We start from the raw sequence: 243,793 nt of genomic DNA, 5'->3' as shown, positions 1-243,793 counted from the left end.
AGTAAAGGTTAACATTAAGTGTTATTTGTGGATTTTTAATTAAAGGCAAAGACATGTTAATGTTTAATTATGTTGGCCAATTAAACATGTTTCTGTTGTTGAAGTTAGGTTGTAGGATGGTTTTATGACCATGGTTTATACAGTCACAAATTAAAAATGTCCATAATTACATTTGTGTTTAATAAATTTTTGCCTTTAAAAATTCAGTGGATTTAAAAGCATGTACATATTCAGTTAGTTTTACTAACCTATAATGATCTTCATCTTTTTTTGCATTGAAGGAATGTAATACTTTCCATTGACTGTGTTAAACACGGATGGATGGATGGACGGACGGATGGATAGATAGATAGATAGACCTTCCTTCACTTTAGCACAGATGTTTCTCACCACTAGATGGGGCAATAAATTAAAGAAAATTAATTCACCAGTTCATGTCATATTTTTATTCACAAATTTACTGCAGCTAGTGACATTTTAAAAATGTCTAATTAAGAACGTATACCTTCTTTTTTTTACTCACTGCAATAAAATTGCTTTAATATTTTATATTTGTATGCATATGTGTTCTTCGAAGCAAATTTTCACCTGCAATGTCATTTAATAAAATACTCATTGTCCACAAAATAAAGTTATTTAATTTGAATGGGCGGAACTGAACTCCTTGCACAGGTGAAGATGTTCTCTCAGCCTCACATCTATTACCATTACAGAATCTAAGGGTGATTCATTGTAGAGTAAATGACTTCACTTCTGCTGACACAACTAACCAGTGTCTGCCTGTGACACAAGGGAGGAGGGAAAATGTCATCTCTCACTATTTGTTATGTCCTCAGTCAGAGGACATTCAGCGTAGCATTGATGTGCATCATGTGCAGTTCCTCACACATTATCTTTTCTCACTCTTCCTGTTTTATGGATATCCACATATACATGCTGATCACACAGTAGTATAGTTAAGATTTCAATGTATAATAACCTCAAATGTGTTCTTGCTAGCTTTTCACTGCATGGGACATTATCTCTGGCCTTAAGGTGGTAATTTGGTGCTAATTTAATGGTAGATATGGTACAAATATGTAGCTACTGGCTCAGTGATGTGGCCTTGTGTCCATGTCACTAAAGGTAGAATTTTTGCACTTTAAAAAAAAAAGATATTTTTGAAAAGCAACCAAAACATGTTATAACCATTTAAATAATTATACCCATTCTGCATTATACCATGTTTCTAACTTGCTGAAGATACAGTGAGGTATGTATTAATATATGTGTTTCAAATGTTTTAACTGTGTTGTTTAAAAATGACATGAAAACTGGAGTTTGCAAAATTTAATTAAAGCTCTCCCCACAGAGGTGACTGCACCCACCAAGGCAACTGGCAATACTTTTCAACTGTGAATTTTTTTACAATGTTATATACATTTATTTGACATTTTATATATTTAAATATTTTATTTTACACTTTGAAAAAATCTAATATAATTTGCATTTAGATACAAAAATGCCAAACTTAAATATATTTAAAAATATATATAAAATACTTTGTGTCAGTCAGCTTCTAAGTCAGCTGATTTCCTGTATCAACATTGGATACCAGAGAGAACAGCTCCATCTAGCATTGGGTTAGTGGATTTTCTGTATTCATGCAATAAAAATATGAAGTGGCTGATCTGGGCACTTGACTTGACTGTATAGTGATGTAGTGATGCTAATCTCTATAGTTAGGATATTTTTCATCACTCATTATACATATCAACAGTAAGGAAATTAATATTCAGCAGCTACAAGCTATAACTATCATTAGTGATTTCAGCTATTGTTGAGAAAACTTTGTTTGTAATTTCTTATGTCCTATTGTGCAGGAGAAGGGAAGAGGAAGGTGAAATAAAAACACATATTTCTAAACAGTTGTAAAATATTCTTTGCATTCAGAATATAAATATTTAGTGGTACTTCAGCGAATGGCCAGTTTTAAATGCATTTTGTGTATATTGTACTGACAATTAGCCTATTTATGGTAAACTAAAATATGTCATTTATATCTAAACTTGTATGTCTTGTATGTCAATTATGCAACTGTATGCAGTTTAAACTTTATATGTAATATCAGTTAAAATTTTACAATCAAGTACTTTATGCATTATATTAACCAGCACATCAAAGTAGTGTTACGAAACATTCATGAAAGTGAACTTTCTTTATAAGTAGGCCTACACTTAAGTGGCCTTTTATTTAATTAATATGAGTATCTGCAATTACATAAAAAAATTAATTATATATATATATATATATATATATATATATATATATATATATATATATATATATATATATATATATACTTTGAAGATTTGAAGTATGCATATATTCAATATAAACTAAGTGCACTTCATTTTCACATGGGAACACATAGATTTTTACCATTTTTTTTTTTTTTTTTTTGTGGTTGATAAAATTATTTTCAATTCATATTTTCCTTAACTCTCTAAGCTGAAAGGCGCATTATTTACCTGAGGCGAGCAGAGAAGAAGGAGCGGAGTGCATGTAGTGACAGCATGTCAGAATCACATGTAATAAAAAATCTAACTTTATCATTATGAATATAAACAAATAAGATGTATTTTAGTACTCACTATCAAGCTAGAATACCGATACTGGTAAAGTTTAAAATACACACACAACACGTCTACGACACACACAGATACAAGATGAAAACATCAGTAAACATTTGTAGAGAATATAAAAACAAACCGCGGAAATAAACGTGCAGGTAAAGTTTGCGAAAGTTTGCGAAATTCAACGCAGTAGACATCAACTTGAGCTAAGCATATTGAGTATTTATCATCTCTAATGGCTCGCTAAGTGTATAAAATTGTAACTTTATGCTAAGTAATGTTATGTTAGCTATATTAGGCAGATACGTGTGCTAGTGATACATGCTTCATGAAAACATAAACCAAAAAAATGTATAATCAAAATGAAAGATTACCTGTCCAGCAAATACAGCCTCTTGAACTCAAATCAAACGGGTGCGCCAGGGTTGCCAGGTTTTCACAACAAAATCCGCCCAATTGCTACTCAAAACTAGCCAAAAACAAGCCCAATCGTGTATCTCCGGTAAAAATTGGGGGGGTAAAATATGTGCCTTTTTGGTAGGGATGCCTGCTAAAATTTGCAAATCCCGGGGCAAAATATCACATAATTGGGGTCCCTTCAACCCGCGGACATGAAAAACAGCCCGCGGCAACAGTGTTTGAAGTAGCCCGACTTGGCAACACTGGGGTGCGCGCATGTGGGCAGATCCTGTAGCAAAAGCGGCGGTAGCCATGGTAGCGAGAGAGAGAGTGACAGGCGCCCAAGCCAATCACTTGATTCGGCCCGAACGAAAATAATGAGCGGTGTTTATTGCAGATTAAAAAGTCTAGAGTCACTCGATTTTTATACTCTCTTTTTCAGAGTACATACATTTTAATTATGTATTGACATATAAAGAAAGTTTAAACAAATTTGGACAAAAGTGTTTTAGATCATTCTTACCCTACCTTTAAGTGGTAATCCTATAGGTGAGAACCGGGGCGAAAGTAACACGGGACGAAAGTAATAAAGCGATTTTCTCAGAGCCCTTGACTACATTTGCATTCCAAGCTATGACAGCTAACAAGCTCTTGTCCAAGCTAATTACAAGTTGTGTTTCTTGTTTCATGTGTCACAGTAATGATCAATCTAAAGGTTATTTAGTTCTGTTACACACCCTGAAGGTTTGTCTTTTCAGAGTTTTTCAGTATAAAAGTAAATCGTGTTTAAATGTCAGGACTTCCTGTCGGGACGAAAGTAACACTTCTTACTTTTGTCCCGCTAGTATATATATATAATGCATATTATGCTAATTTAATTTAATTTAATTTTCATATTGTTCTTACTGTTGAAGAAAAAACTTATCAAATAGATTTACATTGCAAATAAAAAAAATATTCTAAACAATTCAAGTTTGTACTGTCAGGTTACATTTGAAACATTTTATGAACTATAACATTTAAAATGAAAATGTAATTTAATATTTTTTTTTGCAAAGATAAAGGACAAAATATGTTTGCAGTTACATATTAACATGGTCATAGTCAGGTATGTTTTAAAAAAACAAGAGTAACACAAAAAAATCTAGCTTGTATTGTTGTGTTACTTTTGACCCACCTGTGTGTTACTTTCGTCCCACCTGATGGGGTCAAAAGTAACAATGTGCTGCTTATGTTCAAAGTGAAAATATACTGTAGTCATTTTACATTTGTACAAAATATCACCTGCTATTGATAGACCACACTTGTGAGTTATTGACCACAGCAAAAATATATCTCGGTCTAAAATATTATCTTTTAAAATTACGTTTTTCTGAAAAATGGTACTTTCGTCCCTGCTCTCCCCCTACCAGAAAAAGTATGCCAGATAACAGGCCGTAACATAATCTATGGAAACACATTTTGACAACAAGACTAAGGTTTTTGTGTGAGCAAATTATTTGACATAAAGGTTTTTTTTGTGTGTGTTGGTGACTGGCTGGCTGTGTGAAGTTCACCCACAAATTTAAGTCCTGTCATCATTTACTCGCCATAATTCCAAACCTGTATGACTTTCTTTCTGCTGAACATAAAAGATGATATTTTGAAGAACAATGATATTCACACAATATTGGTAACCAAACAGTTTTGATGAACAATGACTCAAATAGGAAAAACCTAACATGAATTTAAGATTTTGGGTAAACATGTAAGCATGACTAGGCTACTAACCAAATGAATAGGCATATGAAGTGAGATTATTTTACTATGTGAGAAAAGAATCAAACGATTACAATTTAGCATATACAAACTAATTGTATAATAGGCCATACAATTAATTCAGAATGCTGCTATTGACCAATCAGAATCAAGTAGCTATTCCAGAACAATTTGTAAATAGCTACAATAACCAACCACGAATAAAATATCTTATAAAATATGCTTAAAATGACCAAATTAATGGTATTGTGAGGAAATAATAGCCATACAAATTGAATGTATGATTCACCATGGAAAAATCGCTCTGGATGTGTTTTTGTAATAGTGCAGTAAATTCACATTCTTCTGAGAGAGGAAACGAACGTTAAAGCATCTAAACCTGCGTTATAGCCTACTCGCCCGCTCCATTACTACAGCGGTCGCGTTTCAAATGTTATCGAGTCCCCTAGCGAGAAAGCACTCTGGGCGCGTTTAGATTCGTCGTTCGAACGCCCAAACGGTGTCTAGGTAGTCTGCGCACTGCGTTTTGAATCACAACCGATGTGTGTGCTATGGATGGGAATGTATCCCAGCATGCTTGACAGTCAGCGACATGAACAGGGAAGGATGATGAAGCTAAGATGGCAGCGCTATTAGGGGTGCTGTCTTTACGGGGTCAAGAAAAACAGCAGGAATAAACGCAAAGCACGGACGTCAGCTCGCGTGTTTGACTTGTTTCACTTCGGGCGGTTGAACGCGGTTGGACCGCCTGCAGTCGAGGAAATAACGGTTGGTTTTTGAAGCGTATTTCGCAGTCGCAGCAGAGCGGCTAACCGTAAACGTCGTTTTAATTGGAGAAACTCGGATGTAATTCGCCGGGCGTTTTTGCGGTTTTGCGGAGCGGATATATGGGGTGTGCTCGGGAATTTTAGCTCTGTTGATTGACTTGGTAATCTAATATATGCGTTGTTCCCCTAAACGATGATGTGTGCTGCTGCGGCGGCAGCGGGTGCCGGTGGCAGCGGGATTCTGTCCTCATCCCACTCCATGGGGCTGGGTGTCAGGGTCATTCCCGGAGCTGGACACGACTTCGCATCGATCGGATCAGGGATGGGCTCCTGTCCCGTTGTGGGGGCCCGCTCGGACTGTCGGAGCCGCTACCAGCTTCTTCTCTCAGGGCGAGCACTGGCGGAGCGCTACCGGAGGATATACACCACCGCGATCAACGACAAAGAGCAGGGGCTAAACCTCGGCAGGTGGGTCTGATTTACCTGTTCGGTTCGGGGTGATAAATGGGCCGGGATGCCGTGCAGAGGGATGTGTTTGTAAACAAAACCCAGTGGGTTAAACATGAGCTCATTTGAGCCCAAACAGTAGCAGCAGCAGCAGTTTTAGCAGTTAGCATGCGGCTAACTTCCTTAGCGATAACACATTAGCGAGCGCAGCTAAAAAACTCATTTAATCTCGTTCATGTCAACGGAAACGTCCAGTTTGTGATGATTAGGATTTGTGCACTTTTTTAAAATGTCACTTCTGTGCTGTCACGCTTAACAATACTGTTTTGATATCTCTGCACAACCATACTAATGTAGTCGTGGAGGACGAGTTTGATATGTATGACATAATTTAACTGGCTTCAAATGCAATGCATAGACTATGACATGTTATGCAAAGAAGGAAGAATCAAACCTGTCACCTCAAAATATGTGTACATTTAAGACTGGATTTTGACTAGTGTAGTCAGGCTTCTGAAATGTCTTACAGTGCCAGTTCAGGTTGAAGCCTAGATATTATCCATTGCATGTTTAAGGGGATTATTGTTAATAACCAGCCTCTTCATTGTCATAATGTGACTTCTTGAACGACATTAAACATATTGCATATATTCAGAGCAGCGCCCGTGTCTCATTTATGGGAAGGGCTGGGTTCTGTTTTGCCTGACGTCACCCTGCTGTAGAGAGAAGCGCGCGCACACGCTCTCTGACGTGCTTTACCTCAGAGCAGTCTCTTATTATTGATCGTCCTGTACAAATCATTATTGTTTCTGCTCATCAGTGGTGTGCGGTTGGGTTTTAAAATGAGGAGGCATTTTTTTTTTTATATTTACATCAAATGTAAATTTACGTCCCTGTTAAGCGTAATTTTCCTGGTTAAATAAACATTACATAAAGAGACCAAATGCAATTTTATTTTGTATTTTTACGCTATGTAATGTTCTTTTTATTAAAACCAAGCATACATTTCATCAAGTTAGTGTTTTTACACATTTTTAAATGTATTCCAAAACAATAACGAAAGGCAGTAACAATTTAAACAATATATATTTTTTTGTGAACTAATGTTCAGCTTTTCTTTTTAATAGTCAACTTATTTTCAGAAGTCATCAAGCTTGGACACAAAGAAAGATGTACCTTTAATTTCCCCAAGCTGATTGCTCACTAGTCATCATGTTTTCAGACCATTTCAAGTTTGATTTTGACGTGACATAAAGCGGTGATATACAAGTCGTTGAGTTTTCCCAATAATGGCTTCATTATCTTCATTAAGGCTGATAAGAACACGCACGGAAATGAGCTGGATTTCTCAGACAAAACAATCATATCCAATCAGAGTGCGATGGAGGCATTGCCTCCTCTCACATGACTTTCCCCCATTAATTCACAGTTACCCCCCACTAAACTAGCGTGTATTAGGGGGCTCTGTTATAAATCCATTGGGCTCAGAGGAGGCACGAAAGATGCGACCTTCTGCTATAACTTCACCTGCGGGTGTCGTTGTTGGACAGTGTTACTTTTTAAAAACTAGTGACTTTTACACATTTTAATGTCACATTTTGTAATATTTGCGTGTTTATTTTTGTAATATTGATTATTTTCTCATTCAGTATTTTTGAGGAGACACTGCCCCTGCTGCTCATATATTTATTATTCTTTGACCTTGTCCATAACATAGACTAGTGCTGGGCGGGTTGACCAAACATTTATATCACAGTATTTTTCAAAATTATACCGGTTTCACAGTATATGAGGGTATTTTTCCCTTCCCATACATGACTGGGTGTTAACCACATTTTCTACTTATTGAGAGAGGAAATACTGCAGTAGATTGACTTAGAATGCCCTATTTTACTGTCATGATGAGTGAAGTGAATATTGTAGAAAATCTCCACACTAGAATTTATACAGGTAATACAGGTTTGCAAAGGCCCACAAAATGATGCTGTGGGTAGACAACAATCAATAATATCACTAGTCTCTGAACAAATGACACAGAAAGAATAAAGACATTGTTTCTTTTTTGCCCATTCTTCTTTGAATTTTCGGTCTACATCATTGTCTTCTGTGTATCAGAATAATCCATTGTGTCATCGCATTCATGATCAGACGTACGGCTGTATAAGTGTCCTTGTTTGCACTTATTTCATTTGAAGAAGACGTGATTAAATATGTGCGCACACGGTGCTGGTTCATGTTTAGAACATGTTAGGGATGGAACGATTACCGGTTTCACGATAAACCACGATAAAATGTACTGACGGTTAATAATATCGTTTAAAAATTAATTACGATTTTGAAAACTCGCTGTAAATCCTGTCCAGTCAGCGTCAGTCAGGTGTGCACAACACTGTTTTTGAATGAGAAGAAATGGCAGAAGGCAGTGACAGCACTCGGGGGGGGGATTGTTCAGACTTCTAAAAGGACCAAATCTGAGGTGTGGTCATATTTTGGCTTTTACAAAAGTCCTGAGGGAAACTTAATTGAAGATGGTCACCCTGCAAAACATGCCAGAAGAGAGTCGCTGTAATAGGGGAAACACTTCAAAACTACGAACGCAAGGCAAGTGGACTTTGACCTCGATACCAAAACTACGTCTGGTATTACTACCACCACTCACACTAGACTCTTTGGCGGTTGAACTTATTATAGTCTTCTCAAAAGCCATCTGTTATTATCGCATTGCGCATTATAACCAACCACACGTGTTTCTAAAATCAGAGGCATTCAGATTAGCTGGAGTTTTGTTCAGAGCGCGTTCTCACTGAAATCTGCGCTCAAAACGTGCAATGTATGCAGGAGATTCATTCATCATACAGTGATTGACTGTTTTTGTTCTATTTCAGCAGCGAAAATAGTTTCAAAACAAACACAGCAGAACCACAGTGCATCTGATATGACTGGCATAACGCTGGCTTGGCGTTCGAGATTCGCGAATTTAGGGACCGTCTCTAAAGTTACATACAAGAACTTCAATAGCATTTAAAGAAAATGACTTAAGAGTCATAAAACCAGCTGTAAAGTGTTCATCTAGGTGTCAGGTAGGCCTATATGCACACCTTTTAGGTTTTTGATATTTAATAAAATAAACTGTCAAATTATTGGAAATATGGATATGCATTATTTCACTAGGATACTGTTTGGGCTCATACACAAAATATGCTAGATTTAAAGGTGTCTGATAGAACACTGATGACAATATTGCTTGAGAATATATTTACAGAGATAATATTAGAGATTATATTTACACCAAATTATTATGCATTGTGCGTTGCTATTGACGACAGCCATTATAAGTTCTGCTGTGTTTGTTTTGAAACTATTTTCGCTGCTGAAATAGAACAAAAACAGTCAATCATTGTATGATGAATGAATCTCCTGCATACATCGCACGTTTTGAGCGCAGATTTCAGTGAGAACGCGCTCTGAACAAAACTCCAGCTAATCTGAATGCCTCTGATTATTAGAAACACGTGTGGTTGGTTGTAATGCGCAAAGAGCTGTAAGGGAGGAGATCCCACAGAATAGAATCTAGCTTAAAAAAGTGCATAGACAGGGTTTTTCCTGGGTCAAAAATGGTCTTCGGTGGTGGTTCACGCACACACACACACACACACACACACACCCTACCCACGTGATCTGCGAGCGCAATACTGACAATACATTTAAAAAATGCTAGTACTTTTGATCATCTTATTTTGATATCTCATTATGTATGATCTCTTACATCGATGTTTGTTTCTTTTGTTCCTCATTTTTTACACTATTTACAGATAATTGTTTTGGTATATAATCATATCATCAGCTAGCTAATAACAACTTTGTTCTGGTTTCACCTCACTCCAGTCTAAATGATTGTAGGCTATTTATTTTACTACACATTGTCAACAGAAATAAGCTGAAATGCTGTTGATAATTAAAAATAATTCTTACTACCCACTCTTGCTAAATTGGGTAAGCACACTTGTGTTCTCATTTCAGTTGCATGCGTTATGAGTAAATTAATAAACTGATTCGTTAGTTCAGTGTTGGACATATCAGTTGTTCTAACCCAGTGTTTCCCAACCTTTTTTCAGTCATGGCACCCTTTGAAAATGTTTGCATACTTTATGCTAGGGGTGTAACGGTACAGATTGCTCATGGTTCGGTTTGTATCACGGTTTCGGTACGGTTCAGTATTTGCTATGTTCAGGGAAAAAAGGACTACTGTCAAATAAAAATAAAGAAAATAATAAGAACAAATAATTTAAATACAAGCAGCAGCACAAATAAATACTATTAAGCAAAGATACTAATAAAGTAAACTATGCTTTTCAGGTACGTCTAACATTAGTTTTCAGGTACAGAAATTGATCAAATGTAAAATAACATTGCATATTTGAGTGTATAAATTAAAGATTAATCCTATCAAACTTACAAAAGCTATTCAATCAAGAGCAGTGAGTGATGTCTTTTGTTGTTTGACATTAAACAGACAGCAGTAAAGGCTACTGCCCCTTTAAGACCTAATGCTACTGCCCCTTCAAGACCTAATGCATGGATATGCGTCGCCTTTCTGACTGTATAAAGTTTACTTAAGGCATATGCCCACTATGTCTGCTAGAAAACTCATCATGGACATGTTGACATACTTTTTGTGTGAGTTTGTCCGTTCAAGAGCTAGACTTGAAAGAGAACTCAATATTTGCGCGCTGTGAGACGTGTGCGCGCTTTCGGATAAGAGCACAGAGACACATTTCCTCACAGCGCGTGCGACTTCTCATTCGCGTCTTCTGGCACTAAGCCCGGGTGATGACGGCAAAAATTACTGGTCATATTCGAACATACGGCAGCACTCGCATGCATTGAACAAAGTTTACAAAGAGAAAATTATTTTTACACTTTTACACGGCACCCCTGCTCTTGTCAGACGGCACCCCGGTTGGGAAACACTTTTAACCAGACGTTAAAATGATTTGGTTCAAAGGAATCATTAGGGCACGAATCGGACATTAGCAGACGCGTTGTATGCGAATACCGTCTCTTAGAACATCGCGGAAGATGTCAACACACAGAAAACACTTAATAACTGAATATAATTTGTTTCCCGTTTATTGAAAGTAATATGGTTATGTCAGCTGGTCAGAGAAGAGTCAACGTTTTTAGAGCGCAATTCACACCCAGCGGTAATTCAAGGAAAAAATTGTCCGAATGTGCCACGTGTAACATGGTTTCGGTCTTCCGACCTTTTGATTTGGATTAATATGTGAAATATTATGTATATGTATATATGAGAAAGCTAACACAGTGATTATTTTGAAGACTCAGAGAGTGCGCACGGGGGAGGAGCTCTCGGATCGTTCTCTCTGTCACTCAGTCACAAGCGCAGCATTATTCTACTTCATTATTCTACTTCATTCATAAATCACAATAACTCATCAAATTAGGCTCTGGCGGGACAAAAATTCGTTTTGGCGGCCGCCAAAAAATGTTCAATGCAGGAAAAACCCTGATAGAGCTGCTTGATTTATTTGTTGTTTGTTGATTTTCAAATCTAAAACATGTTGAAATGTTTAAAGTGTGTGCATCTGTTCTTTTTGAACACTTTCATCTAGGGCTGGGCAATATATCGCATGACATTGTCAAGCACATCTCGTCTGTAATATCAGGGCTCCAGACTAACTTTTTTCACTAGGAGCACAGTGGCCCCCAAGAGATGTGAATATTTTCTATTTGCCTTTTGTTCGATTCGAATGAATGGCTCAATCGTCAGCAGGTTTATTAGACGCTGCCCCTGTAAGACCGATCGAATGTAGAACTAATAATATCATATTCTCCTATTTCTCCAAACTATTTACGCCCATTTAAGATATAAACTGTTAAAATAACTACTCTCCAATCCGGTCATTTTGACACCGGCTATTTGTTGTTTATTTGATATTTTAGGCTTCGCACACGAAGCCTAAAATATAAAGTGCAAGCCGGTCCATTTCGCAGCACACACACACATAAGCCGCCTTGAAGTTGGAAACCGCGTCTCTTGCTCGGATTATTGTGCATTTAATAGCTCTTTATTATCAAACACATCCCGCAGTTTAGCAACAGTAGAGACTGCAGTTTACAACAATCACTGAATCTGACGTTTAGTTTAGGTTTAAGGAGAAATGACAGCGCAGCTGTGAAGGGAAGGATGAGCTCGACGAACACGGCTATAGGAATAGTTTTACCTCATTCCATCTTTTTATAATTCTTGGAAGCCAAAATTGAAAATAAAATTAGATTAATATCACAGCACATCCCTAAAGGTTAAGCAGACTAAACTTTTGTTTAGTTCTTGGCCATCGTCACTCATTAAGCTGACTGTGGTGTTGTGTTCGCTGTAGCTCCACGTGAGAGAGCTCGCTCGATTTCTCTCTCTTCTGGATTGCGAATGGCAAAAATGCATCACGGACAAATGGTTTAATATTCTCTCATATAGAAACGGCTGGCAAAGATAGAATTTGCCAGACATAACGTCTATCAATTATAATTAGTAAGTGTATTTTCTTAATTTCTCCAATACCGACAGCAGGCAAATTTACTGGTCGCACATGTGCGACTGGATGTAAAATTCAGTCGCACACTCTCAAATTTTAGTCGCAAAATGCGACCATTTGGTCGCACTCTGGAGCCCTGAATTTGCTCATAAATTTTATTTAAACCCACTCACTCCGGTCTCTATCTGATCTATGATCCATGTAGTGAGCGTTGTTAAACTCATTGCGGTGCTCCGCGCAGAAACCGTTCTCTTGTGCGCGCCGCGTGTTGTTTGAATGCGATCTCAGCTGCTCTCACTACAGTGCAACAGTGAAAAGGGACCCCTCTCAAACAGTGACGCGTTGCAGGTTGTTTTAGCGATATACACCGTAGGGCTGGACTATATGGCCAAAAAATCATATCTCTGTATTTTCTACATTTTTCCATTTGGATAAAAAAAGTGTATTTATTTTAATAATAATTTTTTCACATCCTGACCAATGATGTCCTAAAAACAATGTTGATATTGAAGGCTATTAACAAATGCAGTGAATGTAATGTAAGCTATGCAATATATTATGTGCAAAAAGGGGGTTTACAATCGAAAAACAAAATTAATAATTTTATTTTTAAGTTCACTAAACTAAAAATGAAAATAAAAACAAAAGCATATTAGCCTATATTTGATTACCCCATTATGATGGTCACTTTCATAAAAATATACTTTAAAATTCCACATATGGCATATTTATTGTACAACAACAAATATTTAGAAATATACAGAATTATTGCGTTCCTATTGCGCTCCGTCTGTTTGGCGCGAATGCACGCGGGGGCACTCAATCACGGAATCTTTAATTTTAGCAGAGATTCACTTGCAGATGGCTCGTCCTCTCCTGACAGCAAAATGGATACATTTGCATGACTTTCTAACATTTACAGATGGAGAATATACCTGTGAAATGTAAGTTATGCACTGAGGAAAGCACCACATTTCAAACCCATTAAACGCCGCAAGTTTTTACCTGACAGGTCAAGCTGCTTTAAACTATGCATGTTAACTATATCTTACTAGTTATTTTGAAGCCTTTAATATAAAGCATCTGTCATGTTTAGGACATGTTGTATCATGCACTTTCCCTGCATCAGCTCTTTCTGCGTACTCCACTATTTTTCAGATGCGTTCGTATATCAACTGCGCTCAACTACTGTATATCGATATAAACGGTATTGCCTCATTCTATATATTTAAAAAAAAAAACATTCGATATATTGTACAAACTCGATATACCGCCCAGCCCTAATACACCGGTATTGTGGTATAATAAAAATTCATATAACATAAATAAACACTGGATTTCGGTAAAAGCCGGTATACTGCCCAGCACTAGCATAGGCTTTAAAAATAATGGATGACATGCCTTCACTCTCTTCCATTGCAGTAAGTGAAGCCACCAGGGTACAAATAAGGAGCCCGAGCCTGTGTAGTAGTGAGCGCGAAGTGGAGCCGTGATATTAAGGTCCCGCCCACATTCCCACCCAATCAACAACTTTTATGGAAATTTAGAAATTAAAGGGATAGTTCACCCAAAAATGAAAATTAGCCCATCATTTACTCACCCTCAAGTCATCCGAGGTGTATATGACATTCTTCTTTCAGACGAATAAAAACTGAGTTATATTAAAAATATAATCCAAGCATTATAATAGCAGTAATAGTTGCTCTGTTTTTGAAGTCCATAAAAAAATGCATCTGTCCGTCAAATAACGTGCTCCACGCGGCTCCAGGGTGTTAATAAAGGCCTTCTGAAGCGAATCGATGCGTTTGTGTAAGAAAAATATCCATATTTAAAAATGTAGTTCATTTTTTTCTATGGCTCTGCATCAGCCGTCCCCGCACCATCACTCCCGGCGAATAAGGTCAAAATACCAGCGCGATCATAGATATATACATAGATTCCTCATTAGTGCCTGCGCGGATCGGTCGAATGAGGCATCTACGTATATATATCTTTGATCACGCCAGTATTTTGATCTTATTCGCCGGAAGTTATGGCGCTGGGAATACTAGATAGCATTCGTCTGATAAGAGGTAAAAAAATAACATTAATACTGTTTGGTTTCTCGCAGAAACCGATCGTTTCGTGTCTTAAGACATCAATGTGTCGCCACGAGCCGCATGGTTTAATAAGGATTCGTATGTCTGTGTTTTTACTCCCATTGCTCTCTTACTCTAAAATATCCCCATTGACATGCATTATACGACTATCGCACTGCAACGTTTGAAGTTAAAAATCTTCATTTGTGTTCTACTGAACAAACAAAGACACCTACATCTTGGATGCCCTGGGGGTAAGCAGATAAACATACAAAATTCGTTTTTGAGTGAACTATCCCTTTAAGGTTAAAGCTCAAGTGTGGCACTCTTAGTCCGTAGTTTATAAGCAGTTTCACAGTTACCAAAAAATGTAAGTAAATGACAGCACTTTTCATTCCGTTTTACCGTTACCATAAAGACTTCACATTCCTACTCTACAATTATATTCAACTCCTTAGCAAATAAAAGAGTAGATTTAGATTTTTTTCACTAGATTTTATTCATTAAATAAATCACTCATTTATTTTATATTTACCAAATAGCTTTTTATGTATATGAACAAAAAAGGTTAAAAATTAAATTCACACATACAACTCCAGAGTCTAGAGCTGAATGACTAGGTCAATAAAAAAAAGTCATGCGAGATTAAGCAAAAGGGAATATGAATATTGTTACTGCCTTCTCTATGCAAAATGTTCTTTGATGTTTAATAGTCCTTTTAAAATCGGCTTTGTAGTGTACACTTGCACCATCCACTTATGACGTCACCAGCGTTGATGCAAATTGCACCATTGAACGCCCCTCCCAACCTTCAGGCTCTTAGCAGCCACTGTGCTTTCACTTTTCACTGCACAGAATCAGCTTCTGTTTTGTTTTCCATTGTTTACTGCTGTATACGAGCTCTAGCACTTCAACACAATTCCTACATAAGGTTCTACATAATAGCAGATTCAGATGGCTCTTTTGTTGAAAATGAAACTGTGATCGTCCACTGTTGCCGTTGCTGCAAGAGAGGTTTAGTTTCATTGTGTAGGGTTTGCCACTAGGGCTTAGACCAGTGTTTCTCAACCGTTGGGTCGCGGAGTGTGTAGTCCATGAAATAACAACAACAACAACAACAACATTCTACATGTTTTAGAGGTTGCCTATTCAAAACAAAGGTGTAGCTTGATGACGCCGAGATGCGTGGATTCATGGGAGATGAATGGGAGTCTTCACCTCACAGCTGGTGGAAAAGAATCAGACAGGACTCAGGCAGAAATCATGTTCATGGATGAGATTATTAACATTACTGTAGTATGAAGCAGAGCAGGGCCGAGTGTTGTGGGAGCGCTGTTGATCATATTAGATATATTTGACTGTGTTGAAAATTATGGACTAACGTTACTCTGTGGGATCGGTCGGTGGCTGCTATGAGACACTTATTGCACACTGCAGTAAGCTAGATTGAAATTAGGCATGGTAAAACATGGTACTCGCGGTAAATCAAGAAAACAAGATTTAAACAATAAGACTAACTGTGTTGAGCTAATTAAAATATAAACAAGTCTAAAATTTCAAATTTCAATTATCGCTTAACATTAAGGTGCAGTGCCTCCATTATTTCTTTGTAACTGTTACTGTTTAGATGCTTTATCATAAGGCACTGATGCAGAGTAACATTACCTCTCCATGTAGTTTCAAAGGCGGAATCCGAAATCGCCTTCTAGACCCTACATAGGGCACTATTTGACTGGACAGTCATCTGTAGTGGTGTCCGAAACCATAGTGGACGTTCTTGAGTGCACTCATTCTATCCCACTTTGCACCGCAATAACGAGTGTGTCCGAATTCGCTCACTTGTTTTCATTCACTCCTTCAAGTGAACTGAATCATTGGACTAAAGTAGGGAATAGTGATTGAGGGTTTAGGGGGTGATTTCGGATTCAACCAAAGTCAAGAATAGCACAACGGCGAGCGTGTCGAGTAGAGCTACAACTAACGATTATTTTTTCTGTCGACTAATCTAACGATTATTTTTTCGATTAGTCGACTAATCTACCGATTATTTTTCCGGATTGATTTTATGATTCTTTTTTACTGATTATTGTATTTCAAAGAGGGTAGTGAATTTGTATATTATTTTAACATGAAATCAATGAATGATGACAATATTAATTGTATTTCAGGAAGGGTAGTGTACTTAAGCCATTTTATAATGAAATATATGAACACAAGAAGCTTTTTAAACATCATGTATAATGATACTATTCATCATAAAATGTATACAGAGTAGGCGTAATTAGGAAAAGTTGTTTACTATAATAGTTGAGTATGATTTACGTAATGATTTGTGTCAATAGTAAACGAAAATGCACTTGTATTTATCTGCAAAAGGTTCACATACAGGAGCTTTCAGCATAGTTTTAATGTATAACTAGTCGTCTATTTTGAAGATACAGGTGCATAAACAACGACTAAAGCTGCCAGAAGTTTTTGCGCAAATTTCAAAGACATATTTAAATGATTAAAGCTAGAGGCATATCTTAACTTTAATGTTACTTTAATCATGTAAACTACCTATATACAGCATGTTATTATGCATATGTGTTTGGGACAGAGGGGAACCGGGTCGCATTAACAGGAGATATATGCAGCCCATAATAAATAAAAGCACGAGACGTACTGGGGTCGGAGAAGAACACCGGAAAATGTGACCATCTGTTGAAATACACGCGCCACGGTTCAGCTGCGTGAGACGAACACTGGCAGCAGGGTTGCCAGGTTTTCACAACAAAACCCATCCATTCGTTACTCAAAACTAGCACAAAACAAGCCCAATCGCGTTTCGGGGAGGTTCTCTGGTAAACATCACGTTCGGGGGATTAAATATGTGTGTTTTTTTTGCAGGGCTGCCTGCTAAAATTCTCATCCCCGGGGCTAAATATCACATAGTTGGGATCGCTTCAACCCGCGGACATGAGACACAGCCCGCGGCAACAGTGTAGAAGTAGCCTAATTCCGCGGAAAAAAACGCGGACTTGGCAACACTGACTGGCAGTGTGAAAGCTCCCGCTCTCCACGCGCACAGCTTCTGCTCTGCCACCGCGCGCAGTGTGAAACCGGCGTTACAGAGCGAACAAAGCACAGTTTTATTTGGCTTCTGTTTAAAGTACTCCCACACTTTTGAATGTCGCGGTCTGGCTTTATATGATAAATTATCATTTTCACTATGCCCGGGAGCAGAAGCTGCCATTATTCTAGATCTTCTGTTCCATTCTAGAACGTAAATAATGTGCCGCCGACGCGTCGACGCATTTCACGCGTCGTTGCAGCCCTAGTGTCGAGTATAAACACGTCCCCAAATGAACAAGGCGCGCACGTGCAGTGTAGGCTCGCACTGCGGAACCAGACGAAAGTATAACAAGGCTGGTAAAACAAGTTTGTGGTATTACCGTCTTGGTGGGGATGACAGTCTTGCAGACGACATTGGTCTGACTACAGTCAGACTTATACAATCCAAAAAATGCCATACTGGTGAGCTGACTTGTTTTCCTGTTTTATTAACAATTTCCTCGCTCGCTGCAGCACTCATTTTCCACTTATCACTACACGCCTGTTCTGTTTACTGAAGAATGAATCCAACACGAGACAACGATATGGCGCAACCAGACATGATACAGTTACATGATTGGCTGTTAGCCTGTCACTCCCTACGTTGCTTGGTTACCAGAGAGTGAGTGCCATTGTTTATGCAACAAAACTTGCTTCGCAACCTCTGGTTTCTTCCGGCGAAGAAAAAGAATTATCGAACGTTTTATCGAACGCATTTTTTATTGATATCGATTACGTGTCTATCGCGATACATATCGTTATCGTTTTATCGCCCAGCCCTATAAAAATGATTAGTTTTCTGTCTATAAATGCATCCAAACAGTTGTTCCCTTATCTAATAAAACATAATATATTAAAGCGTCTCTGGAGTTTTCATGGTTTCTACAAAATAAAAACGGAAATCGAGGGTAACACGGGTATGATGTCACTGATAGACCATGCATGGACACGGTCCGTGTCCTGGTAAAAAAGGCTTATTTCTCTGGATTTAAGCATTCTTGGAACCATCTGAGATAATATAAGTACACAAGTCAAATAAAAATATAACGCTGTTCTGGAATTTGGATATTTTAATCCAAAAATCTTACATATTGTGCCTTTAACAAAAACTAGTTTAGGACTTCAATTGCCTTACCTTACTCTGTTTGTTGATTAGTGATATTCTTACAATTTATGTGCATGTTAAAAAAAGTGGGAAGGTACTTGCGTGCGTGCGTGCGTGCGTGCGTGCGTGTGTGTGCGTGTATGTGTGTGTGTGTGTGTGTGTGAACCATTTTTTGGAAATAAATTAGCTTGATTCAAATTTTCAAAAATGTTAGTCGCAGCTTAATAATGATCATATGTAAATGTAGATCCCATGTCCAAACCAGTTGAGAAACGTCATTTTAGACTATTTGCAAGTTCTCTTGTTAGACAAACAGTGTCATTTTACAGAGTTTAAGCAAATTTAAACAGATGCAAAAGAGACCAACTTTTGCTTTATTGCCAGGGTGTTAACATGGCAGCAATCAACAAAACTGGGAAAGGAACTGGGTCTGGACAGTAGGATATTATTGCTCTTAAATCCATGCCTATTAAAAATGCATGTTAAAATAACACATTACAGGGATGACTATATATGCTGACCTTTTAAGATATGTGGTATAGGACCTTTTTACTAGTATATTTTAGTAAAACCTGACAAAATCAAAAATACCAAATAGGTTAGTAGTTTCAGCCTCAGACAGCTGGCAATCAATTAACTGACTGCCTGGTTACTCAGGGATATGATTTCTGTAATTATTTTATGAATTTAGCCAAAGTTGTGAGAATGTGATATGGCTTAGTGCGTCCATCAAATCGCAATGATTGTGATGTAATTAATATATGAAGACTTCAGATATTAATTCAGTCAAAAACCTCTCAAGTCCGTCTGACATTTTCCTTTTAAATGAAAAATTTTATCAGGCTCCTTTAAATAAGACTGAAGTGCCATTTTCAAAAATATTATTGAAAAGAATAAAATTAAAAACATAAAAATGCTTATTTAAATTAAAAGAAAAATGTCTGATGCATCTGAAGTCTTCATTATACTCTGACTCTGCCTGATTCAGAGTAAAGTTTCAGTTTCGATTCACAGTGAATGCTACTCTGCAAGCTTTGTGTGTTTGAGTCAGGGCTCTAGACTTATTCTTCCCCCTGGTCGCTCTGGTGTGACGAACTTTCTCAGTTGGTCGCACCCTTTTTTATATCAGTCATAATGATCTTGCATGTTGATGAATCGTTCTCTTGATTTATATATGCTGGTTTGGCATTGACGTGACTAAAAGCTTGATATTTGCAAAATATTTTAATCTGAACATTGCTTCCAACAGGCATCATTTTAAAAGAAAACATTTCTAAAATATTATCACACAACATATATAACAAAAAGTAATATTGCCATGGGTGTTATCAGTGGTGGAGGAAGTACTGAATCTCAGTACTTAAGTAAAAGTACAAATAACTAGAGACATTTACTTTAGTAAAAGTAGAAGTACCACAATGACAACCCTACTTAAGTAAAAAGTACCTGATTTTAAATGCACTTTAAGTATTAAAAGTATAAGTACTTGCATAACAATTTATTTTCTTAATGTCTGTATTCTAATATATATAAAAATAAATAAATTAAAAAAACGGTATGGACTGTGGCACTTTAACTAAGTTAGTTTTGGGTTAATGTAATCGTGCTTACCATCTGTGGCCCAGTTTACATTCTGACTTACAATTATGGTTATCTATCAGGGTGATCTGCAGAGTTAAATCTCATTATTCCGAAGCAATATTCTCACCAGTGTTCAATGAGCTGTGACGTATTTAAATCTCATATTTATGATATTTTTACCTTTTATAAAGGTCATTTCCCCCCTAATCGTATTAAATATAGGCTATGCTTCAGCTTTCCTTTTATATTCTTAAATTTGATTAATATATTAAAGAGTTAGTTCACCCAAAAATGAAAATAATGTAATTTATTACTCACCCTCAATAAACCTTATGTTGCTCAAAACACCGAATAGTTGTCATCAAGCACTGAACGCGTCCGTCTCTGGTTCAGCGCCAGCCAAAGCGCAAAAGCATTGTGTACTCGCACGAATGCGACTGTGTGAAATTTTAAATCGCACATTATCAAAAAAATTTCGCATTTGCGACCATTTTGGTCGCAGTCTTAGAGCCCTGTTTTGAGTCGCTTATAATTTGCTGATCACATGCCTGCAGCCCTGCACACTACCAAACATTTTTCAAAAACCAGCAGTTCCAAATCGATTAACTTCCGCACCTTCTATCAAGTTGCAAATTCCATCTGAGAATAAAATTGATTACAATGTACTGGATTGATGCACTACACATTTTTGGACCAACGGTGCAGTAGTTATTTTAGAAAAAATGTTTTTCCAATTTATTCCATGGTTTTATTTTATTGTTACTGTAACAGATAATTCCATATATGAACTGCATATAAAAACAAAACAAACTGTGTGGTCAATTTCCATGTGTTTAGGCCCATTCACATGTCAAGAACTATAACTAAAAAAAGCGTCCACACCAAGGCACGATAAAGTTCAGTTTATTATAGGGTACTACGGGGTAAAAGGCTTCTTTGTTTTTATTTTCCTCTAAACCACTAGATGGCACAAAATTGCCGCAGCACTTTCAAACAAATTGGGCTGATCCTTCACGTGATCGCAGGCAGCAGCGCAAAGTTGATTCTGCGCTAATTTGATCATATTTGATGTTTTGTTTCAATGTTGTAGATTTAAGTAGCAAAAGAAACACGCTGCACTACTTTATCATTAACAGGTTAATAACAGCAGTGTGTATGTTTGTCTCGTTGACAAACATACACACTGCTGTTATTTACCTGTTAATGCAGCATCTTGTCAAGAAATTAATTACTTTATAATGATTTGGCAACAAGTACTGTAGTGTTCTGTATTCATACCGCTTCGCTGGCATGTTTTAAAAATCTGATGTGTTAGCGGTCTCTGTGCAGCGTGTGCTCTCCGTTCAGCACGCAGCCTCGCGTGGGAATGTAAACAACACACGTGAGGTTTTTTTTGGCCTCTAGAGGCCGCTCTTGTGCTATATCATGCCAACAGACCCTTCTCAGAGCTTTTGTACTGTGTAATAACAGTGCACCCGTCTCAGCCGCTCCAGCAACGGACGCAACACGGGAGAACTATCGGTGAGGATTTTTGCCGATAACCGATTGTTTCACCAATCAACTATCGGTGCCGATTCATGCCGATGACCTCTAAAAATTATTTATAATTTATTTTCACACAAAGTCTGTTCCTCCATCAATGTTCAAAACAAACATATATATTTTTCTGCAATCATGGGAGTAGTGAAAAGCACATTTTTCTTCTTACGGTGTGCCTTTAGCCCTGTTGTACCCTAAGCATGCGGCCGTGCGCAACAGTTTTGTTCAGGATAGTTCACCCAAAAATGAAGATTCTGTCATTTACCCACCCTCAAGTTGCTCCAAACCTGTATGAATTTCTTTCTTCTGTTGAACACAAAATAAGATATCAAAGAATGTTGGTAATCAGAGAGTTGATGGTAGCCATTGACTTCTATAGCAGAAAAAAATGCTATGGAAGTCAAAGGCTATTAGCCGTCAATTGTCTGGTTATCTAACACTCTTCAAAATATCTTATGTTTTCAACATCCCTTTAAGTTCTCACGGGTTCTCACCGATTCTGATTGGCTGTCAATGCTTTTATCTTTCAACATCTGCAAAAAATCATTCTGAAAGTGACTCCAGCGATATTGTTTCTCTGTGCTGTTATCGTTACAGTTGTGGTGTGGGCTGTGCTATTCTTTTACAGAAGATTTTTAAAACCTCTTTAATATTGTTCTTTGTGTGAGTAGGCATCCTCCTTAAGCTGGCTGTTCTTGGCCAGAATAAGCTACCGTGTGGAAAAGACTGTCATTTGTTTGTTATTATCTAGATAGACCTTTGTATTAAATTGATTAATGATAGTTGACACTGCAAACCCAGATCTAACATGTGCCAATATTTTCCAGGGGAAAGAAAGCTTTGAGCAAGAAGAAACTAAAAAGGCGGCAAAAAGTCAAATCAAAAGTGAAAACAAGAACAAAGGTAAGATTGTGAATCCATCTTTGATTACTGTAAGATTCATTGCTACACATTTGCTGACTCAATCAGACACTAAAGTTATATTGTTTTAAAGCCCTTTTTGGTACATAATTTCCATATTCCATAATTTCCAATATTCACTTGCATATTGTTGCCCTTGACTGTTCTAGTTGCTTCTATTGCTCTCATTTGTAAGTTGCTTTGGATAAAAGCGTCTGCTAAATGACTAAATGTATTCGCATTTGAATTTTGAAGATGTATGCTTCCATAGACTTTTGCTGGATCTGTCTGGATTTCATTGTTAGTCTCTCACAATGCATAAAGATTAATGTCATCTCAAAAACTGTAAACTTCTTTCTCATCAATATATCTTTAACATCAGATAACAATGATTCTGTTCCCATATTTGCAATTCTTTATTTATAATAGTAGTTTTGACACAGCTCTCAATACAGCAGCACATATGAATACATATTTATACATACATATTTTCATGCTTTTAGTCATCACAGTTGAGAAGATACCAGTAAACACTCACACATCCTGGAAAACGCGGGAGTGGCGAGGTCACGATTGGTTGTTGCATGGCGACCCATGTGTTGCATGTTTCCATGGCAACAGCTTCCTCCATCTCCTGCAATGAGCACCTATGGAGTGCCTGGCTGCAGGGTTTGTCTCGCTATGTCTACAGCGTTTACCAGCGCACAGAAAATAGGCAGAGACCCAAAATGTCCTGTATTGGATATTGTGTATTGTCTTCCCATTACCCAAAGCATGTGTGGGGGTTAATGCCTGATTGTGTTTGGATATCCTTTCCCAGGCACTCTGTTTTCCCTAGTGGATGCGAGTGCTTCACAAGCAGGGGTAAGAGAGAATAATGTGATTGTAGATAGTAGAGAGGGGAATATGCAGTAATAATCCTACACTCTAAAACCCTGCTGGCTAAGGAGTAAGAGCTCATTTATATTTCTCCTTCTCTGCCACAGCCACCTTAAAAGGAGCTCCGTGCCTTTGTTTGCTTACAAACAGATGGGTGGAGTTCCTCCAGCAGGGAAGGCTCTGCTTCAAGACATACTGCTGAAGTGTCTGTCAGGGTTGAAGCACTTCAGCTTGCTTTGTTTGATCAGAATGGGAATTCATGAGTTTACCGCCCTTCTGCTTTGACTCCATTCCTTATCTGTGATATTACACAATCCCAGACAGCTTTGTGCTACTGATACTAAGACTGGCCGATTCAGCCAAAAAAAAAAAATCTCAATACAGGGCTCCAGAAAAACCAATTAAAAAAATTGGCGGCAAATACTGTATGAGATTTTCACGGTATGATAGCGGTCTCAGAAAATATCACTGTTTTACTTTATACAGTATTAAATGATTACTTATTATCATCATTTAAATGAATGAAAATTGTTTTTTTGGTTGAACAAATGCTTTATTACAGGGGTGGGCAACCTATGGGATGGTATTTGCTGGTATGTGAGCAAAAGCAAGAGAAGAGGTGTATGTATTTCATTCAGATAAAGTACCTCATACACTCTAAAAAAAAAAGGCTCGTAATCATAGGGGAACCTTTTTTAGTGCTATATAGCACCAATTTTGGTGCTTCAGTGGTTCTTCAGCGGTTCTTCAGAGGTGCTATATAGCACCTTAGTCAAAGAACCGGTGAAGAACCTCTGAAGAACCGCTGAAGAACCTCTGAAGAACCGCTGAAGAACCACTGAAGCACCAAAATTGGTGCTATATAGCACTAAAAAAGGTTCCCCTATGATTACGAGCCAATAACCATTTTTGGTGCAATATAGAACCTTTTTTTTTTAGAGTGTACCTACATAAAGCTCTACATTTTGAGGTAATCATCCCTTATAGTACAAGTAAGGCAAAGCAGACGCACACCTTTTGAGGTGCAAAAAAACTTTAATTAAAGGAGAACAACATTTCGCCTAGTAGCCAAAATAGTAACACAGTAGCCATTCCTCATAGCAACGTAGTAGCCATTCCTCTTAGTAACACAGCTTGTTTTATTAAGGGTTCAAAATACTACACTGTAAAAAAAAAATCGTAAAAAGAAGGTAAATGACTGGCAGCTACGGCTGCCAAACAAAAACCATAAAATTAAGGTAAAATATCTTAATTCAAATAAAGTGCAAAAACAATAATTTTACAGAAATTTACATTAAAAGTTTTAGTGAAAAACACTGTTATTTTACAGATTTTTTCCTTGTTTAAATTAAGATATTTTACTTTAATTTTACGGTTTTTGTTTGGCAGCCATAGCTGCCAGTCATTTACTGTTTTTTTATACGGTTTTAAACTGTTATTTTACTGATTTTTCCTTGTTTAAATTAAGATATTTTACTTTAATTTTAAGTTTTTTGTTTGGCAGCCGTAGCTGCCAGTCATTTACCATTTTTTAACAGTGTAAAACTGTTATTTTACTGATTTTTCCTAAATTATTATGATCAAACACCTTCAATAAAGTGACAGTACTAAAAATTCTGCAGAAAAACACTGTTATTTTACAGATTATTACAATAAAAAACATTCAATAAAGTGTTAAATTTACAGTTTTATTTTGGAAGACAAAATACAGTCTGTAAACAATACAATACATAATACATTTCAAATACAGATAACAGTGGAACGGTTTCATCAAATTTTTAAAGTTGAATAAAATTTCAAACTGAAAAAAAACAAACAAAACTGATACATTTACAAGATTGTCACAGATTCACTATTGATTCTAAAACTTGTATTATTCAGATGTAAATTTATGTAAACAAATTCTTCAGAGCCCCCATGAGAAATTGAAAAACTAAAAATTGCATTTATCTTGTAAGTTAGGGTTACTAATATCATGATGAGGTCATGATTTCACCTTATAACAAAATAACAAATTGTGCCATTTACTGTTTTGTATTTACTTTGTATTTTCCAAATAAGTTTTATGTTCTTTTCCTCTATATTCAACTGACCCCCGAGGGCTCCATATAGCTCTGATAATATATGTGGACAAACATTTACCTTTTAATTCAGAATCCAAGCTATATAGTGTAATAAGAAATATAAATCAAAACATACAACAGGTCCATGATTCTGCACCAGAAGGGACAGACACAGCAGATAATGAGCAATCCTTTTCCAAATCTCCAATAATCAGCTGGATCTGTAAAAGAAAGAAAGAAAAATACATTGATTCACTGAAAAGTCCTTAAAAAGGAGGATTTTGTTTTTGTACCTTTCCTTTAAACAACATTTGACATTGAGATATTCTGGCTATATGAACACAGAGTCCGCTCCGCTTTGAGATGGTTATTGGTAATTATTATGCTTAAAATTTGGTCCAATGTAGCTTGGTTGCCAACATTATTCAAAATATTTTGTTTCACAGAAGAAAGTCATACAAGTTTGATAAGATATGAGGGTGAGAAAACGATGAGGGAGTTTTCATTTTGAGTGAGCTATGCTTTTAAACTCAAGAAGGTGCGTTTGAACCAGAGCTCAAGTGCCTTGAGTTGCCTGTGTTCACATTTCCACACACATAAGCGTAACGTAACAGTATTAATGTTGGATATGACATGAATACTCACTTCCTCTGAAGATCATGTGGCAGATTTTCATTCCCAATCAACTTACTGACAGAGACATGGACTTGCAAAATGTACTCACCAGGTCCATACAAAAACTTCACAGTAGATCCAAACTCCTGGTTTGCCTGCAATTCTTCAGAGTCCAAGGATGGTGGTTTCCTGTCCTCTCTGCAGAATGAGTGTACATGACAGTGTTCATTACTCATCCAAAACTCCTTTACTTTTATGACAAGCTTGATCTTAAAACTAGCTGACAGTAGGGATGGGCATTATGACCATATTATTCTTCATACATGAGAAATTTAATTTCACAATAACAATAATATCACAGTATAGTTATTTTATAGATATTTTATTAAGAAATATTACAGAATAATACTGCTTAGTCTTCATTGCATTATATTCTATGCATCAATATCACTTGATTCTTAAAAACGCAGAAGGTCTTCTCTAGTCTTTTGTTGTTTGATTCAAATTAATGGACGGCAGTTTATTAAGCTGCTGCCCCTTTAAGAATGAAAGCACAATGACAAGCATCCGGGATTCCTCACGTTAACTTGAACCGTTTAACTCTAACGTTACTTCAAACATAACTGACTGTTTAAATCAAGCGAATACTTCACATGACAGGGATTTTGAGATAATTGTGTGCAATATTGGATAGTCACTATCATCGTCATAGTGCCCATTCCTAGCTTAACAGTATTACAACATAACAAAACACAGAAACAGAATATTCAAGTTATTCGCGATTAGCATATAACTTTAATACACTATATATGTTGATGTGACAGTAGAAAAAATATAAAGGGATTTATTTACCTTCTGCCGTCTGTTGTCCGCAATTGGTAACTTAAATGTCTGTTCATATCCATGTTTTTCGTTCTCAGTCGACATCCCACAATCAAAATTCGTCCAAAATAAGATTTTAACAGATGTAAAATGATCCATGTGATGCCATTAATGGACCGACGAAGCAGTCCTGTTGCAGATTAGAATTGCCGCGCCCGCGAGCAGAGCACTCCAACGACAACGGGTGCATTTTCAGATTTGATCGGTAGAAGGCGCGCACTGTCATTGGCCAGATTTCTAGATGACGTTCAGATTGACCAATCACGCTCAAGTGAACACGTAAAGACAGCAAATAACCTTACAAATAATAATGTTTATTTTAAACTACAGTTAGCAAATGTGTATATTTATTTTTATTTGCTGTTATATTTAATTAATTGGTCAAGTGGTGTTTTGTGGTGTGTGCAGAGGCTTGAAAGTTTCAACCTGGAGAGCAGTGCAGATTTGTACTCTTTAAAAACAGATTATTGTTTGATATTTAGTTTCCTATAGCCTATAGATTGTTCTATTTGTATCCAGAATTACAGTTTGAATGTAAAAATACACCTACACTGTAAAAAAAAAAAAAAATTAAAACAATCAAATGACTGGCAGCAACGGCTGCCAAACAAAAACATAAAATTAACGTGAATTATCTTAATTTAAATAAGGATAAATCTGTAAAATAACAGTTTTCTCTCAAACTTTTAATGTAAATTTACGTAAAGTTTTTGCACTTTATTTGAATTAAGATATTTTACTTTAATTTTACAGGTTTTGTTTGGCAGCCGTAGCTGCCAGTCATTTACCATATTTTTTTTACAGTGAAACTAATAAGATTTACTTTAAAATTACAAAGAATAATGTTAAATTGTTAGTATGGACATAAACCTTTAATATAATGAGCTAAATATTTTATTACAGATTAGTTCTGTAATTTTACATACATTTGTATGTAATTTAAGAAAACAGAAAAATACTGTATAAATAATACAGTAATTTCCCTGTATAAAAAATGAGTGACTGTGATTTGTCATTAATGATAAAATAATGGTCAAGTTGTTAATTTACAGATATTTTTTGTAATTTTACATGAATTTGTATGTAATTTATGAAAACAGAAAAATACTGTATAAATAATACAGTAATTTTCCTTTATAAAAATGAGAATTACTGTAATTTGTCATTAATGATATAATCCTTAAAATAACAGTCAAGTTGTTTATTTACAGATATTGTTTGTAATTTTACATAGTTTTAAACATAATTCAATATTACAGGAAAATACTGTAAACACTTTAGAGTTATTTTCCGTAAAATTAGGATTTTTTTTTACAGTGTATTAAAGTGTGAGAATTAAACTGCGCAAGTCAATGAAAGCGACCAGCTCTGATAAAACGTTAGCATGACCACTGCGCATCACACGCACAGAAGCTACCGACTGACAGCTTACAGCTTGTTCTGCTGTACATTTCAGAGATATTCAACCAAGTTTGTTGAGTCCTATTAAACATTCCACACACCAGGTCACTTCACGTGTTTCCTCTGATCGGATAGCTATCCAATCACAAAATTACCAAAAAGAGAGGGCAATTTTTTCCGCTTACCGATGAAACTGGACAAAATGTATCTGGTTGTTGAAGCCACATATGCAAATTTTACTCCTCCTAAAATGGTAAAAACTTAAAGGGTTAGTTCAACCTAGGGATGGGACGGTTACCGGTTTCACGATAAACTACGATCAAATGTACTGACGGTTAGTATTATCATTACAATTTAATTATCATTAAATCTGTGTTTGATTATCGCGATTTTGAAAACTTGCTGTAAATCCTGTCCAGGCAGTATTAGTCTGGTGCAGGCGCAGCGATGTTTTTTTTGAACGAGAAGAAATGGCGGAAGGCAGTGACAGCGCTCGGGAGATTTTTCAGCCTTCTAAAAGGACCAAATCTGAGGTCATATTTTTGCTTTTACAAAAGTCCTGAGGGGAACTTTGTCTGTAGAACATGCAAAAAGAAATCACTGCAGTACGGGGGAAACACTTCAAATCTGCCGAGTCGTCTACGTGACCATCACACACTGTTGTATAGCGAACGCAAGGCAAGTTGACTTTGACCTCAATACCAAAACTACATCTGGGAAATAATTGGACACAAAATGTTGTTTTGAGTTGAAATATTTTATCTCACTCACTTGAAATTAACGTGAAGCTTCTGTGAAGAAAAGTTTGCAGCAAGTGGCTTTGAGCCAAAGACGAATTAACAAGTTCAAACAAGACTGTTAAGGGTGACATTTAAGGGATAATAATGTATATTCATTGTACACTTATTACACAGATTTTTTTTTTTTTTTACCACATAAATAATTACAGGGACATATTGAATTGGGATTAATGTTTTAATCGCACCCGTTTATAAATCCATTTTAGACAGTGTACAAAACAATCATCCAAACAAGATGATCACAACAATATTATAGTAGTATTTAAAGTAAGGTACTCTGATTTCATTTTTAATACAATAAAAAACAGAGATGCAAGACGGCAAGTTGCATTAATGAAACAAGAGCACGCGTGCCCATTGTGATATGGATGTGCACTGTTATAATGCAGAATAGAATCTTGCTTAAAAAGTGCATAGAGCTGCTTGTTTTATTTGTTGTATGTTGATTTTCAAATATAAAACTTGTTGAAATGTTTTCAGTGTATGCATCAGTTTTTTTTTTAACCCTTTCATCTCATTTTAACAAAACCATGATAATATTGATAATCGTGATATTTCATACCTTTCGTTCATCTTCAGAACACAAATTAAGATATTTTGATGAAATCCGAGAGCTCTCTGACCCCTCTATAGACAGCTATTTAATTTAACACTTTCAAGGTCCAGAAAGGTAGGAAAGACACTGCTAAAATAATCCATGTGACCAGTGGTTCAACCTTAATTTTATGAAGCAAAGAGAATACGTTCTGTGCGCAAAAACAAACAAAAATAACGACTTTATTCAAGAATCTCTGCTTGTCTGTGCCAGTCTCCTGCGCTGTTGACGTAGAGTAAACAGTGCAGCACTTCCGACTTCAACGGGTGCTCCCCATCGGCTAGCTTCTGCGTCAGTATCACACGCATGCATTGTGCTCACGTGAACAGTGTCGCAATGGTAAGCCGGTGTTCTGATGAAGCACTTTGAAAGCGCTGCACTGTATTTACATTATCAACAGCATAGGAGACTGGCACATATGAGAAGTTATTATTTTTGTTTGTTTTTTGCACACAAAAAGTATTCTCATCGCTTCATACAATTAAGGTTGAACTACTGGAGTCACATGGACTATTTTAACAATGTCTTTACTACCTTTCTGGACCTTGACAGTGGTAATTAAATTGCTGTCTATGGAAGGGTCAGAGAGCTCTCGGATTTCATCAAAAATATCTTCATTTGTGTTCTGAAGGTCTTATGGGTTTGGAACAGCATGAGGGTGAGTAATTCATGACAGAATTTAAATTGTTGGGTGAACTAACCCTTTAACATGCGAGACGCGAGAGTGTCTTATAACAGCCGATGCGTAAACTGACGCAAATCTGAAGTGGTGACACTATATTATCTTACCAGTGCTGATGCCACTCTCTCTCCAATTGTGGTCTTTGATCTTGAAATCAGCTGATAAATAAAATTAATCTCATATCTTGCTTTATTTGACGCGAACTCTGTTGAACTTGCATATAGCTTCTTTTGTCAAGATCACTGCTCTGGTTATCTCAGAAACTTAAAAATGACACTTCATGACAAACAGTTGCCGACCCCTAGCCTGACAAGCCAGACCCACATCAAGATGTTGGGTCTTTGAACTCACCATTGACAGGGCTCAATCCGAGGGACGGGATAAACGGTTCTCTTTCAAATTCCCTCTGCACCCAATTGGATAGCGCTACAACCAACCAGAGCAACGTGAAGAGGAGCTAGTTGATAGATTAAACTTTCGCCATATCCGGTCGGCAAAACTCCGAACACATGTTCCTTTCTTAATAATGACTTCAGTGTCGTTCTTTTCTGAAAGAAAAGCTTAACTCCAAGTCTTCCAGAGTCGCGGCCAAAGCAGATTCGAAAGACAGCTGTTCGCCAGCTTTTTTGTTTACAAGTAGCACGCGGAACCATCACAACTCTGCCGCCATTATGTTAAGCCCGCCCACCGACTCTATACACGATGTGATTGGCCTGACCAGAGTTTGGTTTTTCCAGCTCGCAAGCCAACGGAGAATTGCTAGACGACCCTGGCTGCAAGTTAGATTTGCTGCCGCAAGGGTGCGTCTGAATTTCTAGGCTAGCCGACCCCTGCTTTATTATAAAAAACTTAAAACCATTTGTTTTTATTTATTCAAATTTCAATAATCAAAAACGAATCAATAACATTCAAGATTAGATTATTGATTAGATTACAACTTATTTTTATCATTAATAATTTATTTAAAAAGAAAAAATGTTGATTTTCACTTAGAGTGGGAACTGAAATTTTTTTCTGTTCATTGAGTCATTGACATGAAATGACCATTCTCTATGTCTCCGTCTCTCATGCTCTCACAGTGGAAGACTTCTTTTTTATTAGCAGATGTGGCGTAAGCATTGGTGTTCGACAGAGATTAGGACTGTTTGGAAAAGTCTGATATTTTTCATTTTGACATGTTTTTCTGAAACGTCTCGTTTTATTATGTCATTTTATTATGGTTTGTACTCAAACCATTTTTCGATGCCACCCCTCTAGTATATATTTAAGCAATTCAATTAATATCATAAACGTGTAACTAGTTGAATAACGGGTTAAATGAACAACTACTAGTCGAAAGCAAAAATCTTAACTCAGGGGCAGCCCTACTTTCACCAATGTGAAAGCCAGTATAACAATGCATAGTTGCAATATTGACCTACTTTCTAAAAAAAGTATTTTATTTATAAATAAATGCCATGCGGGAGTCATTGAATTAATGAAAATATTTGCTGTTTTATGACTTTTAATATCCTAGATGGCTTAAAATAAATATCATCTTAAAATCATTGATATTGTCATGATTCATTTTATGCCATCACCAGTATTATCATGAAAATATTTTGAATATTCAATAAAATATCCATCTCTACCTTAATATGAAACGTTTGTAGCATTTATACTTACACCGGTGATAATCTCTCAACTAGCTAATCTCATTTCACCAGCATTTCTTGTAAACTGATATTATTTAGCTCTTGACCTTTCAGAGCAATAGTGGGTGAACTTGTGGGTAAATTGTATATAGTATGAGTCATGTACCTTTGAACAGTCAACTGGCTTTTCACATTCTAAATACAACCTTCAGGCCCCTCTGTTTTATTTAGCGAAGTTCTTGCGCCATGGTGTGCCTCTTGTTACAATTGTAAGTCACCAATTGTTGTTCGAGGACAATTGTTGAATAGCACAGTGCAGCACAGGTTTAATTTACACATCATTGTGTGCCCACATTGTGTTACATGCTATGATTGATATCACCACAGCGAGATTCATAATTCTCACCTGCTTTACTGACATAGTCATTGTAGTATCAATCAAATTTGCCATCTGGCTAATAACGAACAGATGTATTAGGTTTGGTGCTAAAGTTGTTGAATTTTAAAGTGTTACAGAGCTGTAACTTATGAATGACTTGCTCATAGTAATCTCTGGTCATTAAGTGTAGAATCAATTTATGAATCCTTTTTTGGTATTAAGTGTGAAGAAATAGTAAAGTTTGTGAACCAAAATGATGTCTTTGATCAAATGGACACTACTTATGCTGTTCAAAGTACATTATTTTTCTTTCTTGAGGTAGCAGTTAACCACAACTGATGTGGTCATTTGAAACATCCCGTCCTGTTTCAGGCTTATATACTAGACTTTATTGTCTGTTCTTTGGCTAGTATTACCCTTGGTTACTTGCTCAGTATGTGGCTGATTGCATTGTTATCGAATGAACAAATGTCATTGGAGTCTGAGAGGAAAAACACTGCAGAAGCACTTCTGTCGCTTGTTCTCAGGGCTGTTATCTGAGCCTAGTGTCTCTTTATTGCAAATTTCAGTCATAAGCGCTATCAAACGATACATTTTTTTTACTAATTAATTGCGCATTTTTTTTGTACTTTATCACGATTAATCATGTTCAAAAACATCTGTTTTTAATTATTTTTATATTGTAATTAGGGATGAAACGGTATGGAAATTTCACATCACGATTATAGTGACCCAAATTACCACGGTTATCAATATTATCACTGTTTTGCTCTAATGAGATGAAAGTGTTCAAAAAGAACAGATGCACACACTTAAAACAAGTTTTAAAACAAGTTTTCAACAAATTTTATATTTGAAAATCAACAAATAACTAAAGCAGCTCTATGCACTTTTTAAAGCTAGATTCTATTCTGTGGGATTTCCTTCCTTATAATCGACAATAGCAACGCATAAATAATAATAATTTGGTGTAAATATAATCTCTAATATTGTCTCTGGTGAGAATATTGCTTGATAATATATTTACAGTGTTCTATCAGCTATGACACATTTAAATCTAGCATATTTTGTGTAAGAGCCCAAACAGTATCCTAGTGAAGTAATGCATATCCGTATTTTCAAATGATTTGACAGTTTTTTTTATTAAATATCAAAAATCCAAAAGGTGTGCATCATACCTGACACCTAGATGAACACTTTACAGCTGGTCTCTTCAAATGCTATTGAAGTTAGAAACGTGTATACCAATGTATGTAACTTTAGAGACGGTCCCTAAATTCGCGAATCTCGAACGTCAATCCAACTTTATGCCAGTCATATCAGATGCACTGTGGTTCTGCTGTGCTTGTTTGAAACTATTTGCGCTGCTGAAATAGAACAAAACCAGTCCACCATGGTATGACCACGGTGCGAACATCGCATGTTCATCTCCGCTTTGAATGCAGATTTCAATGAGAGCGCGCTCTGAACAAAATGCCGGCTAATCTGAAGCAGTTAAACTGCCCAATGTGCTTCAGAAAAATCCTCCAGTTCCTGCACATTCTTCATTTTTCCTGCCTCTTTTTCATATTTGAACCCTCTCCAGCAATGACTGTTTGATTTTAAGATCCATCTTTTCACACTGAGGACAATTGAGGGACTCAAACACAACTACTAAAAAAGGTTCAAACATTCACTGATGCTCCAGAAGGAAACGCAATGCATTAAGAGCCGGGGGGTGAAAACCTAATGAATTTGAAAATCAAGGTAAATTGTACTTAATTTGTCTTCCGGGAAACATGCAAGTATCTTTTGTTGCTTCTGAAGGGCAGTACTAAATGAAAAAAAATTATATTTAAACAAAATAAGAAAAATGTGGACATCTTCATCCTGTTCAAACGTTTTCAATTTCATGTATTAACAGAGTAATGTAATATATTTACAGTATTTTTTGTTATTAAGCAATAGTAGTTTTTGTGCATTTAATTTTGTAGTATACTAAATGTCTTTAGGCTACCGATTTTAAATACCATAGAAATAGTATGGGTACTTTTTACCATAGTAGTGAGTACGTGGTTTTACCTTTTTTTTACTGTTTTACAGATTAAACCTTGTTCTAGCCTATATATATTATATTGATTAATTTCAGCACATCATTTCTACTCTGTTTTAAACGCTGTTCTTGTATTCAAATTAAGCGTGGTCAGCTGCTGCGCATGTGCAATTTTACCCTTTAAAAATTAGGTTTGTTACCATTTTTACAGATTATAACCTTCAATGTTATAAAATGCAAGTGAAACGCTCACACTATTGAGACCTGATTATTTATATAGCCTATTAAAAGAACAAACTCATTAGACTAACTCGATAGAAAGACCATGTTATCTTGTCCATTGCTCCATTTTGTCGCTGTAGATTTGCTTCACCACTGTACTGTGGAGCAGGAAACTGCCTTCATTTACATAGTTTGAATTGTTGGTTTTTCTGGGGCTCCTCTATACCTAGATGACTGATACAATAAGAAAGTGGAGGCAGAACAGTCTGTGTTTGCTGAATGAATGTAAATCTTTTTTTCTCATTTAAACTAAGAGCCTATATATGATTTACTTCAGTGAGCTTCACATTCATTTACTGCCAAAGTGGGGCATTGCAAATCCGGGACGTTGTATAGGAGAGCAAAGTCAGAGGCAGTCCGGTATTCTGTCAGCCCTGCTCCGTTCTCAGTCAGTGAGTGGACACACCTTATGAGGACAAGATTTCAGAAGCAAAGAGCCATTAGTAGGATAACACCTTAACCAAGCTGCTCTTTCTTTGCAACACTGAAAAGCAAATCACAGGAATTGTATTGGCTGCTAGGCATGGCTCATAGATGTGTGGCTTCCTAATGACTTCAGAAGTCTGATGTCATTGTGCCAAACACAGGGGGGTAGATTTCTCTGTGGTGTCCGCCTAAAAATGAATGACCTTCCCTGCATTACATCATCCTTTATTATTGGCAGATAGACAAATATGAAGACACGTTCATGAGTCAAGCCTATCAGGGGATGGATTGATGAATGGGTCAATAAAACATTAGCTGTATTATAGGGATGGATGAAATGATGGTATATGGTACAATTTTGCTGTACTGTTGTTTAGGTATATACTACAGTGGATGTATCAATGCGGTTATCAGTGGTTGGAACTGCTTTGCGTTATTTACAGGTGATAGCAAAGAAGAATGTGTGATGTTAGTCACTATTTGAAGAGGAAATTACATTGTCTGCAACAAATGGCACACTAAAACCAGGTAGCTGCTGGTAGAGGTGTAATGAGGCCAGCAGGGGGTGCTCACCCTGTGGTCTGTGTGGGTCCTAACACCCCAGTATAGTGATTGGGACACTATACTGTAACAAGCACCGTCCTTCGGATGAGACGTTAAACCGAGGTCCTGACTCTCTGTGGTCATTAAAAAATCCCAGGATGTCCTTCGATAAAGAGTAGGGGTGTAACCCCGGCATCCTGGCCAAATTTGCCCATTGGCCCCTCTCCATCATGGCCTCCTAATCATCCCTATACTGATTGGCTTCATAACTCTGTCTCCTCTCCACCAGTCAGCTGGTGTGTGGTGGGCGTTCTGGCGCAATATGGCTGCCGTCGCATCATCCAGGTGGATGCTGCACATTGGTGGTGGTTGAGGAGAATCCCCCTTCTATATGTAAAGCGCTTTGAGTGCCTAGAAAAGCGCTATATAAATGCAACAAATTAATTAAAACAATATAATGTGAGGTTAGAGAATGTGTGTGTATTGGCTTTTTTATTGCAGTTTCAAACATAACTATTGAAAATGTGTCTGGTTTACAATATTATTTCTATTTTTATTTATGTAATGATTTATATATTTAAAATATATAATTACATTTTATTTTAAAATTCAAAATGTATATAATATTTTGTTTAAACTTATAGATTTGATAAAAAATGTGGGTCATAATAAATAAATGCTGTGCTTCAAGTGACAGCAGCCTAATAAACCTGCTGCTGTTTCCCTCACTAAGGGAAAATCACTCACTGTCCTTGACTGGAAAGCTTTTGTAGCTTTAATGAGGATTAATCTATATTAAATTTATAATTTATACAGTGAAGACTGTGAAGTGTTTGATAGCTTTACATTTCCTTCCTACCTAAAAATCTCAAAACACTGTTTATATGGGCCAAAAACAATGAAATCAATAACCTTTTGTGCATTTTGACAGGGTAAGTAAAAATCTGAACTGGTCTGACTAGGCCAATAGAAAAAATTGAGCCCTGAATTATTGAAGAGCAGGTAAATGTGTCATTTTATTATAATGCATTTATGTAAATATTATTATAAGTTCACTTAAATTAAAAGTCGCTTTTAAAGTAAATGTTAAAATTGATAGCTGTCTATTATACTGTAATGTTGAATTGCTATAATTAATGGCTGAAATTGAGAAGAAAAATCTATTTCATAAAGACATCAGTAGCAGCATTGGTATTGGTGATACTGGCCTTTCATAAAAAAATGCCATTAAACAAAATATATTCAAAATATAGGCTACAGTCTTTTGTTTCTACATTAATTTGGAGATTCGCTGTAAGCTTACTAGAATATATAAATACATTTAAAATGTTAATGTTAAGTGCAATTAATCAGGATTAATTACAGAAAAATGTTCGATTCATTAGTTAATTAGATTGACAGCACTATAATAAATCAAATTAAATATTTAAAAAAATTTTTTTATTTTTTTTTTAAATATGATTTATACCTTTTCTGTATTTTTCTGTATTTAAAATATAGTATTTATTGTTTATGTATTTAATATATAATACTTAATATAAAGTTTTTGGTCTTGCAGGCTACCCCTAATACATACAATTATTTACTTGTAATATTACAGTAATCACTACTAATCAGTATTACTCAGATGATAATGAAGGTGTGGTGTTTATTTTTTATTTTGTGTATATGTAGATCTATAAACAGTAGCATTTCTCGTTGCCTTATAAAAAAGTACTGTGTTCCCTAACCTGCTGTAGTAGTACTACATGTATTATAACCTATTGTCTCACAATATTTCTCACTTCCTCCCTCCCCTTGTGTATCGCTTCTAATTCTTTGTTTTTTTTTTATCGTCTGGCAGACAGAGACTCTGGATGGGGCCTTTCCAGTGCCTGACATCAAACTCCACAGCAACCCCTCTGCATTCAACGTCTACTGTAATGTACGGCACAGTGTGCTGGACTGGCAGCAGAAGGAAGCCGTTTTGGCTCTGGCCTCCCGGAGCTCTGTGCAGAGCGGAGACTCAGACAGTGAGGAAGAGGAGGAGTATCGCGAACCCGCTGTCAAACTGCCGAAGGTCAGTGAATGACATCAATGCATATATGAAGCCCAATTATGTGGTTTAGTTCTTTCGTTCATGATTTAGTGTATTTTTTGTTCCACCATTTATGCATTTTTGTTTCTCTTTATGAAAACTGCAGTGATATATTATAAGAATAAACTGCAGTGTTGGGGGCATTGGAGTTTTCCCCTCTTTATCCACCTCGCTTTTAAATCGCTTAGTGCGTGTCCACTGGCGCAGAGCGAGCATTTTCAATTAATTCTTTTGAAATCTCAACTTCCATAGGAATGAACTGAAAACTCTCACTCTGTTCCACTCTTCGCTTTGCGAATTAGCGGCAATTCAGGGTTGGCAATTGATTGAATGGTGGGTTCATTATTATTCTTAAAGAGCACCTATTATGGTATTTAAAATGTTCCAAATATTGTTTTAGAAGTCTCCAACAACAGTTTTGCATGCATGCAATGACAAAAAAGACTGTAGTTTTCTTATAATATGCATTTATTTTTACCTGTTTTGACAGCGATTCTCAAATGATTCCTTTAGTGCAGGGGTGTCCAACCCTGGTCCTGGAGAGCTGCTGATTTTAGCTCCAACCTCAATCAAACACACCTGAACCAGCTAATCATGGTGTTCAGGGTGCTTAATAATTACAGACAGGTGTGTTGGAGCAGGGTTGGAACTGAAATCTGCAGGACGGTAGCTCTCCAGGACCAGGGTTGGACATCCCTGCTTTAGTGATTCACTTTTCAAAACCCTGCCTTTACGTGACGCTAATCTGCGGTGATTGGTCCGATGACCCAGTCAGTTCTGATTGGTATAGTCTGTGCAGATATTTTCGGAAACGGAACGCCCATCAAAGTCTTATAGTGACAGTAATTTGTTAATATGTGTCAGGAGTTATGAATATGAAAACCGCGTCGGTACCGTTTGATTGTAATATGAGCCTCAGCTGATCTCATTCATAAAAAAACTCCTCTATTCTCCTCACGAAGACTCGCGACAAATCAACATCCCTCAGGGCTTTTAGTTCAAAAGTGTGCAGATGAGGAGACATATTGATAGATTCTCATATGTCTGTGTCAAATTTCTAAACAGAGGAGTATTTTTTTATTCAATACTTCCTCACCTAATCATGAGCGATTGAGTCTCTTATGTGTTGTTTTCAATTCATACTGGCAGCCGGAGGGCGCTCTGTGCACATGTAGTCCATATATGGTACAGACAGACGAAGAAGATACCATGTGCCATAATAGAAGTCCATAATAAAAGCTTCCTGAGATCGCAAAACATGCAAATAGAGACATTTGAAGACTAATAAACACTCAATCGCGACGATGTATGGTTTGTCTTCAAGCCACTTTTTTTTTGTCTTCAAATGCTCATCCTTGGGCAGATGAAAAAAGTTTGTTTTTGAGTCGCACTACAGAACACATCGTCCTGATGTTTTCTAGTTTTCACTGACGTCTTGGAGCGCAATAAGTGGGCGTATCGTATTCAAATAACCTGACAAGTGGACGTCATCTAGTCAGAGAAAAAGCTTCGGTCTTCTAACGATTCTTAAAAATGACTCAGAGTCGACTCTTACTTTTGAAAGAAAATAACTATATGGTGCACTGTCATATTTCAAACTTTGCAGGATGTTTTTGTTCACTTAGATCTATGTTACACACTACATGAAAGGTAAATTTCAAAATTCCATGATAGGTGCTCTTTAATGAAAAACACAACAACAAAATGGTACAATGACAAACTCGCCTAAAAAGGCTCTTTTACATTTCACTTTGAACCCAAATCTTCCGCCATCATCTTGTCAGTCAAGAGTGATGCGAAATGGGCAAAGTGAGGTGAAATCTGACTCCTGATGCTGATCTGTGCTGCGACTCGTTCGGCTCATGCTGAATTGAGCAGACACGTTCAGTTTTTAATTGTTGTGGTTGCTCTAACTGAACTAAATTATTTTTATTACTATAAAAAATGGGGGGCGGTGCCACGGTCGGCAAGTGATGTAACCGGTGTTGCGGCTGAACACAATGTGGTAACATCGCAGCAAGTCTTCATGGAGTACATCAGAAATAGAATCAATTTAATGTTGTTGTCTGCATCCAGTGTAGACAGAATCACTGATTATTATAGGCTCTATTTGCTTCACGCCACTTGCATCCAGTTTACACATGGTGTTAGAAGACAGCATCATTTTGCTGTCTACCTTTGACCCGCCCTCAAACACTGTAGTTGGTCCGTGTTGTGGACATGTCGAGAAGATGCTGTTTTCTGCCTCATGTCGTTCCAAGCCCGCAAGACTTTCGTTAATCTCCGGAACAAAAATGAAGATCTTTTTGATGAAATCAAAAAAGAGAGCTTTGTCCCTCCATTGGCAGCTATGCAACTGACACTTTGAAGCTTTAAAAGGTTTATTAAGAGATTGTAAAACTAATCCAAATAAATTGAGCATTTTATAAATTTTCTGAAGAGATCACTGATGAACAGATAACAACTTTTAGGCTTTTATTCACATATTGATCAGCAAACATCAACTGAAGATCAACATCAAGCTCAACCGAACCGGCTTGATGTGCAAGGAGCTCAAACGTGCTGCGTTACACACGAGAATTAACCTCATTGTTTCTTGCAGAAGCTCAAACATACTGTGTAACACGAGAATTAACCTCATTGTTTCTTGCAGAAGCTCAAACATGCTGTGTAACACGAGAATGAACCTCATTGGTTCTTGCAGAAGCTCAAGTGTGCAGCATAACACTAGAATGAACCCCATTGGGTCAAACCTGCATTGGATCAAAGTGGTAGTTGCATGGACTGTCAATGGAGGAACAGGAAGCTCTCAGATTTCCTCAAAAAGATCTTAATTTGTGTTCCAAACAACAGGGTTTGGAACAACAGGAGGGTGACATTTTTGGGTGAACACAGACAATTTTTTATCAGTGTGGCTGTAATTTGTTTCTTTAAAAACAACAGGATCTTTTTTTTTTAATCTCTTAATGTTTTTTGCTCTTCTCTTCAAGATTGGCCAAAGGAAGGCACTGGCGTGTTTTATAATGAATATGACATTTCCCCATTTCATATCACAGACATTTGTGAATGGGTGGCTGATTAATTCCAATCTCCACTTCAAAGATTTCATGCGTAGGCTATAACCTAGAAAGTGCTTGGGGATGGGAATAGCAAATTAAATTACATTTAAGGAACGTTTCAGTTTTTTTAGTGATTCCATTGACAGTTATTTTCACTTTTTACTAAAAAAACATGGTCCTAACTATATAATACACAATGCTGCACTACAATATATATTTTTTTAAATCATCATACCACAAAAATCTGTGAACCTCTGTCTTTGACTACAGATATAATAACTAACTAGTAATTACACTGATTATAGTCTCACAAGCCCTGCAGTTGGATTTGACAAAAAAAAAAAAAAAAACAAGAGCTGTTTTAATGGATGGCAAAACCTCAAGGAGCTAATTTCAGGATCTAAAAAAGGAATATTCAGTTTGGACACAAGACTGTGTTAAACCTTAAACTTCTGTTAAACCTCTATTGTGTGACATCCTGATGCCTGTTATTTTAAGATGTGTAAATTGTGTCAGGGTGTTGTGATTCACTATTAAACATATTTCTGTATTTATTAAAGGAAGGGTATTTTATTCTTAGAGTTTAGATGGAGAGCTTATTTCATATCCGAACCTTGAGAGACACTACACAGGACAATTTTTTTTACTTCTCTCAGATGTCCTAGAACAAAGCAGAAATTCCTTTTTTAGACGATGACCTTGAAAGACGAACCAGTGCAGGCCTTTTGCTATGATAGGCCAACATAGTGTCTTATAACAAGAAGGAAGCACTTTTAGGAACAAACTGTTTCCTCAAAGAAACTTCCCAAATATTCCTTCATTAAAATATAGTGGTAGATGTTCACAGCTTCAATACGGTCACTGAAGATATGCTACCAAGCAAGATGCATATCTTAACCATATTTTTAGATAAAAGAGGCATAGTATTAAACCGCGTTTCCACCGCAGGAACTTTCCCCAGGAACTAGAGACTTTGGGGTGATACTCTGTGTGTTTCGAGCGCAGGAACCAGGGTCTAAATGAAGTTCTGGGTAAAAATTTCCCCCTCAAAAAGTCCCTGCTCACGAGGTAGTACTTTTTCAAAGTTTAGAAACTTTTGGGGTGGGACTTGAACGCTGAACATGCTGATTGGTTGTGTTCACCCATCAGTTTATTTCAACCAGCATTTTTAAAAGTTTATGGTCATGTTTAATTAGTTAATTTGAGAAATATTATGAGAAACTGATTTATTCTTCTTGATTCTGTAATCTTATTGCAGTATTTTTCATAAATAAAAAAATTGCGAAAAATATGAATGAAAAAGTTGTACTGTAACCAGCAGTGGCAACTGGCAACAATATTTTTTCGAATCGTTTTAGACACTGCTTGGGGAGATCGATGAATGTTATATCACAGCTATGTTCTTCTACTCCTCAGATCATTGGTATCGGGCTGTGTGGAGTATTTGAGCTCATCAAGGAGACTCGTTTCTCGCACCCGTCACTGTGCTTACGGAGCCTTCAGGCCCTTCTAGATATGCTCCAGGGGCAACAGCCGGAGAGCTTTCAGACCGAACCTCCAGATGTGCTGGGTAAGATGCTTTCTCCTCATCTTTTAAAATGGTAACTTCTATAAGTGAATCTGTATATTTCAATCATGACGCCACTGTTGGACCTGCAGAGTCTCTCTTCCACCTTCTGCTGGAGACAACAGTGCGGAGCACAGGGATGAACGATCCTACCGGTCAGACCCTCACTGCGTTATCCTGTGCCTGCCTATTCAGCCTTGTGGTGGCCTGGGGAGACACTGGCAAAACCCTCCAGGCTGTGTCTGCCATCCTCACCAACAATGGCAGTCATGCATGCCAAACCATCCAGGTGAGTCAAAGTTTTGAGATTGCATTAAGCACTTAATCAGCATATTAGAATGATTTATGAAGGGCCACGTGACCCTGGAGACTGGAGTAAATGCTGCTAAAAAAGTGGTGAGGTCTGTCAAAATTGTTTTCTTTTTCTGGCTGTCTGTAGCACCTACTGCTCTGCCCTCCTTAAAGGGATAGTTCACCCAAAACTGGAGTCATCATTTACTAACCCTCAACCCTAAACTAAGAATGCTCTGATACCATTTTTTTCAGAACCGATCCGGTACCAAAAATTTGAAGTTTTGGCCGATACCGATCCAATACCAGTGCAGTTTTGTTTAAAAATTCAATGTAGAATTTCTATACCTCAGTGTGTTGAACTGATAATCACACTTTTTTTTGTGCCAAACACAATCTAGACAAATATAGACAACTTCATTATAAAGAAAAACAACAAATACAAAAAATATATATACTACCTATGACAAAAATACTACTATAAACTAGATGGTGGTTAACCTAGAATTCAGCACCAAAAGTTACTCTAGAAAAATCACTAGTGCACCATAATTGTATAAAATCTAAACATTTAGTGAAAAAAAAAAAAAAAATTTAGTGGGGAACAATTAAAAGTGAATAAGTGTAGCACTAAATCTGGTAAAATGTTACACATTATTGTAAAAAACGCTTGAAGCAAGATGGAGTCACAGCGCACAGCGCTCTGTCCGCATTGAAAAGTTCCAAGCATAAAGGGAAGATATATTGATGCGTCGTGTATTTATCTACGTGATATTTTATTGAGCATTTTCTTTTAACAGTTTAAAATTTCCGTTACTGTGCGTGTGAAGAACAATACAATCCCTAGTCCAGTCTGATCTAACAGACACCCGGTAGAAAGTAACATGATTTAGAAACAGGAATAAACTCCAGCAAGATTAAGTCATTTTATGTGAAACCATAGACTGTTATCCTCAGATCAAGCATAATAACAGGAACATTGAATCATCTTGGAGAGAGTTTCATCGTGTTGACTGTCGTAACGCATTTTGAATGCTAAAAGGGGAAATGACTTACAGCCGTAGCGGAGGGAAGCATTCATGTGAATTTAATGACTTAAATATACATCTGTACCTCACATTAAACTATGGAATGGCTTCAGAACTTGTTTAATATAGTGCACGAAGTGTTGATGATGCTTTATAATTTTTTTGTGCCTTTTGTGGGGCGCTGGGCTTAACAATAACACAGAATATTATACACACAGTATTGGATTTGGATTGGTCCTGCCTGACCGATACCCGATCTGGTAAATAATGGCGCTATCGGAGCCGATACCAATACTAAGAATCGGATTGGAATCGGACCCTAAACCTGTATGAATTTCTTTCTTCTGCTGAACACAAGATTATATTTTGAAGAATGTCGGTAACCAAACAGTTTATGCGCCTTCTTGACTTCCATAGTACCCCCCCCCCCCCCCCCCCATACTATGGATGTCAATGGGATCCATCAACTGTTACTGGTTACCTATATTCTTCAAAATATATTTTTTGTGTTCAGCAGAAGAGAGAAACTCATGCAGGTTCTGAACAACTTGAGGGTGAATAAATTACAGAATTTTCAGTTTTGGGTTTTGGATCCTTAAAGGATCCAAACTTATGAAGAGTACTTGAAGTTTATTTTTAACAATATCACTGATGATTTCAGTCAGGTTTTTTTTTTAACAGTTTAGTGGATTTCTTGCTTTGTTAGTGAGGTTGAGATTTTAGACTGCATAAAAAGCTGCTGTTCATCTGAAGTCAGGATGACAGCACGTTACTGCTCATCTGCATGTGGAGGTCAACAATTGAATTGCTTGAAAATGTCAAATCCCTCTGATTTCCTGTCTTTATTATATTACTCTGCCAGCGCAGAGGACCTCAGCCAATTACTCCTCAGTCTTCGGTCGTCTGCATGATATGCGTCTGTCATTTTTGTAACTTATTTAAATGTCTTAATGCTCTCTGACAATATCACACACTGATTTAGACATCAGAGAAACTCATTTGTTGTTGCCAAGGTAACTACAACCTAATTGGAGCATGAGTAACTTGCATAGCTTGTGTAAAGTGCGATATCTGATCCGTCGCTCTGTCAGTTTACAGTGCACAAGTCCAACTTGAAGTGATTCAGAATTGAACTGAAAAACAAGCGAAGGCTGTTGTGTATATTCTGATCAAGTGCTTTGTAGAGCTGGACTGTCTTTGGTATGTGGTATATGTCTCTCTCTCTATACTGTGCATCCGGAAAATATTCACAGTGCTTCACTTTTTCCACATTTTGCTATGTTACAGCCTTATTCCAAAATGGATTAAATTCATTATTTTCCTCAAAATTCTACAAACAATAGCCCATAATGACAACGTGAAAGAGAAGTTTGTTTGAAATCTTTGCTAATTTATTAAAAATAAAATACGAAAAATATCTCATGTACATAATTACCTCTCAAGCTCAATCAGATTGGATGGAGAGTGTCGGTGCACAGCCATTTTCAGATCTCTCTAGAGATATTCAATCGGGTTCAAGTCTGGGGTCTGGCTGGGCCACTCAAGGACATTCACAGAGTTGTCCAGTAGCCACTCCTTTGTTATTTTGGCTGTGTGCTTAGGGTCGTTGTCCTGTTGGAAGATGAACCTTCGCCCTAGTCTAAGGTCCAGAGCGCTCTGTACCAGGTTTTCATCAAGGATGTCTCTCTACATTGCTGCATTCATCTTTCCCTAGATCTTGACTAGTCTCCCAGTTCCTGCCGCTGAAAAACATCCCCACAGCATGATGCTGCCACCAGTTTCTTCACTGTAGGGATGGTATTCGCCAGGTGATGCGGGGTGCCTGGTTTCCTTCAGATCTGACGCTTGCCATTCAGGCCAAAGAGATCAATCTTTGTTTCATCAGACCAGACAATTTTGTTTCTCATGGTATGATAGTCCTTCAGGTGCCTTTTGGCAAACTCCAGGCAGGCTGTCATGTGCCATCTGGCCACTCTACCATACAGGCCTGATTGGTGGAGTGCTGCAGAGACGGTTGTTCTTATGGAAGGTTCTCCTCTCTCCACAGCGAAACGCTGTATCTCTGTCAGAGTGACCATTGGGTTCTTGGTCACCTCCCTGACTAAGGCCCGTCTCCCCCGATCGCTCGGTTTGGCCAGGCGGCCAGCTCTAGGAGGAGTCCTGGTGGTTCCAAACTTCTTTCATTTATGGATGATGGAGGCCACTGTGCTCTTTGGGACCTTCAATGCTGCAGAATTTTTTCTGTACCCTTCCCAGATCTGTGCCTTGATACAATCCTGTCTCGGAGGTCTACAGATAATTCCTTGGACTTCATGTTTTGGTTTGTGCTCTGACATGCACTGTTAACTGTGGGACCTTATATAGACAGGTGTGTGCCTTTCCAAATCATGTCCAATCAACTGATTTTACCACAGGTGGACTCCAATCAAGTTGAAGAAACATCTCAAGGATGATCATTAGAAACAGGATGCCCCTGAGCTCAAGTGTCATGGCAAAGGCTGTGAATACTTATGTACATGTTATATTTTTGGTTTTTCATTTTTAATGAATTTGCAAAGATTTCAAACAAACTTCTTTCACATTGTCATTATGGGGTATTGTTTGTAGAATGTTGAAGAAAACAATGAATTTAATCTATTTTGGAGTAAGGCTGTAACATAACAAATTGTGGAAAAAAGTAAGCTCTATGAATACTTTCCGGATGCACTGTATATGTATTTGGTTTGAAATAGCTTAAACATTTTATTTATTTATTTTAATTATTTATACATTTTTATACATTAAAGCCCATCCTTTCAACCAAACAGCTATTGGTACCCAGTAGATTTTAAAATATATTTTAAAATAGTTTTCTATTTTTCATTTAATGGAATTAAGGAAAACAATCCTTAATCATATTCATTTATATGCACCAATATAACATTGCATAGTAGTAGACATCAATATTTACTTTCTTTCTATCTGAAAAAAGAAACTCAGGGATTTCCTTGAATGGATAATTGAATGTGGGATTGGAATCGATTTACTAACATGGATAGTTTGAAAATAATTATGGAAATAATATATGCACCCTGTCCTAGTGTAAGACTTGAGTCTTTCGTAAAAAAAAAAAAACAGAAGTGTACTTCATTCTCTGGATAGCTAGTGCAATAAAACCAAATGCCATTTATTGACTGTAGAGTCATCTAACATTGATGTTTTAGTTTATCAATAAACCTCTGTCATGTATAGCATCATTAATGAAAGTACATCCTTACTGCCATCAGATTAACTCTGTGGCAGGGGTGAAGACGGACACAGTGGTTTATGTTAAATAAAGATCAACATAAATATTAAACAGGAAAAATAAAATGTCCTGGGGATGTGATGTGAGAGAGCTGAAGGGGGGCCTACTGTCCTTGTGATTGGACTTTTAAAGGTCAAATGGTGCTGAGAGGTTTGTTAGGGGTGTAACTTCACATAATCATATGAACAAACCAGTGAGTATCTGCAGTTTTAAGTCTCACAAGAACAAAAGTAACATTGACAGTTCTCTTTCATTTCGAAACAAAGCTTCACTGAGTGAGTCATGTCAGTCGGATTCAGCCAGTGAGTGAGTCATTAGACTGATTCAAACCAATTAATTTTTTCACTTGGGTTATTGGATTTTTGCTTGCCCTGCCAAAATTTTAATTGCCTCCAAGTTATGTTTTAGTTTTTTTCTACCCATTTATTCTTGCATTCTAATAAATAAGATGGCAACATTTTAGATATGATAAATCTGATGTTATATCTTAGATATGAGTTTCACAATGTTTGTCTAAATTTAATAACACAGAAAAAACTAACTAGCCTATCTAATATATTTTAAGCAAATTGAACAATGCTGGTCACTAGTGTTGGGGTAAAGCGAGTTACGTAATCAGATTTTTTTAAACTTATCTCACTCACAAAGAACAGATTCAGTATTCCTCAAAATGAATTAAAACCGTGACATGCAAACTCTGAATGTCACGTAAACCTGCAAAAATGTAATGTTAAATTGCGTAATTATACTTTGTATATAATTTCACTTTATTAACCAATGTATTTGCTGCTGACCTTCAATTATCTAATTCAACCATACTAACCAAAAATGACTTTAGATAAACATCACATTTGTTTAATTTTTTTGTTTTTACTGCTGAAGTGTTGAACTTTCTTCTCCTGAGTCCAATTCTTTTTGCAATCTAGAATGGTGGCACAGCTGGTTTGTTTGAGCTGCGCCCTCTATTGTACAGGCGAGAATTTGCATTTCCTTCCGCCTGAGGCTTTTTCAGTTTAATTTTGGTGTGAAAGGGCCTTTTACATTTGCCAAAAATGGAAATTATTAAAAAAACAAACGAGCAAGCCCTGCCCAGGTGTAGAAAAAGTAACACAAAAGTAATATAACACATTACTTTCCAAAACAACGCAATTTGTTGATTTTTTTAGGGTGTAGTGCAATATTGTAACGCATTAGTTTTAAAAGTAACTTTCCCCAACACTGCCGGTCACGGTGTGTTTTTGTACTAGTGAGGAAAGCACAAAATAAATATATGTTGTTTAATTATTGTCTTTTATTATTTTCTCCTAATTATTTTCTCCATGATTAATTCAGAACCTAAGTATTTTAACCCTCTGGTGCTCTTTGGTCATTTCTGACCGGAAAATTTTCTGTTTTGAAATGTTAAAAATCACAGCTTCATCGGAATGATATGAAACTTGGTGACTTTTCTAGCATTAGGTATGTAAACACACACAAAAATTGGGGTCATGATTTGAGCATGCTAATTGGTCGTAAAAAAAAAGTAGCGTTCATTGTCTTCGGTCATAAATGACCAACCATAGGAAATGAATGGGAAATCGGCAAAAACACAAAAATTCACCGAATATTTGCGTGTACAATCTACAAAAAGTACACAGCAGTAAAGGGGTGACACTCTAAAACATCAAGAGTGTGATACTGACACACCCACACACACGCACCCTCATACACCACACACACACACACACACACACACACACACACACACACACACACACACACACACACACACACACACACACACACACACACACACACACACACACACACACACACACACACACACACACACACACACACACACACACACACACCTATGAAAAACTGAACCTATGAATCACATTTGGAATTTTTATAAATCACAGCTTCATCAGAATGATATGAAACTTGGTGATTTTTCTAGCATTAGGTATGTTAACACAAACATATTGAGGGCATGATTTGAGCATGCTAATTGGTCGTAAAAAAAAATACTCCCACTTGTGCTCTTCGGTCAAAAATGACACCATAGGAAATTAATGGGAAATCTTCAAAAACACAAATTCACAGAAAAAAATCTATATTTCTAACAAACAAAAAAAATCTAAAACTTTATAATAAATAGTCTTTGAGATGTTTTAAATATATATTCAAATCCATCAACAACAAAAAAAAATCATTAAATGTGTTCAAAACAGAACTAGGGAATTCTCAAGCCTCTCCATAGAGACTTCTAGTGGTTACACCCATGGTTGCATGATTTCTTAAATAATTCCAAAAGAGGGCGCATATCTGCCTTGAAAAAAAAAATATTTTGAAGGCCTAATCTCTATTTTAACCTGAAATACTGCAATATTTATTTATTTTTATTTTTTTATAAACTTTTTTATGGTTTTCAATGGCAAAAATAGACCATAATTATTGCATAAATATTAAAAAATACCATCAAATCATCTCAAAATTACAAAATTAAAAAGAAAAAATATTATTGAAGAAAAATAAATTGCATTGTTTTTACTGGGGTGGAGGAAGTTTAATTTTTAGGTGTCCGGTCACTTATGACCGGGAAGACAACCAATGCAACCCCTAAACGAAGAGCACCAGAGGGTTAAGTACAGCATTCTGTCCAAATTAAGTGAAGAATGCTCAACTGTATTTTCAAGAACTATCTGACCTGATTATATTTGTGCAACAAAAGGTTCCAACCATCCTGAACGCGCTACAAAGGAGCGTGCAGGCGGTGCTGGTGGGAAAGATCCAGATCCAGGACTGGTTCGGAAATGGCATTAAGCGGGCCGCACTTATGAACAAATGGGTTCTGAAGGAGGTGAACATTGATGAAGATGAACGCTGTCTTCTTCAAACAGATGGTTCCTTCCTCTACCTGCTCTGCAAGGATGGTCTCTACAAAGTAGGCTCAGGGTACAGCGGCACCGTGCGGGTGAGGACATCATATATTTATCTGATCATCCATTGGAAATGAAAGAAATACATTTTGCTAAGCTAAGTTTCAGACTAAATTATTAGTCTATCATTAGGTTATTATGTGTTGTTAGTGTTAATTTACTTTCTATTGATATAGATCAGAGGAATTTGACCATTTTACCTCCAGACTCTGACAGTTCTGAGATTTGTGAAGTCTGGTTTTGTGCTGACGCAGCAAGGTGTTTATCAATGTGTTTGTGCGGGTGCTAATAAGAGACTATCGATTGCAGGGCCATGTGTACAACTCCACATCTCGTATCAGGAACCGTGAGGAGAAAAGGTCATGGCTGGGATTTGCGCAGGTATTGAACTGTTGTTTTATGAGTGTTTCCTCTGATTGTCTGTCTACATGTAATGTCAATGTAATCAATGTAGGGCACTTGATACAGGTTTGAAAGCTTGATCATATCTCATAAATAAAGCATTACGTGTTTATGACGTTTTCAACCTTGAACCTCTGTGAACCTCTGTGAATGTCTTTCAGTGAATGGCCTTACAAAAGAAAGTTTTGTGTTGGGATTTGCTTTACAGGGTTGTTTGCTCTATCGAGACATGAACAGTCACAGCATGGCAGCCATTAAGATCAACCCTGAGACTCTGGAGCAGGAGGGCACCATCACAATGCCGGGTATAAACACCCCTCTTATGTGCTATTGATCGCTAAGAGCAGGGCAAATAAATGGCTTGACAGGCACACTCTTCTTCCCTGTGTTGACAGATTTCCTATTAAAACAGAACGTATCCAAGGGCTTCTCCTTTTTCCTTGAATAGCTTTCTATATGCCTCCTATATAGCTCTAGATATATTATGTGGATATTCAAAGTCATTTATTTAAATATATAAATATATCTTCTAAAGATTGTTTATGACAAGCCTCTCTAAAACATTGTTATTTGGACTGTCATTTTAAACTCAAATTTTCTCTTTAAATTTCACTCTCTCTTTCTCAGGTCTGCAAGCAGATGGACAGAACATCATATTCACTGATGGAGAATTTATCAACCAGATTGCTGCCTGCAAAGACGTAAGTCATTTTATTAATTGGTGATGTTGCTCTGTTCCAAAACCTAGTGAGCTATCTTCATAGGTAGCATTGTATGCATCACAGTTGAGCAGGATATTCCCAAAGGTAGGCAGCAATATGCCAATTGATAAGGCAGCATTGTATGTATGCTTCAGGGTGAAGGCAGTCCCACAATGCATTGTGCCAAGTGAAAAAATAAATCCAAGATGTCAGACAAAGCAAGAGATATTGATTATAAATATACTTGTATTTGTATCAGGCTTTCTTCTGTAATAATTATACTGATCAGTAAAAGTGTTGATTTAAAAAAGGTTAAATATAACAGGGTATAGTTTTTCACTACCGTTCAAACGTTTTGGGTCAGTAAGATTTTTTTTTTTTCCTTTTTTGAAAAATGTATTTGAGATTCAGGAAGGATGACAGTTATGTAGATATATATGTTTTTTGTTAAAATTACATGCTGTTCCTTTTCATTCTTCAAAGAATCTTAAAAAATATTTATGCATGGTTTCCACAAAACTATTAAGCAGCACAACTGTTTTCAACATTGATAATAACAATAAATGTTTCTTGAGCAGCAAATCAGCATATTTCTGACGGATCATGTGACACTGAAGACTGGAGTAATGATGCTGAACATTTAACTTTGTCATTACAGGAATAAATCACTTTTTAAAATATATTTCAATAGAACAGTTACTTAATATTGTAATACTATTTCACAATATGCTGTTTTTATTCTTTCATTAATGAATGCCACCTTAATGAGCATAAGAGACTTTTAAAAATCGTACTGATCCAAAACTTTTGAAAGGTAGTACGTATATAACAATATTTACATGTGCTTTTATTTATTTTTTATCTCTGCTGATTAGAGTATCCTGTCATTAGCTTAGCATCATGCTGATGGTAAACTCTGGAATCAATCGTATTTACTAGAAAAACGTTATTTTCAGGAGCTTTCATTGGTTGTTTCTTCAAGGATTCGCCAAAATGCTGCTGCAAACTGATATAACCAACCAAGACATGTTCAAATCGGTTGTTAGACTGCAGTGAGTGTGGAATAAATGGATAATAATGCAAGAAGCCCAAAAAATGTTTGATCTAAAATGAACAACCTGTTTTCTCCATGCTGCGGTCTTCATCGGGCGATAACAGATTTCCCTGCACGTCATAAAAACATGATCTGTGCATTTTCTCAAGTGGTGTGATTGTGGCTGTCAGCAGCACCTGATCTCCTTTGTTTCAGCCAATTTCAGCTCTGCTGCTGTGTGTGTGTATTGAATTGTCTGCATTGAGTGTGTGTGCATTATAGCCATGTAGGCAGGGGAGGGGCTGCAGCACTGGACATGGGCATATCCACTGGCTGATCATGAGTGGGCAGCAGTTACAGGGAGGGGGATGTGATATTCATATCTGCCTTTGAAGATCTCTTTTGGGATAAATGAATGAAGCGAGGGAGTGCATGGGGTTAAGGAGGGAAGTCGTGAGGATTCATGTTTTGAACTGCTAGGGAGGGAGGAAAAGGCATGTGCATTTCTTAGAGGCGTGATTTTTGCCTGGAGCATCGTTTTTTCAAAGCTCACTAGTATACTCGTTAACAGCGGCAAATCAAAGACTCCAGTGTGTTGTCTTATTTTTTTTAATCACATGCACTTACGCATGCCATAGTCTCACCATAGTGTACACACCCTGAACTTAAGTGCGTGTGTTTCTGGATGAAACTGGCCGAGTATGTATGAGGGATCGGGTGCTACTTTGCATCTTCCATGTGCATGCTAACATAGTTAAATTCTCCCTCTGACCCTCTGTGCTTCTTCAGATGAGAGACTGAAGCCTCTAATGTTGTCAAAGCCTATGAGATTGACTATTTTAGCGAGCTTTGGAACAAGTCCAGTCATCAGAACAAAAGTTTAACTGTTCAGTCTTAAGACGGTCGGTCACACTAGACTTTAAGCGTGCAGAATTTATTTGTGCGTTGAAACGAATCAGATTATCTAGAGCTGATTATCTTCTGTTTGTAATTAAATAAATAATTAAAATTGTATTAAAATGCGTTTAAAAATATATTTAAATAAAAACTTGAATCATTCAAAAATGGGAAAATAAGCCATCATGGCCACATTAAGCAACACTGAAAACCAGCAGCTTCAAAAAGAAAGTTCAATTCTGTCATTTGCTCACACAAACCCATAAGTCTTCTTTCATCTTTGTAACACAAATAAAGATGTTTTTGGGGACACTAAATTTTCAACTAAATATTCAAATAAATTACTGATCTGCCCGCATTGTATTTTCCTGTCTAACACTGTGAAGCTGCTTTGAAACAATCAGCATTGCAAAAAGTGCTATATAAATAAAGGTGACTTTTAATGAAACGTCATAAATGTCTTTTATGGAACCAGCAGGGTGGATTATTGTAATGGACTCCTCACTGGCCTTCCCAAAAAGACCATAAGACAACTGCAGCTCATACTGAACACTGCTGCCAGGATTCTGAGCAGAACCAGAAAATATGAACATATCATGCCAGTCCTCAGGCCTTTACACTGGCTCCCAGAAACATTTAGGATTGATTTAAAAGTATTATTACTGGTATATAAATCACTCAATGGCCTAGGACCTCAATACAACTGAATATAAACAGATCACTCAGATCATTAGGATCACATCAGCTAGAAATACCAAGGGTTTACTCAAAGCAAGGATAGTCTGCTTTTAGCTATTATGCCAACTGCAGCTTCCTGAACAGATCAGATGTGCTCCAACAGTAGTCACATTCAAATCCAGACTCAAAACACATCTGTTTATCTGTGCATGCTGAATGAGCACTTTGCCACTGTATGTCCGACTGAATTTAAATTTCTAAATTCTTATGATTCTAAACTGTTTATCTATGTATCATCTTTTTACTCTTTTAATTATTTTTATAACTTTAAATATCCTTGCTTTTAATTTTATTTAAAGACACTCTACCTTTTATTTAGGATTTTATTTTGCTAAGAAGATTTGATCATTTTGTTAGGGCTGTTTTGGTGGAAGAGGTTGAGAGAAGGGGTGAGGAATAAGGGATCACACTCAGAAGTGAGTGTAGAGACACCAGACCTGCATGTAGCAACGGATGTTTAATTGAGTGTTTTTTTAAAGCCTTTGGGGCTTTAGACATCCCTGGTGGGACCAGGAAGATTTGTCTTCAAGGGTTCACAACACAATTTCCTGACAAATATTTTGGAGTAGTCAATCCCTCCATGTGAAGAAGATCCGTGTAGATCCACTATGACGGGTAGATCCGTGGAGATCCACCCTGACGGACAAAAAAGACGCATTCTAATTGGGAGCACTGAATCCATATTGGGCAGGCGGTGAATCAGTATGCAAACATCCTCACAAGAGTGAAGAGACACTAGAATGTGCATGTCTAGTGTAAAATCTCGAACCTGACACTTAGTGATTCAGGTTATTTTTTATTTCTTATGCATATGCTGTGATTTATTTTATGATTATTTTATTCCTTTTCTGTGTAAAGCACTTTGAATTACAATTGTGTATGAAATGTGCTAAATAAATAAACTTGCCTTGCCTTTCCCTCCATTGAAAGTCCCTTCCATCAAAACTTTGAGGCTTCAAAATGTTCCTAAAGACAGTAATTGTGTGTAAAAGTAATCCATATAAATTGAGTCTTCTGAAGAGACACGCTTTCATTTACATATAAACATTGCTCAACGTACATACATGGAGCACATGGAAGCTATGTTTTTGTTTTAATCAAATATATTTTGTGAACGAATTTGTATGATATTTTTGGTGGATTAAATGGAGTAACTGGATGTCAGAAGTCAGCTTCAAACATCTGATTTATTTATAATTCCCGTCATGTTTTGTTTAGAAAATTAAACAATATATTATTTGGCTATATTATTTGGTAGTGGGCTGTAACAGCGCATATGTGAGCTGAGCGTTCAGAGTATGTGTGGTCGGAAAAATCTGGCTGCACACGTACAGTATGTGCATAGTAATTGTGTGTAAAAGTAATCCATATAAATTGAGTCTTCTGAAGAGACACGCTTTCATTTACATATAAACATTGCTCAACGTGCATACATGGAGCACACGGAAGCTATGTTTTTGCTTCATATTAAAAGTTAAACTTTTAACGTTAGATCATAAAAATCCAGCTGTTCATGGTTTTTTCATGTTAGTTCACAGAGCATTAACTGTTAGCAAGATTTTAATAATGCATTAGTAAAAGTTGAAATTAACTAATTTCATGTTAACTAATGTAGATAACTAATGTTTACTAATGAACCTTATTGTAAAGTGTTACGCAACTAATACATGCATGGATTTTTCACAGCCAATGCATGAAGCTGAATAACTTGCTTAGTGGAAGCGACAGCCTGCAGAAAGATATAATTAAAGCTGTAATGTAGTTAAGTAAAAGAGTGACATTACAGAGTCCTAAGAAGTCCATATGTGGCGACATGGCAGTGGAAGTGTTTTCCACTGAAGACTGCCTTAAAAATTAAACACTGGACCTGGGTGGTTTCGTTTGGCAACTTATCAAGACTGCTTTTAGCAGCCAGAAGGAATGAAACTGGCCCTGCTGCTACTGATAGTCCCACCTTAAACTCATGCCATTGGTTACTCTGTCAAACCAAAGTCATCTAATTGTGATGCTCAAACAAACAGAACCATGTATTGTATACGTCTCAAAGGCACTCTAGTTCAGGGGTCTACAAACCTGCTCCTAGAGGGCCACTTCTCTGCAGAGTTTAGCTTCAACTCACCTCAACACACTTGCCTGGAAGTTTCTAGTATGCTTAGTAAAACCTTAACTATAGCTGGTTCAGGTGTGTTTCATGGGGTTTTGGCTAAACCCTGCAGTGGCTCTTCAGGAGCAGGATTGGGCACTGTTCTAGCGGAATCAACCTAAAAAAATTCTAGTGGAATTTGCATATTTAGATGGGATAAGAAGTGCTTTAGCATTGAAAAGATGCCACACATCAACCCTGAAGAACCTCCTATTGCAGCTCAGCTTAAGTGTTTAATAACTGTATAATTGTGGTTAAACGCTTACTTTTGCTGTGCCAAACATTGATGTTCCATCGTGCAGATGTAGGCACACTACTAGAAAGAGGCAGTGTTTTTATGATGATTAATGTTTTTGTGTGTGTTTTGGTTTATTTAGGATGGTTTTGTGGTGCGGATCTACGCCACCAGCTCAGACCCAGCCCTACAGCAGGAACTGCAGCTCAAACTGGCCAGGAAGTGTCTTCATGCCTGTGGCATCTCCCTCTTTGACCTAGAGAAAGACCTTCATATCATCAGTAAGACCAGTGCTTCAGTGCACACACATCTATGTAACTGTAAATCAGTGTTTAGGAGTGGTGAAATGAACCAACTTGATGTTGTCTCTTCTGTGGCGTGTGTGTTTATGTCCTCAGGCACAGGGTTTGATGAGGAAGCAGCGTTGATTGGAGCTGGCAGAGAGTTTGCTTTGATGAAAACGGCATCTGGGAAGGTAGACATGCCTCTATATTCCTCAGTCGTCTCTACGTTTGTATTTAACTCAATCTGTCTAACAGAAACGTTTGATTCTTCTTCATATGGTGGTGAAACTATTTCTGTCTTGCATAGTTACTGCACCCTAAACCTTAAACCTTCAGAACCATTGAAGTCGGCATGAAATCAAAAGTATTTATATATTCTCTCTGCTGATGTATGAAAATGTCACAAGTTGGTCGCATCTTCCGCTTCATGAGGACATTTTGCATTATGATCTGCATTATGAAAAAAAAATATATATATATTATATATATATATAAATATTTAAGTTGTATATTTAGTTTTTTTGTTTTTACATTTTGTATTATTGTAAATTTGCATGTTTGTGGTATTATTTATTGTACTGCCTTTAATTTATGCAATTTTTTTTATTTTTTTTTTGAGAATAGAATGATAATCACTATTGTACATAATAAAATATACATAAAAAAGTTAATTATACGAATGCATTACAGTAATGAGAACTTTAAGAAAAAGTTTCTTTATGCACAATATGATTTCTTATTTTTTTATTTAATTTGTATTACTTTATCTTTACACAATATATTACTCTGCCTTTGCTTGTGCTACTATAAATCCAAACATACAAAAAAAATTGCGTGATCAGAGAAGACTGGGTCTGTTGACAAGTAATAAAAGAGCACTGATGCATAGTTCTTAATAAATTCAGCTAGGGCTCAATCATCTGGCCATTAAACATGTACATTTATTTAGTAATCCTCATAAATCAACGACAAGTGGAGTTTGTGTGAGTGAGTATGTGAGTGTGTGTGTGTGTGTGTGTCTGTTTCGGCAGTGTGTGAGGTTTCACACTAGGTCTAGCTGGCATGGCTGATGGCAGTAATGGTGTCTCTTGTGTGAAAGCGACGGCAGCACCAGAGAAGGCAGCCTGTAGAGCCGCACACATGCTTAAATAACTGGAAGTAATTTGATTATTCTACTCTTCCAGTTGAGCGTCAAGGCTCTTTGACACTGTGAGGCTGGAGCGTTTGAGAGGCCAAAGAGAGCACAGCTTGTGTGTATTTACTTGTGATCCTGGAGCAGTACAACTAAAGGGTAGTGGACAGGCTCCAAAACCGACACACAATAAGCACTAAATGCAAGTACAAATTGGCTTTGGCGAGTACATAAAACAATTTAACCATCTGGCTAGTAGCTTGATTAGGAATTGGAAAAAAATTGCCGTTAAGGAATGGTGGTAATAATTAATGGCCAGTTTATTATCACCGTTGAGCTGCCGTTGTCAGGTGTGGCAAACAGTTTGATTTGGACACTGGGTGTGTCTCATTGATCTGAAGTGTTGGAGTGTGTTTTAGGGACGTACAGTGAGTGTGTGCCAGGCCTCAGGAGATATGGGAGCTGCTGTAGGTTTATCATCCTGTAAACTAAACTCACTCTACTTATCTGGAGATTATCCAGTCCAGTGAGCATAGCAGTAAAACAGGCCTGAATGAGTCATGACTGGGCAACTTTCCTAATAAATTGTGTGGCCTGTAATATAAGAGAAGGTCATGTAGTTCTTTGCACGCATACATTAATGGACTGCAAAATGCTTACGTGTGTTTTTGATTGTACTCGTTGTGCTTGCATTAATTCCAGAAGTACAGTATTTATTTATTTATTTTATATCTTTTTAATTAATGTAATTATACAAGCAAGCAAATTAATAAAAAAAAAATAAAAAAAATATATATATATATATATCGGTCAGGCATAACATTATGACCACCTTCCTAATATTGTGCTGGTCCCCCTTTTGCTGCCAAAACAGCCCTGACCCATCGAGGCATGGACACTAGACCCCTGAAGGAGTGCTGTGGTATCTGGCCCCAAGATGTTAGCACCTGATCCTTTAATCCCATAAGTTGCAAGGTGGGAAGAAAATGTGATTCATCAGACCAGGCCACCATCTTCCATTGCTCCGTGGTCCAGTTCTGATGCTCACGTGCAGGGTCAGCATGGGCACCCTGACTGGTCTGCGGCTATGCAGCCCCATACGCAACAAACTGCGATGCATTGTGTATTCTGACACCTTTCTATCAGAACCAGCATTAACTTCTTGAGTAATTTGAGCTACAGTAGCTCGTTTGTTTGATTGGACCACACGGGCCAGCCTTTGCTCCCCACGTGCATCAATGAGCCATGGCCTACCATGACCCTGTCGCCGGTTCACCACTGTTCCTTCCTTGGAGCACTTTTGATATATACTGACCACTGCAGACCGGGAACACCCCACTAGAGCTGCAGTTTTGGGGGTGCTCTGACCCAGTTGTCTAGTCATCACAATTTGGCCCTTGTCAAACTCGCTCAAATCCTTACGCTTGGCCATTGTTGCTGCTTCTAATACATCAACTTTGAGGACAAAATGTTCACTTGCTGCCTAATATATCCCACCCACTAACAGGTGCTGTGATGAAGAGATAATCAGTGTTATTCACTTCACCTGTCAGTGCTCATAATGTTATGCCTGATCTGTGTGTGTGTGTGTGTGTGTGTGTGTGTGTGTGTGTGTGTGTGTGTGTGTGTGTGTGTGTGTGTGTGTACCTACCTACCTACATGCATGCATGCATGCATACATACATACATGCATGAAAACACAGATATATATATATTAATCAATTAATTTTATATTAAAAATTATTTTATACATTTTATTATATATAAACCTTTAATTTTAAACAAAGATTTGATTTTAGTACATGTATTTGTACCAAATATTTTTCATGTATGTCAAATACAAGACACGTCAGGTTTGTTGAATGATCCCAAGCATCATTTGTCCTTGCGAGGCACATATTCAAATTGCACAAATAATATAGAGAGCTAAAGGGCAATTTCACAAACTTCAGATGGCTTGGTTTGAGTCATTTTAAGAAGACTTTTATGGTGCTGATTAGTCTTTTTTTTTGAGTTTTGGAGCCACTGTTAACCATTCACGTTTGCAGTGTGAACATCCTGTCTAAGGCTGCAAACTGACATTTGCCATATTTACTTTTTCTGCGGGATTTGTGATAGGAAGAAATAAAGGAATAAAAGTGTAATTTTGTCGTGGAGTGCAAAATAAAAATAATTAAAAGCAGGAAAATCGAAGACTTTATTTATTTATTTTTTGAGTATGAACCATTAATTTAGGGCTGAATGATTAGACTTTTTTTTATTTGGATTTTCACACATTGGTTTACTCTTTACAGGAACTAACACAAACCTCTTTCAGTAACTGCACAGTATCTCTTCACTTGAGTTTGCATAGGGCACATTCTCACTGTTTTTGATAAATTCAGTATAAAATAATGATAATAATTGGGATTTTTATCATGATTATTATTAAATTTATAAATAAAATAAAATGCTTTATAAACAGGTATTTATACTGTAATTCATGATTAATTCAGGTAGCTCTAAAACATTTAGTAGTTGTCAGTTAACTTTTTTTGTGAGCTCATCTAATGTGAGGACTATTTATGCCTCGTAAAGCTTTTACAAATGAGATATAAAGGCTCAGTTCTATTCTGAACATAAAAAGGAAACAAACACAACACAGAGGAATATAGCGCATATAAATATTTATTCCAAAATGTAAAAATGGAGCCTGTACAACTAGTAACTTAATATAAATTTTAAATTAAACCTTTTCAATGTGATAGAAAATAATATTCCTGTAGACTGCCAGAAAACATATCTGCAGTCAAATGAAACTAAGCCTCTGCAATTTGATATTAAAATACATTTATGTAAAGTGTAAACATTGCTGAATAAAAATGTACCAGTGGATCACACTGGATTACAGGAGTGCCAAAATGCAACAAATCAAATTTAGATAAAACAATAATAATATAATAAAATATGTTATAGTGTCAAAACAGTGCTAACTTTAAAACATTAGAGAACAGCAGTGTAGAAGAGAACTGAGCCTTTAAATTTCCTTTGTAAAAGCTTTACAAGGCATAAAAAAGTCCTCACTTTAGATGAACTCACAAAAAGAGTTAACTGACAACTACTAAATGTTTTATAACTACCTGAATTAATCATGAATTACAGTGGAAATACATGTTAATAAAGCATTTATTAACATACTGAGTAACTATTTCTATGTGTCTAAATAATATGTATAAATGTATATTTAAATAGTTTATGAATCCTTTACTTACACTTTCTAAATGATCTGATGAACCACTGACAACTCCTAAATAACTGGTTTGTAAATAATATAATACTTAATTTAGAAATGATAAATTGATAATTTATAAAGTATGAAAATACAATTATTAAACACATTGTAGATATACTTATAAATCAAGAATAAAGCATTTATAGCTGTAATTATAAACTGCTTAGTTATGTCTATTACTGTTTTATAAATGAGGAATTAACTATCTACTAATGCTTAACTAATGATTCATAGCGTGTAGTTATTATAAAGTGTTACCGAAAGGGGTAGTAACTGTTGTACTGTTAACAAGGATTAAATAAATATAAAAAAAGTTTCAATAAATACTATTACAATACTATAATAGTATTTACATTTTATTCTCTTAATTTTTTTAGCAATCAATAATAGAAGTGGTCTAAATATAAAAAAAAATGTATCTGTGTCCAATCATTGCATTTGGTTCGTTGTCACTGTGTCTCGTTGTCACTGTGTCAAACAAACAGCAGCCACCTTTTAAAGTTCCTTCTGAACCAAAACAACAAGCTGATGCTGCTTTCACGCCATGTCGTATTTACCGTAGTTAAGAGATGGCAACCCGTGAGGTTCTTTTCGGAGCTGTTCATGTCCTCAGAGTCAGATTTATGCATTTCTATGGCAACACTAATTTAATCTGCAGCAGTCACATGGTATAAGTCAAAGCTCTCTTAAGTTGTTTACGTTCATTATTATTGTAATGTTATGTGCTTTGAGACATGAGGTAATTTAACGTCATCTCCCGTGGCACTTTGCAGACTCTGCTCTGGCCGTGCGCGTTCATGTGTTTTGAAGGAGGCGTGGCTTTGGAGACCTACCATATGATTGCCTACCATAGCTTTAAATCACAGTCTGCACATTTTCACAATAGCACTAAGCCATATAGTGATATTGATTTTATTTCGATACTTTCTGCCGCTTTAATCCTGTTTATACTCGACGCATCCGATCAAACCTTGCACATTATACTTCTTTATATATACATATTATATATTTTATGTTAACCACTTATTTTTAAGTCTACAGTTTATCTCACTTATCATATCCACATATTTTTTTATATTTTTATTTTTATCTTATTTCCTATTTTTATCTTAACTTGATTTATTTATAATTCTACTTATGTTAATACTTTTTATTCTAATTTTATTCTATTTCTATTTAATTTCTTGTAACTGTTATTTGCACTGTCCATGGAGCGGACCTGTTTACATTTCACTGCCAGTTGTATATTGTGTATATAACTGTGTATGTGACAAATAAAACTCTTGAATCTTGAAACTCTTGAATCAAAGGGCGAAAGTGTGCACGGCAATAATGACGTCATCGCGGCGTGGTCAGTTGTGCTCGTTGAGAGCTTGCTGGTGTGCACGGCAAGTTTTGTAACTTTCCACACGGCTCCGTAGCCGAAGATGCACGAGTTCGAGGCGGATCTGCCCGAGCAGATATGTGTCTCTCACAGGCGCCCAGTTTGCACTTGTCCAAATGAATTGCTTAAATTTACAAAATTAGCTTACAATAGCAGAAATAAGCCTTTTTAATGAAAATAAAGGTCCATGTTTAATAAAAATGTTCATGAAATTAAATAAAAATGGTTGATGAAATTCGGAAATATTTAAGAGATTGATGTTTGATTTAGCTTCTTACGTATGTTCTCATATCCATATATTTTGTTCTAATATCTGTTCTGGATTTTACACGATTCTTTGGTTATTTTGTAGGCCGGGTTTGGTTAAGTATGATAAAAAACAAACATCGCCATGTGTGTACCTTACTACTTCTCACCGCTGCTTCCTGATGGTTTAGAGAATAATTACTCAGAGTTGCCCCCTGTCATTTCAAAGAATAGTACAACGGCGAGCGCGTTAAATATAAACGTTCCGTCCATTTGGAGAGGAGCGCGCTCAGTCAGCGGAGGCTTGCGGTGCGGAGCCAGGCAAAAGTATAAGCAAGGCTTATCACCTCCATTTGAGGTCTATAGAAGCAAAAAAATCATACAGGTTTAGAACGACATGAAGGTGAGTAAACAATGATAGATATTGAATATTTGTGTAAAATATCACTTTAATAGGCCAATCAGGCGCATATATTGGCTTAACAGCTTAACTAGAGTCTGTAAAACAGTTCTTAAGTGCCATTTCAGCGGTTCATTTTGATTATCTAACAGAGGTTTTTGTTTGTGCCATTGAACACAGGCTTGGTAACGCACAAAGGAGATGTAAAAATTATTGTCTTCCTCTCCACTGATGCAGATCTACTATACTGGAAAGTATCAGAGCCTCGGTATCAAGCAGGGTGGCCCGTCAGCTGGGAAGTGGGTGGAGTTGCCGGTCACCAAGTCGCCCAAGTTTGTGCAGTTCTCAGTAGGCCATGACGGCTCCCACGCCCTGCTGGTGGCAGAGGATGGGAGCGTCTTCTTCACGGGCTCCGCCAGCAAAGGGGAAGACGGAGAGTCAAGTATGACAGGAATTATTATTGTGCACTTACTTGATCTGAGATAATGATGTTTTAGCAAATGGACGCTCAACCTCTTATGATGCTGTCTGTCTTTAGCAAAGAGCAGGAGACAACCAAAGCCCTACAAACCCAAGAAGATGATCAAAATCGAGACCAAGACTGCCGTCTACACAGCCTGCAACAATGGCAGTAGCAGCATTGTCACTAAAGATGGAGAGCTCTACATGTTCGGCAAGGATGCCATTTACAGCGACAGTACCTGTAAGTGCCCGTTAAAGATGGCAGTAAAGAAATGATGGCCTATCATATTGCTGTCTGTAAAACCATATATCTGTCCCTGTGGGAGAGAATATTTAGAGCCAGTACATGATCCACATTCACAAAAGGGGATATATTTAGACAACTCCATATTTGGATGTTCAGACTATGTACATAAACAGTTTCTTTTTTTTTTCTTTTCTTAAAATGGGATTTCTGCCAGCTTAACTTTGCTGATATAGCAAATATTCCTGATGCTCTACATACTCGGTATCACAATTTTAGTCATATTTCTTTTTTTAAAAGCCTGAATGTTTCACATCCGTCTACACCGGGCGCATCCGTTGACGCATCGTGCCATGCCGCAACAGCTAGAAGCTGTCTACACTGGATGCGACAAAGCAACCTTTGCAAAGCATTTGTCATTCATGTCAGTATGTCATAAATAGAACGAGGCATCAGTTTACTGTCGGGGATTTGTCGTGTCGCGCCATTCATGCCTGACCAGTGTAGACAACATCACTGATTATAATGGGTTATTTTGTCTTTTGTCACATCGCTTTGCGCCGCTCGCATCCGATGTAGACACGGTGTGAGGATATGCAAGTACTGTCAAGCACGATTAGTGCATACATAGTGATGTACCTCTTGCTGCCTATTCAAACGCCAAACTATGCAGCCCTATGAAATCAGTTACATTTTTCCCCAAATAAAAAATGTTCTGGATCCAGTTCCTTTCCTTCTTAATTTTTTGTCATAAAAACACACGTACAATTTGAAAAAAATTTATTAAAATACTATTTTTAGGGCTCTATGAAATCTGTTTTATTTTTTCCCAAAATCCATTTTATTCTTTCAACATTCTGTGTTTTCAGTTTAAAAAAATTCTGGATTCCGTTTTTAATGTTTTAATTAAACCTTAATAAAATCAAAAAGCACATCCAATCAGTTGAACTCAGAAAACTTATCAAATTTGATAATACACATTTTTCCAATAGTAGGGCTCTATAAAATGTTTTATTTTTTCAGAAATTCTGTGTTGTCTGTTGTGCACAGCAACGTCACGTGAGGGTAACTGCGATAAAGATGATAGTCCAAAATCTCTACTGGTTAATGGTGTCTCCTGGTATATAGCCCACCACTAGCGCTGTAGCAGACAAAAACGCGCCACTTGTTCACGCGGAACATATGGAGTTCACATTTAAATGACATATTTTGTGCTTCAATATTCACAGACACTAGTCCATATCACGATTTGACTAATTGTACAACCTTCCTTTTGATTTATTTACCCACGATTTTACAAATACCATGACATTTTACGTTATATTGTAGTTCCATTTTGACGACTGGGTTCTGTGACTCCGTCGCTGAAATCATAGGGCCATATATTATTTGTGATAACAGACAATTTAATGCTCGTTTAGGGCTGGGTAAAAAATATTGATTTCTCGATTTGAATCGATTCTCATTTTTATGAACCGATATCAATTCTTAAATCCCTAGAATTGATTAGTTTATCCAGTTTTCAATTGATGAATGAATGGAACTTGGCCCCTCCCATCCAATAAATTGCAATAATCTTTGTGCTTTTTTACAATTGATATGAAACAAATTCTCAGAGTTCAAATTACGTCCATTTTATTATGAAATTTAAAAAATAAACCGTTTTGGCGCTGTTTAATGTGGTGTAACAGATCACAGTAGCACAGCTCAGCTCGAGATGTGGCATCGCACAGCTCACGTGAACAGATCATCTCCTCCGCTTTAATGCCAGTTTCAGCAAGAAATTAACATTAATGAACGTCTGAAGGTATGTTAAAAGAGAGAGTACAACATACTGAAATCCTTATCACGTTACATTTAATCGCTCAATCAGTGTTTCAACCGCGGAAAGACATCAATAAAGCAGCTTGTGAACAAAATGTCACATAATGTCACATTTACTTCAGAAAAACCATTCAGTGTCCATTAACTTGTTAGTCAGCTAGAAAAATGAAATCTAGAATTGAGCATTTTGATAACCACATTAACACCACATTACATAGGCTATTTGTTATCATCTTTAATGTTAATCTTAAATATTAATGCATATTTGAATTTGCATCCCTTAAATTATGGTTAAACTTTTAGTATTGTTCTTTTCATAGCTGCTTTATATTAAAATGTTATGAGAGATTTATTAGCATGCATGATTCATTTTTTTCCATAATTCATTTTTGACTTGCAGGTCAGGTGTCGGATCTGAAGGGACACTTTGTAACTCAGGTAGCCATGGGAAAAGCTCACACTTGTGTTCTGACCAAGAACGGGGAGGTGTGGACATTTGGAGTGAACAACAAGGGCCAGTGTGGTCGAGACACTGGAGCCATGAACCAGGCAGGGAAAGGTGAGAACCGCTTAATCAACCATGAAAATGTACAATTACACACTAGCAAAGGCCCTGCATGATAAATTAAGTCATCCAGGACTGTCCTTTAAAAATGACACCATTTTGTATTTTTATTGTTTGACAGTATATTGAGCAACTAGTTTTTTTGTGTTGTGCTTAGTAGCTCCACCCACAGTAAAATTAAATTTAAATCCCAATCCATATAGATAAACTACACAGCTTATATATAATAGAAGAAAAATATGTGAAGCTCCAAATTAGTGATCAACCGATATATTGCTAATGCCAGTATATTGAGTTTATATAAAAAAATATATAATATTATACATATATATATATATATAATATAAGTAATCGTCTTTTTTTAACGATAATCTATTGGTATAAAAACTTTATTTGCATGACTTGTTAGACTTCAATTTAGACTTATCTGTTAACCATTGTTACAACAGTGTTTATTTACATATATAAATAAAACAAAGTATGTTTTACATTAGGCCGATAAGTTTTGGAAGCGGGACTTATTTGGACAGCAGTGTGAGCAGCACAGGAGCTTCATTAGTTTGCTGTCTTTGTTTAACAGATCTGTCTAATAATTGAAAGCAAATCTTTTTTTTCATATACTGTTAGCATTCAACAAATACACATTTAAATGAAGTCTTTGAATATCAAAGAAACATTTATAAAACAAGTATAAGTCGGTTTATTATACATATTTATTTTTATCAAGCATTAGTTAAAGTAATTAAGTTGATTAAGTAATTGCTTTTAATAAATGTTATGTCAAATAAGAATAAATTACACTTCAGAAATGATGCATGTGTTACTTAATAACTTTGAATAAAATAGTGTGATATCATATAGGCTTATATACCCTGCTCTCGAAGATATCACATTGGTCATCAATAGGGATGCACTGAAGTTTCGGCTGCCGAAAATGATTGTCTTGGCCGAAAGAGGAAAATATGAACCGAAAATATATGCCCGCCCCTCAGTGTTCAGTGCTCAGGTTTCACTCTTGTACATCATTTTATTGTAACTTTGCGAGCGGCTCTGCTTCCGAAGATACACAACTTTGAAACAACTACCGTGTGTCTCCGTGTGTGCGCTCTCTGCTCTGTTGCTCAGGGCCCATGCGAACAGTGCTTTTCCGGTGAGCGGCACATGAGTAAAGCCTGCTCTTTTCTGTAGCATGGTGTGGTAGCCGGGCTGGGCAACACTGGTAAAATGATGCTACAATCTCATTCACTGCTCTGCTCCCCACTCTGCTCACACAATCTGATAATAATAGCTTGGACTATACATTATTTTGATAATTGGTCGAAAAATGTATCTGTTAAATCTGATTATGTTGCTTAGAACTGAATGAAGAATAATGTATTTTGATATTAGATATTTTAAAAATATTTTTTCTGTGTAACTTTAAATAAAAGTGTGGTTATTTTATTTTATTGGCTTGTATTTTTTAAATTCAGATTCAATACAATTATTGAATTTAATTAAAAACTGTAATATTAATACAATTATACAAAAATAAAAACTAATTTAAAATAAGAAATAAATAATTATTTAAAGTCATTTTAAGTTTCGTTTTTTGGACACGTCAATCTAGATTTTTCGGCCCTGAATTTTCATTTTAGTGCATCCATAATAATCAAAAATGTCTCGCACTACTGAAGTTGAATTTACATGACTTATTTTAGAAATAATTTCATATATATATATATATATTTATATAGTTAGAAAAAATATGATGTACATCAGAAGGCCAACGAGCAGAAACATCACACGCTGGCTTTGATGTAACTCATTTAAATAAATCCTATTATAGAAAAAATGGTGCTCACATTCATGTACATGAATGTTTTATAGACAGGCAGAAATATTCATGCCTGACTATAACTACCATTTTCAATCTGTACCTCAGTTGGCTCTGTCAGGTTGTGTAGTCAGCTTCTTTTGAAAGCATGTTTTTGATGTTTTCCTGTCGTAGCGTTTGGTGTAGAGAACATGGCCACTGCCATGGATGAGGACTTGGAGGACGAGCTGGACGAGAAGGAGGAGAAATCTATGATGTGTCAGCCAGGCATGCACAAGTGGAAGCTGGACCAGTGTATGGTGTGCACCGTGTGCGGAGACTGCACTGGGTATGGCGCCAGCTGTGTGAGCAGTGGCCGACCTGACAGAGTGCCAGGAGGGTGAGAGAAACCACACAACGCACGCAAAACGCACAAATCACCATAATCCAGATATTGACTGTACTCATGGCCATTTCTTGAATTAAAAAAAAATAAACTCTTATAAATAATACATTCTTAAATGAACAAAAATTCAGAATAAATTAAGGGTGTGTTCATACTTGGCATGTTAAAATGAACCCTGCTGCGATTGCTCTGTTAGAGCGGTTCATTTGAATAAGTATGAATGCTGCCATCTGAACCCTGGTGCGCACCAAACAAGCAGACCGAGCCTGAAAAGATGGGTCTGCTTCCAAACAGACTCTGGTGACATGGACCAAAGACATGTAAACGAACCAAAAAACTACACAAGATGCGACCCTGAAAAAAACCCGAATGCTCAAGCACACCTGTTTTTTTTCCTTGTCACAGTCGCGATGTTGCCCATCACAGTTCGGTACAGGCATCAGAACTGCGTCTCCTCACAGCAGATATTTTTTGTTTGCGTGTGATGGAGGGATTCCTGCCGCTGTTTTGACTCCTTTACTCATTTTATAAGGTTTTCACAAGTTCTCAGCTGGTCAAAATACCATCATATGTAGCTACGCACATAAAAGTGCGTTTAGCCCAGAACACAGCATTGTTTTGATGTTTGGTAAGTTCCGTTTTAAAATATATGTAATAAAAGCCGACCAATCAGGTTGTGAACATATCCCTATGCCTTTAGGTGCGGTGTTAAAATGCCAATGTGAACACTAAGCGGACCAGGACTAAATGTTTTTTTTTCTTTTGGTCCGTACCAAATGAATCAAGCAAATCGAACTACAAGTGTAAACACCCTAAGCCATGTTTAAAAATGTAGCTACTTGTTAACTATAAAATAATACATTAATAAATCATTTTTAATTGGTACTTTGAAATAACATTTAAAAAAAAATGTATTTGCATTTTTGCAGTATTGAAATGGCACAGTATTTAATGTTTGGAGAAAAAGTCAACTTTAAGCCTCTCAATTTCTTTAAATGTATTTTTCTCACTGCAAATGTTTAGAACATTCAGGGATGTTCTGTCCTTTTTTTGTACTTTTGTTAAAAATTAAATGTATAAAAGTTGTATTCTTTTTTAACCAACTCAAGTAAAAGTATCGCAATTAAATTCTACTAAACATTTTTCTTTTTTTTTATTATTTAATTATAAAAAAGAAAGGGGAAAAAATAATGTAACCAGAGTAGTAGTTATTAGTTACTTTTTTCTTCTGATATTTACTAACATCTATAGCTATAGCACTACTGCAGTTTAATGCATCGATTATAGTCCTTAACCTTTTATGTGCATCTCTCCTCTGCAGGATTTGTGGTTGCGGCTCTGGCGAGTCTGGCTGTTCGTCATGTGGCTGCTGTAAGGCTTGTGCCAGAGAGCTGGATGGTCAGGAGGCCAGACAGAGAGGAATCTTTGATGCTGTGAAGGAAATGATACCGCTGGACCTGCTCTTAGGTACTGAGGTCTCATCCAAGCACATTCAGTACAGCTCCATAGCCATCAAATCATATCATATCCCTTTCCTGTCTGTGAGCCATTTTTTTGTCAAATGTTGAACCATATTGTCTGCTTGCATGAAATATTCAGATTAGGGAAGGGCAGAATGGAAATTCAACAATTGCAAATTAAACAACATTTTTACAATATAATTTAAAGTCACCATGAAACGCAAGTTGCGATAGTCTTTTCTTCCCTATTGTGACATAAATTTAATTGGATCTTTGGATGTTTGCGGTTTGCTATTGCTATGATGTCATGTGTGACCGGTTGTCCCGCCCTCGCACCAGTAAAAATGTCATCAGAGGTGAGGGAGGGGAAATTATTTTTTTATCAAAGATTTGAAGGGCAAATTTTAAAATACTTTTGTGCACGGATAAATAATTTATAATAAACACTGCAATATTCCATAAATCAGTTTTGTCCAATTAGATTTGATGGTGATTTTAACCATATGGAAAAAATATATTAATTTAATATTTAATGGGGTTTTTTGTCAAGAGGTAAAATAAACCGCCAAAAAAGATTTAAAAAATCACATCTGTTGTTGGACACACAAAATAATAATAATATGCATTGCAGCATTCATAAAAACTATATTGGTCTATCTCTAATTTCTACAATGTCAACTGTCATACTGTCCAGTCCTAATAGAGATCATTGGTCACTGGCTGCTTTGGCAATGTTGTCTGTATATTTGCCTTGTGAAGCAGCACTGTGTGTGTATGTGTGTTGTGTTTGGATCATCTCGTTGCTCTTGTCTCTCACTATCTTGCATTGCATCTCATGCTCATCATTCATTTGCCTGTGTTGTTTCTCGTTTGTCTCCTTCTTTGCCCCCATCTGTGCTGGACCTCTGTTATTTTAGCTGTGCCTGTCCCTCCTCCCCCAGGCGTCAATATAGAGGAGCACATCCAGATTCGACAGGAGGAGAAGAGACAGCGCATCAACCGCCGGCACCGGCTGGAGGAAGGTCGAGGTATGATGCCTAGATGAACAGATCTCAGAATAAACCCAGACACCCACACACCTCTCGCAACTATGACTTGTTGCTGCACTATAATGCAGCTTTTCAAATGCTCATAGTATTTACTGTGTGGGGGAAAAAAAGCCAGAGCTGGGCGATTTAAATAGAATATTCACAATATATTTGAGGGGATTTTTGCCCATTATTGTTGAAATGTTTTGGGGTTAGTAAGATTATTTATGTTTTTGAAAGTCTCTTATGCTCACCAAGGCTGCATTTATGTGATCAAAAATACAGTAAAAATAATAATATAGTTAAATATGTTTACAATTTAAAATAACTGTGTTCTATTGTAATGTATTTTAAAATATTGTTTATTCCTATTATGGCAAATCAGCATTATTAAAAGTCTTCAGTTTCACACGATCCTTCAGAAATCATCCTGATCTGGTGCTCAAGAAACATTTCTTGCACTGTAAAAAAAATTCAGGTCTCCAATTGAAAATTTTCTAGTGGCTGATCAAATCTAAATTTTTCAGTTGGCCAAATTTAATTTCTGTGAATTGATGCAATTTAATTCACAGAAATAAAATTTGGCCAACTGAAAAATTTAGATGTGATCAGTCACTAGAAAATTTTCAATTGGAGACCTGAATTTTTTTTTTTACAGTGTGTTACAGTTGAAAACAGTTGTGCTGCTTAATATTTTTGTGGAAACTGATAAATGTTTTCAGGATTCTTTGATAAATAGAACGTTCAATGAACAGCATTTGAATAGAAATCTTTTGTAACGTTGTAAATGTCTTTGTTACTTTTGATCAATTTAATGAATCCTTGCTTAATAAAACTATTAATTTCTTTAAGAAAAAATCTTACTGGTCCTAAACTTTTGAACTATAATGTTAAATTAAGCAACATTATGAATATTGAGAGTTTCAGTAGCAAAAATAGCTTTTGATTCATTTTTATGAACTGTTAAATTCAAAGTTCATATTCCTTTGCATCATTGCTCAAAGTGTAAACACATTTTTCATGAATTAGAAGTATTTAGTAAAATATGTATACACATGGCTGTTTAATGCTCTATATTGGTCTCCCTGGTATTCATATGTCTTGTGTATTTTAGATCTAGATTTTTTTTTAACTTATTTTAGTACTTAAATTACATATTTTGAATTTCTTTTTAGCCAACTCGTATCAAATAAATAAACTTTGATATTTATATATATATTTGTATCTAAGTTTTTTTTTGCGTCAAAACTACTTTTTGGACCATATTATGACATGAGAATGCCATAGACAGGCCACTGCGAATGTTACTAATGTTTTCCCCCTGACAAAACATCTAATCATAATCCATTCTCCAGTTCACTCTGTCATATACAACCTTGATTATGAGCACTTCATACATTTTCCATAATATTTTCATCTGGGTTCAAGGATAGAGTATTATTACCTACTCAATAATACTCTAAAGCGGACTGATCACCCAAACTATCAGCCTTCTACTTTTCGTGTGCTTGTCTCCTGTGGGAGTGGGTTGCTTGTGGAAATTCCCTTCTCGCTTGTGTTTTCATAATGTACCATGTGTAATATACCATGTTTTATTTTCCATTTGTGAGATGCTCTTCCCCATGCATGTGAAAGTTTCTCTTTCCCCCCCATAGGCCCCCTTGTTTTCCCTGGTCCCCTTTTTATGAACCAGCGTGAGCAGGTGCTAGCAAGAATAAGACCCCTTCAGGCCTTTAAGCTAATGCGGGAGAGACTCAAAGGTACTGCGGTCTTCACTACAGACTCCACCTGGAGCCCCATAATGTCCTTCTTTCTCCTTTCCTTCAACAAGCTGTACTCTACCGCTTTCTTTGGACCCAATAACATCTCTCTTTCTGTATCTCTTCCTCTACCTCTCTGGTGAAAGAATAAAGACCTAGCTCTACTACCTCTTTCTCTTCTAACATAATAGTCAATTGGCCATATGTTGCATGCTGTGCTCGGTGCTTTAAACGATCAGACCCTGCAGTCAGGTGGAAAATATCAGTGCTAAGGTTTACGATTAAACCAAACGGATAATTTTCCTCAACTACACTGAGACTAGATAATTGTCATGTTGTGGCAATTGTTATTGGGAAAACTGTGTCCAAATCTTAAATAGCACAGTTTGTTTGATTTTTTCTTTTACTGCAGGCTGGCTTTTAAGTTATCATAGTTTTCACAGGGGCTTAAAATAAATCCTTGTGCATGGCCAATATAAATAGAACTTTATGCCTTGTAGTTATTTTAAGAAACATTGAAATAATAGCTGTGCTGATTCACCATCTGAATACATTTTATTATTTATCCAATCCAATATCTAGGTCAAAATCAGAACTTTTTATTTTTATTTTTTAAAGGAATAGTTCACTAAAAAGTCATTTTATTATTTACTCACTTTTATATCGTTCAAACCCCATCTGATGTTATAATATTAGTTAATATTATATTTTCTTATTTTATCTGTGAGAAAAAAGGGATTTTTTTCTAGAATTGCATCTTTTATGCAGTTTGTTGTAGGCTGTTAAAGGGTAAGTAAACCCTAAAACAACTTTTTTTAGTGCTGTTCATTGTTTCAAGTAAATGTTTTGACATTTGGGTATAAAGTGTTTTAATTCTACAATATATGGTGTAAAAACGTCTGAGTGCTGCCCTCTTAAGGTTGAACGGTGACAACTGCACTGCAGTTGAATTTTCCTATTGGACGTTGTTTGCCTTTGTGACGTATGTTGGCTTCCAACGGCTCACTACCCACGCCCCTGGCACGAGCTCACCACGCCCTAATCAATCTGTCACTGCGGGTCTCAGGTGCACGCCCCCCACTCAGCCCCGCCCTCGGTTCATCCCCTCGGCCTCCGCTAGGCTTTTCAAAAATTGACAGTGGGTGGAGTTGGGCTCTGATCAGGGGTTGAGTTACCCTTTAAAGCAGCAGATAGTTTCTTACTTTGATTGGTTATCTCCTCCAACATGATTTAGTGCAGCAGTAGTTAACATTGTCATCTTTCTTTTTTTTATCATGGGTGGCAACTAGCGTTAGGGTGCAATACTGCCACCTATCAATACTGCCACCTGTCTTGTTGGCATGTCAAAAAGATAGTTACGGGCACTGGATTATTTACCATGTTATGTGTAGTATTATCAAAGTTGGTATTTAATTTATTAAAATTAAATATGACATCAAAACCCCAAAAACGTGCCGTCAAAGACATCCAAACATCTTGTTAGCATAGACTTGTGTTCTATGTTCCAAATATTTCTCTGAAACTTTAAAAGGGTGGTAAAACACATTCTTTCGAAGGCTAGATTGTGTTTGTGGGGTGCACCGTAACATGTGTTCATGCTTCGTTTAAAAAAAAAAAAATCATCCTTTATTCTACACTGCTCTGTCCCTCCTTGTAAAAACGGTCTGATGGCTGGCCCAGTGTGTTGTGATTCGCTAACCGCAGTGCACGTTTGTCGGAAATGTCACGCCCCTTACCTTTAACTGTAGACTGCTTTGGTAGTATTAGAAACAATGGCATCTATTAAACCATACCAATTTGAGCCCGAATCGGACCCAGAACATTTTAGTGAAGGTGATCGAGCAGAACCTGTTAAACCTGTTCAGTCCTCAAGAGTAAAGACTGCGGATCTATAGTGATCGCTACTGAATGGCACTTTTACTTTTGTATTTTTAGAACGATTATAGCCAAATATCTGTCGCAGGAACTCTTAACCCGAAACAAACACTAAACAGTGGCTTTACTATAGTAGCCAAATCAAACACAGAACCATGTTTAGCATGCCCGTAGATAAACAATACATAAAAGCTCTAATCAAAGAATAATTTACACTAATGCCAAGTTCGCTGTTGTGTTTGTCGGATAACGTTAAGTATGAATGAGCATTTAACAAACTGGTTTGCAGAGCCAAGCAGCGTTGTCATTTGTTTACTTCCTTGCTACAACGTACAATTAACAATACGAACTATTACAGGAAAACACGACGAAAAACAAACCATACTTACAGGTTGTGGCCCGTAAACAGCTTCTGTTTTTAAATCCATCTTCCAGGACAAGCTGTTGTGCGAATCCTGCATTGAACTCACGAAGATTGTGGAAGATTTCCTCCGTGAAATGTGCAGCGAGAGCTGCGCGCCCGTTGTGCATTCACACACTGGCAGCGTTTGTCTTGCGCAGCTGAACCGCGGCTCGTGTATTGCAAATACGGACAAATATTTTCAATTATGTCACATTTTCCGGTCTTCTCCTCCGACCCCTGTCTGTCTCGTGCTTTGATTTATGATGGGCTGCATATATCTGCTGCAAATGCGACCATGTTCCCCTCTGTCTCATACACACATGCATATAACATGTTGTATGTTAAACGCACTGCAACACACCCCCGTCCCTAGGAAGGCTGAACAAAGTGAACCTGCAATCCGGATGAAAATAACAGCGTTTCGTCGGCATTGCGGCAACAACACTCCAGTCTACTAACTATACCACAAACTCTTCCCCACACCATACAAAATGGCCTCGCCCCCCCCTTATTTAATATTCTCGGAGGAGGGGTTTATGTAAATATTGGGACTGGTGATGTCAGCAGCCCTGGAGCAATGTCTGTAGTCCCTACTGGCCGTTTACTGTAGTCCTTAGAAATTGATTTCTTTAAAAGCAAATATCTCCCTTTGCTTTAAACTTTGAACGTTGTAACTTTGCAGATGTTGTTTATGCTCAAACAGCAACATTACACACTAGCTAAAGTTAGAAAAGTGAAATCGTGTTTTACCACCCCTTTAAATGCCACATCGAGAACCAGTGCATCTTTTCAAATTAATCCCGAACCTAGATAAAATTCTGTGCAAGGGGAATATTATCATTATAATTAATAATGAGTATTATCTGTTATCAGAGTTAATTGTAAATTATCAGTGATAAACCACTAAGATGACAAGATACAGGTTTTGAAATCACACATTTTTGAAATATTGTTTTCCCCCAATATTTTAAACATATGGGACATTTTTGTCACTTTTAATGTTTTTTTTGCTCTCAATCCTCCACATAAATAATAATGTTTTTATTATTTTTGTCATAATTGTTTTACCCCCCCCCCCCCCCCAAAAAAAAAAGGTAACAAAAAACCCTCGATAAATAGTGTAATACAAAGTACGTCACACATAATGTCTCAAGTATAAAATATATGTTAAATCATTAAAGTTTAGAAATAAAATAATTCAACCATATATCAAGTGTATGCACACACATCAACAAACAAAACCTTACAACTAAAAAGTATATTCATGTACGTACATGCATACAAGTATCCACACATATAATCTCACACTTCTGATCCGATTCAAGCCACAGTCATAATGACATCTTAATGCTTAGGTTGGCAAACTCTTGAAGAAGTACAGTACTAATATATTCAGAAAAAAGGTAATGAATGGATCCCAGATCTCAGAAAATATACCAGTGTTGCCCTTTAACACATACCTATTTTTTTTTTCTCCAAATGAATGGAGCTCATAACATCTCTCAGCCAGTCATTGAAAGATGGAGGGGAATTTGGTCCAATTAGCAGGAGAATGCACCATCTAACTAATAATGTTAGGCAAATCAATGACATTTGGAGGAAGTACAAAAAGTGCAACCAAATGGCAAGGCTCTATCGGTTTCTTTGTCACTAGGGAAAAACGATTATTGATAGCAAAAAATAAGTTATGGAAGGACCTAACCAAAACATTGGTTATGTATTAAAACTGCAGGAGCCCAATGGCTACGATCACATAGAAGATCAACATCAGGCTTGATTTTTGCCAACCTCACTTTTGCCCAGTAAATTCGATGAATACATTTTACTATGAGACTATGACATGCACAAATAGAAGAGGTGTGAACATGGGCCAGAATCTGGTTCCAAGTCTCATCTTCAAATGTGAGGCAAAGATCCGACTCCCACTGTTGTTTAATAAATGAGTGCGAGAGGAGATGGAGGAAATCAGCCTGTATAGAGTAGACTGCACCCCTTTTACTCAAGGCTACTTCGAGAATCTGATCTAGCGAAGATTTTGGCATACAATTCTTTCCAGTGAATGAGTTTTTAACAATTTCAGAGCTAATAAAATATAATGTACTCATTCTAATACATTTATATTGTAATGGACTCCTTATAATATATAGTAATAAAAACATCTTTACATTACCTGGTAGTATCATTGAACAAATTAACACAGTCTCTCCATTTAAGAAAATGTTTTCAAAAATTAGATGCGTTCTAAACTAATGCGCTTTCTTCGCTGTAGCTCACGCACACACACATTCAGACACTCAGTTTCACAGAAATATTCATCAACACAGAAACTTCTCAACGCTGCCCTGCAATTTTTTATTAATAAAATAGTTTAACCACCGAAGAGCTACATTATCTTTCTCAGCACGGAGTTGGTAACATCACTGTTTTTGAAGCAATTAAACTCACACTGTTAATAGAGAAACGTGGCACAGACTGAGGTAATTTATGCATACACAATCTCTCTCAGGCCCATAAATGAACACAGACTTGATGTATTACACTTCTCTGTGAATAGAATGTCGAACTGGAGATTGCTAAACTGCATGCTTACCAGTGTTTTCAGAAAGCCAGTGCTTTTATCCACACTCAGAGAAAAAGGTTGTCAAAATTGTACCTTTAGGGGTACAACGGTTTGTCGCTGGGGCAGTACCCTTAAAAGGACATCTTTGTACCTTTTTTTTTTTTACCACAAAAAGGTTCATAGTAGTAGCCTGACAAGCCAGACCCACATCAAGATGTTGGGCCTGGGAACACCACATTGGCAGGGCTCAATCCGAGGGGCGGGATAAACGGTTGTCTTTCAAATTCCCTCTGCACGCAATAGGATCATGGGCGTCAGAACCATTGTATGTGGCACTTTTTACGATCAATGATATTGGACCCACTCACTTTTATCGTTTCTAATCTGTTCACCTACCTCTAACCGATAAACACTTATTATTAAACACGTTAGACGCTTTATTTCCACTTTTCTAATATTTTCATAATTTTAATTGAAAATAAATGCCTTTCCGATCTGATGTGTGATGGGAAAAGGGAGTAGAGTGAGTTCGGCAAAAGGCGGATTCGAACCTCGGGTCGATTTGCGTCAACTTGATGCCATGTGTCTTACCCCTACACTATTGCCGCTCTCAATGATATAGTGATTTCCGTAAATTTGTCTTGCCCAACCAGACGTTTAGCAAACAAGGTGGTATATTTGTACTTGATGTAAATGGCATCTACTCCAGTAAAAATTTTCTGCGAGAGGAACCACCCACATTTGTTTTGCTTCAGACGCCCATGAATAGGATAGCGCTATAAGTGGTGAGACAACAATCACAAGCGGGTTGTGGCTGAGTCCCATGCGTTTTCCCACCAGCGGAGCTAGTTGATGGATTAAACTTTTGCTGTATCCGGTCGGCAAAACTCCGAACACATCTTCCTTTTTTAAGAATGACTTCAGTGCCATTCTTTGTTAGCAGGGAATTCACGCAGAACTGCCGCAGCTCTGCCGTCATTATGTTAAGCCCGCCCACCGACTCACGTATACACGGTATACACAATGTGATTGGCCTGACTAGAGTTTAGTTTTTCAAGCTCACGAGCCAACGGAAAGCACCTAGGGTGCGTCTAGATTTCTAGGCTATCATAGTAGTACCTTATGGTACATATTTGTATGCTAAGGTACTAATATGCACCTTTTTAGGAGTAAAAAGGGTACAAAGATGTCCTTTTAATGGTACTGCCCCAGCGACAAACCGTTGTAACCCCTAAAGGTACAATTTTGACAACCCTTTCCTCTGTGTGTACAGTTGAGACGTGCACATAGTTGCCAGGTTGAGAAAAATAAGTAAAACACATAGCAGATATTTCCGTATTGTGCAAACTGGTAGCTCTTTTTGGAGGATTACGTCTCTAGATGTCAGGCAACCCCAGTTATGTTCCTCTGCTGGACAGATTAAACCTTGTTCTAGCCTATATTATATTCTATTCATTAATTTCTGCACATTTACATTTAAACACTGTTCTTGTATTTAAATTAAGCGCTGTCGGCTGCTGCGCACGAAGCAGCTGTATCGATACTCATATCGACAAATTGTATATGGCGATACATCATCATATTGATGTATCGGACACAGCCCTAATTTTTTACACTGTGTTGGATGCACATTTACTGATCTACACTACTACACTATCTCAATCAGTCTGGAGAGAAAGGAGCCCACTTTTCTTGTGTTCCTTCATTGGGTTTGTGCCACAAATCAATGCCAAATCTATTTGACTAACCCCTGAGAGAGAGAGTATTTAAGCATGTGTACAATCAAAACTTCCCGCTCAGTTTATCTCCTCGCCTTTATTCTGTTCCACCAGTGTCCACGCATGCCAATATTTCACCTCTTCTCTGTTTTTCTTCTTTCGTCTGAGGCACCAGATCATTTCTCTTCCCAGGTCGTTAACAGTCCCCGGCTCCACCTGCTGTCTTAAGACATCCATCTCGTCTCTTGCTGTCCTTGTCTGCCCTTTACCTCACGGTCTGTTCTGTGTTACAGATGGCAGCAGTGAACGTGGGGACAAAGATGCCAGTAAGATCACTACATATCCTCCCGGGGCCGTACGCTTCGACTGTGAGCTGCGAGCTGTGCAGGTCAGCTGCGGTTTCCACCACTCTGGTGAGCGAATATCTCTTCTGACCTTGATAACGTTAAAGGAAGCCATTGTTCATGTTCCTCATCGTTATTTTAGATCAATATTTGATGTTCCCATTTTTATGATATGGCAAGTATGAAGTACTATATCCATTTGTAATGGTAAACCTGTTTTTTGCAGTGGTATTAATGGAGAATGGAGATGTTTACACCTTCGGTTATGGACAACATGGACAACTTGGACATGGAGATGTTAATTCTAGGTAATGAGATTTTCAAGGGAATGCAGTTTGCATTGGCTCCAAAAATATAATTTGAAAGTAAATAAATAAAATCTAAAAGTAACCCACCCTAAAAGTGTCATAAAAGTAGTCCAGCAAACGATCGATTTCAGAATATGCCACACCTTGACATCATCGTTTGGTGAAACACCGCCTCTGCAGAAGAAGATCAACTTTTGCCTACTTCATCACTGCTTCTTTAGCCCCGCCCACCGATTTGCGCATGTAAATAGGGCTAGTGTTTAACCATCGAGCTACGAAGCAATAAACATGCCGTTGAGGATTACAAAATATTGTGCAGTGACTGGGTTCAACAGTAATGCTGAAGGTGAGGTACAATTCATATTTCTATATTAAATAACTTACGCAGTCATTTGAAAACTTTCTGTGGGACGTAAGTTCACAAACAGCGCGCGTGAATCACCGCATGTGCACGCTCTCTCTTTCCCTCTCAGAATGCTCAATTGGCTTCACATCAGCGCATCGCATCTGCACTAAAATCGAGCTGGACAATTGTCACATGATTTGCCACTTTGCACAATCGAGGCAGTGTCGCATCGTCACTAAAGTTTATCATTTGCATTTAGTCTTGCCAGTGTTCAAACCGATCAGCACTCGCGCGCTCTCCAGACCGTGAGCGCGCGCACACACACACACACACACACACACACACAGGCCATCTCACAAAAAGCTTGCGAGTACAAATTGCGCTGAAATGGTCAGATACACACAAATGTATGTACTAAATTACCGTCTTGACGAGAAGGCACGTAAACCCCGTCGTGACTCTCGAGTGAACGTTAACATTTGTGCAACTGCATGTAACCGTATCCGTGTTCGCTCTTAAAGTGACAGCTGTCGAATAAACTGCTGCTGTCTCTGAGTTTCTCTTTGTCTTGTGTTGTTTGATTAGCCTTTATGACACTCACTGCTCTTGAATGACTAACTTTTGCAACCTTAAGTGTGAGGATTAATCTGATTTAATTTATTCTGGGAAGACCAATATTAATTTATATTTGATTTCTTATTAAATGTCTTTAGTATTTCTTACCTCAATACTAATGTTAGACCTACCTGAAAAATTGTTTTTAAAAACAAAAATGCACTACATGATCAAATATTTAGGTGAGATAATTATATACATTTATTATATACATTTATTTGGGAAAGATGGCCTACAGTAGCCTTAAGTTATCTCATTTTCTAAAATAAACACTTGGTGGTTTTTTCAAGATCTTGACTCAGTTAATTTAGAGTTAGTTTCATTTCTACAAATGGTGCAAACTCTGCAAGATTATAGATAAAAGATTGCCATTCCCCTGCCATTCTGTGATCGGCAGTGATCGGCAATCATGATCTTGGTGATCGGTGATCGGCCCCAAAAATGCTGATCGGAGCATCTCTATCTGAAATGTGATGATTCATGTAGTCAGATGTTCTTTGTCTGTGTGTCAGTAAATCAGACCAGTGACTAAACATCAACTTGTGTTGTTTCTCCGTGTAGGATGAAAATAATCTGTTATTCAACGGTGATTCAATTCTATAAAGAAAGCGATCAAAGAAAGCTCCCTTTGCAATCGTTTGAGCAGTGCACGCTGGAGCTGTCAATCAAACAGGAGAGTTTATCAGTGACGCGTTTATCAGTGACTCCTGTTTTATTTAACGAATCTCTTAACTACATCACCTTTGCACTGTTAGTGAAGATGAAAGCAGTTGTAATGATGAGATCACTGCTTTCATGCGCTCAACATGTGTGTGATCGGCTATAATGATCATCACTGCAACCTTTCATGCCACGATCTAAATATAATGCCATAGATCTTAAAATAATGCCATAGATCTAAATATAATACCATAGATCTAAATGTAATGCAACACTTTTCATGATTAGTTAACCATGAGAGCTGTAATAGTAAAAACGCACACTAAAAGAGAGAGTAATACTATTTCAAATGGAAAGACGTTAGCCAATCACAGCAGTGGGTGTTTACACTGAAGTCTCACAGTGGACACGCCCCTTAAAACGGAGCGTTCAGACCAGAAGGCTAAAATCGGTAGGAAATCGGGTAGGAAAATGCCTTTTATTTATAAATTATTGAATTTTTTTATGTAAAAAGCATTCTAACATTATCAGTGCACCCCAGGAAACATCATATAACAATAAAAAAACGCAGTGCATGAGTCCTTTAATTCATTTTATTTTAATATTCATATTTTATCTTTTAATTATTGTAAGAATTTACTTTTAAATGCATTAAAAAAAAAAATAATAATAATAATAATAAAAAAATAAAATAAAATATATATATATATATATATATATATATATATATATATATTATTTTTTTTTATTATTTTTTTTTTTTATATAATTTGTTTATTTTACTTATTTTTTTTATTTGATTTATTATATTTACAATATGTATTTAATTTAATAAATGTATTTATTTTAGTATTTTTTTTTATTGTTCTTTTACTTTTAGTTTTTTATTTTATTTGTTTTAATTATTTGTTTACTTTATTTATTTATTTGAATCCATTGCAAACAAAATAGATCAACGTATGGCTTCTTTGATTTTATATCACAGGGGGTCTCCCACTTTGGTGCAAGCTCTGCCTGGCCCCAGTACTCAGGTGACAGCAGGCAGTAACCACACTGCAGTGCTTCTCATGGATGGACAGGTCTTCACCTTCGGGAGTTTCTCAGTAAGTTAGCTGTTTCGCCCAACATCAGTCATCAAGTTTAGATTTATTTATATGGGCCTGATTTTATGTTGGTGGAGAACCTGAAGATATATCTTGTGTTGTCTCAACAGAAAGGACAGCTTGGGCGACCCATCCTAGACATGCCCTACTGGAACGCTAAGCCCTCTCCAATGCCCAACATTGGCGCCAAGTACGGCCGAAAGGCGACGTGGATTGGGGCCAGTGGTGATCAAACCTTCCTTAGAATCGACGAGGCGCTAATCAACTCCCACGTCCTGGCCACCTCCGAGATTTTTGCTAGCAAACACATCATCGGTATGTTCCCTTGCTTGATTCACTTGTGTGGTTTAAAGGGCCTATGTAATGTGTCTCCTGTTAAAATCTTTGTTGGCTCCCATTCTGGTCTCTCTAGGTTTAGTTCCAACATCTGTATCTGAGCCTCCTCCCTTCAGATGCCTACTGATCAACAAACTGGACGGGAGCTGCCGCACCTTCAATGACTCAGAGCAGGAGGATCTCCAGGGTTTCGGCCTCTGTTTGGACCCCGTCTATGATGTCATCTGGAGGTGAGGTTCATGGCTGTCTGAAGTCAGCCGACTCCATAATAATGCTAATAATGTGGTTCCTAAAAACAATCTTCACAATTTCTCAGGGTTTCAGTTGTTTACATCTGTATTACATATTTTATGAAAATAATATTTATATCAAATCTCTAATGTTGGCTGATATTGTACATTATGGTATATTATGTGCCCCCAACTATATCTTCTCATTTTAAGCCGTTTCACTATTCTTCCAGGTTCCTACCTGCCACACGCGAGATGTGCTGCTATAACGCTGTGATAGCAGACGCCCGTGTGCCTTCTGCTTCGGACATCCAGGCCCTCTGCAGCATCCTGAGTCCTGAACTGGCTCTGCCCTCGGGCTCCCACGCCAGCACCACCCGTTCCCATGGAGCGCTACACATCCTGGGTACGACAACATAATTCTACCTCCGCTTTACTACTCAGTTTAATGTGCAGTTCACAGCACTCTCTTGTCAAGCAGGATCTCTCAACCCGTCAGGAATGAAGTTACATGATGACAGAACATCCAACACTTTTGATAGCTGTTTCTCATTTCGTTTTAAGAGCTTTTAAATTCTCTCAGAGCTGTTTGACTGACATTGGCTAAGAAATTGTGGCACTGTGTCGGGCACATCAAATTTTCTTTGGTTGTTTGAGAATAAGCGACCATTAAAGCTGCAAAAACACCCCATTCTACAGTTCTGCAACTTACAAAGTGGTGAATATATTTGATGATGTGACCACGTGACATCTACATGTCAGTTACGCCTGTTTCCATGGTGAGGGAGTAGGCTAGATGCTATTATTCTAATACTGAACAGAAGAACACTGGAAAGGGTAAATAATGGGAAAGTCAGTCAAACCGTGTGCTGTTTCTGGATGTGTGTAGCACCTACTACTCTGCAGATCCTTCAAGGTGATGATGCACTGGGCAACTTTTTTGAGCAATGTTGCCAAGCGATGTTGCTTGGGCACTTTCCCATTGAGAATGGACAGCAAATTTCTATCTGGATACTTTAGTGCGGTCGTGGGCCCTGTGTCTCACCAGGTTGCCGTTGGCGGCAACATTGCCCAGCAACATTGCTCAAAATGTTGCCGCATTTATCATCACCTTCAGATGGATCCTTAAGATTTACAAATTAGCAGCTTACTCTCTTTTTTTATATCTTTCAAATATTTTTGGTGTTCTGTGACAGCGACATGAGAGCTGTGATTTAAAAAAAAATTTCTGCAAGGTTATTGAAGAATTGAGCCGTTTAAAAATTATATTAGCAAACCGTTGCCTGTGAAAGCAAAATAAACGTTAACTTTCTAATCGTTTAATTCTAAGGGTAACAGAGAAGGTGGAAAATGGCCAGAATAAATGAGATTGAAAAAGCGTTCATTAACATTATAAGTGGACCTCAGGGGGAATTATGTAATAACAATAAATCAAACTCTCTCGGCCCAGTCTTATAGTTGTAGTGTGTAAGTTGTTCTTTTTCGTTCTGTGTTCAGGTTGTCTTGACACACTGGCTGCGATGCAGGAGCTGAAGATGGGTGTGGCCAGTGCTGAGGAAGAGACTCAGGCTGTGATGAAGGTCTACTCTAAAGAGGACTACAGTGTGGTCAATCGCTTTGAGAGTGAGTTCATCCAAAATCATACGTTTTATGACACTATAGCTGTTACTTTTCTAAATAATACTTTTAGAAGGGGCATTCACATGCACAACACATGTGGAAAAACAGCCTTTAGTCAATAATTTTAATGAGTGTTGGCGATTTCCAGCAGCATAAGCAATTTGACTGATTCATCAGATTTTTTAGGTTAAAATGAAAGGTACAAAATGTGATTGATTGCGTTGTTTTGCACAATGTTTTTTTTAGGCCATGGAGGAGGCTGGGGTTACTCTGCCCACTCTGTGGAAGCCATCCGCTTCTGTGCCGATGCTGACATCTTGTTAGGGGGTTTGGGTCTTTTTGGAGGCAGAGGGGAGTACACTGCAAAGATCAAGGTCAGGTGCTATCTGAGGTTCTTTGTTTTGACCTTCAGCCCACTTCATTCTTTTCTGATTTTTGGTTTGTGATTGAAAGCTGTGATTGTGTTTGCAGCTGTTTGAGCTGGGTCCAGATGGAGGAGACCATGAAACGGATGGAGACCTACTGGCTGAGACAGATGTTCTGGCCTATGACTGTGCTGCTCGGTATGCCTTTATATAAGAGTCATGCAAAACAATATAACAATTTAATTGTTTCAAGAGTACTGGTTGAGTAGTGATATATGCTATAGTTATGTATATAATTTTTTTTTTATATTTTCAGTTTTCATCTAAATTTTGGTTTGTTTTACTAATTTCTATTTTTAGTAATATGCTTGTAGTTTTTATAATGTTTTTATTATTTAAAAATATTTATTTTTTTTATAATTTTTTTGTATATTTTAGTTTGTCATTTTAGTATTGTAACTTTAAACTCGTTTTATTTCAGTTCGTTTAATTTAAATAAATTATTTCAGATTTATTTAAATTAATGAAAACTCTGCACACTTTTCAAAGCAAAACATTGCTCAAAAAAGTGTCTAGGTTTTAAATAATTGATGCACTGTTAAAATGAAGATAAATATTATTGTGAACATGATGAGAGGTAAAGGTGCAGTAAGCGTATATTTTAGTATTTTTTGCGAAACATTATTTTGGTTTGTATGGAAGCCCGTTTCCGCCACAGTTGAGTAAAAAAAATGATTCTTTAAGTCATAATAATGAGACATTTTTTCGTAATAATGCACAATTTGCACGTGCGGGCAGCAACTTCCAGCACATCAAGCGCGGGCAGCAATATGTGCTATCTTATTAGTTTCTTTTTATTCTTTATTTTCTAAAAAATATTTTGTACTGTTGTCTTTGTATACTGAAGCTTCTTCTGTCACCAAAACAAATTCCTTGCGTGTGCAAACATAATAAAGCTAATTTTGATTCTGATATTTATTAAATACAAAAGGCTACTCGGGTTGAATTTGTCACATGCACCATTTATTGAAACATACAACATAATTTTTACAGGAGTATGAGCTATATTTACGGTTGAATGAAAACTGCTGCCCGATCACAACCTTCTGTTGCAACTGTTCAGCAGTGTGGTGGTAGCACAGAGCCTATAGAGAGCGCGAGTAGCGCGCGCCCGTTGCCAGCGTTTGTCCTGCGCAGCTGAATCGGTGCTTGTGTATTGCAAATACAGGCGAATATCGTCCAATATGTCACTTTTTCCGGTGTTCTCCTCAGACCCTGTCTGTCTCTTGCTTTGATTTATGATGGGCAGCATATATCTGCTGAGAATGCGACCGTGTTCCCCTCTGTCCCAAACACATATGCATATAGATGTGTTTTCGTGTATTTAATTTTTTTTCACAGTGCAGGTTGTCATATGGGGATGGTGAAAAACACCGAACACTTCACTACATGATTACATGGTGAAATGTGTTATTTCTCATGTAAATCAGGTTGTGATCAAGAACAATGGCTTTAATTCAGCGTGAGCAAAGCTTGTTCTTGCCTAAAAACCTCTCAAGAGCGCGTTTGCTCAGAGATATTCAATGCTATTCAGATAATAAGGCAATCATTTAATCATTAGTAGCTAAACCCACAGTTAAAATACTGCCCGCCTCGCTTGATGTGCTGGAAGTTGCTGTCCGCATGTGTGAATTGCACATGTGTGGATTAAGTCATAATTACGAGACAATTTCTCATTATTTCGAGATGTTTAGTCATTATTTCGAGAAAGTTTCTCATTATTTTGAGAAAGTTTCTCATTATTATGACTTAAAGAATCATATTTTTTTACTCAACTGTGGCGGAAACGGGCTTCCATAGCTTTGCTTCAGCTATGATAAAAAAGACATCCACTCGTGCATTTTGGGGGCGGAGCAACGAAGCCTTAGGGAGGGGTGTGTTTGTTTGATTTCAGATATCAACCGTGTTTCTCAGAAATCGCTTACTGCTCCTTTAATGTGACAAACTACATCTCTGCTAGGACTTCATACATTGACAAAAAATATTTCAATAACTGCAGACATGAAGCAAAATGATTTATAAATACTGGTGTAATTATTTGTGATGGTTTGTTTTATGTATGCAGGGAGAAGTACGCCATGATGTTCGATGAGCCTGTGCTGCTGCAGTTGGGCTGGTGGTATGTGGCATGGGCTCGTGTGTCTGGACCCAGCAGTGACTGCGGCTCCCACGGCCAGGCAACCATCACCACTGATGATGGGTACGAACACACTTGTTACTGTTATTATTTATAATACTAGAAGGAAAAGAATATCATCATGAACTCTCTCCTGCAGTGTGGTGTTTCAGTTCAAGAGCTCGAAGAAATCAAACAACGGTACTGATGTGAATGCTGGACAAATACCTCAGCTGCTGTATAGGTACATAGGAAATTTGAGTTCTGTGCTTGTTACTTTGGTGTATCAGGTGGATTATTTCTTTCACATACCCATGTTGTTCTGATTTTCCAGGTTGCCCTCTAATGATGGTAACACATCCAAAGGAAAGCAGCAGACCAGTGAGCCTGTTCACATCCTCAAGCGTTCTTTCGCCAGGACCGTGTCTGTGGTATGTGTGTACAAAAATTGCTTATGGGCCAATAATGTGAAGCTTAAATGTTTTTTTCCCCCTCCAAATCCAATAATATCCTCAAAAAAGGCATTAAATGTAATTCATATTTACATACAGGCTGTACGTAAAATATTTGATTACGTTTTACTTGATGGTTACACCACTTGACACAAGTTACTGAAGCCAAGTTTTGTTGAAAATTGTCATTTCTTTTAAAAAATTTATCAAACTGACAAATATATAAGGATTTATAATGATATAATGATATTATTTAATATTTTGTGTGAGGGCTTAATGTAAAAAATGTCTAGGCGGTGTAACTGGTGATTTTAATAAATAAAAAGTCACATTAAAGTCCCTGTAAAGTCAAAACTAAACATGTGTTCTGAGTTCCTCACACCACAGATAAATGTGTTATTAACCACCCAGCCAAATTTGAATCATAAAAAAATCCGGGAAGTACATAAAATAGCTTATCAAAAACCTGAAAAAATGAGCAGCATTCTCTGCTCTCAAACGCTGGGGGTGTGTCCGCTGTCAGCGCCGAAACCACGGCCACTCGCGGGAAAGCGGCAGTAGCACACAAGACAACACTCACTGATCACGAGCGTCTATGATCACGACGCACCAGATGTCAGCGGGACGGGAGGATGAAGGCCTGGGCGGGGGATAGTCGGTTCTGCAGCGGATTATCAGTGAATCCCAGTTGTCTCTGGTGAAAGTTTGTAAAACGATCCGGTGTAAAGTCACTGCAGAGGTAGGTGTCGGTGATGATCCTCAGCTCTCCATCAAGGTTGCTGTTCACAAAATTAATCCACCTCTTCATCGTTTTTGTTTTGTAAGCTGTTATGCAAGTTGTTGACTATAGTAACTAACAGTACTAACAGTAACTCGCGATCGAACTGATGAGAATGTGCTCTAGTAATGATCGTGTTAGGGGAGGAGCCAGGCTCAGTGGCTCCAGTGCGTCATCGAGCCACCGTTTTAGCCCCGCCCAGAAAATCCTGAACACAGCAATGGTGAAAAACTGTTTAACGGTCTAACTTCTGAATTCAGTACTTCATAGTTCACAGTCTTTGTAATGTGTTTCAGCAATACATTTCTAACATTTATAATGTGTTTAGAAACAAATCTCAGAATTGCCTTTACAGGGACTTTAAAGACTGAAATTCTGTAAACAAGCAGTGAAACAGTTTTGTATGAAATATTTGTATATTAAAACTTACCCAAATCAAAGTCAGTGTGGTATAACCATCATGTATGAAGCCCCTTTTTAGGCAGTGAAGCCCCTTTTTGTATTTAGAAAATATATTTGAAAAAATATATATATATTACAGAATTGTACAGAAAATATTTTATTACTTTTTAACTTGATGGTTACACCACTTACACAAAAATGTAAGCTGTCATAAATATACAGTTACTTAGGTCTTAGCACGTTTTAAACTAGATTATAAAAAGACACCTATTTTCCACCATCCCGGCATTCATTGACCTATAAATGTGCTCATGCTGATAGTTTGACTGGCAATTTCCTGAAAAGGAGATGTCAGCATTACCAGCTTGTATTTTCACATAATATCCTTGTCTTAAAATAAAATTGACAAGGAACAGATGTACAGCAGCCAATTTGGAATGGTTTATTTTAGAGTATTTTTATTGCTTGTTATTCTTTAAGGAAATCCCTTTACTATTGGTGCTTTTTTCTTGGCCTTTCTGCTTGGTGCAGTCAAACGAACAAGCCAAGCTAGTAATAGGTCAGATCCTTGGTTCATTTCCAAGTTGTGTGTGTTTGTTCTTGTGTCAGGATTGTTTTGAGTCTCTGCTGAGTATCCTGCACTGGAGCTGGACCACGCTGGTGTTGGGGGTGGAGGAACTGAGGGGACTGAAGGGTTTCCAGTTCACAGCCACCCTTCTGGATTTGGAGCGCCTGCGGTTTGTGGGCACCTGCTGCCTGCGACTGTTGCGCGTCTACATCTGCGAGATCTTCCCCATTTCTGGTATTATATCTCCTCTGTTGTTTAAAGGGGTTAAAGTGGCACCCCACTAGCTGTTTGTCAGCAAACAAAAAAATCTGAAAAATTATATAGCAAACATCTTAAAGGGACAGTTCACCCACAAATTGTATTAATTACTCACCCTGATGTTGTTCCAAACCTTTAAGACTTTCGTTCATCTTCGGAAAACAAATATAGATATTTTTAATAAAATGTGAGAGCTTTCTGTCCCTCCATAGACAGCTATGCAACTGACACTTTGATGCTTCAAAAAGTTCATACAGAGGTTGTAAAACTAATCCATATGAATTGAGACATGTTCACTTGATGTGCGAGGACCAATGAGGTTCATTCTTGTGTTACGCAGCACGTTTCAGTTCAGCAAGAACCAGTGAGGTTCATTCTCGTGTTACGCAGCACGTTTGAGCTTCGGCAAGTTTTACGATCTCTTTATGAACTTTAAGCGTCAAAGTGTCAGTTGCGTAGCTGTACATGTAGAGACAGAAAAGTCTTAGATTTCATCAAATATATCTTCATTTGTGTTCCGAAGATGAACGAAAGTCTTACGGGTTTGGAACAACATGAGGGTGAGTAATTAATGAGAGAATTTTCATTTTTGGCTGAACTATCCCTTCAATTATAATTTGAAGAGGTCTTATATTTGGATATGGAAAAACAGGAATCGCTATAAAGCCTAATGTGATTATTAAACTTCAATATTTCTTTTTGAATGAGCGGCTGGCAACAGTAAAGCATAGACATTTAAAAATAAGAGTACTGGCATATTTCGGGCTTGTTTATAATGAAAAGTTCTGCATTATGCTTAAAGTTTTTATTATTTATTAATGATATATAAATTATTACTATTTTGGTTACACAAAACTGTATACCTTTTAATTCAAAGTAAACTCTTATAGCTTCTGTCTGGGCTGCCCCGTCACAGGAAGGAAAGACAAAGAACATTACATAACACACATTATTCAATATATACATTTTACTGTTTTTACAGTTATATAACGTTTACATGCTTTAAAGTAGGCCTATAAATACATACATAAATAAATGAATATTAAATACAGTATTAGAAATATTTGAAAACTAAGTATATGTTTTGCATTCTAATAAATTAATTCATTTTGCTTGTAAATGTCTTATTGTAGCTTTTTATTAAGGAAAACACATTATTTGATACATTTTCATTGCAGCCCAAGTATTTTATAATACTCCTAAATAATTCTACTTAAGAGCACATGCTCTTAAGTGTGCTAAAAAAAATAGTTGTTAATTCTTGTTAAAATTGATTTTGAACACTGCTGTGACTCTCTTGACACTGTACTACTAGACGTTGTCACCTGGTCTTATTGTTACACACTGAATCTGTGCTGTCACTTCTTGCTGAGCTGTACTATCAATGTCACAAGTGGAATTCCCTTGAGTTACAGATGTAATCTATATTGACTGCCAGGGTCTCATGTCACACTAGTCCTTTTAAGCACATGTAATGAAGAGGAAGACAGCTTGGGGCAAAGGAATAGTCTTGAGGACCTTTAACTGACAGCACACTGTTTGGACCACATCGCATCTACATGTATCATATACTGATGGTGTGTGTGTCTCTTATCCAGCCAGTACCAAAGCTGTCGTGGAGGAGTCCAGCAAGCTGGCGGAGTGTGTAGGAAAGACGCGCAGCCTCCTGAAGAAGATCCTGTCAGAGGGGATGGACAACTGCCTGACCAAGCTGGACAATGACCCGCAGGGATATTTGAGTCAGCCCCTCACGCTGCTGGAGGCTGTACTGCAGGAGTGCCACAACACCTTCACCGCCTGCTTTCACTCCTTCTACCCCACCCCTGCCCTGCAGTGGGCCTGCCTCTGTGACCTGCTCAACTGCCTGGACCAGGTATTCACAATCATTAGAGATTCTAGTCAAGTCACCTTTTATTTATATAGCACTTTTTACAATACAGATTGTTTCATAGCAGCTTTACAGTGATAACAGGAAAATAATGCAACAAAGTTTGTTTCTGCTGTACATCAGCTCTGGAAGCAAATAGTGTCATTGTGCTTCATTTTAGTTTTAGTTAATTAATTTAATTTATCTATACAGCAGCTCTGGAGAAAACAATGATGTCGTCATCCAGCTCAGTTCAGTTCTCATACAATGGTGTCAGTGCAGTCAGATCAATAATATTGTTGAATATTAATATTCTAGAGTTGTAGTTTGATGTTCTGCTTAAAGGGATAGACTCACCATCATGTCTTTGCAAACCTGTATGGCTTACTTTCTTCTGTGGAACACAAATAAAGATATTTTGAAGAATGTTGGCGACTAATCCGATTCGAGTTCCAGTGACTTCCACTGTATGGAAAAAATACAGTGGAAGTCAGTTTCCCAAAACTGTCTGGGCATCAACATTCTTCAAAATATCTTCTTTTATGGTTAGCAGAAGAAATAAATGGAGTACATGATTCCAGAATATTCATTTTTAGGTGGACTTTCCCTTTAACTTTATTTGGTCTGGTCTGATTTTAGCCAATCTATAAATCATAAATGGATGAATCTAAATAAACCTGTCAAGAACATTTCAAGGTCATAATTTCACTCAACATCATAAGGAAGAAATAATAAATTACGTTTTGTATAACTAAACTTTTTTAGGACTATTTTCCCCCTGCGCCAGATTCTCTTTACTGTAATGCAAAACTAAATAATGATTTATTCTTTAAAATATAAAGTATGTATTCTTTAAAATATATAATGTGGTTGCTTGTATTGTACTGACTTTAATTTATGCGCTGTAATTCAATATATTACAGTAATTTTATTACAAATTTCAATTGATAATTTAATGATAATCAACATTAAGGTTAATGTGGAACAAAAAACTCAAATAAATTGTTCTCTATTTGGGTGGAAATGTGCCTCCTTGTAATAAAAGCAATAAAAACTATATATTTGTTAGATTTTACATTACTTTTATCATCATCATTATATTTTTCTTCTTTTTTAATATGTATAATATATTTATAATATTTTTGTGTATTTTGGTTAATTTGACTGAAAGGGTTAATATGGGGAAAAAAAATTGACAATCTTTTTGTTAATGCTTTGGATTTATATATAGAGTATATGCGCATGCATTTCTTTTAATTTTGGGGTGAAATGTGACCTAGATATGTTTTTTTGATATTCAGCTTTCTGAGAGGCTTTTTCAGCTGAACCACTTTCAGTTCCCAGCTCACTCTGCAAATGAGCCACTTGACAGATTTAGGCCTGATGAATTTGAGCTCTAAAATATCTCCAATGACACTCTTAATCAGAAAGATTATCTAAACAAAAAAAACAGACTCCATGTTTTCTTTTTTAGAAAATACAGAGGAATACAGTTGATTGGTTGATTGGTATCGGACGTATAGTCTGGTTAATTGCAGCAAAAGCTCTATTAATCATAACATTTGACCTTCATGTCAACCTCCAGGACATTCAAGAGGCGAACTTCCGCACGTCGAGCAGCCGTCTGCTGGCTGCGGTGATGTCAGCACTGTGTAACACGTCGGTCAAGCTGACCTCCATCTTGCCCATCGCATACGATGGGGAGGTGTTGCTGCGCTCCCTCGTCAAGCAGGTCAGCACGGAGAATGACTCTGCTCTCGCTCACCGCTTCCCCCTGCTGGTGGCACACATGGAGAAACTCAGCCACGTGAGTACCATCGCCTGTTCAAACATGCATAATCAATTTATTTGAAAACTAAAACATTTTATTAATGTTCATCTGCCTCAGCGTTTACCAAATTGTCTGTCGTGTTTTGATCAGACGGAAGAGAATCTCATGGGTATGACCACTTTCCGGGAGGTTCTGGAGAAGATGCTTGTCATTGTGGTTCTTCCTGTGAGGAAGAGTCTGAGGAAGGAGGTGGAGCTCTTTTCTCCTCATCTGGTGTCCAACACTTGTGGCCTGCTGGCCAGTATTGTCAGTGAGCTCACCGCCTCTGCTCTCGGCTCTGAGGTTAGAAGGACAAATCTCCTACTACTTTCTCATTCCTCTCTCCCTCGCACACACACACACTCCTCGTCTCTTTGTCCGCAGAGCATTCACCTGCTGCTTTAATTGCTTTACAGCCACCGATTGGCCATAAATAGCTTTTAAATGGTGGAGGAAAAATTATTTTTCTCCGTTTCATGTGATCTTCATGTTCATGAATCTGCATCCGTATAGCTCCACAGAAACCTCCGCACATCTGTTATTCTGAAAGTTCAAAAGATCCTTGTCCCATGCCCTTTATTTAAAAAACAAATAAATATAAGGTATATATAATAAAAATAAGGTAAAATTTATTATATAATTAACTATATATAATATATATTGTTTTTTTATAATATATATTATATTTATATTATATATAAACTAATTTACTATATAGATTTACTGTATATATGAAAAAAAAAAAAAAAAAAAAAAAAAAAAATATATATATATATATATATATATATATATATATATATATATATATATATATATATATATATATATATATATATATATATATATATATATATATATATATACATAATATCTGATTTATGTTAATCTATATAATTTTTATTCTGTATTTCTGTTATGTTTTTTAATTCATAATTTTACTTCATGTCGTATTGTGTATGGTTGTGTGTGTGCCGCATTTTGAATTTAAATTTAACATATAATTTATAAAATATTTGTAAAATATTTAAAATATAAAAAAATATTTCTAATTAAAATATTATTCACATATAGAATGTTTATATACGATTCATACAATGGCATGTTGCTTTCATTTATAAATTAAGTTTGATGTGCTATTAGCATTGTTGTAGAAATACTGGTAAATTTATTTTAATTTTAGTATTGAAGTACCTGTACTTTAGTACTTATTTTGTAATCTGATCAATAATAGTGTGCTACTCCAACTGTCTAACACGTTGGACTGTTTTAACATTTTACCATGTTTAAAAGCATTGAACACTGTAGATTTATTTCCAATAATCAGCGCAAAAATGGAAAGTGCAACGATTCTATGTCACCTGCTTGTGTGGGATTGTTGTAGTAGGAAGCTGAGTCATGAGAACAGGTGTGTCCTCCACAGGACCTCAACAGTCTACTGCAGTCCGTCTCTCTCCTCTCTCTGATGGCTTTGGAAAAGGCCATTGGCTTGTTGCCATGGTAACTGGCATGTCATGCTCTGTTCGAGTATGTTATCCAGACTGTTACAGCTGCTTTGCTGCTCTTTAACACTGTTCATTACCAAAGAATGAATATAAATCGTATGCTGGCTAATGGCATCCAGTCTCTGTTGTTTGCAATAGCACAGGAAGAGCAGGGTTTTAGGTGTTGGTTGTCATGGAGGCTCCTGTTCAATAACAAAAACATCCTCTCTCAGTTAGTCTTATCTGGCCTACTGCCACCTGCTGGAAAAACATCTTTGAAGGATATGTTGCATTTTTATTTTCCATTTCCAACTATCCATATCCAAAACATTTATAATGTAAAAATCCCTCTAAACTAAATGTAAACTAAATGTAAGTTCTTGTGTACACTTTTGAAACTTCTTGACTGTTGTTGTGCAGGTGGACGGGCTGAACTCCCTGCACTCTGTGAAGTCCACCCCCAATCGCTTCACTAAGACCAGCCAGGGACGCAGCTGGAACACGGGGAACGGCTCCCCCGATGCCATCTGCTTCACTGTGGACAAGCCAGGGGTGGTGCTGGTGGGTTTCTGTGTGTACGGGGGAGGCGGCATCCATGAGTATGAGCTGGAGGTGCTCGCTGATGATGTAAGTTTTTTTTTCTTTATTCATCACCTAATTGCTCACGAAAGCTACACTTATGCCATTTAAAGGAATAGTTCACTCAAATATAAAAATTATCCCATAATTGACTCAACCTCAAGCCATCCTAGTTGTATATGGCTTTCTTCTTTCAGCTGAACACAATCGGAGTTGGACTATATTGCCAAAAGACGCCTGGCTGTACATGCACAAGAACTTTAATGACATCCCATTCTTAATCGCTAAACTGTTCCCACAAAGTTGGGAGCATGACATTGTCCAAAATGTCTTAACTGGAACTTAACTGGAACCAAGGGGCCAAGCCCAACCCCTGAAGAACAACCCCACACCATAATCCCCTCTCCACCAAACTAACCAATGCCACTAACAGTTGACCTTGGAATATTTAGTAGTGAGGAAATTTCACGAATGGACAAATTTCACAGGTGGAAACCTATCACGGTACCCATTCTTTTACAAATGTTTGTAGAAGCAGTCTGCATGCCTAGGTGCTTTATTTTATACACCTGTGGCCATGGAAGTGATTGGAACACCTGAATTCAATGATTTGGAGGGGTCTCCCAATACTTTTGGCAATATAGTGTACATTAAATAAAACCCTAAATCTTCCTAGCTTTGTAATGGCATTAAATGAGAGTTTTTGAAAACGACAGAAAGCACATCCGTCCAGTGCACCCAACGGCTGTACGCACATTCACAGGAGAGTTGCGTGGTTTTCGCAAGAGGCGCCTATTCTCGCCTAGCCTACGCTTCGCCTAAGTCATACGTCGGCTCAGAGGTCACCCTTCCACCAGAGCTCGACTCTCTTATGAAATTGCTTTAAATATGGATATTTTTCTATATTTGTTAACCCTCTGGAGTCATATGGATTACTTTTATGATGGATGGATGTGCTTTTTGGAGCTTCAAAAACTCAGGCAATATTCAATGCCATTACAAACCTGGGAAAAGCCAGGATATTATTTAATATAACTTTGTGTTCAGCTGAAAGAAGAAAGTCATATACACCTAGGATGGTTTAAAAAAATTGTGTTTTAGGTGGAACATGATAGGAGGATTTTTTAAGAATCTTCTCATTTAAGTTAGAGCATGTGAATGAGTTCTCACAATGTCTTACCCTGTTGTTTTTCTCTGTGTTCCTGTTCTGTCCATCTGTCCTGTTTTATCAGGCTCAGACGGAGCACCCTGGAGATTCCGCCCACTCCCACAGATGGACGTCTCTAGAACTGGTCAAAGGCACTTACAGCACTGACGACTCCCCCAGTGACATCGCTGAGATCCGTCTGGACAAAGCTGTTCCTCTGAAGGTGCTGTGAATTTTACACATGAATCACACAAAGCATAAATTTCACTTCGGCACAAACTCACTTCCACCCTGTTGCTCTTGCAGGAGAATGTGAAATATGCTGTCCGACTGCGTAACTATGGCAGCCGCACAGCCAATGGGGATGGAGGCATGACCACCGTACAATGCTCTGACGGAGTTGCCTTCACCTTCAGCACCTGCAGCCTGAGCAGCAATGGCACCAACCAGACCAGAGGCCAGATCCCTCAGATTCTCTTTTATAGGTCTGCACTATATATTCTTTTATCCGCCTACAAAATTCCTTCTTATTTCCAAAGGATGCAACACCTTCTTGACGGCGATTGTTTGTTACAGGAGTGAATATGATGGCGACCTGCAATCACAGCTGTTAAGCAAAGCCAATGAAGAGGACAAGAACTGCAGCCGTGCTCTTTCTGTAGTCAGCGTGGTGGTGCGGGCGGCCAAAGACCTCCTCCAAAGGGCCTTTGCTGTGGACGGTGAGGATCACAGCCCACCTCACACCATTTGTTGAGCTAATGTTATTATGATAGAAATAAGAAATACAATTTTACATGATATATGAATGTTTTGGATTAAAACATTATTTTCATGATAATTAAGCATCTCATTACCCTAATGCAAAAAATGATGTGGATATTTTTTATTATTGTATAATGTTTCCTGAGGTGTATTTATATTGTTAGTATGATTTTTACGTCATAAAATGCCATAATTTACATAAAAAACAGTAAGAGCTTCGTTGTGCAGCATAACCGCGTCATTCATTATAACGGCAGTTTGGGCAAGTGTGTAGATATACTCGTGACGTGTGATTGACAGCTTTGAACATTATAAAGAGAGTGTTCTTTGATCGCTCTCTGTAATTTAATCACAATTTAAATAACAGATTTTTTTTCATGCTACTAAGAGAAACAATGTGAAGTTGATCGTTTAGTCACTGGCTTGGTTCACTGATGCATAAAGCGTATTAAATGATTTAGAAAGAAAGTCTGTGTGAACTTGAATAATTAGCTACACATCAGAAATCACTGATCACAGCATTCGTTTTTTTCTGTCATCCTTTGGCTGTGCTACAGTATATAATCACGCTGTCATTCATTCAAGTGTTATTAAACCATTCAAGCGTAATAAGACCCCAAAAAATAACTCAAATCTGTAACACAGATTTTTGAACACAGATCTTTATGAACACACACCGAACTGCGCACACAGAATGCCACTTCAGACAGCGTGCCAGTGCTGCATTGTTTTCTTTCATGCAAAGGACAAAACACAAAATGGCGAAAAAATTCAATTTTTGTCTAGTATCCTCGTAAGCACAGTCTTAAATAAGTTATAAAGTGTTAAATGAACGAGTTGTGAGAAAATAGGTTGTGTGTCAGATCCGTGTCATATGCGTCCGGTCTTAAAGTGACAGCAGCCCAATAAACCTGCTGCTGTCTGTCATTGATGTTAATCAAATCATTTCTTGAGCACCAAATCATCATATTAGAATGATTTCTGAAGGATCGTGTGACACTGAAGTCTGGAGTAATGATGCTGAAAATTCAGCTTTGCATCACAGGAATAAATAGAAAAGTTATTTTAAATCGTAATAATATTCCACTATATATACTCAATTTATTGTTTTTCATTTGATTTTAGGATTACCTGGGTTGTTTTTGTGAGATTTACCCTTATAGATTGGCATCATTAGTTATTTGCTATTAGTCTGTTTTATGAACATTAATTGATGTTACTGATGTCTCTACAGTTGAAGACATTCCTGAACTCCTTAGTTCCTCCAGTCTCTTTTCGATGCTGCTACCTCTTATTTTGGCGTACATTGGTCCTGTGGCTGCATCTGTCCCTAAGGTAAGGGTGTTTTTCTTGGTGGAATTGGCAACCTTGGGTCATGAGATAAAGATCCTCTGCCTGTCTATTGTTAGCTTTATTGTTTACTTTTCTCAAGATACCTTACTGTTTTAAATTTTATAATTTTCTATTAGGCTGCAGTGGAAGTATTTGGTTTGGTTCAGGAACTTCTTCCGGCTGTTTCTGCCCTGAACCAGAAATATGCACCGCCTGCCTTCAATCCTAACCAATCCACAGACAGCACCACTGGGAACCAGCCGGAGCAGGGCCTATCAGCTTGCACCACCTCCAATCATTATGCTGTCATAGAGAGTGATCACCCCTACAAGCAGGCTGGTGTCACCCAGTACAAGGTACAACATTAGTGTTCACTTCCTGATATTTAACAAAATGAGGGAAGTCAAATCTATCTAGCAACCGCCTAGCATGACAACTACCCTGAACATCTTAGCAACCATCTAGCAACTGTCACCATCTAGCAACAAGCACTTAAACGATGTAGCAATGCTCTAGAAAAGGGGTTTTGGCTGCAGCTAAAACCACACACACACACACACACACACACACAAACAAGCGATAGCATATGTAAGAATTACATACAAATTAGAATTAATACAGTTACTTACATGTTGTGGCATTGCTGTCGAGTCCATATCGTAAAAGTTTGTTTGCAAAGCCTCCACTGAAATTGCGACTGTGAAGTGTACCGCATACAAATAAATACTGCTCAACTCAGACATTAACATTGTTGAAAATAAATAACCACATTCCTAGCATTAGGATCCTTTGGAAGGTAATGTTATTTTCAGTCCTGTATCGTTCTTCTCTCCTTGTCATCTCACTAACATGCCAGTGGGCGGGGCCAAATTTGCAATGATGAAGTAGGATATTCTGATATATTATAACCCCTTGTGTCAAAACCACAAGGAAAATGTTATTACTCAGTTCATGACCCCTTTAATATTGAACCTTTAGCACCATTTTAGAACACACTATCAACTGCCTAGAAACACCCTAAAACCACCCAGAATACACTAGAAAACACAAAGCTTTCAATACTTCAAAATCTCTCTTTAAACTGACTAAGTATTCAAACAAAATAAGGCCTTCATAACCTTATTTTCAACATTTGAAGTCTTTGTCAAGCCAACATTCAGCTTGTTTTGACAAATTATTTTTTGTGTTACAAAATGAGATATGATATGACTGGAGTACCTTAGGAGCGTTTAAATCACATTCCCATGCTCTGGCGTTTCAGGTTTCCTTCCCAGACTGCGTTCGCTGGATGACTGTGGAGTTTGATCCTCAATGTGGCACGGCGCAGCCAGAAGATGTTCTCCGTCTCCTGATCCCCAGCCGATCAATGCACTTCTCTGGACTCGGCTCCAAAGCTCTGGCCCACGAGACCATCAACAGCTGGACCGAGCTCAAGAAATTCTTTGGCTCCACTGGCTGGCCCACCGCTGTCTTGGTGCTGCCAGGTAACGGTGATGTCCCCGTCCACCAAGCTTTATAAATGTTTACTTTATGCCTTCATGCTGATTAAGGTGCTGTTGACAGTATTAGTAGATGTTTACTTAACACCATTCCCAGGACACTTCCAGGCCCTTGAGCGAGAGTCTTTACTCTGTCAACAAATTAATCTTTTATATGTGGTCCCGAAGAGGGTTTATAAACACCACATCTCAACAGGAAGATTGCGGGGTTGTTTACAGAATATTATCTCTAAGAGGACCGTGATTTTATAGGCAGCTGCCATACTATTATTCAAAATGAGTTATGCTATACTCTCTCATTAACTCATTTCCATTTCCTTATGTAAGGTAATGAAGCACACTTCTCCTTGGAAACGGCATCAGATTATGTGAAAGATGAGAGAGCCTGTTTCTACGGATTCAAAGCTGTAGCTGTCGGTTATGAGTTTAACCCTGGTGTTGATGAGGTATGTAATTTCTCCTTGCAAAACAAATTTGATGTGTCTTAAACCTGAGCCCGATGCGTGAAATGTTCGAGGAGCCCATTTTATCTCATTTGTAAAACCAGTAATAATTGTCATGTCAACATTTATAGTAATATTTAGATAAAGCGCATACAGTTCTGTTGTTCATACAAGCTGTATATTGATTTTAATGGGTTCTCATTTTGATCAACCAATATCACTACTTAAATCACATGAATCTATATTTTACTCTATGCTGTTTTCTGTTGATTAGTTTCCAAAACTTTACTAAACATTATTTGCAGCACGTCTCCCATCCAAAAACTGTAATAAGCTTTGTGCTCTGTTACTTTTGATATGGAAAAAAGTCTGAGCTTTCATATTCTGTATGTTTTAGCGCTATTTAATGTGGCGTGACAGATCGCTTTAGCGCCTCAGTTCAAGCGAAGCGGCAGTGCATGAACTGATCATCTCTTCCTCTTTATTACTAGTTAAAATAATAAAATACTAGCACGAAAAAAACATGAATGAACCTTTGCTGTTATGTTGAATGATACAACTTACTGAAATGCACTGTATTATGTCACAGTGTTTTCAATGGCAGAAAGACTTCAGTAAAAAAGCTTGGTGAACAATGATGCATAACGTTGCATTTACCTCAGAAAAGCCATTGAATGACCATAGTTCGATGCTTAGCTAGAACAAATAAAAATATATACACTATTACATATTCATTATATTTTTTTCTTAACCTGTTCTTCAATATTTAATGCATGTTTTAATAAATCTGTCATGAAAACAGCCATGTTTTTAAATCTGTTTTTATGACAGCCACCATTTATATATATGTTTATATATACAGTATATATAAATATATATATATTTTTTTTACGTATTGGAGTAGAAATGTTATGTCTTTAAAAGAGTTATTATTATTATTATTATTATTATAAAAACTGCTTTATGTGCAAGTTAAATGTTTGTATACAAATCAGTTGTTAATTTAACCATTAATATTATATTTATGTAGCAACTAACATGGTTCCCTGTATATTTTACCATATTAGTTCGCTATTAGTAATGTACCTTATACATCCAAATGAAACAGAATTGGCATTGAATCGAATCGCAAGCTTGTGAATCAAAATTTAATAGAATCATGCAATTTGTGTCAATATTCAGAAGAATGTGTATTGGGGTGAGAACCATTCTGAGTCTGCCACTGCTACTATTTCAGTTGTGCATTGCTTGAATTAGTGATTTATACTGCACATGTATTTGAGACATTTGTCCTGTGGCTGTGGTTTCAGGGAATTATTCAGCTGGAGAAGGAATTGGCCTATTTAGGAAGCATGTGTGCAGCTGCACTCATGAAAAAGGATCTTGCCCTACCCATAGGTAAGAATGACTGCTGCTTACCGGTGTTAGAGAAAATGCATAGAAACTGGAATGTGCCACAGTTAAAGCAGCTAACTAACATAATCTGACATCGCTAACTACAGTGGCTAACTACAGCTAACTACAGTACTTAAGGGGCAATATCTTTTTAAATACATTTTTAAAACATAAACTACCGTTCCTAAGTTTGGGATCAGTAAGAGTTTTCTTTTCAAGGGAAGTAAGACTTTTTTTCCAGCAAGGTCACATTAAGTTGATTTTAAATTACATTAAAGACAATTATAATGTTACAAAAGATTTCTGTTTCTAATACATGCTGTTCTTTTGAACTTTCTATTCATCAAAGAATCCTGAAAAAAGTGCATCACAGTTTCCACAATTGTTTTCCACCTCGATAATAATAAGAATTTTAATTTAACTAAATATTTTGCTTAAAAAATATTTTTTTTAAATCAGTTTATCTAAGTCGGTGCACAGTGCGATTTTTGCTGCAGTATGAGCTCTAGGGTTGGGTATCATTTTTTTTTTTCTCGATACCGGTGCCAAACCGATACTTTTAAAACGGTACCGGTGCCAAAACGGTACCGGTGCCTGAACCGATACTTAAAAAAAGAGCAGCCACAAAACGAGGTGGATGAGATTAAAGAATGGCTTTTTATTGATTTTTTTTATTTTTATTATTTAAATTTAAAACTTTATTACAAGTTTAAAGTATACTTAAATATATAAATATAAATAAATACAAAGCACAATTTACTTAACAAATTCACAGTAAAACTAAAAATAATTTGCGCCTCAGAGAATCGGATCTGTCGGATTTACATCACGTAAATTCATTCACGTATCACGAAATACATGAAAGTATGTGACCCTGAACTGGGAGAAGAATAGCGTAAACTATATAATGTGTATCTGATATGAATAAAACATGTAGTCAAGTTATAACTGTCTGAAAGGATTGTTTTTGCAGCTCCCATAGACAATGAGCATTTAAATGTCTGAAACCTAAAATAAACATTATGTGGTTTAAAACACTGAATAGTTGTGATATGTGACGAGCGCTGAGCGTGTCTGTCTCTGGCTCGGCAAAGCGCGAAAGCACGTTTGAATTTAAGTGGCACCGAAATCTGCGTTCTGATTCGGTCCGGCACATACCCGGTTATATAGAGCATATATATCATTATACATATGAGCACCTCCCGATAATTTTCAAATTTGTCTGCCCGATTTTGACCGGTGTATAGACGGGGCAAATCATACACAACCGTGTCACAGGCTAGATCTACAATCATTATTATAGCCCAGTGGCTGCAACCCTACTGTGTGCACATACACTGACACACACACACACACACACACACACACACACACACAAATATATACACTCTCCTGTTTTTGTTGAAAACAATAACTGTTGTTCTCTGCTTTTCAAAAAATAATTTGCACACTCGTCCTTTTATTTTCTTTCTTTCTTCTATCCGAAGCTATACCAGGAACATTGAAAGCTCCAGTCTACGTGTTTAGCATTAAAGATCATGTGATTGCCGCTGTGCAGTACAGTCGTGCCGTGTACCAGCTGGTTTGACCCGATATCAGGTTAACTACCTCGTAACGTGTGCAATCCCGCACGACACAACATCCCGAGTGTTTGAACTTGCAGTGTACGCCCGCCTTTGTGAACCTTCTGAATGAAGTGACCAAAACATGTTTTTTTTTTTGCGTCCTGCATAAAAACCTTGGACATTTAAACAGCAATTTTGTGTTTTGTCATGATACACTGATAATAAGTATCTTGTTACTGGAAAAGCTGTACTGTTTGAAACATCTGAGCTGCTGTTATGCTAAGTTAGTATTTCCCCAACACTATTTCTTTTATTGGTGGTACTGATAAAATCATAAGAAAGAACTTCCTTTGTCTTTTTTATCTTATTGTGTGGATTATTTACCATCCTACAGGGAATGAACTGGAGGAGGATTTGGAGATTTTAGAGGAAGCCTCACTTCAGGTACTAAATTAGAAATAATGTTATTGTGTGTGAGTGCTGCACAACATCAGAATGTGCTTTAATCGTGTGTTTGTGTTGAGCAGGTGTGTAAATCCCACTCAGGGCTCCTGGGAAAGGGACTGGCCCTCTCTCACTCTCCCACCATCCTAGAGGCACTGGAGGGAAACCTTCCACTGCACCTGCAGACTAACGAACACTCCTTCCTAGAGGACTTCATTACCTGCGTGCAGAACTCCAGCGGTGGGCGGCTCGCCAGGTCGGTATCAAACATTTTACAGCTCATATGGACTTTTGATAGCTTGAGGCCCTCATCCAAGCATCTTTACCGTTCTATATTCCCAGGTGGCTTCAGCCAGACTCTTACGCAGACCCTCAGAAGACATCCCTCATTCTGAACAAAGATGACATCCGCTGTGGCTGGCCCACTACTGTTGTGGTGCAGACCAAAGACCAATATGGAGATGTTGTCCATGTGCCAAACATGAAGGTTAGCATCTTTCTGAATCAAATGGGGTGTTATAAAACTGCCATATCTAATCGTCTCTGATCTGTGTTGTAGGTTGAAGTCAAGGCTGTTCCTGTCTCTCAGAAAAAGTCAATCCAGCAGGAGAACATGAAGAAACTGCAGCGTTTGCCAGGCAGCTCCTCTAATTCAGCATCAGGAACCGATCTCACCTTTGGTGGCCACCCAGCACCCAAACTGGAGGCGACATATGAACCCATGATCATCAAAGAAGCACGTTATATCGCCATCACCATGATGAAGGTTCCTCTCATCTATTGACTTGATTATTATAGTGGACTCCAAAATTATTTGGACCTACGCTGCCCAATTATTCAAAATAAAGCCGAAATCACAATATCGCCTTGTGTGATTTATCAAATCGCAAAGGTTGCGATATAATCAAAATGTGCCCCTATTATGCTATTTTAATGGTTCATAATTTTGTTTTGGAAGTCTCCACCAGGTTTAAAAACTCTTTAATTGAAAGAAGTCTGTCATTAAACTGGAAGATCCAGTTATGACATTTACATTTACATTTTAATTCAATTAAACATTACAGGGTCTATGTATGCATGGATGAATCTTTCACAGTAAGATCAATAAGATGCACTTACAAAATATAGAGGGGTTAATTTTCATTTCATAATGACTTCAAAAGTGTGTTAATGTCATTGCGTGGGATAGTTTGATATTTTTTATATTTTAATGTCAGTTTTTCTTACATTTTCATTTACTGTCTTTTTTGTTCAGGCATATGAAAATTATTCCTTTGAAGAGCTTCGCTTTGCATCACCGACACCAAAGAGGTCCAAAGCCTACCTTCTTACCTGTCATATACATATTACAGTCAACAGTCATGTAAGAACAGGTTTCAGGTTCAGTTTGTCTGCTTTTTATTCAGGCCCAGTGAGAACATGCTTATCCGGGCAAACACAGACGGCACATACAGCGCTAACTGGACCCCTGGTGCTGTTGGACTTTACACCATTCATGTGACCATTGATGGCATTGAGATCGGTAACTGCATTTCAGGTTTTATTAAAACTTTAAAGCTTTGTGTTAGAGCACTTTGTTGTGTAAATATTTAAAGAGAGTTTCCAAAGTGGATTGTGTATGTTGCTAATAATCAAATAGATTTTCAAAATCTTTTTTTTTTTCCGGAAAATGTAAAAGAAAATTGCATACGGAGCCCCTAAAGGGACATGGTGATGGAAAAAATACAAGATGGGAGTACAAATAATATGTCAGTGCTTTTGTGTTCTCTCATTTTCAATGTTTTCCCTAAGAAACTTTCTCAACACAGTTTCTTACGGGAATGAATTTCAATTATTATTATTTTTTTCCTCTCATCTCATATTTTTTCCATCACCATATCCCTTAAGGGGTTCCGTACTATAGTCATCGTACAGACCTGTGTGGTTTGTGTTTAACTCTTTATATTTTAGAGCTCATGAGTCATGAAATGGGTTTTTTGACTGAATAATATTTGCTCAGATGCTGGTCTGGAGGTCGAGGTCAAAGACCCACCCAAAGGAATGATCCCTCCTGGCACACAGATGGTCAAACCCAAAGCTGAACCTCAACCCAGCAAGGTGAGTTCCCAGGTTAAGCAGTTCCCAGGTTAAGCAGTTAAACAAGTATTGAGATAACTACTCGGCCAGATGTATTAGGTCCAGCCACTTCAGTCATTCATTTAATCATACATTTAATGGATATTACTACGACATTGGCTGTTTATTAGTACTTATAAAGCACATATTAATGCCTTATTCTGCATGAGCATATTCTACATCACTTCTATCCAATACCTAAACTTAACAACTACCATACTAACTATTAATAAGCAGTAATTAGGAGTTTAATGAGACAATTTGATCAATTTAACGTGGCCTTGCTGGGAAAAAGTTTTAGGGTGCTTTCACACAGTTACATTTCTTCAATTTTTGATTGCAAGATCTGCTGTGTGTCCTCCACTTTTGTTTACTGTATCGCTTTCTTCACGCGAGAATGACGTTGATCGCTATACCGAGCCTATCAAGTAAGGGTGCTGTTGGCGGTGGAAACGCAAGCTGGGTTTAGCGTCCCAAATTGTACTGAACTGTACTGTACTGAACCACGGTGCGCTTGTGTCATCAAGGGTCATCAAAGGATATTTTTAAATTGTTCTAAAAAACGCAAGGAGACCATTTGTGCTGAAGGCGTGCAGAAATGTGATCCACATTCTCTCGTTTGCAGTGCACTTGTCAGGAAAGTGAGTGAGAACACGCTAGGGCTGTGCAATTAATCGAATTTCGATTTCGATTTCGATTTTGCCTCCCAACGATCACCAAAATAGTACAATCGAGAAAAAACGATTATTTTGCCATGTTCAGTTTTGCTAGAACACTCTTATTTTGTCTTGCGTTCTGAATGAAACGCGCACGTGTTCATCCGCCCCTCCCGAAGCCACAAATCTCTCTCAGGTCGTGAGTCTCGTGTGCATATCATCCGCTGGAATTTAAAAACTCTGCGCGAGTAAAGATGGCAGAAGGAGGGCAGTTACAGCAGCGTTTGGTGAGCAAAAAAGGCAAAACCAACTCCGTTGTCTGGGAACAGTTTGGCTTCAAGGAATCAGACGACGAGCAGAAACACGCTACATGCAAGATTTGCTACATGGTAGTGGCTGCAACGCAAGGGAACACCACGAATTTGTTTAACCACTTGAAAATTAAACAGAGTGACCTATGACAATCTAATAAAGAAACAAAAACTGACGAGAGCAGGGATGCCGTGTAAACGTCCTTTTTTCCCCTAATATTTTTCAAATAATTCTCACTTTGTAAACTTTGTTCAATGCATGCGAGTGCTGCCATATTTTCGAATATGACCAGTCGTTTTGCCCGTCATCACCCGGGTTTAGTGCCAGAAGACGCGAATGAGAAGCCGCGCGCGCTGTCAGAAAATGTATCTCTGTGCGCTCATCCGAGAGCATGCACATGTCTCTCAGCGCGCAAATATTGAGTTCTCTTTCAAGTCTTGCTCTTGAAGGGACAAACTCACACAAAACGTATGTCAACATGTCCAACTTGATGAGTATCCTAGCAGACATAGTCTGTATATGCCTTAAGTGAACTTTATACAGTCGATAAAGACGACGCATATCCGATCATTAGGTCTTAAAGAGGCAGTAGCCTTTACTGCTGTCTGTTTAATGTCAAACAACAAAAGACAAGGACATCATTCACTGCACTTGATTGAATAGCTTTTGTAAGTTTAATAGGATTAATCTTTCATTTATGCACGCAAATATGCAATGTTATTTTACATTTGATACATTTCTGTACCTGAAAACTAATGTTAGACATACCTGAAAAGCATATCTAGCCGAACCAAATTGTTTATCTTATTTATTTGTGGTTATCATTTTTACGTGAATACTTTTATACTTTGATTTGAATATGTTATATTATTTATTTTAATAGTTCAAAAAGTACAACAAATGTTACAATTTCAATTGAATTGTTGAAAGGTGTATTTTTAATAAATACAACACATTCCCAAAGTCATGTGAAATAATCGTGTTACATAATCGTGATTTCAATATTGACCAAAATAATCGTGATTATGATTTTTTCCATAATCGAGCAGCCCTAGAACACGCACAAACACACAGTTTTATACATCATCAATAGTGGTTCACTTCCGCAATTTAATACGATTGCACTCAAATCAGCAGCGAACCATACCAGAGTTCACATATGTGAAAGCACCCTTACTTTCCTTCAAAAAACAACAACAGAAAAATCCTACTGACCCCAATCTTTTGAACGGTAGTGTATGTGTTCACGGCTGGACTGCCATTCTCTGTAAATGGTGACCACTGAAGCAGATAGTATATGATTACAGCGTTTATTTTATAAATTATATGATGTTAAAAGCTTTCTGGAAGTTGACGTCCTGCGGCTTGCCAAGCTAAAATCCATCCAAATAAGATTCAAGTATAATTGATGGTTACATATTTTAAGATTAAGGGTTAATTGCATGTAATTATGCATCATTTATTGTTATATCTACGGTTACTACATGACATTACAAAATAAAGTGTTACCTAATTGTTTTATAATTATTTTACACAGCTTTTATGAGCTCACATTACTTGAGGGACCACATGGACTAAATTTGTTTTTGTTTTGGTACTTTTTTCCCCTTTTTTATATAGAAGGTTAGTGTGGATGCTAGAGACTAGTCTATTGGTGTGTAAATAATAGCTGTGCAGTGTCAGTGCTATTTGTATGCGAGTGCAAATAGTGTCACTGTGTATTTCTTTACTGTGTATTGAACTGGGAAACAAGCAACACAACTGCGCAAAATCAAACCAGTTTTTTGAAAACCAATCATCCTGCTTTCTTCTGCTGAATTTCTCTCATCTAACAGGATGTGCGGGTTCTGTTCTTTCTGTGCGGTGAATCCTTACTCTCTGACTGCAGCTTCCTGCCATCTTCTCAACTGTCTCACAGTCTCTGTCTCTCCCCCTCTGCTTCTCTCAGGTGCGCAAATTTGTGGCCAAGGACAGCGCAGGGCTGCGCGTGCGTAGTCACCCTTCTCTACAGAGCGAACAAATAGGCATAGTCCAAGTCAATGGCACCATCACATTCATTGACGAGGTAAACCGCTCTAGAATAGGGGCAAAATGTTCTGTATTTAAGTTATTTTCTGTTTTCTCTTCCTTTAATCAGTGAACATAATTATGAATGATTAATGAATTGTTCCTGTTTTAAAACAAAAGGCTTTTAAAACAATTTCTGCATCTTTCTGAGCTTTCTAACTTACATTTGATTTGGTCAGAAGCGTTTTGTTTTGCCTATCCTTTGCTTCATTTACATTCAGGAGACTTTGAGGCTGTAGTTAAAGCTCATATAAGAGCTATCTATCCCAGCTGATCGCTGCATGCCAATCACTGATACTTCTATATGATCCAACCTCACATCCGCAATGCTGTCAGTTGCTCTAAAGGCCCTTTCACATGAACCGCCAGTGCATTGAACACTTTGGAAAGAAGCGTCAACCATGTAATGTTTTGCTCACCCATTTGCCGTTGACCTTTCAAAGCACACCTATTTGGAAAAATTGCATGACTTTTGCATGACAGGTCAAACTGTATATATAAAAAAACCCTATCAGTCAAAAATTTGGACACACTTAACTGAATTTATATTTCATTTCATAGATAACTTTACTTAATACTTTATTTTTATTATTTGTATTAATTTTTAAAATTATTGTATGTCTTAATATTGTTTATGTTAACATTTATACACACTACTGTTCTAAAGTTTGGTCAATAACATTTTATTTGTTTATGAAATAAGTCTCCAAGGCTAGAGGTTTTTTATTTGATTGTACTACATTAAAAATGTTTTCCTGTGATGGCAAAGCTGAATTTTCAGCATCATTACTCCAGTCACATGGTACTTTCTAATATGCTGATGTGATGCTCAAGAAACATTTCTTATTATTATTAATGTTGATAATGCTGCTTAATATATTTGTGGAAAATGAGCTACATTTTATTCAGGATTCATTGATGAATGCAAAGTAAAAAAAAATTTTTATATATATTTTGTAATAATGTTATAAATGTTACTGTGAATTTTGATCTATTTTATATATTCTTACAGAATAAAAAGATCTTACTTTATCTATTAATTATTTATATATTATAGTATCAAATCTAAAGAACTAGTTTAATGCTTAAGATTTGCTGATTAATTGCTTTGCAAAAACTAAAATGAATTGTGTATATTAGAAGGGGATAGTAAAGGAAAAGCAGTGTATTTAATTTGCTTAAATATATGGACGTGTCCAAACTTTTGAGTGGTAGTGTTCACTCCCTGCTTTCTTGCTAACTTGCTAATCGGCAAACCTGTAGAATTACCCTTCAATGACATGGCAGCTCTATTCACATGCTCAAAGTGGCGCATAATGTGTGCGCTGAGCAGTGTCTTGAAGCCCCAACATAAGTCACGTGAAAGGGCCTGTTGTTCCCTGCTGTCAGGCCCTACATGCATATACAAATTCTGTAGATGATGCATCTCATTTTCTCTCAACACAACTGGACATCCACTGTAAATTCAACTGGTTGGTGCCACGCATTTACGCAATTGGTTCTGCAGCCTCAGAGGCTAATGCGAGGGGCGTGTTAGCAGTTACAGGAGGGCATGGCTCCGCTCTGTTGCTTGTTTCCCATAGATCCACAATGATGATGGTGTCTGGCTCAGACTGAATGATGAGACAGTAAAGAAGTATGTTCCCAACATGAATGGGTACACTGAAGCCTGGTGCCTCTCTTTTAACCAGCATCTGGGCAGAAGCCTCCTGGTCCCTGTCGACGTAAGTAAAAGGCCTCCCCCTTCGTAGATTAGCCGGAGCCCCTACACTGCTCATTTGGGAACGGGATTTGTAACTGTCAGCGTAACTTTTAATCACATTTTAGGTCATGATCATTTGATATACTTCAGTTTGGCTCTTTTTACAGTGAATCACAGGCATCTTATGACCCACTCCCAAATGCCTACAAGCATGCTGTGTTGATTACTCACAAAGGCCAACAAAAATGTGCCCGTGCATGTGTTAGTGCTGCTCTGTAGTTTAGTTTAGGCTCGATCACTCAGAGACCAGGCTGGAAATTGTTTGCGGGGTGGGGTGCATGTTGCCAGTCCCTTGTCTTATTAACTCCTGGTAGAAAGACACTAACTCATGCACACTGTTTTGTAGGGCTGCACCATTATGACATCGTTGATATTTTGTCTTTTTTATCCCTTGGTATTTTAATGGCAGTTATTTTTTCCAATTAATAGTGTTCACTTTAAAATATTACAATGTGATTTGTACCACATCTACACCTTGTCTATTATAAAGGCTGGAATGCACTAAAGGACTTTTAAAATTTGAACAGATTTTAAAACACTAGGCATTACACAGACAAAAACTGGGCAGCATGCACTAAACGTTCTGAACACAAACTCATGTAAAAACGTGTCTCGTTGTAGGAGACGCATGACAAATGAAAACAGTATGTGTTTTAAAATGAGTTCAAAATATCAAACATGTTTGACATCCAACTGGATGGAATTGTAGTGTGAAGCTAACATAAACTTAGATTTTTCTTAATCTCTCAACTATGAATGGCCAAAATCTGCAGACTGGCCTTGAGTTTTGGCTCTTCCACTCTTCCAGACTGCATATCGGGGCAAAAACCTTTGCAAAAGTCATGCAGTATATTTCAGCCTTAATGGGAGTGTTCTAGTTTTGGTGTGTCAAAACTTGTTCTGGTGTATGTTAGGTTTCTCACCATCTAAATCAGTGATGGTCAACTTTGGTCCAGGGGGCCACTTTCCTGCAGAGTTCCTTTAGCTCCAAAACCTGAAAAAAACTCTTCTACCTGTAGCTTTCTTGACATACACTGCATCTGAAATCAAATACCGTATTCTTCAGAATATAAGACATTGTTTTTTCTCATCTTATATTCAGGGTCTAGACTTTTACATGTCAATAATACATCCACAACAGTAGGTTGCACTAAATACACATGAAATGAGTGTGCTAAGAAAGTTAAAAGATCCCTATAGGCATGTGCCGGTATCAAATTTTCATGTTGCGATTAATTGCTGAAGCATTTATCACGGTATACGGTATTATCACGATATTGAAATAAGTTGAAAAAAAAGTGTTGTCATACTATAACAGGTTTAAAAATTTTCTTATAAAAAAAAGAACCGAACATTTAAATACAATAAAGCAATACTCACAAATGTATAATGTAAACAAATATTTAAAACCAATTAAAGTGCAAAAGAATTATAAAGAACAATAGGTGACACTTTACAATAAGGTCTCAATAGTTAATGCAGTAACATTAACAAAGAGCGAATAGCTACATTTTTACAGAAGTTATTATTCTTTGATAACGTTAGTTTAAAAAAGCTACTGTTAGTTAGTGCTAGCTCAGGTCCATTAAATAATACAGTTACAACTTTTGATTTTAATAATGTGTTATTAAATGCTGACATTTACATTTAACTAAGATTAATACATGCTTTAAAAGTATTTGTAATTGTCAGTCTGTTAATGAATGAACTAATGTTAAATAATAGAGCCTAATTGTAAAGTGTGTGACTGAACAACAAAGAATCAGAACATATTCAAGCAATATCTAGGGCATGCAATTTAGTCCAGATTAAAATCTAAAATGTTTAAGTTTGAAAACGATTGAAAAAGTATTAAGTATTTGGTTATGTGATGAGCACCGTAGCGTATACAGAAAACTGAATGGCTGTGTGTTTAGTAGTAAATAGTTTTGTTTAAGAGAATTACCGGGGAAACGGCTGCATTTCTGCTGTTCCGTCAGCACACTCGTCCCGCCATGCGCTGCTCATGCATCTTAGGTCTTTTTACATCAGTGCACGTTCTTCTTTGACGTGTTGTTCATTTTAAACGGTTGATGGGTAACGTATTCTTAAAATGCATTCTAAAAATCTATATAATTCATAATTGATAATTATTCACGGTATTTTGAAGTGCCCACGATAACAATATCGTGCACGTTCATTATTTAAACTTAAAAATGCAAACAGTCACAGAAAAACTTTGTGTGCCTCGCTGATGGGACTAAACTTCCCCCGCAAGTTATGTTTTTTAAACTTAAGATGGTACCCAGATTTCAACTTCTACTATTAATGACATTTTTATTAAGCGAAAAAAGGTACGCTGACACAGTAGTATGTCCGAATGCATAGTGACCTACTACGCATTCACTGGACACTTTATTATCCCATGAGGCCATGGGAAAGGATGTATGAATGGCAGTGAAGCGACGCAACTGATGCTGGTAGGTCACGTGACAGTAACAACATGGCAGATGTAGTAAATCCAAATTTCGTTCATGCTATAACATTAATACTATATAGAACACACCTTTTTAATAGTCACAAGTTCAAATTCAAATGTAGTACCTAGACACAGCGATTGATTCGCTTGTTCAGGTGTGTTTGATTAGGGTTTGAGCAAAACTCTGCAGAACAGTGGCACTGCAGGACCAAAGTTGCCCATCCCTGATCTACATTGTAAGTGAGCAGCGCAACATGTCACAATGCTTTTCGCTTTGCCTCTACTGCTTTTTTGTTTTGTTTTGAGTGTCAGGTGATGTTTCTACAGCTTTCTTTTTCAGAACAAAAATGAAACACAACGCTGCTTTAAAATGTGCTCATTAGAACTGATTGTGATTTCTTGACAGGCCTATAGATTCCCCAATGCGCAAACGATGTGACAGTAATACATACAAAGTTTGTTGCGTCAGCCATTATCATGATCTATTCAATTAATTGTGCAGCCCTACTGTGTTATTCATATCAAATCATATGTGGTGTGAAAAATAGCTCTTGTATGATACTGAATATCAATGAACAAAGCTTTGCTGTTTTCTGGTCATGACAGTATAGAAGTATGAGCTCAATGGAATCTTTAACCTCTTCATATAGCCAATCTGTAAAAATGGATTCATAAACCGATGAAGATTCATTAATTACTTAAAAATGTGCTCAATGGCCCTGAAACCTGTTCAACAATTGGTTTAAAAAGTGGTCGATCTGTTAAAATGTTTAGCTGTCTGGGTCCCGCAACTTTTAATGAGGTTCTGCCATGAAATGAGCCGTTTTTCAAACTCAAGGCCTGAAAGTTGGGCCATGATTCTGAGACCAAAATTACCTCTGGATGTGAAAATGTCATCAAGGCTCCCAGTATGAACAGCATGACACACCACCAATCTTTTTTGGAAGATTATGAATGCTCATATTTCTTATGTGATTTATTTCTCATTTGCCGTATTTTGATGTGGTTTGAATTTTGTTGCAAAATTCATTCTAGGTTTAGGATTTTCATTTGCTAGACCTTCTTCTCAACCTTCAAATTCTTCTCTTACTGTATCATGAAGAAAATTCGAAAGACATAAAATGCACCCAAACAAACTGTCACTATAACAAACCCATCTCTTCCAAAAAAAGACAACCCATGCCATCTGCGTTTCTGATTGAAGGTAATTCCCAACCGTGTTTTGACTTGCTTATAATCTGTTGCTCAGAATATCTTTAGCGCTAGCCAAGGAGTCAGGGATATCGACTTTTTGTCTTGGACGACCTTATCTTGTTTTCCCCAGGTGAGTTGTCAGAAGATGAGGTGTGTTGTAGCTTGGCTGCTGCTTTGCTTTTCACCAGTGTTTCTCATGATTTTGAGACGTTTCAGTGATTTGTACATGTAGTATTGGAGCATCATCAGAGTTGCATGTTTAATTGTGTAAATCGTGTGAGTGACACAAAATATATTTTATCATCTTTTCCTTGTATGCACAATGTTTCCAGTAGCACATTTCAAGTGTCTTGTAACAACCTAATGATCATTACATTACATTTATGTTAACCTTGGGTAAAGCTTTTAGCGTTTTTATGTAGTAGTTCACAGTTGAAGCCGTTAACTCAGTTGCATGAGGATTTAAAGGAATAGTTTACTCAAAAATGAAAATGTTGTTGTCATTAACTCGCCTTAATGTCATTCCAAACGTGTATGGTGTTGTTTTCCATGGAGCACAGAAGGGCAATTGTAGTCCATACATTGACAGTTAATATTAACCACATCTTTCAAGCTCCGAAAATCATTCATGCAAATAAGTTGCTGTTAATGTTAAAGGAATAGTTCTCCCAAAAATGAATTTACTCACCCTCAAGTTGTTCCAAACCTGTATGAATTTCTTTGTTCTGCTGAACACAAAAGAAGATATTTTGAAGAATATGTGGAACTAAATAGTTGATGGACCCCATTGACTTCCTTAGTACTGTATTTTTTCCCCCTACTATGGAAGTAGTCCATCAACTGTTTAGTTCACCAAAATATCTTCTTCTGTGTTCAGCACAGAAGTTTGGAACAACAAGAGGGTGAGTAAATGATGACATCATTTTAATTTTGGTTGAATTATCCCCGCCAAACGATATATGGAAGAGATTCTCCTTTTATGGTCCATGGTAAAAATAACAATTCATAATAATAGTGACAGAAATTTCGTTTTTGGGAAAACTATTCCTTTAATAAAAACAAAAAACTGAATATGTGAATGCATGTGTTTGTTTCCTCACACAAAGGCACAATTATTTTCGTCAGTTTATGAACAGCATGTCAGTATTCGCCAGTAGTACTTGACATCAGAACACAGTTATGTGTTATAATGATCTTCATCCCACAACCTAAAATTTGTTACAAGTTTCAATTAGTATAACATGATATTTGTAAAGATTGTCATGTTTGTATGTAGAAGCACAGTTGTCAGGTCTGTGTATTGCTGATGTAAGCAGGTACTTCATTCTGGTAGCAAATGATGTTGAAAGGGTCAGTGATGTCCCTTTTTTTCTTTCTTTTCGGGTGAATTGTCTATTGTCTGCATGAATTTAGTTGTAAATGTATTTTTGGATAAATGATATTCAAAAATACATTAACAATGGCATGAATGCGCTGCTTCTTTGAAGATTATTTTCCATTTTTTAAATTCATTTTGATAATTTGTGGGGGGGGAATTGTCAAGGATGTGTAACTGTACCGCAATCATAATGAGTCTTAAAAAGTCATAAAGGTTGACATTTTTTAATAACAACAAAATGTTAAAAATAGTTTTTCAAAAACTGTGGGCCTGTTTTACTGCAAAGACATTTCTATGGATTGTTAAACTGTAAAACATTTTTTTTAAGATTTTTTTTATTTTTCATCATATCGGACAGCCTTTTTTCTCTTTGACCCTAAAACGAAGACTTATTGTCTTTTAATCTAAAGAAAATTTTATTGAATGGAATATTTTGAGGACATCATTTTACAATGCATCATTTGCTTTCCATCTTTAATTAACTGGTTTCCTTTGGTTTTGCAGGAGGGCAGGTCAAATTTGGATGATTATGGAAAGGAGACCAGTGGCCACCCTTCTCATGACGCCACTGTACGAGACATGGGCGCAGGCCAGGGTGGTGGACCGGGTCTTTATAAGGTAGTGAAGACCGGACCTTCGGGTCACAACATCAGAAGCTGCCCAAACCTTAGAGGTATCCCCATTGGAATGTTAGTTCTGGGGAACAAAGTCAAGGCGGTAGGCGAGGTATGGACTCCCAACTGTGTTACTGTGGCTGCCAATAAATGACTAATTAGCCAGATTTCTTGCTAGTTCTGCAGTTTCTGTAACACAAATTCTTCATTTTTCTTTAGACAATTAGAGAACCCTTTGTGTAACTTCTTTTGATAGAGACCATACATTCTATGGCTCTGGTGTGGGTGTGTTGTCCTTCTGTACACATTATTAAAGCCCCTTTCAAGAACCACCAAGCATGGCTTCAGCTTTTGCACAGTAATAGTATGATGTAATCTGGCATGCTCTGCAGGAAAATCATGTGTGATGCAATAATTAAATAAATTACCTATTAACAATGATGGCAGGAAGCATGTGAATTACAACAAAAACTGAAGTCATCTCATAATTTCCACTCTGTAAACACCAGGGTTGAGCAAAATTCAGAATTAAGAATGGGTTCCCTCTCGATTCGTGAATGTGAATTTGAATTGAATTTACTGTGACCCACAGGATGTAGAACTGGAATTTGAATTGTAATTATAGGAAGAGGAATTTACTGAATTGCAATTCAAAGAAATTCAACACAGTCACACAATTGAGGAGGTAAATGTGTCAAATAGGTTTTAAAACAAAACAATTACACAATTGTTGTAAATAATTACATGTATTCTTTTGAGTAGTTATGCCTATATGTTCCATTTGAAGACCCTGGGTATTATTATATCTTAATTGTATTATATTAATTATATTGATAGCTCTCTAAACATTATTAATATTGGGTACTATGCCTCAAAATAGCCAATATATAATGTTTGATGGCATCTTTACGTGTAATTTATGCTGACAAATCAAGGCTCAAAATTGCATATGCTCGTATATGCTCTCAAAATTGAGTTTGTGCAACCTCAAAATTTAGCATTTATGTGAGTGCAAATAATTGTTGTGGTGCAACTTTTTTTTAGAGATGCACCGGTCGACCGGCCATAAATCAGAAAGCTGGTTTGATCACGGTTTACGGCATTCGAAATATAGGAAGAAAAATACAAATATTGAATTGGGGTGAGGGTTTATATGAGTGTATCTCTGAAGGTAACTGACTGTCTTCAGAATAGTTTCAAGGGCATTTTCTTTTCCTCTTCCCTCCGTTTAAAGTAGTGTTTATAAGCACAGCATCTTTGTTTACAGCGGCTTTTCCATAAGCGCCACCTGCTTTCATAAAGTGGATTTTCATTCAGTCCGTCTGTTTTTGTTTTGTACAGGTGTGTCTTATGTAACATACTTTTACAAAGTTAAAGTCAGACCATTCTCTTTTTCTTCTAAAGCCCGGGATACACTGCACGATTTTAGCTATCCTATAAGATCATTACAAATCACACTGTGCAACATGGATCTATTAAACGTGGGTATGACATGCATGTAGACTGTATGATGATGACACCTATTGACTCGTAGGCTACGATTCATGTTTCTATAGAAGAATAAAACGTGATCAGCATGTGCTAGTGGTAAACAAAAAGACCATGATGAATCACAGTTTGGCAGTTGTAGTTTTTATGTGTGCTGAAAAAAAGAGGATGTGGCGAAAGAGGAAGGCAAAAGAGCTTTTGAGGTTAGCAGTTTTAGGTTTTGGGACAGCCGAAAAACGTGCAGTGTGTCCCGGGCATAAGTCTTGAAATTATGCAATCTAATTTAAATAAAAAAACAACTGTTCATGCTACATGTGTGTAGTATCTTTGCTTGGATCGTGATTAGAATGTAGTGGTTGCATCTAATTTCAAACGGGTGTCAGAATTGCCAATTTGCTTGTAAAAAACAAAAAACAGAATCGGCCATGAAAAATGATCAAACGTGTTGTTTTTAAATAAAATGGATATTTTAATACATATGTAAACTGTAGTTGTGGTGCTCCTCAATTTTTGCTGGTGCAAATTATTACAAATGATTCCTTGAATTTTATTTTGTCATAATTCTACTTCCTTAAATTCAAAGTCGAATTACAATTCTGCATCCTGTACTGCCTCAATTCAAATGCAAGAATTGAATGAGAAATCTGAATTGCGCACAACCCTGGTAAACACTGTCTTTTAAGGCATTTGAATAGTCTCCATGTCTGATCATGGAAGGTCTGGACTTTGCCTCTTTCTTCTCTCGGTTGAGGTTGTGGTGTGTCATGCTGTCTTCAAATGCTCTCTTAAAGTTGCCTATGAGCCTTCCAACTTGCACAAATACTGCTGTTCTGCTCACAAATGTCAAGACAAATTTGAAAGGGTGTCTTTGTTCAAACTGGTTTCATTTCATAAATCTTGAGAATTGAATGGTGCGTCATATATTTGTTTTCACGTTTCTGACTGCGCTTCATTTTAGAACTGCTATTGAGTGTGTGCTTAACAGTCTTGCTCCTCTGGATTGATGTGGTGTCAGGTGTGTGTCTAAGAGAGGAGGTAAATAAAGCTGTGTCTGTGTCAGGTGATTAACTCGGAGGGCACCTGGGTTCAGCTGGATAAGAACAGTGTGGTGGAGTTCTGTGAGAGTGATGAGGGTGAGGCCTGGTCTCTGACCCGAGACCGAGGGGGAAACCAGTATCTGCGTCATGAGGAAGGTAACGCAAACACACTCCTCTCTCTCTCTCCAGTCTTTATCATTGCATCCCTTGTGAAAAAAAGAAGTGTGCTTAATTGTATTGAATGTGCACTTGTTGTGTACTTCAGATCTTAAAAGTATATTTAAAAAAAAATTGGTACAGATAATATAATATTAATTAAATTAAAGGCCACTTATGTACACTTTCATGACATGTCTTGTATGTTTTAAATACATATACATTTTACTTTTAAATTGTTTTATTATGCTTTAAAGAAGTACACTTATTTTGATGTGTTGTTGACTAAAGAACATGTAAAGTACATGACTATCGTTTTAACTGTAACAAAAATAGTATATTTTAAATGTACTAAATTGCAAATGGGGAATTACAATTATATTTAAATACACAAAATACATTAAATACAGTTTCAATAGAAATGACATCAAGGTATATTTAGTTCACCATAAAGGTTTATCAGTACATTCAGAAGTACACTTTAAACATTTCAAAAACAATAGAAGTATTTATGAAAAATCATACCGTCGCTGTCAGGCATAATCCTTGTATGCCCAAACCTGCTACTTTTCAGGAAATGGAAAAAAAAGTTTTTTTTTTTAATAATTAAACACATTATTGTCAAAGTTGATGTTGTGGCTTTATATGTGGTCAGACACTTGCACTTGTCATTATATTATTAACATTTTATCAAAAGCAAGCTCAAATGGAGTTACAAAGTTTTAAAACTTTAAAGTCACCTATAAAGTGAATATTGAATTTTGGACTTTAGAACAACCGCATCTAAGGCAGTAAGTGCATCACATTATGTGTCATTAAAGGTTATGAAGTTTGTTATGAAGTGTGCTCAGTCACTTGGCCAAAATCTCATGTTATAAAAGACTACGCACAGGCTATAACTAAGACATTAGCCTATATAATGTATATATAATATATTTATATATATATATATATATATATATATATATTTTTATATATATATATATTTTTATATATATATATATTTTTATATATATATATATTTTTATATATATATATATTTTTATATATATATATATATTTTTATATATATATATATATATATATATATATTTTATATATATATATATATATTAGTGGTGGGCCGTTATCGCATTGAATATACTTTTAAACTATAATACATTTTCATTAAATTGCAATTAACATGCAGTTAAGTATTCAAAAACATTACCTTCAGTTCTCACTTAAGTATATTCTAGAAATCAATAATGCGGTGTACCAACAAGACAGCACACGTAAACCAAGAGTTAAATATAGGTGGCATTTAGTTATTAATTTTAGTTATTAATGCTTTTTGTTTCTCTCTGGAACAGAGCAAGCAATTTTGGAGCATGGAGCCCAGACCCCTCCTCCCAGCCCGTTTTCAGCTCAGGCGTTTAACAGGGGCATGGGCTCTGGAGCTCAGGGCTTTGACTACGGCATCTCCAACAACAAAGGTGAGAGTAAAGATCCAGGAGAGATAGAAATAAAATGTGATTTATTATTGAGTGACACACTCTGTTTATATGGTTACAGTCCATTTGCCAAATTATATATATTTTTTCATACCATGCTCCTGCAAAATCTGTCATATTTAATCAGATATATCTTGGTAATTTATTGCCTGACATTAAACGTTACTTCACACAATGGATTTCAATCCAACAGTTGTAGAATAGCTAGTCTTTTCGGGATTTTTCTTTTGTATTCATATTAGTAACTGTGATTCCTTCGTTCCTTATGTTTTAAATTTTCTTTTTATTTAGCCAAAAACTTTTTGGGTTTATTTTCATACACTATCATTTAGAAGTTTGGGTTCTGTGATATTTTTTCATGTTTTTGAAAGAAATCTCTAATGTTCAAAAACACAGTAAAACAGTAATATTGTGAAATGTTATTACTTCAGAACTCCGAAAAGGATTTTATATATTATTGGGGGGTATACGTGTCATGACAATAATGAAACAATTTTATCTGTTGATGAAAATAATTTGTCTTATTGTTTAGTAATGCACCATCAATGTTTTTTTGAAAAAGAAACATCTAAAGGAAAGGAATATGATTGTATCAAATAACCAAATCATTAAATTTGGGCATTCCCTATTGAGCTGACACTAAACAGTGAATGAACACCGGTAAATGCAAGCGGTTTTCTAGTTGGTTAGTAACTCAACCAAACGCATCTTATATGAGATCTTTAAGATAGTATATACAACATTAATATTAAGTAATATTACAACTTACATCTGCACAAGTGTGAAATTGACCGTGTTTGTCTGAATGTCTAATTCCCGTTGTGAACGCACCCTTGATGTCTAACGTGCACCAATGAGACCTCAGGTACTACCCAAAATGCTGCAATAACCAGAAAAGTCAATATTTGTTTGTTTTCATGATCGATCGTTGCTGTCACAGCCGAGATATTTGGGCAAACAATTAAATTTAATTCAACTTGAACCTATTTAATAATTAAATGTTGATTAAAACTTGTAACAAAGATGACATTTTAAAACTTGTAAATAATCAAAAACATTGTTTCTATTAGTATTTACATGTTATGGAACAGGTAAGAAGTACATTTCATCCATGTAATGTGCAAGGTGCACAGGCAAATTTTGCTATCCAGTGTTGTAAAATTACAACATTGACATTACAAGCTCAAAATCTAATATGATTAAAGTATTCAACAGTACCTTAATATCTGCATGATCTAGACCTATTACAAATCACATAAAACAATATTTTGGGGCATTTTACTTAATTGAATGTTGATTTATCCAGTCCTGTAAAACTTCATGATGTGCTTCAAGTCAAGTTCACAGGTTGTGTGAGTTCATGGCCAGGTAAACAGGCCTATTCACAAAATCTTCCATCCAATAGCATTTCAAGACTGAACAATAGGACCTATTAGTTGTGTAAATGTGGTCTTGGAGAGAAAAATATCTTCAGGTTTATTTTAGTAGAGCTAAAATTGTTGTTGTAATATTACAGGGTTAAGAAACATTTCTTATAATTATCAATGTTGAAAACAGTTGTGATGCTTAATATCTTTGTGGAAACTGTGATAAGTTATTTTTTTTTTTTTCAGGATTCTTTGTTGAATAAAAAGTTTGGTAACACTTTTATTTTAGGGTCCATTTCGCACTATTAACTAGTTGCTTATTAGTATGCATATTACAATGATATTGGCTGTTTATTAGTACTTATAAAGCACATATTAATGCCTTATTCTGCACGACCTTATTCTACATCCCTTAATCCTACCCAATACCTAAACTGAACAACTACCTGACTAACTATTAATAAGCAGTAGTTAGTGCGAATTGGACCCTAATCTAAAGTGTTACCAAACGTTTAAAAGAACAGCATTTATGTAACAGTATAAATGTCTTTACTCTCACTTTTGATCAATTTAATGCATCCTTGCTGAATAAAAGTATTAATTAAAAAAATCTGATCCCAAACTTTTGAATGGTAGTGTGTAATGCACACATTAATATAGGAACTGTTGTTCTACTTTCAAAAATAGGTTGCTCTTTGAGAGAGAAATCTATAAATTACCTTTTAAATCCTTATCCAGTTATTACGAACAACAGGGAAAGTCATGCCAACATCATGGAGCCTTGGCTAGACTGGACATCAAACTGTTTTTTATCTTTTTAAAGTGCTATATGACCCCTTGTGCCTTCAACTGTGATGTTCTGAGTAATAATATAGAATTATATGAAACATGCACCCAAATGATTAACACGCAAACACAATCATTTGTTCTTATTCAACTCCGTAATCAGAGAAATTGTGTTCTGCATGCTGTGTGATCTGTGTGTCTTGGCTGTCGTCTGTGGCGTGTGAAGGCATCATTGTGTGCATGGGCAAGACTGTGTGCTGCAGCTGGGTCTTACCCATTTATTGTCCACTGGCTCTCACCATACTTTTCTCATGCACCACTGCTTAGTGGCATTACCCATAGACCGCTGTCTGATGGGTCCTTCATCACCTCTTATACTCACTGAATCTTAGTACATCTGAACAAAAAGACCCTTGACATAACTATGAAGCTTAACTAAATGCTTCTTGACTAAGTCAACTTGAAGTCACTATTAACCTTAATTAATCCCTTTAATACACATTCCTATTCTTGCTGTGCTTGATTCATTGTTGCTTGATATTCCAAAGAAAAAAGGTCTTCCTAATATATCCAGTTATCTTTCTACAATTCTGCCAATATTTGCAAATAATGTAAAAATGCAGGAATTTGGTAATGTTAATATACTACAATAAAGTATACACCAATAATAGCTATTAACAAAAGTTAAGAATTATTACAAAAAAATACTTCCAGAGACACCCTGACATTTTCTCAAGGGTGAACTTGACCTTAAACAATCAAAAGGCCTTCTCAGAATTCACTGCAAACTCATGTTCCATTCTCTTATGAAATTCCTACTTTTTGTGATCCAATCAGTTCCATATAGATAAAATCAATTCCCGTCCTACTTTTTTTTTCCTTTTTTTTCTTTACCGAATATCCTGCCAGACATGCATCACGGAAATCTTTTCATGTTGACTTTAACAAAAATATTCGTTTTCAGTGATGATCATGTTTATGATATAATACTTGATTATTATTAGAAAATAAAATGTTTAATACTTAAATAGGACAATTTGGACAAAAAATCCCTAATAATTTCCAGAGTTGCACTATAAAAGGGATGAAAGCAAAGCATTGGCTTTGTCTGCCAATGCTTTATCTGTGACCACATAGATGTTCCAGATATGAGGTTTCATGAAAACCTGACCTACGGCTCCCCCGCCCATTCCTTATTCCCCTCACGTTGGTTCAGCTGACCCACTCACACACCCCATTACTTCCAGTGAGAGTGCTTGTGTGGGGCGTTAAACTGACTAGCGGGTTTGTATGGCTCCTTTTAAGGATCATATAAGCTACAGCACTCCCATTGTCTTCCGCATTGCAGGTGACCGGCTGAGTGCCATACTGAATTCCATTCAGTCTGGGCCTTTCCTCCCAACTCCTTCCATATTTGAGCAAGCTGCCAAACCTCCCTCTTCCCTTGTCCACAGCCCATTTGTGTTTGGACAATCCCTTTCCCAGCAGCCTCAACCGCATCCACAGCTTCCGAGTAAGTCTGTCCGTCTATAAGGTAGTGGCGGTGCTTGCTTGCACAGGTGCTGCCTGTTCTTGTCTTAAGCGCTTAATTGTTTAGTATCCCTTAGGTTGTGATGAGTTCTGTTCAGGCTTATTTCCCATGCTTTTCTGTCAGCGTCCACCCGCTTGCTTGCCATGGTCGAATTGGTGATGTTTTTTCTTTCTCATCTCATTTAATCTTTAGTGGCCAAATAACACTAAATTCATCTTTTGTGTTTCCACAGTAGCTACTAACAGTATGTTTCATGCCAGATATTTCTGTTGACTTGATTGCAGTTTAATTTTATTTGCTTGCTACATGTACAGTGATTAATTTGATTATTCATTAGCAAAACAATTACCAAGAGGTCCAGGAATCTGTCCACTCAATCAAAACCATGCAGTGCTTTTGCATTTAACCCCCAGTGTAATCCAAAATGCACTAATGTCTGACTATGGAAATTGTTTTTTTTTTTTTTTTGGATTTGAAAGTGTCTCAATATTTCCACAGCCAGGATACTCTTAATCTGCATTTCACATTCATTACAACTTCTCACTCAGCCATTTTACTCTTCTCTTCTGCCATCCTCCCTGCACTGGTTGATGCTCAGTTTTGTTTTAGCCTTGTGCCTGCTTCTACTGGTCTCTGTCTCTCTTACAGTATCTGTCCTTCTACTTGTTGCTTTTTCTCGATTCATGTATCTTTCCAGTGCCTATATTTTCTTCTGGCCCTGTTTACACCTAGTATTTACATCCCTCTTGAGTGATCTGAACACCAATTACAGGGCTTTAATGGAGTTGCTTATAGTGTTTCTCAGCCGATTTGGAGGTAGCCACATTGCATTAGTCGTGTAAAATGACCTGCTAATACTGCGCTTAAACAACGGTTTTAAATGGTAAACCGTCTTTAAGGAAAATAAAATTGATTAAAAAATATATACATATACATAGAGTTTGGGAGGGTTACTATTAATGTGTATTCTGTTACGGTTAGAATTTAAAAAAGTATTCAGTAACGTAATCCAAGCACCACAACAATAAAGTATTGTGATCTGATTACTTTTGGATTCCTTCAAGATTACATATGTAAATAAAGTCAAGTAAAAAGCAATATTTAGGATAATGACTGCGCTTACACCAGTAGGTGGCTCATACCAGTCATGACTGGCAACAGAACCAGCTGTCAATTAGATATATGCCTTCAATTCTAACGTACACCGAATTCACTGTTAATATAATTAATCCTCCTGCCACCCACTCGAACCTATGATTTTCTCTGATTTATATATCCGCACCTGATCGTCACATTTTGACATGGTAACATTTCCACTTAAGTAGGCTGCTTTTAAATGAACATTTAGCTATTCTTTGGCCAAATTGCATTTCCTTGAGCCTAAACACAGGCTTTACACCCTTCAAACATAAATTGCCACTGTTTCCATTACTATAATTTCCTGAACACACACACACACACAAGAAATTAAATACGTTCATCCCAAGCAAAGGCTGGATATAGGCTTAATGAGTTTATTGTCATATACAGCGCTTCACTGCGTTACATATTACATACTAATCATCTGATTCGTCCTGGTTACCATTTCAGTAAAATGCTCTCTCATGGTACTTTTCTTTTCTTTCCTTCCTTTTTTGTTTTTAACTCTACTTTTCTAAATTTCTCTCAGATCTGTCTTGCCTCAATTGCTAGCTGGATCCCGCAACTGCATAGCTTAATAACAGTTTACACATTAGAGCCTTATTTAATGAAGCTCATTATGTTGAAAAACATTCTTATCAGAATTTCCTTTGTTTTATATAATTGCCACTAGGTGTTCTAGGCATATGGTTTCCTTGATTGGTTTTTCAACACAAGTAAAAGTGTGACGCACGTTCGTTGTTTTACCGTGAAATAAGAGTTCCGTGTCTTTATTTAAATCAACACGTTATTGATCTATCTCTCATCAACCTGCGACCCCATCCTGTAGCAAATTACAGTTACCAGATTTTTGTATCCTGATTACGTAACACCATTACATGTTTTCCGTTACTCCCCAACTCTGCATATACATGACTTCGCAGATCTTCTCTGCAGTAACCGAGATCATGTAAAATGCGTAGTTAATACAGTAGTTTGACTAATAATAGACTAAACTTTCCCATTTGAAATTTCCTATTTGGGGTGAGATTATGTTTATATATTTGTTGATGCTGCCTTAGAATCTGCCTAGAAAAATGATTCTTTGGAGTTTGCATAATTAAGATGCGTACGTTCTAGAACAGTCTTTATGTAGGACACCTATGGTGCCTTAAAATGCTGCTTCACCTGGTCATTGGGTTTCTGCACAGAGAAACTGGCGTAGTAAGGTAACAGACCCATTTGAGATGCATGTAAATACCAGGTGTTAACTGAAATCTCTCTTGGCTGTCCACTTATGATTTAGATCACCCAAACAAATGTTAATATTAGTTGTAAACAGGGCCAGAGTCTTTTTCTCATACAGTACTCTTTACTTCCATCTTTACTCTTTACTCTCCATCATTCATTGGCTCTCACTTTCTTTCTCATTTTCTGATTGTTTTCCTTGGTTTAAGCCTTGTTGCTTACTTTCCTTGCCACTGTTTTCCGCTGTAGATGCTTCATCACGCAGCCTTGCTTCACGTGAGCGTGTGCACAAAAGCAGTGCGACGGGCCCTGGCACCGCTCTATCATCTCTTGTTCTAAGACAAAAGGGTGGGTAATGCATGTCTTCTCCTGGGAGCACCCTGGAGACTCACTACAGGGATGGGTTTCATGTCATCCTCTCTACCACAGTCCATTTATTTCCCCTCTTAGGCATGGTAACAGAGTATGTAGTGCTTTGGAATATATTTGCGGACCGTTTTATAGGCTTGACGAAACATTTCCTAAGACCTGGGTGCTTTCCAGTCGCATCAGTATTTATGCATCATTTATGCACCTAAAATCTTATACTTAAATTCTTGTATTCAAATTTAATGTATTCTTGGATTTCAGTGGATGCTTGTAGATGTTAGGTTTGCATCTATTGTTTTACATTTCATTTCTTAAGTTCCTGTTGTTATTTTTACCTTATATTTTTAGGTGCCATATTTATTTTATTTTATTTTCTTTCTTTCTTTCAAATGTTTGTGAACAGGCCTGAAAATTCTTTCCCCTTGAATAAATGAGTTGCACATTGGTAACTGTTGGTGTGTTATGATACGCAGGTGACAGGGATAACATGGCCAGTCGGTCTATGTCTCCAGGCAGCAAGCATCGCCAAGAGAGTCGATCTTCCAAAACCGACAGTCACTCTAGCCGATCCGTTGACCAGGTGAAGAGCAAGAACAATGACAGTCTGTCTGCCAGCGAGGCCCTCATTCTCAAATCAGACACTGGCAAACTGAGGTCTGACTCTCACAGCCGCTCTCATTCCCCCAACCACAACACCCTACAAGCCCTGAAAGCTGATGGTCGAACCTCAGGCCTTAGGGCTGAGTCTCCGAACCCTGGCTCCCGTTCCTCCTCACCAAAACAAAAGTCCTTCACTTCAGGCAGATCTAGCCCATCCAGCACCAGTTCCCAACGCTCATCCTCTCCTCATGATAAGAACCTACCCTCTAAAGTTAGTCCTTCTTCTAAAGCTCACCTGGACCCTCCTCGTGAGAGATCCAAATCTGACTCCTATACGCTGGACCCTGACACTCTTAGGAAGAAGAAGGTTCCTCTCATGGAACCTCTGAGGGGCAGGTCTACATCACCCAAGCCAAAACTCCCACCCAAAGAGAGCAAAGGAGGAAGCAGCAATGCCGAAAACCGAGCCCCATCTCCCCATGTAGTTCAGGAAAACCTCCACAGTGAAGTGGTGGAGGTGTGTAGGTCCAGCGCCTTGCTATCCAATGATGAAGCCAATGATGAGAATGCAGAGTTGAACAATGCTGAAGAGGGCTCCTCCAAGGTCCACTTTAGTATTGGAAAAGCCCCGGTCAAGGAGGAACTTGAAAGTCGTTCTTCACCCAAAGTCAGCCGTAAAACCTCCAGCAGGCATGTGAGACCCAAAAAAGACAAATCTGGGCCACTCTTTAAAGGTGAAAATGTGCGTCCCGCTGAACCCGCCAAGCAAGCCATGTCACCTTCTGTTGCAGAATGTGCTCGTGCTGTTTTTGCTGCCTTCCTGTGGCATGAGGGCATAGTACATGATGCCATGGCATGCTCTTCCTTCCTCAAGTTCAACCCTGACCTGACCAAAGAACATGCACCCATCCGTAATTCTCTCAGCTGCCAGCAGGGTTTTGATGAGAAGGAGAACAAACTGAAGAACCGCCACTCTCTGGAGATCTCCTCTGCCCTCAACATGTTCAACATATCACCACATGGCCCAGACATTTCCAAGATGGGTAGCATCAACAAGAACAAGGTTCTGTCCATGCTGAAAGAGCCACCTCTACCTGAGAAGTGCGAGGATGGAAAAAATGAGGCGGTCTCTTATGAGATGACCAGCCACTCCTCCATGAGGTCTAAGTCCATCTTGCCTCTCACCCTCCAGCACCTAGTAGCTTTCTGGGAGGACATATCCATGGCTACCATAAAAGCGGCTACACAGAACATGATTTTCCCAAGTCCAGGATCCAGTGCTATCCTTAAAAAGAAAGAAAATGAAAAGGACGGCAAGAAGACCAAGAAAGAGAAGAAGAAGAAAGAGAAAGCTGAGGTGCGCCCCAGGGGGAACCTCTTTGGGGAGATGGCACAGTTAGCTATGGGAGGCCCAGAAAAGGATACCATCTGTGAGCTTTGTGGAGAGTCTCACCCATACCCTGTTACGTACCACATGAGACAAGCCCACCCAGGTATACTGCCATAAATTATTGGGTCTTACTCCTATATTATTTCTATATTCTACTCCTAAATTATTCAGAGCAGTTCCAAGGAAAGTTAAAAAAACAAAAAACATATGGAGATTGTTCATCAGTGTTCTTTACTGTGATCTCTCAGGTTGTGGCCGGTATGCTGGAGGTCAGGGCTATAACAGTATTGGTCACTTCTGTGGAGGCTGGGCTGGTAACTGTGGAGACGGTGGAATTGGAGGAAGCACCTGGTACCTGGTGTGTGATCGTTGTCGAGAGAAGTATCTGAGAGAAAAACAAACAGCTGCCAGAGAAAAGGTATGTCTGTCATTACCAATGTAGGGAAAATCATAATATTTGTAGATACTGCATCTCTAAAACATTGTATACTTCTTCCTTGGGTTCAACCCTTTGGTTCTTGGATCAGGTTAAGCAATCAAGAAAGAAACCTCTACAGGTGAAAACCCCACGGGCTCTGCCCACTATGGAGGCCCACCAGGTGATCCGTGCCAATGCACTGTTCCTGCTGTCTCTGAGTAGCGCCGCTGAGCCTAGCCTGCTTTGCCATCACCCACCCAAACCTTTCCACACACATCTGCCCAGCCTCAAGGAGGGAGTGTCTGAGGAACTACCCAACAAGATGGGCTGCCTCTATCTGCAAACCCTAGCACGGTAAATACATTGTGATCACCTTGATCACCATGACCATGGGCAGCCTTGTTGTAGTATTTCGGTGTATTGAGTCTGCATTGTATTGTCTTTCTGCAGTCAACACACTGAGAACTTTGGGGCCTATCAAGATGACAACCTGTTTCAAGATGAGATGCGTTACCTGCGTTCTACGTCAGTCCCTGCTCCCTACATCTCAGTCACCCCAGATGCCTGCCCAAACGTTTTTGAAGATCCAGGAAGTAACATGAAGTCCATGCCCCCAAGGTACTGTAACAAGCCATCTCCCAAAGTGCTGTGTACTAGCAACCTAGTGTCTATGAAGATTTAATGTTTCAGGTATTTTTATTATTTCTGTAAGAAGTTTTTTACATATATATATATATATATATATATTTAATAACTTTGTTCCTTCAGTTTGGAGACAAGTCCAATCACAGACAGTGACACAGCCAAGAGGACAGTATTCCAGCGGTCATATTCAGTGGTTGCCTCTGAGTATGATAAGCAGCACTCGGCCTCCCCAGCACGTGTCAAAGCAGTGCCGAGACGCAGGGTACACAGCGGGGATGCAGGTACTGGTGTGTCACTTAGTACAACACAATTACAAATGGCTCCATATTACCATCATTTACTGTGTAAACTACAAGAATGCTGAAATCACTTACATGCACCAATATAATGATACATGGCTAAACAAAACTGCCATATTTTTACGTATACCTTTTTTAGCAATGTTTGAATACTCAAATCCTCAGAGCAGAGTTTTGAATTAATTTATTGAAACTGGCGGTTCGGAATAAGTGATAGTTGACCAGAAATGTTAGATGCCACTTTTGTATTTAATTTTTTAAATATTAACAAAGAATAAAAATAAAAAAAACTGTTACTGTTTACTTCTAAAATGGTGGTATTGTGATGACTTGCAATATTCTAAGTTAAGATAAATGTTTAAAATCTAAGTGAAACGTGCTTGTTTCTACAGAAGTTGGGTCATCGCTACTTCGTCACCCTTCTCCTGAGTTGTCTCGACTGATTTCAGCCCATGGCTCTCTCAGTAAGGGAGAAAGAAACTTCCAGTGGCCTGTTTTGGCATTTGTTATCCAGCATCATGACCTAGAGGGCCTGGAGGTGGCTATGAGGCATGCACTCCGCAAATCAGCCTGCAGGGTGTTTGCCATGGAGGTCAGCGATTATTCTTTCAGACATTCTCTAATTTCATTCATCTTCTTCCTGTCCCAGATTGTTCAGGCACAGACAAACACTGTTGAATATTAACTATAAATTAGAGGGTTCCCAAAAGCATGGTAAACCTGGAAATGTTTTAATTGTGATTGTGTCTGGAAAAATCATAAATGAGTAAAATCGGAAAATTCGATAGTGAATAAAAATGGTAAATTCTAGATTTTTTTCATCAGTTTGACATTAAATGTTTTTTTGAGAGTAATCACTGTTAAAAGATGTATAAACATCCTTATCCAATTACTCTTAAACCTTTTGTTCTGTGTTTCCTTCTTAGGCCTTTAATTGGCTGCTGTGTAACGTTACCCAGACTACCTCCCTCCATGATATCCTGTGGCACTTTGTGGCATCTCTGACTCCGTCTCCCTTTGAGACAGAAGAAGAGGAGGAAGAGGAGAACAAAGGGAACAAGGAGAACCTTGAGCAGGTGCGACCTGATGATAACACTGCTAATGGTTTATTAATAAGCCACTGCTCACTTGAGATGAACAGGGATTTCTGACAAAGGCAAGTTTTCCTTTTTCTTGCAGGAGAAGGATCTAGGTGTCTGTGAGCACCCCCTGTCTGACATTCTTATCGCAGGAGAGGCGGCTCACCCGCTGCCCCACACTTTCCACCGTCTGCTCCAAACCATATCTGACCTTATGATGTCACTTCCCAGTGGAAGCTCACTTCAGCAGATGGCCCTGAGGTATCTTCTGCCTCTGCATAGAGACACCATTAAGCAACCTCATATAAACTTGCTTAAAGAACTCTGTCTCATTACACAACTCACATTTTCTTCTAAAATATACAAATCTACTGACTTTTTGCTGTTTCACCAGGTGTTGGAGCCTTAAATTCAAACAATCAGATCATCAGTTCCTGCATCAGAGTAATGTATTTCACCACATCAACAACATCCTTTCTAAATCAGACGATGGGGACAGTGAGGAGAGTTTTAACATCAGTGTACAGTCAGGATACGAAGCAATCAGTCAGGTGGGGATATTTTCATCAACATTTCTTCCTGTTGCCTTTACATTTATACTTTCTATCTAAATCTTATATTGCACTCAAGGTTTACATTTAACATATATATTGCAGGAGCTTTGTGTGGTGACCTGTCTGAAAGATCTGACTAGCGTGGTGGACATTAAAACATCCAGCCGACCAGCCATGATTGGCAGCCTGACTGATGGCTCCACTGAGACGTTCTGGGAGTCTGGAGATGAAGATAAAAACAAAACAAAGAGCATCACTATAAGCTGTGTGAAAGGCATCAATGCATCATATGTCTCTGTCCATGTAGACAACTCTCGTGACATTGGAGTGAGTTTGCGAACTATTGTTCTTTATGTTTGTCTGTTCGTTGTCAGTCATTACAGTATTAACACTCTCTATGTTGGCCAACTGTTAATTCTGTATACACTTAATGAAGAGTTCAAAGTACACAAGGCCTGTACAGCCTTCAAACAGATATGACATTTTGTCTTGACAGTTTCCTAATACATTAATACATGTGTCATGAATAACCTTTGCTCTGTTTTCTCCCAGAATAAAGTCACATCAATGATATTCCTTTGTGGGAAGGCTGTGGAAGATCTCTGCAGGATCAAACAGGTAGGACTTTGAATTTTCAAACCGATATGAGACCATATCAGATGCACTGCAGTTAATTTGCTTTAAAAGGCTGGGTTGTAATTTTATTTTTGCTGTGGTCTATGAATTTATCACACTTCCTGATATTTATTTAGATAAATAATATACTATTCCACTTGTTTATGTAGATTTGAGAGTGACTTCATAAATTAATTTAAGAAAGATTACCTTTTATTGCACATATCAATAAATTCTTGGTTACCAAGGCACTGGTAATTACCATAACATCCAGAATAATTGTGCAAGGAAAAGGAAAATTACATTATGCAATGACTAAATACAAATGTATATTATTATATTTCGAAATACATTTACAATTATCTGTCAATGTTTTTACAATTTGGTAAATGACAGAAATGTCTGTTAACACAACCTCTTGTCTATACTTCTGCATGTCACATGAATGTAATTTTGAGTTCAAAAAGATAGTTAGTCCTGAGGTTGAGGAGCTACAAGGTATGTCTGCATGGAAATGTAGATCACCAGACCAGCGTCTGTGTCCCTTAGGGTCTTTAAGGACATTTCACTGAATGGACTTTTTGTTGTCTCAGATTGACTTAGACTCAAGACACATGGGCTGGGTGACCAGCGAGCTGCCTGGAGGGGACCACCATGTGATCAAGATCGAGCTTAAGGGTCCTGAGAACACACTTAGGGTTCGGCAGGTCAAAGTGCTTGGCTGGAAGGAGGGCGAGAGCATCAAGATTGCTGGGCAGATATCAGCCAGTGTAGCCCAGCAGAAAAACTGTGAGGCTGAGACGCTGCGTGTCTTCCGCCTCATTACATCACAGGTAAGCTTAAAACCAGAGTCATGCACGGGTCCTGTTTGTTTAAACCCACACACGCAATACGCTGCAAAACACGTAAATACAAACCTTTGACCGTTTCATTAAATATTAGCAGTCCATCCGTCAGGTACCCACCCACATGCAGGACTCAAAACCATCTCAAACAGGTCACTAAGCTGGTCAATATTTGTACATCATAAACGTTGATACCACAATACCAGACACACTGATTATATATCAAACACTTTTGTGTGAAAGCAGCATTTCAAACACTCATTTCAGTGGCAAATACTATAATAGTCATGTTGATGTGTTCATGTAGGTATTTGGAAAACTAATTTGTGGGGATGCAGAACCAACACCAGAACAAGAAGAGAAGAACCTGCTTTCCTCACCTGAGGGTGAAGACAAGGTCAGTACCAGCATCTGTTGTGTTTGGTGGCTCCTTACAACCATTGCTTAGTGCCCTATCAAGTGCTGAGGCATAATATGGAGGAGTTGAATTCTGTTATAAATGTCTCATCTTCAGGCTCCATCTGATGCAGACTTGAAGGAGCACATGGTTGGCATTATTTTCAGCAGGAGCAAACTGACCAACCTTCAGAAACAGGTAACACCATTAAAACTCTAGGCTCTCTATAAAACCTAGTGAGCTGCCTAAAAATCCAGATAGTGGACAAAGTGGGAGAAGTGTTGAATGTAAATATACTAATAATTAAATACCAAAAATATGAACAAACTTTTGTTTCATCTAATGAGAAATGGATCGTTTAGCTAGTATTTTTAATTTATTAGAGTATTGCATTATTTGCTTAGCAACATGCTAAAGCCGCCTTTTCACTATCTCCAGCATTCGCATAAGATTGTCACATTTCACCCCCAGTGGCAGTCGCACAGAACTGTCAAACTGGTCGTGAAGCAGGCGTTACCTTCTGCTTATTCACCATGGTAAAATTAATGAATATTGAATGTATGAAAATATCCACTCACAGTTTTCTTGAAAAGGAAAGCATAGTTTTCTAGGGCTAATCAATGAAAATAATCATTTCAGACATAATTATTCATAACTGCCCATTTTAAAGAAGTAGTTTTTAAAGATGATAATTTAGTACATGGTAGTTTGATGATAGTTTGAATGTGTTTACCAGCCGGAGCGAACTCTTCTGTGAAGTTCTCTTTGGTGAGCTATTTCCAACTCTTGAAATTAAAGGGGTGGTAAAACACATTATTTTGAAGGCTTGATTGTGTTTGTGGGGTGCACTGTAACATGTGTTCATGCTTCGTTTTTAAAAAAAAAAATCATTATTTTTCATATATTTGACCTTTATTCTACACTGCTCTGTCCCTCCTTGTAAAACGGTCTGATGCTTTCCGGGTTGTATGAAGCCAGTCCCTCAAAAATTCGCAGTGGGCTCAGATTGGTTAGCTGGCCCGGTGTGTTGTGATTCGCTAACCGCAGTGCACGTTTGTCGGAAGCGATACACCCCTTACCTTTACCGGTAGACTGTGCTTTGGTCAGTATTAGAAACGATGGCATCAATAAAACCATACCAATCTGAGCCCGAAACAGACCCAGAACATTTTAGTGAAGATAATCGAGCAGAACCTGTTCAGTCCTCAAGAGTAAAGACTGCGGATCTATAGTGATCACTACTGAATGGCACTTTTGTATTTTTAGAACGATTATAGCCAAATATCTGTGGCAAGAACTATTAACCCAAAACGAACACTAAACACTGGCTTTACTAGTAGCCAAATCACACACAGAACCATGTTTAGCATGCCTGTAGATAAACAATACATAAAAGCTCTAATCAAAGAATCATTTACACTAATGCCAAGTTCGCTGCTGAGATTTTAACGTTAGGTGTTTGTAACGTTAGGTGTTCGTCGGATAACGTTAAGTATGAATGAGCATTTAACAGACTGGTTTGCAGAACAGCACTGTCATCTGTTTACTTCCTTGCTACAAAGTACAACTAACCTATTACAGGAAAACACATCGACGAAAAATAAATCAGACTTACAGGTTGTGGCCCGTTAACAGCTTCTGTTTGTAAATCCAGCTTTCAGGACAAGCCGAGGTGCAAATCCAGCATTGAACTCGCGAAGATTGTGGATGTTTTCCTCCGTGAAATGTGCAGCGGGAGCCGCGAGCCCGTCGTGTATTCACACTGAACCGCTCATGAATTGCAACGGACGAATATTGTCCATTATGTCACATTTTCCAGTCTTCTCCTCCGACCCTGTCTGTCTCGTGCTTTATGATGGGCAGCATATATCTGAGACCTGTTCCCCTCTGTCTCAAACACATGCATATAACATGCTGTATGTTAAACGCCCATCCCCAGACCTGCAATCCGGATGAAAATAACAGTGTTTCGTCGGCATTGCAGCAACACCACTCCTGCCTGTAGCCTACCACTATACCACAACAGCGCCGCGATACAAAATGGCCTCACCCCCCCTTATTTAATATTCTCGGAGAAGGGGTTTATGTAAATATTGGGACTGGTGATGTCACCAACCCTGGAGGAATATCTGTAGTCGCCTAGCGGCCGTTTGCTGTAGTTCTTAGAAATGGATTTCTTTAAAAGCAAATATCTCCCTTTGCTTTAAACTTTGAACGTTGTAACTTTGCAGATGTTGTTTATGCTCAAGCAGCAACATTACACCCTAGCTAAAGTTAGAATAGTGAAATCGTGGTTTACCACCCCTTTAACTCCAAATAAACATAGGGTGCTTTCACACTGGCAGTTTAGTTCGAAACGGTTCACATGAAAAATTGCCAATTTGAAAGCCGTCATGCGGACCCGGGTGCGTACCGAGAATACCTGAAGGAGGTGATCTGAGTTTGGTTACACTTGAACTGTGGCGTGATTCACGTGAATGTAAAAGCAACATGGATAGTGTTGATAATTTACCTTGGATGCGAGCGAGAGTAAGCCTGCAGTTTAATTGCGCATAGCGAATGCAATCAGGACGGCAAATAAATGGCAATCCGCTCTCGCCTCTTTTTACATTAGATTCTGTAAGCAGCAGAAAGCCACCTTCATGTGACTCACATACAGTAACCCCAAGTGTTGTTTATTCTGCTGCGTATAGCAGCAAATTAATAGCAAATTAATAAAAAAAAAACATAATATATTGACCCGTGTTCTGTTTTCTATCATGTGCTGTGCATGTTTGTGATGACCTAAGATGAATGCAAGTGCTCCAGGGTTCAGTAGAATCAAGTTGAGTGTGAAACCAGACCAACACTGCGGGGGGCACCGAGAACAATCAAGCTTGGACTTGGACCGCAGCAAATGTGCCCAGTGTGAAATGTGCCCCCTTTGTTTTGGCCTGATTTTGTTCGAAATGATGTGACACCAATTTGTTCTTTGATTTCGCTTGACTGTTTGCCTCCCCAGGTATGTGCCCATATCGTCCAGGCCATCCGCATGGAGGCCACACGAGTGCGGGAGGAATGGGAGCACGCCATCTCCAGTAAAGAGAACGCAAACTCTCAGCCCAGCGATGATGATGCCTCCTCTGATGCTTACTGCTTTGAGCTGTTGTCTATGGTGCTGGCCTTGAGTGGATCTAACGTTGGCCGGCAGTATCTGGCCCAGCAGCTCACCCTACTGCAGGACCTCTTTTCCCTACTTCACACTGCCTCACCACGTGTCCAGAGACAGGTTTGTGAATGCATCATGAACCGCTAGTCTTGAACTTGACTTTCTAGTATTAGGATCTGATATACAACACTATACTTGCCATGCAGGTGACGTCACTGCTCAGACGCGTTCTTCCTGAGGTCACCCCCATGCGCTTGGCCAGCGTAATTGGCGTAAAGGCGCTACCACCAGCAGACATCAGTGACATTATCCACTCCACCGAGAAGGGCGATTGGACCAAGCTGGGCATATTAGATATGTTTCTGGGCTGCATCGCCAAGGCCCTCACTGTGCAGCTCAAGGCAAAGGGCACTACTATAGGTGGCACCGCTGGCATGGCTGCAGGCAAAGGAGTCACTACAGTCACCCTACCCATGATCTTCAATTCAAGGTTAGCTTGCTTGCAATTTCATTTGAGAATTGTTTAAAATACTTCCTAAAATGGCATAAAGTGACAGTAATCAGGGTGTGAATTTAAAGAGGTAGTTCACCCAAAAATAAAACTTCTTTCATCATTTCATCGCCCTCATGTCGTTTTTAAACCCATAAGACTTAAAAAAAAAAAAAAAAAAAACGAATTAAGATATTTTTAATGAAACCTGAGAGATTTGAATGAATTGAAAGTTTGTTACACCAAAACTTTGATGCTTCAAAAGTTCATAAAAAGATTGTAAAGCAAATCCATATGAATCGAGCAGTTTAATCAAATATGGTAAACCAAGCTTGAACATGTTAAAGAACAAACCTCATTGGTTCTCACACCTCAAGCTTGCACATTTGAGCTTCTGGTGTTTACCATATTTGATGTGCTCTCTGTATGTGCGTTGATTCATATTTATGAGAGAATAAAAGCCTAAATTAAACTTGTTTTAATATATAAAGCAATCATGTCTCTTTAGATTTAGATGCGCTTAGATTATTTATATGGATTATTTTTACCATGCCTTTATGAACTTGAAGTGTCAATTTTGTTGTAACAAACTTTCAGTAGATTTTAATTTGATAAAAAATAACTTCATTGTGCCACAAATGTTTTTTGCTGGCCAGGCTATTAAATAACCTTTTATTGGTCTTTGTGTTTGTGCAGCTACATACGGCGTGGATTGAGTCACTGGTGGATGAAGGGCTCTACTCCACCCCAGATCGCTGAGATTATCATTAAACTAGTCAAAGACATGGCTGCTGTGAGTATAATGGCCCATCTTATCCTGAACACCATTTTCATCTTAATATGCAGAAGATTTGCTGTTCAGCTGCATGTTCATGAATTATATAATAGTCTTGCACTGCTTAATGTGATCTTCAGAAATGATCCTTCATCGTTTAAGTGTCTTTTTACCGCAGGGGCACCTCTCGGATGCCTGGTCCAGAGTGACTAAGAATGCTATTGCTGAGACCATCATTGCTCTCACTAAGATGGAAGAGGAGCATCGCTCTCCAGTGCGCTGCATTGCCACAACTCGGGTATGACTCCACTGCACTCACTTCATCTGTCACAACTGAACATTTGCCAACTAGGTCAGTATTACTCTGGACCCTTCAGTGGGATCAGAAGAGTTTGGTGGGTGGGGTTTTCCAGTCACATGATACAGATCAACAGCAGCAAGAAATGCAACATTCCTAAAAACAAAGAATTACTTTTATTATAAACATGAATATGAACTCGTCCATAGTCATAGAAAACCATGGAATTTAGTTTTATAAGAAATATAACACACACATATAACCTTTTTATAAATATTTTAAAATTAATATAATCCTTATCCAGGACTGGGGGCAGTTGTGGCCTAATGGTTACAGAGTCAGACACACTACTCCTAATGTGTGTGCACTAACTTGGATGGGTTAAATGCAGAGGACAAATTCCTAGTATGGGTTACCATACTTGGCCTTTACGTCACTTCACTTCAAAAGATTTTTAAAGTCACAGAAATTCACTGGGCAATAATAATACGTGTAGGAACTTTGTATGAAAGACTTTTTCTACTTCCTCTCTTTAGCTGTGGCTCGCATTGGCCTCTCTGTGTGTGCTGGATCAGGACCACGTGGACCGACTGTCTTCAGGTCGCTGGATGGGGAAAGATGGGCAGCAGAAGCAGATGGTAAGGCACATTGGGCTAAATATGCCTCTGGGATGCTATAAAGCACAACCAGTGCAATAGTACATTACAGTCGTTCAGCCGAGAATGAGCTCTTTACCTTTTCGGCCTGACTTTTATTTTCCAGCCCATGTGTGATAACCATGACGACGGAGAGACGGCAGCCATCATTCTGTGTAATGCGTGTGGAAACCTGTGCACTGACTGTGATCGCTTCCTCCATCTCCACCGGCGCACACGTTCCCACCAGAGACAGGTGAACCTGAATGCTCACACAGATCTAATCAGCGTCAGTTGGATCAATTATTGGTCACAACTAGGGTTGAGAATCAAGAATCGTGTAGTTACTGGCTGGTTGTTCAAATGACATCCTGTTGTTAAAAATACACACTGGAGATTATTATAGTAAATATGCTACCAAAAGTAATATAGTATCTAATAATACATTTGTAATAATAAAATAGCAATAATTTAATAATTGGAGTGAAAAATAAGATAATTTAAATGAAAAATAGAATCCTTTTAAGTTTCTTGTAACACAATGGCTTGTGCAGGTGTTTAAGGAGGAGGAGGAAGCCATTAAAGTGGACCTACATGAAGGCTGCGGCAGAACCAAACTCTTTTGGCTCATGGCACTGGCTGATTCCAAGACCATGAAGGCCATGGTGGAGTTCCGTGAGCACACAGGTGATACTTCCTCACTTTGTAATAACCTTTATTTTTCAAATGGATATTATATATAATATAAATACATAATTTCTCTCACCTCTGAGTCTGTAAATACAGACATCTTACAGACATAAGCCTATAACATATTATTAATACGTATGTTAAATGTTATATAACAGATTATAACAGAGCACTTCACAACAGAGGTGCTTTGCCCCCACAATTTAAATATCTGGGGCATTTTTGTCACTTTTGCATAATTTCTGACCCTGACCACTAACCGTTAGGCCACAGCTGTGATGCATCCTATTTTCAGAATTCTTTTTTATTTGACTAGTGGCTTCATTTTACAAATTGTTATAGCTAAAATGGCATCTTTGTAATGTCCTTCAGGTAAACCAGCTTCTAGTAGTTCAGACGCTTGCCGCTTCTGTGGCACCAGGAACGGCACAGAGCTGTCCGCAGTAGGAAGTGTATGTTCAGACCAAGACTGTCAGGTATTCCCTCAAAATGTCAACATTTTTTGGCAAATGATATACTTTGATTACACGGTTAAATGTTTTAGAGGAATTTAGTACATTTACAAACATATTGTCTTTCTGTAGGAGTATGCAAAACTGGCCTGCAGTAAGACTCATCCGTGCGGCCACCCGTGTGGTGGGGTCAAAAATGAAGAGCTGTGTCTTCCCTGCCTACATGGTTGTTTCAAAACCGAAGCCTGTCTGAAACAAGATGCTGATGATATGTGCATGATTTGCTTCACTGAGGCTCTGTCTGCTGCCCCAGCAATCCAGGTACAATAGAATAATGCCACTGCATGTGATGATATAAAGAGGATATTGAATTACATACATACCGCGTGTAATTTTCTGCCCTGGCATGTTTTCAGCTGGACTGCAGTCACGTGTTCCATCTTCAGTGCACAAGAAGGGTTCTGGAGAACCGCTGGCTTGGGCCTAGGATAACCTTCGGGTTCATGTCTTGCCCTATTTGTAAGGTAAATAAGCTAGTGTGCACTTGCTTTAGGAGAGTTAAAGGTAGGGCTGAACGATTAATCAAAATAACCGAAATCCCAATATGGCTTAGTGAGATTATAAAATTACAAAGACTGTGATTTAATGAAGTGTATGCGCCTGCGTTTCTGAGGGAAGTGCGGCACTATGTTCATTTACACGCATGCAGCTTATGATTATTGATGAGTTTTCAGTGGGAATGCAACATCCACTAACCATCTTCCCAAGCTTGTAGTGAGAAGCGCCTAGGAAAAAGGATTTTGAAGGATTGTGTGTAATACATTAGGGCTGCAACGGCATGAAATGCTTTGACGTGTCACATTATTTACGTTCTAGAATAGAACAGATCTAGAATAATGGCAGCTTCTGCTCCCGGGGATAGTGAAAATGATAATTTATCATATATAGCCAGACCGCGACATTCAAAAGTGTGGGAGTACTTTAAACAGAAGCCGAATAAAACTGTGCTTTGTTCGCTCTGTAACCCCGGTTTCACACTGCACACGCAAGCTGTGCGGTCAGCGGTGGCAGAGCAGAAGCTGTGCGTGTGGAGAGCAGAAGCTGTACGCGCCCGTTGGGCTTTCACACTGCCAGTGTTTGTCTCGCGAAGCTGAACCGTGGCGTTTGTATTACAAATACAGACGAATATTGTCCATTCGGTCACCTTTTCCGGTGTTCTTCTCAGACCCGAGTACGTCTAGTGCTTTGATTTATTATGGCCAGCATATATCTGCTGCAAATGCGACCGGGTTCCCCTCTGTCCCAAACACATATGCATATATAACATGCTGTATATAGGTAGTTTACATGATTAAAGTAACATTAAAGTTAAGATATGCCTCTAGTTTTAATAATTTAAATGTGTCTTTGAGGTTTGGGCAAAAACTTCTGGCAGCTTTAGTCGTTGTTTATGCACATGTATATCTTCAAAATAGACGACTAGTTATACATTAACACTGCTGAAAGCTCCTGTATGTGAACCTTTTGCAGATAAATACAAGTGCACTTTCGTTTACTATTGACACAAATCAATAAGTAAATCATACTCAACTATTATAGTAAACAACATTTCCTAATTAGGCCTACTCTGTATACATTTTATGATGAATAGCATCATTACTTATACATAATGTTTAAAATGCTTCTTGTGTTCATATATTTCATTATAAAATGGCTTAAGTACACTACCCTTCCTGAAATACAATTAATATTGTCATCATTCATCGATTTCATGTTAAAATAATATACAAATTCACTACCCTCTTTGAAGTACAATAATCAGTAACAAAGAATCATCAGATTAATCTGGAAAAATAATCGGTAGATTAGTCGACTAATCTGAAAAATAATCGTTAGATTAGTCGACAGAAAAAATAATCGTTAGTTGCAGCTCTTATTTATATATATATATATTTAAATTAAAAATTAAAAATTAAATCAAATAGAAATGAAAATTATTGTATGAGCTTCTGTTACTGTTCGTATTTCATCTATAGCACACATCTGAGCCACTCCAGTGCAGCGGCACAGTAATCACATGATGTTTTCCTGTAATAGTATAGGGAACAACATGTTATACATAAATCACGTAACCGTTCATGTTTTTGCTTAGGCTACATATATGATTTAGTTTGAATCCAACTGATGCATGTGTGCTGAATGAGCGATTAGCAATCAAACGCATGAAACAGAAGTGTGCTCTCTCTCTCTCTCTCTCTCTCTCTCTCTCTCTCCTTAATGTCAAGTAACCACAGCAGCTATATGGGCGAAAATATTGAAATTATGCTTAATATTCAATTAATTAGATACCTTTAATTCATAGACATCTCTAATCTTGGATATCTCCATAGCTCAGTTTGTTCTGTTGTCTGTTTCTTTGTCTGGACACAAACACTATACTGTACACACTGCATGGTATCGTTTTTTGAGCAATTTAATGAGTACGAGTGCTGTTTCGGGCTCCATTACTGATACTGGTATCGGTGCACCCCTAGGTTCTTATTTAGTTTAATATTTTACTTTCAATAATAATCATCATAATAGAAATATTATTATTATGTAATTATAGTGATATATATAGTCATACTTTTTTGAGGGGCAAATTGTGCAGCACAGAAAACCTGAACCTCTTAAAATATTGTAAACATCTCAATTACATTTTCCCCTCAAATCTTACAAGCCTAGTTAAAGGGATAATTCAATAAAGAAAATTGAAAAATCTATTTTCTCACTGTCATATCAATCCAAGGTTATGAGTGATTTTCTTCATAGAATGGGAAATTTTTATGTATGCTGGCATAAACGATGATGAGTAAATGAACTGCTGTGGCATCAAAAGCAGCCAAATCTCATACAAGATCAAGTTTTCTGCAAGAACCAAAGCCAGTCTAAACTCCCAGTTAGATGCTGTTCATGATATCCAACACTCAATGTGCCATTTATGTCTGTGCTTGGTTTTTGTTTATTTATTTTTTTAGAACAAAATAAACCACTCTGTCCTAAAAGACCTGCTGGACCCCATCAAAGAGCTGTATGAGGACGTGAGGAGAAAGGCTTTAATGAGACTGGAGTATGAAGGACTACACAAGAGTGAAGCCATCACAATGTCTGGAGCTCGATTCCACAACAACCCAGCTGGATTCGCCATGAACAGATACGCTTACTACGTTTGCTTCAAGTGCAAAAAGGTTAGATCTTCATGGCACTCTGTCCCTGTGTGTTTTCTGTTTTGTATAGTGTTCACAAATCTTCAGTGGAAGTTAAGTCACGTTTTATGTAGCGCTTTTTACAAAACAGATTGTTTCAAAGCAGCTTTCTTTACAGGGATATTAGGAAATGAATACAACAAAGATTACTTTGGCTGTACAGCGGCTCAAGCAAAAGAGGTTTTGAAGAATCTTCCTGCTATATAGTGGCCGAGGAACCTTTCAGATTGAAGGAAGCATTTCTATTACTCCAGAAAGAAAATAATTGGGTTTGAGTGAACTGTCCCTTTAAGGATGTCTCTGTTTACTTTGAATAGAATGGAAAAACATGGTTGACAAAAAGATGAAACGCAGCTCACTCCTGTGGAGGAAGAGCTATTTGCTGTGCACGTCTGCATGAAATGAGATTTAGAAGTACAAGTGTAGATGACATATTGCCGTAATGAAGCCGTTTCTCCAAGTGTTGTGCTAACAGTGTGACTTCTTACTCATCCAGGCCTATTTTGGGGGAGAGGCTCGCTGTGATGCCGAAGCAGGACAAGGCGATGATTATGATCCCCGTGAGCTCATCTGTGGAGCATGCTCGGATGTGTCCAGAGCACAGGTCAGTGGAACAACAGTATGTTTGGGGCGGGCAGCAAAGCACATTTCATTTGTGAGCCTGATTTTGTTCCTTTCTGCATCCAAGTCAATGGACAAATATATAAAAAACATATTTGCTTTTTTTCAAGGGAGCCAGGGTGATGCTAACCTCCAGGTTGGCCTACAAAATGTGAAGTTGATCGTTTAGTCACTGGCTTGATTCACTGATGCATAAACCGTATTAAAAGATTTAGAAAGAAAGTCTGTGTGAACTTGAATAATTAGCTACACATCAGAAATCACTGATCACTGCTCGGGCATTAATTAACACTGTTACTTACTGTTTGTGGCAGTGCTGTCAAATCCATATCGTAAAAGTGCTGACATTGCGACTGAATTAAATGTAAAAAATAAACTGAATTAATTTTCTCCAAATTCTCTGGGTGGGCAAAGCAGAGAAAAGGGAGGTAATCTTTGCGCGTATGACGGCAAACAGAGAAAGTTTCCAGATTGGCCCATCTGAGCTTTCATTTTCTCAAAGGCAGAGCAGGATACCCAGGGCTTGGTTTACACCTATCTCCATTTCTAGCCACTGGGGGACCATAGACAGGCTTGGGGAACTCATATTAATGTTAAAAAAACTCATAAAGTGACATTTTCACGTCATGGGACCTTTAAAAAAATTATATATTAATTTGTGCTTTATACAAAATGAATCTTAACTGTTATGAAAATAGTTATAATTCAAAACAATAAGTACATTTCGCCCCCAAATTTTCATCACTATAATTATTTTTGCATTACAAAATTGTTTTGGTGTTTTCATGTCATTTTGTTTGTAATGCTAATCATAGCAAAACAGAGAAAGTGGTTGCAAGGTATGTGCTTATTTGGTATGAGTTTTTTTTTTAGTTTTTTTTTTTTAGACCTCTTTCTTTTTGTTGCAGATGTGCTCTAAACATGGGACTGATTTCCTGGAGTACAAATGTCGTTACTGTTGCTCTGTGGCTGTGTTCTTCTGCTTTGGGACGACACATTTTTGCAACGCCTGTCATGATGATTTCCAGAGGATGACCAGTGTCCCAAAAGAAGAGCTGCCCCATTGTCCTGCTGGTAAAATGCTTTTTAAATGTTTTAAAGGGATAGTTAACCCACAAAATAAAAAATGTGCTTTTAATTTACTCTCCCTCAGGCCATCCAAGATTTAGGTGCGTTTTTTTCTTCAGTATAACAGTAAAGAAGATTTTTAGCTGAAACTGTTGGTTATTCATAAAAGGCAAGTCAACGGCTACCGTCACTTTGGGAGTGAAAAAAGCATGCAGACAAAACAAAATTAGAACCTATGGCTCCTGACGATTCATTGAGGTCTTATAAAGCGAAACGATTGGTCTGTGCAAAAAAAACTGAACATTATTTACAACATTATTACCTGTAATCCACAGCCTCTGCAATCGGTCTTGTGCGCAAGCTTCCTGTCACATAATGACGTATGTGCAACAAGCACCACTTAGGTGAACAATACAACACGTGCATCTTCCCTCTGTTGTAAACAAACACACATGCGAGTTTTGCTTCCAATGCCAATGCCAATATGCCATTATTCGAATGGAAGCTCGCACTCCAGACTGTCATGCTCAGGACCGTTTGCCGAGGCTGTGGATTACAGGTAATAATGTTTCCATTTCTTGCACAGACAGATCGTTTTGCTTCATAAGACCTCAATGAATCGTCAGGAGCCACTGGTATTCATTTTGTTTTACCTTTATATATATTTTTTGACACTCAATATGACGGTAGTCATTGACTTGCATTATATGAATCACCAAGGACCACAGTTTCAATTGAAAACTTTACTGATCTACTGAAGAAAAAAAAGCCACCTACATCTTGGATGGCCTGAGGGTGAGTTTTTTTTAACAGCAATTTTCATTTTTGGATGAACTATCCCTTTAATAAAAACTTCCCCACCACCACCATTTTTTTTTTTTTTTAACTCATGTATCATCCTTCTCTTGTTGAATTAAGCCTTTGTTCTATTACAAGCTGTTTTCAGTTATTGAAACATTAGCCAACAAATTGGCAAGACGGCATGTTGACTTTCTTTTATTCCTCCCTCACAGGACCAAAAGGAAAACAGTTAGAAGGAAGCGAGTGTCCCCTGCATGTGGTACATCCTCCCACCGGAGAAGAGTTTGCGCTGGGCTGCGGTGTGTGTAGAAATGCCCATACCTTCTAAACGCCATGGTCCTGTAATGATCTCTCTACATATATTCACCCTCCTGTGGCGGCTGACTCCCTCTTCAGCACAGCCTGAGAGCAGATACACACCGGATGTCCCATTCTGAGGGCGCCGTGACTGGCCGCCGTGCTCCAGGGTGCATCCTCCCTCTCTTTAGACACTGAAGAATGAAAAAAAAGAACAAAAAAAAAAACAAACGTTGTGACGTGTTTGCATGCAGCCGTTGTAACCCTGCGGCTTGTATAAACGTTGCACACCTCCTGACCACTGAAGTCTAACAAATGTATGGAGGATTTTGGAAGTGAATCTGAGACCACCATGGATGGGCCATGATTTCAGCTTCTCAAATACAAATTTAAGATTCTATTGTTGTATGTTAACTGACTATGTTTTCGTAATCCTGTACAGTATTCCTTCACTTTGGAGTGCATCATGGTTTGACGGCTAAAGATTCAAATGCTATAAGAGGACTTTAGAATGTTACGCTGGAGGAAAATAGTGTACGATTTATCTAATCTTGTATATAATGACAGTAACCCTTCATATGTGTATTCCAATGTTGCTACTCTACACTTCAGTTTTCTTTGATATTCTGGGTTATGTTTTGAGCCAGAACTTTTAATGAAGTGCAATACTGGGTGTGCCTCCTCGCAGATGTAAACATATGGAATGTATGTCAATAAAGCCACTGTACATTTTTATACAGTGATACACAGGCTGTTGTGTTTTCCCCCGGCAAGTACAATATAATTTCTGTAGTCAGAATGTTATCGAGGGGCTTATTGTCTGCGGTGTCTGCCCTTTTGTCTCAATGATGTGGTATGAAACCATTTTTCTGTTATTTTAATTAAAAACAAAAGGTGAGTATGTTCTGCTTTTGTATTGTAAGAACATCCTTGGGGCCAGTCTTCACACCAAATCGAAGAAACTCGAGGCAAAACGAGATATATTAGAAATTGTGGCTATTTAGTGGTTCTTTTGGAGGCATATAGGAAGGAATATTTGGGGGTGGGGGGTGATAAACAGCTGCTGTAAAAGACAAAAAAATGCAACTTGTGAATCTGCTTTGTATTATTATCTGTGGATGGAGCTGAATGGTAATAATAAACCGGGTTCTCTGTTCAGCAAGGTACAATACAATAGGAGTGTCGTGTGCTTTTCTTTCATCTCGCATTCATTCATGAAATATGCAAGTTCGAAAAAGAAAGCATACAAAAGCAGCTCATCTGAAGAGAAGACACAAATAGGCAGAGCTTGGCGACTCGGTATGTCTTAAAGGGTTAGTTCACCCAAAAATGAAAATTCTGTCAGTAATTACTTCTGTTAGTAATTACCCTCATGTTGTTCCAACCATGTAAGACCGGAACATAATTTAGTATATTTTTGATGAAATCTGAGAGCTTGCGCGAGAACTGAGATTACGGCGTTCTTCTTCTACTACTACTTGTTACTGGCTGCAGAACGCCGTAATCTCAGTTCTCGCGCAAGCTCTCAGATTTCATCAAAAATATACTAAATTATGTTCCATGATTAAACCATGAAGGTCTTACATGGTTGGAACAACATGAGGGTGAGTAATTACTGACAGAATTTTCATTTTTGGGTGAACTACGTTAACCCTTTAAGATTTTTTTATTTCCTGAAATATGTGCGTGCTGCCACCGTGGCTGCATGAGGTTTGTGTAATTTTAAATCCAGTTATAGATATGCCGCGTCACATCCGTTTGCCATCTGCGTGCTCTGTTGTACGAGGAGCTGAGCTGTATGTGAAAAAGCATAGACCGTAAAAGTGAAAAAAGTTACAAGAAATACAACACAATGTAAATAGCTACTGTAGATGTGAGAAAAGCCAACCGGAATTTATACGCAATTGTCACAACACATCGTCGTTGCCGTATTTTGAATTGATCAAATATTATGCAATGCAATGTGAGGATATTTTCAAAAGTCTTTAATGTCTAAAAGAAGTAAACATTTGTATCTTTTGAAATGTTACATGTATAATAATACCCCCCGGGATCACATTTGCATGTGACTCAGATAAATTGGAAATTACATATTTAAAAACCTTATATTTCCAAAATGTATCAAAGTAACTGAATAAAACAACAACTGAATGCTGTGGGGTGTCCATCTTTCTGAGCCACCATGCGCCCCCTGGAGGAAGAAACAAGTAAGTTCATTTTGAGTTACAGCCGTCCAATGCTACTCACTCACACTCGCCTGGCCTGACTCGACAACAACATCGCCATTTTCAGCGGAGGGAGGCGGTGACGCTGAAAGCTCCCGCGGTACAGAAGTAGGTCAACCAGCAATTTCGTCGAGACATACGCACTCAGACTCCCGAGAAAACGAGATATAACTACATAAATCTGCGCTCATTCGGTTCCAATGCGTGCGCTCTGTTCTACTCTGATGCGTTCAGGTTCCTGTCCGGGTTGACATTCAGACAAGTTATCAGGATTTTGTTTGTTTTTCACTGTTTGCGAGCGAGCTGAACGGAGACAACATGAGTAATACGCAAAACAGGTAATTTGGGGATAGGCTGTTCTGTTGTTGGCTTAATCTAACTAGATCACTGGCTCCATTACTAAATATATTTGTGCAGTGCTTCGATCGGGCTGATTATGTTTTTATTAATGGATAGTATCCTCCATGTCATTTAGACGTGTGAGCAGAAGAGGAATTTGTTTACAATTTCATTAAGACATTTTAAATTGTTTCCAGGAAAGTTGAGAGGCATTTAAACGTTTCATTATATGTGTGGTGTACTATGTATAATTATTATGTATAATAATTGAATACACACACATACATGTATATATTTAAAAATATTGCATGTATATTTATATTATATACAATTTTTGAACAAATTGTAAAATTCAACAAATTGTTATTAAATACATGCATATTAATTTTACACAGTACACATTATAACTTGAACTTTGGATGTGATTAATCGATTTGTGTGTGTATATATATTTTTTATACATAATATATGTGTATATATTATTATATTTATATATTATATACTTTACATATGTATTGGTGCGTGTCTGTGTGTATACATATACAAACACTCATATAAAATATATAGATAATATATAGTCTAGGTTTAGGATGCATGTGGTGTTCAAATATGCTTCTCTTCTGCCTGTTTATACTTCACTTCTCATGCTTCACAGCTCTCTCAGGCCCCCAAGAATGAAAAGGAGGTTGAGCAAAGAGCGAGAGGACAGCACCTCATCCGGCGATGAGCTGACGGACTCCTTCAAGAGGGTCAAGCAGCCCGACGAGGACTCTGGAGATCAAATGTACATCTGGACTCGACTACCCCAGGAGATCCTGCTTCACATCTTTCAGTACCTTCCGCTCCTCGATCGTGCCTTCGCTTCACAGGTTTGCCGGGGCTGGAACCAGGCCTTCCATATGCCAGAGCTTTGGAGATGCTTTGAGTTTGAGCTCAATCAGCCTGCCAGCTCTTACCTGAAGGCCACACATCCTGACCTAATAAAGCAGATCATAAAGAGGCACTCCAATCATTTACAGTATGTCAGCTTCAAGGTGAGAGGCACAAGAGGAAGTGCACGGTTTACCCGCAGACTCCCCATTACCGCTTTAAACATTACAGCTCACAAATTAAGCTGACCTTAAAGGGACATTATGACATATTTACTCACCTTCGTGTCATTCCAAACCTGTATGACTTTGTCTTTGTTTTAATGAACACAAAAGATGTTTGAAGAATGTTGGCAGCCAACATTGGTGGCTTCCATTGACTTCCATTGTATTTTTTGTCAGTGGGAACCAAAACTGTTCTTCAAAATATGTCATGTTCTGCAGAAAAAAAGAAAAGGTTATATAAGTTACTAGATAGATAGTTCACTGAAAAATTAATCTTCTGGCATCATTTACTCAACTTGTGTTGCTACAAATCTGTTGATGGGAAAAACCGGAGAGATGTGTTCCTCCATTGAAAGTCCATTCCACCAAAACTTTGAGGTTACAAAAGATTCATAAAGGCATAGTAAATGTAATCCATATAAATCAAGATGCTTAATCCAAGTCTTCTGATTTATGAACATAATTAATTTAGACTTTGATTCACACACAAATATTAATCACTGCACAAATGGAGAACACAGAATATGGAAGATATGGTCGACTTGGATTTAACCGCTTGATTGATAATGATTCCTTTTGCAATATCTTTGTGAACATTTTAAAGCATTAATTTTGGTGGAATGGACTTTCAGTGAAGGGACAGAAATCTCTCTTTTTTTTAAGTTTCTTTAAAAAAAATCTTAATTTGTGATTTAAAGATTTAAAGTCTTTTGGGTTTGTCACGGTGATGGTGAGTAAATAAGGAAAAATTGTAGATTATATTGCCAATAGTTTTGGGATGCCTGCCTTTACATGCAGTTGAACATGACATCACATTCTTAATCCGTTGGGTTTCACATTCACATCACATTCTTAATCTGTTTGCAGCAGTAATAGCTTCAACTCTTTTGGGAAAGGCTTTTTTGTTTTTTTTAGGAGTGTGTTTATGTGAATTTTTGACCATTCTTCTAGAAGCGCATTTGTGAGGTCAGGCACTGATGTCGGACGAGAAGGCCTGGCTTGCAGTCTCCACTCTAATTCATCCCCTGCTTTGTGCACTAATGCGCAGTCATGTTGGAACAGGAAAGGGGCCGTCCCCAAACTGTTCCCACAAAGTTGGGAGCATGAAATTGTCCAAAATGTCTTGGTATGCTGAAGCATTGAGAGTTCCTTTTACTGGAATTAAGGGGCCAGGCCCAAACCCTGAAAAACAACCCCACACTTTAATCCTCCCGCCACCAAACTTTACATTTTGCACAATACAGTCAGGTAAGTACCTTTCTCCGGTAACTGCCAGATCCAGACTCATCTAATGGATTGCCGGACAGAGAAGCGTGATTCGTCACTCCAGAGAACACGTCTCCACTGCTCTAGAGTCCAGTGGTGGCGTGCTTTACACCACTGCATCCAACGTTCTGCATTGCACTTGGTGATGTTCTGCATTGCACTTGGTGATGTAAGGCTTGGATGCAGCTGCTCAGCCATGGAAACCCATTCCATGAAGCTCTACGCACTGTTCTTGAGCTAATCTGAAAGCCACACGAAGTTTGGAGGTCTGTAGCTATTGACTGCAGAAAGTTGGCGACTTCTACGCACTGTGCGCCTCAGCATGCGCTGACCCCGCTCTTTGATTTTACGTGGCCTACCACTTCGTGGCTGAGTTACTGTTGTTCCCAATTGTTTCCACTTTGTTATAATACCACTAACAGTTGACCGTGGAATGTTTAGTAGTGAAATTTCACAAATGGACTTATTGCACAGGTGGCAACCTATCAGGGTACCACGCTTGAATTCACTGAGCTCCTGAGAGTGACCCATTCTTTCACAAATGTTTGTAGAAGCGTCTGCATTCCTAGGTGCTTGATTTTATACACCTGTGGCCATGGAAATGATTGTAACACCTAAATTCAATGATTTGGAGGGGTGTCCCAATACTTTTGGCAATATAGTATGTTGACTTGCATTATTAAAAAATTCTGTAGAGGTGCGCTATTTTACAGTGGCTTTGAACATGGCACATCTGATCAAAACCTAAAACGCAATAGTTCAGTTGATGCTGAGAGTTTGTGTTCTGTATCCACAGGTGGACAGCAGTACAGAATCAGCGGAGGCTGCATGCGATATCCTGTCTCAGCTGGTGAACTGCTCTCTGAAGACTCTTGGGCTGATATCCACTGCACGGCCAAGCTTCATGGAGCTTCCGAAGGTATCATGACATGCGTTATGGCTGAGCTATGTGTTAGAATGATGGGGTGGATGTTTCCTGATGTTTGTTTTCTCTTTTCAGTCCCACTTCATCTCTGCCCTCACCGTGGTGTTTGTCAACTCCAAGTCTCTTTCGTCTCTGAAAATTGATGACACGCCAGTGGATGATCCTTCGCTCAAGGTCCTGGTGGCCAACAACAGTGACACACTCAAGCTGTTAAAGATGAGCAGCTGCCCTCATGTTTCTCCTGCAGGTATGACATGTTGTTATTTGAGGGACTGTGATTCTAGCACACGGGCCCTCAGGATCCACTTTCCTGCAGAGTTTAGCTGAAACCTTGATCAAACTCACCTGCCTGTAACGATTCAGTTGCTGCATCCCAATTCGCATACTTATACCATGACCTAAAAGTATGTACTCTTTTTGTGAAGAAAAAGTACATACTTTTGAGTGTTATATAGCAGAGTTATGTAGCATAGTATGCAAGCTTTGGGACGTACTACTTCATCATCTTTAACAGACAGCTCTATCGCAGTTACATGCATCTTGTCACCGTTTAAACTGCCTTGTCAATCATCTTGTCACAGTTAAAACGTTGATCTGCCAGTCGTGGGTCTTTCATGCGGAGACTCTCATGTGTTTGCATTTTAAATATAATGATGCATTTAATGGCTTTAATGGCTTTGGTATCATTACAAACATTCTCAATGTTGTTGCAGATTAAATAAAATGTGGATAATATTAAATAAATATATTTTCGTCAGGTTAGATACTGATAATTATTCACTCAAACCCCTTTACCTAAACCTCTCTACTTAACCGTCGGACTCGCACATCCGTCATGTTTGTAGTTTTTTAACACAGGCCTCAACACACCTGCCTGGAAGTTTCTAGCATGCCTAGTAAGAGCTTGATTAGCTGGTTCAGGTGTGTTTTATCGGGGTTGAAGCTAAACTCTGCAGGACAGGCCCTCCAAGAGCAGAATTGGACACCCCTGTAGTAGATAATCCGGGTACCTTTGGATTACTCAATCATTTCAACATACTACGATTTGGGACGTATTAATTTTATTTTCAAATACTATTTAGGACGGATAGTATGCAAATTGGGATGCACCAAGTGATCCTGAAGACCTTGATTAGCTTGTCCTGGTGTGTTCGTTTAGGGTTGGGTCTAAAAAATTGAGAACCCCTGTTCTAGCATGTTGGCAAGTTCATGAAATATACTCATCACCAGTTTCAATAGCTTGAAACTATTTGAAAAGTTAAATATTCATATCAATGGTGTAAAGTTTTATTAAAATATAGGATGTAGTAAATATTCTCAAGTAAATTTAAATATTTTTGAATGATTAATGCCTAACAATCACAACAAACTACAAGCAATAGAAGAATAATACAAATAAACACTGATTGGAATCTAACAGCAGTATTAAGTAGGCCTGGGCGGTAAACTGGTTAATTCGGTATACCAGTTTCAAAATTCGCAAACATTATGTATTTTTCGAATGCCGCCATACTGGCACGTAGCTAAAAACAAGTGTTATATCTATTCAATGGCCAAGAAGAGTGAAGTAATGTGTATTGAGACTGTGGGGACCTTTAACTGCATACCCTTCTTGCTAATGGTTATAACTTATAATTTTATAACATAACATTTTGAAAATTGGAAACAACAGTTTTGATGAAAAAAAATACTATGGAAGTCATCGGGCCCATCAACTCTTTGATTCATACTGTTTGATTCATACAGGTTTGAGGGTGAGTAAATGATGACAGAATTTCCATTTTTGGGGTGAACTATCCCTTTAAGCACATGTTAATGTCCTTAAATTACCCATTAATAATAAAGCAAAACAATTGTATGTTAAGAATTATTAACTAACTGTGTGTTATTAGCAGCCAAAGGAATATGACTCTAGCACACACAAAAAACCAAGCTCAGAATTCAGATTTTTGGAATTATTGAAGAGAAAGCCAGACGCATCTAAGAATCTAATTTAGTTTTTTCCACCCTAGACGTTAGTCACACTGTATTATTTGTAGTGTCTTCTGTCTTGTGCAGGTTAAACCCATCAGTCTTCTGTTTTTGCAGGTATTCTGTGTGTTGCTGATCAGTGTCATGGTCTGAGAGAACTGGCTCTGAACTATCACTTACTGAGCGATGAGCTCCTTCTGGCGCTTTCCTCTGAGAAACACGTGCACCTCGAGCATCTTCGCATAGACGTGGTAAGCGAGAACCCCGGTCAGCAGTTCCACACCATCAAGAAGAGCAGCTGGGACGCCATGGTGCGCCATTCACCCAAGTTCAGCCTGGTCATGTACTTCTTCCTGTACGAGGATGAGTTTGGCCCCTTTTTCCGCGATGAGATCCCTGTTACGCACCTCTACTTCGGCCGCTCAGTCAGCAAGGAGGTCCTAGGCCGCGTCGGCATGAACTGTCCTCGCCTGGTGGAGCTGGTGGTGTGCGCCAACGGTCTGCGACCGCTAGATGAGGAGCTGATTCGTATCGCAGAGCGCTGCCAGTTCCTGTCGGCCATTGGACTGGGCGAGTGCGAGGTCTCCTGCAGTGCTTTTGTGGAGTTTGTGAAGATGTGTGGCCGCCGCCTCTCTCAGCTGTCTATCATGGAGGAGGTGCTCATCCCAGACCACAAATACAGCCTGGATGAGATCCACTGGGAAGTGTCCAAGCACCTGGGTCGTGTTTGGTTTCCAGATATGATGCCGACCTGGTAAAATGCACATAAAAAGTACTCCTAACCCTTTGGTGAAATGGGCTTTTTATGTGGTCTTCAGTTAATTCACAAGGTTTGTACATAGATTTGATTTGAGATGTAAATTCTCTGTTAAAGGGATAGTTCATCCAAAAATTCTATTATCATTTACTCACCCTCAAGTCATTTCAAACCTGTATGATCTTGTTTTCATTTGTGGAACATATGAGATATTTTTTTCATTTGACAAAAAACACACACACTTGGACATTAAAAAATCCATATAATATATGTTCCACAGAATAAAGAGGATGACAATTTCCATATTTGTGGGAAATATCACTTTATTGGCATGATTGATGAAAATTAAATTTAAAGAGATTTAAATGAATCTTACAAAAGCGTATTCAGGTCATATTTAACCCTAAAATTTAAATATATCATATTTTATTATATTTTGCATCAAAACGAAATTAAGCCCATTTTAGGACTATTAATTTTTTTTTTTTGTCTGTGAGTTATTTGATTTATTAATGCCATTATTTGACTTATTAATCCCATCTCATTACAGCAATTAGTATTCTTTTTACAGTTCTATTTTTGTTAAATCAGCATAAAGGCAGGACAACAACTTACTTCTATGATCTATAATTATTTTACAATTTATTTTTCTCCTGCATTATGCTAATGACAATGTTAGGTATTGTAAGTCACAATACAAAAATAAAATGTAATGTTCCAAAAGAAAATTGAGCATATTCATGAAAAATATTTTTGTATTTCTTTCATTTGAGGGTGTAACATAACCTGTACATTTTGTAACATTTACAAATAGAGCCTCACTGTACACATCATACCATGTATATACACGTTACATTTTCATATATTTTTTTGCAAAATGTGTGTTGTTTATTTAGAAAGGAAACTGAAAGCTGTTTTATTTAGATCAGCTCCTAGTCATATGCAGATATTCATTATTCATGTTATGGGTTTTCGGTCTTTGTTGATGTTCTCAGCAGATGCTCATCTATTTCTTCACTTCACTTCTGCATAATTCACTTTGCCCTGCTGTGTATCTGTGTGGATGGCTGTTTTCAGTGGCTCACTATTGTGCTGTAAAGTGTGGACCTCATGTTAAAGGAACACTCCACCTTTTTTTTTTAAAATAGACTCATTTTCCAACTCCCCTAGAGTTGAACAGTTGAGTTTCTTTTACCGTTTTCGAATCCATTTAGCCGATCTCCGTGTCTGGCGGTAGCACTTTTAGCATAGATCATTGAATCTCATTAGACCGTTAGCAACTCGCTCAAAAAAATGACCAAAGTTTTGATATTTTTCCTATTTAAAACTTGACTCTTCTGTAGTTACATTGTGTACTAAGACTGACGGAAAATGAAAAGTTGCCATTTTCTAGGCCGATATGGCTAGGAACTATACTCTCATTCCTGCGTTATAATTAAGGATAGGAACATTGCGACTGAAAATAGTCCCCAGAACTTGCTGTGCAAGCAGGTTGTCCCGTTGGTTATGTTGATGGAAGTCAGCCTATTTTCAGGCACTGCGTAATATCATTGCGCCGCTGCACCCATGGTACGGCAGCAATGTTCCTCGATTATTACGCAGGAATGAGAGTATAGTTCCTAGCCATATCGGTCTAGAAAATCGCGACTTTTCATTTTCCGTCGGTCTTAGTACACAATCTAACTACAGAAGAGTCAAGTTTTAAATAGGAAATGTTTTGAGCGAGAGACTAACGGTCTAATCAAATTCAATTATCTATGCTAAAAGTGCTACCGCCCGAACCGGAGATCGGCTGAATTAATTTGAAAACGGTAAAACTCAACTGTTTAACTCTTGGGGAGTTGGAAAATGAGCCTATTTTCTAAAGAAGTGGAATGTTCCTTTAAATCATTGGTGACAGAAATGTTGAAGCCTATCCCAGCGGCTCAACCATAATCACATTTATGATTATATTGGCCAAATGGTTTGTGTAGTTCGTTGAACCAGGTCTCACTAGGAATCTTCAGCAGCACCTACCAGTGGCATGGAAAGCTATAAACATTCAGTGAGAGCGGTTCCCCCTCACCAGCTAGTGGCCTCTCACTACCCAGTTCACCAACACAATGTCACGGTTAAAGAGTAGTGCACAGCCGTCTGGGTTGTAAACAATAAGTGCTCACTTGAAAGTGTGCTGATTTGGTGTATGTAGATAAAGAGCTGTATTTTGTGTGATTTAAACATTTGGTATTGCAGTGGTTTTGTACAAAAATGTATAGTGAATAATATGCACCCTATACATACCAAATGGAAAGATTTATTTTGAAAGAAGTAGTTGCTCAGATTATGGTGTAGCAGGGAAGAGGGTGCAGAATAATATAACTGCATATTTTTAAGGTCTTGGGTATGTTGGCGTAGGTCAGAGAGGAAAGAAATGAAATGATCAGTGTTTGGCTCACATTACACTTGTGTCCTCAAATTTGGAAAGAGAGAGTGAAAGAATTTTAGGGATACAATGAACCGTTGATTGGGTTTTTATTGGATTGCATGAAGAATGTTGTAACATGACAATCACTAACTGAAAGGGATACAACCAGATAATGAATTCATGCGTTTCAGACTTGGCTGCGTTCAAATGCGCCCCTTTGATTCAGTTCAATATGATTCAGTATTGGAGTGAAGCAGTGAAAACATTTTCCTTTAATAAGGAAGTCCCATAATTCTGTATATAAAATGCTGTGTTTTTGATATAAATAGAAATACTTATGTATACTTCTGTGGAGGTTCGAAGTGTTTCTGTGCTGATCTCTTTCAGATGAGTGGGAATTATTCCTTGATGGATCTTTGTACCCTTGTGATTAGTTGATCAGTGTAATTTATTAATATGCTTTTTTGTATTAATCTGCTTATAGTGATAGTTTAACTTTGAGTGAGATGCTCCATGTTGATTTATATGCATATTATATAATTTATAAAAAGTCAATAGCATGTAAGTTTTCTTTGACCAATTATCCAGAATTAAAGCGGTATTAGATTTTGTAAATTGTAGCATCTAGATTAAGAAAACTAAGATTCCTGTCATCATTTGAATTGAAAGTAAAACATTCTTGAAAATTAACAGCTACAAGCTAACAAGCTACAGCCTGGTAGTTCACATACAACTTAGTTATATCATTAAAATAACTGAGCTAAGCTTTAATCAGTGCATATCTTAACATTTTAACTATTTTTATTTTAAACAAAAAGCTTTTTGTCAGACGTGACTTTTTGAAAGGCATACAGAAGAGCATTGCCTTCAACTCATGCATGTATAAATAGCATCAAACCGAGTGCTCATGTATTAGGTTTTTTTTCTGAAGCAAGTGAGCATATTGCTTGTATTGCTAATATGAAAGCATCATTTCTTTTGTGTTGTAAAAACACGATTATAACATTGTCTTTTGTTGAAATAAATAATGGCAAATAAACATTTGTGCAGACGTGTGAATGTTTTACAAATCATTTACATTAAGGCATTGTACAACATAAACATTCCAAAAAAATATTTTATGCTTTAGTACAAATGAACAAATTATCATCTGGATTGGAAGTAGAAAATTAAAAAGTGTCACTTTATTTAGTATTAAAATTAGGTCATTATGGAAAAGGAATCTCCTCATAGGTTATTTGAAAGTAAGGATATTTCATCGGCAGCTTCCAATATTCAGAGTTGTAGTAGAAATAGAAAGTCTTCTCTAGAACTGTCTTTTCATAAGCCTCCAACAGGCTCATTATCATTTCTATCACTGACTGGTGAGAGCGAAACAAGTGATAGAACTTCTTCATGTCCATAGCAAGATCTTTCGTAGAAGACTGTTGAAAGATGGTGTCGTCTCCCAAATAGAGAGGCTCTGCGCTGTACAGATAGATCTTTGTGTAACTGGTTGGAGTTTGGCTCAGCAGTTGGGCACCCAGCTCCATTAATTTCTTATATGTGCGGTGCACAAACTGAGAACAATCGTAGGACTCGAACCATGTTGTGGCATTGGCACCAGGCTCTGACTTTACCGTCCAAGTCTCGTAATACACACCCGTTTCATTGTCCTTCTGAACCCACAGGGCCATCTCATTAAACATCTCACCTAACAAAACAAAAATATATGAGAGAAACAGCATAAAATCCAGACGAAACAGAAAACACATGGCGATGAGGGGCGGTGTGAGAGCTTCAGGCTGCTACGATATTCGTACATTTATTGTTTACGATAGTTAAACTGTTGTTTTATTATTCTGCAAATGTAAATACAACACCAATGTAAGGTTATCTAGCTAGATGACATAAATGTAGTTTTGTCGGTAATGTTTTATACCATTTTGGGATTTGGGGTTGGGGAAAGGTTTATTTGAATGCATGTGTTTTTTTTTGTTTAAACATGTTTTTTTTTTTTAATTGTCCAACTTAGCCATATACGGAACCACTAAAGGCACATGTTGACGGGGAAAAAAATGAGACGGAGGAAAAAATATGGCAATACTTTTGCTTTCTTTTAAAAAATGTTTTACAATCCCCTGAGAAACTTTACATTCGCTCGCAAAAAGTTCCTTGTGAGCGAACGCAAAGGTTCTCGGAGGAATGCTAAGGTTTTGCAAGAGAATTATATTTTTTCCTTCCCATCTCATATTTTTCCCACCATGTCCCTTTTGGGGCTACATGGCCATACATTGCTTGGTCCTGAAATAAAAATAAACCTAATTATAAATTAAAGATTTAGATCATTAAGATTTTGTATGTTTTTTAAAATAGGCATCTTATGCTCACCAAGGCTGCATTTATTTGATCCAAAATATAGCAAAAATAATAATATTATGAAATGTTTTGCAATTTAAAATAACTTTTCTATTTGAATGTAAAATACTTTTCAGTAAAATGTAATGTATTCATGTGATGCAAAGTTGTTTTTTCAGCATCATTACTCCAGTCTTCAGTGTCACATGATCCTTCAGAAATCATTCTAATATGATGATTTGCCATTCAAGAAACATTTATTATCATTATCAAAGTTGAATAAATTCAGGATTCTTTGATGAATAGAAAGTTCAAAAGAACCGCATTTATCTGGAATAGTAATCGTTTGTAATATTATTTTAGTCTTTAAGTATTTCTTACTGACCCCAAACTTTTAAACGGTAGTGTATAATGTTGCAAAAGCTTTCCATTTCAGATTAATGCTGTTCTTTTGAACTTTCTATGCATCAAAGAATCCTGGAAAAAAACTATTTCTCAACATTGATAATAATCATAAATGTTTCTTGAGCAGCAAATCATCATATTAGAATGATTTCTGAAGGATCATGTGAAGACACATCACTGAAGACTGGGGTAATGATGCTGAAAATTCAGCTTTGCATCACAGGAATAAATTACATTTGACTGTATATTCAAATAGAACCAAGTTATTTTGAATTGTAATAATATTTCACAATATTACTGTTTTTGCTGTATTTTGGATGAAATACTGTAAATGCAGCCTTGGTGAGCAGAAGAGGCTTAATATGCATTATAAACGTACAAACTCACCTGAAATCTCTCCTATTTTCTCCAAAGTCCCATTCTGCTTCCAGTGCATGTCGTCGATGCCCTCATAAAAGCATGCGGCTCCCTGGTTACACCAGAACGGAGCACTCACACCCTCTCTTTCATGAGGAAAAGTGCAATTTCCAAGCTGAAACAGCTCGTACCACTCCATAGTGAAGTTTCTCCGAGTTTTTGCGCTTCCAAAGCCAATGGCATCATGCATGATATGCTGAGGTGCAAAACTCTTGATTAGACTCAGCTGAACTCTTAAAAACTCTTAAAGAAAAGAGGCCTGCTATTCAATGCATGCACTTACAAACTTTCCCATGACGTCACCATATTTGAACTCCCACACAGGAGTCTGAAGTCTGAACACCGAGATGATGTCGTAGTCTGCCAGGACAGGTATCCGACCGTCTGGATCTCCAGTGGGGCAGAATGGGTATAAAGCCTGGCAGAAGGGATCAACATCGGGACGTCTGTCAAGTCGCCTAGAAATTGATAGGACATTGGTTTACATTTGATTTTCAGCCAACCTGGTGGATGTCACAATGTAATTAATATTCATGAGCATAAAATTGTGATGTAGTTTATTTCTTAACACCTAATATTCAACAATATTAATGGTTTTTTTAATATTGCAAAGAGTACAGAGATAGCATTAATGATATACAAATTTGAACATCTTGTTGATACATTTTGTGTATTGTATACAATGTCATCTGAACGTACAGGAGAAAAAAGTTAAGAATATGAATTATTTAAATGCATTTACACTATTGGATGACATTGTTTTCTGTAGAACTGCTTCTTAGATAAAATTAACTAATTTAATAATTGGTGATCTTTACAACAGAACTGAACACTGATGCTGAACAATGACACCCATTTTCTTTTAGAGCTGTTGCCGAAATGAACTCTGTTTGCTGTTATCACTGTAAAGTGAAACAATCTATATTGTATAAAGCGCAATATATAAATAAAGATGACTAGACTTGACTAAGAAATCATTAGTTCAAATATTGTGATTAATGTATACAATGTATATTTTCATTTTACTATTGAAATGTTCATATTCTACTGATGACCTAACTTAAGTTAACACTGCCAACACATCTCTTCACGTGGCACGTGACTTTTATATACTTTTTATCTACCACTGTACATTCATTGCCCTTTCATTTGCACATGTTTATAGCACTAGGGCATTCATACACATCCATTTCAATTAATAGCATATCTGTAAATACATAGCTAAATTCTGTATATTTTGTATTTGTATTACTGTATTGTATTGCCTTTTTATTCTTGTGTCTCTTATCCCTTGTCTGTAAGTTACTTGTTTGTTCTGCACTGGAAGCTCTTGCCACCAAGACAAATCCCTAGTGTGTGTGTAACGTTAAAATACTCGGCATTAAAGCTCATTCTGACTCTGAAGACATTAAACCAATAAACCATCGTACAAAGTAACTTGAAAACAGTCGACTGAAGATGAACCAATATGAAGTGTAACTTACAGTGTGGCTGCAACTTACTTGTAAGGCACTGGCCAGACCTGCTTCCCACTGACCCTAGAAACGACCAGCCCCACAATCCAACAGTGAAGCAGCGAGTAAATGAAGGGAACGGAATACTTCATCTCAGCACAGGCTCGCAAAAACACTAATGTGTAGCTGTCTTTCTTGCAGCTGTGTGAATTGTTTTGTCTCACATCCTTGTTTTAGAGAACCCTGATCACGTGACAGACTAAATTGAGTCAACTGGTCAGTCACGAGTTTTTTTTTAAAGGGGTCCTGTCAAAATAAAAGTTCCTCTATAATACTACACAATATAATACTGAATACATTTTGATCACAACAAAAATTAAAATAAACCCATTCACTAAACTCAAACATAGACATCGTTTCAGCCAATGTCATGATGCTTTTTAAAAGCAGTTTGTCAAACAAAAAAATTCTCAATTCTTAACAGACCTCATATTTCTTTATCTGCTTGTGTAGGCTAAGTTTTTGGAATAACAAATTTAATGATATAATAATGAAAGATTTCTGGCTTCTTCAGCACCCCCCCCCCCCCCCCCCCTCTATCTAATAAAGTTGTCGAAGTCTCTATTAAAATTATTTACAACTGCTACCCAGTTAATTATAAACCTGCTAAATGTAATAATTGTAAATTATGCCATGTGCTCCTTTTGTGATCAGTTTGAAGAGACAATCATTTATTTTGGGACTGTGTGTATTGCAAAGTATTTTGAGTTGACTATTCAAACTTTGATAACTGCATCTATCTTCAAACTTTTGTATAAGCCAAAAACAGTTTTTTTTTTTTTTGGTGACGCTCTGAAATTAGACCCTTCTCATTTTAATCTTGTACTTAATTTACTACCTTTTCTTGCTAAATGTTATATTCACAAATGTTCACCTTCTTTTTAAATTTTTTAAGAAAGAGTTTGATATGTATCTAAACTCCTTGAGAAATTCTAAAAACTCTAAGACTCTGTTATGGTGAAAAAGATTTAAGCTAGTTTAATATTCGTTGTGGTTTTGTTGTTTGTTTTGTAACCCTCATTATTGTATATTATTGTTCATTACTGTCGTATCTTGTTTTTGTGATTGTTGCTTACAAAAAAAACAGCTTTGAAAAAGCCATACAGGCACATTTGTCCACAAATTTAATTTCAAACGCTTACGCATATGTCAACCCAGATAGCAATGAGTCGGCGGACCACCGGCGGTGATCCGGCGGCTGTAGAAGCGTCAGAATTGCGTAATCGCAAACACGTTTGACGGCGCACCGCCGGCGGCAGCCGCTTTTTAAAAGCGGCAGCCGGCTTCCTACCGCCTTCGTTCCGCCGCCGGCCCGCAGGCAAACCGCCGTTCCGCCGCCTTTATACCAGAAGGCGGCCCGGCGGAGGCAAACGCTTTTTTCGAGCGATCTGCCTCCGCTTATTGTGTAATAAATAATATATATTTATTTATTTATTATTCATATATTTGTAACATGCAGTTTATGATGGATAATAATTGAACAAACCAGATAAATTCCCATTTGGCATTTTTATTCCACATTTCAAAGTACAGTAACTGTCAATGATACAAGATAATATAAATGAAATATAAATAACAGACAATAAATAAGCTTAAATAGGCCTATAAATAACAAAAACAAATTTTTTTACTAAAGAACCTGCATGTTTCCAATTAAATTTTGGTTTAAAAAAAAAAAAAACAGCCTTACAAGCAAATTATAACACTTACAATATTTGTTAATAACAAAGAGGTCAGCTCTGGGATGAAAAGAATTACCATTAAACATTATATCAAATAATGGGGATATTTGGTACCAAAGAATGTGCAGGATACCAAATAAATCGAGGTATAACATCACATTTAACAAGCCATTTCTAACAATAGGATAAATGGTAATAATTTAGAGTAAACCTCTGGAGAAGAATAGAACAGTAGTAGAACAGACCATTATAACAAGCCTGACTATGGGTTCTCCGGTTTTCCCCGACCTCCAGAATGAGCCAGCGCAAATTGGCTTATCTTCAGTGATTTCTTGTGCGCCTATATAAAGGACAAACAACCTCGCCATCCCATATCCATCCAAGGAGCTGCCTTCAAGGCAGGGTCACAGGGAATAAAAAAAAAAAAGTAATTTCCACAGTGAACAGTGTGGATTGGGTGAGTGTAGCCTGAACCTTCTGGCTTCTTTAGGGGTCTTGATGTTACTGACTGCAGGATAAAGAAAGGGTTCCAGGTGTCAGTAGTCAGCCTAGGTGTAAGAAGTCGGCTGTGGGTCCCTCTCAGCTGTGCGGCGTCTTTTTCCGCCTTCACGATCAGATGTTACTTTCAGGTAACGCATAACGTTAACCTGGACCGCCTCATCAGTGGCATCCTGGGTTGCCGGGTTCTTCCGGATGGTTCCTGTAGAAAATACAGATCTGTCATTCCATTTGAATGGCATAAGGCCACACACATCTACTTAAATATATAACAAATTTATATTTATATATATATATATATATATATATATATATATATATATTACTTTGAACAATGGTCTTCAGGAACATGTCTCTAAAACATGCTTTATCCCCTACACCAGTCCAGGTTGTATTAATGGAAAGGTGATTAGAGAAGATACTCTGAAGCATTCGCCACACGGTTGTCTTTAGGTCCCTCCCACATTTGATTGCCAAAAACCGAAGCTGAAAATACAAAAAAGTGTTACAAATTACATATCTCTGAAGCTTCTCATACATAAATATAAAAATGTGACAGGCTGTGGATTCAGACTGTAGAATATGCAGTGTACAATCTTAAATTTTACTTTTTAGATTACCCTACAGCATTATAAACAAAATCAGCACACTTACTGGAGCTCTTTATCCTGCCTCAAACTGTTGTCAAGCAACGCCAAATGGGTTGTCGAGGGGGAGTAACAGACCCCCTGGCAGGGATAACTCTCCAAAAGACACATTGGCACTGAAATGTTGCCGCATAGTGTCCATTTTGTTGTCCATGCTACGCACAACATCGCCAAACTCTCCAAGACGTCGCAGCATTAGGGTCTGATCTGCACCTACAGGGGTTCACAGAATAAAAGAATAAAGCAGTCAGTCCTGGTCCCTCAACTACTAAACTATGACATTTACAACTAGGTCTACTACATGTACAGGTGGCCCCAGTGGGAATTAAACCAACAACCACAGGTGTTGTTTGCAAGTTGTACCTGATTGCCCAGTACGAGCAAACGTCATCAACATTGTTTCACTTGCTTCACCTGCTCTTGAAGTGAGCCGCTGCCATCCGAAGCTACAAAATGAAAGGCATTTGGTAATTTTGGACCTACATCACAGTCAAAGAAGTAAAAATTAAGAAAGAGTGCATGTTCTCACCTGCTCGTGCATTGCTTTCCCTCAGGGCTTGGTTCTCATTCTGGAAATCTACATAAAAAAAAAAATATATATATATATAAATAAAACAACAACTAAAGGCACAATTTTCCATACTGTTTAAGTTTCCAACAGCTGCAATTTCCTGTTTGTCCATCTCAACTCCTTTCAATATTCTTCTCCTTATAGCCCAGTAACTAGACATTGTGACTAACAATTTATTTACCTTGAAAGCCGAAACGATTGTCCAACAATAGGTCTCTTGGATGAAGATAACCGATTGTGCTCTGGTCAAGGTATCTGCAAGAAAATGTGAACAAAACCGCATTGTTAACGTTATATACAGAATATACAGTAGCTATGCTGTGGCGGGGGGGGGGGGGGGGGGGCTGGTCAGCCAAATGTGGAACAGTAAAATGTATTCATTCAGTGTAGTGATTCAAGTAAACTGCATTGTCCTCAAACATAAAAAGTACAGCAGTTCAGAGAAATAACTCATAAATCACCTTAAATGCTAGAAGAACAGTAGCAACACAGCACATGTTAGCTAACACTTGCTAAAACTGACCTAGCAGCATGCTTGTTCGGACTAACAAAATAATTTAAATAACCTATATACATCATTCTGTTTTGTTAGAAAACACCAAAAGTTAAACTTAAGTCTTTCTAGATGTAAAGCTTTGGCTAATTTACCTACAGTAGCTAGATACATTTTAACATGTAGAACATGCTTGAACTCAGTGTGTAAAAAAGGCGAAACAGCACGTGTTAGCACTGTGTATTGTGCACTAGCTAGCAGCGTGCGTGTCGGCGCAAACAAATTAAAACAACCTACCGGTATATACATCAAAAATGAACATAATATTGTGTTACACAAAAAGGAAACATGTACTTACTTAAACGCTCGTAGTCGAGGATATTTTCGGATCTCCTCTCTTCAAATACTAAAACCGTGTGATGAGTTGCCGGCCGCTGTTGGTAAATCTGTTCATATGTTTTTCCGGTTTGTTTTCCGTCTTTTTTAGGTATACTGCCCCTCTCGGCCGGTGGAGGTACTTCTCTGTTTGGTTTGGTTTTATTTTTATTTAAATTAGTACATTTATAAGTACAATACAAAAAGTACAATGAGAGAAAAATAAAAATAATAAAGCATTGTGGTACAGTTCCGAATATGTAGAACAAAGAATAACAACAAATGTAACAATGTATATAAAATAAATAATAAAAATAAGAATTCTGAGATAGAAAATACTTTATAATATTAAGGCAGTCACATGAAATTGAAAAGCTTTCAGGTTTTCTGTTTTTGTAAGCTTTTTGTTTTGCGACCTCATGTTTGAAAGGGTTTCAAAGTATATTGTAAAAATCAGCTTTATAAAAGGTAATATTAGAGGGCTTCTTTTGAGTTATTCTTGTCTTATGAATGTAGAATTTTTCCTAAATAATTAATAATATATTTTTGTTTTTCAGAAAAATATGGGTTTTGAAAACAAAGTAAAATTTCATGAAGTTCTAAGTTCTAATTTTTTGTCATGTCTATTTTAAAGTCAGTCCAAAAAGAAATAGAAAAAGGGCAATACAAAAATAAAAGTGTTCAATATCCTAAAATGAACTTTCAAACTTTCTTAATGTATGCAAAAAAAAAAAAAAAAAAAAGTATTACATCCATTATGGGTCATGGGACCAACACTGGGGACCAACACTGTTTAAACACACTCAACATGCAAATAATCAAGTGAAAATTTAAATGTAATTTCCTAAACCTAACCTTATCATGGAATCAAGAGTCAAGAATCTGTTATAAACCCTAATGGCTTTGGAGCAAAAAAAACTAATATTTGATATAATTCACATATAGGCTAGGCTATTATGATTTTATAATCGCTTCAAATGTGAGAACTAGTTAAAATGCTGTCAGTTCCACTCTATTTCCCATCAAGCCAAACATAGCCAACGTGGCTGGTCGAATTTGAGAGTAGAAATCCTTGTATATCAAAGCGGCTTGCCGCCAGCCGGCCGCGGTCCATTAGGCGGAGGCAACCGCCAGAGAAAATGAAGCCGGCGGCCCGCCGGCTAGTCGGCCGCGGCATCTCGCAAGAAATGGGAGTGACGTATTCGGCGGCAAACGTTTCATCACCGCCAGCGGGACGCACCTATAGCCGACAGCTTAGGGCCGGCGGCAAAAAGAAGCCGTGCCGATATTTTTTGCTATCTGGGAAATGGTTTTTAATAAAAAATAATACTATTTTTAGTCAATTCGTGTCCAGATTTTTGACAAATAGTGCTAATTTTAACATAAAAATATGCTTTATTCTAAAAAATAAAAAATAAAAACAATATTGTTAAAGTAAGCGTGACCGTTCTTGTGGCGGAAGCTTATAGTAAAGTCACTTTGCGCATATGTGTCTCACGCCAGCGGCGTGGCTATGGTAACAGTAAACATCCTTGAACTGAAGCTTTTCCTTTTGGGGTTGTTCTCTCTTATCTGTTCATTAAACTCAAGTTTATCATGTCAGACATTGTTTCTGAAGATTTTGACGACGAGCAAGGCTCTCTGGGGGTGAGTAATTGTCAAAGTTGGTTCAATTCGCAGTCACAGTAGTGGTGACCGTAACATCTTGTGTTGAAGGAGTATGAGGGAGACAGAAATGAAGCGGGAGAGAGACATGGACAGGGCAAAGCTGTCCTGCCTAATGGAGACACTTACCAAGGAGCGTATGAAAACGGCAAGAGATATGGCCAGGTCATTTAACCACAAAACACTTACTATAGCAAGTATTATTGTGGACAAAACACTTTTTACTATTATGTTATTTTGCAGTTTCTGTTATAAACAATCGAAACCTATGATAAACCTTGTGTTGTCTGTATATCAGGGGACATATAAGTTCAAGAATGGGGCCAGATACATTGGAGAATGGTACATGAATTTAAAACATGGACAAGGGCTATTTTATTACCCAGATGGCTCCAAATATGAAGGTAAATCTACAATATCTCAATTAGGCCTATATCAGTACAGTATGATTTCGATTCAGTTTGATAACACTAACATCGTGAACTTGCAGTGATACTTTACACAGAGTCCAGACAGAGTTGTTATTGTAAAAAAAAAACTAGAAACTAAAACTATTAAAAAATATCTTTGTTAATTGAAATATAGTTGAAGTACTAAAATTACTTAGTTTTCATTTAGTTTTCTTTCAGTTGTAGTTTTATTACAGTAGGCTATTTAGAAATAGTTTTTCAAAAACAAAATCAAATAAAACTGACAGCAGCATATAGCAAACTTACTAAAAAGTAAATTAAAATGAAAGCTGAAAATATGAAAATAATTCATAAATTAAATTCTAATTCAAAATATTAATAGTATACACCGATCAGGCATAACATTATGACCGGTGAAGTGAATAACACTGTTTATCTCTTCATCACGGCACCTGTTAGTGGGTGGGATATATTAGGTAGCAAGTGAACATTTTGTCCTCAAAGTTGATGTTTTAGAAGCATGAAAAATGGGCAAGCCTATGAATTTGAGCGATGTGATGGCTAGACGACTGGGTCAGAGCATCTCCAAAACTGCAGCTCTTGTGGGGTGTTCCTGGTCTGCAGTGGTCAGTATCTATCAAAAGATGAGCCAAGGCTCATTGATGCATGTGGGCCAGTGTGGTCCGATCAAATAGACAAGGCAAGAGATCTGGCCAGGTCATTTTACTCACAACAGAGTACACTCATAAAAGAATACTTCGTAAATTCCGCAAGAAGTTAATGTTGGTTCTGCTGGAAAGTTGTCAGAATACACAGTGCATCACAGTTTGTTGTGTATGGGGCTGCATAGCCGCAGACCAGTCAGGGTGTCCATGCTGAGCCCTGTCCACTACCGAAAGCACCAACAGTGGGCACGTGAGCATCAGAACTGAACCACGGAGCAATGAAAGAAGGTGGCCTGGTCTAATGAATCATGTTTTCTTTTACATCACATGGATGGCCGGGTGCGTTGCTCACCTGGGGAACACATGGCACCAGGATGCACTATGGGAAGAAGGCAAGCCAGCGGAGGCAGTGTGATGCTTTGGGCGATGTTGTGCTCGAAAACCTTGGGTCCTGCCATCCATGTGGATGTCACTTTGACACGTACCACCTACCTAAGCATTGTTGCAGACCTTGTACACCCTTTCATGTAAACAGTATTCCCTGGTGGCTGTGTCCTCTTTCAGCAGGATAATGTGCCCAGCCACAAAGCAAAAATGGTTCAGGAATGGTTTGAGGAGCACAACAACGAATTTGAGGTGTTGACTTGGCCTCCAAATTCCCCAGATCTCAATACAATCGAGCATCTGTGGGATGTGCTGAACAAACAAGTCCGATCCATGGAGGCCCCACCTCACAACTTACAGGACTTAAAGGATCTGCTGCCATCATCTTGGTGCCAGATACCAAAGCACACCTTCAGGGGACTAGTAGAATCCATGCCTCGACGGGTCAGGGCTGTTTTGGCAGCAAAAGGGGGACCAAAACAATATTAGGAAGGTGGTCATAATGTTATGCCTGATCGGTGTATAAATAATACTAAAATAAAATAACACTGCTTTTACAGTACTTATTAATCTATGTAAATGTTAATTACTACATACATTCTTAGCACTGCAAGTTGTGTGAATGAACATTAGTTGAATTATTGTAAACAAACATGAATTAACAATGAACAGTAGTATATATTTTAGTGCTGTCAAATCGATTAATCATGATTAATCACATCTAACATAAAAGTTTGTAATCATATAATAAATGTGCATGTGTATATATATATATATATGTATATGCAATTAATCACAATTAATCGATTTGGCAGCACTTATATTTATAAAGGATGAACATTCTGGAATTTAACTAGTCTCTGACTTTTTTACCCTGGCTTTTTTTGTAGCAAAGAGTCTAAACTACAGTCTTCACTTGTGATATTTCTTCCTCTTCCTCAGGAAGCTGGGTGGATGACCAGCGGCAGGGTCATGGTGTTTACACATACCCCAATGGAGACACATATGATGGTGAATGGCTGAACCATCAAAGGTATCTAATCCAGTAATCTATTGAATCTATTAATATTAGTTGTAACAGTATTCATAGCATCTTCAGTTCAACTAAAAATGAAGGGCAAAACATGCTTACTAATAAATGTAAGTACCTGACTCTCTGTTTGTTTTTTTCTCTTAGACATGGGCAGGGTACATACACACATCTTGACACAGGTTCTCAGTACATGGGCACATGGATCACGGGTAAAATGGAGTCGGCCGGGCAGCTTATACATCTGAATCACAGATATAAAGGCAACTTTGTCAATAATAATGTAAGTAATTCGCTATCTTTGTGGTTCTGAGTTGGTGGGTAGTAGAAAATGGTTTGTAGATCTGGTCAAATTGGGTTGCGGAGAGCAGGGGCAGAAACTGTACTGCATGCAATAATAAAATGCAGCTATCTGTATAGTAAGAATAGCAAAATAAACAGACCCAAAAAGGTTTGTGAAAATGTTTCACATATGTTTTACTGTCGACCTCAAAAGCTGTGCATCCTTAGGCAAAATCAGTTGAGAGCCACTATGTTAATGGACTCAAACCATGCTCAAACCCATGCTCAAGGGTTCTTCAAATCTGGTCCTAAAGGGCCACTGCCCTGCAGAATTTTGTCAAAGACACCTGAACAAGCTAATCAAGGTCTTTAGAGTCACTAGAAAATTGCAGATTGATCAGGATCTGCTGGACATCTAAACTCTGCAGGACAGTGGCCCTCCAGGGCCGGATTTGAGAAACCTTGCTCTATATTAACTGCAGCCTTTAATGTAACTAGATAGTTGCACTTCTCTAATACATTGATTAACTTATTTCATATTTCAAGTTATTTTCTTGTAATTTTTATTTTCTAGCCGTTTGGTCCAGGGAAGTATGTGTTTGACATTGGGTGTGAGCAGCATGGAGAGTATCTCCAGATAGATCAGGTAAATGTTTTACAAGATGTCTTTAAATATCCTGGTAATGTATTTCAGACAGCATGATCACATAAAACAGAAACTGTTTACTCTCTTTGTTCTCAGTCTTACCAGTGTTTTGTTGTTTTTTGGCTTGTTAAGAGAATTGTTTTAAATACCCTTGTGAAAAAGAAGTGTGCTTATTTCGTATTGAATGAGAATGTGTAGTGTCCTTAATATTTTTTTATATATTTAAAAAACTGTACTTGCAGATTATATAATATTAATGAAATATGAGGACACTTGAGTGTGGACTGCATCCTAGCTAGGGCTGTGTCTGAAATCATAAACTCTCTTGAGTAGGTATTTATTTTGAATAAGTACTTACTTCGTGAGTGCTAAATAAAAGTATGTTCTATATATTATGAGTGTGTGTAGTGTAATCCGAATGTACTACATTTGCCATGTTGTCATTATCATGCGTCTTACGACATGAGTTGCGTCAATTCACTGCTATTCCCAAATCCTCTCCCGATTGACCTATTACATCTCGCCGGAAGTAGTAGATCATCCTTTTTGTTAGAGTATGCCTTCTCTTTTTTGAGCACTGTGAATTCAGACATACTTCTTCTGTTTTTCTCCTACTATATAGTAGGGAAGTACGTGATTTCGGATACAGCCTATGTTTCTTAACCCAAGTACATTTCTAAAAAGTGCATTTTGTAATAATGTCAAATTAAAAGTTTTACTTTAAAGTACATTTTAAATCATTATGTTTTAATAATCTTTTGTCATGCTTTAAATGAGTACACTTATTTTCATGTGTTGACTAACAACCAAAGCTCATGTAAAGTACTTGATATATCATTTGAACTGTAGTGCATTAATTACATTTAAAGTTATTCGAAGTTATTAAATGTACTAAACTGCAACTTCGTCATTACAAATGTGTAATTATGAATATAGATTTAAATACATGACATACACGTTTCAATAGAAGTTATCTATTTTGTTTACCATAAAATACTTGTCACTACATTCGGCAGTACACTTTAACCATATTCATATAATCACTCTAAAGTTCAGTTTAATATAAATGTAAGCTATAATATGTTTTCATTTAATTTAAATTAACATGCATTTAAGTGTCCTAACATTCACACTTCTTTTAAAGTTCTGTGTATTATTTCCATAAAAAGTATGTTAAAGTGTAATTTTTCACAATGGTAGTTTTCTTGTTTAAAAGGATTTCCCTTTTCTAAAACTCTAGCCGGCACTAGATGAAGAAACCAGTAAGGTTCTCCCCTGCTGCAATCAGATCCTCTCTATTGCCATTTTGACCTTTGGAGATGAGGTTTTATGGCAAACTTCAGATTGTTACTGTGCCTCTAAATCGTGCAGTTTGCCAGTCAACAGAGGATTATGAAGAGAACCCTTATGCAGTGCCCTTTCCCTTAGACTGTAGTCATTAGTAGAATGCCCTTAGAGCATCGAGTGAATGAGGCAGTTCGCTGGAGTTTCAGAAGTTTTACAGCTTGTTATGCTAGTAAACATTGGCAACCACTAAATAGATGAACGTAAATAAAATCTCAACCCTGTTACAAGCAAATGAACCCTGTGAAAACAGAATATGATGCAACTGAATATATAAAAGCATACCAAGACACTAATTTCTGTCAGAGATGAAGAGTAGGGTACAACAACAAAAAACAGGTTTTGATTTAAAAATATATATATATATCTCCCCAAAACACTAAACAAAAAACACTAAAAATTAAAAAACACCACAGTACTTTCCTAAACACCTGTTTGTATGGAAGCTCGTTTCCGTCACAGAATAAAACATTTTAAAAGGTAATTGCAAATCTCACAATTGCAAGATATAAAGTCAGAATTGCGTGATATAAAGTCAGAATTGCGAGATATAAACTCAATTCTGACTTTAAAACATGCAATTTTAACTTTATACCACGCTATTCTGGCTTCACTGTATCTTGCAATTGTGAGATAAAAAGTCCCAATTATCTTTTAAAATGTTTTATTCTGTAGTGCAAACAAACTTCTATGTTGTTTCTATGCTATGTCAAATGTTTTTAATTCATGAGGTCATTGCAATCCAGGGAATTATTACAATTATTTAAAAAAAAAAATGTTTTTATAATTATATAAAATGGTTTACACTTAAAATGTATGTTTAAAAAAAAAATTCTGTTTACATTTCTTTTCACACAAATTATTTTGTATAAATTATACTTTTTTTGATCATCATACATTTTGGGAATTGGGATTATTCATTTGAGCTCTGTTGTACCCTACCTATAAGAATAATTGGATGAACTTTTGTGAAGCCAAATCATTGTGACATTTTTTGACAGCAGGACAAAGGAGACACAGAGGAAGATGAACCTGCCATTACCACCACCTTGAAGTGGAAACCCAAGGCACTTGCTGGGCTTTCTGTTTGGGCAAATGGGAAGGATTCTGCCACCTCAGGTACGTCCATATCCAGTTCTAAATGTAAAACATACTGATGTAGGACTGCATTTACACAGTAAAGGCCCATTCACACCAAGAACATTAACTATAAAGATAACTATAATGATACACTATCGACATAACGGCCACTTTATTAAGTGCACCAGCCATATGGCAGCAACTCAATGCATTTAGGCATGTAGACATGATCAAGACAATCTACTGAAGTTCAAACTGAGCATCAGAATGGGGAAGAAAGGTGATTTTAGTGACTTGGTTGTTGGTGCCAGATGGGCTGGTCTGAGTCTTTCAGAAAGTGCTGATCTACTGGGATTTTCATGCACAGCCACTCTATGGTTTACAGAGAATGGTCCGAAATAGAGATAATATCCAGTGAGCAGCAGTTCTGTGCCTTGTTGATGCCAGAGGAGACAACAGTAACTCAATCACTCATTGCAACCGAAGTCTGCAGAAGAGCATCTCAGAATCAGAAAGAGCTTTATTGCCAAGTATGTTTGCACACACAGGGAATTTGTTTTGGTGAGCGAAGAAGCTTCCAGTACACAAAGACAACAATAGTACACAGATAGTAAAATAAATCAATGTAAAATAAAGATACATCCAGAATCATCTCCACTGTTCTGAGCATGTTCAACTCCAGGTTGTTATGACTGCACCAGACAGTCATTGTTCTGGTATGCCATTGTGTATGTGGCCGATGATGGTATTTTCGTCTGCATACTTTGGCAGTCTTTGGGAGTGCAGTCGTTCGTGTACAGGGAGAAGAGCAGTTGTGAGAGAGCACTGATTGTACAGGTGTTGGATGTGAATTTCCCCATTCTCCTCTCTAGCTGTTGCCTATCTGTCAGAAAGCTGGTGATCCACTGACAAATAGAGCTAGTAACAGAGAGCTGGGTTAACTTAGTCTGGTGGAGTGCTGGGATGATGATGTTGAAGGCCGAGCTGAAGTCCAGAAACAGGATCCTCGCATAAGTCCCTGGTTTGTCCAGATGGTGCCGGATATAATGCACAACTGAACGCACAACACGTCGAACTTTGAAGCAGATGGGCTCCATCTTCTGATGGCTACTTCCAGCAGGATAGCACGCATGTCACAAAGCTCAAATCATGTCAAACTGATTTCTTGACCATGACAATTGCTTACTGAAACTGACTCCACAGTCACCAGATCTCAACCCAAATAGAGCACCTTTGAGATGAGGTGGAACAGGAGATTCGCATGGATGTGCAGCCGTCAAATCTGCAGCAACTGCATTATGCTGTCATGTCCATATGGACCAAAACCAGCACTTTGTTGAATCTATGCCACAAACAGGCAGTTCCGAAGGCGAAAGGACGTCCAGCCCGGTACTAACAATGTGTACTGTACCTAAAGTGGCTGGTGAGGGTATATCAGTATCAACATCAGTGTTCTGTTTACTGTATTCTAAGCGCATGCTGCAGTTTTGTCATTTGACGCTTTAAATGCTTGTGGTCTTTAAAGCAGGATGGATTCTGATTACCTGTCAATGTTTTTGTCATTCATCAGCTGGAAAAAAAATTGTTTTGAAAGTGATTCCATTGATATTTCTCTGTGCCGTTATCATTATATAATTGTGGTGCGGGCTCTGTTATTCTTTTATATTTAGAACGATTTTTTGAACTATATCTTTATTGCTATATTTAATGTCCTTGGTGTGAATAGGCCTTAACAATGTCATACTCATGATAAAGCATTTGTAGTCACCTTCTCTCACTTTTAAGGTTTTTTGTTTTGTTACTGACCTATTATATTCACAAATATGTAAATTGAAGAAATGATACAGAGTACATCCTCATTCAAAGGAAGTCCATCAGTCATAAAACATCACCTATATACTGCTATTTTACCATTTTAGACATTTCAACAATAAACATCTTTGAGTCAAAAATTGAGTGAGTTGAACTGAAGTGTCTGTGTTTGTTCATTGTAGATAAAGCCGTGGTGGAAGAATGAGAAAGACAGATCCCCCAAAAGATGATAAGAAGAAAGAGGACCTCTAGATAATCATACCTGCACTTATCTGAGACTGTTACTTCTCATGTTTAGGGATAATTCAAAATACTGTAACAAATTGCGAGTTATTGTTAGTAAATGCATTAACTAGTATTAACTAATAGGACCTTTGTTGTAAAGTGTTTCTAAAAAATCTATTTATTGCTGATTTGGAGGCCCTGGTAACTGAAAAGTGTTTTCATTTCAAAAACAGCAGAGGGCGCAATAAACCTGTAATTGAGACTAGTGTTTACCTAAAAAGAATTATGCTGATTTTTTTATTCATTAAAACAAACTAAATCAAACGTCTGAGCCCTTCATTATTTTGTGTTTAGTTTAGCAAATGTGGCTTGTACCTTAACGTTTTTGAAGACTCGGCTACTTGTTAACAATCACTTTTAAAACTTTCCCAATCTAAAGCGTGTTTGAAGACTACCTCTGTTTACAAATTTCTTAGCAGTTTTAATCATCAGAAATTCAATAAAAGTCTAAAACTGTTTCGATGTCAGACAATCTATGTCAGAGATACTTAAATTCTACATAATGTCATAATGACAAAAAATCTGACTGATCCTTTGGCCTGAACCAAGTTACACTGCAACGGTAACTCCAGAAAATACAATTACAGCAACTTTACCACTTATATACTGTACGTGCAATATACTTTCACTGTTCATCAAGTGATGGAGAATTGACTTCAGACTTCCCCTCAAATCATTACTTATACCCCTGACTAGTAAGATGAAAGGAACCATCCAGACTTTCATCAGCAACAGGACCAAAAGCTGTCATGGTAAGGGGGTGCATCAGGTGACTTGGGTGATGGCATGGCATGACTTGCAAATGTGTCAAATATTTCTATGAAGATAAAAAAGATTCAATGAAAAAATGGATAACGATAATGGATGGGTCTCATCTTCATGGACGGCAGCAGATTTGCCAGTTCTTGCTGTGAGATGTTACTCCACTCTTCCACCAAAGCATATTCCCATAACATTTGCAGGACCTTTAGGGGACCAACCTAGAATGTTATTTTTTGGCCCTATTTAGGTCCTTCCATCACTTTTACTGAATGCATTTAAAACATGTTTGAGTGAATCAATGTACACTGTGCATTTTTGCAAATGAGGGTCAGTAAAACAGGATTTGCAAAAAAGTTGCTTCTCAAGGATGGATCAATACCAACTGTTCGTCCAACTTCATATTCAGAACATGTAAGTACTGCACATTATATTTTGTGAATGTACGCTAATCGCCTTTGTGAATGTGCTTGTTAGCACGCTGACGGCTAATGTACTACACTCTAAAAAAATGCTGGGTTCTTTCAACCCTAATTTGGGTAAAATATGGACAAACCCAACGGCTGGCATATTTGACCCAGCATTTTTTTGAGTGTAGGCGACGTCCTTGACAGCAGCGGGGACGTTCTGGGAACGTAACATTTCTATTATAATAATTGCTTATTTGGATTTTACAAAATTATCTTTAAAATACATTATTCTGAAAAAAGGGACATTTCTTTTTTTGCTGTTTATCTACCAAATAGAGATACCAATTTTTTGTAATTCCTATTATTTTATGGTGGTGCTTCTCATTAATGAATGTAATACAATTATTTTTTTATTAAAAACAAATACTTATTCAACATAATGATGATTCAAAAAGTAGACACATCTACAAGAGTCACAAACTTCACTAAAGACAGAGGCCCGCAGATGTGTTTCACACACTGCTTCCTCTTTGCTCCTTTTCCTGCACCTGCCCGAGGCCGAACACAAAAGCATTATGTGAGTCATTCTGTTGCCCTGATCATGTATCAGTTCTGAAAAACTTGTCTCTTAACCCAATTTAATGAATCTTTACATGTTTAAATATATTTCTAGGTCCTATATATTACTGTCTTTAAATCATTTAAATATTTAAAAAACCGAAATATCAGTTATCAATATCAACACGGGAGCTTTAGAATAGGCACATGTGTGTGTAGTTCAGGATTTCAAAGCTTTGTCAATAATATTTTAAGCAGCTTCCTGATCTCATTGTTGTCTTATATACAATAGAGGGTGCCAAGGGTGAGGGCAACGCTTGGTCCACTGCATGTGTTAATGCCTTTCCGAATCACGTCACTCACACTCCTTCTGCTTAACAAGCTTCACCCTCAATTGGACAAACAGACTTCTAACTGTGACTGGGGGTGTGGTTTTAAACTGGCTTTACCAGATTTCCCAGGAGTCTGTTTTTTTTTCTTTTGATAGACATAACTGACATCAGAGGCACAGAGGGAAAACTCGCACTAGCACATATTTGTGTCCCTGGGAGCTGCCATTGCCTCGGATTAATTCCAAGGACTTCCTGAACGTTTCAACAGCTCCGGCTTATTTTACAAGTCTGTGGCAAGATTGGCTAAAAATCTGGGCACATTAAAATGTGGCAATATTCAACCTTCCAGGGATTAAAAGCAATAACAGGTAACTTCTCTCTTTATTTAATCAGTTTAGAAGGGAGAAACCATGATATATTGATATCGGATCCAGATAAGATATTCTTATATAAAATATACAGCCATTTTAATATATATATATATATATATATATATATATATATATATATATACTTGAATGCAATCTGAATGTAATGATTTCAGACACTTGTTAATTAACTGCATGTTAATTGTAATTGAATAAAAAAAATCATTAGTGTAAATTCATATTAAATTTAATTAGTAGAAAGAGTGTTTTTGAACCTCTTCAGTATTATTTATATTCATATTTACATATATATTTTAATTTGATATATCTTAATTACCTCTATTGTATTTGAATTATGGATCATTTGTATTGCCGAAAGTACTAACAAAACTGAAATATACTTTAATGTCAGATCTTTTGAATGTTTCGTGCTTAAATATATTTGTAATTACACATTATATTAATTATATTAACTTGCAATTTAGTACATTCAAATTATTGAATAACACACTACAGTTAAAATTATAATGAAGTATATGCTTTAGTATGTTTGTCAGCACATACAAATAATTGTTACAAAGCACAACAAAATATTTTAAAGCACAACAAAACATTATTAAAACAATGATTTAAAGTGTACTTGAAAAAAACTTTGAATGTGTGTTAAACAGTCATGAAAGTGACCTCTCTCTTAGGTTTTATTTAATTAATAATACATTATCAAGTAGCTATATATATAGCTATATATAGATTTGATGTACACTACAAGTGCATGCATTTCTTTGTTTTTACATGGGCAGAAATTGAATATTCCATCATTTGTATGTGTCTATACACTCTCAAAAAAAAAGAGTACAAAATTTTACCTTTTAAGGTACAAGTGTCCGTCACTGGGGTGGTACCCTTAAGGGTACATTTTTGTACCTCTAAGTCAGGGGTAGGCAAGTTCGGTCCTAGAGAGCTGATGTCCTGCAGAGTTTAGCTCCAATCCTACGCCACCACAATAAAAAACTCATGGCCCCCAGCATGCATTGCAGCATTAAGTATGTCACCATTGTTGAGATTCATATGCTGATTCTTGATATCTGTGTGCGTCTAAACTTTTTTCTCCCTAGAATGTATTTAAAAATCATTTTAAATTTAAAAAATCAAATCGGTGGCAAGAGAGTATTGTTGGTGAATATTATTTATTGATATATTAAGTCAGTGATGAGTTTAGTCAACCATTTTTCTTCATGACAATTTTTGTTTATGGCTTCTTTTGATTTGAACAGATTTTGTGTTTAATTAACACTGTAACAAGAACCACAAACTCGCATACAAATCTAAGAGTCAAACTGCCCAACCAAAGAAAACATTCATCACCACAATGGTGACCAAATATTTTTAATAAAACCAACATCTAAACCTCTGTTAGTTCTCAATAAGAGCTTCTATAGATATCTTGCAGGGTTGGAGTCAAATTCTGCAGGACAGCGGCTCTCTAGGACCGAACTTGCCTGCCAATGGTTTAATTGTACCCTAAGGACCAATTGTTTACAGTTATACGTTTTGTTCTTCAAGGAACAAAATTGTACCTCCACTTTTTTTCTGAGAGTGTACAGAATTAGAATTTTAAAAATTGGCCTATACCCTGACATACATTACTGGAGTACTGACAACTACATTATGGGTCTTTCATTATATTACAATATTAATTATTGATTTCCAAAAAGGAGAGACCAGAGTGGGAGCATATCAACATATCAGCTTGTATAACATAAACTGATGGTTCTTATAGAAAGCAGAGAGACTCTAATAAACAAATAAACAGGCACTTTTGATCCAATACAGCAAATTCAGTAAACCACCAACATGAGCTGAAGACTGGATTAGAGAATGTTGTGCAATGCAATGTGTGACTTCCTCAGATGTGCTGCAGAAAACAAAGGCCACTCTTATATTCATAAGCTTTCTCCCTAAGGAGCTTGGGTGGGCTGTTCTCACACACGCATGCAACTGCAGTCTGTCCTGTTTGAAATCCCTCTAGTAACCAGATAGTCAGTGATTTGATGTGCTCTATTTTACTTTCCCCAGACAAGTTCAGTTCAGTTCACCTCTTGGCGTTATGCTCACTTTCCAAAACCACAGTCCAGCAGCTAGACCAAGGATAAAAACTTCAGCACTCATGCATCTTACTTTTCATAAAGCAAGCCAGTCAGTGAGCTATTTAGAAGCAAACTCCAGTGAATGCTAATATATCATGTTCTGTACAGTGTCAGAACAGACATTATAAATTACAGTGATCGAGATGAATGCGCAGCAGTGATATGTGGACTGGGAATACTGCACAGGTTTTGAATCAAGGTCTTCGTTTAATCCTTCCTTTGACACAAGAGCTGCAGCTGAAGGCATAATGCATGGAAAACATCTGACAAAAATGTGACCTTTACGGCAAATATAGTCTGTTTTCTGGAACTCAGTGCCAACTGTGATTTTACAAGAAAAGCACATGATCACACACCAGTGTTGTTGTCAACTAAAACTATTAAAAGTCGCTTTCATTAATTGAAATAAAGCTGAAATAAGATACAATATAAATATTAAATCAAAACTTAAGTGTAAAAGAAAATAAAACTGAAATTGAAGTACTAAAATGACAAACTAAAACTGAAATGAAAATTAAGCTAAATTTTAATTTAAAATTGACAGAAGTGCTACAAAATAACTAAAACTGAAAATTACAATCAAAAGTGAAAATATAAAAATAAAAAAGCTTCAAAATATTATTAAATACTACAATAGTATATAGAAATAATGCTAGTACTAATAAATACTAATACGTTACCACTCTCCCACACAAAATATATAATTTCTATACATTTTTATAATTCATAAAGTCAAAAAAAAAATGCAGTAAACAAAAATAGTTAACATATTAACAAAATTCATCAAGGAATACTTCTGTGATTTTTTTTTTTCTCACCCTGATGTTGTACGGAGCTCCTAAGGGGAAATGGTCACGTAAAAAAATCCTGGATAGAAAATTCACATTTTTGATTTTATAAAAATAAATGAAATAGAAAAACTTCCCTTTAAAAGTTTTAATAATGTTTTGTTGTTTATTGACAAGTGTGTTAACTCAATATGCCTTCTGTGGTTATTTACAGGGTATGAGAAGCAGAGGAAAATTGTACACACATTCAACGCTCAAATCTAAGAGAATATCTGACCTGCTCCCCATCAAGGTCTTCTACCTCTGCAGTCATGAAGGACCGCATGGAGGAGTTGCGTCAGCGGATGAAGGCCAGCGATAAGATGGTGGACAACAACGCCTTCAACAAGGAGGAGGACATGGACCCATCCTCGCTGATAGGCCTGCAGGCCGTGATCTTTGAGGCGGAGCCCGTCGAAGACAACTTCCTGAAGGAGGCACAGAACATTCGTGACAGCATTGAGGAGCTGAACTCGGAAGTCAATAAGTTCAGCCAGCAGCAGAGAAACTTTATGGCCACTATCAGGCGCCTCAGCACCATGAAAAAGGAGAGTAGCATGACGCGAGACATCAAGTTGTTGGCCGAGAGCCTGAATAAAAGGCTAGATGCTCTTTCGAAGAAGGCTAAGCAAACCGAGGCTGAGTTGGGCCCAGATACCGCCACGTCCCGTATCCAGAAGGCCCAGCACGCAGCCCTTTCCCGCCAGTTCCAGGAAGTAATGCGACAGCACAATGACGCAATCCTGGGCAAGCAGGACAAATGCAAACAGTTTATCATCCGGCAGCTGGAGGTTTCGGGTCGTGAGGTGTCCGAAGAGGAGGTGGATAGCATGATAGAGCAGGGCAAGTGGGAGATCTTCAATGAGAACATTATAGTGGATGCAAAGATCACCCGTGCGCAGCTCTCAGAGATAGAGCAACGCCACAAAGAGCTCCTAAACCTGGAAAGCAACTTGAAGGACCTGAGAGATCTCTTTCTAGATGTGTTCATGCTGGTGGAAGAGCAAGGGCTCCAGATTGAGAACATACAAGCCAATGTGGAGAAGACACGAGACTATGTATCAGTCTCAAATGAGAAGTTCAAAACGGCTGCCAGATATAAGAGGAAGAACCCTCTCAGAAGACTGTGCTGTTGCTGCTGTCCTTGGTGCAGATAGCAGGGCAAGCCTGGCAAAATAAACAATGCGAAAGTTACTCATTTACTGCGCTCTTAAAGGAAGAACTGGGGTCTGTATACATTGGCAGACATTGACCTCTGTTTGATGAAAATAAAAAAGGAGAGGCACAAAGCACTTTTAGACAACATTAAAAAAGGAAGGATTTGTAGTGATGAAGACTTACCTGGGTGTTGACATGCAATACAAGTGGTTATATCAAGATTTCACAAGATGTTATTGTGTTTTGTTACATAGCATTATGTAAAATGTAGTCAAGGGTAAATTTATTTTGCATTTTATTATTGTGAAAAGCCACACCATTTTGGAAGTCAATTTTGTAAATTTATTTAACTGATAACTGTTCCCTTCAGTGTTATTGTTTATAGGTCATGTGTCTGCTTTAGATTGATCAAATATCTACATTAAGACTATAAGCTAGCAAATGTCCTATATTCTTCAAGCAATACTGAAAGATTTCTGAAGGTGCGATCACATTTACCGTTGTCATTCCAATAGGAATATACACGCGATCTGGTATTTTGCTTGACAGTGAAAGATTTCCTCATACAGATTTCTCAGAAAGCTTGATTTGAAAGGACTCCTGTGTCAGCTGTGCTTCATATTTTGTTACACAAAATGTTGACAAAATTATTATTTGATGTGATTTTAAAACTATATCTCATATAATTTATTATGTGAATTTATTTATATTTTATTTTGAGATATAAAATAGAAGTTACCATCTATGAAATGTGATAGCATGCACAGTCTAATATTTGCTCATAGTTAATAAGCCATTACTCTGGAGCTGATTAGAATGAAACTGGTTGGGCTCGTGATGAGGTGAATAATAAAGACATGTTGGTGAGTCAACAGAGCAGGTATCGGTTGTCGGCACTAATTCTAGGATCTGGGTGTGTCTGTATTTTCAGAGGAAAACGTTTTGCACAGAAATTGAAGGAGAAGAATATTTTTTAAAAATGAAATAGAAGAAGAACAATGCCACGTGTTTACTCAGTTAATTGAGAGAAATGTGAAAAGGTTAACATTCCTTTGACTAATGTATTTACATGGAGATTTCTTACCTTTTTAATTTGATAGATGTTTTATTGAATGCACAAAGAGCTATTTCTAGCTGATGAAATATTACAGAACTGAGCATGACTAGAAATATTTATATTGATTCCAGAAATACCAGAACGTTTTTGATGATTGTATATTTGAAGATAATATACAATAAGTTATGACATTTCAAGGCCCTATTCAATCCTAATGTTCTAATTTTCCAAATAAGTAAATAAATAAATGTGTCAATATTCCAAAAACATACATCTGCATATTGTTAAAAAACTTGAAGTGTACTTACGAATGATTCATTAACAATAATTAAATAATAAATGAGAAAAACAATAAATTAATAATTATTTCATTTTGTTTAATTTCAAGTTGCATACAAAGAGAATGTATGGAATGAGTCAAAGGGACACAAATTGGATACAGTCCTTACAGGAACTTAAAGGTATAGGATAGGCGATGTTTTTCATTTCATAAACACTTTTTCACGAGTTCACACTTACAAATAAGTCAAATGGTATACGTATTTGGCGTGCTGTCCGAGGAGAGGGCTCCGAGCTCGGTATTTGGCCCGAACCCAGAGTACTCCCCCCATAGTCCTGGCTGTGGTAAGAACAAGCCAACAAGCCAAGGGTGTTTGCGGGATGCTGAAAACTGTCAAGGAATTTCGATGAGTTGACTTGTATAGTGTGTATATAAATAGGCTTCCTCTCATGCTGATAGGATAGATGTGGTAATTGCTGATGACGAGTTGTTTTGGATAGATCATTTGAACGTGCTCCTCCCGAACTTTGTTTATAAAACATAATTTGTTCTACTGGTGGAAACTCTCTTCACATCCTGATATTAATCAATAATATAAGTGGTTTGTATATTACGAAATGTACATATATCTTCTGTGGAAGTCTCTGGACCAAAACATTTTGTCCAATCGTGTGTATTCGGTCCAACCAGCCTGTCAACGTCCCTGTTCGCGCAGACGTAATCAGCATGTTCCATGAGGCTATGCAAAGTTGTAGACAGTCACAGAGTGCCACAAACAAACAGCAGCCACCTTTCCCAGTTCCTGCTTAAACAAAACAACAAGCTTATGCTATGTTCACAACATGTCGAAATTACCGTAAGTAACGTGCCCCTATTATGCTATTTTAAAGGCTCCTAATTTGTTTTTTGAGGTTCCTTACAACAGGTTTACATGCATCAAAGGTAAAAAAAATGATCATAATATACATTGCACATCACCACATTTTTCAATGATTGTCAAACGACTTGATGGATAAATCAGTTTCTCCAAATCCCTCCTCATCACTAGCATAGTCTGCTCTGATTGGCTAGATGGCCCAGTCTGTTTACCGTCCATTACCATAACTTCATCTCTGTCCGGAGGTTTCATAAAGCTCAGAGATTGTACATTTTTGTTGATTTTACCATATCAATCCGAGCGCATGTCTGATGAAGAAATATTGGAAGGACTATCGCAAGGACCATCAGTGATACGCTACTCATTTTGAGGTACATTACGAGATGTTGCAACTGTAATTCCTCACGATCAGCATTAAAGGTAGCTGGGTGTACGTCCATCAACAAACCCATGTGTATATTTCTAATTTTTTGCGGTGCACAGACGGGCAGCAGAAGGTCAGCAACAAGACATTGGTCAATAAAGTCAGATTAAATGCATACAAATTTTTTATTTATTTATCATTTAAAGGGTTAGTTCACCCAAAAATGAAAATTCTGTCATTAATTACTCACCCTCATGTCGTTGGACACCCGTAAGACCTCCGTTCATATTCGGAACACAAATGAAGATATTTTAGTTGAAAGCTGATGGCTGAGAAAGGCTTCACACAGGCCTCCATTGGCATTCAGTACATTGACACTTCCAAGATCCATGAAAGGCACTTAAAACGTCGTTACAAAGTCTATCTCACCACAGTGGCTCTACAATAATCATACAATGCGACGACAATAGTTTTTGTGCGCAAAAAAAAATCAAAATAACACCTTTATCCAACTTGTTCTCGACTTCCGTGTATGCCTCCACGACGCATGCGCGAGAATATGACGCAGATCCGGCGTTCGGACATATGACCCAGAAGCGATTTGTTTACGAGCAGAGGAAGACGCGCGTGTCTAAGCTGTTGGATTCTACATTGATCGTGCTTTAGGTCTCGGCGTAGTGCTCAAAATGGGGCTTAAGTGTGTATTTCATCGATTCCCGAACACCGGCGCTACGTCATATTCTCGCGCATGCGTCGTGGAGGCGCACACGGAAGACAAGAACAAGTTGGATAAAGGTGTTATTTTGATTTTTTTTTGCGCACAAAAACTATTGTCGTCGCATTGTATGATTATTGTAGAGCCACTGTGGTGAGATAGACTTTGTAACGACGTTTTAAGTGCCTTTCATGGATCTTGGAAGTGTCAATGTACTGAATGCCAATGGAGGCCTGTGTGAAGCCTTTCTCAGCCATCAGCTTTCAACTAAAATATCTTCATTTGTGTTCCGAATATGAACGGAGGTCTTACGGGTGTCCAACGACATGAGGGTGAGTAATTAATGACAGAATTTTCATTTTTGGGTGAACTAACCCTTTAATTATTGGAGGTTTGCATAGTATTCTGATTTTGCATTTGACTGATTTTATTCATTTTGAGGAATATAGAATTTGTTTTGTTTTGTGCACGTGAGATGAGTAAATGCATGTTCAAATTTAGTCTAAAACTACAACAACCATCATGTTTACACACAAAGCCTCTGCACTTACTCACAACTTCTCTTAACATGGGGACAAGAGAGCTGTCAGTCAAATACTTTTGAAAAAATAACTTGTATTACTTTTTTGAAAAAGTAACTCAAATATTTTGTTGTCAATTTAAAAAGTAGTGCATTACTTTACTAGATACATACTTGAAAAAAGTAATCTGATTACGTAACTCAAGTTACTTGTAATGCGTTACCACAACACTGTTAATAACACCCCATACGTTAGCCCCCCAGCACTAGTCTCAACCTCAGACATCACGCCCACAGACATTGGCTGAACATCTGATGCATATTGCACACTTTTCTGGAAACACTTCAGGAGTTTCGAAGTCATCATCTGATTGGTTGAATTCTACAGGATGTCCATGAGACGTGTATGTTGCTTTCTTTAACGGCCCGCCTGGAAACAAAGGCTATGACGGCAAACTCCTTTGTGGAAGAAGAACAGCGTCGTGATTACAACTGTGACAATGAGCGCTTACCAGGATCAACTAAATGCTGGATTTTCAAAAGTATGTGAAATACGCAGCTCGATTGTTGCAGTAAACTTGTACAATGTTCTTGAATTAATAATGTATAGACGCATGCCGGTCTGTTATTGCAGGGACATCGACTTTACATTTTCAAGCCCATAAACATGACGCGTAACAAAACAAACTGTGATTGGTTGCCTTACATGTCAGTCAAACGTTCTCTCGGGCGGTCCTTGGCCAATGAAAGCTGCGATAGAGTCTAGACCGTCTGCCGTCTGCCGTCAGTCTGAAGGTCTGGCTACACGAGACTAGACCAGGACTAACAGGAATGACTGATGTAACTTTAAAGTTTGCAAAACAAATCTTGCATCACCCTTTAACTTTACTTTTTAAGTTGTAAAAAGAACAGACAATTAATAGACACAGTTAACAATGTCAATTAATAGACAGTGCATTAATAGACACAGTTTTAGGTAATAGTGGCCCACAGCTGCTTAGCAGAACTAGGCTATTTCAGTAACACAGTAAAAACTCACACAATATAAAACACAAACCTATGTTTTTTGAACACCCGGTAGAATATAGGCTATATACGTCAATATTTATTCATACTTACAGGTTGTGATTCTGAGGAGCAAGCAGGTCCAAATAAACTGGGTATTGACCCATCTTTCAAGAGCAAGCATTTGCCAATCCCATGTTCACCTCCGAGATTTGAAAAGCAGCCATCAGTAAAATGACTTTTGAGGGCTGGTCAAGTTGTTTGTGGGCGGACAATGTACAACATAGACGGGCATAATGCGAATGTCTTTTCTAGTGACGTAACCGTCACGCAGTGAGATTCGAAATACAAACGATTTGTATAGGCGGGTCAGAGTTGGGAGACAGTTACTTTATTTATCGTGCACTTTCAACTTTACAACTTTGCAGAACATTTAAATTCACTAACAGCTATTTTACACACTGCATGAAAGGGAATATGCGAAAAACCATAACAGGGGCACTTTAAGAGATGGCAACCCGTAACATTCTCCTCTGAGCTTTGGAATTATGCATTTCTAACAGTATCAATGCCGAAATGAATAAGCAGCAGTCAGGTGGTACAAGTCAGAGCCCCTGTGTCAGGAGTTAGTGCAGCAACAAAGCACATGCACGAGACAGGACTAGTGAACTTCATCCATCTTGTTTACTCATCACTTCCGTTCTCACACACATTGTATCATTACACAACACTTCAGGTACAACATCAACAGTTCTGGCTTCCTTTTAAAAATAGGACTCCACAATACAATTAACTTAAAAACACAACATTTCCCCCTTTTTTAAAGAACATAATAGAACATCAGATTTAGGTAACATAGTCCTTCAACCAACTCCGAACATCATGTTTAGGTCTAATGGAATGAGTGTGTGTGTAGTGAGCAGTATTCTCAGCCGGAGTTGTTGGTGTACATGGAAATACAGTGAGATGGGAAGCATTCAATGTTTCTTAGGAACATGCAAGGGGTTCCATACCCTCACTTTATCCTCCTCTTGGGAAAAAAAGAATAGAATCAGTGTACTTTTTCATTTTATGTTGCAGCCACCTAACCCTTCGGTCATGTCAGTTGCAGGTGCACAGAAGCAGATTGCAAAGGGTGAAGTACCAGTTGCAGCAAGTGCTGATTGGCCATTTGGACAGTGTGTTTGAACACATGGTTGAACCTCTCTGCATCACCATTAGAAGCCAGGTAGTAGAGAGAGGTATGATGGCGACAAATGTTCTGCTGCAGTGAAAGCAGCAGAAATAAGCAGAACACTGTTATCAGTAACAATACTCAATGGATTTCCATGGCAGCTGAAGACTGATGACAGAAACAGTGTCAGTGTGAGTAGAGGAGACCTCAGGCCATTTGCTGTAACAGTCAGCTAATGTTATAACAAACCAGGAGTCGAATGCAGTGTCAAATGGCCCAACTATATCCACAGCCACTTTCTGCCATGGTCCATCTGGCAACAGCACCGGCTGGAAAGGAGCCAATGCTATCTCATGACCAATTCATACATATTTGTATGCGGTGGCTAATTCATACGCAATTCGTACGACCTCACTCTTATGAACAACATTGCCATCTGTTGACAAATAATTGAAGTAGCTACAAGTCAAAATCTGAAAATCTGGTCGGTTGAAGGAGAATGCATCTGTGAACACACATTTTATGTAGGACATTGTCTAGACACAATATGAACTGCAACTAAATACAACCCTCACAGAAAACATTCTGCAGTTTTACATTTTGAAAAAAAATTTAGTAGAATTTATAAGCTGTTTTCCTTACGGAACCAAAAAATGACATTTTGTCCCCACACATACACACACACACACGGCCTTGAACAAACAACATCCCATGTGGTTCTATGTCATTGTAAAAAATGTCCCTGATTTACATTTGACCTCAAAGTCAGGTCTATTTTAGAGAAGTCCATGTGGGACATGACTGATGGGGTAATGTCATTGTAGTCTTCAACATAATGATGATTTCACTTCTAAGACTTTTAGAAGTAGGCCTATTTCTTCTAATTAAGCCTGATGTTAGCCTGGTTTGCGTCTGCACGAGTGCGAAGGTGAACAAGAACAAATGAACAAGAACGCTACTGACCATGTCAGCTTCAGAGTGCAACTTCAGATTTATTTTTTAAATAAATCAAAGGTGGGCTTTGTTTTCATTAGGCAAGGCAAGGCAAGTTTATTTGTATAGCACATTTCATACACAGTGGCAATTCAAAGTGCTTTACACAGAAATGAAGTTAAAATATTCATAAGAGAACAAAATAAAAATAGAAATATATATAGTATAACAGTTATAATAGGAAAAAAAAAAAAAAAGATGTAATCCCTTACACTGACTACTTTTTAATGTACTTCTTTAAAACGGTCACAGTCTTTTTTTCAAGCTTCATGTCACTGTATGGTGATTGACGCTAGATGGTGCTACTGTACAACAGAAGAGTTTGCATCAACTATCGCAACACTGATTCAGCGCAAGACAACGAGCTGCATAAGAAACATTTCTGAAAACGTTTGCGTCTGTGAGAAATATCCTGGAAATCTGTGTGTTTGTGTTTTGTGCCCTACTACATGACCTATGTGAAGAACTAGTGAACCCTTCAGCAACAACACCTAGGCTATATATTTGAATATATATTTGGCACATAACATATCCATGGACATTTCTTCTAATGAACATCTGACCTGATATGTAAACTAAATGTCCATAAAAGCAATGAATGTTCATGTTTCAGTACTTAAAGGTGGATTATATAATCAGTTGTCATTTACATTCTACAAACAATACATGTATTTATATATTTATTTGTCCCTATATATTGATTTCAATTTATATAGGCCTACTGATTTAAATTTCAATACATATATTGATTTCAAAATACTATTTTTTGAGTAATAGTAATCAGTTGCTCACTCGTGGAAAACACAACATCACAGTGATTTTCTTTGACTGTTCTCTGCAAAAATAAAAATAATTTATAATAAAAATTATTATATTATATTATATTATTATAATGTCACTGTTTGATGAAAACCACGTATCTGTAAAAATTGTTCAAGAGCATAAAAACTCATGTCTTAAATCTCCACTAAAATTAGAATTCTGTCATTACACACATATTCAAATGTTCTGTCAAATATGTGTAATAGTTGGAAATATGTTTCATTGGACAGTGATTATGTTATGTTAGTTTATGTTATATGATATATTATATGATTGATATGATATGATATTAATTATAAATACATGTAGAAAAATATTATATTATATTATATCTTGTTATATAAAATGTGTCTTTTTTTCCAGTTTTATTATAAGTAATGACAGTCTGATCCTGTTCTGTGAAATATTTAATGGCTACAACTGCAGTTTTGGCTGCATTGACATTTTCACTCAGATTTAAAAAGTTAATCTGGACTGATAGCTGTATAATATGATTAATACACTCAGATAAAAAGATTACACACCCCAATGGCTATATCATGCTATTTGTCCAATTGAATAACTGCTGGGATTTTGTTAGTGTGTGGAGAAAACTCAGCAGTTTTTCTTTTAGTTTTTTTTGCTTGCACAATCACAACTGAAATCTTCAGAGAGTTTGTGCTTTGTAAGGATAAAACTACATCCTATTAATTCTTTCAAGAGGACAATAAACACCTTTGTTCCAGAGGTTACTGTTAAACAAATACATTTAAAAAATGAAAAATGAAAAAAGAAAGATTTGCTGGAAAAGATGAATGTGCACAGCTCTGAATAAAAAAAATAAAAAAATAAAAATAAAAAAAACTGTCTGGTTCTTTTTCAGGCCAATTATAACAATGAATTGACCCATACTGTGATGTAAAGTATACATTACATGTGTAATACGTAATAACATTATCTCGAGGCATTGATATAAAACCAAATAGGAAGCAGAAAAGGTCAAAAATAAATGTGCTCATCTTTAACAGTGAATTACATCAGTGATTCAGCTTTTAAAAGATCACATCAGTGGTTTAATAAACTTTCACAACCCGACCGCTTCAGAATCGAGTGAATAGAGCTCTTTGTTCCCTGGTCCCGGTCTGTAATATTTTGGCTTGAACCACCGGGTCCCGATGTGGTTCATCAGCTCGGCAGACTGCAGTGTACCTGGAAGAGTCTTTCACTGCCTCAGGAAACACTTGCACTCAATAGGAGCCACCCCAGCCCCAGCTGGTTCGTCTAATTTACCGCCACTGGTGACACTCATCCTCTGAACCGTGAATATTTGGAGGGCTAGACTTCTCAAATACTTCTTTATTTTGCTGCCTCATTAGATGAACAGGGCTCCGGGGATGGACTCGCTCTCAGAAAGGAGTGAGTTTAGTGGTGGATCATTTAGTAAATGTCACTCAGGTGATGGTTTTCCCACAATGCTCAAAAGTGTTTTCTAGAAATCACTTTTCAGGAAATAAAAAGGCTAGTTGTGAGATTTTAATCTGAAGCGGTGAAGAGTGATGGTTCAACCTTAATATTATGGTTACGATAGCATGTAAAAAATATTTGTAAATAATATAATATTTAGTTATTTATGTGTAACTAATGTGAAATACTTTTGGGAAGATGTCCTGCAATGTGACATGCTTAACCATCTACAAGTATTTTAAACAGCAATTTTATGATTATTATGCACAAGGTAACCCTTGTGAAAAAGAAGTGCACTTTATTGTATTGAATGCGTACTTATAGTCTACACTTCAAATCTAAAAAAGAACATTTTAAAAAACTGTACTTGCAGATGATTTAATATTATGAGATATTACAATTAATGTTAATTTAATTTCAATAAATTACAATTTGAATTACAAAGTGTGTAATTACAAATATATTTAACCCTTTGACTGTCACCCCCCTTTTTGAGAATACACATGAAAATGCACTATCCAAACTTAAAGGGCTGTAATTCAAGAATGCTTTGGAATATAGACCAAAGTTTGGTCTCGTTTTAAAGACGACATTCTGCAGATTATTGCTGAAGTGAAAACAATTCAAAATATGAAAGTATGAAATAGTTATGGAAGTTTAAATTTACTGTAAATGAAAAATACTGTACTAAATATTTTTTATTTCATATAAAATATATATTTTACAAAAAAGAATTTACTCTAAAATTACTATAAAATCAAAGCCATATGTCTAACCAATTTGTGTTCCAAATTTGAAGTTGATATCACAAAAATTGAAGTCCCCATGAGATTTTGTTTAGGGTGCTGTACCAAAAATAGCCACCGGGTGTCATTCAAATTCCATTTATTGTTGTTTTGATGCATTTTCCTGTAAATTTCTGTCCAAATATTACTTCCATCACAAAACAGTCACCAAATATGGACCCTTGAGACTCAGACCTTTCCGACAATATGCGTTTTGTCAAGATTGGAAAAGATTTTGAATATAAAGTAGTTAAAATAATTGTTGTAATATGAAACATGACAGCGCCCACTAGGGGAGGAGCCCACTAGAATAATTTAGAGTAACGTTTCCATGGCAACACAATGTCCGATTTCAAAACGGTTTTCACAGGATGAATTTTGAGTTTGTAAGCTTTCAAATGATACCTAATTTGTGATAATTACTTAAATATATGATATGAAAAAATCCTTTTTCACAAGGATAGAGGGACAGTTATAGCCTAAAATATTCTCTTTTCCTTAAATATGCTTTTTTTCTTAAATAAGTTTTAACATAAAATCTTGATGTTGATAAAAAAATGATGCGTTAACAAAACCATTATAATATATTTTAACTAGGATTTTCTGAATAATAAAAACTCAATTTCCATAGAAATTGCTCCATTTGTGCATTAGGGAGGATAAAAAAATCAGAGAGTGACAGTGAGAGATGAGAAAGATCCCTTACATATTACCTTCACTGTGAGCTTGATATGATGGCACCAAAAATGAGAGTGAAAAATGCTAATCAGGAAATTGATTCAATCTTAACCATGTGGTGAACACATTTTATTTACAATGCATCATTTACGCCTTTGCTAGAGTTAATGCGATATCAAATAATCCACACTGAACAGCATTTAAACTGTTATTTAGTCTGGAAGTGAGCCTTGCTGGAACTGGAGATTCGGGAAGGTGACAGATATCCATTATGGCATGAAATGCCTTCAGTGGATACTGGATAGCAGGAGTTTTGGCAAAGCAATCAGGATAAATGTTGTGGTGAAGAGAACATCAGACATTTGGTCGCCAGGAGAAGAGGCCTTCATGAATCTGAAGGTTTGTGATTGGTGGTGGGGAGAGTGGCTTCTGTGAGGTTTTCCTGGTGAGGCCTTCGATCTCTGCCATACTGACAAACTGGGAAGACAGTGGAAATCTTGAACTGACGTTACAATTTGACAACTCTCTTAGGTGTAGGAGAGCATCGGGAATTTTAATGAGCAGCCAGCAGATTTTGATAGGACTGTCAGAGCCCAAGGGACGTTTGTCACATCACACCAAGACCTTAGAGGTTTGCACTGCTGCAAACCCTGTAAATATCCTTGGATAGATAAGAAGGATGCAGACGTTTTGGTTTTCATTTGTTTAATTACAGCCCCAAAATGTTTTGAGTAGTACTTTAATACTCTAGTCGTTACATGAAGTGCACTTACACAAAAATCTGCAGTTTTACAAGCTTATTTCAATATTTCACTTTTTTAGGTGCACCTTTTCAACTACTCAGTTGAATCACTTGGCAGCAACTCAATGCATTCAGGCATGTAGACATGGTCAAGACAAACTGGTGAAGTTTAAACTGAGCATAGGTCATTTTTGAAAAGTAATTTAAGTGACTTTGAACATGGTTGTTGGTGCAAGATGGGCTGAGTATTTAAGAAACTGCTGATCTACTGGGATTTACATGCAAAACCATCTCTGTGTTTACAAGTAGCGAATGGTCCGAAAATATCTAGTAGTTCTGTGGGTGGAAATGCCTTGTTGATGCCAGAGGTCAGAGGAGAATGACCAAACTGGTTTGAGCTGATAGAAAAGCAAAAGTAACTCAAATAAGCACTCATAACAAGGAGGTATAGGAGCATCTCTGAACACACAACTCGTTGATCCTTGAAGCAGACGGGCTACAACAACAGAAGACACACTGGATGCCACTCCTGTCAGATAAGAACAGGAAACTGAGGAACAAAGTTCGATAATAGAAGACTGGAAAACTGTTGCCTTGTCTGATGAGTCTGGATTTCTGCTGCAACATTTAGATGGGTCAGAATTTGGCCTAAACAACATGAAAATATGGATCCATCTAGTCCTGCGTAGTCAGACCTTCTGCCAGCTTTCATTGGCCAAGGACCGCCCAAGAGGATGACTGACATGTAACGCAACCAATCGCAGTTTGTTTTGTTCGGTGTCATGTTCAGGTGCGGGCAAATGTAAAGTCCCTGCAATAAAAGACCTGCATGCATCTATAAATGATTTATTCAAGAACATTGTACATTGTACAGTTAAGCGCAATAATGGAGCCGCAAACTTCACATACTTCTGAAAATCCAGCGTTTAGTTGATCCTGGTAAGCGCTCATTGTCACAGTTGTAAACACGACGGCGTTCTTCTTCCACAAGGGAGTTTGGCGTCTTGACGGCATTTATTGACAGGCGGACTGTTAAAGAACACAACACACACGTCTCACGGACATCCTGTATAATTCAACCAATCAGATGACGACTTCGAAACAGCCAGTGGTCCATGGGTGTGTCTTCTGAGGCTGAGGATCCATCCTGCCTTGTATAAACGGTTCAGGCTGCTGGTGGTGTAATGGTGTGAGGGATATTATCTTGGCGCGCTTTGGGCCCTTTAGAATCAATTGAGCGTTGTTCAAATGCCACGGCCTATTGTTGCTGATCATATCCATCCCGTTATGACCACAGTGTTCCCATCTTCTGACGAATACTTCCAGCACACGCATGTCACAAAGCTCAAATCATCTCAAACATGACCATGAGTTCACTATACTGAAACTGACTCCACAGTCACCAGATCATAATCCAATAGAGCTTTGGGATGCGGTGGAACAGGAGATTTGCATCATGGATGCGACAAATCTGCACGATGCTGTCTTGTCAATATGGACCAAAATCTCTGAGCAATGTTTTCAGCACATTGTTGAATCTATGCCACGAAGAATATTTTGCCACATGTGACATCTTGTTTCAGAAGAGTCTGCTGAAGCCATAACATTGATCACAGGGAGAGCTGCAACCAATATTGTAAAAAAAAAAAAAAAAATCTTTAACCATCAATTCATAATATCCCATATCACAAAGCAATTCTTTAGCACTTACAGACAGGTTTTTATTAAAAAGAGCACCAATTTCATGACTTCAAACTGCATCTGAGAGGCCATCCTTTAATCTGATTTCCTGGAAATAGATGAAAAAAATAATCCATTCGCTGAGAGTGCAAGAGAATGCCTTGTTATCTGCGCTATAACAGGTCTAATGCAAAATACTCTCACTCTACCCCTTGCTGTTCTTAGACCTGTTCCTTTGCTCACACTGCAGGACATCTCAGCACCTGCCCAGAGAACTCAGGATCTGCTAAAGTGCCACATCTCTTTTCCCAAGATGCCCCAGTCCTATGGCAGTCCAAGGCACTCGGTGCTGTTCTGTCAGTCCCGGTTTGGGAGAGAGATGGATCCTGGCTTCCAAAGTGAAACCGATACTCGTGAATTCCAAGGTGCAGGCTGAAGAGGACCGTGGCTGTGACATTTTGATGTCACAGCTGCCACAGTTGTACTTCTTAAATTTCTTATTTGAGTAACACTCATAAATATTGCCAGACACTTTAACATACCAACAGCTGTTTTTCTACATCAGCCACATTCTTCCCCAAATGTTTTTAAAGTTTGTATACAGACACAGCTTTCATGTGCAGATATTTACAGCGAAGAGGTTAAAGATTGCAAAAAAAAAAACAAAAAAAAAAAACACATTTAAACATAGGGATGTCCTCAGTATATTTAACATGTTTAATATATTGTTAACAAATGGTTTATTTTCGTATTTAAATTCTGAGCTTTGTTTTCTTATGAACAAAGCACAGATTGCAAATCATTACATCTGTCTGGTTCATATATCATTACAATATTACAAGGAAAATAAGAAAAGATATTAGCTTGAACATAATTAAATCTATTCTTAGGATTATTTTGCATCGTGACATAATTTCTAGATAATTAAACACCCCCTCCTTTAAATTCCCAAATGTTAAAATCTCATTACTGTAACGTGAATAAATAATTATTAAAATAAAAAAATCCCTTTACATTATTCTTCTACGTTACATATAATATTGTATAAAAAGAACCATATTATAATAATGTGAATGTAATGGAAATAAAAACACATTAGAGTAACCGGTATAAAAAGTATTAGAACTATTGTAGAGGAAAGGTTTGATAGTTCAGGTAGAAAAGAAAAAGGAGTCAATGAATTGTATATATATATATATTTATTTATGTTTTATTTTTTGTCATATTTAATTATACATAAGGATACCGCTTGAATTTTACAGTGCAGTTCCACAATTTATCATAAAATACATCCACATTATGACTATCCTGAGGGCCATAACTGCTAAACATATTTACACTGATGAGTTTCGCCTAGTTTTATGCATAGAATTGTGCTTATATATCATTCTACTAAAAGTATATTGCTGCTATAAAATGAAAAACATATCAATATACATATAGATAAATCTAAACACAGAAGTTGTTGCAGAGAAGATCAGAATAGAAGACAGTAGTAAGAGGGAAGGGGATATACTACGGTCTTACAGTGTTGGATGAATTTTGGGGGTTGGGGAGATCTGAAGAAGAAAAAACACTATAATAAGCGGAGAGCTGTCGGATTCATTTGGTGTCTAATGTGTAGGCCACAAAATCTTGGGTTATTTTTTATACCCAAATCCTGGGTTGAATTTTGGGTAATTTTTTTTTGGGGGGGGGGGTTATTTTTTCAGTTTTTGTGTTACCCAGATCCTGGGTCAGACGTAACAGCCCAGTGTTTGGGTAGTTTTTGTGTTACCCAGCTCCTGGGTCAGACGTAACAACCCAGTGTTTGGGTAGTTTTTGTGTAACCCAGATCCTGGGTCAGATGTAACAACCCGGGTAGTTTTTGTGTTACCCAGCTCCTGGGTCAGATGTAACAACCCAGTCTTTGGGTAGTTTTTGTGTTACCCAGATCCTGGGTCAGACGTAACAACCCAGTGTTTGGGTAGTTTTTGTGTAACCCAGATCCTGGGTCAGATGTAACAACCCGGGTATTTTTTGTGTTACCCAGCTCCTGGGTCAGACGTAACAACCCAGTCTTTGGGTAGTTTTTGTATTACCCAGATCCTGGGTCAGAAGCAACAACCCAGTGTTTGGGTAGTTTTTGTGCTACCCAGATCCTGGGTCAGATGTAACAACCCAGTCTTTGGGTAGTTTTTGTATTACCCAGATCCTGGGTCAGATGTAACAGCCCAGTGTTTAGGTAGTTTTTGTGTTACCCAGATCCTGGGTCAGATGTAACAACCCAGGGATTGAGTTATTTATCGCACACTTTGGTTTCACTTTATTTTGATGGTCCCTTTAACACATTCTGTTGACTATAAATAACATTGCACCTACATGTCTACTAATTCTCAGTAGAGTGTTAGTAGAGTATTAGTAGACTGGTAGGGTTAGGGTTAGAATAAGTTGACATGTACTTGCAAAGTTACTTATAGTCAGTAGAATGTCTGTTGGAGGACCATCACAATAAAGAGTTAGCAGACACTAAGCAGACAGTCTACTGATAATCTAATGAGAGTTAGTTGACATGTAGTTGCAAATTTACTTATAGTCAACACAATGTTCAAAAGGGACCATCAAAATAAAGTGTTACCCATATTTGTGTACATTTTATTTTATCTATAAATTCATTATTGAGCTGGATGTCGTTTAATTTTATGCAAAGACACATACAGGGGCGCGATGTGAGTCAAACAAGTTGGTCTCGTCTGTCTTTTCGCATGATGGAAACGACTGATGTCTTGCATAAATTTGTAGGATTTTATTCAAAAATATACAGAATACACTATAAAAAAGGCTGGGTTGTTTTTTTTTAGAGCGTATAAATACTTTTGATATTAAGATATGTTCTCAGAACTGTACACTGATTGTTTATTGACAAGTTATGGAGCCAGTCATTTTGGATATGAGTGAAACGCAGGTCAGCGGTCTAAAGTTAGAAGTTTCCCTGCTGAACATCATACAAGTTCCGGCACGAGATCCAGTGCCATTACAGTGGAAAAGGGACAACAGAGACAGCTCGATTACACTTGAATTACTTTTAAATTTTACATTTTAAATTCTAATATTTGCTAAACGAGCTTAAATGTTGGCAATACAAAAAATATGCTAAACTGTATCATATGATCAAAAATAAAGGAATTATAATGCAAAGCAGTGGTTGTGCGAGTATTTTAAAAAAAATCTTTAGAGGATTTAAGTTAATCCGTATAAGTAAATCCTATAGTAAAAATTAATCCACGATATGCTGGGTTAAATCAACCCATTATGTTGGGTTAAATAAACAACCAAATTTGCCGGGTAAAATTAACCCAAAATGTGTTGTCCTTTATTTACCCAATCAGCGTTTTTTTAGAGTGCATGTTTTGGCCTGGTCTGATCCTCTGGCAGCCAGTATTCTGAACTCTAACAGCCAGGTCCTGAAAAACAGGACGGGACATCTTTTACACTGACCACCCTCACTGACATCTGTTTGCCAACAGTATCCACCCAAACATCGATCTGCCACCAGCTTGTGTCCAAATATTTTACACTGTTGTATATCAAACTTGAATCATTCTAACTCAACGCAATTACTTATTTATGGCCCTATAAATTATTCTCCCTGATATGAGCCTCAGTCACGTAAAGCTAATTTGGAGTTTGCGCTGTTTGGTCTGCTTCTATTCATGACACACACGCACAAGTTCTGGCTTTTTTCGATTCTTAATGGCTAAATGCGCAAGGGAATGTTTTACTGTTAATTTAGGTCACAATAGAGATGACTGCGCTCTTCATGGAGTGTGGTCACATTCAGTCTGCGTTCTTGTTTTAACTGGTTCTCATGCTTATTAGCAGTCTGAAATAGTACCAGGGCTTTGAAAATGTACTCATGAAAAAACAAAAAAATAGGGTTGATTTTATTTTGGGGCTTGAACTAAACAGCTCATAGGAATAAAAAAATAAAAAAACCCATATGTTTCACTTTATGCTCTGTTTGATCCAGATTAAGGATAGCTTCCCACATTAAAATTGCTATCAAACATGTTCAGTGACTGAAATTCATGGTCAGAAAAAAAGCAGTTTATGCAGAACTGTATAATATGTCCTGCAATATTAAAACAATAAGCCATGCAATAAGCCAGCAGATTTTACTATGTGAAAGGGGGAGGTGAAGCCTGTATTCCCTTATGAAAAACAAGTGTGCTTAATTTTTATAAAATGTGCATTTGTAGTGTGCTTCAAATCTAACTACTAGTTCATACTAGTTCTTAAGACACAGTCTTAACATCATGGCTATGTTCATGCAACTGGCCCCTGATCTTAATGTTGCACGTTTTCAGTGTATGAAATATCATTGTGTTCATTTACTGTGGCAGGAGAATGAGGAGTTATAAGTGAATAAAAGCATCCATAAAATCTTTAACATCCAGCGAGGCCTTTAAAACCTCCCTCGTCTCTCTCAGAATGTCTGCGGCTCTCCTGAACTGTGCAAACTCACTCTCACACAAAGTTAAAATCCTCCCTCATTAAGATAATGATGAGAACATCCTTGGGCATGAAATATTTCTAAAATTGCAGCATAACAAAGTTTGATATTATGATCTTGGTTGATTTGATTTTACACTAGTATTATAGAACCATTAATTATTCCATCAAGCAAAACTCCCTGAAGATGATTTCATGATGACAGGTTTCTTGTTTGCATTACTTTGGAAGCCACACTGAGAAGTTTTAGTTTTAAATATTTCACCACAAAGGCTGTACAACACATTTACTGCTATTCTGTGCCTTTTTTTCAATCCGGTTACTGCATTACATTAAACCCTCTGACAACGCTCACCTGAAAATCCATTTCATCCGGCTTCAAATTATAATATCATCTACATTTTTGGCAGGGGGTGTTAAGCAATCATTTCCCAGATAACATAGACTTTCCAAACCCTCATTGTATGAGGAAATGGCTGCACATTTCATTACCGTTTCATGCATTTCATCAGCATTAGTGATGTCATTGTCAGCTTAAAATGTGAGTCTGCACCGATATGTGTTACAGCCGACAAAATTAGTGGTGCATTTGTTTCAGTTATGGTTGTTTCTTCAACTATGGGCATTTTTGAACCTGCATGTGGACTTTTTAAAAAAGAAACTCACTTGCTTTTCACGCTCTCACTCATTAATTTTTTCAGGTAACAATGTCCACCGTGAATTTACAATTATATTTTCTAAATGTGATAAACATACATATTTATGATTCCACAATAATGGCATATCCAGCACCAGCATATCTCAAATGATGTATTGTGTTTAATAGCATGTGTGATGGAAATGTATTGTTATTATTATTATTTTTATTGGAACATAATCCTTTGCTTAATCCGTCTTGCTAAGGTTGATTTCATGACTAGGATACATAACTTAATGTATCCTACTTTATGTATCCTATTAAATGGATAGTTCACCCAAAAATGAAAATTAGCCTATGATTTACTCACCCTCAAGCCTTCCTAGGGGTATAATGCATTCTTCTTTCAGACGAATACCATCGGAGTTATATTAAAATATATCCTGGCTCTTCCAAGCTTTATAATGGTAGTGAATGGGAGCCCAAAATGTGAAGCCCATAAAAGTGCATCTATCCATTTTAAAAGTTATCCACAAAAAAAGTGTAATGGCTTAAGGTGCTACACTTTCTTCGTAAATTGAATACTGAAGGCGGCCACCGGAAGTTAGATATAATGTGCTAAATATGGATATTTTTCTTATACAAACCCATCGATTTACTTCAGAAGGCCTTTTTTTAACCACCCGGAGCTGTGTGGATTTCTTTTATATTGGATGGAAACACTTTTTGTTGGTCTTCAAATTTTGGGCTGCCATTCACTGCCATTATAATGCTTGGAAGAGCCAGGACATTTGTATTCGTCTGAAAGAAGAATGTCATATACACCTAGGATGGCTTGAGTGTAAATTTAGTAAATTATGGGATCATTTTTATTTTTATCCCTTTAAACATTTGTTTTACTGTTTTTTTTATTTTCATAGGTATTTTTACTATTTTTTCCTGCAACTTTTGTTTATTTTATTAGATTTTTTCATAATTTTGATAAATTACAGCTTGGTTACAAATTATAAACAATAATTATATTATGTTGCCATTATTTTTCTTTGTTTTCTTCACACTTCACTGTCTTATTGTGAAAAATTGATTGAATTGATGAATAAATTGATATCTATACATCATGGATTTTCATTGTTCATGACTGAATGTCTGGGTCTGGGACATGGGTAAAACATTAATATAAAAACAGCATTTGAAAAGTAGCAAATAGAAATGATTAAGGCATTGTAAAAATTTTGTCTTAACCAAATGTTTTAGTGTTAATGAAAGTCAACCCATGGTAAATAAAAACACCTGAAGTGCACTCAATTTATAAATTATTTTCATCTTATTATTACCTTTTTGATGTGGCAAAAGAGATGAGATGGCACATAATAGCATTCATAGCATTTTATTATTGCGGTCTGCATAACCTTATACATTTTGAGCAATATATATACCAACTTGATGTGCATCAAGCAGGCTTGTCTGGGCTGAATTTGAATTGAGACTTTAGAAAACTATTTAAACTGTGGCTCTGAATCATGATTGAGTCATTCTCTTGTCTATTGCAGGCCCACCAAGCTGACTGGAGAGCTTTCATGTAGACTGTGATTGGGATCATGCTGGGTGACCAGTGGAATCACTCAAACAGTGTGGAAAACGTCGCCAACACATAAGCAAACCATTTCTCAAAGCCACGACTGTCATCATAAGAAAAGGGAGAGCTGAAAGAAAACCAACATTTTAGATATCCAGGCTTTACTTCTAAATGTTTGTGTTCCTGTGGATATTCTGGACTTAGTTATGACCTCATTATGTCATATGAATGATGCATGTCTCACAACAACTCCTCTATTAACAGGAGAGGAACTGCGGAGATTTCATGTGGAGCCGTTTTGCGCCAGTCATGTTTTTTCCAGCGGTGTAAAAAGTATAACTCAGCATGCTCACTTCCTTGGTATGAGTGACTAAGCCAAACGGTGCAAACGTGGTAACAGATGCTGAACTAAATTCATGTTCTCAACAGTAACACATTGATTACCAATAGCACATTTGGATCTCATATAGAGAACATGTCACATGAATCATGAATATATATCATGTGGATGTTGATAGCTTAAAAACATAGCATATTCCTATGATGACTGTTTGATTATAAGTATTTTTCCAACGATCTGACAGTGAAATATAAGAGAGGTCAAATATGACCTACAACCCGTAAAAATTTACCACCAAACTCTGTCATTTAGTCTAAATATAAAATGAATTCAATTATCATTCCATAAGCTCATTACTGTAGCAGGGAATATAGGTCTCATGGTGTGAGCAGAAAACCACATCTATGCTGAGGGTGGAAAACTCTTAGTACTAGTAAAACTAAATGGGTAAAACGTCATAATGCCTTTCTTCTTAAATAATATGTGGCCTGATGTTTTTTAAAGAAAGACTATATTATTTTGAGTGAAACTTTTCACTAGAAATTACAGTTCTGATAGAAAACTACACATATTCTCAAACATTTCTGGTGTTGTGTTGTGCCAAAATGTAACCAGTGCGTATAATAAAAGGTCAGGTTTTCCAATAACATTCACAGAACAGTATTTCAAACATGACAACTCTTGAAATAGATTTTAACAGCTTTCATTGATAAGAAAGGTAACATTTTAGAATACTGTTCCATCATTAATGAATAACTACACAGGAACAAATGAGTAACGCACGACTAACACTCTAGTAATATTAACTAACAAGAAACTCTGATTAAATAATTAGTAAGTAATAGTGCTCAGTTGAATGTGGTAGTTCACTATTAGTTAATCACTACTATTTTTTTTTTACATCTCCCAGAGGAATACTAAGAACTACTATATACAGGTTCATAATAAATGTGAATAATGCATAATATATAATGAATTCTAAAGTGACGGTCATAGTAACCCATTAGTAATGACTCAAGTATTACAGAATCCTTCAGAAGGATTTACTAATTATTTGGGTCAGTATTCTAAAGTGAAAAACACTATAACTCTCTAGTATTGACTGAAGTCATAAGCTTTTAAGGTTTTTGCAACGTTTTGGATAGTAATGACTGAAGTTTTACTACATCCTTCTAAAGTAATGACTAATTATTTGGATCAGTATTCCAAAGTGAAGATCATGGTAACCCACTAGTTATTACTCAAGTGTTACCAAATCCGTCAGAAGCCATTACTATCCAAAAAACTCAAAAGCTATGACTTCAGTAATAACTAGAAAGTTATCATCTTCACTTTAGAATACTGATCCAAATAATTAGTAATTACTTTAGAGGGATTTTGTAATACTTGAGTCATTAATAGTGGGTTAATATGACCTTCACTTTAGAATTAATTATACATTATGCATTATTTATGTAAGTTATAAATCTGTATATAGTAGTTGTTAGTATTGGGAGGTGTGAAAAAATAGTAGTTACTTATTAGTTAATAGTGAACTACCACTTTCAACTGAGCGCTATTACTTACTAATTCGTTAATCAGAGTTTGTTGTTAGTAAATAGTTGTTACTAGAGTGTTAATAATGCACTACTCATTTGTTCCTGTGTAGTTATTGATTAATGATGGAACAGTATTCTAAAGTGTTACCGAAAGGACTGTTGGTAAATGTAATCTACTCCATACTCAGATTTACAGGGATGTGGATACAGGTAAGGTAGAGTAGAAAAAAACAACAGCAGAAAATTGTCATGGCGCACAGTACTGAGCTGGTTGCGTTGGGAGAACCAATCATCTACTCTGTAGAGTTTCATGACAGAACTATGCAATAGGCCAGTGTATTGTGAGATTTCTCAAAGCAAATTTCTTTGTGAGAATGGCACAAATGTAAAGATATTTCCAATATCCTAGATAAAAGGAAGCCATAATCCAAGTGTTTGAATGTAAATGGACCATTGAGGATGAAGTGCCGGTGTGTGCCACTCAAGAATTATGAATTGTGTACTTTAGACCTTCAGTCAACAGCTGAGAATGTAATGAGATGCCCTGGACCACAGGCTGGCCCACTTTATCATATGCCGCAACATTAAAATGGCACTGAGGCCCCATACATCACCAGTCTATCCAAATAATGCCCTCACACATTAGGTGAGACAGTCTAATAGCAGGGGGTCACGGAGACTGGGCAAGAACTCTTTTGCAGTTTAAAATCCCATTACTGCTGTTTACAAACCCACCTTACCGAATTTATCATGCTTCAGAGTAACTTGTTTACTGACAGATGGTTTGCCACACAATTCGATTCTTTCCAATAACTTTCTCGCGACCGAGAGCCGATCACTCTCCAACAACATATTGTACATCTGAGGTCAATTCATTTTATTTATCAGCCTGACAGTCAACATAAAGCAGAGAAATCAGCTGGATTCAAAGCTGTGCTCTAGAAAGAACAATAAAAATGCACAGAAACAATAAAAAAGTGTTTTTGACAGGAAGCATGCATAAAGTGTCATGTTTTTGGCTAAGGGATCTTTTTGACATTTCCAAATTCTTTATTGATGGATGACCCACAAACGGGACCCATGACTTTCGAACACCATGTTTGAGCGCCTTTATATGTCATAAATTAAGCATGGTTAGATGTATTGAATAGCATGTCCCTCTCCTCATATTGCAACCAGATGTCACTGCATTTCAATTAAATTCAAAGACAGAACTACGTGTTTCATAAAAGTCGAGTTTCCCGAGCAGGTGCAGGATGATCAGAGTGTGGAACAATGCACCGGAGATACGTGATCTGTGTGGATCTCTGACGACTGCAGACATAGTCCTCTCTGACTCAACATCTCCAGCACAGACACACAGACATTCTCCACTTTTTGTCTCAAAACTTCTCTGGCGGAAGTGTTTGCCTTGGGACAGAGACACTGGGTAGGCTCCAGCATCCCGGTGACCTTACATAGGAGAAATAGTTTGGAGAAGTTTAGTGTTACTGAAGAGGAAATATCTCTTTCACATTTGAACATCTCAGTTATAATTTGGTATTCTATAAATATATGTGTCACAGCGTAAGCAGGCAAGGAGCTGATTGTTAGATCCAAAATCACATGTGATTTTAACAAAAAAAACTAAACAAAAATGAGTATTCATAGGCAGAACGAACACAACACCTTTGTAAACATAAAGACAAAACATGACAAGAAAGTGAGGAAAATTGAGGGCTTAAAATCACAGGATAACAAAGCAGACAGTATGCAAGTAAATCAGTAGCTAACCAATAACAAATTAAGAGAGGGAAAATGGGGAACAGAGGAAAACAACGCCCATCAAAACCGAACATAAACCTGACAATATGAATATATAAAGTTTCAGCATAAATCTGGTTAATTCGGTGCTGCTAATAAGCAGTGTTGGGAATAACGGCGTTACAGATAAACGGCGTTACTAACGGAATTATTTTTTTCAGTAACGAGTAATCAAACGAATTACTGTTTCTCTCGTTACAACGCCGTTAGCGTTACTGAGGGAAAAAAATGCGGCGTTAGTCGCGTTACTATAATTGAGCTCACTGAAGCGCTTTTCATCCGAACAGGCTCTCTGTCAGTCGGACCTGCAATGTGTGTGTGTGTGTGTGTGTGCGTGTGCGCGCGCACCAGCCATGCGTGTTGGGGGTGGGTGCGGTGGTACACATAACTGATGATGATTGGTGGGTGGGAGACAAGGTTGAAGTTGATAGGTTGAGTTCACACCTATTTTTTTTCACGGTCTATGGTTCACACACACACACACACACACACACACACACACACACACACACACCTATGACGCACACGCATATGCACATTCAGCGATAGTCCAACGACTTCAAAGGTAGCTTTCGCAAATTGGAAGTATAAGCGCTACTTTTCCCTCGTTGAGGTGAAAGGTAAGAATATTTAAGTAACGTGCAACTTATGCCCAGGAAGAAAGAGTCTCTCCACGCCGGTGGCAAGTGATTCTGAAGCGCCTCACATCATCATATGCCACAAAATTAGTGGCTAAAAACCCAGGTGATAACGTGAGCTCCACCACCACAGGAAAGTATAGTACTGATAATATTTACACAATATTTACACTATAGTAGGCCTACTGATAATATTTACAATAATGCATTGAATTTGATAGGTGTCTCTCACATTGTCCCACAGCAACATTCCAATAGTGCACATTAATGTACAATGTTTTATAATAATAATTTATTCTATTTAGTGTCCAATTCATTCATTTAACATATCTAATATTGGGGGCATCCAAATTATTTGACATATTTGAACATTTGAAAGAAAAAAAAAGTAACGCAGTAATTACTTTCCCTGGTAATTAGTTACTTTTATAATGATGTAACTCAGTTACTAACTCAGTTACTATTTGTAAGAAGTAACTAGTAACTATAACTAATTACTTTTTTAAAGTAACGTGCCCAACACTGCTAATAAGTATACCTTTGTGTAAAAAGAGTGTGCTTAATTGTATTGAATGTGCACTTCTAATAAATTAATAATCTGTTGGTATGTTTTAAAGAAGCACACTTATTTTATTTATGTGGTGACTAACATTCTAAAACACAGGAAAACTTGACTGTAATTTTAACTGTAGTGTGTTATTCGCTGTTACATCTGAAGTTAATATATTTTAAATATGCTAAATTGCAACTTCATCATTACAAATGTGTAATTTCAAATATATTTATATAATTTACGTACAATAAAGAATATTTTAGTTTAACAAAAGCTTGTCAGTATATTTGGCAGTACACTTTTACCATGTTACAGAAACAATAGAGGTGATTATGAAATTACATTGCATGTAATATAAATGTAAACGATAATACATTTTCATTTAATTTAAATCAACTTGCAGTTAAGTGAAAACATTAAATTTGATTCACATTTAAGTATATTCTTTTGAAGTAAATTATTCCCATATTAAGTACTCTAATCTGTACTTTTTCACAAGGGTAAGTAAAAAATTGTGTAGATTTGGACAGTTTTAGTTATTTTATTTGTTTGCAGCCATGTCCAAGTTGTCAGCATCTGTGCTTCAGTCTGTCTCTCCATCAGACCTTTCTCTGTAGCTTGTTAGTGACTTTGTCCCATGACCCTTTTCTTCATGACAGATCATACCTAAAATAAATCAAGTCAATGAAAATTCCATTATGGTCTCACACCAATGCCCTATAACTCAATAAGCAAATGTGAGCCATGCCCTTGCTGTTCTGGGGGGGAAGGCACGTGGGTGAAGCTTGTTGCAAGTGATGTACACTCACACATGGACGCATACAAATGGGTAATTGTGAAAGTGCTGTAGGCAATGTCATCAAGGACTCTCAGCTGGCCACCTCCTTGTTGAAAATATTACACCAAAAAAAAAAAAACATAAACGAAGAGGGGGGTGGGGGGTGTTTGGGGGTTATGGGCAGTCATTTTAATCCCACACTATTTTATACATGCACAAAACCTGGTGGAGTGGAAATAAAGTGCACTTGTGTAACAAAAGGAAAGCACAATAAATTACCGGCATTATTTCAGAGTGAAGCTTTCACTTGCTCATACATAATATTGGATTACCATTTCCAATCCATATATCATTCCAGCGGAGTCATTCAGGGAGCAAGACCCATCCAATCACGCAAGCATCCCTGCCAAAAGCTGTAGATTAAAATCTGCAACTGAGAATCCATTCAAGAATACTTAGAAGTGTCACTGTACATTGATTGTTTGTGCATACACAATGTCATACCAGCACTACTGTTAGAAACACATGCAGCTGTTCAAATCAAAAACCAAATTAAATTGATTGGAATATTTACGCATTGTACATCATTAAGTGCTTTTTCTTTTCCCACCTCACTTTGACCTCCAGCCCATTGTTGTCTTTGATCAGTGGTCTCAAAGTACTATAGGAAATCTAATAAAGAGGTAATTATCAGGGTTGCACAGAAGACTTCCCTTGATCTCAAATCTCGTCCCCTTCCTTACATTCAAATCAGCCACACTGACAATACATGCAATAACCAATGATGGTTGTGTGAGTTTTCTTCTTTGCAGGTCGAGAGCCGGCAATACAGTACGTTCTTGTGCTGTAAAGGAACTGGAAACGATTATTTCCCAAAGTCTCCCGTCGCTAGTCCCGCCCAGCTCCAAGTCTCCTTCGTCGTTGCACTGCAAAAAATGCTTTTCTTATTTAGTATTTTTGTCTCGTTTCTAGGCTAAATATCTAAAAATTCTTAAATCAAGATGCATTTACTAGTAAAACGACATAAGATATTTTTTCTTGTTTTCTGAGAAAAAAAAAACCCTAAATGAAGTGAGTTTTTGCTTGAAACAAGTACAATTATCTGTCCATGGGGTAAGAAAAATAAGCTTGTTTCAAGATTAAAAAGACAAGATTTCAAACAGAAACAAGCTTATTTTTCTTACCCCATGGACAGATAATTGTACTTGTTTCAAGCAAAAACTCACTTCATTTGGGGTTTTTTTTTCTCGGAAAACATGAAAAAATATCTTACGTCATTTTACTTATCTAGTAAATGCATCTTGATTTAAGAATTTTTAGATATTTAGACTAGAAACGAGACAAAAATACTAAATAAGAAAAGCATTTTTGCAGTGTGATGGTCCCACACAGCCTCCCTCTCCTGCCTAAACCATTCAGTTACTCTGCCTCGCCTTCGTTGGCACCCTTCAGTCCCTCAGCTTCTCCTTCCTTGCTCCTTAGCCCTTAGTTCGTTCTGTTCCTTGTTTGGTGTTGTCTATGTTTTACGTTGTTGTTTGCTATGCTTATTATTCCTGTGATCTACTGCGTGTTCCCAGTTAGAGTTATGATTAAAGACTGTTTTTGTTTAATTCTCCGTCACCATGTGATTATTACAGCCGTGTGCTGACAAAAGTAGGCCTATTGAAAAGAGTAATTCAGACAATAGTTTAACTTTTCATTATTTAACTGAAAGGAAAAACTGAAAGAACAGATGCAGTCTTTCTATTGTCAATGGAGTGCATGAAAAACAAAAAAACAAAAAAAAACCCACAACAAAACGGTCAGAAGTTTTGACATCCTTTCATCAAAAATAGTGTCAGGTGAAAGCAGAGGTAGACGACCTTCTCCTCATGGGCAAGTCCAGCCTGTGATTAGCAGCATTAGATCGATGCTATTATGTCAGATTAATTGCAGGGGGCTGAGCTGCACCCAGCACACGCATCATTCTTAGCTCTCCTCCAGCCACCTGCTCCCCACGGTTCAGTTCACACCTCATGAGTCCAGCGCAGCCATGAGAGTTCCAGCAAGGTCAGCCAGATACATCTGCCCCGAAGCTGAACGTCAGATTGCAAATAGGTATAGGGTCCAGGTTGAAAAATGGAAAGAGGGAAAACAATCATTTTCTTCTCATGCAATAGGACAATGAGGTAAATGTCTGGCTTTCGAGTGTGGAAAACTAGAGCAGAATCAAACCTAGGTTTAAGCCGTAAGGAAGATGTTTTCCATGATGAAACCCATTCAATTGGCAAGTATTGCTGCAGTGCTTTAAAGATCTCCAGTTCTTCTGATTAAAAGATCAAATGGCTCATTTAAGCTTCCAGGTTCAACATTCTTATGTCATACTTATTATAAAAACATAAAATACTTTGACACATCTGGGTCAATGACCTGACACTCATCTTTTTTTGGTTCAAACTATTAATGAATTAATTAATTTATATCTTACACACTATGAAATGTGACTTGAATACACATCTTCTATGATGGACATGTTTTACATTCTTGAAAGGAAAATGTGCATCAAGTTTTGGATAGCCATTTTATTATATTATTGCATATATGATATGATATTATGGCATACAATTTTTTAAACAGTTTACTTTTTCTAAAGGTGAAGAAAAATAAATGACATTACAAAAATGATCATTTAACAATATTTGTAAAAACATATTGTTTAAAAAAAAAACATTTACAATAAGGTTTCAGTTATCACACTTTAAAAACAAAATCAAGACTTCGTAATAGGACCCCTTTAACATGAGTTAATTTACTGTGAACTAATCTGAACAAACAATGAACAATTATATTTTTACTAACATTAAAGGGTTAGTTCACCCAAAAATGAAAATAATGTCACCCTCATGTCGTTCCACACCCGTAAGACCTCCGTTCATCTTCGGAACTTGAAATCCGATGGCTCAGTGAGGCCTGCATAGCCAGCAATGACATTTCCTCTCTCAAGATCCATTAATGTACTAAAAACATATTTAAATCAGTTCTTGTGAGTACAGTGGTTCAATATTAATATTATAAAGCGACGAGAATATTTTTGGTGCGGCAAAATACTAAATAACGACTTATATAGTGATGGCCGATTTCAAAACACTGCTTCATGAAACTTCGAGCGCTATGAATCAGCATGTCGAATCAGCGGCTCGGAGCACCAAAGTCACGTGATTTCAGCAGTTTGGCAGTTTGAAACGCGAATCTGAATCATGATTTAACACGCTGATTCATAACGTTTCAAAGCTTCATGAAGCAGTGTTTTGAAATCGGCCCTCATATAAGTCGTTATTTCGTATTTTGCCACACCAAAAATATTCTCGTCGCTTTATAATATTAATTTTGAACCACTGTACTCACATGAACTGATTTAAATATGTTTTTAGTACATATGGATCTTGAGAGAGGAAATGTCATTGCTGGCTATGGAGGCCTCACTGAGCCTTTGGATTTCAACAAAAATATCTTAATTTGTGTTCTTACAGGTGTGGAACGGCATGAGGGTGAGTTATAAATTACATTATTTAAATTTTTGGGTCAACTAACCCTTTAACAAAGATTAATAAATGCTGTAAACATATATTGCTCATTATAGTTCGTTAGCTAAAGCATTTACGAATGTGTTACCAACATATACACTTTGATTGTTATATACACTTACATGCATTCAAGGAATATATGAAAATCAGCATGAATAAAAAGGATTACATTTCATCTCTAACTTGGCACATCATTCTGACTACATATGTTTAATTATATACACTTATAAATGAACACTAAATTTCAAGGATTAGTTCACTTTTAAAGAAACTTTTGCTGATAATTTACACACCCCCATATCATCCAAGATGTCCATGTCTTTCATTCTAAAGTCAAAAAGAAATAATTTTTTTGGATGAAAACATGCCAGGATTTTTCTCCATATAATGGACTTCATTGGGCTCCAAACGGTTCAAGGTCCAAATGACAGTTTCAGTACAGCTTCAAAGGGCTTTAAGCGATACCAAATGATGAATAAGGGTCTTATCTAGCGAAACGATCCGTTTCTGCGAGAAACCGAGTAGTATTTATGCTATTATTTTAACTCTTATCAGACGAACGTGATCATCTCTGAGCTCCGCCATAACTTCCGCTAAGTGAGGTCAAAATACGAGCCTGGTCATAGTGTAGATGCCTCATTAGCGCTTGCACGGATCAGTAGAATGAGGCATCTACGATCGATATATCTATGACCAGGCTCGTATTTTGACCTCACTTAGTGGAAGTTATGGCTGAGCTCAGATACGATCACGTTCGTCTGTTAAGAGTTAAAATAATAGCATAAATACTGCTTGGTTTCTCGCAGAAACTGATCGTTTCGCTAGATAAGACCCTCATTCATCGTCTGGTATCGCTTAAAGCCCTTTGAAGCTGCACTGAAACTGACATTTGGACCTTGGACCGTTTGGAGCCCATTGAAGTCCATTATATGGAGAAAAATCCTGGAAAGTTTTCATCAAAAAACCTAATTTATTTTTGACTGCAGAAAGAAAGACATGGACATCTTGGATGACATGGGGGTGAAAAATTATCAGCAAAAGTTTATCTAAAAGTGACCTATAACCATATGTATATACGATTGGTATCATTCCTCAGTCTCCTCTCCACCAATCAGCTGGTGTGTGGTGGGTGTACTGGCGCAATATGGCTGCCGTCGCATCATCCAGGTGGATGCTGCACATTGGTGGTGGTTGAGGAGGTTGAGGAGATTACCCCCTTCTATGTAAAAGTGCTTTGAGTGAGTGCCTAGAAAAGCGCTATATAAATGTAACTAAATATTATTATTATTATTTACTAATCCAACCTCATCAGAGTTCCATGCTCTGTATGGTAATAATAATATTGCAAAGCTCTGGGAAAGTCAGCATGTTTGTCACATTGTCTGAACATTGGAGGATGTATCAGGCCAGTGGCAGTGCAAGGTCAGCGTCCCCTGGTATTGCATGTGCAATGAACATGCACCAGTTTCCCCATGCAGGGGCCAGAACTGGGGGCCTCCAGAGGCAGGCCTGAGCGCAGATGCTTTAGCTGATGTCACTGCTGGCCATGCATGAGTGGATGCAAGGTTAGGAGGTGGTGCTTTGCCTTTCCCGTTGCTGGGAGAGAAAGATGCAGAAGAGACAAAGCTGCTGACAGTGATGGCACAGCAAATGGAGGAGTGAGCCAGGAGACAAACTGACGCTGTGCTCACCAGAAAAAAAGAAAGCCCTACCCTGCTCCTTTTAGAATGTATGTGTCCTTTTATAAAGTTTTAGGAGAGTATCTGAAGTATTACAGATTAAATAATGGCCCACAAGGCTATTGGCTCAGACAATATTACCAATTATTTGACTGTGCATATGCAATTTTCGGTTTTTGCTTGCAATATTGTTTTGTGAAATCATGTTATTTGGGAGTATCGTTTGAGGAAAAATATCTTCAGTGAATGTGAATGAGGAAATACACTATATTGTCAAAAGTATTGGGACACCCCAATCAATAGAAAAAAAAAATCATTGAATTTCCCTAAAAATCATTGAATTCAGGTGTTCCAACCACTTCCATGGCTACAGATGTATAAAATCAAGCACCTAGGAATGCAGACTGCTTCTACAAACATTTGTGAGAGAATGGGTCGCTCTCAGGAGCTCAGTGAATTCAAGGCTGGTACTGTGATAGGCTGCCACTTGTACAATAAGTCAATTTGTAAAATTTCCTCACTACTAAATATTCCACGGTCAACTCTTAGTGGCATTTTAAAAAAGTGGAAGCAATTGGGAACAACAGTAACTCAGCCACGAAGTGGTAGGCCACGTAAAATCAAAGAGCGGGGTCAGCGCATGCTGAGGTGCACAGTACGCAGAAGTCGCCAACTTCAATAGCTACAGACCTCCAAACTTCGTGTGGCCTTCAGATTAGCTCAAGAACAGTGCATAGAGAGCGTAGAGAATGGGCTTCCATGGCCGAGCAGCTGCATCCAAGCCTTACATCACCAAGTGCAATGCAAAGCGTTGGATGCAGTGGTATAAAGCACGCCACCACTGGACTCTAGAGCGGTGGAGATGTGTTCTCTGGAGTGACGAATCACACTTCTCTGTCTGGGTTTGGCAGGTACCAGGAGAACAGTACTTGTCTGACTGCATTGTGAAAAGTGTTAAATTTGGTGGAGGGGGGGGTTATGGTGTGGGGTTGTTTTTCAAGGGTTGGGCTTGGCCCCTTCATTTCCAGTGAAAGGATCTCTTAATGTTTCAGTATACTGTCACAGGTCGGGGCGGGCCAAACCAGACTGCACCCACCCCTGGAAACCCGGGAACCACCCCGAGGAACGTGTCAAGGACCAGACAGACAAGGGAATAAAATAATACCGTTTATTTATTATAGTTAAAAGGTCAATGAATTGGATAAGTCCTAATTAAAATCTTCTTCTTGCCACCAGGACAGTTCAAGAGTCTACCAACCTCCCGGGACGGGAGGGGAGGGACGTTCGTGGCGGACCGGAGGCTCGTCGGAGGGGAATCAGGGGGGAATCCCCGCGCCGTCCAGGTAGGTCACCGGGTGAGTATTCCTCTACGGGACTCAAGAGGGGAGGCCGTGGTCAGACGAACCCCATTCAGACTGGAACCAGGTAAGTATGCCGATGCGAGGGCGAAGCGAGTCACTGGGGTTACTCCGGAGGGAGGTACTCAGAGGTGGGGGCAAGCGAGCCACTCTCTTCTTCTTCTGAGCAGGGTAAAGGCTTCCAAATAGGGCGTGTGGGGACCACCAGGCGGGGGGGGACACTTTGAGCGGGGCGCTCACGTCAGCTGAACACTGGGACAGACACAGCACAGTTTCGACGGTTCAACAATATGTGAAGCTTTTCAACTGATATACCTTCTCTCCTTTCAAACGGGGTCAAGACTTCCAATAGGGGCGTGTGGAGACCACCAGGCGGGGAGGACACTTTGGGCAGAACGCTCCACTTCAGCTGAGCACTGGAACAGTACAGCAAGGTCTCAACGGTTCAGCAGTATGTGAAGCTTTTCAACTGATATACCTTCTCTCCTTTCGAACAGGGTCAAGGCTTCCAATAGGGGCGTGTGGAGACCACCAGGCGGGAAGGACACTTTGGACGGAACACTCGACCACCAGGCGGGGAGGACACTTTGGACGGAACACTCCACTTCCGCTGAGCACTGGAACAGTATAGCAAAGTCTCAACGGTTCAACAGTATGGGAAGCTTTTCAACTGATATACCTTCTCTCCTTTTGAACAGGGTAAAGGCTTCCAATAGGGGCGTGTGGAGACCACCAGGCGGGAAGGACACTTTGGGCGGAACACTCGACCACCAGGCAGGGAGGACACTTTGGGCGGAGCACTCCACTTCAGCTGAGCACTGGAACAGTACAGCAAGGTCTCAACGGTTCAACAGTGTGTGAAGCTTTGCAACTGATATACCTTCCCTCCTTTGAACAGGATCAAGGCTTCCAATAAGGGCGTGTGGAGACCACCAGGCGGGGAGGACACTTAGAGCGGGGCGCTCACGTCGGCTGAACACTGGGATAGGCACAGCACAGTTTCAACGGTTCAACAGTACACGAAGCTTGCAACTGATATACCTTTTCTTCTTCTGAACAGGGTAAAGGCTTCCAATAGGGCGTGTGGAGACCACCAGGCGGGGAGGACACTTAGAGCGGGGCGCTCGCGTCGGCTGAACACTGGGATAGACACAGCACAGTTTCAACGGTTCAACAGTACATGAAGCTTGCAACTGATATACCTTTTCTTCTTCTGAACAGGGTCAAGGCTTCCAATAGGGCGTGTGGAGACCACCAGGCGGGGAGGACACTTAGAGCGGGGCGCTCGCGTCGGCTGAACACTGGGATAGACACAGCACAGTTTCAACGGTTCAACAGTACATGAAGCTTGCAACTGATATACCTTTTCTTCTTCTGAACAGGGTCAAGGCTTCCAATAGGGGCGTGTGGAGACCACCAGGCGGGGAGGGCACTTTGAGCGGGACGCTCACTTCGGCTGAGCACTAGAACAGACACAGCACAGTTTCAACAGTACATGATATATGAAGCACTCAGCACTAGCGGGGCCGGGTCTTTTCAAGCCGGAAGTTGGGCAGTTGCTTTATCAAGACCCTTTGTTAGAGACAGCGGGTGGAAGACTGTAGGAGAGGAGTGCACGGCAGACTTCTATTACTTCTCCACACACAAATTTCACTTCACAGCACAAACCGTGTAAATCTTCACTTCAGGCACTGCAATTCCACTCGCACACCGTGCATTCGGGCCAGCACTCACCCACCGGTCTTTTCTCCCACCAGATCGGATCTCGTCCTCGATCAGGGCTTGACTTTGCTCCGGGAAAGCAGAAGAATGATGCAGCGATCACCACATTCGGCAAGGAGAGGACAGAAGTTGGAGACAGATCATTAATTCACTCGGTGTAATGTTCACTCGTGCCAAACGTTTTCCAAACTCTCCACACCACTTCAGTGTTAGTGCATATAAACAACGGATCAAATACTCATCACTTGCGTCTTTCTCACTACGGACGATATTCCTCAAGTCTTCGCTGCCAAATACTTCACTCCTTCCTTCCTCTTCCCCAACTCCAATCTTCCCCACTCCACAGCCCAGCCTCAATAAAAAGAGCAACCCGCTGACAAACACAGCATCATACGGGAGGAGAACCACCCAACAGTCTGTTTTCTCTCTGTTTTTAAAGCCTCATCTCAATAGGTGTCCCTCTCACAGCGTTCTCTATAATTGCCCCACACCTGCTGTCACTCAGGCAATCAGCCCCGCTGCCATGGCAACAGATTCTCAGGGCATAGACCGGAGGTTCACTGGAAAATCCTGCAACAGTATTCACCAGGATCTTAGTCCCGTTCGGTTTGTTTTGTCACCCCGTGACAATACCAAGACATTTTGGACAATTTCATGCTCCCAGCTTTGTGGGAACAGTTTGGGGATGGCCCTTCCTTTTCCAACATGACTGCGCATCAGTGCACAAAGCAAGGTCCATAAAGACATGGATGAGCGAGTTTGGTGTGGAGGAACTTGAATGGCCTGCACAGAATAGATAGAACACATTTGGGGTGAATTAGAGCGGAGACTGCGAGCCAGGCCTTCTCGTCAAACATCAGTCCCTGACCTACCAAATGCGCTTCTAGAAGAATGGTAAACAATTCCTATAAACACATTCTTAAATCTTGTGGAAAGCCTTCCCAGAAGAGTTGAAGCTGTTATAGCTGCAAAGGGTGGGCCAACTCCATATTAAACAGATTACGGATAAAGAATGGGATGTCATTAAAGTTCATGTGCATATAAATGCAGGCATCCCAAAACTTTTGGCCATATAGTGAATGTCAAATATGTCCTGAAAGTCTTTATTTGGAATTCATTGTATTCAATCAAGTTGAGTTAAAACTGTAAAAAACAGACCTTTTTAAAAAAAAAAAAAAAAATCAATAAGATAAAATAAACTTTATCTTTATAACAAATGTGAGGTCACACTCTATATTAAGTGTCGTTAACTATAATGGACTAACATTTAATTCATTTATGTAGCTACATCTATAATTAGAGTGTTGGCCCTTCCCGGTTGCACTTTATTTTTTGGTATCATTTTTACAGTGTAATTATACATTTAAGTACTGAGTAATACTGATTAACAACATGTACTTACTATATGGTTAGGATTCGGAAAAGGGTTTGGTTTAGGGTTAGTTTCATGTAATTGTGCATCATTTACTGTTATTACTATAGTAAGTACATGTAACTTATGTAACAAGGACACTAAAATAAAGGGTAACACTTAATTTTACAGTGTCCTTGAAACAGTAAATTATGCATATTTGTACATGCAACCAAACCCTAATCCTGCCCTAACCCTATAGTAAGTACTGGTACATGCAGTTAATTAATATTACTCAGTACTTAGATATATAATAACACTAACAATGACACCTTAAAATACAGTGTAACTAAATTAAGTGTTACCCCTTCCCTTACACCTTAACCCGCCCTTAAACCTAACCATACCAATAAACTTGTCCTCACCTTACCCTTATATTCCACCTCAATAGCAGCAAAAGTGAATGCAATACAACATGAACACAATAGCTACATTGTAAAATACTATGTATATTTTAGATACATAGTAGTTAAAGAAGCTTAAAATAAAGTGCGACCAAATGGGAAATACAGCATCATTAATGTGGAATAATTTATTTTAGAACATGTGTTTAGCATATACAATGGATTTAAATAAAAATCATGAGGATGTTTAAAACTCTAAAAAAGAATGTGCAGTCTCTTCTATTTTACAACAACTTCTAAGGTGGCTCATCCACAGAACAATGGACTATCCATTTTATACAAAACATTGTAACTTGATAAATACAACTGATAAAACGGTTTGTTCAAAGTGCCCTGCAGAGAAAATCTGTGCTGACATGCCCTGTTCATGAAATTTTTTTTGTGTGATTATTCTTATTTTCCTTTCTTGCATCTTAGAGCTCTTTACCAGGACACGACATGGAAACAAAGTTTCTGCACTTGGCCAATAGAGGGTGATCTAATAGCATGAGAGTAACTGAAGAGGTTTCTGTCATTCAGAACAGTCACATCAAAATAAAAAGCAGATGAGAGCAGTTATTACAGTAAGCCTGATTGAGTTTTATTCATTTTAGATCAGACATTGTTAGAGACTAAAAAAACACAAAACAAATTATTTTAAACTGCATTAAACTGTATTGAATATTTTCATTGAATTCACATATACAATCTTTGCACATCACAATAAGAACCTTCATGGAAGCTGTTATAAAGTTCACCCTTTTGTGTGAAGGAAAATTGTGTGTTGAAATTCCATGGTAATTACTACCTTGACATCGTATCTCATTTGTGCTTCATTTTTTCCCCTATTCTATGCTCTTGCATTGGGCCATATTTTTTGTTGAAAGGTCTGCATGTGAAATTAATAGTCTTGGGTAAGAAAGAATAAGAATGATATGCATTTTTTCAATGAAATCGCCTTGAGCCTTGAGCTCACACCATATCTATTCATTACTGCATCAAAGAGACCTCTCCTCCACCAGCAAAGGTAAATAGTTGCCTGTCTCGCCCCTTTGAAAAGAAGAATTGAATAATTTCTCCACTCATCGCTTTGATTTTATTTTTTTCTTTTGCCAGCACCAGAACCTCTTACCCTGGTTTTCTCTAACAGTAATAGTCATTTTGCTTTTCTGAAATAGAATTCAGCAGGGGTCATATGTCTAGACTGGATTTTGATGAGGAAATTAATAAGACTTAGGGAATGCATTTGGTGGTCACCGACCGTTCTGATTTTGTCAAATAGCCCCTCATTTTCTTTATGGCGATATAATTTTAGATTACCACTTCAAGTGAGGCTACATTAGCAGACCTGAATTATTCGAATCCTCTGGATAAAATATACAGTCGGATACTTTTATTATACATTGCTGTCTGTAACAACTTATTGTGTGAAGCCGCCTGTATTCATGCTTTCAAAAGACATCCATTCTCATGACTGCTTTCATCTTTTAGAATGCCTCACTTTATTTTTCGTCTTCTTTTTTTTGTAAACAAGATTGAGCACAGAGCACCTGTCAAAATAGGCAAATTTTGTTGTTTGTTCAGTGATAATTTCATATCCATTTTCATTCCCAAACACTAAAACTAGAATAGCACTAGTCCAGTGTTTCCCAACCTTTTTTCGGTCATGGCACCCTTTGAAAATGTTCTCCATTTTGTTGCACCCCCTATCATCATTACGCTAGGGGTGTAACGGTACAGATTGCTCACGGTTCGGTTTGTATCACGGTTTTAGGTTCACGGTTTCGGTACGGTTCAGTATTTGCTATGTTCAGGGAAAAAAGGGACTAATGTCAAATAAAAAATAAAAAAAACTATTAAGAACAAATAATTTAAATACAAGCAGCAGCACAAATAAATAGTATTGAGTAAAGATACTAATAAAATAAACTATGCTTTTCAGGTTTTTCAGGTATGTCTAACATTAGTTTTCAGATACAGAAATCGATCGAATGTAAAATAGCATTGCATATTTGAGTGTATAAATTAAAGATTAATCCTATTAAACTTACAAAAGCTATTCAATCAAGAGCAGTGAGTGATGTCCTTGTCTTTTGTTGTTTGACATTAAACAGACAGCAGTAAAGGCTACTGCCCCTTTAAGACCTAATGCTACTGCCCCTTTAAGACCTAAAGCATGGATATGCGTCGTCTTTATCGACTGTATAAAGTTTACTTAAGGCATATACAGACTATGTCAGCTAGAATACTCATCAAGATGGACATGTTGACATACTTTTTGTGTGAGTTTGTCCGTTCAAGAACAAGACTTGAAAGAGAACTCAATATTTGCGCGCAGGCAAATATGTGCAAATGTTGGCCTTTTTTGACTCTAATTAGCAAACATGAACATGAATTTTTCAGCATCAAAATTGACAATATACAAAATATGTATATTTCAAATAAATGTTCTTTTAAACATTACATTTATCAAAGAATTATCACGGTTTTCCCACAATTACATTTATAATATTAAGAAATGTTTCTTGAGCAGCAAATCAGCCAATTAGAAGGATTTCTGAAGGATCATTTGACACTGAAGACTGGAGTAATGATGCTGAAAACTCAGCATTGCCATCACAGGAATTACATTACATGATGGTGGTTTGAGAACAGTGCGTAACCAAGGGACCGAGGAGGGGCAGGATGTTTACTTACATTTAAAACAATACCTGCATGTAATTAACTTCTGTAATTGCATTTATAATTACACTGTTGACACTTCCCTTACACCCTTACACCTACCCATACAACTACCTGTCCCTAACTTTACCCGTATCCCACCTCAATATCAGCAAAAGTGTTTTGCAATACAATATGAACAGAATTAGTACATTGTACTTATTGTTTGATGTAAGTATATAGTAGTTAAGGCCACCTAATATAAAGTGGGACCAAATATTTAAATAGAAAACTGTTGTTTAAAGATTTTGCACTGACCTCAAACTTTTGAACATTATTATATAGTTATAAATATCACTATTCTGAGAGGGAGGACCAGATGCAGAATGTGTGGGGGGAGATATTTATTAACAATAGAAGACAAGAAAGGTGAGACAGACTGCACTAAATGCGATGGCCAATAATGGAGACAAGGCAGCTGCTCAGGGCACCAGAGGCATGACACTAAGTGATGAGACTAGACATAGTACCAGACTTGCTGCCAGGCCAGGAGCAACCAGGACAGATCTGGAACCAACACGCAAGTCAAGACACAAGCAAGACAAGCAAAATAAAAATGGTCAAAACAAAATAAAGAAACTAAATTATAACTGGAGCTAGCAAAGAAAAAAAGAAATAAAGAAATTCTAGAAATAAATAACTTGAACTTGCAAACAAAAATAAATAAAACACGACTGCAGAGAATAAAAAGATTAGTTATCAATAAAGTCAAAATCAAGAGAGAAACCTAAAATAATGCTTGGGAGACCTAGAGCAAAATAGAAACTTGAGTAGAATAAAAAAAGAATCAATAGAAAAATAAAAAGGAAATAAATAGTAATCTAGAACTGACAGGTAAAACTAAATGTAGCACTAACTGACAAAACCTACTGCACAAGTGCTATTTCGAAACACTGCTTCATGAAGCTTCGAAACCTTTACGCATCTTTTGTTTTGAATCAGTGGTTTGGAGTATCAAGTCATAACATCGTTATGTCATAACTGTTTCGAAATGTTTCGAAATCTCAATGGTTCTCTGCTGGTGGGTGATGATCTCTGTGAACCCATCAATCCTTCAGATTCACTGAGATCGGGGCGATCTCGAGTGGCGAAACATTGAACAATAGATTACTATAGAGTCTATAGATTTTACATGATCTCTGTTCAGGTTTATACATTTGTAGATGTTTTAATTAGACATTAGTATAATTAAAATAAATAATAGTTAACCTCCTTAGCTCTGGGACCATTTTGGGGAATTTGGCCTAACCAAAATGAAAAGCTTCCCATACTCACATACAGTGGTCTAAATACACAAATTTGCATTCATTTTACAGACAACCCTTTGAAGTTACATACAACACTGTTAAAAGTGATAAACATTTAAGTATGTGTTGTTTGAGCTGTAATACCCCCCCCCCCACCCCTGTGATAAACATTTAAGTATGTGTTGTTTGAGCTGTAAGAGGCGCTTTTTTATTTTTGAAAGTGTATAACTCAGACCATGTGTGCTCTAGAACCCTGCAGACAGTTTAGAGCTTACCAGCAAATACTGGAAAAATATTTGTGGTATCATGTTGTATTCAAGATTTATTCAAATGGATCTGAAGGGTGGATATATTTTTTCCAGTATTTGCTGCCATCTAGTGGAAACAGCCAAAACTGTCTGCAGGGTGCTAGAGCTATACACTTATACAGTTATACACTTTCAAAAATGAATTTATAACAAAAATAATATTTTTTGGGGTTTATTACAGTTCAGACAACATACACTTAAATGTTTATCACTTTTAGCAGTGTTTTATGTAACTTCAAAGGGTTTTCAAAGGGCTAATTGTGTATTTAGATCACTGTATGTAGGCATGGGAAGCTTTTCAATTTGCAGGCCAAATCCACTTGGGAATCCCCAAAAATGGTCCCAGAGTAATTTAGTGTAAATAAATTTGTGTAAAACAAATGCCAAAGTGAGGGATATCTCTAGAAAGTAGACATTCTAAGCTTTCTCCCATCACTACTGTACTCAAGCAAGAAACGCTCACACACAAGGACAAACCACCAAAGACAGAAAGGAAAGGAGCACAATATAAAGGGCGTAGAGCACATGAGGAACAGGTGAACATAATCAGGCCAACGAGAGCAAGACAATGACTAAACGAGGGGGCGTGGTAACAGAAAACAAGGACGCAGGATGAGAGAGCACAAAGCCAACCCAAACAAAGACTCATTAAACTAACACAAAAGAGACAAGACTGTCAGATCAGGACCCTGAAAATAAAATTAATGTGGATGGTATAGCCCAGCTAATTTTGGTTTAGAAGAATGTGATCAATTTAACTTAATTAAATCCTGGCAAACCTGAGAACAGTTGTGATGGTGACATGCTCTTCTGAAACTTTAGAGTAAACACATGTTTAACAAAAGTCTCCATTTGTTTGCCACTGAATCACATTGCTGTCTAGGAGGGGTAAAAAAAATAGATACACTGTATTGCCAAAAGTTTTGGGACGCCTGGACCGACGCTTTGTGCATTGGTGCGCAGTCATGTTGGAACAGGAAGGGGTCATCCCCAAATTGTTCCCACAAAGTTGGGAGCATGAAATTGTCCAAAATGTCTTGGTATGCTAAAGCATTAAGAGTTCCGTTCACTGGACTATAAAAGGGCAAGCCCAACACCTGAAAAACAACCCCACACCATAATCCCCTCTCCACCAAACTTTACACTTGACTCAATGTAGTCAGGCAAGAACCGTTCTCCTGGCAACTGCCAAACCCAGACTCGTCCATCGTATTGCCAGACAGAGAAGTGTTATTCATCACTCAGAGAACACGTCTCCACTGCTCTAGAGTCCAGTGGTGGTGTGCTTTACACCACTGCATCTGACGCTTTGCATTGCACTTGGTGATGTGAGGCTTGGATGCAGCTGCTCGGTCATGGAAACCCATTCCATGAAGCTCTCTATGCACTGTTTTTGAGCTAATCTGAAGGCCACACAAAGTTTGGAGGTATGTAGCTATTGACTCTGCAGAAAGTTGGCGATTTCTGCACACTGTGCGCCTCAGCATGCGATGACCCCGCTCTGTGATTTTAAGTGCCTAACACTCCGTGGCTGAGTTGCTGTTGTTCCCAATTGCTTCCACTTTGTTATAATACTGCTAACAGTTGACCGTGGAATATTTAGTGATGAGGAAATTTCACGAATGCACCGGTGGCAACCTATCACGGTACCAGCCTTGAATTCACTGAGCTCCTGAGAGCGACCCATTATTTCACAAATGTTTGTAGAAACAGTTGCATAGGTGCTTGATTTTATACACTTTTGGCAATGGAAGTGATTGGAACACTTGAATTCAATGATTTGGAGGGGTGTCCCAATACTTTTGGCAATATAGTGTATCTCTAAGGGTCAGTGTACATGCATTTGCTATTGTTTGAGATTCTATATGTAGTATCTCAAATAATCAAAGGTATTTAAAAGAGAAAAACTGAGAATAAGAAAAAAAAATCAGAAATAAATGTTACACATTTGATCTGTGAATTGTAAGAAAATGTGAGTCACAATAATAATCGTTATCTGTGGAATTACAGCAAGTTTTATTATCAATGTGCTGTGTGCAAGCTTTGTCCTCTATCACATAATGTGATAACTACAAACAGCAGTGTGACATTCATGTGGGATTTACAGCTCAGGTATCTCATATTTAAAGTGTAGCCTGAACTCTCTGGAGGGGAATAGCTATGACTTGTCTTGTACAATCTTAAGAAAGGTAAGCCTGCGTGACTTTCATTACTGGCCCCCCCGATTAAAGCTCTGCTCACATCGGATGGAAGATTAGCCCTCAATCTGGATCCTGTGTGATGTCAAAAAAAAGAACGAATACGAACATCAGGATTAAGCTGAATCAGAGGTGAGGAAAAAAGGAGAGAAAGAAAAAGAAAATGGGAGGAAGAAACACTGGGCCTCTTTTCTTGAGCTGCTGTGTTTTTATGAATCTAAAACCAAGGGCCAGAGAGCCATGAGTTCTGGGTCCAAAAGTATAAATGGCACAAACAAACATCCATTTAAACTCAAAGTATTGAGTGTGCGATAAATACAAGGCCAACAACCTATTCAGTAGACCTGTCATTATAAGTGTCAATTGTGAAATTTTAAATTCCACACTCTAAAATCTCATGAATTACTCTTATTGGACCCACCTGACTGTGTCATTTTAGTTGCCATGGTGAGTGTAACAAATGGCAACTATTCAAACTGTAAGTTTTCTGTCATTTATTCTGGCTTGATGTCTAATGCCTAGTATAGGGTTAGGGTTACTCAAATGTAATACTCCAATCCATCTCCATCCTTCTAGTGCCACCAACAGATCAAATTTGCACTGATGTTTCTGTGTTTTATTTATAACTTATATTTATAGGTAACTCATCCTAGATCTTTCCATGAATTATCCCAAAACACACACAAAAAAAATCAAGATTTGATGATCTTATTTTCTTGGAATGTATCAACAAATTTGATGTTTAAGAGACCAAACATGAAATGAGACTTTGGCATATTGAAAGGATATTTGGTAAATATCGTCACCAAGCCCTGGGGACAGAGAATTTGACTGTAGTGCCACCTACAGATGAAACAAAAAATAATCGGGTCTAATTTCATGAGTCTGAGTCTGGTCTCTTTATATTTCCTAGGGTAGGATTTTTTGTTTTGTTTTTTCTAACTGAACCTTTGCTTATATTTTCAGCAGATTGTCCTGAAACCTAATATCTTCTGATTCTTTAGATTGTGCTCAGGTTAAAATATGTCTGATGTTGGTGAAGCTATACCAATGTTGAAAATATATGTGCTTAATTGTACTGAATGTGCATTTGTAGTGTAAAACTAATCAGTTATATAGCTCAACACAGTTAGTCTTATTGTTTAAGTCCCATGTTTTACCATGACTAACATCTAGCTTACTGCAGTGTGCAACAAGTGTCTCAGAAGCCGCAGAAGGGCACACAGAGTAGCATTATAACAACTTTCAACATATGAATAAATATGATAAAACAGCACTGTGTTACATACGCTTGAGTGGGAGAAGTTGAAGCGCTTCTCTGCGGCATAAAAAGCTCCACGAAATCAAGGTGTCATCAAGCTACACCTTTGTTTTGAATAAGCGACCATACGAAAAAGTACATATTGTGGCTTTAATTGCAATCAACATGCAATTAAGTGTCCAAAACATTTTATTCAATTCACACTTAAGTATATTCTTTTAAAATATATTATATTTTGTGTAAATACTTATTATTAAAACTATTCTAAAGTGTACTTCTTTTTCCACAAGGGTATTCCTTTTTCTTTAAGCAAAAACAAGGATAACACAACATATGTCATTAGCAAGGTGTTGTAATCAAATAAGTCTGACCATGATTCCAGTAAATTACCCCACTGTGGTATTTCTCTCACAACTGCACTCTTAACCTTCTGTATTGTTTCATGCCGCTGAGAGAGGGACATCTCTATGCCAAGCGAGATTATATCTCCATGCAGCTGCCTGTGTTCACAACAAATTTAATGGCCTCCTTCCCTGACTAATGAGCATAGCTGTCTTATGAGCATGGACATTAAGATGTTGTAATTTTGGAGATAATTAGTTTGCTTGTCAGTTTTATGTCCTGTACCTCTGTGGCATCTGAACATGGCCTCAGAGGAGTTCTTTGTTGTTAAACACAGGGGAATTTTGACTTTTATTTAATTAACAAAATCTATTCTTTTAGTTTGACCAGTACTCATTACTTTCCATGTCTGTGACCGTTTGTTCTTTGATAAAGTCTTTCCAAGTTTAGTTTGATTTACAGAAGGAAAAAAGTTATTCACATGACCATATAGTTCATGTTTACTGGCTATACAGTTATCATTAGCAAGAGAGTAGTGCAACAAAAATCCTTTGGATATTTGAGAATAAACTAACAATATATAAAGAATAATCCATGTTAAATATCAGTAATATAAAAAATACTGTGCACTGCATAGATCTAGAATATTTGTTTACTGTCATTGCATGTGATCTGCAAATACCCCTCCCCCCACAAAATCATTATTTTCTGTATATTAATAAATGTATTTATTTTTGGTATAAATAATAATTTAAAGCTACATTCAAACCAGAATGTATTAAGGCACTTTCGACATTGTCTCACATTTTGTCACTATAGTTTAGAAAATGGTAATAACATATGATAAGAGCTCAGAGTTAAACTGTCAGAACAAATTAATCTTGATAATGTCAGATAACTTTGAATCAACCAATCAGCTGTCAGCTGTTAAATTTAAGTACACAATTAGATAAAGTAGGTGAACCAAGTAATGCTTAATTTTGTTCAGTCTGTGGTGTAAAAGGTCGCATTAGCAATTAAAGAAAAAAACTTTAGCAAAATATGGTCAGGTCAAAGTGTCTGAATAATTTTGGTCCCAAATTTTTTTATCAATTTTACTGGTAGTCACTGTATGACGAATTGTCACAGTTTACTTTATTTTGCTATCTTCACTTACATAAATGAACTATAGTGACCTGCACCCACTAGTACAAAAAATATATCTGGTGTCTGAATAATTTTTGGTTTGACTGTATAGTTGAATAAATAGTGACAGATTGACTTATAAAGTGTCATGCTATCCTTTAAAGAGCAGATCAGAAAATGCCCTGGAAAATGCAAGCAACTAAATACTGGAAATTCTTATTGGGTATTCCTAGTCTACTCCAATAAGAGTTACATACATACCAGTCATAGCATAAAAGACACATGGATAGTCAACTGCACAATTTAACCCAACATGTCACTTACTGTGCTCCCTACCACAGCCAGCTGTCACAGTTTGCTTTTCAAAACAATACTGTTCAATTACAGCAATTGCATTGACAGCATATAAGTCGGAGGGGTTCCTTAAAAATGTGTGCCTGTTTTACGTACAGAAGGCTATTTCAATGCCAACCTCAGTGTCGTTTTTAAAACCTATTGCTTAACCAGTCTTCTTCCTTTGATGTGTTTCTTATTGAAAGTTTGAGTGTGCCATATTGAATGGCTTGTCCCTTCTTAACATAGCCAATAGGCTTAAGTTTGTGTCCACACAGTCACAATGCATGATTTGTTACTTGCTATTGTCAGCTGTAACTGGAGGAAGAGACGTCGCTTTATTCTAGAGAGCATTTCACTGGAAAATTGGATAAAAAAATTGTACATGCCTCTGAGTGAAAAATTAGTCATTAATATTTTTGTTCTGCAGGTTTTCTAAACTAAAACTGAAAAACATTTGTTATGATCCATTTATTTCCGCACCAAAAATGCAATGTACAGTCTGTGTGAAAAAATACCCCTGTATGAGGTTTTGTTATTTAAAATAAAATAGTTAAGCAAGAAACAAATATCAGCACTATCAAGAGCTGGATAACATCACCGTTTTCTCCAGAGTGGCTGTACAGCCGAATCAAATTCTGTTGCATTATTTTTCTGTTTAACACTGTGAAGCTGCTTTGAAACAATCTGCATTGCAAAAAGCGCTATATAAATAAAGGTGACTTGATTTTTATACAAATCAATTTAAGGAGCAAATATTTTGCCTTAAAAGGTAATTTCTGTCACTGAAAGGCAGGCATGTTTGCATCATTGCCTGATGTGCATAATCCTAAAACAGCAGAGAAAGCGCATACAAGTAAACGACAACACTATCATTGAGAGCAATTCATTCTTATTAATTCCCCTCCTGAGTTTTCTCTCTGTGATTACTCCTCAATGCCAGTGTAGCTTGTGAATTTCTTAAACACTGGTTACTGGCACAAATCCATTAACATGTTAAAGCTGCTATTATTCATTATGTTATAAAAGAAAACAAAGCTAATTCAATTAGCCTTGAAATGCACATACTAATTAAACAGGATAGAAATTGAGGTCTAAGCAGAACATTGTTTCACTCTCATTTCAAATAGGCAAAACCTAAATGCAGTCCAAGCAGAGATGCACAACACCTCTTTTCTGTTTGTCTAAATAGCAGACGACCCTTGTGAAAAAAGTACACTTTTTTTTAATTGAGCAAGCAATACATTTAAAATATATTAACTTTAAATGTATTATTAAATAACACAGTTAAGTGTGCTTTAGTATGTTAGTCAACACATCAAAATTATTGTACTATAAAGCATGACAAAAGACTATTCAAACATGATGATTTAATATGTATTTTAAAGTAATTTTTTTATTTGACTATTCCTTTTTAAAAGTGTACTTAGGTGTAGCTGTGTTAAGAAACATGAAATGTACTCTCTTTAAATAAAATTAAGCACCCTTTTATTTCATTAATATCATATTATCGGCATTTGAAGCAGCCTTCTACAAGTGCCCATTAAATACAATTAAGCACACTTCTTTTTCACAAGGTGTGATCCTAGACTTGTGTTTGTCTGTGAAGTACTTGTTCATTTGCAGTAGAAGAGTTAAAGCCACAATATGTAATTTTTCGCCACTAGAGGTCTCTTATTCAAAACCTTTTATTATGCTGCAGGCAACCGATTCCGCTTCTTCTGCTCATGTGTATGTGGGGTAATGCAGAGCTGTTTTATCATATTATATATATTATCTGAGTTTCACGAGTTCACACTTACAAATAAGTCAGATAGAATAAATGGTATGCGTATTTGGCGTGCTGTCCGAGGAGAGGGCTCCGAGCTCAGTATTTGGCCCGAACCCAGAGTACTCCCCCTGTATCTCTGGTTAGGAAAGTAACCAGGTGAGTGTGAGGAAGACAGGGTGGTGGAGGGATGCTGAAAACCTGTCAAGAAACTTTGTTGAGTTGAATGGGTAAATGATCCTCCACTTGTGCTGATTGGGTAGACCTGTTGATACTGATTGCTGACAGCTGGTTTGAATGACATTATGATTGGATAGATCATTTGAACGTGCTCCTCCCGAACTTTGTTGATGAAACATCATGTGTTGAAAGTTATGTTATTATGCTACTCTGCGTTTTTGCTCGGCGGCTACTATGAGACACTTGTTGCACACTGCAGTAATCTAGATCGATATTAGGCATGGTAAAACATGGTACTTGCGGTAAATCAGGAAAACGAGATTTTAACAATAAGACTAACTGTTGAGCTATATTACAATGATTCTTTTTCTGTTGATGAAAGTCTCCAAACAGTGGCTCGCCTGTCTAATAAAACACATAATATTTTAAAGCGTCTTTGGTGTTTTCATGGTTTCTACAAAATAAAACCGGAAATTGAGGGTAACACGGGTATGATGTCATTGATAGGCCGTCGGACATGGTCCGTGTCCCGGTTAAATTGGTTATTTCTCTGGATTTAAAGGTCCCATGGCATGAAATTGTAATTTTATGAGGTTTTTCAACATTAATATGAGTTCCCCTAGCCTGAATATTGTCCCTAAGTGGCTAGAAATTTTGATTGTTGTAAACCGAGTTCTGGCTGTCTTTCTCTGCCTTAGAGAAAATGACAGGCCAGACTAGCCAATCTTGAAGTCTCCTGTTATGACATCAAAACAGGAACGGTTACCTCCCTTTCCTCCGGCCAGAGATTTTGGTACGCCCATGCAAGCGCTATATTTGTCCTCGAGAGATCATGGCTTCTGAACGAGTGAATGCTGGCAGTTTCTCAGTGTTTGGATGTATAAGTGAAAACAGAAGTCTTTTTTCAGTTCCTTCTGATCTGTGATCAGTGATTTCTGATGTGTAGCTAATTATTCAAGTTCACACAGAACTTTATTATTCGTGCACACGCTGCGGCTTCTCTCTCTCCCGACAGAACGGTGTTTTCTATCTTGTGAGTCAGTGTTTTTGTACGTCCTCGTCGCGTCTATCTGTTCTAAAATGTGCATACAGTCATGAGTTTCTGCTCAACATCGGCAGAGTCACATCTCTTTAGAGATAAACCTCACACACGCCAAGGCTCGGGCTGCACTGGCCGGTCGGCCTTCAACATCCCCGACCCCCAGAACTGCATCTGGCCCACAGCGGAGGCACCAAACGCGGCGTGAGATTAAGCAGAAGGGGGTAAGCGTGAGCGTATCCGGGCTAGGCTAGCCAGCCTTGCCCCACAATAAACTGGATTACATTCGATTACTGCTGTTGTGTCTTTGTTTGCACTGTGTACTCAATGCGCGTCACTGACGCTTTTCATATGATAGGAAAATATCTAAAAATAATGCTATAATCAACACTTACTCGTAACTCGTTCATCTTGACAGCTGTAATGGTACATTGCATGTGTTACAAAGTTGGTAGAATAAGGATGAAGACGGACTCGGCATGACTGGGACTCGTGTTTATTCAGAACTCTCAGGTACAAACAAAATAAACTTGCGCTGACAGACAGCGCTCTCACAACTCAGTAGTTACTATAAATAACTTTGTTAGCAATCGCTCCGTCTCCGTGATGTCCGGTTCGCGAACGAATCATTCTTTTGAATCGGTTCTTTTTAGTGAACCGAACCAGTTCACCAAATCGGACTGAATCGTTCTACACGGTTCACGTCTCCAGTCAGCGCTGATCCATAATTTACTAGAGTTACTAACTTTCTGACATGAGTGACAGCCCCTCCGACTAGAAATAAACGAATAACCTGTAGTATATGCTAGTAACTAAAACAGTTCACTGAACTGAGACGTACTGACTGAACTCAGAACTGATGAGAAGTGAACTCAGGTCCATCCGTCTCTCTGGCAGCAGGCTCTGCTCGTGCCTGGTAGACCTCGTTAAACCACGCCCCCTCCGCTACAAGATCTGATACACATTCAAATGCAAAGATGTCAGCCAATCACAACAGTGGCCGTTTTTACTGAAGTCTCACAGCAGACACGCCTCTTGAAACAGGGCATTCGGGCTAACATCAGTATAGAAAAAATGCCTTTTATTTCTAAATTATGACATTTTATGATGTAAAAATCATACTAACAATATAAGTACACCTCAGGAAACATTATAAAATAATAGAAAAATGCCATGCCATGCCATGGGACCTTTAAACATTCTTGGAAACATTTGAGATAATGTAAGTAAGTCAACAAAATATATAACATTGTTCTAGTGGTTTTTGGATTTAATCCAAAAATCTTACATAGAGATATGCTTGCTGAGGAGCAGTGCATTTCAAATCTTTTCTCTCCAAAAGGATCAGCTTAGTTTTGTAAGCAGTTAGAAACTCTGGAATGTCTTCAAAATCTGAAAAAATAGTTTTCTTGGTCATTTTCAACGTAATGTATATCTTGTGGTATGCTATATATACATTATTTTGAACCTATAGGAAACAATGGTTGCTTATGTTAAAGAACTTTCACCACACTGAACCCACTACTGGACCCACAAACTGAGCCCAAGGGGTTTCTGTGTCCCAACCAACCAAGGTCTCTCTGACCTGTTTTGAGCCAAGGAAACCACACTGATTAAGGTGCTCACCTTTCTGCAGACACTCTGTCCTTTACAACATATGGCAAACCTTGAAGTTCAAGGACACCACAGTTTCACAGATAATGGCTGATTCATTACCAGCACTGACATCAATCTTTCAACAGCCCCCTCGCTACACCCCCCCCCCCCCCCCCCATCATCACCCCCACCAGGAGCAGGAGCAGAAGTGACCTGCTCTCCACGATAATCCACTCTTAAATTTTACTATCTGTGTGAAAAGTGTTTCAGTATGCTGCATGATTGTGCTCCAATTATTCCTACAAATATAGTCAGTGTTTTTCTTACAGGGAGATTTAAACATACAGATTTGTATTTGAACTATGCCTAAGATATTTAAGAGTATCTTTTGAAAGGGTGTCTGGGATATGGTCAAATGTTTTGCTTGAATGGAGACCAGTCCTCCTTCCATCTTTATCATTTTTAACTGTCCTGTTTTTAGACCACCCCACTAGACCAAGGGAGACAAAGATACAGGCAGTTAATGCAAATGATAAGAGTGACATCCATTTATCCAGCAACTGCAGGGAGACCAGGTAGTGTTTTATTTACACATCTCTAACTGTGGTAAACATTTATCTGCTACAAATTCTTTCTTTGAACTTTTAAAAAGGTCTTTCAAAATCTACCAACTGCACCAAAAATGTGTATCAGTGTAAAATACAAAGAAGTTGATTGTAACAGCAATAGAAACATAGGCATCAGTTTGCATATGTGGAACTGAGTTCATGATTTTATCCTCGATGTAAAACCATATTTTTCAAAGTTGAAAATAACATTATTGGATTATTGGAGTATGTTTTATAAGAAAATACTTCCAGTCTAAAAAGTTGACATTAAATTGTTTTACTTGTCATTTATTTGTCATTAAGTGTGACATTTTTTTTTTGTAATAATCAAAACTATTTAAATGTAAAAATTGAGTTAATATATACAACTAGGACAGGGACAAATAATGATGGATATTATTGAATTTACTGCAAATACAGCTAACAAATTTAATATTGCACTTTTGTCACACCGAAATGCACTTGACAGTAAAGAATTTTAGTTTTGTCTGATTTTAAGCTAGGATTTAAGCCATATTTCTTCACTGTAAGCAGCAATTTCTTCAGCTGCAAGGTAAATTATTATAAAGGTGTGGTGGTGCTAGTTTGTAGTTGTTTGTACTGGTTGTGTGTACTTTTTCCAATTTACCTCGTCATGTATGTACATGGTCGCGGCTGTTTTCAGCTGATTCACCGCAGAACCTGTAATGTTCCCATATCACATGACAAACAAAGTTCGTCAAAATGCCGTTCATCACTTCATAGAGCAGCAGAAACGCAGCACACGTTCGTCAGCAGCAGCACATGTGCGGATATTCGTTTTTTGCAGTTTCCCATGCGCTCAAAAAAAAAAAAAAAAAAACCCAGCGTATATTATGGACGAGGGGAGGTCTATCTCGCTTTGGCCTGTCAATTCAGAAGACAAACCAATGGGCCGCTGTCCCTGCATGATGGGCCAGTCCGTAGCAAAAAATATATAAATAACCTTGTAGGCTATCGGCCCCAAAGTGCATCGGCCCACCGGGAAAATACCCGGTATGCCAGATTAGCAGTCCAGCCCTGCACGACTTCCTCACAGGCGTTCTTCTCCTCCACCTACTTTGACATCTCTTCTTCCAATCCTGAACAGAAATTCTAATCACATTGTCTATGCACATCTATCATTTTTAACCCATTCACAAAAAAATTTAATCTTTTACAGATAATCCTGCCCCTAAATGGCATGTTAAGACAAGGGGCCCTATTTTAACACTTTGAGCGCATTGGTCTGAAGCGCATGGCGCAGGTGCACTTAGAATCCGAATCCACTTTTGCTAGTTTAACGACGGAAAAAATTATGGTCCAAAAGGGTTGTACCTAGTCTCTTAAGGAGTTATGGGTGTGTTTTAGGCGTGACATGCAATAAACCAATCAGAGTCTCATCCCCCATTCTCTTTAAAAGCCAGTTGCGTTTGCGTCATGGTGTATTTGCTATTTACATGGCGGAATTAGCGAGTAGAAAGACTAAACACTTCTCCAGAGAGGAATCCTTTTATTTTTCATATTTAAAAATGTTTGTGTGCTGCTGCGCATCCCTGTGTGTGTAATAAGCAGAGTGTACGTGCGTTGTGCACCCGCATATAGGCGCACATTACTAACGTGCCCTTTCAATATCACAAAAAATACTGCGCTATTGACTTTAGACCAGGTTTTTGTTGGTCAATGGCGCAGTCGTTTTCAGTTGTCTCAAAATAGCAACGCGCCAAATCTATGCCTGAACACACCTAATTTTCAGACCAGCACGCCCAGGCGAACAGATGGTGTGAGTGCATGTGCTATTTAAACAACGTGGCGCAGGACATGAAAATGATAACTGCGTCGGGCTATTACTAGCAAAAAACACTTGAAACAGCCCGAAGTGTCTGTTGCTATTGGTCGACATCTGTCGGTGCAGTGTGATTGGCCTTTAGAATTTATTATGTTACTACTCTCTCCTACATACCTCTGGAGTAAGCCAAAAAAACGCATAAGTGCATACATTTGGACTGCTTTGGGATTTGGGACACTGCATTCTAGGGCTGATTATGAACTGCTACTGAGAGGGCTTCAAATTTGAGGGTTCTTTTTAGACATTATGATATTTTATACTCATGCTTTCCCAAAAATGACCTTCTCCCTTGAGAAACATAATTAACCTATGTCTATTTTTTTGCCTTAACAGACATGCAGCGAGGGAGATGGTGGTGATTTGGGGGAGGTGTGTATCTACACCATAATACCCAACTCCGAAGGAATTTGCTTATTTTGAAAACAGTCTGTTCGCTCCAGGCAGCTAACACAACCTTAATAAGAGTGGTCAACCGATGGAGGTCATCAAACAATCAGCTGAGAGCCTTTCTTTCTTGTCCCACGCACTGTGAGGTGAATGAACCATCTAACCTCATCAAATTTCATGCTATTTATGTAATATCACTCCATAATGCAGTGATTGTGATGGTTATGGGATGTTGTTAAATGGTCCTGTAGGTTTTTACTTTATCTTAGTCAAACAAATCAGTGCACTGGGACATAGAAGCCTTTTTGGTTTCCATTATTTGTCAAAGGACACTGTGTCCCCAGTCTAGGATGTTTGTAGAAGAAGATACACTCACCTTATCAGCATGCCATTTACATGAAGGATCATGTGAACTGGCGGACTATCTGTTTAGTAGAATAATACATTCAAAGTAACATCAACAATTGGCCTATGAGTGATGAGCTGTACATGGATGGCTGAAAGGTAAATGGGATGTCACGTTCTTATTTTTTTTTCTTTCTTTCCCTCTCACTCTCTCTCTTGCTCTCAACTCTGTCTTTGTCTTCTTCACACTCTGTCTGAGGCCATCTGGACTCTGGCGGTGCCTGCTCACTCAAGGTGAAAGTAAACTACAGCCTGCTCTGTCAGGACTCTTGTACCTCCAAGGCCACTGCCTCAAATAGAAAAACGAAAACACAGAAGAATGGATGAATGAATGAATGAATGAATGAATGAATGAATGAATGAATGAATGAATGAATGAATGAATGAATAAATGGAGTATGTGTTTTATGACAAACAGAAGCAAAAAAAATTGTTGTATGATTTCGATATTTTACTATTATGGCAATATTATAGTAGTTAATTATTAATATGCAGTGGCCACCCAAATGTATTTGGACTGTCACACTTAAAAATGTATGAATTTCATTGCATTAGAATATCAAAACAAGTGGAATCTGCAAACCAATTATTTGAGACATTTAGTTAGAACTAACTTAATTTGTTTTGGCATTATATACATTTGTAACAGTGTCTAGACACAAGTGTCTAGATACAATTGTTTTATTAGTGTATGTGTCATTGTCCTATTTGTCTTTTATTTTGGATTTGGCAGAGATGAGACCAATGAACCAGAGAAAAACAAAGAATCTCCTATTTTCTCCAAAACACACAAAGATTCACACGCACACACACTTAGACAGGCATCCTCCTGCAGAGGTGTAAATAGGCTGTAGGTGTTGTTTCTCAGATGGATGATGAGAAAATGGCTTATTTTGTCTTGGGGGGAACCATCTGTTTTTTTATTTTTTTATTTTTATCTAAACACTATGGGTGTTTATTTCTGTTCTTGTGAATACTGAGAAGACGACAAGCTCAAACAAGTGCAATTGACAAATTTTTGGATAACAAATTTCAAAGACATACAGTATAAGACTCTGCGACCCATCTAAGCAAACACCTGATCCATAAGCACTAAGGACGGATCTCATACTGTTTTTACTGTTTTATCGGTTTCACTCTTCGCCATTTCTTGCTGAAATTTCTGTGGGATTATTGAACAGGAGACTGGATCTTACAATACATCTTGTCTCTTACCTGCAATGCATATTCCTCGGTACATTACTAACCCAAAACGGTCAGGGCACTAACACTCTTTTTGTGGATTTGCAGATACATTTCTCGGACACGTTTATGCCGTTCACACAAAAAAAGCATTCGACTGTGCAGCTTTCCCGTTGAGCATGCGTCTCGCGCATAAAGCCTGATTTATACTTGCCGCATTCGCACGAGAATGTGATATTGCTTTTACATTTTAGACACACTATTTTGCTCCACCAACAAAAATAGTTTGCCAAAAAGGCTAAGCTGACTCAACCGTGGTGTTCGACACTGATGACTCTATTTCCGGCAACTTGACAACATCCTCATTGTACAACATCATTACTGGTATAAAGTACATTATGATAAATTCTTTGCTTGCTACATATACTGTATGTGCAATTCATACATTTCATTTCAGCCGTAAATAAATTAGAAATGCTAGCTAGATTGTGTTCATTACCTGTCTAACGATGTATGTTTATGCTGAAATATAATAAAATAATATTTTAAAAAATGTATTGCGTGTCGTAATCGGTCCTTATGCTTAGTGAGTTGGCTCACATGATTTAAGTTTCGTGCTTCAGAACTTCTTCTCAAGCAGCTCCCTATAGTTCAGTAGTCAGGGCACTGATTTAAGGGCTCTCTCAATCACAGAATCCTTCCAGTGCACTGAAACGTTCACTCCCTAAAAAGTCCCTGTCACATGTCTGTCTTGTCTTGATTAGCACATGTTGTGTTTTTGTCATTTCTGTCCATGTGCTTGTTTTTTTGTCATGTTTGGTGTGAGCACATGGCTCGTCACGTGTTCCTTGTGTCATGTGTTCTCCTGTCTATTGTCTTGACCCCACCCCTCTTGTTATCTGATTATTGATTAATTTGCCCCACTTGTTTTTCCTGATTACCTGCCTTGTTTGTCTCCTATTTAATATCCTTGTGTCTTCAATCGTGTGCTGGATCGTTGTTTGATGGTTCCTGTTTTCCCTGACCAGCTTCATGTTTCCTGACTCTGATATTATGTTTAGTTTTGTTTTGTTTTCCCCCTCGTTTTTGTCTTATGTTATTATTTAATAAATACTTCCTCTTGCATTTGAGTCCTCGCTCCTTTTCATTTGTACCTGTTCCTGACAGTCCCACAATGCACCGCAAAACCCAGGGTGCATCGATGCTCACTATGCTCCCTAAACGGAGGTTCTGAAGCGCAAAACTCAAATCATGTGAGTCAACTCACTACACATTATGACCAATAACGACACGTGATATGTGTTTTTAAAAACAGGAACCATTATTTTATTATATTTCAGCATAAGCATACATCGTTAGACAGGTAATGAACACTATCTAGCTAACATTTATAATTTATTTACGGCTGAAATGTTGCACGTGTATGTAACAAGCAAAGTATTTATCATAATGTACTTTAAATAACATTACAAGTAATGGTAGAAAGATATCAGCTCTGCTGTTGATGTTCATAAATACCAGTAGTGATGTTGCACAATAAGGACGTTATGTCGCCGGAAATAGAGTCATCGGTGTCCCAATGTGTAGTGAGCCAACGTCCTTTACTGTCCTTACCAGTGACCAAACTAGTGTACACGATATAGCCTACTGATTCACAAGCTTGGGCGCTAGGGAACTGAATGAGACACACCCATAGTGTGCATTAATGCTCCTCTAGTAACCTCCTGTATGCCATTTAATCACTAATTAAGTTCACCTGCTGTTCATTTAGTTCCCTAGTTTACCTCTGTGTATTTAAGTCCTCAGTTTCCTTTGTTCAGTTGTCCGTTCTACTTCATGTATACTGTGGTTGTTTTGTTTCATAGTCTTTTCAGTTCTGTTTAATAAATAGGCCTACATATTGCTGCAATTAACCTTTTTTTCATCTCCATTAGAACCCAAGTGTGACAATAACATTATTGTCAAAAATTGCAAAAATGACTGTATCATGATATATATTGTTACTGTGAAGTAAAATTACTTATATCGTGATACAAGATTTTGGTCATATCACCCATCCCTACTCATTGCTAGCAGGAAAAGTTCCCCCAGCTTTTTCAAGTGATTTATTTAATAGTGTTCACCATAAGTAACAGGCTGCAGTTTAACCTGGTCAGAAGGAAGGGTAACACTTTCATTTACAGTGTCATTTTTACATATGTTACATGTAGTTACTATAGTAATAACTATAAATTATGCACAATTACACACAACTAACCCTAAACCAAACCTAACCCTATAGTATGTACATGTAGTTACGTAATATTAATCAGTACTTAAATGTATAATTACAGTGTAACAAAGATACCTTAAAATAAAGAGTAAGCGAAATAAGTATGGAAATTACTGCTCTTTGGCATTTTTCACAGATGACACCTTAAGTCTTTTTTGAAAAGTTGGTTGTGATAAAAGGTATCAAATCTATAGATGTCTGAAATACACATGCACACAACCATGTCATCAGTCATTGTGAGAAGTAATGGATAGAGAAAAGATAACAAACTTTTGTATAATTTCTTATTTCCTACTGGGCAGGAGAAGGGAAGAGGTAAGTGAAATTAAAACAAAAGTCTCTGAACAGCTGTACACCAAAATGTTCATTGCATTCAGAATAGGTCCAGAGAAGTTTCTGCCTATAGCGATGCTTCAACATTTTGTGTATTTTCAAATTAGAAAATATTGTATTAGTAATTAGATAATTTAGATAGAACATTTATTCCATTCAATATTTTTATGCCCATCTCTGTCACTAGGACCCATTTCTCAATACTTAGGTCACACAATACTCTTCACACATGTAGTGAGCACAACATCAGTGGCTAAGCTGTATATTAGAGCTGTCCCCTTTTGTATGGTAATGAAATTGAAAGACTAACACCTGTGCAGGTGTTCAGCTACTTCTAATCGCTTTGATAGTATTTGATTTAGAAAAAAAAAATGTCCTAAGAAAAAAGTGACCTAAGTGTTGAGAAACGGGTCTTATAGTGATTGTAAAAACTGTAAACCAACAAATTTACTGTTATTTCAATTTTTTTATTCAAAGGTTTTGTTTGTGAAATTGTAAGATAGTGATAATAGAGATTTAAACACTAAATTCTAAGGCAATTTATACTTTTAAAACAGTCTTGTAAAAAAAACGAATAATGTTTTTCATCATTGAAAAGTAATGGACAATTATTATTTTTTTTACTGAAGCAGTTTTATATATTTTTTGTCCATTAAAATGACAGTGAAGCTGATTCTAAATAATTGCAATGAACTCAAATGGCTTCTTTGCTAAGTAAACCCATATCAACAAGCTCTCCATGCAGAGAAAACATGGGATAGATATTTGAGGTGTCTGACAGATGTTCCCTGAGAGGAACAATCAGTATTACAATCCATTACTGTCAAGCATCTATAGAAGTTTATTATCTCTGTGCAGTCATTGCAGACATGAACAACATTCAGAACAACATTCAGGCAATATGATAGGTGTTTTGAAGAGACTGTACAAATGTTTTCAAAGTTCTCCACTCTATTGTGGACACACACACACACACACACACACACACACACACACACACACACACACACACACACACACACACACACACACACACACACACACACACACACACACACACACACACACACACACACACACACACACACACACACACACACACACACACACACACACACACACACACACACACACACACACACACACACACACACACACACACACACACACTTTGTGATTGTAAAAATCAAGGTTGTTAGAACCCACACGGTCCAACGTTTTATTAGTCACTGCATGTCTGTTTGACTGAAATACACTGAAATGTACTTCACAGGCTGGGTGTGTTAAATCTTGGCAGTCTATACATCAAGTCAATAAAAAATTCAATTCTGATATTACATTTAGTTAATTTATTACATTGAATATAGAGGGTCAGATCAAGTGCATTGCATTGTGGGATACAGTACTTTGTGTAACATTACTTGTGAACAAGATGCTTAATTTTATTGAATGCACATTTGTAGTGTACTTCAAATCTTAAAAGTATATTTAAAAAAAAACGTCTTCATGTACTTCACAAGTACTACATTTTTCAGTGCTAGTATGAAACTATGAACATCTTGGTAGTATGCCCTTCTAAACATATTAGCTTCACATTTCAGATCAGCCCATGTCGCTGAGCAGGACACATTAGCAATCAATGTTGTTCAGACAACACTATAACTCTGTCCTTGTGCCCTACTGAGTATATAACCCTACTCAGTAGCCTTTCACATGCAATTAAGCTGTTTGTTTTACATGCATTTGTGGGTCCTGGAGGTCTGACAGACACAGGGCAGACCCTGCTCCCTATTGAGAACCATCTGCCGTACAGCCAATTAATATTCAGTAGGCCTTCTGGTAGAGCTTATATTCACATAACCTGCCCTGAGAGCAGCTGATGAAGGGGAGATGCCTCTGAGGTTTACAGGTTTCTTGTGTGGAAAGACTGTGACAATGTCAATGCTTTTCAACTTCCTATGTGTGAGATGTGTTAAACTGCAAAGGAGCAAGGTTTTCTCTTGCACATGCTGTACCACTTTTAGCCTGGTGGATTGTCTTTGATTTACTGAACAGTTCATGTGAATTGAGCAATAATGTAATCACAACATATTATAGTAAAACCATGGGGTCAAGGTTTGACTGTAACTACCACCTTGGCTGAAAAACCATCTACTCCATTGACTACCATTTAAAAGTTACAGGCAACATATATACAGCTGTTTAAAAATTGGGGATCATTAAGACATTTCTGGAAAGAAAAGAATACAGTTAACACAGCCTCCCTCTCCAGCCTCCTCTTCCAAGTTCAGCCCAGTCTCCAATGTCTCCCATCAGTCCCTCTGTTCATCCTCAGCTTCCTCTCTATGGCGTGGATCCACCTGGGGCTTTCCGAGAGCAATCTCCACCAGGGCGTGTGGATCCTCTGGCTCCACCTCCGGCTGCTGATCCCGTCACTTCACCTCTGTCCGTCACCCTGAATCCTCTGCCTTTGCCCCTCCCTCGGCTCCACCAGGGACCATAAGGCTTTCGGCTCCATCGGGTTCCCTCGGGAATATCGGCTCCACCTGGGTCCGATATCGCCATTCCATCACCATGAACTTTCAGGCCATCCACTGTCTCCGCCACCTCACCCGTACGGCTCTGTCATGCTCCACCCTCCCTCAGACTCCTCCTGCATTGGTCCCAACAAACTCTCTGTCTTCTCCTAGGGCTCCTTGTTCACCACCATGGCTCCTCTCTTCCTCAACACCACCGTGGAACGCCATCCAGGCATCTACGTGGCTCCTCCCACTGTCGTCACCTCCCTGGTTTCTTCCATCACCTTCTCTGAATCTCTGTTCCATTCTCACCAATCGTCCTTCACCAAAGCCTCCCTCCAGTGGTGAACTGCGGGTGCGAGGTTGCGCCTCTTCAGAAGGGACAACCCATTCTCACTACTAAGGCGTCAAAATTTGAAGCATGGTCAAGTGCCTTTCGCGTCACATTAAAGACACTAAAGGTACCCCTATGCATCACTATATCGACGTGAAGGGGGGTACTCCACAGATTCCAGTTGTTTGCTCTATGCGTCAGATCAATACGTGTTTAATTCTTTGAATTTGTAAAAGCAGACATGATTTTATGAACATTTATAAGCTACCTTAATATTTTGGAGCAACTGACCCCACTCCTACCCTAAACCTATCCACTTCTAAACAATATAAAACATGTAACAGGCAAATAAAAGTACAGTCACAGGTATTTATTGCAAAAACTGACCAAAACAGTATAAAGTATTAACTCATGTTGCATTCCAAGTCTTCTGAAGTCATACGATATCTTCATGTAAAGAACAGAGTTGATCTTAGCGTTTTATTTGCTGAAATGATGATCCAGCCGCACCGTGAATGCAATGCACTCCACTCATTCTTATCTGATTCAAATGATACACAAGACTCTTTAGCATGACGCAATCGGTCACAAGACATACGAGAGCCAATGCCATTTTACAATCAAAGCTAACATAATGACGCAATTGGTTTCGAGACATATGAGAGTCAATGCAATTTCACTATGAAATAGGCCATTTTTTAAATTTGAATGTGTGCATGATTGGGGTTGAACGACTCCCGATTTTTTCAAGTCGACATTTATGTGATGAAAGTCGAGTCGACTAGTCGCTGATGACATCATTAATAAACAAATAACCCTGAACCTTGAGCTGAGACGCGAACACAAGTTTTCTCATGCACAGGACAGCTATGGCATATGTCACAGCGCTGATAATTTTACATTTACATTTATGCATTTGGCAGACGCTGTTATCCAAAGCGACTTACATTGCATTCAAGGTACACATTTTACATTTGGTAAATTCTTGCTTTCCCTGGGAATCGAACTCATGACCTTGGCGTTGCTAGCGCCATGCTCTACTGTTTGAGCTATAGGAAAGCACATAAGGTTATTGATAATAAGGTTATTGGTCCTACTACAGCAGCTTTTGTATCAGTTCTTTTGTCTTTGGGTCGTTATATTTCTCACAGATTTCTGCTCGTTCTGAATCAGATACAGATAAAGTAGCACAATAAAGATAATGTAGGCTATATGAATGCATTAGTGGAGAGAGCGATTCCGTGTGAATTGATTCTACTTGCCAGCGTCTCTCTACTCATAAGCTGTGAGTTTTAGTTACTAAGAAATATATGTTATAACTTTTCAGTTTCAAAGCTATTTTAGTGATACATCACAGAACAGATTTGATACATTTCTGCGCTACTGAATGTTTTTTTGTAAGGCGCACACGCGCAATCTCCGCGTGATGTGCGAGCTATGTGTGTGTACATCAAAACA

The 243,793-nt window shown here is 37.5% G+C and overlaps 5 protein-coding genes and 1 long non-coding RNA gene across 33 annotated transcripts; 4 read left to right on the top strand and 2 right to left on the bottom strand.

Moving 5' to 3' along the window:
* The first annotated feature begins 5,351 nt into the window (after positions 1–5,351).
* On the top strand, positions 5,352–147,816 carry mycbp2 (MYC binding protein 2). Of its 26 annotated transcripts, none has more exons than XM_079820956.1 (85): positions 5,352–6,007; positions 22,764–22,839; positions 37,893–38,108; positions 42,602–42,755; positions 42,845–43,041; positions 50,074–50,316; positions 50,591–50,662; positions 50,892–50,988; positions 51,311–51,384; positions 56,573–56,711; positions 56,829–56,905; positions 63,385–63,589; positions 63,686–63,850; positions 66,078–66,236; positions 68,233–68,437; positions 69,765–69,910; positions 70,845–70,931; positions 72,587–72,691; positions 79,541–79,660; positions 79,818–79,899; positions 82,506–82,623; positions 82,734–82,938; positions 83,036–83,189; positions 83,423–83,595; positions 84,687–84,812; positions 85,056–85,183; positions 85,281–85,372; positions 87,300–87,434; positions 87,511–87,594; positions 87,685–87,781; positions 89,592–89,784; positions 91,407–91,681; positions 93,261–93,482; positions 93,597–93,788; positions 95,387–95,593; positions 96,778–96,915; positions 96,999–97,177; positions 97,269–97,411; positions 98,689–98,789; positions 98,924–99,142; positions 100,048–100,270; positions 100,613–100,731; positions 102,039–102,126; positions 104,083–104,132; positions 104,216–104,388; positions 104,475–104,619; positions 104,692–104,898; positions 105,388–105,443; positions 105,539–105,654; positions 106,132–106,229; positions 109,164–109,280; positions 110,866–111,006; positions 116,579–116,800; positions 119,237–119,369; positions 120,722–120,844; positions 124,364–124,528; positions 127,163–127,261; positions 127,756–129,375; positions 129,521–129,690; positions 129,800–130,044; positions 130,141–130,308; positions 130,459–130,616; positions 131,027–131,226; positions 131,561–131,710; positions 131,814–131,974; positions 132,108–132,264; positions 132,370–132,594; positions 132,820–132,885; positions 133,476–133,715; positions 134,035–134,124; positions 134,242–134,322; positions 137,126–137,392; positions 137,479–137,762; positions 138,459–138,555; positions 138,716–138,835; positions 139,372–139,473; positions 139,598–139,726; positions 140,025–140,157; positions 140,533–140,636; positions 140,745–140,933; positions 141,029–141,136; positions 143,630–143,839; positions 144,354–144,461; positions 145,387–145,552; positions 146,560–147,816. In XM_079820956.1, the coding sequence occupies exons 1-85, from the start codon at positions 5,733–5,735 to the stop codon at positions 146,673–146,675; spliced, it is 14,214 nt and encodes a 4,737-aa protein (XP_079677082.1). In that variant the 5' UTR covers positions 5,352–5,732; the 3' UTR covers positions 146,676–147,816. The 26 variants fall into 26 exon arrangements, with proteins under 26 accessions (XP_079677082.1, XP_079677081.1, XP_079677086.1 ...); XM_079820955.1 differs by having other exon boundaries at positions 130,459–130,622; XM_079820960.1 differs by having other exon boundaries at positions 70,821–70,931; positions 116,579–116,692; positions 130,459–130,622.
* A 1,100-nt stretch (positions 147,817–148,916) lies between these two features.
* fbxl3a (F-box and leucine-rich repeat protein 3a) lies at positions 148,917–158,680 on the top strand. 3 transcript variants are annotated; one of them, XR_013816827.1, is made up of 6 exons: positions 148,917–149,207; positions 149,864–150,242; positions 152,365–152,487; positions 152,569–152,740; positions 154,582–156,523; positions 156,921–158,680. XR_013816827.1 is itself a non-coding variant. In XM_079820970.1 (5 exons), exons 1-5 carry the CDS (start codon positions 149,188–149,190, stop codon positions 155,220–155,222), a joined length of 1,335 nt encoding a protein of 444 aa, XP_079677096.1. In that variant the 5' UTR covers positions 148,917–149,187; the 3' UTR covers positions 155,223–158,680. The 3 variants fall into 3 exon arrangements, 1 of the variants encoding a protein (XP_079677096.1); XR_013816828.1 differs by having other exon boundaries at positions 148,935–149,207; positions 154,582–155,717; positions 157,063–158,680; XM_079820970.1 differs by having other exon boundaries at positions 154,582–158,680.
* cln5 (CLN5 lysosomal BMP synthase) lies at positions 157,716–162,509 on the bottom strand. Its single transcript, XM_079820972.1, has 4 exons — positions 162,287–162,509; positions 161,068–161,242; positions 160,755–160,980; positions 157,716–159,318 (listed from the first exon to the last, which is right to left on the bottom strand). Exons 1-4 carry the CDS (start codon positions 162,388–162,390, stop codon positions 158,834–158,836), a joined length of 990 nt encoding a protein of 329 aa, XP_079677098.1. The 5' UTR covers positions 162,391–162,509; the 3' UTR covers positions 157,716–158,833.
* A 1,285-nt stretch (positions 162,510–163,794) lies between these two features.
* Positions 163,795–166,665, bottom strand: LOC307128913. The gene is made up of 7 exons (XR_013816829.1): positions 166,548–166,665; positions 165,878–165,951; positions 165,655–165,702; positions 165,489–165,571; positions 165,133–165,338; positions 164,805–164,964; positions 163,795–164,680 (listed from the first exon to the last, which is right to left on the bottom strand). It is a non-coding gene; the product is annotated as an uncharacterized lncRNA (long non-coding RNA).
* A 1,495-nt stretch (positions 166,666–168,160) lies between these two features.
* Positions 168,161–176,087, top strand: rsph1 (radial spoke head component 1; the record flags this gene model as incomplete). The annotated part of the gene is made up of 8 exons (XM_079820656.1): positions 168,161–168,211; positions 168,281–168,394; positions 168,528–168,633; positions 170,631–170,721; positions 170,866–171,001; positions 171,575–171,646; positions 173,995–174,109; positions 176,065–176,087. The coding sequence occupies 8 exons, from the start codon at positions 168,161–168,163 to the stop codon at positions 176,085–176,087; spliced, it is 708 nt and encodes a 235-aa protein (XP_079676782.1).
* Positions 176,088–178,395: 2,308 nt separating this feature from the next.
* stx19 (syntaxin 19) lies at positions 178,396–184,127 on the top strand. Its single transcript, XM_079820973.1, has 2 exons — positions 178,396–178,594; positions 181,744–184,127. The coding sequence occupies exon 2, from the start codon at positions 181,841–181,843 to the stop codon at positions 182,723–182,725; it is 885 nt and encodes a 294-aa protein (XP_079677099.1). The 5' UTR covers positions 178,396–178,594; positions 181,744–181,840; the 3' UTR covers positions 182,726–184,127.
* The last annotated feature ends 59,666 nt before the right edge of the window (positions 184,128–243,793 follow it).

Source organism: Gobio gobio (genome assembly GCF_949357685.1).
Source record: "Gobio gobio genome assembly, chromosome: 7".
Lineage (NCBI taxonomy): Eukaryota > Metazoa > Chordata > Actinopteri > Cypriniformes > Gobionidae > Gobio > Gobio gobio.
This window is presented reverse-complemented; position numbering and strand designations above follow the sequence as displayed.

What these genes read in the sequence shown, in the direction of transcription:
- cln5 (XM_079820972.1), bottom strand. Translation starts at nt 162,390, where the DNA reads ATGAAGTATTCCGTTCCCTTCATTTACTCGCTGCTTCACTGTTGGATT. An exon ending in GTCTGGCCAGTGCCTTACAA is followed by an intron (nt 161,243 to 162,286) that starts GTAAGTTGCAGC and finishes ATCAATTTCTAG; the next exon opens with GCGACTTGACAGACGTCCCG. An exon ending in GAAAATAGGAGAGATTTCAG is followed by an intron (nt 159,319 to 160,754) that starts GTGAGTTTGTAC and finishes TTGTTTTGTTAG; the next exon opens with GTGAGATGTTTAATGAGATG.
- stx19 (XM_079820973.1), top strand. Translation starts at nt 181,841, where the DNA reads ATGAAGGACCGCATGGAGGAGTTGCGTCAGCGGATGAAGGCCAGCGAT.
- mycbp2 (XM_079820936.1), top strand. Translation starts at nt 5,733, where the DNA reads ATGATGTGTGCTGCTGCGGCGGCAGCGGGTGCCGGTGGCAGCGGGATT. An exon ending in TAGAGGAAGCCTCACTTCAG is followed by an intron (nt 104,133 to 104,215) that starts GTACTAAATTAG and finishes TGTGTTGAGCAG; the next exon opens with GTGTGTAAATCCCACTCAGG. An exon ending in ATCTCTGCAGGATCAAACAG is followed by an intron (nt 132,886 to 133,475) that starts GTAGGACTTTGA and finishes TTGTTGTCTCAG; the next exon opens with ATTGACTTAGACTCAAGACA.
- fbxl3a (XM_079820970.1), top strand. Translation starts at nt 149,188, where the DNA reads ATGAGTAATACGCAAAACAG. An exon ending in TACAGTATGTCAGCTTCAAG is followed by an intron (nt 150,243 to 152,364) that starts GTGAGAGGCACA and finishes CTGTATCCACAG; the next exon opens with GTGGACAGCAGTACAGAATC. An exon ending in CCCTCATGTTTCTCCTGCAG is followed by an intron (nt 152,741 to 154,581) that starts GTATGACATGTT and finishes CTGTTTTTGCAG; the next exon opens with GTATTCTGTGTGTTGCTGAT.